Source organism: Pleurodeles waltl, chromosome 1_1 (assembly GCF_031143425.1).
Source record: "Pleurodeles waltl isolate 20211129_DDA chromosome 1_1, aPleWal1.hap1.20221129, whole genome shotgun sequence".
Classification (NCBI taxonomy): Eukaryota; Metazoa; Chordata; class Amphibia; order Caudata; family Salamandridae; genus Pleurodeles; species Pleurodeles waltl.
In genome coordinates, this window is record NC_090436.1 from 340,650,106 (window position 1) to 340,938,463 (window position 288,358).

Genomic DNA, 288,358 nt, shown 5'->3' on the forward strand with positions numbered 1-288,358 from the left:
ATGAGGGTCGCCCCCTTTAACACTTTAGCTAATTTGGAACGGCCACCTGCAAAGCCACAGCTTTAAGCTCAATTGCCTTCTTATGATTAATAAATCTGCCCCTCGAATCAAAATGTACTGCTAAATATTTGTAAGACTGATTGGAAACAAGCTTGCGGTTCTTATAGTACCAGCTAAAGCCCAAATTTTTTTTCCTCCCAAAGGGAACCACTTTTGTTTTACACAAGTTAACTTCTAATTGATTAGCGGAAGTGTACGTTGCAAGTTGGGTAAGCAACCGTTGAAGGCCGATCTTAGTACAACTGAACAAAGCAAGATCGTCGGCATAAAGCAGGTGACTGAGCCTAAGGCCACCGATCTTAAGGGGGATGAGAATTGACGGCGTCAAGAGATGTTGACATACCAGCAATAAACAAATTGAAAAAAAGAGGAGCAAGTACACAACCCTGTTTCACACCACGAGTGGTCGAACTTTTCCTAGAAACGGAGCACCCATCGCCAAGCTTAATACGGACCCAGGTGTTAGTGTGGAGTTCTATAATAGCACCCAAAAGTACTGGAGGGATGCCCCAGCTTTGTAATTTGGCCCATAGAGCACTCTGGGGGATCCGATCGATCGATCGATCTTGAAGTCCACAAAACAGCAATTCAGCATCAAGCCTGACGAAACCGCCCTATCAATCAAAATAGAAAGGGCTAATAAATTGGTTGAGGTACCTGAGCCAGCTGAGAACCCCGTTTGGACTATGGGGATTAAAGCCTTCGATTCAGCCCAAGCTTGGAGATCCTGCAACAAAAGGCTGGAATAAAACTTAGCCTCATTGTCCAGCAGGGCTATCATCCTAAAATTGGCAGGATCTGACCTTTAACCGTTTTGATATAAAGGGTGGAGGATGGCACCGCGCCAGGACTCAGGTACTGTTGAGGTTAGGAAACAGTGTTTGAACAAATGTGCGAAACGATTAGCCCAAAAGAGAGGATCCTGTTTAAATAATGCCTGTGGAAGACCACTGGGACTGGGGGCTCCAAATTGCTTAGCCCTCGAGATGTTGTGGGGAAGGCGTGATTGGAAGGACTTCCTTACTCCCTTCGTGGAGGTTAGAGACCCTATAGATGAAGAACATGTTTTAAACAAAGCAAGAGTAGATCTGTGGGCCCTCTCATCCAATGGTTCCCCATCCTGCTCACTATCAAAAAAATGGTTGGTCAAATAAGACGCCCATGCTCCTTCTGAAATGTCAACAACGCCCTTGCCCCTTTGATTACTAGTTAGGTTATTAATAAGGGACCAAAATTTCGTGGCGTTTGGATCTTTACTTGCGCTTAGAAGTTTAACCCAAAACTGACGGAGATAGGTCTGATGGTCGTCATAAACAGCCTTCCTATTTTCTTTCCTTAATTGTTTATGTTCAATGAATAAACGCTCAGAATCTGGACTTTTCCTGATTACCCTTGCTAGCCTATTCTGGGCTTTCTTTAAATTCTTAGTTTCCCTGGAGACAGCAAAAGACCGGGGTGGAGCACAATTGCGCAAAGGTTGGTGAAACTTTAACAATAGGAGTCAAGAAAGTTTAACCGATGACTCAATAGGGAACACACAACCCAAACTCTCAGAGTTAAAAAAAAATATGCATTCAATCAATATTGTGCCACCAATAGAAGCATTCCATTTTATGCGCTTCAGTGATTCGAAACAAACGCCACCACCCACAGCCAGCATGACATCATGACCAGGGAATCTTGATTTAATAAATACAATTTGTGGACAATGGTCGCTCTCACTCCGGGAGGAAATCTCAAACCTTTCAATGAGAGGAAGCAGTTCAATATTACATATGGTATAATCTAAATAGGAGCGAGTTCGGCCATCGGACCTTGTCCACCATGGGGGGGCATCATCACATAAGCGACCATTCAAAACTTTAAAGCCCATACTATTAAGATGCATGACTAAGTACTTTCCCAAAGGGCAGTGCAGACAACCTTGGGGCCTTAATTGTTCAGGAATTAACTGGCGGTTAACACAGTCTGGACCCTCAAGAGCCTCCATTGTATCCTGCAACAGGTTTGTGTTAAAATCACCAGTTATAAGATAACTAGCACATGGGTAAACCCCAACTAGATTGGCTACAATCTGCATCAATCGCAACAATCTACCCCTTTTTTCCTTGGTTCCAGGGGCAATGTAAACATTAATTATTATAAGGGACTGCTGCGCAATCCCATTCCTTATGACAATCCCCTGGATCCAATTATCCTCCCAAGCCAGAGGTAGTATACTCCCATCTAATTTAACGGTCACATAAATGGCCAGTCCACCCTTGGCACGGTCATTCTTGCTCGTTCTGTGAGCAGATTTCCATATTTCTAAGTACCCTGGCAGAGGACAGCTATGCTAAGCCCAGGTTTCCTGAAGGGCAATTACATCATGATTGTTAAAAAATGTTAAAAGGTCGGCCGAGGCAAACTTATGCGCAACCCCATTAATATTCCATGAACATAGGGACAGATGTCCAGAAGTTGGAACAGAGCCGCCCATCTGTAGGGGTCCATGGGGGTGACCATGCAAAAGAGTGGATAGCAGCCAATCCCAGTTAGAAGACCCCTTAAAACCAGAGTCAGTAGGGAGAATGCCATCAAAAGGAGGCACCTAGGGCACTTTTCAAGATTGAACATGGTTTCAAAACTGTAGGAGCCGTCAAACATTGAGATTCTGATAATAACGCCGGGTATCCAGGCTCCTTGAAGGGAGTTATTATAATACCCCATGAGCAAAATAAATCTCTCCTAAGGAGAATAGACTGGGCCATTGTAGCAGAAATTAGTGTAACCAGAGTAGAGTCACTTGGGTAAGGCCCCCTAGAGTTCAAGAATTCAATGGACACAATGTCCTTAGAACCAATGTAGTTAAGGTCCAAAATGGCATTAAGAAGTCTTAAAATATTACCCCTATTCAACATATCATGGGGACGCCTGGAGCAATATTCTGGAGTAAATACAAGTTTTAGAGTTAAGCGATCCACTGTGGTCATGGAGGGGTACATGGAAACTGGAGGCTGTGGCTGTTCATCTGCATTCAGTAAACCTGCAGGGACCCCCGGGACCTGATTTTCAGCGGAAGCGGTCCGAGGGCTTGATGGCAGGATTGCAGAAGAACTGCTTCTATTAACAGGAGTCAATTTGAAAGGGTAGAAGAACCAGAGTCCAGAGCATCGCCGTTCATATTCCCATGGTGTGATGCTATTAATTGTGTTTGACCAATGACTTTGTGTTTCACCACTGCACATATTAGTTGCTCAATGTTCACCAGTAGCACATTATGGGGGTTATTACAACTTTGGAGGAGGTGTTAATCCGTCCCAAATGTGACGGATATACCACCAGTCGTATTACGAGTTCCATAGGATATAATGGACTCGTAATACAGCTGGTGGTATATTCGTCACTTTACCGTCACTTTTGGGATGGATTAACACCTCCTCCAAAGTTGTAATAACCCCCTATATGTTTTGTTCAGTTTAGCTGGCTATTGGCTTTAACATGGAGTTAGCCATTACATTCTGTATTCAGTTTAGCCGCCTATTGGCTTTGACATGGCATTAGCCATTACATTTTGTATTCAGTTCAGCTGCCTATTAGCTTTGACATGGCATTAGCCATTACATTCTGTATTCAGTTTAGCTGCCTATTGGCTTTGACATGATATTAGACATTACATTTGATATTTAGGTCAGCTGCCTATTAGCTTTGACATGGCATTAGCCATTACATTTTGTATACAGTTCAGCTGCCTATTGGCTTTGACATGATACATTCTGTATTCAGTTTAGCTGCCTATTGTCTTTGACATGATATTAGACATTACATTTGATATTTAGGTTAGCCGCTTATTGGTTTTGACATGATATTAGACATTACATTTTGTATTCAGCTCAGCTGCCTATTGGCTTTGACATGACATTATAAGTTTAGCTGCCTATTGGCTTTGACATGACATTAGACATTATATTTGATATTTAGATTAGCTGCCTATTGGCTTTAACGTGGAGTTAGACATTGCAGTTGAAACATTGCAGATGTCTGTATTCTTCCAAGCTGTGTTTTTCCACAAGATGAACCAAGCTGTTTTCTTCACACCAGACCTTAGCTGATAAGAGCACGTAGATTTTGTGTTTACCTCGCAATCCAGTCTGAGAGCGGAATGGCTCAGAGAACTGGCCCCTCTCCATGGTCGTTCAAGTCTCACACTGAGTTTGCTTTTAAGGATGACTCTGGGCTACAGTGAGTTGGATTAGAATCTGCTTGACTTCAGGCTGGAGCTAGACGTCAGTTGCCAGTCTCCCGTTTGGGTAGATAATCTCTTTCTCGCAGTTGACCGGAGTCATCAACTTGCAGACCCCAGAAAGATGAAGCTTTAGGCCCTACTTGCCCATACGGTGATGAATTTTGACTTTTATGTTTTGCTTTGATACTATAATCATATATATTTGCTGTGTACATTGCAACTGAGAAGTACTGTGATATATTTTGCTTTCATTGCTGCGACTACGTGTGCTTGAAATCTACTAATTTTGTCTCTCAAGAACTTGTGGGTGGGGGAGAATTAACAACAATAAAGGTCTTCTTTGAACTCAGAAGTGCATTCCAGAGAGGTTCTGTATGCTCTGATAGGAGATATGTAGGAAAGCAGAACACATGGGCGATTTTGGATACAGACTTTGTGGTAGCAGGGAAAGCAGAATCTCCGCTACACTAATATGGGGCTGCCGAAACCAACACACTGCCAGGATTGCCTTTCTCACGCAAAATCAAGTAATCCTTAAGGGGAGAGTCAGTCTTCTGTACAGTTGTTCCCACCAGGGGGGCATTAATAGGCACAGGCTGGAGGGAATTAGGGGGTAAAGCCTCCCTAGGTGTACCTTGAAACTGCAAAGGCAGCTGCACCTCAGGATGTGCCGACAATCGAACGTCAATCGAAGGTCTTTGAGATAGTTGGCTCTGCTTGCTGTTCCGTTGTTTGCAGAGTCTTTTTTTTTTTCCTCTTGCTCAACGGAGGACATTGGTTGAACTAAGGCAGGTTGTACAAAGGTGCAAGATGGATGAGAAGAGGCAGACACCGCAAGCTCAGGTGCGGAGGATGGAGGAGACGTAGAGGTGCCCTTGGCCTCGGTGACCAGCTCCAGAGCTCCGGTGACAGGTGACCGGGGAGAGTTGATCGAAGTTACACTCTTGACTGGACAAAATTTGTCTAATGTTTTCGGTTCGGTGGACACCCGAACCAAATCAATAGGATTCAACAGGAGTGCTGAGGGCACAGACAGTGAAGATAGTCTTTTAATTTCACATACAACTGAACTTAAAAAGGTAGGGAGAGATGACAAACTTTCGATGATTGGGGAACAGCAACATGTCGGTTGAACATAATTGATGCTTGTCTGTTCTCTGGAAATAAGGTGATTGAGGTTCTCAATTTTTTGATCAATGCCAACTACATAAGAAGCCAATGTGTTCAGCAGATCAACTTGGCCTCCCAGTTTATTAGAATGGTAATTCAAAGCCAGCACAGTCGATTGAAGGGTTTGCAGAAGCTGGGGCCAGGCAGAGCTGGTTTCCGTGAGCGTAGGTGGGGGCACATGATTAGACTCCTTAACAACACCGCTCAAGGAATCAAATAAAAGACAAGAGAGGTTGAGGAGAGATTGATCGTTGAGTTCGCCTTTGATGAACTTGGTTTGGGAACTGTGAGCGGCCCCACTTGAGGAACTTAATGGTAATATTGGATGGATACTGCCTGTTGAATTCTGGATCCATTGGGCTGCCGGGGGGCTGGATAGCAGGAAGATGTCCAGGTCCTTCAGGGAATCGTGGCAGTCTGCAGTCGGCCAATCCGGCCCAGCCAGCTGATGAAAAGCTGCTGGAGATGCCACTAAGAAAGATGCCCCCTCCCCTGGATTTAAGGAATGATCGCTGGAGATAATAGTTGGAAAGGGTTTGTGTTTTAGCGAAGGTGCAGCCTGCTGGTCCACAGGGGGTGGTGGATGACTTCACTCTGAGGTGCTAACTGAGTGAAGAGAGGTGAAGCGGGCAAAGCAGGACAGTAAACTTGTGTCACAGTTGTAGAATATCCGTGAGCAGTAGGTAAAGGATCGATGACTGCAAGCTCCGTAAAAGTGCTCTGGCCTAGCTCCGACTTGATCTCCCCTCCATTGACCAAGAATTCCAATTTAGTTTTTTTCTTAAAATACGACAGTAGAGAGGATTTGCGAAGATCCAGGGAGGGGGCTTTTGAGGGGTTAGGTACTCCTTCCTTATTTTGCCAGACCTCATAGTAGAGCAAGATCCTAGCCCCTACCTTGAAGCAAGGTAAACTCCATGGAAGGGAAATGATGCTCTGCGTAAGTGGACAAGTCTTCATAAGGCGCTTGAGCAGCGTTTGTTTATGATGGCAATACGCCACTCAAGATTAACAGACTGGACCCACCAACTCTTGCGATGTTCTTGAATTGCTCCTATAATGCTCCTGTAATGTACTAAGTGCACCAATGACGCTCCTGTGTAACTCCTACGCGACTCCATCTGGCAAACCAGGCAATCCTGAAAGTTCCAGGGAGGTCGGTATTGGCCCGGAGATCACTCAACAGCCACAAAATGAAGAACAGTGGCTAACCCTGCAGAGCCCTGGCAACCCCCCCTCCACCACTGCCCGAGACTCCCTGCGCAGGTGGGCCCAGGTAGGAGAGCCAGAGGAGAACCAGAGGCTGGAACAACAGCCCCAGAACAGCCCAAGAAGTCAAAAGCAGTGAAAAGCAACCAAGTGGTAAAGGGGTAAAGGGGGGAAACAGCCATCCGAAACCAGAAAGAAGCCGCTGAACAGCACTACCCACTACCCAGATGCAGTGATAGAGATAAAATCTTATGCGGGTGTAAACTCATTATTGCCACTTGGTCAATTAGTCCTCGCTGTTGACCCCCCCCGGTTAAGCTCCGACTCCAGTCCAATTCCAGCTACAGCACCTGGAGCGCGGCAGCTCAGCAGCGAGGTCGTGGGTGCGAGCTTCTTACCACCTCACAGTCCCTCCGTCCCGTGGTCTCGTCTCACATAAACACATACATCGGCTCCAGCCGCGGCAGCCTCGGCAGCAGCAGCGTCCGGCATCCTGCGTCTCCAACAACCGCACGGTAACCCAGGCACCTCCTCCTGTGTGACGATCTTCTCTCTCTGCAGGCAGACTTGAGCGGAGTCAATGTAAACTTTGGCCCAAAAAATGGCGGCCGCGGCCAGGAACAGGAGTGCGTCCTCCGGGTTGCGGGCGTCCGGCGGGTCAGGCTCCGCAAGTGCCAGCGGTGCCGAACCATGAGGTCACGCCGGCCTTCGGGATCCCAGTGGCGGTTGCAGGGAGCCGCCCAGAGCCAGCAAACAGCTGCCTAAAAATGCAAAATGCGGAGCGCGGACCTGGATAAGCCCGAGGGCGCCCCAGGGCTGGACCCCACAGATGCCCCACTGCTCTTCCTGTCCGGCGGAGGCGGGTTCCAGCCCGTGCTCCAGCAGTGCGGATGTGGAGGTCAGGACCTCGACCCCGAGGACTGCGCCGGGGGCCCGGCTCCGGCTAGAAGGTAAGCCGGGGCTGCCTGTGCCCGGGGAGCGGGCGGTGTGAAGTGCTAAAAGATCCGCGGTCTGGGGTCCTGGTGTGGCGTCGGACAGCTTGAGGTGTGCTCCTGATAGTTTCACAGCCACCAGTTGTAAGAAACACGTAGATTCACCCTTTCACTGCCATTTACACTGCACCGGGTCACTTAAAAGTCACTCCTATTGCAGGCTTTCCAGCCCTGAAAGCAGGGTGCAATGTACCTGTGTGTGAGGGCACCCCTGCACTAGCAGAGGTGCCCCCACAACCTCCATGACCATTTTTTGGACTTTATGAGTGCGGGGACGCCATTTTACATGTGCACTGAACAGAGGTCACCAACTATGTCCACCTTCACAATGGTAACTCCGAATATGGCCATGTTTGGTATCAAACATGTTGAAATCATACCCCAAGGCCTTTGCAAGCATTGGTTGTATGATTCCATGCAGTCTGGGGGCTCCCCAGTCTTGCCATTACAGCCTTCTGAAGTTTTCCAGGCAGCCCCAACTGCTGCCACCTCACAGACAGGTTTCTGCCCTCCTGTTGCGTGAGAAGCTCAAGCCCAGGAAGGCAGAACAAAAGATTTCCTGTGGGAGAGGGGTGTTACACCCTCTCCCCTTGGAAATAGGTGTTACAGGCTTGGGAGGAGTAGCCTCCCCAAGCCACTGGAAACACTCTGAAGGGCACATTTGGTGCCCTCCTTGCATTATCCAGTCTACATCTGTTGAGGGACTCCCAGTTCCTGTTTTGGCACAAATCTGGACAAAGGAAAGGGGCGTGACCACTCCCCTGTCCATCCCCACCCCAGGGGTGGTGCTCAGAGCTATCGAAATAGCAGCTTTGTAAAAGATTTGGCTATCAGAATTATAAGCTTTCCTCCTGATATACTTGAGGACGGTACGGTGACATTTGTCCTCCCGAAGTTCCTCCTTGAACTGATGTAGTAGTTGCAGCAAGGTCAGGTGAAATAAAAACTTAGCTCTGCAGAGAGAAAGAATTAAGGACAAATTCTATCTTTGACTTTGAGAGCACGAAGAGCTGTAGCAGAACTGGTAATGCGGAGGGTATTTTTTTATGTTAAATGATGCACGGTTTATGTTGCTGCGGGCAGACTGGACATGGACAACTACAGACAGGATTCCTTTTTTGCTCCTTTGGCACACTGTTTACATGCCCTCTATGGATGCACAGCATTATTTTAAAAAAAGAGCATGAGTGTGATGGGTGTGGCCTAATAAAACAACAAGCATGCTGCCTGAGCTGCAACAAGAAGTGGACATAATAAAAGATCAACTGGAGTTCCAGCTACTCTTGGTCCAGCATGGGAACTCCTTGCCCAGTAGAGGCTAGTAAGAAAAGAAATGATAGCTAAAATAAAAGTGAGAGCGAGTAAATCATAAAACCAATAAAATAAGATATCTGCTGCTCATCACCAGGAAGCATGGGAGCGGATAGTGGAGCCAGCGTCTCCAAGTTAAGCAAAAAGTAGAAACCCATAGTGCCTTGACAGTAAGCCTGGGAAGAGAAAAGACTAAACTGCTGTAGTGGGCTTTCTATATTTGCATCTATATAGGATACGAAGAAGTGTCTTAAAAATTTGCCAGCATCATGGGGAGTGTGTCTATTAAAATCACGAGAATGCTGCTTGATCTGAGAGCTTTCATCTAACAGGTTTCAGTACTAGCAGAATAGAACATCAAATAAGTAAAAGGTGTCATTGGTAAGTGTTGTATTCCTGTTACTTTTTTAAAACAAATAGTCCAGAGATCAAATTGTCAAGCACAGTCATGGTTTGTACAGTTGTTGGATTTAAAATTGAGTTTCTGGTTCCCAGGGCTATGTACTGTGTCCAAGCAGGAACGACAATCCTAGTCAGGGCAAGTCACAACACTCTAAAGTACCCTGTGCTCACCCCCTGTTAGCTTGGCTCAGAGCAGTCAGGCTTAACTTAAGGTGCAATGTGTAAAGTATTTGTGCAACACTTCAAAGAATAAAACTGTGGAAACACCATGGAAAAAGATACTACACTGGCTTAGAAAAAATTAGCTTAGCTTAATGAACAACTTAACACTAAAATGTTGAACATCCAATAAGTAGAACTTGAGATATGATTTCTTAAAGAATAAACTGAAATGTAGTGCTTAAAAGCATAAAGTGCCAACTGGGGCTATCCGGTCACGCTGGACCGGGGCAAACCTGAAAGTTCAGGTCAACCACGATGGAGTGTGGGTCGGACACAGGGAACAGCCTTGGGCCACTGCAATAGTACCATGTTTGCGTCAACATTGAGGGAGATGCGAGGAGCAGGAGAGGTGATGCATTGTTGTCAATCCTTAGGATGTAGACGACGCATTGGATCTGAGTTGCTCAAACTAAGAGATGCATTGGAAATGGATGTGATGCACCATGGTATCGGCGATGTGGTGTCCTCAGTACGCACAGCAGCAGTGATGCTTCGATGGAGATGTGCCGGTTCCAAGTGGCCCAACAGCCTGTCTGGAACAACACTACACACTCACTTCCAAGTCCCCGGACTGGATTTGCTTCTCTTGTCAGGGCAAGACTCACATCTAGTTAGAGTCCAGGTGCTGCAGCAGGGCTGAAAGTCTTTTAAGTCCCTGAGACAAACTGAATGACTTTGATGAGCAAAAAACAATGTATTTAGGCCCAGATCTGTGATGGGGGTGAATGTTTGACAGCATTCAATCCATCATCTGTTCTTTTTGCATTTGTCTCTTAAGTGGGAAGGATATACCCTGACTTGGGTTCAGTGCTCGCTATGCCACCAGATTCAAGCTAGCCTAGCTGGTATATGGTGACACCCCGAAACCTGTCCCAAGTTGCTTGTTTCAAGTCAAAGGAGGACCTAGCCTGAAATTGGATGAGATGGAAAATAGATCTCGGCGTTTGAACCTTAGATTTGTATGTAGGGGTCCCTAAAGAGATCGAAGCAGCCTCAACCTTGACCCAAGTAGTGTCGGAACTGATCTGCAAATCCATCCTTCCGGATGGGGCAAAAACTGGAGACGATCTCTCAATTATGAGGGCTCATAGGGTACCTTTCACTCATTCTGCTAACTCTAAGTTTCCTCATATTATATTGGTTAATTTTGGTGATTACAGAATTAAGGAACAAATTCTCTCTAAAGCTATAAAACTAAGGAACTTTAAGTCTGGCGACAGCTTCAGCTTCCGCATGTTTTCGGATATGTCAATTGCAGCGGCTCACCGGTGTCGCAAGTTTGTTGGAATAATTGACGATTTCATGAGACGGGGGTTCGGCTGGTATCGTACAACTCACCAAACTCAAAGTAGTCCATAAAGGTCAAGCTCAAGTTCTCCAGAATGTGCAGGATGCAAGGAACTTTCTGGAGCTTCTATAAAAACAATGATGGTACTCTTGACGAGGGTGGGGGGAGGGAACGGGGGGAGACGAAGAGGGAAGAAGGTATATACATTTTTTTTTTTAAAGAGTGAGAAGAAAAAGTATATTGTGCAGTTTGGCATCCCTCTTCCTGGGAGTGTTTTCGAATACTATATATTGGTGTACTGGCACTGTATGTTTGCCTATTGTTTTTTGCTGCTTCTCTATCGTACTTCCGTTTTCTCTGAGATCAGGCCTTTAAACAAGGATAGATCTTGGCGGCGGACCGGGGGGGGAGTGAGAGGGGGAGAGAAAGCGAAGGTAAAAGTAAAAAGATTGGTTGCGTTTGATATTTTTCGTTAACAGGGTTTGTTTGTTTGTTCTATAGAAGCGCGCATCTATCTAACCGCTTTGCTGCTCTTTCTTGAGATCAAGTCTCTTGGAGTGCCATGGCAGCGCACTCTTGTTTGGGAATTTGGGGCAGGGTGGGGGGGGTGGCTCACAGCAGGGAGGGGTCATGACGGGTTGGACCTACCGGGCGAGAGGGAGGAGAGATTCAGTTGCAGGCTGGTGGGGATGGCATATGGGTGGGGCAGAAGAGCAGATGACAAAGCAGATGACAAAGTAGATGAAAAAGCAAACTTCAATTCAAAAAGATTATTCGCACAGGGAGCTTTTTTGGGAGTCACCTATGAGTTTGGTATAGGATGATCGCATTTAGTAAAGAGGGGGCAGGGGGTGAGCTAAGAGTTATTTCTTGTAATACTAATGGCGATAATAACCAAGTTAAGTTTGCTGCTTTACTCAATTAGCGCAGGACTTCACAATCACAGATTTTTCTCTTGCAGGAAATGCATTTAAAGTGCCAGAATAAGCTCCCAAAGCTCCCTAATTTTATTGCTCAGGCCTACTATGCTTCAGCTAACGCCGCTGTTCAATGGGTTGCTATTCTAGTGTCTAAAGAATTCCCGGGGAAGGTATATCAAGTTTATCGTGACCCACAGGCACATTGGATTTTAATTAGTACTCTCATTTCAAATAATCACATTCATTTTGCAAGCCTTTATTGACTATTAGAGGACGATCCTACCGCCCTCCAGAGTCTTTACAAGGTGTTAAGTTTACTCCCTGGCTTTTTAATCATTTGAGGAGATTTTAATGTTATTCCAGATGTACAGATGGATTCCTCTCGTAAAAATAAGAAGCAGAATAAACCTAAAGTCTTTCAGTGGTAGGCTAAAATCATCACAGACCTGACATTAGTTAATGCCTGGAGGACTGACCATCCACAGGACTACGACTGTACATATATTTAAACAAAATATATTATACGGCTTCTAGAATAGACTTAATTCTAACTTTGTTCCTTCTTCCTCAACACAATTCTTATATAAATGCCATTCCTTTTTCGGACCATTCTGCACTTCAGATTAATCCTAATGTTTCTGGTGAGCTGGGAGTTCATCCACGCTGGAGCTTTGATGAATCATTGTTGGTAGACAAAGGATGGGTTCAGATTCTTAAAACTTCTATTGCTAGCTTCTTTGAAGTTAACAAAGACTCAGCATCTCCATTCTTTATCTGGGAAGCACTTAACGCACATGTAAGAGGAGAAACTATATCTTACAAGGCTTCCATGGTAAAATCTAACAAGCAAAAGGTCTATGAGCTCCAACTAGAGCTTAATCAAGCACAAAGGTCCCTTCTGACTTCCGAAAACACAGAGGTGCTCCTAAGATTAAGAAGGGCACAGGCTAAGCTAAGCAACTACTTTTTTATCTTGTGAGATAGTCAATCAACATACAAGTTTGCAGAGTTGGTACGAAGAAAGTGAACACATAGGTAACTTTCTGGCCAGGTCAGTAAATAAAATAAAAGACCAAAAAGACACCATTAAATCTATTTTTGATGAGGGGTCGGATACGCTGGTAAGCCATTCAGAAGATATTGAAAGGGTTTTTTTTTCTCATTATTAAAAAATATACTCATATTCCATTCCAACTAACGTCCAGCAGGTTAAGCAGCATTTGGAATCAATAATTTTGCCCAGTTTAGATACATCTTCAAGGGCAAACCTTATAGCTCCCATCTCACTCATTGAAGAAAAGTAGGCAATAACGGCTGAAGTCCATAAAAGAAGTCTATAAAACCATTGTAGAGCAGATTGCCGGGTGTCTTGTTGTTCTGTTTAATAGTATTCTCCAGGGGGCAGACAAACCTGCATCCTTTACAAGAGCCACAGTGAACAGTTTAAAAAAAAAAGATAAACCATCTCAGAAATCGGACTCATGTCGTCAGATCAGCTTATTAAATTTTGATTATAAGCTTTTAGCTAAGATATTGGCACGAGGATTGACTTCAGTAGCACAGGATCTTATTCATGAAGACCAGTGTTGATTTCTCCCGGGTAGACTGCTAGCGACAAATAACAACTTTTAATTCAGGCGTAAGACTACTGTTCCAATAATGATAGACTGGCAGCTATTATAATGTTGGATGCTGAGAAAGCCTCTGATCTAGTCCAATGGGAGGTGCTTTTCCAGATCTTAGCAAAGTTTAAGTTTCCTAGCCAATTTATTCAGACCTTGCGTAATCTGTATGCTAAAGCTCAAATACAAATTCTTATCAATTCACGTATAGCAGGAACTCTTCAAGTCCAGCGGAGCACACGTCAAAGATGCCCCCTTTCCCCTGTGCTCTTCGCGCTGTTCATTGAACTCATAGCGGCAGCACTGCATCAAGACCCTTCTATTCTTCGTCCTATGATCCAGGCCTCGTAACTGAAACTGTTTGCTGACAATATGATTCTCTATCTGGCAGCAGAATCTTCGAATATTGCTAGGGCTTTTGCCAAAATAATGGCCTTTACCGAGTTGGGCGGTATAGGATCAATCACTCTAAATCAGAAGCCCTATTGTTTAATACCACAAAAATGTTCTTACATTGGAGAAGCGCGTTCAGTATCCTCTTCGTTGCCCCATAAGATATCTGGGTATCTATGTCTCCCACAATTTTTCGGAGCTTTTTGGCCTAAATTATGTCCCTATGTTCAAGAAAGTGCAACACCTACTACATAAATGGCAAGCCTGCCCGCAATCAATTATTGGATGTGTAGCTCTGGTAAAAATTATGATCCTTCCTCTTCTTTTGTTCATGTTTTCTAGCATAATTTATCATTTTATTTTTTAAAGAACTTGATGTGCTATTGTGACAGTTTGTATGGGCCAATACAAAACCAAGGGCTCAGTTGGAGACTCTATCCCTTGCAGTTGAAGATGGAGGACTGGCCCTTCCAAACTTTAGGAAATATTATGATTCTGCATTTATGGATTGGGTCTCTAAAACAACCACATCCCCTAACTCTAGCTTCTATTTCAATATTATGCTAGTTGAAAATGGTTGCCAGTTAGTTTCTTTTCTCAAGTTTCTGTGGCAACCCAAACGCACTAGATACAAAGTCCCTACCATAATTTATGCTAGGCTTTTTCAATTTGAGAAAAATATCTAATTCTTGGGTTTTATCCCAAAATGTCTTTGACCCATTCAGGGATAATGGGCTTAAATCTGATTCCTGTACATTTGAATCAATGGTTAAATTAGGGGTTTACCAGCTTTTCCAACTTTTTAGTAGGCAACCAAGTCAAGACCTGAGATCATTGTCAGGCCGGAGCACCTATCCCTGACTTTTTAAAAAATTCTTATCTTCAGATTCAGAGCAGTTTTTGCTTCCCTATACTTCCTTAGTAGATCAACCCTCCTCTCTGATCTTTCAGGCATTCTATGGGAACCAGAAGGGGGTAGGCAATTGGTATCGGATCCTAAACCCCTAGAGAGCAACGCAAGTACTTTCCTGTTTTTTAACAAAGATTGAAAAGTCCACTGGGTGTAAAATCGAGTTGAAAATGTGGAGGTATCTCAATAGCACATCTCATGAGGCGATTGGGGGGATAATTTTAAAAGAATGGCTTTTTTCACAAAATGGATGCTATATCTCACTCCAGCTCAAATTAAAAAAGCATTTCCGACTGTTTCAGGCTCATGTCCACGATGTAATGACAATCCAGGGGACTAGCTGCATTTGTGTTTTACCTGTCCCAAGCTTATGGATTTTTGGGTTAAAGTCTTTCAATGGATTAGCAGGAAGCTATGTTGTGTACTTAGTCCAGATACCTTGGGGGCTCTGTTTGTAATTTAGGATCAGCCAGACTTAAGGTTGCGGGCAAAGCAGTTGTTTTTTTATAGCCTCATTGACAGTGAAATCACTGATTTTATAAGCTTTGAGAAAAAAAAATAGGATAGCAATATTTTTAAAAAATACCTGAAATTACGAAATTCCAGAGACATTGATGACACTTTACATTGTGTGGCAAGCCTTACCCTTTTTTATGAGACGGTTATTTTGTGTTCATCAAAAATCTAATTATACTATATCTAAGGGCAAACATGGAATCTGACATTTATTATTGAAGTTAATTTATTTATAGCTAATATCAAAGTCATCACAGTACTTACATTAAGAAATATTTAGAATATAATAAGTTAGTTTAATACTGTACATATGCAAAAGTCTATTCTTAATTTCTTAAAATTCATAACCTTTCAAATCTAATCAAACATCTTTCATTTCCATAGGTTTCCAACATTGTGAGTATTGTAAAACATGCCTCAAGAATTCAATGAAGACTGTCTAAGCTATAGATTTCCTTCAGTACTCCTCCTGCATGATGTTTATTTCTTATAATGTCTGCAGACTTTCTGCAGTATTCCATATGTTTAGTTGAATGTGTTGTAGCTCATTTTCTTTCTTTACAAGAACAAATGACCTAATGCATTTGACCTAATGTATGAAGTATAACAGGTGCTAACCAGGAGGTCCAAAATGCATTGCAATCTTTTACAATGAGGTGGATGCAGATTCTTGAAGCTGGGCAGAAGAGGAGGATGAGAAGGAGGGAAAAATGTTCAGTCCAAGGGTGACTCTATTTGAAGAACCAGATAAGGAGGTTTATTCTAGGTACAGAGTTAAGCAAATAGGTCATTCTTACTTTAAAGAATAATTTAGATACTGTACTAAGTAAGCCTACACAACGCATTGGTGCTCTTCCTACACATATTCAGGTGTTGTGTAATGTACAACTTTTAGCTCCCGGTAACTACCATCACACTATTGCAGGAGCAATATCCAAGAGTGCCTTGTGCAGGGATTTTTAAAATTTCCTAGAGAAATGTTGTATTGAATAATTCACACATTGACTTTGCAAATTGGCAAGGACCTCTGCTAGGTTGGAATCTTCATAAATCAATTTCTATGCAATAACACATTTCCCCCAAGTAACTGGATATGTAGGTGGCACACATGTTCTAACCGGTCCACCCTGCAAAACAGTATGTGTCTCAGAATAGAAAGAATCAACATTCATTAAATAAACAAGTAGATTGCAATGCCATGTGTCTGATCACAGACCTAGTCGCTCAATACCCTGGGAACACTCCTAACCTCAATATCTTTAGAAACCGTGGACTATATGAGTGACTAGCAAGACGAAAGCTTGTTAGGTAAATGTTATTTTAATTAACCTAAGTGGCCACATTTGAGTATTTCATAAATTCTAAATTTCAGGTGGCAGTGGATGTGCAATGAGACCATGGATCATGACTCCAAACTTTCATCCTCATACTCCTAGATATAGGAGGTGCAATGTTGCGCATACTTAAACAAGAAGTATTATTTAGCACACATTTCTTATACTTGGTGAGAAAGTCATCCTTTTACCCTGTTCACCCCTATTATTTGTGAATGATACTTGTGGTAACTGACTCTGATGGTGCCCTGGGATCTGCTAACCAGGCCCACGGACAGTGCTCTGATTAAAAGCTATATGGTAATTAGGTATAATTACAATTGGCATTGGCATTGACAGTCCCCAGTAAGTCTCTAGTATATAATAAGGCAAGGGGGATTCAATCTACCTGTATGTCCATAGTATATAATAGGGCAGAGAGGTTTAGAGGCCCAGTAGATTTCCTGCACTGGAATGTGCACTGCAGTGTTTCCTGTTGCCACATTTAAAGGCACCCGGGTTTTGCAGACTGTCTTTAAAAGTAAAATTATATGCAAATTAGACTTTAGAATTAAAGGTAATTCCAAAGTGGTAATCTACCTTATTTTTAAATATGTCACCTCTAATGTCTCACCTAGGAGCCCCAGAGTTGGGGTGCCATGTAACTATGAGGAGGGACATTATAAAGGATGCTTATATGCCCTGGTGAGGGAAAAACTGCCCATATTGTTTACCCCATAGTAGATACTTAGCTACATAGGCTAACATTGGAATATTATTTAAGTATAAATAGTGTTCAGAAGGAGCTAGAAATGTCATTCAAGGACTCAAAAGATTGGTACTGATAAATCCAACAACTTGCCACTAAATGTATGATAACTAATACAGAAGAGAAGTTATAGGACTTTCATTTCTGTGAGCTAAGATTCAGCCTTTTAGCAGATTCTCCAGATTTGTCAGCCTCAACAGGCTTAGTCAGGCTGCTTTGATTAGGTGATAAGTGGCCTGCATAGAGCAGAGGTTATCTGGTGGGGGAGCTCTGTAGCTTCAGAGCACAGGCCAGAAACAGGACTGGGCAAAACAAACTGGGATTCAAAGAGAACAGGAGAGAAAGTAATGCATGCCAGGCCTTCCCCCTCTCCCTACAGCCCCCAGCCAGATGACAGGCAGAGGAATGGAATTTACAGGTGGTCTGGAAGGGGAGCTTTAATGGAAATGAGCCTCACCAGTATGTTGGTTTAGTCAGGTCTTGCTCACCTGGAGAGGAATCCTGCACCTGCGATTTTTAAAGTGCAGTGCTTTTTGGGACAAGAATTTGCTACACTTTGGAGGAAACTGTCATGCTTTTAGGTGGCACCCTGTACCACATTGGACATTGATGCCCCCTGCTTGTCCCCGCAGACCATTGAATAAATATGTGAAAGCTGCATAGCAACTCCGATATGCTGCCTGAAACTATCAGGAGAAAAAAGACCGCCCTGCTGGAACCCTGGTCTGCACTACAAAGGGCTGCTTTCTGTAGGGCTGCTCTTTCTACACACTGAGGTCAACAGCCCTGAGGACTTTGCCTTGCTTCTAAATGGATTAAGGAGTGGAGTTCCTGAAAGCAACAGGTTAACAGAGCTTCCTTGTACCACCTCCTCTAAATATCCCCAACCTGGAGTGCATTCAGCAGTCTTTTAAGGATTTGGCCTGGTACAATGTAAAATTGCAGCTCCAGAATTCCAAGGACCATCTCAGAGCCCGTAGATCCTTGGATGTGTGCTTTTGACAATTTGAACCCTCAAATGGAACTTCAGAAGATATTCCAGATGTTTGGGAAAGTTTGGAGCAACTTTTGGAAAAGATTCTATAAGTGGACCAACCCAATGTCAAGAGTCAAGCCAACTACCTTCTACTGCAACCAGGCCTGAATTTGGGGTTTGTCCTTGTGAAAGCCCTGGAACTCCAGACTTCCAGGATTTGACTGGGGCCTCCTGGATAAGCAATCCAATGATGTTGCATCAAAATCAGCCTGCTGGAGGGGACTGCACGATGTTGAGAGAAAATCCTCCAGAAAAGTTTCTAAGTCAGAATGTAAAACTTTTACCACGACCTCTCACTCGGTTGGCCTCAAACTGGACTTGGTCCCATTCAAGTGTGACCAGATCGCCATGGTTGGTTCTATTGGTTTTGAGGTACTAGAAAGCAATTTGTTTTAATTTAATGTTTATACATTAATATTTCTGGTTCCCTATGTTAGATTCTTGGCATTTTGGTGTCATTTCAAAGCCACAAATATTTCCTATTTTTATACATTGGTGTGGGATTTTTATTGTGTGTTATGCTTTACATACCTGTCTCCGGAGTTAAGCCTGCCTGCTGGCAGCCAGCTACCAAGGGTTAAGCCAGGGGCTAATGTATTGAGAACTTGACTAGATGTTATATTGTGTTGGTGGCCTTATTGCTGGTGGTAGGTGCATACTTATCCCTACCAATAATCCACCCTCCACCATATGTAAAGGCAGTTTTTAATATCCAATGTACAAAAATGGGTGTACCCTAGCGTATGTACCAGAAATGTGCTGCAAAATTATAGCCAGTTATGCAATGCTGCATAGTCTAGCAATACACAACAAACTCCCAATAGACTCTGCAACTGAAGATTCTGAGGGTGATGATGCGGGGAATGCCCCTCATTTGATATTTCCTTGACCTGATGCTAAACAGCTGCAGAGGGGCATGCACGCAGAGATTATCGCACAAACATCTTTTTTAAGTGATATATCTCATGTATATTTCTAAATAAATACCAAACAAAGTGCATTGAGTGCTAAACAAAAGTTTACTGTCAGTTTACAGATCAATTTAAAGATAACGAACATGTGTGGAGCATGTGATCAGCTGCAATGCTATGAAGACGTGTGGCTTCAAATTTTAACTTGAGTGCCCAACATTCTACCAGAAATCTATCCCAAAATGTCACGTCTGTCCTTTAAACTTTAACAGATGCATGAAGATTAATCAGCAATATAAGAAAGCCACCTCTCTTGCACCCTGGAGCACTGCTTTCATCATTTACAAACCCTGCAGCCATACCACAATAGTAATAGACAAGATGGTGCATAAGCTAGCCTGAGGACTGGGCTGATGGCAGTGTGTAACGGATGAAGACTGAGCCCTGCCAGAGACAAGGAGTGGAGTGGAGAGGTACAGGGGCTGGTGATGCTGAGGGGGGCCTCCCTGCTGCTGCTGAGTTTTGTGCCTGACCCAGCAGCGAAAAGGTGAAAGAGGGGAGAGTCTTGGCTGTTGCAGAGGTGCAGTGGCTCCAGTAGTAGTCCCTGCTGATGAGCTGTGATATACCATGCTGTGCTAGAGATCTAAAGAAGTCCTACTCTCCAGGGATGAGCAGTGTGTGTACTCTTCTCTTGCCCCCTGTGTTGCTTTGTGGCAACATGAGGGAGCCAACGGGGCTGGCTGGCACCCAGAAGGGAACAAGAGGGAGATGTGTATGACTAAATAAATCCAGAGGTACCAAGTACCTTCGTGGACTTGTGAGTTATACTCCAATACCCACATGCCTGGAACAGACGATGGAGAGCTGCGCCTTTCGCTGCTCCACAATAGTAAAGAAAAAAAAAAACCAGGTCAACCTCCATGCAGATCAGTCTGGCGCCCCCTAGGACGGAAGATCAAAATGCCAGGAATGTGATCTAGGACACCCAATCCTTGCTGGAATCCAAGGTGGATGGTGTGGCACAGGGCCTGAGTCTGGAGGAAGTGGACCTGCAAAAGATCACAGACAGGGTCATGCAAGTAGAGAAACTAGTGGAAGAGGTGAGTCAAAGGCAACCGTTCTGTGCAAGAACATGGAACAGCTACTCCACCAGAAGACGGTGCAGGAGTTCTGAGCAAAGGATGCTGAGGGATGCTCCTGCAGGGACATCGTGCTCTTAGTGGGCCTGCCTGAAAAAGGAAAAAGGAGAATGCTTAGAGCTGTATCTGGAGAAATGGATAATGACAAAATGTAATCCACAAGGGCATCTGTTTTTTTGCCATTGAATGAACACTCAGTATGCCGACAGTCTGCCCCCTGTGGGAGCACCCCCTAGGATTGTCATATGTTACCTGCTCAATTACAGGGACCAGGGTGCCATCCTACAGGAACTCTGGGTTTGCAAAGACACACACATAGGAGACAATTCAGTGATAGTGTCCCCAATTACACAACACAGGTGCAAAAGCAATGCTGATCTTTTAAATGTGTAAAAGAAGATGCAGAGACGTGAACATGATGTTTTTCCCAGTGAGACTAAAGATATTGCAGAGCAATAAGTCACACTTTTTCACAGATCCCCAATAAGCAATGGTACTGGCTACAGACTCTGGAGAAGCACAGACCTACATGGTGAAATTGCATCATTGGCCAGGAGTGCAGAGAGAGGAGAATGATGTGGACACAAACAGCAAATGATCCAGCTTTGAAGAGATGATGTGTAATGGTACTGAGCCAGGGTCAGAGCAGGACTGGATTGAATATAATGCATGGAACTAATTCCATGCACCCGAATGGCAGAATGAGTGGGACCTGCAGTCCAGGGTCCCTCAACTTGGGGAGATCTGAGTATGACAGGAAGAACAAAAGCAGGAGTTGAAACTTCCTTACATGGTTCAATAGACTTGAGCATCAAAACGTTGTGCAGTATTGATCAGACATGGGAGCATATTTATGAGCCCCTAGAGCCACTGGAGCGTCACTTTATGTGACACTCCAGTGGTACTAACCTTTGCTCCATATTTACACTTTTTGTGGCGTTACACCTCCTTGTAAATATGGGCCCCTTTGTCGCAGTTATCTGCGTCAGAGGGGCATGCAATGGGTGTTGCTGTGGGCGTGCCACAGCAACACCCATTGCATTTTGACGCTACCTCAGATTTACAATATTTCATAAACCTGAGGCAGTGCCAAAATCTAACGCCACCCAAAGGGGTGGCGTTAGCAAGGCACAATGAGGAGGAATACTTTTATTCCTCCTCGCTTTTTGCTTTTTCTATGCATTCTGCAATCTGCATGTCCTCAACACTGATTGTCAGACATACTTTGGAACGGTGGCACAACTGTCCCAGCAGTACTTAAATGCTGCAATGCTCTGGATGGGAGAGTTCAATTGTGTGCTGAAAAGCATGCTGGATAGGCTACAAGGCAATCTGGCCTATAATAGGGGTATGAGAAAGTCATTAAAGAAATCCATGGGAGACCTAGACATGATCCATGCATGGTGGGAGCAACACCTGCACTCTCAAAAATTCTCGCATTTTACACAAGTGTCCTGCACATACACCAGAAGAATATGGTCCTACTAGATCAGTCAAGTATCCAACACATGAGGGATATTCAATATAAAAGTAAAATACTTTACGACCATTCCTCACTCAAATTCAAATATCACTGCTCTATATTCAGGGGGGCAATACCCATCTGATGACTACTGAATCAGGTCCCGCAGGGCATGGAGTTCCATCAAGAATCGCAGGAAATGATCACATCCTACTTTACACAAAATGAAAATTCTGGAGGTACAGGTGGGATTGAATGGGGGTGCAATAAAAGTGGTAGTCCTATCCCTGGCTATGGCAGGGGTATACTCAAAGAAGGAGGACCTGAATGACCGAATTGTAGTGGCCAAAAAGTAGCTTGAGCAGCAACGGATACAACCACATAGAGCAGCAGTGTCCTTGCAGTTGACCCTTGATCTTAGGAGACTAATATTGGAAAAAACACTGGAACTAGAACAGTTAAAGCACACAGACTTTCTACAATTACTACATAGAGAAGGGGAGAAAGCAGGTAGATTAGTAGCTTTGCTGCTGAAGGGATATAAAGGGCTGGCTGCCATAACGACAGTCAGAGATGGAGAGAAACCATGATACACACACAAGACATAATTATTGACACATTTCTGGCCTATTACAAACATCCCTACATGCCCCCGCCTGAGGTTGCAGGCAGATCCTATTATCCAGTCCTGAGTGTGGCTCAGCTGCTTGTTCTTATGCAGGAATAGGGACTTCTCTTGGAGGAGCCCATAACAAATACAAAAAAATAAAAGGAACAATTGAGGAATTGAACAGAGCAAAGATCACTGGCCCAAACAGGCTACCGGTGGAGGGATACCAGGTGTTTGTCGACCCACTGGCAGATGAGTTACTCAGAGTGTGCCAAGAGGTGCTGGAGGTCGGGGAGCTACCAAAATATATGAGATGCCACCATTATCCTTCTTCCCAAACTGGGGAAAGGTCCACATGGCTGTAAATCATATTGCCTGCTGTCTATGCTCAACACCGACAACAAAATACTAGGCAAGGTTTTCTACTCCTGTTTAAATGAGAAAATGAGTACATTGATCCACCTAGATCAAAACAGTTTTATATCAAATAGGTGAACTGCTTTGAATATCTAGCACCTGGCTACCATGCTCGGAGCAGTGACAGCCATGACTCAGGAACTGGCAGTGATGTCACTTGACACCGAAAGAACATTTGATACAGTCAAATGGTGCTATCTGTTTGAAACACTCAAAACAATGAACTTTGGACTGAAGTTAATAAACATGCTCTTCCTGTTGTATACCAGGCTGCTAGTCAGGAACCGCACGATCTTGGAGGTGTGAGAGCTGGGCAAGGGAATTCAACAGGGCTTTTCTCTGTCGCCTCTGATCTTCGCTCTTGCTATAGATATTTTTGCATGTAGATTGCTTGACATCCTCAATGACTGGGCTATCTGCACATGGGACAACTGACATGTGGTTACCTTAAACGCAGATGTGTTATTAGTGTATCTATCCAACCCTAGGCAATACATACAAATACTCCTTGGGGGACTTGATGAAGATAGGAGGTATCAGGTCTCAGGTCTCAGAATCAACAACCAAAAATCTGTACTATACCCCCTAGGGGCATTGAGTGGCACAGCAGGAGAGAAACTCCCTGAATTGGGCATACCATGTGATCTCACAACTTTTAGATATATAGGAATACAAGAAAGAGTGACAAAGACAGGTGGAGGACGTTAAAACTAGTCAAACTTTTAGCGGACATTCAGAATAAGCTAGATTTCTGGATATCCCTCCCCATAAATCAGCACTGACTGTTGACAAAAGGATCCTGACACTTTCATTGCATGCTTAGGACATGTTTGCAGCACAGTGGGGGAGTGCTATACCCTATTCCTGACCAACACCACTGTGGTATCTTTCCAGGTTGCAACATCTAAGTAGAGACCTGAGCATGAGAAGTTGTAAGCAGGGGGGCTGCAGCACCGCTGGCAAGTTTTCGGATGAGGGTCACATTCTCATTCTGGATACTTTTAAGCCTGTGTTGCATGCCAAACTCAAATGGGAAACACAGTGCAATACACAATTCTAGGGCAAGCAGTGACAGGAAACACACTTATTACAACGGCAACCAATAATAGTAGATTCAGCATCATACATTTCAACTTTGTTCACCATACATGTAAAACACCAGCCATGTTGCATAAATTAGATAATATAAAACTTCTCCTCTGTCCCAAATGTGGTTAGAATGTGGCGATGTACCACCACTTAACTTGGACTTGCAGTAAAATCCTGGATTACTGGGAATATGTGGCAGTCAAGTATCAACACAAATAAAACTTTGACCTGCAAGGAACATCCAGCAGCAAAGGCAGCCTCATGGGACAATACTGAAGGAGGGTCCTCCACAATTTCACATGCAGGTTAATGTCCACTAATGGAACCAATTGCATATGCAGACACAAGTTCAGTGGACCCTCAAACGGGCAGAGGAGACAGCAGAATATATGCTGTACATGTTATAGCCACACCGGTCAAAACAAAAGAGACCAATTCAGTTTCAGTTCCTGGAACAACAAGACAGTCCGAAATACTGTATCATGCATTCACGAAGCAGCAGGATGTGTGGCAGATTCATCACTATTTGGCCTCATGATGGTAGAACATCCATTGTGAAGCAGAAAAAGCAAAACCAAGACAGCAATGACTAGAAAAAGGAACACTGATATCTCTCCAAAAGCACTGGAACCCAAAGAGTTATATTACAGTCTAGAATATGCTCACCAACCCAGACCCAATTGGTTTAAAAAAGTGTACTACACCAGCAGTATTTGAGGCATTAAATATCCAGTGAATAAGTTCCACGAAGTACTAAGGCAAGTTGGTATGTAATATCAATCGGACCTCAGAGGAAGACCTTGCAACTTGGAGATCAAAGGCCTCTCTAGCAAATGTTAAAACAATGTCCTTCTGAAACAATAAGGCTTTCATTCAGCTCAGCTTATGAACATGAATGCTATAATTAGGGATGAAAGGCCAATTGTACTTTCCCTTACTACATGCATGGGCAGGAAAAATACATTTCGAAGGCAGGTTACAGCCCTGAAGAAAGTCACCACATATGGGGCACCTGCTTTCATCCCACAACAACCTTGATCATTCAGAACCAAATGACTCTCATTCAAGAGCAATCAGAACACTGGGTGAATCAAGAAGACTGATAACATTAGATAACATGCTAAATTTGCCATAGATGCATTGCAAGGGCCATGCAGCATGACCTCCTTACAAAGTAATGAGTGGCCAAACTAGGTTTCACATTAATTTCCACTAAGGAAGACCTCGGTTTCTTCAGAGACACATTTGTAATAGAAAGGCAGCACCCAGGGCTTGTGTACAAAACTATCCCCAATAGCTTCATATCTACCTACTTTACAGAGTTTCAAACAGGATGTGAACTGAAATGTAGAGGTTGGTAATAATATAAAACCATGGATTAGTCACATATCTGATGGCTCTTTGACTACTGAAAAGGGTAATTTCTCTAAAAGTGCAATATTCACCACTGGGTAAATTGCATCTTGTTAGAAATGGGGTCTCTGGTTGTCAGTTAGTTTGCACACTGTCCAAGCAGGGACCCTCACTCTAGTCAGGGCAATGGAGATACACACTCAAGATAAACCCTGCTCACCCTTTTGGTAGCTTGGCATAAGCAGTCATGCATATCTCAAGGGCAATGTGTGAAGTATTTGTACCAACACACACTGTAACACAGTGAAAATACTACAAAATGGACACCACACCAGTTTATAGGCAATAGGTATCTAAATCAAACAAGACCAAAACAACAAAAATTCAACATACACAAGTCAAGATATGAATTTTCAAAAGAATAAGAGTCTTACTCCATTAAAAACAATAGAAAAATTGATTTTACACAAAGTACCTGGTTTGTGTCAAAAATAAAGCCACACGGGCGAGAGTGCATCGGAAAAGTCAGCCAGGCGTCAATTCCTTACTCACAATTAAGGGCGTTCATCGTTTCTTCTGCGGTTGGGGCAGTGATTCGTTGTTTTCTCTTCCACAAGAGAGCGATGCATCTATTTCCAGACGAGGCACCTCGGATCCGCACAGGTTCATCATGACTTTGATGCCCATCATGGTGCATGGGAAATCCAGTCACATGTTAGAAAACCATGCTACGTGGGGTTTGCATCATTATCAGTAGCTGCAAGTGGGTGGTGCCTCATTTCTCCAGCCGATTTTCAGGTGGTACTTCAAAAAGTTCCCCGCACGGCGTTCTGTGCATGGATTTCAGTCCTTGTTCTGTCAACTTCTACTTTCAAGGACCCAGGGACTGGATGGGGCACCACTTGGCAGGGCAGGAGTCTCAGCAGAGTCCAGGTGCTGGCAGAGGAAGTCTTTGATGGCCATGAGACTTCAAATCAGGAGGTAAGGTCCAAGCCCTTGGAGATTCTTCTCAAACAGGAATGCACAACAAAGTCCAGTCTTTGTCCTCTCTCAGACAGAAGCAGCTACTGCAGGCTAACCCAGCAAAGGACAGGCACAGGGGCAGTACTCCTCCTCCAGCTCTTCAACTCTTCTCCTTGGTAGAGGTTCCTCTTGATTCCAGAAGTAATCTGAAAATCCAAGGTTTTGGGCCCAAAAACCCCTTTCTGCTTTTGAAGTAGGCAAACTTCAATGGAAAGTCTCTGTTGTTTACAGGATCCTGCCTTGCCCAGGCCTGGCCCCAGACACACACCAGGAGGTTGGGGACTACATTGTGTGAGAGCAGGCACAGCCTATTCAGGTGTAAGTGACGACTCCTCCCTCCACTCTAGCTCTGATGGCCCATCCGGATATGCAAGCTACACCCCAGCTTCCTTTGTCTCACTGTCTAGAGGGGATTAACAAACTGCCCAACTTTCAGCCTGACCCAGGCAGGGAATCCATAAACAGGCAGAGTCACAAAATGGTTTAAGCTAGGAAATGGCTACTTTCTAAAAGTTCAGAGACCCCAAACTCCATATTTCTATCTAACAGGGTCCAGCACACATGGGAAGCAGAGGCAGAAAAGACAGGGGAGACCATGCCAAGGATGCTAGGTCTAACGCATCTTTTTTGCCATAACCCTCTATATATGTGTTAAATTGAAAGGCAAAAAGAACCCTGTTGCATTCAGGTGTTTCCATGGTACACAATTTGATTGTAAAACCTGTAAAGTTCAACCTAACTGCAACCCGATCCAGATGGTTCTGTCCGTGCTGCAAATCATTTTGTATAATAGTGAATGCAGATCACAAAATATTATGCGAAGAATGGGTTTGAGTTGACTGAGTAGTCATGCCATTGTTGACAACAGCTAAAGCTTTTTCTAAATTTTATCTATCAATCTCTCTCAAACATTCAGCAGGGTCTTGCTAGGACATTTCCCAGATCCCATTATATATGGAATATGAGAGGCATTTGTGATGGGGAAACACCCGGAACAACGAGTCGTGAACCACAAAGTCGTGGAAAAGAAAAGCGAAACAACGCTTTCGTTTTCCACGACTTCCTTGTTTTAGGGCCCTAACCATGCATGTGTGAACCACGTACATGCGTGGTTAAGACACAGAAGAAGAGTCGATGCGATCAAAGAGGAGGTAAGTTGGGTTGGGACTGGGGCAGTTTTTTTGGGGGTGGGGTTGGGGGATCAGGGTGATTAGGGTTTAGGGGTGGGGAGGGGGAGGGGGGGTCAGGGTTTAGGTTTTAGGGGTAGGTTGGGGGTTTTGGGTGCTTTAGGTGTTAGGGGCGGGTGGGGACTCAGGGTATTTTAATTTTTTGGGGGTGGGGTGGGGGGCTCGGGGTGATTAGGGTTTAGGGGAGGGGAGGTGGGTCAGGGTTTAGGTTTTAGGGGTGGGTTGGGGTTTGGGGTGCTTTAGGTTTTAGGGTAGGGGGTGGGGACTTGGGATATTTTCCGATTTTGTGGGTGGTGTGGGGGGCTCGGGGTGATTAGGGTTTAGGGGCGGGGAGGGGGGGTCAGGATTTAGGTTTTAGGGGTGGGCTGGGGGTTGGGGTGCTTTAGGTTTTAGGGGAGGGGGTTGGGATTGTGGTAATTTTGGGGGTGGGGGTTGGGGAAGTTGTGGGGGTGCGGGGGTCGCGGTAATTTTCAAGGGTGGGGGGTCAGGGGGAACGCATGCTGGAACCATGCATGTTGATCACTAATGCCTTTACCAGGAATGCCTTTTCAACGAAAAATCATTGTTAAGGCATTCGTGGTAAAGGCATTAGTGATAACAACGAGGTCGTTGTTCCGACCTCGTTGTTCAGGCATGGGTGGTTGAAGCACTCGTTGTTTCAACATATAGCCTTTGTGATATGGCGTTCTAGGACCTCTCAAGAAATCTTGTAGATCCATATCATCATACAGGAGAACTTTAACTGCAGCTAATGTGGAAGGCTGCGATTATTGTTGGCACAATTTCCCCACACAGTAAGCGCTCACTACCCTGGAATGTTGTGACTGCAAGTATCTGGGGTCTGGTCTTCTTGCTTTGAAACCCAAAGTGGAGTTTAAAAAACATGCATGACAACCATTAGTGTCTTTTGGGCACAATAACCACCAGTCTGGACCTGTAAATAAAGATTTATCTGTAACATTCTGTATAATGTGTTCAATTGGTCTTGAGAATTGTTTGCAAGATGTTGATAATTTTCAAAACATGCAAGAGAGAGAATGCTAGTCTTAGCCATGTCCTTAAGCTTAGCTAGACCCATGCATGCTGTTTGTTACACTGTTTTATGCAGGAAAGTCATTTTCTGTGGTACTAGGCATGCATTAAAAAAGTACCTGTGCCCTGTACTTGTCAATTACCTGTTCCCCAAATCAACTTCAGGTCGATATTACCTTTCGATTGTTCATAGCCCTATAGAGTTAATTTAGTTATACATTGATCGGAATAAGTCAATATAGTTTGTGTCAGCATGTTTTTATTTGAGGGTAGAGAGGTTAGTTTACAATAAGAGTAGGAAGTTGGGTCTAATCTACTGTGTCTTGAAAAATAAGCAAACAGTTTCATGTATGTTTTGGAAATGTCTACTTGGCAATGTTCCAACTGTGTGCATTTAAAAACTGCAATGGGAGAAGTAGCCCTGGGTAAATAATGTTAGGCAAAAAGATAACAAAACAATTCACCACAATTAGCAGAATTCAAATACAAGTCTTCAGTTTCAAATACAGAATAGCTTTCCAATTCAGACAGCATACTTCTCACTGTTGTCACATCCCACCCATCAGAGGTAGCACCAGGGACAATAACCTAGTCCGGTGATATTTTGAAAATGTATGGTATTTCAGTAGGCCCAAAAATATCAAAGGGGAACTTATCCTACAGAATTTCATCAGAAACAGGAAAAGCAGAAATGCTCATAAGTGACAAGTCTCTTTGCACCCAATGCAAGGAACAATGAGGCTTCAACACCTCTGCTACCAGTTCAAGAGCAGTGTGTTCTGGAAGGTAATGTCCATATAAAACCAACAGGAATACTGTGGCAGACCCAATCCAAATAAGGAGGAAAATCAGTGCAATAACAATCCAAATAAGCGACCAAGGAGGAGTCAGGTAAGTCTTTTAAGTCAAGCAAAGAAGGCTCGTACTCCGTGTAGAGAAATGTGTGAAGAATTTGAAGAAAAATAATCAATATCCATAAAGTAACCAGAGGCAGTAACCAGAGGCTGTAGTAGCAGTAGTGGTAGTAACAGGCACCAATGGAAGATCAGCATCTATATTCCTCTGCAAGGGGGAAGCATTACTTACGTTGTATAATTTTTGTACAGGAATCTCATACAGAGTAGTGAAAGAAAGCAGGTTACTACTCAGGAGCCCATGTGACCTACTGTGTAGAACTGACCACATGGTGTAACTTTATCTGGTCTATTGATACAAAGGGATTACTTTTACAACCAGCAAGCGGTGGCAACATCACAGTTCTTGTGCCTAGAATGCCTAGAACTGGTACCAGTGCTTGGTATATAGGTCTGAATTATATTTTATTGGCAATCTTCTCTCAGACTAGATCCCCAACCTCTGGATTCCAGCTGGGAGGTTCTGGTTGCTCCTTCATCCCATCAATGACAGAACATCTGATTTGAGCGCTCACCACAGTAGTTCTGTATTTCCTGTAAGACAGCTCAAAGTGCATTTATCTCAAAAGACGTGTTCACCCCCACTATGCCAGGGTAGTCAAGATCTGGAATGTACATGTGGATGCCAAAAATGAACTTGTAGTTTGTCCGGCCTCCCAAAAATCTTCTGGGCAAATTATTTAAAGCTCTCTGGTCTTAATACAATTGATGGATCCAACTACTACCTCAACCTAATGGTTCTTCGTCTCCACTATCCAGTTTCTCTTAGTATGACAGGGAAAGAAGTAATGCACAGATTCTCACAATGTCCACTGGAACAGGTTTGGTACGACATCTGAATCTGCTGGTGAACAGTAGAATTTCATGGCCAGCTTAGAATGCAGAACTGGTGTTTTGGACTTCCTCCACACAGCTCCAGTTTCAGACATAGTGGAAGACTCACCTCTTTAAAGAACACTGCATCACAGTGCATTTATCCCCCATGAACCAGCTAGCTCTCCTATCTTGTGCTGATTTTATGTTTGTCTTTTGTCCTGTACTGCTCTCTGTTGCCCTTTTGCTATGTTCAAGCTGCAGAAATACCACACATACCTAAATACTGAGGGCCAGATGTAGGAGGCTGGCCTGGTGTGTGGTGGGTAAAAATGCTATGTACACCTTATTCCAGGTCCAGGTCTCCCTTATTAGTGAAATGCAGGCAGTCTCTAGAAGCCAGGCTCTCTAGAGGTAGCTGTGGATGAGCACCCAAGGCTTATCTAGGAGACATGCAAAGCTCATGCAATATCTTTGTAGTCACACTTAGTACTTACACACATATATGAAAACACTCAGTGCTACAAAAATAAATGTACTTTATTTGGTGACACAAATACCAAAAATACCATAGAGACTATACTCCCTGAGGAGGTAAGTAATGCACAAATTATATACACTACTATTCAGAAATAGGCATAAAAACAGTTAGAACACAGTGCAATTAGTGAAAATCACAATAGTTAGAAATGGGCCTGGGGGAGCACACACCATATACTAAGAAAGTGGAAGGTGAAAGTAGATCCCCCACCTAGGCAAGAGTAGTGTATAGAGGGGAGCTGTGAGCACTAGGAAAGCCAAAAGGTAAATACCACAACCCACCCTAGCAACCAGGAAAACAGGAGTAAATCACAGTAAGTTTCCCAGAGCACACACAGAGAAGTAAAGAAGAATAATGCAAAACCTATAAGAGACTGCAAGACACCAACAGTGGATTCCTGGACATCAAGATCTGTGGAAGAAGGGGACCAAGTCGAAGAAGCACAGAAGAGTTCAGGAAGGGCAGGAGCCCCTACCATCCCTGATGAAGGTGTTAAAGGTGAACCACCGGTGAAGAAGAAAAGTCAGCACTAGACCCAAGAAGATGAAATCCGGTTCCTGGAGGGTGCAGGTAATGTCCCATGCCGGATGGAGGATTGCAGACAGGTTTGCATCGTTGGAGTCCGCCAAAAGCCTTGGGACACGCAAATCTTGTGGTTTAGTGGAAAAAGGTGCTTCCGGGCACCAGGAAGGACCAGGTGGACTCTACCCAGGTGGGGGAGTCAAAAGAGGCCCTCAGCAACACAGAGACTCCACAGAAGACCAAGCAGCACCCACAGGAGTCCTTCAGGACGGGAACAGGAATGTCACAGAAAAGGCCCACACAGTACTACAATAAAGGTTCCCACGCTGCCGGAGAACCACTCAGGGAGCTGTTCATCACAGGAAGGAGTGCTGGGGCCTGGAGATTCAGGATGCATGAATATCTTGGAGGATGAATGCTAACAAGCCTTGGCAACTGCAAATTAAGTGGTGAACAGGGGTACTGTCCTGCGTGGACAGAGAAGGGCTTACCTTCACCCAAGTTGGACAGATGGAAGAGAGGATCTTTGAGACCACTTCAGTCTACACCCGTGATACAGAATCCACTCAGCTTAGCAGGAGAGGGGATCCATGCAGCCGGTCGTAGTCGCAGTTGGTGCCTGCAGAAGCAGGCGAGTGACTTTGTCACTCCAAGGGAGATTCCTTCTTTCTTCTGATGCAGGCTAAGGACGGACTGTTCTCAGAGGATGTACAACCTGGGAAATGTTGCAGTTGCTGAAAGGAACCGGAGATACGATGTTGCATAAGCCATCTTGCTTCCTTGTTGCAGCTTGTAGGGTCCTGAAGAGTCAAGATGCAGTTTCTTCGGTCAGAAGTTGAAGTAGAGTGTGCTCATGACACATCCCATGGGAAGGCGTACCTTTTTGACACATTCCCAGGGTGACTACTGGTATTAAATCTGGGAGTGCGCTAAAATCCATGCTTGGATGTATGGGAACACCCACGCTCCACCTATGGACGCCTTCCTAGGGCAGATTAATGCAAGTCAGCTACTTGTGCTGCATTATGTTACTCCAGATATGCTATGCCAAGCAGAGCCACTCTATCTGACATAGTAAATCTCACTCAAGGCATGAGCTGCCCTTGTGTCAGCTTGAACTCTGCAAGGGCAACCCAGTCTTTTCATGAATCTGGCGCTGAGTTTATGGCCTTCTGTATAAACACTTGGTGAAGTGAGCCATTGAGCTTTTGTTTTTATGATCCAAAGTATAATGCCTTGGAGACTGCTGTTTGAAAATTTCGCAATGATTTATTACTCTTCCTCACCTATCTAATTGTAGGATAAGATATATCTGTATCTGAAACAAATCCCAGGGGTGCAGCCAAATGTCCAGAAAAGGTGATACATAAAATTCCTGTAATTTATTACCATGGAATAATGTCAGACCACATCCTAGATACCTATGCCAGTATAGTCTAAAAAGGTTGTAGCCTTGTGATAATAAAGCCACTAACAGCCCTTGATCACTTTGAAGAAATCCGTAGTATAATATATATAAAATCGATTGCAGTTTGTGAAATAAAGGCTATCAACCACAACCCATGGTCCTTTTTAATACTTGTTTAAAAGTGACCGAGTTTTCACTATAGTCCACAAGGTTCTTGAATTTATCTGTGAAGAAAATTGTTGAGCAGTTGTTTTTTTGTCGACACAGGGCATTTCTCGAGAAATAGTTTATGAGAAACACTGTTCCGTGAACACTTTCGAAAACATATTTCATTTTTGTATGACTTTTTTGTTGAATCTATTGCAGCAGAAATACCCCATCTTTAAAACGCCTTGAAAATAAAAGACGAGCTAGTTAAACGGAAACAATATGGGACATATTTAGAGCCCCTAGTGCCATTCCAATGCCATATTAGTTTCATTTTTTTACGCTAATGTGGCATTAGAAGCCCAAAAACGCTGCACCATTTTTACAAAGTGGCGCATTGCATGCATGGACTCGAGCATGTTTAACAAATATTTGCAAGCAAAAGTACAATGATGTGCAATGCATATGTGTGTAATTTTGTACTTAGAAAAGTCTTTAAAAACATGCCTTACAATATTAGTGACACCCTCCAATCTGGTACTAACTATCTGAAGGTGTCCCCAAGAACTCCAGGCCCATTTTCCCTGACTTATTAAGTGCAATGGACACCTACACAAAAAGTCACAGCAATTCCAAACTGAAATGTGCCCATTCAGGAGTGTGCAACAATTTATGACAAACATTAGATGTCATTTAACTGTCAAGTGTCAGGTTCCCCATGTAATGTATAAGTGTATACTATTAACATACCATGTTAAAAAAAAAATACGTGTGCATTCTTAAGTCACAATAACAGAAACACATCAAATCTTGGTTTAAGTTTCCAGTAACATGATGAATGCTTGCACCAAAATGTCCATCATAAATGTAAAACACTAATGTATGCATTATCAAAATAGCTAAAAAACAAAAGCCTGTGCTTGTCACTGTCAAAAATAAGAGCAAGTGAATGGCACACACATTAGCAGAAGTAACATTATTAACAAACAATCAGTAACAATCCAAAAATAAGGCCAGGACAAAGGTATCCTCAAAGTAAAAGTTTTTGATATGTATATGTGAGATAACTCTTATAAATCATATGGAGGGAAGCAAAAAACAACAAAGGCTCAATGCTGCAAAGTCCCAAGTCTGGATTGCATGCCCATAACTTGCTTCCTATTTGCACTGCCAAAACCTCATCTGGAAGGGACACCTGTGGAGCAGAGAGCAGGCACCTCAATGATGTTACTTGGGGCGCAGGGGGTTCTTGGTTTGGGATTGGTGGATTTGGCTTTGGGAGGGGTTTGTTTGGCTTTGAGAAGTTTGGGCTTTAATTTGGAAGGGGTGGGTTGGGATGTGGAAGGTGTAGGTTGGGGTGTTGAAGGGATGCCAAGACGATTGGGTAGGGTGGTCTTATGTTTGGGAGGGGTGGTCAGAGATGAGTAAGGGATCGGGGCCAACGCAAAAATCAGGTCCTCCTTTAGAAAAAAGGTAGGTTGTCCAGGAGGGAGTTTAGGTTGGGAGTTAGAGGGCGTGGCAGTGTCTGATTTGCAAGTGTCTGTTGATCAGGTGCCTGTGGGTCTGTGTATGTGGTGTATGTTTTGGTTCATGTTTTTTACTGAGCGACTGTTTGGGTGAGTGTGAGTGTTTGTGTACAGTATGTGCATGTGGATGGGTTTTCTGTGGAGGTGCTGTGGAGGTGCTTTGTGTGGTTGTGGTACCCGTGGATGTGCTGGTGCATGTGTGTGTCATGGTAGTTGTGGTGTCTGTGGGTGTAAAGGTGTTGGGTGTGGATGTTTGTGTTCTGGTGGGTGTGGTGTCTGCAGGTGTGCTGGTGGTGAGTGTGGATGTTTGTGTCATGGTGGTGTGGTGTCTGTGGGTATGCTTATGGTTGTGGTGGTGGTGGGGTGAGTGGTGTCTGCATGTGTGCATGTGTGTCTGCGTTTCTTGCTGTATTTGAGTTTAAGTGAAGATGTGCTGCTTGTGTGTCTTTGAGTGGGTGTGTGTAAAGGAGCGTGTGTGCTTTGGATAGGGCTGGGAGGAGGAACTTTGATTGGAGGAGGGGTGGGTGTTGGGGAATGAGGTTGGGATGAGTGGGAGGTTGCAGCCACTGAGGAGACCAGCCACTGGAATGACCGATGGTGGCCAGACATGCCATTGTGAATGCCATCCAGGTAAGCTAGCATCTGTGTCATCTGATAACTAAGCCCCTGAATGGCATTCAGCCCTGCAATCTGACCTACAGTAATAGTAGGTAACAGATCAATATCCTGCCTATTCAGCACAGCCAGGGAGACAGGGGCAGTGGGGGTGGTGCCAGAAGCATAGGTGAGATCACCCCATCTAGGGGAACAGCTACTGTCAATTGGGGGGAGCAAGTGTAGGAAAGTACCATCTTCCTTGGCATGTTACCCCCCATTTTTACCTGTATGTCAGTATGTTTTTGCCTGTCTCACTGGGATCCTGCTGGTCAGGACTCCAGTGCTCATAGTTTATGACCTAATGTGTGTGTGTGTATAGTGCTTGACTGTGTCACTGAGGCTATGCTAACCAGAACGTCAGTGTTTATGCTCTCTCTGTTTTTAAATTTGTCGCTGTAGGCTAGTTACTTCATTTACAAATTTCAATTGGCACACTGGACCCCCCTCATAAGTCCCTAGTATATGGTACTTTGGTACCCAGGGCTTTGGGGTTCCAGGAGATCCATATAGGCTTCAGCATTTCTTTTGCCACCCATAGGGAGCTCAGACAAACCCTTTAAACCGGCTTGTCATTGCAGCCTGCATATAATAACGCACAAGTTATTTCACAGCCATTTTTACTGCACTTACGTAATTTATAAGTCACCTATATATCTAAACTTCACTTGCTGAAGGTTAGGTGCAAAGTTACTAAGTGTGACAGCACCCTTGCACTAGCAAAGGTGCCCCCACATAGCTCAGGGCCATTTCCCAGGACTTTGTGAGTGTGGGACGCCATATGCAGCTTCACCATGGTAACTCCGAATATGGCCATGTAACATGTCTAAGATCATGGAATTGTCCCCCCATTCAAAATCTGGTATTGGGGAGCCAATTCCATGCATTCTGGGGGTTCCACTATGGACCCCCAGTACTGCAAAACCAGTTCTCTGAGGCTTGCACTGCAGCTACATCTGCTGCCACCTCACAGACAGGGTTCTGTCCTCCTGAGGTCTGAACAGCTCAGTCCCAGGAAGGCAGAACAAAGCATTTCCTCTGAGAGCAGGGTGTTACGCCATCTCCCTTTGGAAATAGGTGTTACAGGCTGGGAGGGGTAGCCTCCCCCAGCCTCTGGAAATGATTTGAAGGCACAGATGATGCCCTCCTTGCATAAGCCAGTCTACACCGGTTCAGAGACTCCTTGTCCCCTGCTCTGGCATGAACCTGGACAAAGGAAAAGGGGGTGACCACCCTAAGAGTGGTGCCCAGAGCTCCTCCAGTGCGTCCCAGACTTCAGCCACCTTGCTTTGCAAGGTGTGGGGGCACTCTGGAGGTCTCTGAGTGGCCAGTGCCAGCATATTTGTCAGGGACCCCTCCTGATAGTTCCTTACCTGATAAGGTAGCCAATCCCCCTCTCAGGGCTATTTAGGGTCTCTCCTGTGGGTTCTCTTCAGATTCTGCTTGCAAGTTTCCTTCAGGAATCCTCTGCAACTACTACTTCATCCTCTGACCTCGGATCAACCGCAGCCTGCTCCATGAAACGCTGTAACTGCAACAAAGTATCCACAAGAGATACTTTTTTTCTGCAACCTCAGCTCCAAGTCAGCAACTGCAACAGTTTCGATGGTGTGCACGCTCTGAAGACACCCTGGGGCATATTTATACTCTGTTTGCGCCGGAATTGTGTTGTTTTTTTTTTACGCAATTCCGACGCAAAACTAACTCCATATTTATACTTTGGCGTTAGACGCGTCTAGCGCCAAAGTCCATGGAGTTTGCGTAATTTTTTAGCGTGGACACCTACTTTGCGTTAATGATATGCAAGGTAGGCGTTCCCGTCTATAAAATTGACTCCGAGGCATGTGCACCGTATTTACACACCCGGGCAAAATTCACGCCCGGGAGTGGGCGGGTCAAAAAAAATGACGTCCGGCCGCTTTTGCGCCGTTTTTTAGCGCCTGGTCAGGGCAGGCGTTAAGGGACCTGTGGGCTCGGAAGGAGCCCAGAGGTGCCCTCCCAAGCCCCCAGGGACACCCCCTGCCACCTTTGCCCACCCCAGGAGGACACCCAAGGCTGGAGGGACCCATCCCAGGGACATTAAGGTAAGTTCAGGTAAGTTTTTTTTATTTATTTTTTTGTGGCATAGGGGGGCCTGATTTGTGCCCCCCTACATGCCACTATGCCCAATGACCATGCCCAGGGGACAGAAGTCCCCTGGGCATGGCCATTGGGCAAGGGGGCATGACTCCTGTCTTTGCTAAGACAGGAGTCATTTCAATGGGGGTTGGGAGTCGAAAAAAATGGCGCAAATCGGGTTGAGGCGAAAAATTTGCCTCAGCCTGACTTGCCCCATTTTTTGGCGCCCAAGCTCCATATCCCCCTACGCCGGCGCTGCCTGGTGTACGTCGTTTTTTTTCACGCACACCAGGCAGCGCCGGCGGCTAACGCCGGCTAACGTCATTGAATAAATACGGCGCCCGCATGGCGCTTCAGAATGGCGTTAGCCGGCGCTAATGTTTTTGACGCAAATCTGCGTTAGCGCAGTTTTGCGTCAAAAAGTATAAATATGGCCCCCTGTCTTCATCCTGCACCAGAAAGGCCGAATAAATCTTCCGTGGAGTAATGGAGTCTCTACTCTGCTCCAAGCAGGCACTTTCCAAGACGATGATGGTACCCTTGGACTCCTCTCACAGTGAAGAGCGTGCACCTAAGGACACAGAGGGTGGACATCATCGACAGAGACTGTCCTGCGCCCTGCTGATGCAATTTGGAAGAGGTAAGACTTGACCTTTCCTGAGAACGACAGTACCCTTGTGTACTGCATCTTCTTCACCTCCTGACTTCAGCAGGCCACCATCCCTGTGAGTGCAGGGACTCGATATGGGGTCGCAAAATGCGACCCACCTCATTAATATTTATGAGGTGGGTCTTTGCGACCCCATAGCGAGTCGCAGACGGTGTCTGAGACACCGTTCTGCATCAGGATTTGCGATTCTGAAATTGCGAGTCGCACTGACTCGCAATTTCAGAATCGCAAATTCTGACCTTGCTACATCTGGCCCATATTCTTCAAAAAAGACATGCTTTTCGGCAGTAGAAGTCGAATTCTGGCTTCATTTTTTGGGCTTCTTTGTTTGCTCAATGGAGATGTAATTCTTCCTATGATATTGCCCTCTACTCCTGAATCGTTTGGTTTTATTGACCCCCACTTCAGATAATTTACCCCAAAAATATGTTCTATGAGTAGTCCCTTTTCATCCCTCAGTCTCCCTATGATTTCTCTATGATGCAAGTGGAACATGGTATCTATTACCTTTGCACTTGTAGCTGGAGGATTAAAACATAGGCAAACTTTTAATTTTGAGTGTCTCTTCTCGCCCACCAAATAAGATTTAAGGACCAGACAATTACAAGATAGTGGATGTACATCCAGGTCTGAAATACCCTTTGTCAAATCCAGCAAACACTTATTTATGGTTTGAATTGCTGATTATCTGATAAAAAATGTCTTTATTTCCTCTTTTAAAAAAAGCTGAATTATAAAGTGTTAGACCTGGCAGCCTTAGGGTGGTCATCCCCCAACTTTTTTGCCTGTTTCCCTCCACTTTTCTGACACTGTTTTTGATGGTTTTAGGATTCTGCACACTTTGCCACTGCTACCCAGTGCTAAAGTGCATATGCTCTCTCCCTCGACCTTGGTAACATTGTTTTATTCCCAACTGGCATATTTGATTTGCTAGTAAAGTACACTGCATGTGCCCAGGGCCTGTAAATTGATGGCTACTAGTGGGCCTGTGGCACTGATTGTGCCACCATATAAGTAGCCCCTTAACCATTTCTCAAGCCTGCCATTGCAAGGCCTGTGTGTGCATTTTCACTGCCACTTTGACGTGGCATTTAAAAGTACTTGTCAAGCCTTAAACTCCTGTTTTTCTATATAAACGTTACCCCTAAGGCAGGCCCTAGGTAACCCATAGGGCAGGGTGCTGTGTAGGTAAAAGGCAGGACATGTACATGCGTGTTTTATATTTCCTAGTAGTGGAAAACTCCTAACTTTGCTTTCCACTACTGTGAGGCCTGTTCCTTTCATGGGATATCATTAGTACTACCCTCATATACTGTTTGAGTGGTAGATTCTGATCAGAAAGGGGTAACCCGGTCATATTTAGTATGGCCAGAATGGTGATAGAAAATCCTGCTTTTTGGTGAGGTTGGATTTTATATTACTATTTTAGAAATGCCACTTTTAGAAAGTGAGCATTTCTCTGCACTTAATATCCGTCTGTGTCTTACAGCCTGTCTCCAATCAACATCAGGGCTGAGCTGATTGACAGCTTCCTTGTGCATTTCACCCAGACAACCACAAACACAGGACTTTCAGTCACACCTGCACTCATCTGCATCCTGAATGCATCTTCCTGGGCTGGAAGGGTGGAAGGCCTGCCACTTACATTTCAAAGGCTAGTGGCCTGCCCTCACACAATGGACTGCCAGAGCCCCTACTGGGACCCTGGCAGACAGACCTGTACTGAAAGGGGAACTTGTGCTCTTCAAAACCACTCTTTGAAGTCTCCCCTACTCCAAAGGCATTTTTGGATATATATGAACTGGGTCCCTGGCCCTACCAAATCAGGCACTTCTGGACCTGAACCTGCAACCTCTCAAAAGGAACTGCCTGGCTGCCAAAAGTACTCATCTAGACTACTTTGCTAAGGAGGACTGCTGCCCTGCTGTTGCCCTACTGCCCTCTGATGTTGCTGAGAAGTGCTCTCTAAGGGCTTGGATTGAGCTTTCCTCCTGTTTTCTGAAGTCTCAGGGACAAAAAGACTTCATCCCTTAATATGACCCTGGCAGTCGGTGGTAATATGGTGGAAAGTACTGCCAACAGGCTGGTAGTACTTTCCACCATATTATGACATTGGCGGTCTGGCTGAAGCCAGACCGCCAATGTACCACACCATCAGCCACGGTGGTAACAGCCGCCAGGCTGGAGATATCAATCTCCATCCCGGCATCCGTTGCTGTACCGCCTGCAGGATTATGACCCCATCTACCGCCATGGTTTTCATCGCTTCTTTACCGCCACGAAAACCATGGCGGTAGGCACTATCAGTGACAGGGAATCCTTTCCCAGTCACTGATAGAGGTCTCCCCCTCCCTCAACCCCCTCCCCAGATACCCCACAGCCCCCTTCCTCTCCAAACCCTCTCCTACATTCATGCCCCCTTCACACACACACGCATACACACACCCATTCCCACATGCATCCATGCATGCATACATCCATTCACACACACTTTCATACATACACGCAGATATTTTGGTCTGCACTCGTTACACTAATCCCTGTAAGCTTTTCCTGTTTCTTGTCTCTGAACTGCCAAATTTAAACAGCATTACTTAGCACTATTGTTCTTACAACTATAAGCAGCTCCTGAAATATGTTCTGCTGTTTTATAATTTCTCAGAGTTGCTTTGGGTATTAGAAAACTGTACGGTTCTTCTGTCACTTTGTAAATTTATTTTTATCTCTTTTTTAACTATGTAAAGTTGCTGTATTTCCAATGTGTGTTCCTGGAAATTCTGCAGAACAAAGATATGATTTAGGAGATATTCTTAAAAAAATACATACTTTTCGGCAGTAGAAGTCGAATTCTAGCTTCTTCATTGTTTGGTCTTCTTTGTTTGCTCAATGGAGATGTAATTCTTCTTCATTCATGCCCCCTTCACACACACACGCATACACACACCCATTCCCACATGCATCCACACATGCATACATCTATTCACACACACATCTGCACACACTTTCATACATACACGCAGGTATTCGGTTCTGCACTCGTTAGACTAATCCCTGTAAGCTTTTCCTGTTTCTTGTCTCCGAACTGCCAAATTCAAACAGCATTACTTCACACACATGTATACACACACCCATTCCCACATGCATCCATACATCCATTCACACACACATCTGCACACACTTTCATACATACATGCAAACACGCATTCACAGAACACAACCTACATGCACTCACACCTCCATACATGCACACACATTCAACATGTAACACTCGCCCGCATACAAGCACGCATAAACATTCACACACCCCTCCCACACATACACAATTCCCCCCTCCCCTGTCGGAGCACCCACTTTCCTGTGTTCAGGGGGTCCTCTGGCAGGAGACAGGATGGGGCGCTGCTGCCAACTGCAGCATCCACCAGCAGAACACTGCCAGGCCGTATTATGGGTCATAATACGTCCGGCAGCGGTCTACTGGTGTGGCGCTGCTGCCAGCAGCAGCGCCACCTTACCGCCATCCGCCGGAATGGCCACAGCCAGAATTCCACCATCCTTCTGGCGGAAATCCGGCTGTGGTCATAATACGGCACACGGCTGGTAGTCACGGCAACGGTCTTTTGGCGGCCGTCTTCACGACGGTAGGTTGTTTTTACCGCCAACATCATAATGAGGGCCTTCATCTCTTTAGGAAACTTCTTGTGCATGAAAATCGAAGCACAGCCTGCCGGAAACAATGCTCAGCCGTTTTGCAATGGAGAAATCACAGTCGAATCGGAACGGCGTAGCCTAACTTCCCGAGTGAAGATTTAATGCAGGGCCTGCCTTATGACAGAAAATTCGATGTACAGCCCTACCGGATCGATGCACAGTTGAACCGAAACGATGCAGCCAATTCCCTGAGTGGATAATCAACACAGCGCCTGCTGTGCAACAAAAAATTAAACGTCTCTGGGCGTCAAAAAGATCCCCACATTGCAGTGAGGAACCAAGACTGCGCACCAAAAAACTACGCAAAGCTTCTTGCACCGTGGAAAGAAATTACGCATTGTTTGTGCCGCGTTGGAAAATCCAACGCACACCATATTTTTCACGCATCTCCTCTTCTGTGGTCTCTGCGCATGCTACTTTTTATGCAAACCAGGTACTTTGTGTAACAAAGAGACAACTGTTGATTTCTAAGATTTAAGACTCTTTTTAATCTTGCAAAAGTGACATCTCAACTTGTGCTTATTGAATCTTTATTGTTTTGACCTTATTTTGACCAGATAAATTTAATATCTTTTTCTAACCTGTGTGGTGTATTGTTGTGGTGTTTTCACTGTGTTAATGTATAATTTATTGCACACATACTTTACACATCGCCTTCTAAGATGAGCCTGACTGCTCAGTGCCAAGCTACCAGAGGGTGGGCACAGGTTAATTTGGATTGTGTGTGACTTACCTTGACTAGTACTGTGGTCCCTACTTGGACAAGGGTGTATACCTCTGCCAACTAGAGACCCCATTTCTAACATTGGTGATCAGCAGTGAGGATAGGACTTGTGTTTGTGCAGTGACATACAATAGCTATGTGTACACTACCTACCCACAGTTAAAGGTCAATTTGATTTGTTCTCTTTTTGCTGAACTTTTTCCCTGCTTGACATTTTAATCTAATCCTAAACAACATAACAACATGTCTCTGGGTGGGTCTCGAGTAGGAGCAGGAAAGTTTGATCCAGCTAAGATGGAGGCATATACTATTAGCCAGCTGAAAGGGTTCTGCAAGGGGATGGGAGTACCTACCTGGGGAGCCTCTAAGAAGGAGGAGTACCAAAAGGTGCTGAGGGCCTGGGCAGAAGCCCTTTCACAAGAGAATGTTGAGGTGGAAGAGCCAGAGGATGGCTCTCCAGAGGATTTTCCAACAGCAGTGGGGTGACACCCCTGGGTCTGTGCCCCTGCTAAACCAGGGAGCAGTGTCTCAAGTCACGGCCTGACTGCAGAGTAAAGGAGAGAGGAGAGAGGAGAGAGGAGAGAGAGTTTCAACTGCAGTTGGCCAGATTTAACATGGAGGCAGAGGAGAGGAGAACAAAGAGACAAGCTGAGAGAGAAACCAAACAAGCTGCAGCTGCAGCTGAGAGGGCCTTGGCTGAAAAGAAACTACTTCTGGCTTATGAACAGAGTCTGAAAGAGCTAGAGCTCAAGTCTAGACAGTATGAGTCCAGCAGTGATGGTGGCAGCATACATACAGCACCTGCTGGAGACAAAAAGGATTGTATACCCAATGATGTGGTGCCAAGTTATGTGGTGGTAGATGACATTGACAAATGGGATGCTGCCTATGAAACTGCACTAAGGGCTCATGGGGTTCCTGAAGTGCAATGGAGGGGGGGCTTGTGGAAACATGTACCAATAATTGGGAGGGACACACTCCTCATATTAGGAAAGAAGTACCAGAACACATACCCGCCCATAAAAGCCATTTTAAGTTTGGATTGACCACTGAAAAGTATCACCAGAAATTCAGGGACAGTATCAAACTCTACAACCAAACTTGGGTAGACTTTTATGATTAATCTAGCAAGGCAGTGAATGGATGGGTGTTGGGCAGTAAAGTAAATGATTATATGGGTTTATATAATTTGATCCTGAGAGAGCATATGCTGAGTATTTGCTTTTCAGAGTTGTGCAGGCACCTGATTGATAGTACGCTGACTGATCCCATGAAGCTTGTTGAGGAGGCGGACCTCTGGGCCAGCAACGGAATGTTCAAAGGGGTATCTGGGGGGGGGCACCAACAATGGCGCTCAGGATTCCTACCAGAAGAAAGAGGGGGGGAGAAAAGCATAAAAATAAGGAGTTCTCAAAAGGCCCCCAAAATAATTCCCAAGGGAATAGTGGTAAACAGTACCAGTCTGATTCGAAGAGGAAAGGGTTCCTTGACCATAAGACAGGGAGGTTTGTACACCAATGTGCAGAGTGCTTCAAGTATGGTCACACTAAGGGTGACTCCAAGTGTCCCATAGGTGCACAGCCCCCCACTGGAGAGCAGACACCTTGGTTGGCTAGTGTAGCGCTCAGGGTGGAGGTAGTCCCAGTTAGTTTTGGGGAAAAGATAGAGGTAAACTTAGTGCCCCTGGGGAATGCAGAGGTGGTGCCAAAATCCCACATGCCTGCAAATACTTCCAAGTATAGGCAGTGGGTCACCAGCAATGGGCAACGGGTAGAGGCTCTGCATGACACAGAAGCCAGCATGACTACTGTCATGGGTCAGCTGGTGTCAGCAGAGCAGGTCCTCCCAAACACATTCCACCAATTCATAGTTGCTGACAATCACAAGAGCCACCTATCAGTAGCTCTGGTTCCCTTTGAGTGAAGGGGCAGTCTCTGGTACTCTAAAGGTAGATGTGAGACCAGCCATGCCTGTAGATTGTCTGTTAGGCAATGACCTTGAGCACATTGCCTGGAAGTAGGTAGAGCTAAGGTCTTACTTGGAAATGGTGGGATTGCCTGAGGGGGTCTGTATGACCACAAGGTCTATGGCTTCCCAGGAGTGGAGTCCAGGGTGTCTGGCCTAGAAGAATGGCCCAGACAGCTGCCAAGGAGAGGGGTAAGGGGCATGGGAAACTGGTCCCAGGCGTTCCCACAGTGGTTGATGTGGTTCCTGAAGAGGAGGCCCCTGAGCCAACAGGGGAGGACATTGTTGCCTCAGGTGACCTTCTTGAGCTTGCTGGCTGGCAAGTTGAGGGGGTACCCACCAGGGAGGAATTCTGCAAGGTGCAGAAAGAGTGCTCCACTCTTGAGGGTTTACGGCAACAGGCCTCAGCTCAAGCAGCAGGTGAGGCCTCTGGTGATGACCTTATGTGTTGGGAGAATGAGCTCCTTTACAGTGAGCCTAAGGTACCGGAGGCTGGGGCAGCACGTGTGCTGGTAGTCCCCCAGTGTTACCGGGCCTTCCTACTGGGTCTGGCTCACGACATTCCCCTGGCAGGACATTTAGGAGCATACAAGACCTTTGCCAGGCTTGTTACCCACTGTTATTGGCCCTGAATCCTGACGGCCTCGGATCCATTCTGTAGGTCCTGTCCCACCTGCCAGGCCAGTGGGAAAACTGGGAAAAGGCTCAAGGCTTCCCTGATCCAACTCCCCGTCGTTGGCACCCCATTCGAAAAGGTGGGCATCAATGTGATTTCTCCATTGGACGCCAAAACTGCCCTATGCAACAGGTTTATCCTGGTTTTGGTGGACCATGCCACCCGCTACCCAGAGGCAATCCCTCTGAGGATGGTGACTGCACCGGTGGTGACCAGAACTCTAGTGGGGATATATACCCATATGGGATTCCCAAAGGAGATTGTGTCCAACAGAGGCACAAACTTCATGTCTGCACACATGAAGTCCATGTGGAATGCATGTTGGGTGACCTACAAGTTCACCACACCATCTCATCCTCAATCAAACGGTCTTGTGGAGAGATTCAACAAGACCTTGAAAGGCATGATCACAGGCCTCCCTGAGGCCATGAGGCATAAGTGGGACGTCCTCTTGCCATGCCTTCTCTTTGCTTACAGAGAGGTACCCCTGAAGGGGGTGGGGTTCAGTCCCTTTGAGCTTTTCTATGAGTACCCTGTCAGGGGACCCTTAAGCATTGTGAAAGAGGGCTGGGAGAAAACTCCCAAGGCACCCCCTCAGGATGTGGTCAACTACATGCTAGCCCTCCACAACCTGAAGCAACACTTCTGGAAGACGGCCATGAGCAACCTCGAGACCAGTCAAGAGGTGATGAAATGCTTGCACAATCTGAAGGCCACCATGGTGGAGTTTCAGCCTGGAGACAAGGTTTGGGTGATGGAGCCAGCGGAGCCTAGAGCTCTCCGGGACTGCTGGACTGGCCCATTTTAGATCAAGGAGTGTAAAGGGGAGGCCACTTACTTAGTGGATCTCCAAACCCAAGGAACCCCCTAAGGGTGCTCTATGTAAACTGACTGAAGCCTCATTTTGAGAGGACTGAGGCCAACATGTTTCTGGTGACAGGTGATGGTGTGGAGGAGGTGAGTGAACCTCTCCCCAACCTTCTCTCTGCCAAGGAAGGTGATGGGTCCGTGGAGGGTGTCAATCTCTCTGACTCCCTGACTCTGGACCAGCGAGGGGACTGCTACCAGTTACTGGAGCAGGACTCCTCCCCATTTTCCCTCACCCCTGGACTCACACATGCGTATGTCCATGACAATGACATGGGAGACAGTCCCCCTCTAAAGAACAAAATTTACAGGTTGTCAGATAGGGTGAAGGCCACTATCAAGGAGGAAGTTGCTAAGATGCTGGCTCTTGGGGTGATTGAGAAGTCCAGCACTCCCTGGTCCAGCCCTGCAGTGCTGGTGTCCAAGGCTGCCACACCTGGTGCCAAGCCAGAACTTAGATTCTGCGTGGACTACCGGGGTTCCAATTCTATCACAAAGACAGACACTCACCCCATCCCCGAGCTGATGAGCTCGTAGTCAAGCTAGGTGCTGCCAAATTCCTCAGTACTTTTGATCTCACATCAGGGTACTGGCAGATCACCTTGTCTGAGGGGGACAAGGAGACATCCTCTTTTTCCACTCCTGAAGGACATTACCAATTCAGAGTAATGCCCTTTGGGTTGTAAAATGCCCCTGCTACCTTCCAACAGTTGGTTATGGGGTCCTAGCTGGTAAGGATGTGTTCTGCACTGCCTACGTAGACAACATTGTCATCTACAGTTCCAGTTGGGAGGAACACCTGCTCCACCTCCAAGAGGGGCTCCAGGCCCTGCAACAGGCACCCCTGACAATCAAGGCAAGTAGGTGCCAGATTGGGCAGGGTTTGCGGTGTAACTGCGACACTTATTAGGTGGTGGCAAGGTGCAGCCACTATAGGCCAAGATTGAGACAACCACCGCCTGGCAACCACCTAGAACCCAAACAGAAGTGAGAGCCTTTTTAGGTCTCACTGAATACTACTGTAGGTTTGTTAGGGGCTATGGCACCACAATGGCCCCCTTAACAGAACACACATCCAAAAAGCAACCTAGCTTGGTGAATTGGACAGAGGTTTGTCAGAAAACATTTGACTCTCTAAATGAAGCCATGTGCTCTCCACCCGTGCTCAGGACCCCTGACTACTCCAAGAAGTTCATCGTGCAGACAGATGCTTCAGAGCATTGCATGGGGGCGGTTCTAGCACAGCTGCATGAGGAGGGCCTAGGCCAACCAGTAGCATTTATTAGTAGAAGGCTATTACCACGGGAACAGGGGTAATTGGTGAACTTTCATATCTCCCACGGAGAGGGGGCTAATTAACTCACTACAAGGCATTTCCTAAACAGAGCCTTTCCTGTCACTGCTCCCCTGTCTGCAGTTCCTTCTAGAATGGTATGTATTGGCCACTGGTTATATGTGATAACATCACTTTCTTTCCAAAGGAAAGGTCATAGTAATAATAGAGGAACCTCTAAAAACATAGGGTTAATCCAGATGTGCATAACAGCAGTAAGATTTATTTTGATCCTGTGGTGTTTGAACTACACTTGCTTTGACAGTCAGAGAGAGGAAAAGAATTAGCAAGAGTTAGTTTTCCCATTGTGGAAAATGGGAGTGCAAGGCATTTCAGGGTTCTTTTTCAGTAAACCAGTTTTGGTGGACAGAACATAGGTCACAGATCTTTTCCCTGAAATTCTGGAGCTTGGTATTACTCAGAATGCTAGGGAAGCTAACCTCTTGCTGGCTCCATGAGTCAATGTAATGACAAGACTGTGGGAAAACAGGGCTGATTGCAGAGGCCCCCTAACTTTTTGCCCCCATTTTCCACTTTATGCTGGTGTTTTCCTGACTCTGATGGTGCCCTGGGTACTGCTAACCAGTCCCAGGGCCTGTGCTCTGTGTAAAATGGATATGCAAATTAGGCTAATTATAATTGGCTAAGTCAACCTACCTATAGGTCCCTAGTATATGGTAGGGCATGTAGGTTTAGGGACCACAGCATAGGTGGTGCACACCTAGGTGCACTGCTGAGGTGCCCAGTGTCATTTTAAAAGCAAGCCTGCCTTGCTGGCTGCTTTTAAATTAAAGTTATATGCAAATTCGACTTTGGAATTAATGGTACTTCCAAAGTCTTAAACTACCTTATTTTTACATATAAGTCACCCCTAAGGTGTGCCCTATGTGCCCCTAGGGCTGGGTGCCATGTAACTATAAGCAGGGACTTTATAAAAATAGATTTATAATCCCTGGTGAGGTAAAAACAGCCAAATTTGTTTTTCCCTCATTGAAGTAAATGGCCTTCATAGGCTAGAATGGGCAGACTTTATTTTAAATTTTAAAGTCTCCTTAAATGTTACATACCAAGAATTTGGTATCAAATTAATTGTTGTAATAAATCCCACAACTTCCAGTTGTTGGATTTAATATAACTTGTTCAGATAAAAAGTTTAGACTTTACCTAAAAAGTTGCCAATTTCAGCTCTGCATTGTTTTTGCTGCTGTGCTCTGATTGGCCAGCCTGCAGCAGCTTCTGCCAGGCTGCCTTGATAAGGTGTGAAGTGGCCTGGCTTCACACAAAGGAATGTGCTTGGGGGAGAGAATCTCCCCTCAGCAGATGGTGAGGCAGGAAGGGGGAGGGCTGCCAAACTGGTGATCAAAGGCAGAGAAGGACATTTGGAGCACCCAGCAACACCCCCACATCCTGCAACCCCAGACAATTAGGTGCCCCCTTGATTAGATTAGGAGAGGGCAGGAGAGGGGTGTGTTTATGATTTTTAGCCACACCAGTGGGTGGGCTCAGCCAGATGTAACCTCCAAAAATCAGATTCATCCATGTTGGATTTTTAGAGACTGTTGCCTTCTGGGATGGATTTTTGCCACACTTCCCAGGAAGTGGTCATCACAGGGGGACGACCCTGTCCCTGATTGGAGAACCAGAGCCCCCCTGCTTTTCACCCAGGAGCAAGGATAAAACTGGCAGACCTGCACCCACGCCTCAGATCCCCTCCAGAATTCAACCAGAAAGGAACTAAAGAAGAAGAAGGACTGCCCTGCTGGACCCCTGGCCTGCACCTGGACCCTGCACTCAGAAGGACTGCACCAGCTGCACACTTGGGCTTCACCACAAGAAGGACTTTGCCTGGCTTCAACTGGTTCAAGGAGGGACTCCCTGTTTGCTACAGGTGAAAAATTGCTAAACCAGAGTCCCCTGCACCAACTCCTGAAGAAAGCGACCAGCTGACCACTGTCCAGTGGCCAAAAAGGAGTTTGCGCCAGGTGCATTCTGGGAGTTGAAGTCCGCACCCCCCAAGGACCATCACAGAACTTCTGGACCCTTGGGTGAGCTGTGGACCTCAAAAGAACCTTAAAAGAACATCTGGGTGAAGCCCCAGAAGTTTGGAAAAGATTTGAGAATTTTTGGAAAAAAAGCTCCAGAGAGGGACCGACCCGCCGCGGAAATTCTAGCCGGCTTGCCTCAACCGCGACCCGGCCTGACTTCGTGGTTCGTCCCGGTAAAGAAAAACATCCAAAAAAAGAGACTAAGTCCGAACGTAAAAAGTTGACCGGGACCTCCCAGCCATCGTATCCGAGAAGGGCTCCATGGACGTCGGATCAAGATCCAGGTTTACCCCGGTCGAAGGATTTTCATCTCGAAAAAACGACTAAGTCCGAAGGTAAAAGTCTCCACCGAGGAAACCCACATCGCGTATCCGGACAAGGGCTCCAGGAGGTCGGATTCAACTGGCAGGTTCGTCCCGGTGAAGAAAAACTTCAAAATAAAGACTAAGTCAGAAGGTAACTTTTTAACCGAGGCCTCCCGCGACCTGTAGCCGAGCAGGGCTCCATCGCGGTCGGCCTGAAAGTTTGACTTTGCCCCGGTCGAGGTGCAACCAGATGACCCGATTGGCGCTTTTTGTTTCTAAGCGCTAGAAAAGTAATAATTCTTTAAAAATTCATATCTCCGGTTCCCCTGAACCGATTTTAATCGTTTTTGTGTCATTTTAAAGATAAAAATATAAACTATTTTTATAAATTGGTTTTGGATTTTTAAACTGTTTCCTGTGTTTTATTTAATTACTGTTTTGTGATATTTGAATGCTTTACACTTTGTCTCCTAAGTTAAGCCTTGACGCTCGTTGCCAAGCTACCAAGGGTTGAGCTGGGATTAATTTACTGAGACCTAACTGTACCTATGTGGAGGTTAGTGGCTTGTTGCTAGGTGTAGGTACCTACCTGCCCTACCAATAACCCATTTTCCAACAAAGACAAATCGTGCTATTGTGAATATTGTGTGAGCAGCTGGCTGGAAAGCAGTGGAAAATCCCAAGAACAGAGTCAGCTGCATAAAACTGTAGGAGAATAAACAAGAGCAGTTGTGCATAGTACTTTGGCTCTCACCCCCAACTGGGAATGTGTAAAGCCTATATTCTTCCCGCACAAATGGGGTGGTGTCCAAAAAGCATTCACTATCTGAGGACTATTGTAGCACCAGGAAAGAAGTATCATGGCTTTGTCTAAATAAATGTCCTCATCTAGAGAATCAAAACAAGGTGTAAAACATATCTAATTAAGATGCAACCTTAACACCTACAGCTTTGTAGTTTGTCTTGCTTGGATTTTTTTCTACTATTTTCAAGACTTCAGTGTGACTTCCAAAAAAGGTATCCAACACATGAAGCCCTGACTGGCTGCAGATTTCATCTTTCCTTGTTGAATTTTAAATATAAATTGAGAAAGCAGAAAAACTAACAAAGCATGGCCAGTGAAGACACAACCTTGTCGGTTACAACTTCCTGGTATTGCCCACTCAAAGATTAAATACTTATTAATTGGTACTTTTAATAGATTTGGAGGGCACAAATTCATTGTATGCAAACATTGATCCTACTTCCAATACATTTAGTTTTCATAGACAACAGTAAAGCAATAGTAAAACAATGATGCTGTGAGAACTGCATGCTTTAATCTCACAGTTTTTTTCTGTCATTTAAGTATAAAGTACAGTTCTAGCACCAAAGTGCTATGGTTGTGTTCCACCAACAACTAGCCCTATTTGTATAATAGAATTTGTGTGCCAATGGGTATAGAGTAGAAGTATTGGATATTGTTCCTCATAGGGATTATGAGAGGAAATAACAGAACAAGGTATTCTAATTGGGACTTGATTTCACCTTCAATAGTAATGAGAATAGTTAATAAATCAATACGTCTGAAGTCACTTTAGCATTGACCAGTCTCTTCTTTGAAAATGTGTAGTCACTCATTGTGAGGACGTGGTAGGTAGGATGTACTACATGTTAAGGTTGAGGGGTGATTGGATTGTTGTTATCTGAAGTGAGTCGTTATCCTGTAAATTTGCTATAGGGGTTTCTGTTGCTATCTGCCTCGTCTTTTCTTGCTTAATCTGTTGGGGCTACATGTTGAGTCATAAGAAATACAGGGGCTGATTTAGAGTTTGGTAGAGAGGGTACTCAGTCACAACGGTGCAGAGTACTCTCTTTGCCAAATTCACAATCTGCCTGCCCAGTTTAGAGGTGGGTGGATCAACCATAGAACCTAGTCTGACTGTCACCCACATATTCATCAGAGAGCCTGATAGAATAGAAGTTGCTGGAGATAACCAAACAGACCATCCACCCAATTTAGAGTGGGTGGTAGGATGTGTTTTTTGGCTGCCTGCCAACTGCAACACTGTTAGAAATGGAGTTTCTAGTTGGCAGAGGAATACACCCTTGTCCAAGTAGAGACCACAGTCTTAGTCAGGGTAAGTCACAACACAACACAAATTATCTTGTGTTCACCCTCTGGTAGCTTGGCACAGATCAGGCAGGCTTAAGTTAGAAGGCAATGTGTAAAGTATTTGTGCAATAACTCATACAGTAACACAGTGAAAACCCCACAAAAATACACCACGCAGGTTTGGAAAAATAGATAATATTTATCTGAATAAAGTAAGGTAAAAATGAAATGTATTCCAATTTACACAGGCAAAGTTGTGAATTTTTAAAGATTAAATGCCACTAAAGCACTTGAAAACACAGTACCTCAAACTGGGGCTATCATGGCATCGCTGAAGGAGTCGTTTCTAATAGTCGGACGCCACAGGCGCCGGTCACTGAATTGCATGGACCCCCTGGCACAGTACCTTTGAAAACAAAGACATTGCACAGAGTTGTAGAGGTGATGCGTCGCTGGTGCCGGTGCGGCGTCAGTCCCTTAAGGCATCCGGGGAGGTGAGGCATCAGTTCCGCACTGTGAGGCAGGGGAGGCAATTAGTCTGTTCTATCTGGTTGCAGGGGAAGCTAGTGTGGTGTCGGAAGCAAGCCATCAATTCCTTGCGACATGGGAGAGGGTCGATGGATCCAGACGGTCAACATGTGATGTATTGACTTCACAGTGTCGCAATCATACTGCGGGACATCAGCGGTGTTGTGACGACATCAGACTTGTGTTACAGACTGCAGTTGTTGCGTGCAATGAGGACCACAGAGCCGGAGCAGGCAGCAGTGTGGCGTCAAGCAGCGACATCGGTGCTGGAGTCGCTGAAGTCTGCACTGAAGTTGCTGAAGTCAGTGAACTAGCTAGAAGCTCGTAGGTGAAGTTGTTGGCCTTGAGACTTCAGAACAGGAGGCAAGCTCAATCCAAGCCCTTAGAGAGCACTAAGAAGAGAGAAACTGCTCAAAGTGTTTGTGGGGTGTGGTGCACATTAAGCAACAGCAAAGGACTTGTAGCAGTGATGCAGGGCCCCAGTACAAGAAATTTAAAACATAATCAAAAAATGGAAAAAGTCAAATGTATCAAATGAAAAATACATATTGGGCCAGAAGTCCTGACGCACAAGAGGACTGCCTGGTCTATGGATTGGCTCATTGTGCGTGAGCAGAGTGCTGTCACTCACACTGAGCTCAGCCAAGGGCTGAAGTGGGATGACCACGTGCCCCATGCTAAGTGGTGTGGTGCAGAGAAGCAAAGGGTGAATGACACCACACACACCAATGGATGGAGGGGTCTAACAAAAAAAACCTGCATCTAACTATCTATAGTCATTCAATTGTTTAGTAAAAGCAGAACCCGAGACCTAAAAACAACAATTTGCAAAGATGGAAAGATGATATAAACTAACACAGAAATATTGTATTTGAAGTCGACCTCACTTATTATTATTACTATTACGTTTACATCACACGCTGGTAACCATTTCCCACCAAAGAAGGCTCTTCCTTCTCGTAACTACTGTATACTGCGGGTGAAATGTTCATTATGTTTTTGCAACTACTAAGGTTCTGCCCCAGTGGATCGTGAAATACAGTGCTCTGAAATCCGCTTATCGCGTGTAAGGACAGCATGTGGCTTATCAAACGAGTAGTTCAATTTAAACCGCCCTGCTGTCAGCAAAAGGTCCAACATCCAAAAAGCGTTCACATCCTCTTCGTTGGGAATTTCTGAAAGGAGCACGGCCTCAACTATAGATTATGACCTTTTGGGCTTGAATGAAGGCGTTAAAGCCACCGCTGCCCACTATGATTTCTCGGTCAGAACATACGCTTGAACCGCACTAGCAAGATCGCTGCCTCCCATTCTTAGCAAGCAGCAGCATACATCATTCTACAGATGAAGGGTTTCCTTGTATTAACCTTCCCTCCTATTGTAATCCAGTTGTAAATCAGTAGCAATAACAGTGAAATCCTGACGTACACAGCTTCATAAAACGTCTTCACTGTGAAAATCCACATTACACACCATCCTTAGCTCGCTCATTACCAATAAAGAGGCTATTACGAGCCCTGTTGCCTTTGGTGTAGTATTACCGCACCTGGCAAGTACTGATGCTGCAGGGTGTCGTATCTACGAAGTGTCGTTTGCTTTCTTCCATGTTCTGTACCACAACTTGGAGATTATGTGGTAATACGGTATGTTTTTTTTTCAAATTTTAAGAAGCAAAAATTCAGAATGTGTTTTTCAGCACAAATTCCGACAGGTTTGTTGTACCTCATCAAAATCCCGTAGGTAAAAACTCATGGGCTCTACCATATTTCACAGTTTGGAATCCTGTCCTGGAATTCTGATTCAGGTGCAGCTCCCATTTGCACCGAATCACGATTCTCTTGAGACTCGAAATTAATTCCTAAATGTTTTCAAACATTTACCGAACATGGACAAGGAGTCAGCACATAAATGATCGCAGGCAAACACCCACTTTAGGCTTAGAGTGCCTCAACATTAGTACATCTATACATTGGAGACTCAATTCTACAATTTGCATACGCATGTGAATTTTCAGGGCCTTTTATAAGTATTAAGGGCCATATTTATACTTTTTGACGCAAAACTGCGCTAACGCAGTTTTGCGCCAAAAAAATTAGCGCTGGCTAACACCATTCTGAAGCGCCATGCGTGCGCCGTATTTATTCAATGACGTTAGCCGGCGTTAGCCGGCGTTAGCCGCCGGCGCTGTCTGGTGTGCGTTAAAAAAAACGACGTACACCAGGCAGCGCCGGCGTAGGGGGAAAATGGCGTATGGGCGTCCACAAATGGTGCAAGTCAGGCTGAGGCAAAAAAATCGCCTCAACCCGATTTGCGCCATTTTTTTACGACGCCCAACCCCCATTGAAATGACTCCTGTCTTAGCAAAGACAGGAGTCATGCCCCCTTGCCCAATGGCCTTCTGTCCCCTGGGCATGGTCATTGGGCATAGTGGCATGTAGGGGGGCACAAATCAGGCCCCCCTATGCCACAAAAAAAAAAAAAAAATACTTACCTGAACTTACCTTAATGTCCCTGGGGTGGGTCCCTCCATCCTTGGGTGTCCTCCTGGGGTGGGCAACGGCGGCATGGGGTGTCCCTGGGGGCAGGGGAGGGCACCTCTGGGCTCATTCTGAGCCCACAGGTCCCTTAACACCTGCCCTGACCCAGGCGCTAAAATCCGGCGCTAATGCAGGTTTTTTTGACCCGTCCACTCCCGGGCGTCATTTTTGCCCGGGAGTATAAATACGACGCATATACATCGGAGTCATTTTTTAAGACGGGAACGCCTACCTTGCATATCATTAACGCAAGGAAGGTGTTCACGCAAAAAAATGACGCTAACTCCATGAACTTTGGCGCTAGACGCGTCTAACGGCAAAGTATAAATATGGAGTTAGTTTTGCGTCGAATTTGCGTCGAAAAAAACAATGCAAATTCGGCGCAAACAGAGTATAAATATGCCCCTAAGTATGCATGTCATTTATTTCCAGGTATACTTATTCATAGTCCACTATTGTACTCCCTACTAGGTCGACAATTTACACATGGAAAAATGTTTAAAAGCACATTATTTGGCTGTTTTTATCTCCACTGGTAAACCTATTGCCCTACATTTCCTAAAATATATGAGCATACATATTTGTTTCCCCATTAAGGAAAGAGAGCCCCACGCAGTTGTAAAAAAGAAAACGGAAAACGAACGGCAAGATATGTTTTGATAGCCATTGACTAATTAGTTATGTGGTTGTTAGACCTGGCATCCTTGGCATGGCTTCCCCTAACCTTTTTTTTTGCCTTCATAACTCCTCATTTTGCTGACCTTGTTTTATATGGCTTTAGGTCTCTGAGCACTTTACCACTGCTAACCAGTGCTACAGTGCATGTACTCGCTGTTTATAACATGGTAACACTGGCTTATCTACAAATGACATATTTAATTTACTCATAAGGCTCCAGTAAGGTGCTCTAGCTGTGCCCAGGACCTGTAAATTAATTGCTACTATTGTGTGGGAAAGTACCATCTTGCCTGGCATGTTACCCCCATTTTTACTTGTGTGTCAGTTTGTTTTTGCCTGCGTCACTGGGATCCTGCTAGCCAGGACCCCAGTGCTCATAGTTTGTGGCCTATATGTGTTCCCTGTGTGGTGCCTAACTGTATCACTGAGGCTCTGCTAACCAGAACTTCAGTGTTTATGCTCTCTCTGCTTTTAAAATTGTCACTGCAGGCTAGTGACCATTTTCACCAACTATGATTGGCACACTGGAACACCCTTATAATTCCCTAGTATATGGTACCTAGGTACTCAGGTTATTGGGGTTCCAGGAGATCCCTATGGGCTGCAGCACTTCTTTTGCCACCCATTGGGAGCTCAGGCAATTCTTACACAGGACTGCCACTGCAGCCTGAGTGAAATAAAGTCCACGTTATTTCACAGCCATTTTACACTGCACTTAAGTAACTTATAAGTCACCTATATGTCTAACCCTCACTTAGTGAAGGTTGGGTGCAAAGTTACTAAGTGTGAATGCACCCTGTCACTAGCCAAGGTGCGCCCACATTGTTCAGGGCAATTTCCCTGGACTTTGTGAGTGCGGGGACACCATTACACGCGTGCACTACATATAGGTCAATACCTATATGTAGCTTAACAATGGTAACTCCGAATATGGCCATGTAACATGTCTAAAATCATGGAATTGCCCCCCCATGCCAAATCTGGTACTGGGGTGCCAATCCCATGCATCCCCGGGGCTCCAGCATGGACCCCGGGTACTGCCAAACTAGCTCTCTGGGGTTTTCTCTGCAGCTACCGCTGCTGCCAACCCTCAGACAGGTTTCTGCCCTCCTGGGGCCTGGGCAGCCTGGTCCCAGGAAGGCAGAAGAAAGGATTTCCCCTGAGAGAGGGCCTCCCCCAGCCTCTGGAAATGCTTTGAAGGGCACAGATGGTGCCCTCCTTGCATAAGCCAGTCTACACCGGTTCAGGGATCCCCCAGCCCCTGCTCTGACGTGAAACTGGACAAAGGAAAGGGGAGTGACCACTCCCCTGTCCACCACCACCCCAGGGGTGGTGCCCAGAGCTCCTCCAGTGTGTCCCAGACCTCTGCCGACTTGAATGCAGAGGTGTGAGGGCACAGTGGAGGCTTCTGTGTGGCCAGTGCCAGCAGTTGACGTCAGAGACCCCTCCTGATAGGTGCTTACCTGGTTAGGTGGCCAATCCTCCTCTGAAGGCTATTTAAGGTCTCTCGTGTGGGTTTCTCTTCAGATAATGAATGCAAGAGCTCACCAGAGTTCCTCTGCATCTCCCTCTACGACTTCTGCCAAGGATTGACCGCTGACTGCTCCAGGACGCCTGCAAAACCACAACAAAGTAGCAAGATGACTACCAGCAACATTGTAGTGCCTAATCCTGCTGGCTTCTCGACTGTTTCCTGGTGGTGCATGCTCTGAGGGCTGTCTGCCTTCACCCTGCACTGGAAGCCAAGAAGAAATCTCAGGTGGGTCGATGGAATCTTCCCCCTGCTAACGCAGGCACCAAACTTCTGCATCACCGGTCCTCACGGTCCCCTCTCATCTTGACGAGCGTGGTCCCTGGAACACAGGAGCTTGATCCAAGTGACCCCGACAGTCCAGTGGTCCTTCTGTCTAAATTTGGTAGAGGTAAGTCCTTGCCTCCCACGCCAGACAGTAATCCTGTGTACTGCGTGATCTGCAGCTGCTAGGGCTTCTGTGCACTTTTGCAAGGATTCCTTCGTGCACAGCACAGCCCAGGTCCCCAGCACTCCGTCCTGCATTGCTCAACTCGCTGAGTTGACCACCAGCTTTGTGGGACCCTCTTTTGTTGTGTTGAGACGACCGCCGTGCTCAGATTTCTTGAACGCCTGTTCAAGTGCTTCTGTCGGTGCTGCTTGCTTCTGCGTGGGCTCTCTGTGTTGCTGTGCACGCCCCCTGTCTCCTCTTCCAAGGGGCGAGCTCCTGGTCCTTCCTGGGCCCGGGCAGCACCCATTATCTTCCACCGCGACTCTTGCAGCTAGCAAGGCTTGTTTGTGGTCTTTCTGCGAGGAAGCAACTCCACATCCTCCTGCATGCTGTGGGACAACGTCTGACCAAAGTAGAAGTTCCTGGCACCTTCCGTTGTTGCAGAATCTTTGGCTTCTTCCACCCAGAGGCATCCCTTTTGCACCTTCATCCGCGGTTTAGTGGGCTCCTGCCCCCCCCGGATTCTTGTGTGACTCTTGGACTTGGTCCCCTTCCTTTGCATGTCCTGGAATCCATCTTCAGTGCTTTGCAGTCAGTTGTTGTCTTTGCAGAATCTCAACTTTACTGTCTTCCTGGGTTAGTGGGGTAACTTTACTCCTACTTTTCAGGGTCTTGGGGTGGGGTATTTTGGACACCCTTAGTGTTTTCTTACACTCCCAGTGTCCCTCTACACACTACACTAGGCCTGGGGTCCATTCATGCTTCGCATTCCACTTTTGGAGTATATGTTTTGTGTTGCCTCTAGGTCTATTGTGTCCTATTGCATCCTATTGTATTCTACAGTGTTTGCACTACTTTTCTAACTGTTTACTTATCTGATTTTGGTTTGTGTGTATATTTTGTGTAATTTACTTACCTCCTAAGGGAGTATATCCTCTGAGATATTTTTGGCATATTGTCACTAAAATAAAGTACCGTTATTTTTAGTAACTCTGAGTATTGTGTTTCTTATAATATCGTGCTATATGATATAAGTGGTATGTAAGGAGCTTTTCATGTCTCCTAGTTCAGCCTAAGCTGCTCTGCTATAGCTACCTCTACCAACTTAAGCTGCTAGAACACTACTGATCTACTAATAAGGGATAACTGGACCTGGCATAAGGTGTAAGTACCATCAGGCTAGCCTCCTACATAGTGGGCCTACAGCACTGATTGTGCTACCCATTTAGGTAGCCCTTCAACATGTCTCACACCTGCCATTGCAGAGCCAGTTTTGAAATGTCATGTCGATCTGACAAGTTAACCCTCTTGCCAAGCCCAAACCTTCCTTTTTAATGCATGTAAGTCACCCTTAAGGTAGACCCTAGGCAGCCCAAAGGTGGGGTGCAGTGTATTTAAAATGTAGAACATGTACTTTTAACTTGTACATGTCCTAGTAGTGTAAAAACTTTAAATTTATTTATCACTACTGCAAGGCCTATCTCTCCCACAACATAACATTGGGATTATCTTATTATATTTTAGAAGTGTAATTTCCAAATGGGAAGAGATGAGGCCCCCTTGAATCACAATTAAAAATCACAACTTATGGCGAATTCAGATTTTAAATCGTAATTCTGAAGATGTCACTTTTAGAAAGTTGGCACTTTCTTACTTTAACCGCTTGAAAACTTCTGCTTGTCTCTGAATAAATGTCGGAGGTGGGTGACAGCTAGACTTGTGCATTCCCTCTAGACAGCCACACAGAAAGGGAGCTTAGTTGTGACTGATGGGCCATCACAGCCTGATGGCCATCTGGGGCAGGATGGGAGGGAAAAGCTGACATTTACACCTAGGCTGTGTCCTGTCCAACACAAAGGGCTGCATATCCCCCTGTAGAGAGTCTGGAGCCAGGGCAGGAAGGACTGGGACTGTGTGTACCTTCAAAGGCATCTATTTATAGTCTCCCCCACTTCAAAGGCAGAACTAGGTATAAGTACTGGATCTCAGACACAATCAACTCAATCCATTTCTGAACGTGTGGATACTCTAATTGGAAGGAGGACTGTTGTGCTGAGAGGACTGTCACTCTGTTGGGCTCTGCTGGACTTCTGCTCTGCTCTGCTGATCTGCTGCCTTCCTTGAGTGGCAGTGAGAAGGACTGGACCTGCATCTCTCCAACCCAGAACCAAAGTGACTCCAAGGGCTTGCTGGCTTTCTTCTGTTTTCTGAAGTCTCAGCGTCACAAAAGACTTCCAACTCACCTGCTGCAGCACCTGGACTCTGCCAACTGTGTGTCCTGTCCTACCAAGTGGGGTCAATCAAATCCTGGGTGCAAGGAAGTGGGCATAAAGTGCTGTTCCAGTAGAAATCCATGCGTCAATGCCATTGTGGCAGTCAGAACCAGCACATTGACTCCGTTGCGGGAATCTGAACCAGCACATCAAATCCATTGCATTGGGTTGAGCTGCACATTGCGCTCAGAACCAGCCCATCTCACTTGGAATCCCACCACACAGCAATCTTCTCCCTGGTGTTTGGCTCTCCCTGGAGACTCTTTACTTGTCAAGAGATGAATGCTTTTGCTGTCCCAATTGGACTTGGTACCAAATAGGAAGCACACTTTTTGTCTTGGTTTATCAGGACTTTGGGTGAGGGAGAGCTTGTTTTGCTCCTGGTTCTCAGTCTCCTTACCCATAAAATGTTACATTCCTTTCAGAACTTGTTTTTTCAGCACTTTAGCTCTATTCTCACTTCTTGTTCTCTGCCCAGTGCTTGGTGTTGATCCCCTGCCTGGGGTCACTTCCAGTTGCACGCTGCAGCCTTGAAGGCACAAATATCATCCATGCTTTCATTCTTTTGGTCTCACAGTATCCTAATCTACTTTTGAGGCATCAGTGGGATGTCAGAAGTCATGGCTTGGCTCTCGTTCACTGTTTGCTACTGGTGAAGTCTTCAAGTCAGGAGATGAGTAGCAGGCACTAACCTTGATTTTCTTGCCCCGCAAATATGAATGAACCTGCCATCAACTGGCCTTGTCATATGTTTGCCTTTTCTTGCTCCATTGTCTGTGTGCTGTTGTCTGTTGATGCAGATATCACAATGGTGCTGCAAATACTTAGAGACTAAAGTGCCTGGGTTGGTTCACAACAACATTTTTAGGGTTTGAGACGATTTTTTTTCCACCTGAAAAATTCTTCTTCTTTGTACAGGTTTTGCCTGATGAGGAGACTGGCAGATCCCAACTCAAAAAAGCCCCATCCTGCAACAGTGTGAGAAAGTAAGGGGAAAGCGTGGGAACTAGATATGAATTGGATTTAGGAATTGTAAAAAATTGGTTTAGTAGTTTTGGGGTGCAAGCCCCACTCACATAATAAACACCATCCTTGTCAGGGTGATGCCGAATAAATCTCTGCTTCACACTTAGGTAGTGTGGCAGAAAATATGTCAGGCTTAACTTAGAGGCATTGTGTAAAGTATTTATGCAGCACTCTAACAGTAATTAATGAAAAACACATCAGAGGAAAAATGCCAAACTAATGTAGAAAAATAGAGTTCATCTTTGTCAGAACACAGTTCAGATTCAGAGGGCCAGCGACCAAGCAGGAGCTACTGAGCCCAACCATAGGTGTTGGGGCCTTTTACTCCTGATGTTCTGTGGCCTGACCTACTATGGATTCTCAGCAACTAGGCCAAGTAACTCTTCTCGGGGTGTTCGACACAGGGTAGAGAAAACAGGCTCACAACTCAAAATACATTCAATAGCAGCCATAAATGATTGTCCAGTCAAATACTTTATTTTATGACCAAAGGAGTATATATACACAAACGCAAAGTAACATACGGCATAGACAAAAAACGCACACAGACCCCTGAGGTCAAGGCTCTAGCATGCAATAATCAGCCCAACTTTCCTCTCATTAGTGGTAATTCCCCGTTCACTATAGGAACATTCAAGTTAAGCCCACTGGCAGTCTGAATCTCAGTAGTCCCACTCTGTCTCTGCAAGAAAAGTAAAAAGTTTTCCAGCGCCAAAGCACTAGCTGGCAGGCGAGTTTCCCTGGGTCCATCTATTTCTTCACCCAGTCTCACCAGCAGTGACTGTCTAACTAGAGCCTCCAAGAGTGTCTCACTCACAGACACAGCAGCTGGATTGGGTGAGTATCACACTCGCAGCTTTGCAGGGGCTGTAGCTAGATGTCCTCAGTACTTCTCTGAAACAGCAGTAAGTTTCCGTTTGACTTCTTCAAAGGTGGATGGACTTTTATGGCTTCTGGTTCTGATCCTTAGTCATGGCATGGGCCTGCATTGGTCACCACATTGGCCTTGCCTCTCAATGACAGCATCAACCAGGCTATGATCCTTGTTTTGATCTGGCAGCCCTCTCTGGTGTTAGACCTGTCACCATAAGGGTGGTCTTCCACCAATCATTTTCCCTACTCCGTTCCTGTTTTATGAATTTCATCATTTTTTGGCTTTAGGACTCTGTGGACTTTGTCAATGCTCATCAGTACTAAAGTGCTTTGCTCCCTCCTTAAACATGCTAAAATTGGCTTTCGCCCGATTGGCACATTTAAATTACTTCTAAGTTCCCAGTAAAATGGTATGATATGTAAATGCTACTAGTGGCGCTGAGCACATATTGGGTCCACAAACGTATGCAGCCTTTTAATACATGTCTCGGGCCTGCCAATGAAGCCTGTTGGCAGTTTTAAACTGCAAATGCAACATGACAAAATAACCATTTTTCTAGGCCTAAAAATCCCTTTTTTAAACAAATACATAAGCACTACAATCCCATTGGACAGTTTGCATTGTATTTAAAAAGGTGGACATTTACTTTTAAGTTTTACATGTCCTGGTAGTGAAAAAATCACACATATATTTTTCAGTACTGTGAGGCCTGCCTCTCCAAAAGAACAATTTTGTATCACATATAATACGTGTTAACTTTTGTTTGGGGGCAGGTAGAAATCTCATGTTTAATGTCTAAAGAATTGTAATTTAAAATCCTCTTTATGGATAAAGTCAGATTTTTAAATCACAGTTGTGAAGATGCTACTTTTAGAAAGTGGGCATTTCCATGCCCTAACAATTAGGTGCCTGCAACCTGTACCCTGGGTTACATGACTGTGACTAGCATAGTTGTTGGCCTTTGTGTATTCCTCCCACACAAAGGGGGACTAGATGTTGGCAGGATGGATCATCCTGCCAGGATGGAAGAGGCTGAGCAGTGCACAGCCCCACTTACATTTCAAAGAAGCTGTGTCAGCACAATAACAGAGGACTTCACACTAATCTTTTCTGACCTCAGACATCCTGGGACCAGGGTTAGGAGGAAAGACATTCCAGAACCATCTGGGGGTGTGTGAGAAAGTAGCCTCTTCCTAGCATGGTTACCCCAACTTTTGGCCAGCTTGTGAGTGTGTGTCAGTGTGTTTTTCCTGTCTCACTGGGATCCTGCTAGCCAGGACCCCGGTGCTCTTAGTTAAAACCCTATTTGTCAGTGTGATTTGCCTGTCGCACTGGGATCCTGCTAGCCAGGACCCCAGTGGTCATAGTTTGTGGCCTAATGTGTGTGTTGTCAGTAGTGCCTAACTGTGTCACTAAAGTTCTGCTAACCAAAACTTCAGTGCTTATGCTCTCTCTGCTTCCAAATTAGTCACTTTAGTTTAGTGACCTCATATTCCAATTCCAATTGCCACACTGGACCCCTCTTATATGTCTCTAGTATATGGTACCTAGGTACCCAGGGCATTGGGATTGCAGGAGATCCTTATGGACTTCAGCATTTCTTTTGCCAGCCATAAGGAGCTCAGACGAACCCTCCTTCAGGACTGCCACTGCAGCCTGCGTGAAATAGTGCACACACTATTTCACAGCCATTTTCACTGCACTTAAGTAACTTAGAAGTCACCTATATGTCTAACCTGCAATAGTCAAGGTGCCCCCACATTCTTCAGGGCAATTTCCCTGGACTTTGGGAGTGCAGGGACACCATAACACGTGTGCACTACATATAGGTCAATACCTATATGTAGCTTCACAATGGTAACCCCGAATATTGCCATGTTAGGTGCCTAAGATCATGGAATTTGCCCCTCATTCCAAATATGTTATTGGGGAGCCAATTCCATGCATCCTGGGTGCTCCACCATGGACCCCCAGTACTGCCAAACCAGCTCCAGAAGGAGTATTACCTCTAGGATATTTTTGGCCTGTGTCACTAAAATAAACTACCTTTATTTTTGGTAACACTGAGTATTGTCGTTACTTGTGTATAAGTACTGGGTAACTATATAGTGGAATTGCAGGAGCTTTGCATGTCTCCTAGTTCAACCTAAGTTGCTCTGCTACAGCTACCTCTATCAGCCTAAGCTGCTAAAACACTACTACATTTCACTAATAAGGCACAACTGGACCTGGTATAAGCTGTAAGTACCCAAGGTACCCACGACAAACCAGGCCAGTCTCCTACACATGTGTACCTATCTATCTCAGTGTCCCAGATCTCCTGACGTGGGGTATCTATGCTGTTGTTCACCCTCCCCTACGAGACCCATTTCCCTTTATATCATCACTAAATCTCCATGTCTGGGTTCCACTTGTTGTTAATGAAGATGGCCCCAGACATGCTAAGGGACACCCTGGGACCACAGATGGAAGCGGGAGCTACCGCCAAGGTTCTCTTCTCTCGAAAATCTTGGGGCCAAACAGTGTCCTCCCCTCTAGCTCCCTTTCCACACATCCATGCTGTAGGATTGGTTTTATAGTGCGTCACATTTAGTACTACCCTATGGGGGCTCTACTTTATTAGGTTGTAATTTGGCCCTAATTCCACATAGGTTCAGATGCAGAAGGCATTTAGCTTTTTCAGGGGCTACCACTTTGGATATGTAAAGCCTATCTGCACCTAAGCAAACAGACGTAACATGACCCGCCTGATGTCTGGGAGCATACGGCTATCATGTGCTGATACCTTGTGTTGTATAAAAGAGCACTGTGCAGTGCATGTGGAATATAGGTGCTGTGTAATTATAGGTGCCAATGGAGAGGTCCTAATACAAGTGCAGTGGTACTTTCTGAATAGACTCCATTAGCCTAGACTGCTCGCTGGAATTAACTGGATGCTCTAGTACCCATAACAAACAGAGAATGTACACTTTCAACAATACATAACTTTTGAACATCTTGGGATGCATTAAGGGGGATGTCTGTAGCCCTCTGGTGGTTGAAGTTTAACAGTTTGAACAGTTCAAAAAAGTTAATGGTGCAGTTCATGGGGAGTTTGAGAGGCAAGGTTCCAGCCATCGGAATGGTGGACCCATGCATCTCTCCACTCCACCTTCAGGGCGGTAGGTGTAGTGAAGATTACTCGGTAGGGTACTTCAAATTGGGCTTGCTTCCATTTTCTCACAAAGTTTCAAATGCAAACTTCTTGTCCAGGCTGAGGTGTTTGATATGGTAGCTTGGCGGTTGTGCATTTGGAGCTCCAATGGGTGACCTGTTTGGATAGGAACTTGGCAGCTCTGAGAGATACACATGTAATTGATCCGTTATCAATTGAGAGTTAGTCTCAGCACTTAATTTAGTCTGTGTTTTTATGATGGGTGTCCTCATCAACCTACCTGTTACGATCTGGTGTGGGGTGAGATGGTGATTGCTTCTGGGCGTATTCCTCAGTGCAAAGAAGACAAGGGGTAGACAATGTAGCCACTTCTGGTTAAGGCTGGCACAAATTGTACTTATTTTATTTTCAACTAGCATTGGGGGTGGTACACTGAGGCCAGTTTATGTGTAATTCCTAGGAGGGTGCAGATGTGATTGAACATGAAGTTGATGAAGTGCTTTCAGTTGTCCGACCGGATGACGTCTGGTACCCCCCACTTAGTTATTACGTCTCTGACAACGAACATTGCTGCTGCCTTGGTAGCGCAGTGTAAGCAAGCACTGACTTTGACTCGCCTAGAGTATGGGCAGACCACTGCAATCAAGTACCGTTAGCACACCGTTCGATCGATCACATCAATGAAGTCGATTTGTAACTCGCTGAAATGCCCCATTCGTCTGGGGATAGCTGACATCATGACCTTGAGGGTTTGTATGGGGAATATAATTTGCAGACAGAGTATTTGTTCAAGTACATTGTAACGGTCTCAGTGCGGCTGGAATTAAACCAGTCACTCTGATGTTCTGCTATCATGTTGTCTTTGGTGGTGTACATTGGGAAGTGTAATTGGGGCAAAGCTATGTTGAGTAAGCTCTGTGGCACAATGGGATTCCCTGTGGGTGTGTGTCTGTATTTGAGGTCGTGTGCTGTCTTTAGGCAGCCCTGGCTACCCATCGCTCCTTTTCTTCAGGGAATTCAGTTTCCTGCATCTCCTTCAAGTAAAATCCTTTGGTTTCTAAGTCAGGCTTTTCCTGAGGGGGTCCGCCTATGATGCCTGTTGTAAGGGGAGTATACAGGCCTCCTCAACCGTACCATATGCTGCCCTTTTCACAATTTGGTCAGCTAGTGCATTCCCCCAGAATACAAAATCCTGCCCCCAGTATGAGCAGCACATTGTACCACAGCCAAGTGTTTAGACAGGGCCAGTGCATTGCTGAGTAACTCTAGTAGGTCCAGGTGTGTGACAGGGGTACTGTTGTTCTTCAGAAACCCACTCCTTTTCTACCTCTCTATGTATGCATGTACTGTGGTGGTGACATAGGCTGAGTCTGAATAAATTGTTACTGTCTTACCCGAGCTTTGGTTGAGGACTTCAATTAATGCTGTCACTTCTGTCACCTGTGCTAAGAGAAGGGGAAGAAGAGCTAGCTGCACAATGACTTGTAGCTTTTCTGAGGGCATGTGGCTATGAGCCATGACTACTGCTGCCCCTGTGTGTCTTCCCCCATCTCGTTCATGGAGGAATCATCAATAAACAGAGCTCCACTAACTAGGATCAGTTCTTCCATTCTCTGGCTGATACCCTTGAGGGTGTATGTCACACAGTCAAGGGTCTCCTCCCACTCCTGAACCTCGAGGGCTAGGAAGGTGGCTGGGTTCACTACCTTTGGTGATGGCCTGGAGAGAATCAGCTTGTAACCCGAAACCCGTTGCTTAGTCAGCGTGCTCTTGCTCTTTTGGATAACTGCAAACACTGAATGTTCTGCAGACAGTGTGTGTGGTGCCCCCTTCATGATGGAGGTGCTTTTGTCAACAGCAAAGACTGCTGCTTCTAGCACCTGCTCACATCGGAAATGACCCTGCATGACTGGGACTAAGAGCCCACTGTATTATGCAAGAGGCTTGTGCCCCAGGGGATATTTCTATGTCAGAAATGCTGACATGACTCACCCGTCACTGTGGCTGAATAAGAAGATTTTTTTTCCTATAATATGGCGCCCCTAACAATGGGGAATGTATAATCTCCGTCTTGAGTTTGCAGAAGGAGCTGTGCATCTCAGGGGTCCAGGCTAATTCCTTGTGATCAGTTTTCACCTTTTTCTTGGCCTCGAGTGGGGAGCAACAAGCGAGCTGTAGTCAAAACCACACTGCAGGACATATTTGAATAACCCCAAAAACGTTTGCATGCCCTTTTTTGTTCTTGGTAGTGACATAGCCCTGATAGAGTCGGCGTGATCCGGTATGATCCTCCGACCAGCCACTGACACCAATTGACCCAGATAACTGACCTCCTGTTGCACGTACTGAATCTTCCCATTTTCTACTTTGAACCTTCTCTCAGCAGGGGCAGTCAGGAGGGCTCTCATGTCCTGACGACATAGTGACTGCATATCAAGATGCCGTCAGCATATTGTATCAGGGTGCTATCTGAATGGATGTTGGCAAGGTCCTTTCTCAGTATTCTACTGAAGATACCGGGGGACTCAGTACGATAGTCTCTGGTATAACAGCTGAACCCCTCAGAAAGTGAATTCGATCAGGGACTTACTTTTGGGGTACAGAAGAATGCTAAAGAATGCATTCTTGATGTCTATCACAGAAAAATAGTGGGTTTATGTGGGTATGCTGGTTAGTATGATGGAGGGGTCTGGCACCACAGGGAAATTCCTGGGCCACAATCTCATTGAGGGGGCATAGATCCTGCACCACGCACTAGGTCCCTCCCTTACTCTTTTTTATCAGGGAGATCAGTGTATTGTAGGGGGAGAGTCCCACCTGAAGGCCCCCCTGATCAATTAGTGCTTGTATTGTGGGTGTTATATCCTTATCAGTTTCCATGGGTACTGATACACCTGTGGTACGATGGCCCCTTCTCACAAGGTTATCTTTACCGGCTCACTGTACTGGTGAGCCCCACGTCATAAAGACCACTTGCCCATACCTCTGTTGGTACTGCTGACAAGACTTGTCCCTGCCCTGTTGTCAATACTACCATGATGGGCTATGGCGCCCCATTTCAAAGTTCTACCCAAACCTTAACAAATCAGCAAAGATGATCTCTGAGGATCCTGGACACATGCTGAAGAGCTGTTCATTAGTTGCCCCCCATGCAGTGAAACCAGATGTATCAAAGAAGATGCATGCCCACATGGCACCTGCTTGGTCAGTGGCCAGCAGGACCCCGTACCCTGAATGCACCTCAATGGCCTCCAAGCAAAGCAGCACCTCCTCTGAGGGTTTTACATCAAGGTGACCCTGCGGCAGAACATTAATTTGTGGGGTAGCTTTAGCCTACACCCCAGCAGTCCCGGTGCTTTAGCAATGATTGTGAGGACTGCGTTAGTGAAGGCAATCAAGTTGACAGGCACCGCTCTTATTGGTCGGCTGTGCAGCGCGGGGGGTCAAAGACATAAGTCTTGATGGGGTAACCCCAGGGGTTGAACCGGTTATTGTCACATCGTCAGAGAAATGAATGGTCACTTTCATTTTGGCAAGTAAGGGTCTCATTATGACTTTGGTGGTCGCCATGGGAAGGACATCACAGACATGGTGGAGATGTCCCCCCACCCCCGAGTGTATTACAATGTTTTTGCCGGGGTGACCAGCAGAAACATTGTAATAAGCGTTCCCGCCGGGCTGACCGGCGGGAACCGTGCTAGGATATTGGCCTTGGATCCTTTAAAGGAGCTGAGGCCAATATCCTAGTTCTCCAGCACCCTCGGAAAGTGCACTGTCTGCAAAGCAGACAGGGCGCATTCCCAGGGTGCTGGGCAGGGAGGCCCCTGCACTTCCCATGCCATGGGCAGTACAGGGGCCCCCGTTCCCCCAACACTAGCTTTCTGTCAGCCTTTTCATGGTGGGGTCCCTGCCATGAAAAGGTTGGCGGAAAGTGGGGTTGTAATCGCCAGGTGGTGCTGAGTTCAGCACTGCCCTGGCTGAGTAAAACTCAGGCCACTGTCACCACATCAGGAACCATGTTCTTAGTAGGTATGGCGGTCCCCTGGTGGGTCCGCACGCCAGGCTCTTAATATGGTGGTCAGACCGCCACAATTGCAACGGTATGACTGTCACCATAAGTCTGGCGGTCCTCAGGCCCTAAGTCTCTTTTTAGGAGATTAGTTGGGGATGAAGGGTGATGCAGCAGCTGTCGCTTCACGCAGCTGCCTCCTACGTCTAGCTCCAGTGGCTTTGTGAAGGGCACCCTCATGACCGTGCCTGAAAATCCCTGCATATTCATGGAGTCTTTGAATAAGAGCATAATCCCTTCTTTCAAACATAATGTTGTTGCTCCTGTATCAATTAGGAAGCAATAGAGTATATTATTTAACAGCACTGTCACTGTATGTTCCTCCTCAGACCGTCGAGTCACTGACAGTACAGAACACACGAGAGTGGGCCTTGCAGGTGATCTGGTTCTGGGAAGCGGAAGGGGGATTTCGACCTGGTCCTTGCTTTGGGAGTCCCCTGTATGACTTCCCTCAAATTCTGTTACTGTGTGCTTTGTTCTCTCTGAACCTCTGTGGTGGTACTGTCATTGGTGCTGCAGCCTTCTACCCCGTTGTGGCCACACCTGCTCTGACCAGGACCATCAGCTTCCAGCTAAGGGATTTTGAAGTAACGCCCTGGTTCCATCCTGATCAGTTCATGCTCTCTCTCTCTTTCCTTCTTGCATTAACTTGTCTTCTTTCCCACCTTACGCGGCAATGTTGCATGTAGGGGAAATTCAAGTTGGGATCCCCCTTCCTGTATCTGATACAATCCTCTGCCATAGCTATTTCCTCTGGCTCAAAGGATGCTTCTCTAAGCAAGGACCCATCAAATTGGTTCCCCTTCCTAGTCCGATCTGCCAGCAAGTCGCTGTAGGAGTCTGGTTCTCTATATAGAATATGAAAATGACATGCACTGTGCAGAGAGTCCAAGCACCCCCAAAGAGATAAAAAGCAGACCAACTAATGCTCTGTTTTTATGGTAGTGGAGGTGAGCAGTCAGGCTAATCCAGGAGAGGTGCTAAGCATCGGTTGTACTCACAGTATCAATAAATATGGACACACGCTCTGAAGAATAACTCAAGACTGATTTACAAAATATTTCAGATTTTTCTAACATTTTTAAGACCACGATCATCAATATACAGTACTTCTGGGAATGATTTTTCAAAGTTTAGAAAAAGTTCTGTTTTTGTGCATAATTACGCCATAGGAATCAATTCGTAAAAAACTTAAAAATACATATAAAATCAGGCAATGCTCTCACAAATGTCAACTTCTATTTTTAGGTCACGGTCCTCGAAGTGTCCAATGAGCCAGCCGGAGAACTTCAGGTAGTTCTCGGTTCAAGGGGGAGCAGCGGCTGAAGGTCTTGGAGCTTGTGTCCAAAGGAGAACGGGACAACTTAGAAACACACTGCAAAGTTGGACTCAGAGGTAGGTTCGGTGGGTCAACTTGGAGAGTGAAGGCAACAAGGGGTTAGGGACCCTAAAACAGAGCTGGTTTGTTGATGCAGTGGTCAGGGAGGCTGGGTGCAGTGCAAATAGGTCAGCCAGAAGTTGTGCATCTTAGGGTTCTTGGAGTCAGGAGCTGGTGACTTTGAGGGTAGATTGCATGTTAGCAGGGACACTCTGTGGGGTGGTACTTGGGTGTCCTGAAGTTCATCGACTAGTGCTTTCTTGGTTTTTGGATGCCCTGAGTGGAATTTACTTCTGGGTGTCCAACATTAGGGGTTCAGAACTCTGGGTAGTAGTATGTCACAGCCCTGGAGAGTCACAGTGCCACCAAACCTGGCATGGTGGCAGGCCTTGTCCTTAAATGCTGTTGTACGGAATTTGCCTGGGCTGCTGCACGTGTGTCGTTGTTCAGCAGCAGGGAGTGATGCCTTAACTTAAAGGGAGATTCTTAGAAATTGTTAGAAGGCTGGAGGTGCTCTACTATTTTGTAGAGTCCTCCAAGTTTCCAGGCAACACCTCAGCTGCTACTGTCGAGTCCTTGAAGCAGCAAGTAGGGTTTTTCACCTTTTCCTTGTGCAGCAGAACTTCAATTCTCATTCCTTGCATCTTGTCTTCTTTGTTCGTGGTCTTCTTGTGTACTTTGAATATGATCTCTTGGTCTAGGGATGTCCTCTAAATACTGCATTGAGGTGGGGTTAGGGGAAGTACCGGGTAGTGGTCAATGGACCACCTACCCTACGGTGGATACACCTACTTCCTGTGTGAAGGGGTCACATCCGTAACCCTGATATTGGCTATTTTCCTACCATCCAAGATGGAGGAAAATGAAATGGAGTGATCAGCTCACCTTCCACCCTTCGGGGGGATGCAGGCATAGGATGGCCACTCCTCCTATCCTTGCCAGTTTTCCTGCTGGTTTTCCCTCCTAAAGTGGGGGTAAAACTTGGGTGGCCATCTGCTGCTAGCAGCAGAGGCAGAAGTTGGATTTCAAAGGCAATAAAACCTGTGAAGCTGACCTCTGGTGCTAAGTGTCTGCCTGGGATAGGGGGTGTAACACCTCCACCCAGAAAGCTTTGTTTTCTGGTTCCTGACAGCAAAAGGCTCTCACCTCGGGAGTCCAGAATTGTGTCTGGAGGTGGCAGGATAGTTAGGACCAATCAGCAACCACGCCAGGGCTTAGTTTTTGCAGGGGTGACCTTTAAGGTGCCCTTTGGGTGCACTTTATAATAAATTCAACACTGGCATCAGTATGGGTTTATTGTTCTGAGTTGTTTGATGCCAAATAGCACAGGGCTCAGAGAGGCCATCATGTAGCTGGGGAACTCATAAAACACCAGTGTCCAGCACATGCATTTGTTATGACTTCCCTGCACACTGATATGTGTTCGAATTATCAAACGCACAATAGGGGCATATTTGCTCATGCACACATATGCCCGCACATGCATTTTTGTGCACCCTGCCTTAGGGCTGTAAGGCCTTCCAGAGGGGTAACATACATTATTGCATGCAGTGTTGGTGGGCATGGCACTCTTGGTGGGCGCCATGTCGAGTTTGCACCTTTGGATTCACCTTGTCATGCACTTGCAATCGCAGCCTGCATGAGGGTTGTGTGGGGCCTCTCAGAGTGGCACAATTGGTGCTGTAGCTCAAAGGGGCCATCTTCAGTACCTATGCCCTAGGTACCAGGAGTACCATTTACTAGGGATGTACAAAGGTGGCTGAAGTGCCAAACATAGTACAGATTTGGAGAAAGAGATCTGGCCCTGGGAACCTGTTTAGCAGGGGACCAGGGCACGTACAGTTTGAAATCACATCATTTTTCAGGCAAAAAGTGGGGGCTCCCATGTCAAAAGAGGCCCTTTCTCACAGCTGCAAAACAGGCATGCAAAGAATTCCCCATTGTTTCCTGCTACTATCTCCTGAGGGGTCAGCCTGTGATTATTGTGCACCCAGGCCTGGCAGCTCCTACTCACGTTGTCGGATCCCGGACAACCAGAATCCCTTTCCTCACCATCACTCTTTGAAATTCCCAAGAAGCTCCCTGGTATTCGAGTGTGCTCCTTGGAACCAGTGGAAGTGTGTGCTCTTCATGTTGCCGAGGTTCGGTGGCCAGAACGTGATGGACTGGGGGGTCGAACTTCGGGGACCTCTAGGGCTGGACTGGGGTAGTGCAGGGAGTGTCTGAGCGTGTTGACCTATTGATCTGCCATGCCTAGACCTAGCAGCCGGTTGTTCGGTATTGGCCCCTTGGGCTTCCTTGACTGGTGGATTGATGTATACTAATGTGGGGATAGCAGGCATCGGGGAGAGCACCTCTATTCTTGGATATGGCGGGGGAAGTGAGAGAGCCTTACTTGCTGATGGTGGGTTGATGTTATCGGCCTGGGCCTCCACAAAGAGAGCCCATAATTTTAGTAATAATTCCCTTTGTCCTTCTTTTGCCCTCTGCATTTGTATATATGTGTGCTTGTGTGTGTTCAATTATGTTGGGGTCAAAGGTCCCTCTTTTGGCCAGGGGAATGTGTGTGCCTTGGTTAGTGCATGCCGTTCACAGCAGAACTTGTCAAGCTTTTGAGCCTGTTTGGGGAATTTATTGTGCATATACTTTAGCAGCATATCTATGATAAATGTGGGTAGCTTTTTAGGGGATGGTTACTTCTAGCTTTTATGTGTTTAGGGGATTTTAGGTTATATCTGTCTAGTTTTTCTTTTTTTTTTTAGAGAAGTTTAAGTCTTTTACTCTGGTGGTGGGGAAATATGTACATGGGGATTGCAAGGTCTAATCTGCTAGTGGGAAATATATACACAGGGACTACTAGATCTAATCACCTCAATGTTATTCACAGATACATCAAAATGAACATTTAACAAACACAAACATCAGTGTATATGCAGAACCACAGTCTAGTAAAAAAAAGTGCAAGTGTTAAGCCAAAACAAATTGAAATTTGGCATTAAAATAGCGAGCCTTACTTAGCATCAAATAACAACTTGCTGATGTAAGAATCAGCAAAATCTTCATAGCATATTAAGGCATCAACCAAACACAAAACCTAAGGTGTAACACAATTGCATAAATTTGCTGATATAGCACATTGGGTCACCAACAGACACAACACTCAAGGCAAGACACAGTCATATTAATTCACCAGCGTCACAATATCAAAATGACACCTTTTCAACTGGCATGAAGAAAAGCTGAGACAGTACAAAAAAAAAAAAAGGATTGGCCTGTAAGAAATACCTTAGCCCGCTACTAGTGCATGTTATCCTGTGACCAAGGAAAGCTCTGCGTAGTGCTGAGGAGTAAGTGAGCCTGATAATCTTGTTGATATCAGCTCTGGGTTCAGGATAACAATGATTTATGCAGAACAATTAAGGAATAACTTCAACAACCATAGGCCCTTCTTGGCCAGACACAATCTATGTCTAATCCCCTTGATCCCAATTGTTCTAGTACCCCAACCTCCAAATTACACCCTGTAACACCAAGGGGTCCTGCGTACCATCTGTGTCACACCCAGAGGTCAAAGCGAACATACGTCTCACAACTTTCAGATGCTAGGAGTGTTAAGAAACTGTTAGCACTGTGGAAACCTCTTTAGCCCAGTAGGATCAAAGTGTGGGCCCTATATTACACCCAGAGGCTATGGGTACCATCTGTGTCACGCCCAATGGTCCAAGCTAAAGACCTCACTTACAACAGAGGTGTTGACCCTATGCAATGCAAAGTCTTGAATCAGGGGTGTGGTGTGCAGCAGCAGTTCTGAAGCGCTTTGATGTGAGGTCCTGCATGGGTGATGCATTGTGCAGTGGCAGTTCCAATTTGGAGCCTTGAGGAGATGTGTAGGACTGTGTTGGTTGAGCTGGGAGAGCACCTCAGGCTCACTTGCCTTTTCTGTCCCTGAGGTTGTGATGAGGATACCAGCCAACCAGGTATTTGAGCCACTGTGGTGGCCCTGGGCTCAAGATGCAGGTCCTGTCCTTCTTACACATGAAGCAGGAGAGCAGGGAAGCAGATTATCATCCTTCTTGCAGCAGGGTAGCACAGCAGTCCTTCCGAGTCATCCACATATCCAAAGGTGTACTGAAGACTTGGGTCTGAAAGATAACTATTTATCGTTGGTGCTAGCTTTGAAGGAGGAGAAATTTTCAAACGTTTGCACCCCCAGAGGTGTTTGGAATCTTCTCCCTCTCTGCCTTGGCCCCACTTGTCTGGGGGCACAAACAACTATTGTTAAACCTTTTATGAGTGTGCTTAGGCAGAGTCCTTGTGAACTACCCTCCCAATCAAGTCAGAGATGGCCCATCCGCCAACACCTATTCCCCCTTTGTCTTATTATCTGGGGGTAATACACAAAGACCAACTAGTCATGTGACCCAGGACACTGTTTGCAAGCACCAAATCATTAAGACAAGAACATGCCAAATTTTCAGAACTGTGATTTAAAATCCAACTTTTCCATTAAAGAGGGTTTGTACCACAATTCTTCAAAACCCAAACTCAACTTTCCTACTTGCCCCCAATTGAAAGTTATCACTTCTTAAATGTAATAAGGTAACCCAATGTTATCCTATAGGAGAGGCAGGCCTTGCACTAGTGAACACCAAATTTAAGTGTTTTCACTACTAAAACAAGTGTGTCCAGCTTTTTAAATATGCTGCCCCCTGCCCTATGGGCTGTTTAGAGCCAACCATACGGGTGACTTATCTTTGTTAAAAAGGAAGGTTTAGGCCTGGCAAAAGGTATATTTTGCCAGTTTGAAATATCAGTTTAGAATTGCACACACAGGCTGCAACGTCAGGACTCTGACATGTTTAATAGGCTAAGTAAGTGGGTGTCACAATCGGTGCTGCAGATTAACCAGTGCCATTTAATTTATAGGCCCTGGGTACATGCAGTACAGCTTTTCTAGGGACTTTCATGTAAATTAAATGTGCCAATTGGGTGTAAACCCTTTTTACCATGTTTAAAGGAGGGAGACAGCACGCACAAGCACTTTAACAGTGGTTAGCAGTGGTAAAGGGCACAGAGTCCTAAAACCCAACAGAAGTGGGTTTACAAAACAGGAGGGTGAAGGCAGAAAGTGTGTGGGATGACTCTGCAGAGTGGACCAAGTCCAACAGAGTCTTTAAAGTTTGCGCTGAGTGTCTACTTCCTTTTAAAGTTCCCTCTCCTCTGCCCTACCCTTCCCCCAGAAAGCAGTGTATCTCCAAATCTGATAGACCCACAACACAGGGAATGGGAGTGACAACACATTCTCACATGGATGTCCGTCACAGTGATGTGTGTATCAAAGGTTTTCCCCAGGTCTCCAACCCTACTCTTTATGACTTTCTCATAAACTCCATCTCCTTCCTGAGATGTACACAGGCCCCTTTCCAGTGACTTCTCTCTGAATCAAAGAAAACTTTATAAAGTGTGCTTGAGAGTCTTTCCCTCCTTTCTTTAGTATGTGTCCAACCCAACTTACACACATGCAGCAATCCATCAATCTGTCTGGAGGGATTCATCTGCCTCCAGTAATCCCATGGTCTCCCAAGATGGAAACCAGAATCGTTCATGTACTGTACCATCCACAGGCACACATGCTTGAAGCACGAGCATAAAACACACCGACACTATACAGCACTACGTACTTACCTGATGTAGACCAAGGAGTGCTCCTGTAGGCCTCACTCCAGTGACATAGGTGAAAAGGCCTGTTCACTTCTACTAGTCACTACACTTGATGCGGTCATCACCACATTAGTGCTGTTTAAATCCTGGCAATGGCAATAGCCATTCATCAATATAAGGCTAGAGCTTGGGTACCCTTCCTGGTCTAACAAGACTGCAATCCATTGGACAGGCTTATTTCATGGCACATATGCATAATCTGTGTTTGCCATGGCAAAACAAATCATGACCAGTGATCCAAACATGAGTGCAGTTGGTGTACTCATGGAAAGAAAACAAGCCCATCACCATATAAGGACTTTTCTGTACCAACAATTTCAATAAATAAAATGACATCAAAATGTAAAAAATCCAGTCATTACTATCTCAGTGAAAATAATGCCAAAAAGCACAAATCCTGGCCCAAGCTTAACTGATCGTGCTGGCCCTGGGCAAAATCACTAATTCAGGTTGACCCCGATGGAGTTTGGGTCTGATACAGGTACCAGGTTTATCATGCTAAGGAATTTACTTTCGCAAGTCGAAATCCATGCGAGGAGCTGCAGGTGTAGTTTCATATTGACATAGGCCGTGAGCAGCTCATTGTCAGCGTGAGGAGCAGGTCAGATGTGACGGATGGTCACTGTTGTGCTGCTAAGAGCCCTTTGGCACTGGTGCTTTACATTGCGGGTCGAAAAGGACCATCACTGCTGACATAGGCTGTCATGGCAGAAGCGAAGCATAGTCATTGCTAGAGACAGGAGTTGTTCACTGAGAGGAGTTCGCTCGTGGTCGCAGAGAACCCAAAACGTCTGGATTGTCACCTGACATTCAGGACAAGTACTCTATGATGCCAGTCAAGGGTCCAGGACTTCGCAGGACCTCTGGGGGATCAAGACTCACTCCACCATAGGCCAGCAGCATGGCTCAGGCAGGTCCAACAAGTCCAGTTGGTGATGGTCAGCTGGGCAGTTGCATGACGGCCTCTGGGAGCTTTTTGTGTCCCTACAGCTCAACCAGGAGGTCAGCAAATTGAATATATGTCACTACAGGGGAGACTGGGTTAAAGGCAAGCAGGCTCAATCTTCCTTCTTCAGACAACAAACAGGACAGCCCTTCTGAATATTCCACAGGTCCAGAAGTGTTCTGATGAGAGTTTTGGAAGCTGCTATTCTTATACCCACAGCTAGCCTGTGAGTGGGGGGTACTCCCTTTGTTTAAAAGTCCACTCTTTTTGGCTCCACACTGTCTAGGGCAGGTAGCGCTATCTGTAACTTGCATTTGTCAGTGGCAGGGAAGACAGCCTTTAGTGTTAAGGAAGAACATTGACATAGTGCTGGAGCTATTCTTTGAAGCTGATAAACACTGATTTGAATCCCCCAGGTCATCCTACTCAGGAAATGAACACCCTCACCTACTCCCAAGGCCCTTTTGTCCCCATATCAGGAAGGAATACATATCACACTAGAGTAGGACTGTTCATAGTTATGTGCCAATGGATCCTGCAAGAAAGGCATATTTGGTTATGAGGAAAATTGAAACCTTTCTAAAAGTCAACTGCAACAACAAGAAGGTGATGGATGGAATGGCTGAATTAATCTCAGCCACAGGCAAACCACCCAGGCCCCATTCCAATCTATTTTCTTCACCTTCCATACCATCTCAGTATGGACACAGCCATATGCAAATCAATCTTCACCCTGCTCCAATGGGAACAGACCAGCCTGAACTACAAGGTCAGGTCCTCCCTGAAACAAAACACAAGCAACCCAGGACTGGTTTCTTCCTGCTTGGGGCTTATCAGCAAGGTGTGGGACCAATGTCTGGGCATACGTGTCACACTTAGGATTTCAACTGCAACAACAAGCTTATGGACAGAAGGGTTGAATTAATCTCATCATGCCCATCACTGAACCCAGACATGGATCCCCTTCTCTCACTGAAACCAAGATATACCTGGAATATGCACCCCAACTAGGATGAAAACTGTTTCTTCATGCAAATCTACCAAAAAGAATGTAGACAAACCTGGGCTCAGATTCACTGACACAACACAATGCAGCAAGGGAAGTTGGTGTCCTGCATTGCGTCAAAGGGAAAGAGAAAAAAATTGAAATATCTGCTAAATGATGGCACAGTTCTGCTCATTCGTAGAGCTGGTGGACTTCTGTCTGCCTGCTGCCAATGCAAGCAGCCCTGCGGCACAACACGAGGATGCCTCAGTTGAAGTCAGAATAGTTTTTGCACAAAAACTATTCTTAGAGATGTATTTCTCTTTGTATGGTTGGTGCAGAATGCAGCACACATGCAAAGTGGAAGTGACAAGGAGAAATAAATATATTTTACCTTGTTACTCCAGTCTTGGGTAGGCGTACCATTTTGGTGCAAATCCATGTTTACTGAGTTTAGTGCGTATGGGTTTGCATCAAAATACATCGGTGGATGCAAAGAAAAGCACATATATAATGCCTCCCCGATACAAAGTGAAGCAAGTCAGCGCTATGCGCTGTGTTACTTTTTTTTTTAACAAAGCCACATGAAGCCATGCAAATCAGGCTTTGAATGGCTTTGCAGATCCCTTATAGATTTTGCGTAGGGGCTGCGTTAAAAAGGTGATGCAAGCTTAACGCAAAATCTCATTAAACCAGGGCCCCTCTTTGGATATCCTACTGTAAGGCAGTGTGGGAGCTCAGTCATAGTACACAGCGAGAGTGTGTTTTTTTCTGCCATATACAACTAAACAGATTTTCTTCAGGGCCAAATGTTTTCAAGTGGAATGTTCAAGCATAACAACTGCTTTCACAAGAGTTAGTGGAGAACCTTTGTGTCCCCTCATTTCTTGAAAGGCTCAGTTATTACCATCGGAAAAATACAAGCAGGTCAGTAAATTGTTTTGCATCATTTATGGAAACAGCAGCTGAACTCTAGACCCTGAAAGCGTTCCACTTGCTAATGGCCTGCTACTTGAATTGATTTAATTGGAACAGTCCACTCCTTTGAAAGCTGTTCCAAGTTTATTGATTAAAGGTAAGCACACCATTCGGTCCTGTTGGAGCACGTATGGATTCCGACTCTTTGAAAGGCTAACTTTTTCCACTGACTAAATATGTTTGACTTTACGTACACAAAAGTTATAATATCCACATTTACAAAATGGTTATTTATTTTCGCAGAGAAGATGAAAGCATGCAATCTATTTCACAGAATGTTATGTTATAAGCTCTCTTCTGATGATCGGCCTAACAAGCACCACAGACCACAAGATATGTGGAAACGAATGTAGAAATATTGCCTGTCCTCCTTTTTTATAAATGCCACACGATCATCAGTAAAAAATGTAAGCAATTCAGTAGATCTGATAAGAGCATGTCTCAAATTTTAACTCCAATTTCAAAGCAATTATTTGTAAAGTACTATTATTGCATCAGTATCTTCAGTGGAGGCATATGCAGAAATGTGACCAGTGCAAACTTAATGAAAGCATGATTTTATCGTATGAAAATCCATTCCTGTTGCAGAGATTTGTAACTGTTATTTTTTGCAGAATGTTTCCCCAGATTTTTGCTCTATCTGCTTTCCTGGCTTTAGAAGACGGTGCACTTTATCCCTGCTAACTAGGAGTAGAGTGACTGTGCTCCCTCCCCTTTAAACATGGTTGTATTACTCGGTCCCTAGTATATGGTATAGAAAGTGCATCCAGGGCCTGAAAGCAAAATGCCATAAGTGGACTGCAGCACCTGTTGTGCCATTCACCACAGTAAAAGGGCAAGCATGAAATCAAGTCTACCCTGAGTAGCCTGACTGTTGCAGCGTAAAACCTGCAATGTGACCTATTAAACTAACTCCTTTTGACAAGTGGAAACCTCCCACTTAAATATTAGCAAGTCTCCACAGTTAAGGCTTGTAGCTCTCAAGGTCGGTTTCATAGTATTTAAAAGTGGGACATGTAGAAAATTAGTTTCACCATGTCCGAGATTGGCAAGCCCCTAAAAGATATTTTCATAAGGAGTCTTTAGCTGGCCCATAGAGAAAACACTGGGACGTGAGATTAAATATCAATTCTGTTATCTCTGGGTTGGTACGAGCTAGAACTGGGAGTGGGAGGAATTCGCATAGTTTTACTCTGTGGAATTCTGCAGCATTCCATAAAAACTCAGCAGTAATCCATAGAGTTCTGCGAGAGGGAGGATATCAGCACGACACGCTGGCCTTGTTGATTTTTTGTGCCGGAAGCTTGTTCCATACTGAGAAATCAGTGCGAATTACCAAAGGGCACTGCTGTTTGAGTTGCTTTTGCCACCACACGAGCGGAAGCTTTCCCAATGAAAATAGTTGCGATCCCCCATGACTGACCACATTGAAACAGTCTCGCCAGGTGCTCTCCAAGCACCCAAAAATTGACTGGAACTCCCTGTTTCGTGTGGCCAAAACTCTGTAAACTCTGCCAGCAGAGCGGAATTTATCACCCACCCCTACTAGAAACACGATTAATCTACTCTTTTCAATATTCAGTAAAAGACTAACTCAATGGCAAAGCCAGATTTTTGATACATTTTAAGAAAAAGTAACTTTTAGAAAATGTCCTTTTCCCTTCCTGAAGCTCCTGAAGGTTAATTTACATTAGCTCTCCAGCAATAGTCTAGTCTGGAGCAGCCCTGATAAGGTGTGAAATATGATCCCAGAGCAGAGACAATGGCTTGGGTGTGAGGAAGTGTTTGTTCCCCTGTCAGGATGACCAGTTAGGGTGGGCCCTGGAACTAATCTTCCTTCTAATAGGCCTCCCCTGTCACAAGCAATGATTAAGTGAGACCTGGAAAGGCTACAGCTTTTGTCTTGCTAGACAGGGCAGGCACCAAACCCAGTAAGGCGAAGCTGTCCCCAGTACTGCTTTGAAGTGACCATAGAAAGGGGACTGCTCATTACCTTAGCCACAGCTCTTGGTTGGTAGACAGGCTCTGCACAAGAGGAGAAAAGTGTAACCATTTTAGACTTTGAAAGTGAGGGGCACGGAGGGATTGTTTGCACTAGGACAAGCAGGAACTGCTGCAAAAGTGGATAGGGTTACCTCTGGGAACTTTTATCGCATTAGTTAGGGAGGAGCCAGGAGTCACTTCCAACTACAAGCTGGTGCAAGGTATAAGTGTGGAACACCCAGGCACTTCCATTCTACCCATTTACAGCCTTACATATTGTAGTCGAATTCCATGATAGTTCGTAGAATATAACTGATAAAACATAGAAACAAACAAGAGTCTTGAACCTCACATTAAATGTAAATTCAAAGTTACATGGTCCTGATTGTGAACCATCCACAAAAGTGATGGGGGTCGGTGGGGTGGAGGCACTTCAGGAGCAGGGGAAGTGCCATTGTAGGGGAACATATAGCAGTACGGTTCATGGCACAAGAAATTAGTCAGATCCCTAATCACCATGAGAGTCCCAAAGGGTGGTAAGCAATGTGTCCCAATCCACCGCTATTGGGCGCCTATGAAGCCCTGTATTTCTTTATGGTGAAACGCAGCCGCCTCTGCCATGCTCCACTGGGTGCTCATGCTGCAACAAGGGCATTTTAGGGACACAGTAGGGTATATCCCATGTATCTTAGCCAGCATCAAGTAAGCTCTGTGTAACACATTAAATTGTATAGGTTGAATGCAGGAATTGCACAAGATCTTCCTTGGGTACATCAAAGCTCTTTCTCATTCCTTTTAGGGTCAATGCACATCTAACATCCCTCTCCCAGGTTTGCAGAAGGCTACCCATTGGATCTTCAGTGGTATAAAAGAAGGCTCTAGTTAACCATGTAATTAATCTCCACCTGCTACCCCTGGTGTAAAGGACGGTGCGTCTCAGGTTCCAAATCAGTAGAGGACCAAATGCATTTCAGTGCCCTCGTGAGATGCCTGTGTGCTAAAAATGGACCTGCTGGAAGACCAGACTGCTCAGCCAGGTCTAAGAGCATCAGGGCTATGTAATGGAACAAACTCCCCAGTGAACACAACCCCACGCTGATTCCCAAAGTGCCAGCCCCTCCCCACCCAGGCTTGCTCAAAATGAACAGATGGAGCCCAGTGGGATCTCTAGTGCATACAATGGCAATCCAGGCGCAACTTCAGTGTTCTACTGTGGCACTGATGTCTCACTCAAATGAGGACATTCAAAGACACAGGTAGCACTGAGCCCAACAGAAACCGTTACTGCATAAGACTCAAATCTCTCCTCCACCAGCTAGCAACTAGCCAGCCAACTGGCTGGCCACTGGAGCTGTACCAACAGGTAGTAGTGCTCAAACACAGCAGCACCCAATCCTCCACGCTTTGTTGGCAGTTCTAGTTTGGCCAGCACTTCTCTACATCTCCCCTTATTTCACAAGAGTCCTCCAAACATTGAATTTAGTGTCCTCAATTTACTGCAAGGGGCAAGGATTGGAAAATTGGTGAATTAACTCAAAACAGCGGTAGCATGACCATTTTCATGAGAGCAATCCGGCCTTGAATTGTTAAGGGGAGAGAGCATCAGAAAACTATTTGGAGTTGTGAGGAGGAAATTGTCCTCTCAAGATTACCATGTAGGGTATCCTAAGTTGTAAGATACATATTTATACCTAAGCATCGAATGGTGCGCGGCTCCCACCAACCAATTTGCTCACCAATCGTTATGGGATGTGGAGGGCAGTCTGAGTGGAGTGGAAAAAGACAGATCTTCTGCCAGTTCACTCCAAGGCCAGAGGTGGCCGTAAAAGTCATCCAGTATATGTTTGAAATCACATCATCTATGCCGCTACTGATATTCCTATTGTAGACAAGGACATCATCTGCATACAGTGAGATGATGTGCATGAAGCTGCCAATCGGTATGCCCTAGTCTTGTCCAGGCTGCCAAAGTCACAGCAAAGAGGCTCCACCACCAGGCAAAAAGAAGTGGGAAGAGAGGACAACCCTGGTGAATGCCACTGTCCACTCGCAGAAGGGTAGAAACACAATGACCAATCTAGACCCTCTGCCAATCTGCAGCATCCTGTCCCTATCACCCATTTTATTGTCAGGCTGCAAACATATAGCCCCAATCCAAAGTATTGAATGCCTTCTCCAGGTCTAAAATAAGGCACACTACGTGGGGCCAATTTTGCGGGCCTCTACTAGTAACCTGTGCCACCCATGGATATTTTAAGTTGTGGATCTGCCCAGAATGAATCCATTTTGGTTAAGTTGGACTAGTACTGGCATACGCCCTATCAACCGTGTTGCAAAAAGCTTACTAAGATTTTATAATCACTGCCCATCAGAGATAGCTGGCTGTAAAAGCAAACCTCAAATGAATCCCTTCTCAGCTTCAGGAGTGAAATTAGCAGCGCTTCACACATGGGTGGGCTTAAACACCCAGTATCCAGAGTCACTATACAAACTTCAAGGAGTTTGGGGGGAAACAGGGCTTCAGGGGGAGAGTCTTGAATTGCACAGCGGATCTCTTGCTCCATGATTGTCCTTTCCAGCCCCTATTTCTCCTCTGAAGGGATGGTTGGCAATGTGATGACAGCTAAAAAACCATGACTACTATAGCGTCTCTGCCCTGGCACTGGATTGTACAGGGCTCGAAGATGTGCACAAAAAGCATCATGTAGTGCCCTTTAAGTGGTGGCAACCAGTGTCAGGGAGAGAAGAATGGTGGTCATTGGCTCCATGTCCATTGTGCACTGAGAAGCCATGCCAAAAGATGGCCCAGTTAATCCCTCTCCTAGTGTCTCTTTGCTTGATATGCCCTGTAGTCTATACAACTTAACAATTCTAGGAGGCAGGCATGATGGTCTCTTGCATCAAGCAGCTGTTCCCAACCAAATCCCAACTCCAGTGCAGCCCTCTCAAGCCCTCCTAAGGAAGATTTTACCTGTTGAGTGTCTGATGGATCTCCTCCCGTTCCCTGGTGATCGCATGTATGCAGTGCTCTCGATCCACAGTCTTGAGGGCCTCCCACACTATGGCCCTCCTTACAACCCTGGCGGACGGTGATAAAGTGGCAGTAATACCGCCAACAGGCTGGTGGTAACTACCGTCAATTTTTTACCATGGCGGAAAGAGCTCAGATAGACAGACACTTTACCACACCGATCGCCAGGGCGGAAACAACAGCCACCACCGCGGTAGCCGCCTACAGCCAGGTGGAAAACAATTTTCCGCCCACCCTATGGTGACAATCCCATCCGCTACCTTTTCCCGGGCGGTACCAATGACATCAAAAGCCTGGCGGAAACACTGCACAGAAGGGAAACGACTCACATTTGGAGACACAGGGAAGAACCACGCCACCATAGAGCCCGAGCTGCAAATCTTCCCAATGATATTTTATGTCCTGTTCCACCACAAACACCAATGACGACGAAGATGACCACAGTGAGTACAGCCACCTAGCACATGGGGGGCAAAAGAGAGTGACACACACATGCAACACCCCACCCCCAACACCATACACACAATCAGATGCAGTAAGAAAACATATTTACCCTGTACCCCTCAAGAATAATGCAAGGACAACACAAATAGATAAAAGTGAGTGCAATAAGTTAAATAAAGTAGAAATACGTGCATCCAATCTAAAAGTATATACATATGTAGAAATTAAGGGACACTGCCCAGTCCTCAATGTGCATGGGCCACAGGGCCACATGACAAAGTCCAAGGCCCCACTTGTCTCCTGCAACAACACAGAGAGAACACTGCAGGGGCATCATTTTGAAAATAGACAGGCACCTCAAAGGGAAGGGGAATGGGGGGCACCTCAGCTAGCACATGGAGCAACACCACTGGACCCAGAGGGGACAACATGCCCTGTTCTTAGTCCTGGGAGTGCAAGGCCACAGACTCTTAATGGGTGACTTGCCCACTGGCTCTGGAGGGGGCAACATGCCCACTGCTTGGTCCTGGGGAGTGCAAGGCCAAAGTCTCTCAAGTGGGTGATTTGCCCACTGCTTGGTCCTGGGGAGTGCAAGGCCACAGTCTCTCAAGTGGGTGACTTGTCCACTGGTCTTGGAGGGGGGCACTGTGCCCTGTGATCTTCATCCTGCAGAGGTTGGGGTGAATGAATGCCATACCCACTGGATCTGGAGGGGGTATCCTGCCCTGTGCTTCTGATCCTGCTGTGGATGGGGTGAGTGCGTGCCACACCCACTGGTTCTGGAGGGGGCATTGTGCCCTGTGTGTCTGATGCTGCTGAGGATGAGGTGAGTGAGTGCCATACCCACTGGTTCTGGAAGGGGCATCGTGCCCTGTGCTTCTGATCCTGCTGAGGATGGGGTGAGTAAGTGCCATACCCACTGGTTCTGGAGGGGGCATTGCGCCCTGTGCTTCAGATCCTGCTGAGGATGGGGTGAGTGAGTGCCATACTGAGGCACAGGGTGTGGCTAATAGGTGAGCCCCGGTTCCCACCCAGTGGATGTTGATGTATGGGTAGGGTGTGGGCCATATGGGATAGAGTGTGGCTAAATGTTGTCCCTTGATATTTGTAGGTGACTCTGGTTACCCCAACCTATCATGGCTACTGACCCCTGTGAGTAATCCCAGGACAAGGGCAGAGGAACCTGGGCGAACAAAAAGGATAATTGAATGTACAGGTGGCCTCATGAAGGCCAGGTTTCAGTGCCTCCATCTAACAGGTGAATCCCTGTGCTACTCACCCAAGAAGGTCTGCCAGATAATCGTGGCATGCTGCATGTTGCATAACCTTGCCTTGAGACGCCATGTGCCTTTTCAGCAGGAGGAGGAGACTGGAGATGGCCTTGTGGCAGCAGTGGACTCTGTGGACAGTGAAGATGAGGAGGCAGAGGATGAGGATGAGGTCAACAGAACTGCAGTGATTCGACAATGTTTCCAATGACACACAGGTAAGACAGTGGTAATGCACATTTTATTGTCATTTTTTTATTTAATATTGTCACTGGCAGGCTGTTATTTCCCACTTCTATGTCCACTCATTGTACTGTTTGGCAACTCTTTTTGCAGATGCTGGTGCCCCACTATCGCTCCTGGTGTGTTCACTGCAGCCAACTACAGGTCTATCCTATGTGCACATTACTGTACAATTGATTTGCAATGTTTGAACCTTGTTAGACGAATACATACTCAAATCATTTGCCATACTCCATACTTGTATTTTTTCAAATTGTGCTTATTGCAGTGCTAAGAATAAAAGAGGGAAGTGCAATGGGCTAGGGTGATGATGGAGGAACGTCCAGGGTATTGTTCCAGTCTATTTGTAGCACAGGTGCATTGTCCAAGGGGGCATAGAAAGGGGAGCAATGGCAGTTCAAGGTGGACAGGGTGACAGAGTGGGACACAAGGGTGACAATCAGAAGAGTCTCATTTCCTAGCGGGGGTCTTGGCAATGGTCTCTCGCTTCTTCCTGGATTGCAGGGAATGTTTGTGGGGTGGTTCTCCTTCTGCAGGGGGAGGGGTGCTGGTGACCTGTTGTTCCTGTGGTTGGGCCTCCTGTCCACTAGTGGCAGCAGAGGTGGAAGGTTGTTCAGATGTCTGGCTAGTGGCAGGGGCCTGCTGTTGTGAGGCTGCCTCTCTCATAATGTTGGCCATGTCTGCCAGCACCCCTGCAATGGAGACCAGGGGGGTGTTAATGGCCTTCAAGTCATCTCTGATCCCCTCGTACTGTCCCTCCTGCAGCCGCCTGTTCTCCTGCACGTTGTCCAGGATCAGGCCCAGCGTATTCTGGAAATGTTGGTGTGCTCCCAGGATCTCGGTGAGTGCCTCCTGGAGAGTCGGTTCCCTGGGCCTGTCCTCCCCCTGGTGCACAGCAGTCCTCCATGTCGTCTTGTGCCTCTGTCCCCTGAACCGTGTGCCCACTGCCACTGACCCCAGGTCTCTGATTGTCTTGGTATGAGGTGTGCCCTGGGGTCATGTAGTGGTGGACACACTGCTGATTGACGTGTCCTGGGGACAGAGGTATGGGTACACTGCGTGGGGGCTGTGGTGGTGTTTCCTGATGGGGGAGGCTCTGTGGTGGTGTGTGACTGTGGCTTAGTAACCGACTGTCTGGAGGTTCCTGATGGGCCCGGTTGGTTCTCCAGATCCAGGTGAGTAGGGTCACCATCATCACTGTGGGCCTCTTCTGTGGGGGGACTGGATAGTGCTGGCACCTTTCTCCGGTGACACAGCTGGGATACCTGAAGGGATGTAAATGCAGTGTTATTGTTTCTGTGTGACATATTGTGCATGGGTGGGTTGTCCTCTTTGGTTGTATTTGCCCTGGCAGCTTTAACTTGTATGAGTTGGTATTTGGTGGGCTAGCTGATTCTCTCCAGTGTGCATGCATTAGTTATAGGTGTCCATGCAGGGCTGTGAGTGGTGTCCATACATTGGTATAGCATACAGGGCTTGGCATTGGGATGAGTGAGATGTGATGGCGGGGTGTGTGGGAAGTGGTGGAGTGATGGGAGTGAGGGTGGGGGTATGTGATAGCATGAAAGTTAGAGGGATGATAATAGTATAGAGTTGACTTACCAGGGTCCAGTCCTCCTGCTCCTCCTGCCAGGCCCTCAGGATGCATGATTGCCAAGACTTGCTCCTCCCATGTTGTTAGTTGTAGGGGAGGAGGTGGGGGTCCACCGCCAGTCCTCTGTACAGCTTGTTGGTGTCTTGCTGCATTGGAACATACCTTCTTCCTGATGTCATCCCTGGTTCTTGCGTGCTGTTCCACGGTGTTGACCCTGTCCACGATCCTCCCCAAAGCCCCATCTTCCTAGCACTGGATATCTGCTGCACCTGTGCTCCAAATAGCTGTGGCTCTACCCAGATGATTTCCTCCACCATGACCCTTAGCTCCTCCTCAGAGAATCTGGGCTGTCGTTGTGGTGCCATGGGTGTTGTGTGAGTAGTGTGGGTGAGGGTGTGTAGGGTGATGTGTTGTAAGCTGAGTGGGTGGTGTGTAGGTGATGGTGGTGTGTGGCTCTGGTCTTGTCTGTGGTCGTGGTGTCTATCTCGATGCAATTTTTTGTAATGGTAAAGGGTTGTGGGTAATGTAGGTGAGTGTTTTATAGTGCTGTGGGTGTGTGGTGTGTGTATGGGTGTCAGGTGTGTGTAGTTTGAATTGTCCAATGTGGTATTGTTTTCTTTGTGGGTGTGTATTTTGAGCACAGTGGTATGTACCGCCAATAGTTTACCTCCATTGAATGTCCTCCATGGTGATTCGTGGGTCATAATGTGGTAGGCTTTGTTCTTTTGGCATAACAGTGTGGGTTTTGATACTGCCACTTTATCACTGACCTTTGGTGTGGCGGAGATGTGTCAGTGGCTGCATAGTGACGGATTGGTGTGTGTGTGTCATAATATGGTGAACGGATATCCGCCACGGCAGCGGTATATTGGCGGTAAGCAGCATGGCGGTAAGTGGCATTTACCACCAATGTCATAATGAAGGCCAAAGTGTCTTTAGTTTTAAAAAAAAAGCAACAAGTGTCTCTTGCAAGCACAAAGTACCTGGTTTGCGTTCAAAATCTCAGCAAGGGACTGCAGAGGAGGAGATGCGTAGAAAACAGGGAGGTTTGAGTCAATTTCTCCAGGCACACACAGACGATGTGTCGTTATTTTTCACACAGGGAAGGCTTTGCGTCGATTTCCGGTCCATAGACTTGGATCCTCTTCGGGTTGTGGGGTTTTCGGACGCTCAGGGGACGATGCGTTGAAATCCTGGGTGTGCAATACGATGTCACAGGAGCTGCGTCGATCCGGTGGGCGATGCATGGAAGTTTCTGCTGCACTGCTGGCGCTTGCGTTGGTTCCTCTCAGGAAGTTGGGCTGCGTCATTTCGGCTCAGCTTTGCATCGATTATGTGGGTAGTTCGTTGAAGTTCCGGCCGCAACGTTGGCGCTGCGTCGATCTCCACTTCGGGGAGCCGGGCTGTGTTGTTCCGGTTCAGCCTGTGGTAATTTTCTTACTGCGATGCAGGCTGTGTGTCGTTTCTTGCAGGCGGTGTGTCAAATTTTCACCACACACGGAGTTCTTTTGCAGGATGAAGTCTTTTTGGTCCTGAGACTTCAAGGAACAGGAGGCAAGCTCTATCCAAGCCCTTGGAGAGCACTTCTCAGCAGAGCCAGAGGGCAGCAAGGCAGCAGGGCAACAGCAGGGCTACATTTGCAGGAAAGTAGTCAGGTGAGTCCTTTGGGCAGCCAGGCAGTTCCTCTTGGCAGGTTGCAGGTTCTGGTTCAGGGATTCTTCTTCAGTGGTATCTTGTCCAGAAGTGTCTGAGTTGGTGGGGTCAGAGACCCTGCTTAAAAACCCAAATGTGCTTTTGAAGTGGGGTTGACTTCAAAGAGTGGCTTAGAATTACACAAGATCCCCTTTCAGTTCCATCCTGTCTGCCAGGGTCCCAATGGGGGGTGTGGCAGTCATTTGTTTGAGAGCAGGCTACTGTCCTTTGACATGTATGTGTCAGGCCCTCTACCCTCCCAGCCCAGGAAGACCCATTCAACATGCTGATATGTAAAAGTGTGACTGAGCATCCTGTGTTGGGGGGTTGTCTGAGTGGAATGCACAAGGGAGCTGTCAACTAACCCAGCCAGGCGTGGATTGTAAGGCATAGAAGGATTTAAGTGCAGAGAAATGCTCACTTTCTAAAAGTGGTATTTCTAGAATAGCAATATTAAATCCAACTTCACTAGTAAGCAGGATTTTCTATTACCATTCTGGCCATACTAAATATGACCTGGTCACTCCTTTCAGATCCAAATCTACCACTCAAACAGTATATGAGGGTAGCCCTAATGCTATCCTATGAAAGGAGCAAGCCTCACAGCAGTGTAAAACTAATTTAGGAGCTTTACACTACTAGTACATATAGAACACACATGTTCATGTCCTGCCTTTTACCTACATAGCACTCTGCCATTTGGGCTACCTAGGGCTTACATTAGGGGTGACTTATATGTTGAAAAAGGGGAGTTTGAGGCTTGGCAATTACTTTAAAATGCCAAGTCGAATTGGCAGTGAAACTGCACACCCAGGCCCGCAGTGGCAGGCCTGAGATATGGTTAGGGAGCTACTTATGTGGGTGGCACAACCAGTGCTGCAGCCCACAAGTAGCATTTAATTTACAGGCCCTGGGCACATGTAGTGCACTTGACTAGGGATTTACAAGTAAAATAATAAGCCAATGTCACCATGTTCTAAGGAGACAGCACATGCACTTTAGCACTAGCAGTGGTAAAGTGTGCAGAGTCTGAAAGCTGGCAAAAATGAGGTCAGAAAAGGAGAAGGAGTTTAGGGGTGACCCTGCAGAAAGGCAATTTCCAACATGTACCCAGAGGGAGGTTGGGATGTTTCTTGGAATTGTTGACTGTTTGTGCTGCCATTGAACAAAGTGAAGGAATAATAATGAGTCATACTTTTATTACATATGTCTGACACTCAGTAGAGATTCTGTTGACTGGAATGAGAACTCAGCACATGACATACAGAAGAATGACTCATTATGAGTAAGTCATTCCTGCAGCATTGAATATTTCAATTAAAAGATAAAATTATTTGAACCCAGTAACATTTCTTCCTTTTTCCAACAGGAACTGTGAGGATGGGGGGTTAATGAATCTCACCCACATGATGATACTGAGGACGAACCTGAGCCCAACTGCATTTAAGTTACCAAGTTATTTACTAAACTATGGCCAGATTTCAAACAAACACCTTTGGCAATGGCTGATACGGTCTTATTGATCGGTTGATTGGTTGATAGTTCCTGCTTCAGGGACCAATATGAAGCACTGAGAGCGGCGTATGCAGTGTGTTCCAGTTCAGAGATCTTGGAAGCATCTTTTCTCCTAAATGTAACTTCAGCATATGTGGCTGAATTAGTTTAATTAACAAGAGATTCCTGCTTGTCAGAGAATTTGAATTTGACAATTCATACAGACAGTCACTATGGTTTTGTAGCGGTTCATGACTTTGGTCAACTTTGGTCACTGAGGGGCTTTATGACATCTTCTGGAGCTCCTACAAAGAATAGTGCTTACATATTGGATTTATTGATTGATTTATTGAAAGCAATTTAGCATTCAAAACAAATTGCAGTGGTCAAGTATGATGCCCATAGATTTGGAATATATTTAGGACCTCATTTGGATTTCTGCGGACAGGTTAGTCACAATGATAATGGATAGCCTGTCTGCAAAAATATAAGTCAGATGGGAAATAATGGGATTTATTTAAAGCAATTCAGCAGTCAAAACAAATTGCAGTGGTCAAGTGTGATGCCCAGAGGTCTGGAAGATATTTAGGGCCTGATATGGATTTCTGCGGGCAGGTTACTCAGTCACAATGGTGACAGATAGCCTGTCCGCCAAAATATAAATCCTATAGGAAATAATGGGATTTATATAGTAGCCAAATGGATGTCCGTCACCATTGTAACTGAGTAACCTGTCCACCAAAATCTAAATAAAGCCCTAAGTCACTCTTAAAAATAAATACATGGACCAAATGGGGATACATTGTGCACTTCTGGAAGAGACAGTTTTGCAAGGAAATGGGGATGATGATTCAAGAATAAGCACTGTACACAATGCAGAAAATGTGAACTGTTTCTTTAAGAGTTCAGTACAAACTTCTTTCAGTGAGATGAGAGAGAAGGAAGCTTCAGATGATGAGAAAAGAAAATTAGAGAAACTGAATTACATTAAAGTACCAGAATTTGTATGTTCATTCTAAAATTAGATATATCCTTCGTGATGCAAAGTGGTAGACAGTGGGTAACTACCTTCATAATGAAATGAGTGCAGGAAGAGAGCTGATATACATATTTAGAATATATTGGGAAAATACAGGATTTAGAAAAGTTTCTGAGGACATATGCATCAGGTATATGATATGTCAAAGAAACAATCAGTGCCAAAAGAAAGTAACTGATGAACCACATTGGTAAATCAGAAGGCCAATTTAAAAGATTCCAAGCAGACTTTGTGGAGATGTCAGCTTGCAACGGTTTAAAATACATCTTGGTCCTTGTCTGCATTTTTCCGTAAATGGGTTAATCTCTATCTCACCCAGATAGCCTTTGGAATCCCAATTTCGATTGAGGCAGATAATGGTACTAATTTTTAAAAATAGTTTTTACAAATGATCTATATAGCATTCCAAGTTTTCCTTATCTAACGGATTTTAATGATTCTGTAGAGAATTTAGGCATCAAAGAGGACAATAGAATTATTAAATATGGTACGTTTTTTAAAAGTAAATGCCTGAACAAAGCATGACGCAAAAACTACTAAACAGAAGTATGTGTGTGGCTTAAGTAAAGAAAAAAATAATTTATTAGGGAATATAATAAGAGAGCAGTGAACATGGTGAGATATTAGAGAACTAGGAAAGGGAAAGGAAGAGTTTAGATTGTCAAATATTCATCATAGTTTAAAAATGGAGCAGGAACAAAGGGGTGAATTATGTATGGTTTGTCGAAGACCTTTTAAAAATGGTAAGGTTGAATAGGTGGGAGAAAGTATGCTAAAGTAGTTATGAAATGTGTGGGAGTTATTTGTTGGGTGGAGTGTCAATCTTGAGAGACGTTTATTATGTTTGTAGAGAGACTGCTGATTTCAATTTGCTGCATAACTGAGTTGGTTCCTTTTTGGCTTTAGTGTTTCCCAAAGTTTCTCATGTGATGAAATGCATGAAGAAATTGACCTGAAAATAGGGAAACAGAGTTTTAGAAAGGTCATTTGAGATATATTGGGTGCTATGATTTCTTTAATAGGTGTAGCAATGAATGATGTAAAAATTAGATGTCTATCTACTTTAGTTGATAGTCATGCATCAGGTACAGTTGGAGCCTTGAAATAAGTAATGGTGGAAACGGTTGATGTTAGTGCTATGGTTATGCAGAATCGCCTAGCAATAGATGTTCTCCCAGCAAAGGAAGGTGAATTTTGCAAGGTATTAAAAGACAAAAGGTGTTGTACATGTGTCCTTAATAATAGGAGAATTAATAATTCTTACATTACTAACATAACTAATATCTTGCATGTTCTTCAATCTTTTGAAGAGCCTGGCTTATGGAAAGCTGTGGGTTCCTGGTTTAGAGAGTTAGGGAAGCGTTTTAGGAAGGTTGGTGAATGGATGAATAATTTGGGCAGGGTAGTGATTCCAACCTGTAATAATTATAATTGTTTGTGCAAATGTCTTATTTCTTTTGGTAACATGTCTGGGTATATGATCAAGAAAGAACACAAAATCAAAGGTAAAAATGGTTTGATTAAAAAGAGAAGGCTTGAAAAATATGAAATGGAGTATATTAAGGATTGGGACTTGGGATTTGTAAATGGCAGTGGAGAGTTCCAGAAAGAAACGGAAAGTTATGCGGATTGAGTGATTTCCTGTTTATTAATCATTATAGAATAGTCAGAAGTGGGAACAGTGGTAGATTTTTTCTGGGTTTGTATTTTCATGAAAAATATTAATAGCAAATAATGATTTTATGAGGTATCCAATATGCAAAGGATGAGCTAACATGATTACAGTTGAAACAAGTGTAATCTGATAAACAGAAATGTATTTATTAATGTAACTTAATTGTGCCACATTTATATGAAAATACCATGTTGGATAAAATGGATGCAGTTCTGATGCAATCACTCCTGTATTCAATGTCATCCTATCACCCTGCACATCCCCTCAAAAGCTCTGCAGCATGAAGACAACTAGTGTAATGGGTTTTAACACTTCCTCTGTGATTCAGTTGATAAAATGTTTCATATTATTTCTAATATCTGTATATAGAAGTAGCATTGAGGATGCTAGGTGCTTTCTTAAAATGGGATAGTGCTTATGTATTTTAGTTAATGACGTGTCCTAATCTGATTTAGCAAAAGAGTTGTTACTTATGATCATGCCATGATGATTCTGTTGTTGGACTAATTTGTTATACAATAACTGCGCAAGAAATCCTTGATTTTGAGAGTGAGACAGATTTTGGAGGTTTTTCTACTAGGGTTGACGCTCAATTCTTTTTTTATTTTGCTTCTTCAATGATCTCTGGTTTTCACCACTCTGTAGAACTTTGCATTTATGCCTTCATGGCATTTATCCAGTACCGTTTAATTCTGAGGATGGTGCTTTTTTTGCATGATAAACTGAGGGGAGAAAATGCCATTTTATCATGTTGTCATTCAAGTTTGAGAGACAAAAAAGGACAGTGGGCCAAATATTTAGATTTTATGTTGTGGTTGAAAAATATGTCCAACTAAAAAATGAACCACTTATGAAACTTGAATTTGATGAAATTCCAAGATGCTCACTATAGGCTTCATTAAAACAATAGTGCCCTGATTTATACTTTTTCATGCAAAACTGCGCTAGAGCCACCCCAAGACACCGGCCGGGCATCATATTTATGGTATGATGGCAGCTGTGGTAAGGCCTAGGTAGTGTCATGAAAAAGGGCACTAGCCGGGTGGGGGAGGCGTTGGGGGAACAGGAGGTTGTGATTCAAAGGATGACGCTAGTCTGGTAAGAGGCATAAATATGTCCTGTGATGCACAACCCCCATGGACATGACTCCTGCCTTATTAAAGGCAGGAGTTATGCCCAACACCCCAATAGTCATGCCCAGGGGACACGTGTCCCCTGGGCTTGGCCATTGGGCCCAGTGCCATATAGGGGGGCCCAAGTTAGGCCCCCCCATAGCACTTTAAAAATAAAAAAAAATACCCAACTGTATTTACCTAACTTACCTGGGATAGGGTCCCCCCCATCCTCTGGCGTCCCTCTGGTGTGGGTGGGGGTGTCTCAGAGGCTAGGCAAGGGCACCTGTGGTCCCATTCCATGGCCTCTGACCATGGAAATAGGCCCACAGGTCCCCTAACGCCTGCCCTGACCAAAGCGTTAAGTAATGGCGCTAAGCAAGCTTAGCACCATTATTTAAGGTCCCTTTCCCCATGATTGATTTTAGCACAGGGGATAAATATGGCCCTAAGGCCATATCGTCATTTTTTACATGGGAACGCCTACCTTGCATCTTATTGTCGCAAGGTAGTTTTCCGCAAGCAAAAAATAACTTCGACTTCAAAACTTTGGTGCTGAATTTGCCCAAAAAAAAATATGGAAATTCTGTACGAGCAGGGTATAAATCTGGGCTTAGGGGTCTAACTAGTGCAGATGTAAAAAGTTTGGAAGCTGCTATTTACCCGACCACCCTGCTGTTCACTTAGCTGCTGGCTAAATAGTAGAAATGATTCACTATCTGGCAAGCATCCTTAATAATAGCGGGGAAACGTCACTATTTATTGGCCACTGGCTACATAATAGAGACTCTACACTGTTTGGCCAGTGGCCATGCAAATAGCAGAAACACTTCACTATTTAGCTGACCATGGGCTAAATATTAGAGATTTTGCACTGTTTGGCCATTGGCCATGCAAGTATCATAAAAACGTAACTATTTATCCGGCTGCTTACTAAATCATAGAGATCCTGCACTGTCCAGCCAGAGGCTGTGCAAATACATCAGTATTTACCCGGCCACTGGCTAAATATCAGACATTATGCATTGTGTGGCCAGGTGCCTTGCAAATAGCAAAAAAAGTCACTATTTACCCAGCCAATAGTAGAGATGCTACACTGTTTGGGTGGTGGACGTGAAAAGAATAGTCAAGATTCTGCACTTTTTTGCTCGAGAGCGTGTATGTAGCAGAAAAACGTTACTATCTACCCAGTCACTGGCTATATGGTAGAGATGTTTGCCTGGTGTTATTGCAAAAACAAAAAAAACATTACTGTTTACCAGGCTGCTGACTAAATAGCTGAGATTCTGCATTGCTTGGCCAGCAGCCATGCAAATAACAGGAAAACGTCACAATTTACCAGGCTTTTGGCTAAATATCAGTATTTTTCAAATTTGGCTAGCAGTTCAGCAAACAAAAAAACTTCACTCATTACCCATATGCTGGCAAAAGAAACATTTAAAATTTGCCTGGTGGCTGGCTTAATAGTAGACAATGTCCACAACTTGGCCATTAGCCATGCAAATAGCAGAAACGCTTTACTATTTATCCAGATGCTAGCTAAATAGTCGAGATTCTACATGGTTTTGCCAGCGTACATGCAAATCGCAGAAAAAAACGTCACTATTTAGCTAGCTCCTGGCTAAATGGTAGAGATTATACACTGTTTGAGCCAGCAACTGTGCAAATAGCAACAAAACTTCATTAATTAGCCAAATGCTGTTTAGTAGTAGAGATTCGACACTATTTAGCCAACAGCCATGCACATAGCAGAAAAACTATTTAACCCACCCCTGGCTATGTAGTAGAGATTCTGCACTGTTTGACTGGTGGCTCTGCAGATTGCAGAAATACTTCACTATTTACCTGGCCGCTGGCTAAACATTAGAGATTCTTCACTGTTTGGCTAGTGACCTTGCAAATAGTAAAATAGCTTCATTATCTACATGCCCCCTTGCTAAATAGTAGAGATTCTGCACTGTTTAGCTGGATGCCACACAAACAAAAGAGAAACTTCACTATTTACCAGGTCACCTGCTAAATAGCAGAGGTTTTGTACTATTTGTCTACTGCTGCTGGTTAAAAAACTTAACTTTGGATTAATTACCTTCTGCAAATTTTACCAGGTAGATAATCATGGTCCTGATGCATTTTTTAACTCACATGAAGGGGTCGCAAATTCCACAGATATAATTTGCAAATGGAATAGTGTTTTGAAAACTGACATTTAACCTGTTTAGTCGATTCACAAAAAACTGACTCACAGGGGGTAGTTAAATGACCTACCCTATTAATATTCATTAGGTGGGTGCCAATTTGTGACCCTCTATGATTGGCTGTAATCATGGAGACAGTGGCTTGCAAAGGGACAGCTCACAATCATCTCTATGAAACATTTGTTTCATAGCAGCCCATGTGCCTACCAGTGGTGGTAAAACAAAGTTTCAATTTCATAATACTGCTCTCCGTGAGGCTGACAATATGACCCTAAAATGGAAAGGGATCCTAAGGGGATCGCTACCCATTTGTAAATCAGTTACCACACCAAATGGGGAGGTGTGAGGTCATCAATGGTTTGCAACAGTAATTGTAGTCATAAACTATCAATAAATTCCTTTCCAAACTGAAAAGGGGAGGGAGGAAACCCCTTTCATGAATCTTCCTATTTGCGGTTCAAAAGTGATTGCAAAAGTCTTTTCACTCGTTGAAATATTTTTACAACTTACTAATGATAAGCAGTGTTGTTGTCCCAAACCTTGTAATGTTGCTGCATGGGGTCATTAGTGCTAAAACTGGCTTAGATGCAGGCACTAACTTATAGGTCTAAAGATCAGAAATGTTGAAATGTTTCCAAGTTATTTTGACAGATTTGGCACAGGCTGCCACGCCATAACACCGTGAGCCAAGGCATAGTGACTTAGGAGGCCCTTTATGGAGCTGTCATGTGCTCCACAAATGCTCCTACTCCTTCACGTTTTCCTGTAGAGATGATTAATAATAAGGATTATTAGAACCTTTGCCAGACTAGTTAAAGCTGTTTACACTTCTAAAGCTATATACTCACTCTTACTCACAACACCATAAGAATGTACCAGGGCAAGCATCAAAGCTGATGTTATCAGAACATCTCTCATTTTATGCAGCAAATAGGTGCATGCTGGTATTATTAATTATGGTTCAGTTCGTGTGAAGAAATCAGACTAAAACTACTGAAAACAATTTTTTGAAAAGCAAAAAACCGGAGTGGAAATGTTGCATCCCACTGGCATAGAGCCATCTAATATTTAGGGTGCTTTTATCAAAATAGAACCAATTGTATAATGCCCTTTATAATGTGACCACATGAGCACAACTCACAGTCCAATCTCATGACAGAAGGAATAAAAAATGTTGGCCTGATTTAGAGTTTTGAGGATAGAGTATGACTCTGTTGGGATGGTGGAAGACAATACCTCTGTCATCCTGAGGGACCTGCAACTGCCAAACTAAGAGGTGTCAGCTGGATTTGGGGACAACTGTCTACATTGACAGGAACTACTGTTATGGAGGTTCCTGTCAATGCACAAAATGTTAGAAGGGCAGTAAAGTCAGACATGGTGCACAGCCACCAAACTTCCAAAGTGGGAGTTTTTTTGAAAAACAAAAAAAGTAATGGTCCCACACCCTGGGTGCTTTCTCCCCAGATGATGGGGTTACTATTTGTTCTGTTCCTTATAGCCATGTTTTAATCTAAATAGGGTTGGCGGTATATGCAAAAATCTGAGGACCACAAAGAATCCCTTATTGGGCCATGTGAGATGATCTACCAGGAGAATTCATTATCTCCTCTTCTGCTCATCAGAGCCTTCTTAGGATCCTGAGCCCCCCTTTGCTGATTGTCAAAGCTCTTTGACCCCTTTGTTAGCCGTTCAACCATCTCAGTTTCTCAAACGCATTCTGACATCCTTCATTGAACCCACTCATTTTCACCCATCCATCCTTAAACTCCCCAGCTAAACTACAGTCCCTATGCCCTCAGATCCACCCTCAGACTACTGTGCCAGCATCAGAGAGTGTCTTCTATCAGTCAGAAGTCTGAGTGTAACAGTCCCGGCTTTATATTTGCTGTGCTTGCGCTGATTTTTTAGCATATACATACCATTTCTATATTAGGGCTGAAGAGGTGGGTGTTTCTAGGGGTTGGCCTCATAAGGAGCATTAATAAGAACCACTTACAGAATAAGAACAACTTACAAAGGGGTTGGCCTAGGCTCACAAATGTGTCCTCCTGCTCCCAGTCTTCTTTGGTCTCTTCCAGGTCCTTCTGTGCCTTTAGCCATTGGTCCTCCCACTTGTCTTGTTTCAAATTCTCCTTTTCATCACTGTTTTGGTCATCCTGGCTCTACTCTAACTACTTCAGGTGACCTTGTTACTTTTTTACTGATCTGGTGCTCATGGTTGTAGTGCTTCCTGACCTTGGTCTACCTGGCCCTGCTCATGGCTCATCCTTTTATTAACCCTTCCTGGACCTCCTGATCCTGGTACTTCTGATCCATACTCTGATCTTGCTGGTCTGCTGGATTCCTATCCACAAAGCCCTTTTGCCCTGAGTATCCTAGGGCTGGAACTCCTAGTCTTCCTGATTTGAACCATTCTGGTTTCCCTTGTCCTTGTGGACCACATAGCACTGTGTTTGCTGTTGCTGGTCCTCCTCATTAGGTCCCCTAGGCCTGGGCTCGGTAATTTTGGTCCTGATCTAGTCCTGTTGGTCTTCGTAGCTCTGGTTTTCCTGATTCCCCTGATTCTCACCACTCTGTCCTAATACCGCAGTTTCTATTCCTTCTGCTTCACTTGCAACTTCAGGTCCTAGGGCCAGATGTAGCAAATTTTTGCGAGTCGCAAATGGCCCGAATCGCTATTTGCGACCCCGCAAAATTGGGAATGGGATGCAAAAACCCCATTTCCGAATCGCAAATTGCGACGCAAGCCATTACCGACTCGCAAAATTTGAGACCCCATAGTGCGACCCGCAAATAGGAAGTCGCAATTTGCGAGTCGCAAACCATATGAAAAAGCCACTCGCAAATTGCGACTAGTCGCAAAAAGCCCATTTTGCACACCCAATTTACCACTAACTCAGAGCAGGTGGTCACCAGAACCAAAGTATAAAAGGAGACCCAGAAGGCATCTGGGTGACTCAAAATGGCAGAGATATATGTGATAGGAAGGAGGAGGAGAGTCCACGCCGCACAGCAGAGGAGGAGGAGGAGCCAGAGACAGGAGAGGATATACAGAACCAGGCAGACACTTTTCCAACAAAATGAGGAGGAGATTTATGATAAATACAGGCTCAGCAGTGCAGCAATATTAGAATTAATATATCTGCTCAATCTGCAGCTTCAACGCCAGACAATGCGCGGCAGCGCCATCCCCACACATGTGCAAGTGCTATGCTCACTGCACCTCTTGGCCTCGGGTATATATCAGGGGGTCATTGCTGTGGCAGGTGGGGTATCCCAAAGTGCACTCTCACGGTTTTTCAGATGTTTCTTAGATGCCATACTCACACACATGTCCAGATACATATACCTACCCAGGAATGAGGCAGAAATCAACAGCACCAAGTTGGAATTCTACAGGATTGCCAACTTCCCTCATGTAATAGGGTGTGTAGACGGGACACATATACAAATCTGCCCTCCTGCAAATCTGGAATATCTGTTCCGCAACCGTAAGTGTACCCACTCACTGAACATCCAGGTGGTATGTGACGCCCATTAGGTTATCACTGACATGGTAGCCAAATTTCCAGGGAGTACACATGACTCTTACATTTTCAGGCACAGTGTGAAGTGGAACAAACAAGAACTTTTATTAAGTGAACCTAATAACTAAAGAACTAAACTGTTGGTCAGGGGCTGTAAATGTCCACCTGCAATGAGGACACATTCCCCTCATGTGCCTCAATTGTCCACAAGTGCATAGCTCAACTCCTACGCCTAGGACGCCCAGCATGGCTAGTGCCTGGAGTGTCAGCAGATCCCTGACGTGCACTGCCACTCCTCAATACCCTTGTGTCCGTGGCAGATGCACTACTGACGGTGGAGCCCTCCTCACTATCTTGAGGTGTGTCTGCCGTGCCCCTAGCCACCTGTCTTGCCTCCATCATGTCCACAGCGTGGCTTATCCGTCCCAGTCCACGAGCCACATCCCCTGCAATGTGGCCCAAGTCTACTTGCAAACTTACTGTCCGCCGTGACAGCCCTGTTGTATTGACAGCCAGGCAGACGAGTGAGGCAGCCATGTGGTCCAAACGGTGTATGAGTTGGTGCTCACGGCGCCTTGTACTCTCTCTCGCTGAAACAAGTTCAGTTACTAGTTGCCGGATGGAGAGTGCAAGGTCACTGACATGACTGTTCAGGCTTTGGAAGTCTGTGTGCACCTGTGCCAGCCCTGTGGTGAAATTCCTCTCCATACGCTGCATGGCCCCTGATGTGACTTTCATCTGCCTTGTTTGCAGGCGCTGACCTCTGATGAGAGCTGCCTCGGCGGCGGACATGGAAGAGTCCACTACATCTCCCTGGGACACTGCAGGGACATTGACACGTCGTCTGCGACGCGGTGGAGCATCAGGGTCCTGTTGGCTGGCACTGTGGCTGGGACCGGGTGCTGGGTCAATTTCCCCAATGTCCAATGGTGCAGCTGGAGGGGACTGTGGTCGGGTGGTGCTGGGCCCTGTGGTGGCTGCTCCTGAGTCTTGTGCTGCCTGTTGGCTGACCTCTGCACCCTGGACGGACCGGCTGGTGGGGATGTCTTGTGGGAGACCTGTGGGACATAGGGAACACACTGTCAGTATCAAACATCTGTTGTATGCTTCCTAATAAACAGTTGCCTATCAGCTGCCTACTGGACTACATTGCCCATAATGCACCATTCTGGTGGTTTCTAGTCTGAAATGGAGCTAATTTGGTTGTGCATGCTGCTGTGTACTGGGTGGTTGGGGTATGGCAGATATGGGTGTACATGCATGTTTCATGGTACTCACTTGTTGATGTTCCTGGCGCTGACGTGTCCAGTTCTCCAATTCCAGCCACTGCCTCTGGCTCCAGGGTCTGTTCCACACGTTCCTCCATGGGTGTGGGTGGTGGGACGGTGGATGGGCCTACTCCTGTGCCCCTCATCCCCCGGAGGAGCTCTGCCACCCTCTCCTTGGTCCTGGAGCGCAGGTCGTACCATCTCTTTTTGAGCTCTTCAATGCTCCTGTGGCTCACCCCAATTGCATTTACCTTCTCCTGGATGTCAGTCCAAATCCTCCTTTTGTCAGTCTCTGGCACACTGAGGGCAGCCCTTCCAAATAGCTGGTCATGGTGCTGGCAGCATTCATCTGTCAGCACCTCCAGTTCCTTCTCTGAAAACTTAAGTTTCCTCTTTCTGCCAGAGTCCTCCATTCTTGCTGCTGTTCCTCCTGGTGGTTGTTCAGCAGTTGGAAATGGGGGTGTAACTCCCTCCTCCCAGGTGTATTTGTAAACTTCCTGTCTGTGATGTCATCAGCAAGAGCCAGGGAGTGTTTTCCAGACTGTTCTGCTGCACCTGCATGCAATTTGCGGCACAGTCGCAAATTGCGACACCCACTCGCAATTTGCGTGTTCGTTTTTAGCGAGATCGCAAAAAGCCACCTCGCAAACAGTGGACTTGCAATCTGCGGTGCGTCTTCATTTGCGAGTCGCAAAATGAAGTCGCTTTTTCTTGTTGGATACTTGTTTGCGAGTCGGTTGCGACTCGCAATTTCCGACTCGCAAATTTTTTGCTACCTACATCTGGCCCCTAGTCCCCTTGGTTCTGACATCTCTGGTCCTCCTGGGCTTGTTCCTGGTTTTGCCTTTTCTGATCCTTTGAGCCCACCTAATCCTTCCCATCTGGTCCCTGTTCTTAAAGGCCCTCGTTACCTACTCCTGACCTGACTAGCTATCTGGGTCATTCTTAGGTATGTCATGATACTCTTGGCCCTTGTCCTCCGGCTCATTGTCATCTTAGACTTACATGTCCACTTTGTCCTGATCCTCATTGTTCAAATCATCCTGTTCTTAACCACCCAGCCCGATCATCATGTCTTCTATCACCCTGGCCTTCATTCTCCTGGTCCTCCTTTTTCTCCTCTTCCTGCTTGTCCTTATAGGCCAGTTTTTATAATTCTGAGCCTCTGTGACTTGAGCTTACTTTTCCCAATAGACTTGATCCTTTTGTTGCAGGTCCTCCTTGTTTGTGTCTTTGCATGCCTAAGCCTCTTGGTTCCGGTCCTCCTGGCTATCCTGGTCCTTTCAGGCCCCCTTCTAGCTTATTCTTTTAATTCCTGATCCTCCTGACCCTCATCCACTTGACCTGGACCTTCTGATTCTTCTCACCCTGCTCATCTAATTCCTAACAGATCGGTTTCTGGTCCTGCTGGTCCCCTACCTCTACCTGGCTTTGTGTGTCCTGCCCTCTTAGGTCTCCCCCTCTCAAACCTTGCCTTCCTGCTTTGGATAACCCTTGTCCTCCTGGTCCTGTGACTTGTCCTCATGGCCCTTCTGACATTGCACCTAATGATCTGGGCCATCTAGGTCCTGGTTCTCTTTCTCTGAGTCTTTCTGAGCCTCATCATTTCAGTCCTGATCCTTCTGGACACCCAGGTCCAGTTCCCTTAGCCTTCTTGGCTCTCGCTGTTTTGGTCCTCCTGATCTTCCACACCCTCTTCCAGCTACTCCTAGGTCCTGGTTTGTCAGCTCCATGTGATACTTTGGGCCCTGGTCCTATGGTCATTGTCCATCTGGCACTCTGGTTCTAGTCCTCCTGCTCTTTGCCCTCATGCTTTTAAACCAACTGATCATGTTCCTCCTTGCTCTGGTTCTAGTCATCCTGTTTCTCATCTTCCTGGCCATCTTGTTTGTAGTTCTGTGGTGTGGAACTCCAGGGAGGGTCATCCCGATCCTGATCTCACTGGTCATGATTCACATTTTAATCCTCGCCCTCTTGGTCCTGGTCTTTATAGTTTTGTTTCACGTGGGCTTAGTTATCAAGGAACTAACTCACCAACTTTCTAGTCTTGGTCTACTTGGTCCTGGTTGTACTGATCCTTCTTTTCCTATTGTGGTTGATAGTACAAACCTTGCCTTTTGGCCATTCTGGTTCTTTTTGGTTCCCCCATGCTTGGCCTATCTTGCTCTGTTCCTTTCTTTTCATTTTGACCCTACACACTGTGCCTTGGTTCTTCTCACTCTGAACCTCCTATCCCTGGCAAAGCAGTTCCTTGTCCATCTGGCCTCTTGTTTCCTGGCCCTCTTAGTCTTTCTCCTCCTGGTTTGGGTTGTCTTGGTCCTTCCGGATCTTTCCCTTGTCCCTTTGGTCCTATTGGTACTGCAGCAATTGACCTAGGCCCTCTTGATCCAAATTCTCCTTATTCCAGTTCTCATGAACCTGGTCAATTTGATCCTGGTCCTCTCGATGCCACTGTCCAGTCCCCTTGCTCTGCTCCACTTGGCAACCTGAGCCCTGGTCCCTAGGTCCTATTCTTCATGGTCCTCCTAGCCCTGGCATGGCCATGATCCTTTAGTTCATCTATCACATGGCTTTCCATAAGAATCACAAAAAGAGCACAGCCCTCACAAATCATCAAAAGAAGAATCATTAACATTATTAACATGTATTCTTAGGAGTGAATAAAACATTTATGTAATATGCTTTGAAATCATATTCATATTCGTTGCAGGACAGCCAAACAGTCCTAGTCTGCAGCACAAAATATCTGTATGCCATAGAAGTTTTATTCTTGCAGTTCTTATCTAAATATTAAAAGAACAGAAATGTTTGTATTCTAAATTCATTTTAATGTGTTTTCATCTATCAACAGCTTAGCTTAATTAATGCACTTTCTGTTACATAAACAGAGTCTGTGGCTCAGCTCTGCAAGGTTTGTTTTCACACCTATTGGCGACAGGAGTTAACTCAGTCCAATGCACCAGCGCTGAATGTAATAGACAGGTTACTGTAGCCCCTCAGAACCTAAGTCTATATATAAATGTGGTTGTGTCAATTGTTTTGGCTAACAGGAAGCAGTGGTAATCCAAATAACCATTCATTAATGATAAAGTGCATGGAATGCAATGCAGTCACCTTTATTTCTTCTGTTGATGCTGTAGATGTGAGCTCTCCACTGAATTTGAAGGTTGAACATTGTTTCCTCTTTCGTGACAGTTTGTGAAAACACAGTGGAGTAAATAAAAATGCAGCTGCTGGGTGAGATAACACAGACCTCGATTTGAATAGAGCAGGGAAACACAGGAATCCAATGAAGAAGAGGTGTCTTGTGGCCCTACTCTGGCAAGAGTAGGTTTGAGCACTTCTGGTGAATTAGTATGCAGTGATTCTAATGACCCATCCAATCCTGCATGCTTCAGGATGGGCAACTGCAGTGCAGTGCAACAGGTTAGTGCAATCTATTTGCTTGAAACAATTTCTTTGCTTGTGGATTGACAAAAGGTAAGTGGGCACAGAACGTTGCTTCAAAACTAGAATGTCACTTTTATGGCACTGCTTCTGTGTAGATAACATATTAAAAAATAGACACAATTGGGCAACAGGGAACCCAAGTCAGTAGAAATTACAGTCTTTGAAAGTCTTTCACTTTCAGATGAAAAATACCGCTTTTGGAATTTAGGTCGTAACAATCTCTTTTTAATTTGTCAATGCTTATAACATATCAAACCTATTTTTGTGCAAGGAACACTTTCAAACTATATTTTTTAATAAGAAAAATAAAATAATATCACAATGCTTTAATTAGTTTTTGCACAGTTAACATGTAGGCATAATAAGACCTCTATCATTGCCTCGAAACATATGTGTGTGCCTTAAATCCATGGGGTTTACGTTAAAATCACATAGAGTGAAATGAAAAATACCATTCTGAATATTTCGATTGAAAATACTATTCTGAATCATTTCGGTTAAATTACTATCAGTAATGTTTTCTTTCCAATACTCACACCCTTGGAAAGTACGAGTTTCAACAAAATGTGCAGTGTGATTGAGTCTATGAATGGTATGGGCATTTAGTCAGATTTCTCTGAAGTTTCTCTGTTTTGTGTGTGTAGCACAAAGTACATGTGCTTGACACATCAGCAAAAAAACTTTCTTTGAAAGTTGTTTGTTAATTTGTGTGCAAGGCCTTGCAGTGTTTCTATTGTGTATAGTGTGTATACATGTACATGCCTCAAGATTCAATGTGTTTGAAAATTTCATAATTTGTTATAGAGTATCAAAGTCCCATGGACCTGAAAATGAATCAGGAGTAATCATATAATTATTTAAACATTTCAACACATATGCTCATTGGAAGGTCTTAATATGTCCCATTAATTAATAAGGAACCCTTTCCCAACCTATGTCCTTGTGCACAGGATAAGCTGTGATGTTTGCCATGTAGAGATCTTGTTGAGCTGGGTGGGATGAGAAATTAAGTTGAAGTTTTCAAACCATAGTTTATGGTACAGTTCTTTCAGGGAGGAAAATTCCATTCAGTAGCAGTAGAACAAGTCAGCATTTTTAGCCACATGATGAAAAAGAAACAATGTTATATTGATCCAAACAAAGGGCCATTGTGGTATCAGGTACCATGTGCCATCTACCCCGAGAACTGTAATGGGTGGTGTGAAAGATAACTCAAATACTTGTTTATCAGGAATCTTTTCTCAGACGTGGATGAGACACCATCAGTGGCTTTGGAAACCTTAACTTCACAGGTGGCAGAGTTCCAATGCATCACAATGGATAGTTTAGTTCTAACTTCTTGAATTGTATGCAACATTTTTTTTTAGTTTCTGTGTCAGACAACCTTTTCCTCTGCCACCTTCCTAGGGCAATCCAGTACAGGTATATACACAGATAAGCACATAATGTGAAGTGCAACCACCTATTACTCCTCTGGGCAAAATATTTAAAGCTCTTTAGACTTCCTACAAATTATGCAGCCAACTCAGCCCTGAATTGAATACCCCAGCAGTCAAGACTTGTTGAACTTATCAAAGCTTTTGCACCTAACCAATTACTTACTATGCAAAATAGTTTGGTGATTGCAGATAGATTCCAAGAGCAGATGTAACACCCCTGTAAGCCTATGAGGAGAACATAAGACCATTGCCTGAATGAGAAGAATAAAAGCCGCTCCAATGGCTTTAATACTAAAAGTCTTTTTGACCTCCTAAGCTTATCAGCATTTCTTTGATGCCCAAACCCAAAAGATCTGGAGCCTGAATCAACAGAAACCAATATAAAATATTATTAGTTACATCTGTGATTAGCCTTGACATTAGTAGAGAAAACATGACTGCAAAAGGGCAAGTCAAAATAGTGTGGGGAGTCTGTAAAGGTCTTAAAAAAGTAAAATGTGTCATTTGTTGACAATAATAATATTGTATCCACTGACATATTTATTTTTCCTCTAACACATTTAATTGAGGAGGGCTACATTAGAAACCAGTTTTGGTGCGTTTGCGTTGATAAAGGAGATTTTATGTTAGCATATGCAGACGCAATAACCCCCTGAGCTGCTGTGATAAATATAATGTAGCTCACTTTTCTAAGAGCATGTTTCTTTTTCACTCCCAGTTCGAAAACCATTATAGTGTTATCGGAATTGAGAGTGCAGGAGTGATCCGAAGGCTCATCTCCTTTTGAAATTGCCTAAATCACTGTTAAAATATCTATGTTGATCTTGGCTTGGAATTGGGTTATTTGCAGAGTCCTTAGAAAGGATTTGCAACAACGCAACGTTTACCACACAGTTCCTCTAAATATGAACTTCACTTTTTTCCCATGGTGCAAGGCATAGAAGTAGGAGGCTGGCCTGGTTTGTAGTGGGTACCAAATGTACTTACACCTTATACCAGGTCCAGTTATCCCTTATTAGTGAAATGTAGTCAGTGTCTAGAAGCCAGGCTCTCTAGGGGAAGTGTGGATGAGCAGCCAAGGCCTAACTAGGAGACATGCAAAGCTCATGCAATATCACTATAGTCACACAGTACTCACACACATGAAAGAAAATAATCAGTGTTACAAACATTAAAGTACTTTATTTTATTTGTGACACAAATGCCACAAATACCTGAGAGACTTCTTAGGAGTTAAGTAATATACACAGTATATACACTAAAATACAGAAATAGCTGTAAAACCATTTAGAAAACAGTGCAAATAGAGAAAATCACAATAGTTAGAAATGGGCCTATGGGGAACACAAACCATATACTAAAATAGTGGAATGTGAAAGTTGGTTTCCCACCTAAGCAAGTGTAGTGCTTAGAGGGATACTGGGAGTGTTAGAAAACACCAAAGGTAAGTAATAGAACCCACCCCAAAGCCCAGGAAAGCAGGAGTAAATCACAGCAACTTTCCTAGAAGACACAAGAACACGTGATAGAAGATTTTGCAAGAACCAGAAGAGACTAGAAGACACCAACAATGGATTCCTGGACCTGAAGACCTGTGGAAGAAGGGGACCAAGTCCAAGAAGCACTGAAGAGTCCAGGGAGAACAGGAGACCCTGCTAACCCAGATGAAGGTGCTAAAGAACCACCCGTAAAGAACAACAGTCAGTACTGCACCGAAGAAGATGGATGCAGGTTCCTGGTTGGTGCAGATGATGTGCGATGCCGGATGGAAGATTGCTGTCTGGTTTGCATCGCTGGATTCTGGATTCTGCCAACAAGCCTCGGCACACGCAAAGCTTGTGGTTAGTGGAAAATGGTGCTGCCTGGGACCAGGAGGGACCTGCTGGCCTTTACCCGGGAGGGGAAAATAGAGGGGGCTCTCAGCAACTCAGACCCCCCCTCAGACGACCAGGCAGTGCGCACAGGAGTCCCACAGCCTGTGGACAAAGAAAGTGCAAAAAGAGGCCCATGCAGCACTACACAAAAGGATCCCATGCTGCCGGAGAACCATGCAGGAGGCTGTGTGTCACAGGAAGGAGTTATGGGGGCCCGAGATGTATTGTGCATGAAGAATTTCATGGAAGGAGGCCAGCCAACCTTGGCAACTGCAAAACACATGGTGCACAGGTGTACTGTCTTGAGTGGAGAGGCAAGCCCTTACCTCCATCAAAGTTGGACGTCTGGACCGTCAAACCCACTTCAGTCCAACACCCGTGTTGCTGGATCCATGCACTTCTTCAGGAAAGGGAACCCAAGCCACTGGTCGTCGCTGCAGAGGGGTGCCTGCTGAACCAGAGAAGTGACTCCTTCACTTCAAGGGAGATTCCTTAGTTCTTCTTGTGCAGGCTGAATACAGGCAATCCTTGCAAGATGCACGACCTAGAAACAGTTGCAGTTGCTGGCAGGAGCTCAAGATACAATGTTGCAGAAGTCATCTTTGCTTTTTTGTTGCCGTTTGTGGAGTTTCTGGAGGGTCCAGATGCAATTCCGTCTCTAAGAAGGGGAAGTAAAGGATGCAGAGGATTCCTGCTGGAGTCTTGCAATCTGAATCTGAGGAAACACCCAGAGGAGAGACTCTAAATAGCCATGAAAGGGGGGTTGGTCAGCTATACAGGTAAGCACCTATCAGGGGAGGGCTCTGATGTCACCTGCTCGCACTGGCCACTCACATGCTCCCAGAGTGCCCTGCTACCTGGGAATCCAAGATGGCAAAACCCAGGGACACTGTGGAGGAGCTCTGGGCACCACCCCTGGGGTGGTGATGGACTGGGGAGTGGTCACTCCCCTTTCCTTTGTCCAGTTTTGCACCAGAGCAGGGACTGGGGGTCCCTGAACCAGTGTAGACTGGAATATGCAAGGAGGGCACCATCGGTGCCCTTCAAAGCATTTCCAGAGGCTCTGGGAGGCTACCCCTCCCATGCCTGTAACACCTATTTCCAAAGGGAGAGGGTGTAATACCCCACTACCAAAGGAAATCCTTTGTTCTGCCTTCCTGGGCTTCAGCTGCTCAAGCAACAGGAGGGCAGAAACCTGTCTGAGAAGTGGCAGCCTCTGGGGCAGCAGGAAAACCTCAGAAGGCTATGCAGTGCATAGAATCATACAACCAATGCTGGCAAAAGCCCTGGAGTATGATTCCAACATGTTTGATACCAAACATGGCCATATTCGGAGTTACTATCATGAAGCTGCACGTAGGTAGTGACGGATGTAAAGTGCACCCTTAAAATGGCATCCCTGCACTCACGAAGTCCTGAAAAATGGTCCTGGACGACGTGGGGGCACCTCTGCTAGTGCAGGGGTGCCTTCACACACAGGTACTCTGAACCGGCCTTCAGGGCTAGAAGGCCTGACATATAGGTGGCTTATAAGTGACCTGGTGCAGTGTAAATGGCAGTGAAAGGGCCACCATTTCACACAGGCTGCAATGGCAGTCCTGTAGAAGCCTTTTGCATGAGGTCCCTATGGGTGGCAAAAGAAATGCTGCAGCCCATAGGGATCCGCTGGAAACCCAATGCCCTGGGTACCTAGGGACCGTATACTTGGGACTTATGAGGGGGCACCAGTATGCCAGTTGTGGGTGGAATACTGTTCTAGAAGTATCCAACAACCAAATTTAAAGGGAGAGAGCATAAGCACTGGGGTCCTGGTTAGCAGGATCCCAGTGACACAGTCAAACACACTGACAAATAGGACAAAAATGGGAGTAACAATGCTAGAAAGAGGCTACTTTCTCATGCAACACCCCCACCCCCCCAAACAAGGACAAAAAGGCTAACCTTGGCCAGTTAAGACTTTATTGTCTAAGTGGTGATAAGTGGAGAGTAGATCTGCAATAGAGTGGTTACTCCCTTTATCATCCAATGTATAGTCCCTTCCCTGTGGGGAGGTGAACCACCCTGTTTGGAGATTTTTAGCTTGAGAACAGTACAAGTGTCAACTCTGAGATTCCCTATTTTTAAAGTTATCAAAAAGTTTTAAGACAGGGCAGTATGACTGTCACTGAGTCCCTATATGAGGACAGGGTTACTGTCCTAAGGATTGCAATGCTAGACAGGGCAAAACGTTTGCCCTCATGGCTCTAGGAGAGGACAGGGTTGCTGTCCCTCTTGGGTTGGAGCAGGACAGTGTTGCTGTCCTATAGGCTCCACATACAGACAGGGCTGCTGTCCTATGTTTTTAAAGGTAGTGCAGGGGTGCTGCACTAACGTTTCTCAGGGAGGGCTGGGGGGTTGATCCAAATTTACTAAGACAGGGCAGGTATGCTTGTCTGTTTTAGTTTTCCCACAGAGAGGGGTTTTTACATCTGGGAGCTCAGCTGTGGTAGCTGTTGACTCCTTTGGTACAGGTTCCAGCCTAGGAGAGGTATCCCACCACAGGAATTGTATCCTAGGTGTAGGGTGGGTAAGGGCTACTTTGATACCCTTAGAGGAAGCAATTCCTTGGGGACACCCAGCATGGATGCATGGGTCCTAATCTCTACTTCAGCCCAACCTGAGGCCCCTAGGTCATTACCCAAGAGACAGTCTACAGGTTAGCTAGGTGACACATTCACCTGCTTAGGACCAGTAACTACACCCCAACTAAGGTGCACTACAGCTAAGGGGAGAGACTGAGTGGAGACCCTGAAGACCCTGCAGAGATCTGGCTGACCCTGAAGCAGAGATCTGGCTCAAGACCAGGGTTCAAGTCCTGCTTCGGCAGGTCTTGGGCTCAATTCCCCTTGACCAGATAATTCTCGCCTCGGTGCCTAATCTAATTCATGGGTCCCACTCTGCAACTCTGGGCAATAGCTTGCTTAATCTCCACAACGGCCCCAACAGCGCTTGGATGCCTGGCTTCACCCTGGGAGTGCTCAGGAATGGGCGCCTCACAGGGAAAAAGCGAGGAGGGGTTCCATAGCGGTATGAGTACAGCGCCTTGAGACCCTAACGGGTGAGTAGTGCGCTATACAAGTGCTAATTTACATTTACATTTACATTTACATCAGTAACAAGGTACTTCTGTCCAAGTAGGTGTTGTGCAGGTGACACCAAGTTTTCAGCCACTAAAGTGATACTGACACCTGTGTCCCTGTTGGCCTGGGCCTCAACACCATTTATTTCAATTGACTGCTTGCACTTGTCCATGTTAAGGGGACAAGCAGCCAAGGTGGCAAGGCCAAAGCCACCAGGTGAGACAGAAACTGTCTTGGGGGTTTCTACATCTATCCCACTTTCTATGATGGACCCAAAAGTGAACCCAACCACATCTTTACTTTGACTATTGCCAGTAGTCCCACCACTATTACTACTACTACTAGGGGCACTAGAAGTTGAAGTGGGTGTTGTAGTGGTGGTAGGCTCAGGCGCTTTACCTGGACAGGACTTGTCCCCTGGCCTATGGCCTCTACCTCTGCACACGTAGCACCAAGGCCTTTTATTATGTGTAGAAGAGGAAGAAGAAGAAGTTTTATCCCCACCATAGAGGAGTGTTGTGGACCTGAAGAGAAATCTTTATGTTTATGTTTGTCCCCATGCTTGTCCTGATATTTTTCACCATCTTTTTTCTTTTCTTTGTCACCCTCTGTATAAGCTTTTTCTGCTCACCCTTGTTCTGACCCATTTGTCTGTCTTCTTTCCCAATTTTTGGGAGAGGTCAGATCTGAGTCTACCAAGTATTGGTGTAACAAATCAGACACACAGTTATTCCAAATATGTTCTCGCAATAGAAGATTGTACAAGCCCTCAAAGTCAGAGACTTTGTTGCCATGTAACCAGCCTTATAAAGCTTTGATAGAACAGTCCACAAAGTCATCCCAATACTGTGAGGATTCCTTTTTGGTTTCTCTGAAATTAATTCTGTACTGCTCTGTGGTGAGCCCAAAACCATCTATAAGTGCATTCTTAAGGATACTGTAATTATCTGAGTCCTCCTCCCTGACAGTGAGGAGTCTGTCCCTCACCTTATCAGTGAAGGACAACCAAAGAATAGCAGCCCACTGCCTTTGAGGGACCCTCTGAACTTTACAGGCCCTCTCAAGTGCAGTAAACCACTTTAGAATGTCATCCCTCACTTTTAATGGGGAAACATTGTAAGTTTCTAGAGTCAATGGTGTCCTCCCTGATCCCATAACTCCTGAAGCTGCTGCTGCCACCATGGAAACTAACCCCAACCCCTACCTCTCTCTCTCCAAAGCCAAGGCCTCCCTATCCAGGGCTAGCTGTTGCTGCTGCAGCCTCAGCCTGGCCTCCTCCAGTTTCAGTTTCTTGAGCTCTCTATCTATGGAGTCTTCACGTGAAGTTGAACCATGAGTTCGCTCAGCACACAGGTATTCTGCAGCCAGCCTTCAGGGCTAGAAGGCCTGACATATAGGTGACTTATAAGTGACTTGGTGTAGAGTAAATGGCAGTGAAAGGATGCATGCACCATTTCACACAGGCTGCAATTGCAGCCCTGTAGAAGCCTTTGCATGGGCTCCCTATGTTTTCAAAATAAATGCTGCAGCCCCTAGGGATCCCCTGGAACCCCAATGCCTGGGTACCTAGGGGGCACCAGTATGCCAATTAAGAGTGTAATACTGTGTTAGCAGTATCCAATAACCACATTTAAAGGGAGAGAGAATAAGCACTGGGGTCCTGGTTAGCAGGATCCCAGTGAAACAGTCAAACACAGTGACAAACAGGCCAAAAATGGGGGTAACCATGCTAGAAAGAGGCTACTTTCTCACAATGGACTAATAGAAGTGTGTTTCTGAAAGACAGCCACCTTCCTCAGAATGCATGCACTGCGCCACTTTGTAACCCTCTGTGCTACATTATTCCTGTGCCCGGCATAATGTATGCAATGGGGGCATTCCCCGATTGGGGGGGGGGTTGAAAAAATGGCACAAGGAAATCTATGAGATTTCCTTGTGTCGGTTTGTACAGCACTCTTAACGCCCAGAGCAGGCATTAAAAGGGGGCTTCCATTATTTAAAATGGGCCCTTATGTACTCTGCAGGAGTAGCGCTAATATTTTGGCGCTACTCCTGCAGAGTACATCAATAGCATCATAAAAAAATAATGTTATTGCCCCCTACCCTGCACCATGGTGCCCTGTATTTTAAATACAGAGCACACATGCTGGTGGTAGGGGGGTGCTAAAGGTGCTGGAAAGTGGCACTGTACTCGGTGCAGCACCACTTTCCATAAATCTGCCCCCATATATTTCATACTCCTTGTGCCACTTGTTAGTCCCATGATCTATATCTAGCAAAACCATCCACAGCCTTAAGCAGATATCTGTGTATAAAAACATTCATTACTTATTGCAATGCATGTAAGAAACAAAAAAAATAAAAGTAATTAAAAAACAAAACAAAAACTGCACCTGTTATGACTGAGTAAGCTAGTCTAAAAACATCACATATCTGTATATAGTTCATCACATCTGTATACTCTTGGCTCCTTACAATCCCATATCTAAAGATTTTTGGATTCCAATGTGATTTATTGCTTCTCATGATCACCTCTTCTCACATTCTTAGGGACAATATCAATAGTTGAATATTGGAGAGGTTCAAATGCACTATTATTTAACTCATGGAAATGTCTGGAGACCAGTAACCCAAATCTTTATTTTTAATGGCCCTCAGGTGTCAGAGAATTCAGTTGATGACAGGGAGCACTGAACTAACTATATAGATCTTGGGGCAGGACATTTCAGCATATAGACCACAAAATCACTTTTGGAAGTTAGGACTTTTCTGATCCTACACACACGCTTAAAAGGTGTAGCCATTTCCTTCACCATTTGCCCATATTTACATGCCTTGCAACTACTGCTTTTTAAAAACCATGCTTGATTTTTGAGCCAATTGGAATTATTTAGATTTTTTGCTATGTTGCTTTTAATCAACATATCCTCCATGCATTCTATATGTTATTAAGAGCCTCCTTGGAATCATTTTACCTATTACTGGGCCACTCCTTAGTAAGTACCAGTTTTTGTTCAGTGTGGTTCTAACGTGTCCGTGGAATCTGTGATAATCAGTGATAACTCTGAAACTGTTTTAATGTTTTTTCTTTGTTCTGTTACCTCTTTCATTTATTTTGGACACCCTGCTAGATAAAAATGTCTTCTGTTCGCCCCTTCAATTTGAACCTGTCAATCACCCCCAATCACCCCTTCCTCATTGCGTTTATACTCATCTTCTGTGCTGCAAGATCTTTTAACTCTGAGGAGTTCTCCACAGGGGATACTGGCTTTAAGCGGGGCAGAGTGGAGGCATGGTGGACCTCTTATTGGAAGCTCCTAGCATGCAGAACACTGTTCCCATCACTAGGTTTGCCTTACAGGGTAGTTGTTAATTTCCCCTTATCAACTATGAGTTTTAAATCAAAGAACTCAATAGTATCAGTCTTTACATGGCTTGCAAAGTGCATATTGAGTTCAGTGTGGTTGATTTCTTCCACAAACCTAGCAGCTATCTCTCTATTGCCACACCAGCTGATGAAAGTGTCATCAATGTAGAGGACCCATAACGCTAGTTGGTCTGCCTATTGGTTCAACTACCAGCAATGGAGCACCTTCTCCTCCCACCTGCTCATATGCAAATTATCATAGCTAGGGTCGAAGCAGGTGTCTGTCACATTCCTCTGTTGTTGTTCATACAATCCATCAACAAATAGAAAGATGTTCTCTGTAAGACACCATGGCAGTCATTACAACATTGGCGGTAAAAGCCGCTTACCGCCGTGCAGAAGACCGCCAACACACCGCCGCGGCCGCGGAAAACCTCCACAGCTATTATGACCCACAGCACGGAATCCACTAAAATTCAGACACCCACACAAGTCCGCCACACCAAAGGTCAGTGATAAACTGGCGAAAACAAAACCTCCACCGTCACGCCAACAGAAATACTCTCACACTATCACGACACACGAATCCAAATACACACACATTTACAAAACACAGCCACATTGGACAAATCGAAATACACACACCTGATACACATACACACACCACTCCCGCACACCCAATACTATATAAAACACACACCCACATCACCCACAAACCCCTACGACCAGAATCACCGAGAGAAGGCCAGAGAGAGACACCACCATCAACAAACTAGCATCCACAGGCACACAACACCATCACCCACATACCTTCCACGCACCTCAAACTACACACCACTACATATCAGCACACTTATCACCCTACACACACCACCCCACACATCACCTACACCACCCCATGGCACGGCAAAGACACCCCAGGTTCTCAGAGGAGGAGCTCAAGGTCATGGTGGAGAAAATCGTCCGGGTAGAGCCACAGCTATTCGGATCACAGGTGCAGCACACCTCAATTGCAAGGAAGATGGAGCTATGGCGAAGAATAGTGGACAGGGTCAACGCAGTGGGAAAGCACCCAAGAAATCGGGAGGACATCAGGAAGAGGTGGAACGACCTACAGGGGAAGGTGCGTTCCGTGGTCTCAAGACACCACCTGGCGGTTCAGTGGACTGGCGGCGGACCCCCACCTCCTCCCCCACAACTAACAACATGGGAGGAGCAGGTCTTGGCAATTCTGCATCCTGAGGGCCTTGCAGGAGTAGGTGGAGGAATGACTCTGGTAAGTCAAATCTTAACTATTACATCCCCCACCCTACCTGCATGCCAGCACATACCCCACCCTCACCCTCACCCCCATCACTCTAACTCCTCACAAATGTCCCAAACCACACATCCTAACCCCAAGCCCTGCACGCAACAACAAAGCATCGACACCCATCACCAAAGCATGGCCACTACACATACTCATACACCCCCCTAACTAATCAACACACAAGGTCCCACACAGGAATGCAAGCACTGGGGTAAACGGTCACCCACCCATTGCACACCATGGCACACACAGATGTAATAAACATCCTTTTATACGTCTGCAGGACCCCTACCACAACGTCACCAGACAGGAGGGTCCACACATGTCCACACCACCAACAGGAGAGGCCCACAGTGATGACAGCACCTCTGTCCAACTGGATCTAGATGACCAGCCCGGCCTATTGGGGACCTCGGGACAGTCGGTTCTCCTCACACAGTCACAGGCCACCACAGAGCTTCCCCCCTCTGGAAACACCAGAGGGGGGCCCATACCTCGGTCCCCAGGACACGTCAATCAGCTGTGTGTCCACCACTACAGGGAACCCAGGCTAACCCACCACCCCAACAACAACAGGGACCTGGGGGCAGTGGTAGTGGGCACACGGTCCAGGGGACGGAGGCCCAGGAACACAAGGGAACTGGGAGGGCTGCTCTGCGACAGGGGGCGGACAGGCCCAGGGAACCCACTCTCCACGAGGCCCTCTCCAACATAATGGGAGCATACCACCTCTCCCAGGAGACGAGGGCAACTTTACTGGCCAAGTTTCAGGAGAACCAGCGCCTGCAGGAGGAACAGTATTTGGGCTTCAGGGAGGAACTCAGATCCATCAATTCCACCCTGGGCACCATCGTAGGGGTGCTGAAGGAAGTACTCACCACCAGGAGGGACACTGTGGCACTACAAGGGGTCCCTGACACTAGCCTGGACGATGAACTGCCCACCACCTCCGCCGGAGCTAGTGGACAGGAGGCACCGCGACAGGACCACCACACCAGCACCCCACCCCCTGCTGAGGGAGAACCACCAAACAAGCGGTCCCTGAGATCCAGGACAAAGAGAGAGAACGATGCCAAGACCCCTGCCAAGAAATTAGACCACCCTGACTGTCATCCTACTGTCCCACTTTGTCACCCTGTCCATCCTTAAACTGCCCCAGCTCCACTTCCTATGCCCATTTGGGCAATGCACCTGTGAGACTAATAGACTGGACTCTGCCATGGACATTCCTCCGCCATCACCCCTCACCATTTTTCTACCCCCTCTAATTTTGAGCACTAAAATAAACACCCTTAAAGCACAAAACAATCTGGGGTCAGTCTGTGATTTCGAAATAGTGTATTAGCAATTACAGTGTCAAAATGCTCTTTCAAATGTAATGTCAACATACCTATGTAACACAGCTCTAGTCCATGAGGAAACAAAGCAGATGTCACACTGTAGGACCCACATCTGTGAAATCGTAAGGGAAAGTGACAACTCAGTGACCATACACTGGGTGAAAACGACAGACAGTAGAGAGGTAGTAGTGTTAAAGGACATGTAGTAGGCAGGTTTGTATTCTTACCTGTGTTTCACTTGAAATATTACTGAGTGCCTGTTGTCCGTGTCTTCTTCTTCTGCTTCGTCTTCACTGTCCACAGGCTCCACAGCTGCAACAACACCGCCATCTGGACCATCCTCCTGCAGAAAAGGCCCCTGTTGTCGCAAAGCCAAGTTGTTAAGCATACAGCAGGCCACGATGATCTGGCACACCTTCTTTGGTGAGTAGAATAGGGATCCACCTGAAAGGAGGCACCTGAAACTGGCCTTCAGGAGGCCGAAGGTCCGCTCGATCACCCTCCTAGTTCGACCATGGGCCTCATTGTAGCGTTCCTCTGCCCTTGTCCTGGGATTCCTCACTGGGGTCAGTAGCCATGAAAGGTTGGGGTAACCAGAGTCACCTGCAAATGGCGAGGGACAACTGTTAGACACACACTAACCTGGAGGGATAACCCCAGACCCAGACAACCATTCCCACTGTCTTGCTTCCAGGTGCTCACCTAATAGCCACACACAGTGCCTCTGGAGTTGACCCATCACATAAGGGATGCTGCTATTCCGCAGGATGTAGGCGTCATGCACTAAGCCAGGGAACTTGGCATTCACATGGGAGATGTACTGGTAGGCCAAACATACCATCTGTACATTCATCGAATGATAACTCTTCCGGTTTCTGTACACCTGTTCACTCCTGTGGGGGGGGGGGACCAAAGCCACATGTGTCCCATCAATGGCACCTATGATGTTGGGGATATGTCCCAGGGCATAGAAATCATCTTTCACTGTAGGCAAATCCTCCACCTGAGGGAAAACGATGTAGCTCCGCATGTGTTTCAGCAGGGCAGACAACACTCTGGACAACACGTTGGAAAACATAGGCTGGGAAATCCCTGATGCTATGGCCACTGTTGTTTGAAATGACCCACTTGCAAGGAAATGGAGCACTGACAGCACCTGCACTTGAAGGGGGGTTCCTGTGGGATGGCGGATAACTGACATCAGGTCTGGCTCCAACTGGGTACACAGTTCCTGGATTGTAGCACGGTCAAGCCTGTATGTGATGATCACATGTCTTTCCTCCATTGTCGACAGGTCCACCAACTGTCGGTACACTGGAGGATGCCGCCATCTCCTCACATGTCCCAGCGGACGTTGCCTATGAAGGACAACAGCGAGCACAGAGTCAAACAACTCGGCGGTACGTACCCACAACTTACACAGGACACCAATCATAATCTAAAAAGTGGCCTGTATGTGTGTTGAGTCTAGGCCTAGGTATGTGTGACGCAGTTGAAAATGAAGCCATGTGGGCCCCTGAAATAGCGGCTGCCTGACCTGTAAAGTGGGACAATGGGACAATGGGATGTGAGGTAACTGCACTGGCGTTGTACACCATCGGGGTAGGCGGTCGAAGACCACGGCACAATGCTGCATTGGTTAACATTGTACCCTATGGGGAGCCAATGACGATGTATGGCGGCGGTAACGGTACGCACCGCCGCGGACGTGACCGCCATTTTCTATCACTTCAATCACTTGATACCTGATCTTCGACAGGAGAGGACCTACACTGCAAGTGCTACTGTGACCTCAGTCTGGAAGAGACAATGGCTCGAGTGTCCGGGGAAAGAGCCCCTGCCTTCACATCAGAGGAGTTGGAGAAACTCATGGATGGGGTCCTCCCCCAGTACACGCTACTCTACGGCCCTCCAGACAAACAGGTAAGTACACTGGGAGCATGCTGTATGGGCTATGCCTGTGTGGAGTGGGGTGGATGAAAGATGGGGGGAGAGATTGAGGCGTGCATGAAACGACAGTGAGTGCATGTGCCACATGGCAAGGGTAGGGATGGGGGCCAATGACTGTGACGATGCAGTTGCTAATAATTTTCTCTTCCCCCTGTACAAATCATGTAGGTCAGCACCCATCAGCAAAAATATATTTGGCGTGCCATCGCTAAGGACGTCCGGACCATAGGGGTCTACCACAGACGGAACACCCACTGCCGGAAAAGATGGGAGGACATTCGCCGCAGGAGCAAGAAGATCCCCCTCAGCTGGGGATGGCCTCCCAACGTGGGAGATGTGCCCGTCGCACCAAGACCCCCCTGATGTTCAGGATCCTGGCGGTGGCGTACCCAGAGTTGGATGGGCGCTTGAGGGCATCACAGCAGCCACAAGGGGGTGAGTACACTCTCATTCTGCTGATTTTGCGCGCAGTGGAGGCGTCTGGGTGGGGGAGGTGGGCTGTGCGTTTCCCTAGGCCAGAGCGAGTTCCGTAGGCAAGGTCCCTCCGTAAGGCAGGCCATGTGGCACCTCACCCGCACCTCTGTAGAGTGCCAAGTACACCTAGTCATGCCCCTGTGTCATCCATGTGTGCAGATGTCGTCCATAGCCTAGTAGCCCATTTCCCTGGAACTGAACTCTGGAGCCCAAGAGCGCGGCGAAGTGCAGGGGGCTTCTGTGTCTGTCGTGCCCGCCAACGGTAGCTGTTATGCGTGCACTCAACATGTCTTTCTTCTGTCGTCCCCCCCCCCTTTTTGTGGTCTCCCTGTTCTTGTGTGCATTAGCATCATCAGGCGGAGGAGCAGTGGCACCGGAGCACGAGGGGGCTGCATCCCACATGGCCATGGAGGGACACACTACGGACTCGGACTTCACCAGTGGGACGGAGGGTGAGGGGAGATCCACGGCGGGGACAGGAGCTGAGACCAGTGACACGGACTCGTCCTCTGATGGGAGCTCCGTTATGGTGTACAGGTACAGCCGCCACCCCCCCTTCCAGCACCGCCCTCCCAGCAGCCCCTCAGACTTTGCCCTGTGCCCACCCACCCGGGAGGGTGGGCATCACCTTCGCCCCAGGCACCTCAGGCCCTGCCCCAGTCACCCCTGCTGCCCTCAGTGAGGAGGCCATTGACCTCCTCAGGTCCCTCACTGTTGGGCCGTCTACCATTTTGAATGCCATCCAGGGTGTAGAAAGGCAGTTGCAACAAACAAATGCATTCCTGGAGGGCATTCATTCTGGTCAGGCGGCCCTTCAGTGAGCTTTTCAGACTCTGGCCTCAGCACTGATGACAGCTGTTGTCCCTGTGTCTAGCCTCCCCCCTCCAACTTCCTCCACCCAGACCCAATCCACTGTACCCCAGCCTATCCCAAGCACACCTCTAAACCAGCATGCACACACGTCAACACACAAGGGAAGCTCAGTCAAACATAAGCACCACACATCCCACAGGCACTCACGCAAGCATCAGACACATGCAGACACACCAACATCCACTGCCTCCACTGTGTCCCCCTCCTCCTCATCTCCCTGCTCCCTCCCAGTCTTGTCTACACTCACACCTGCATGCACTACCTCTACAACCACTACATCCATCACCAGCACATCCACCACCACACCCCGCTCACGTGCAGTCACCACCCCAACTACCATTCACACGTCCCCTGTGTCCCCTCCCAGTGTGTCTGTGACGCCCCCTCCCAAGATACACAAACGCAGGCACACACCACCCAACAGCCATCCACCTCACGACAGCCTCCAGCGCATTCACCTTCACCCAAAGTCACCAAACGAACACCTCCTACAACCACAACCTCTTCCTCCACTCCCAAACCCCCTCCAGCTGCCCATCCCAGTGTCTCCAAAAAACTTTTCCTGTCCAACCTTGACCTCTTTCCCACACCTCCCCCACCCGTCCGTCTCCTAGATCCCGAACTAGCACCTCAGCCACAACATCTCCGGGACCAGTGGTTCCTGTAGTCACCGGAATATGGAGTGCACCGGCCACCAGGGCAGCCAGTGTGGCACGGAGCCACAGCACAGACAGTCCCCCACCTGTGAAGCATCAGAAGTTGGCCAGTGCCCGGCGGGAGAGGGGGAAGACTCCAGCCACCAAAGCCGCTCCCAGGGGTACAGGTGGGAGTGTGGAGTCAGCTGCGACACCTTCCAAGGTGGGGAAGGGGCACAAGAAACTCAGCAAGTCTGGGAAGAGCAGCACGGCGGAGAAGACCGCCATCATCCCCGCTGCCCAGGAGGCCACCGCCAGCACCAACCCTGCTGCCCAGGAGGCCCCTGCCCCCAGCCCTGCTGTCCAGGAGGCCAGCACCAGCCCTGCTGCCCAGGAGGCCACGGCCACCAGCCCTGCTGCCCAGAAGGCCCCCGCCAGCACCAACCCTGCTGCCCAGGAGGCCCCCGCCACCGGCCCTGCTGTCCAGGAGGCCACCGCCAGCAACAGCCCTGCTGCCCAGGAGGCCACCGCCAGCACCAGCCCTGCTGCCCAGGAGGCCACCGCCAGAACCAGCCCTGCTGCCCAGGAGGCCACCGCCACCCGCCCAGCTGCCCAGGAGGCCACCACCATCATCCCCGCTGGGCCAGAGGGGACCGCCAGCACAAGCCCCGCTGGGCCATGAAGGACCGCCAGCACAAGCCCCACTGGGCTAGAGAGGACCGCCAGCACATGCCCCAATGGGCCAGAGAGGACCGCCAGCACAAGCCCGTTGGGCTAGAGAGGACTGCCAGCACAAGCCCCGCTGGGCCAGAAATGACCGCCAGCACAAGCCCCGCTGGGCCAGAGAGGACCACCAGCACAAGCCCCGCTGGGCCAGAGAGGACCGCCAGCACAAGCCCTGCTGGGCCATGAAGGACCGCTAGCAGCTGAGTCACTGCAAAGGAGCCCGCCGCTCCAAGCACCGCTGAACAGGGCACCGCTGTCTCAAGCAGCTCTGAACAGGGCACCGTCGTCTCAAGCACCGCTGAACAGGGCATCGCCGTCTCAAGCACCACTGAACAGGGCACCGCTGAACAGGGCACCGCCGTCTCAAGCACCGCTGAACTGGGCACCGCCGTCTCAAGCAACGCTGGCCCATGAGCGCCAAGAGCACTGACGCTACTGAGTCCGTCACGGGCAGGATGAAGCACTCTGGGCACCATGCCCACTCCAGAACCAGTGGAGAGATCCATCCACTACCTCTGTGCTTAGCAGCATGAAGCACTCTGGTCACCAGGCCCCCTCCAGAACCAGTGGAGAGATCCATCCACTACCTCTGTCATTAGCAGGATGAAGCACTCTGGGCACCATGCCCCCTCCAGAACCAGTGGCGACTGTTATCCACTTGAGAGACTGTGGCTTTGCACTCCCCAGGATGGAACAGTGGGCAACCCTCCCACTGTAGAGACTTGAGAGACTGTGGCTTTGCACTCCCCAGGATTGAACAGTGGGCAACCCACCCACTGTTATCCACTTGAGAGACTGTGGCTTTGCACTCCCCAGGATGGAACAGTGGGCAACCCACCCACTGTAGAGACTTGAGAGACTGTGGATTTGCACTCCCCAGGATGGAACAGTGGGCAAGCCACCCACTGTAGAGACTTGAGAGACTGTGGCTTTGCACTCCCCACGATGGAACAGTGGGCAACCCATCCACTCTAGAGACTTGAGAGACTGTGGCTTTGCACTCCCCAGGATGGAACAGTGGGCAACCCACCCACTGTAGAGACTTGAGAGACTGTAGGTTTGCACTCCCCAGGATTGAACAGTGGGCATGTGGCCCTCTCGTGGATTTGGCGTCGTGCACTCAACCGGCTGAGGTGCCTGTTTTCTTGCTCTCTGATGCCCCTGCAGTGTTCTCTCCGTCATGGTCGGGGATTTTGTGTGGGCCTCGCCCATACAGTGTGGGCCCAGTGTCCCACGGACTTCATTGGAGCACTACCTGGACTACTAAGATTGGTGTATATTTTGTTTATGGTGTATATATATAATTTTGCGTACTTGATTTTAATATATTACAATGGTTACACTCATTTCCTTTTGTCTTTGCATTCTTCCGGGGGGATTAGGGGGTGTAACTATAATGTATAAATATGTATTTGTGTGTGTGTTGTAGTGGGTGAGGGTGGGGGTGGGGGTGTTGCGTGTGTGTGTCCCTGTTTTTTCCCTCCCCCCTCCCCTGTGTCGTAGGTGCAGTACTCACCTGTGGGCGGTACTTTGTCTTCCGCCTGTCTGTTGGCGGGGACCGCCAAGCTGTTTGTCTGCTGCGCCGTGGCGGTCGGAGTGTTAAAGTGGCTTTCTTTGTTGGCGGTTTTCGCCACGGTCGTAATTCCAATTTTTTTACCGCCGGCCTGTTGGCGGTCTTACCGCCGCTTTAACACCGTCCGCCAGGGTTGTAATGACCACCCATATGTCTTATGAATTCATTATATATTTGGAGGTGTTTTCGATTAAGATTTCTTGAACTACTAGAATATGCCTCTCTGGAGGAATTTTAGTGCCCTTGTGAATTTTTGGAATCAGGTAAGAAATAGGCAAATTAGGATGGTCTACTTTCAGAAAGCTATAGTCATCCATACTAATGAGACGTTTGTCTCTCCGTTCCACTAAATTTTTGTGATAATCAGCTATGGTTTGCTCATGGTATCCCTTTTTTTACTTTTTTGTAACAAATGCTTATGTGCTTCCTGTTTATACATATCTAGGGGCCACAACACAAAGTTCCCACCCTTGCCCTAACTGTGGACTACACATTTCTCATCATTACTATTTTTTTCATAAACTGACACGATTACTTACTGGTACTCTTCATTAAACTAAACCCATCCTGGTGTAGATTAGCGAGTCTTTTTTTCTTTTAAAACAGACCCCAGTGTGCAGACAGCAGCCCATCTGTACTCTTTGGCCCTTGGAGCGTTCTTCACATGCTGGATCCAGGAATAAAATGTACATATAACTCAACCAGAATCTGAATACCAGAAAAGTCTATGTGTATATGAAAAACGTAGTATCATTTTCAGTTACTACAGTTCATTGAGGCAAGTATTCCATAAATGATATGGAGAAATCATCACATATAAAAGTGGAACTACATTAGGATTTATTATATCGTACGCTTTTTATTGATATTCTCATTGTTTCTAACACGAACGCGCAAGTCTATAAAATCAGATCGGAAGTGGGAACCTAACTTCAGTAGATTGTGAATGAAAAGCTGCTCTGCTGAGCATACGATAGATGTGTGAAAATCTGCACAGGAGCAAGAGGAAATTCTACAATACAATGTTCAGTCAGCTTAATGTCTGTCTGAGGAATAACTCCAGGAGACGTTTACTACTGAGATTGCACTTTCATAATATACGAAAGGGTCACAAAAAATAAGTACTGCCGAATTATAATCTTTTCGTTTGTTCAGTGCCAACCTTGTCTATACAAAGTGTGACAAAGGTTTAATTATTCCTTTTTAGGAGTATGATAAAATACTGCCACCGGACCCAGAATTGACTTCAGTCAATTGTCAAGAGTTATTATGGTTTGCATTTTTGAAGCCGAATCCGGTATTAATTCACGTTGTTAATAAGCCCTCGTAACGGGTGTAAACCTAAGGTGTCTTTATAGGACGTGGATACATAAAAATGCGTTACAATGCTCAAGGCAAGTTGTCAAAGGAAAACATATTTTCCCGAATCTAACGATTCATATAAAAATCCACGTACCTTCAGAGCTGCAAGTGGCTGTAAGTAATTTGTGTAACTATAATTAAACAATGGAACAATTACACTAGTTTCTATAGAAATAGGTATCGTTCTCCAACATTTAATTGAATGCTTGTCTGTATACATTTTTACAATGTTTATTGCACTTATAATAGGCATAGGCATTTATTATTATGCACATTTATAACTATGCACTTATAGACATAGGTATTTATAAATGCGCGCATTAGATGTGCTTAGAAATGAGAAAAGCAGTGTAATTTATGCGAAAAATATCTTTGAGGAGAAATGTGGATATCTGTAAGCTATTTGGGGAAAAGGGACATGAGATACACAAATGGCAAGTAATGTATATGAATGTGTGTAAATAACATTTAGAGAATTCATACACATTATAATGCTACCCATGAATAGTATTTATGAAAATTATGCGGGTAAATGTATAGAAATAATGCGCAAGTTGATTTGCGGCTATATTTGATTAATCTTGTCTATCCTACAACTGATTGTTGAAGTCAACTAATAAAAATGAATTCGATCCCATACATTTATCTTTAAAGTATTTTTGTACTTGTAACAGAATTCAGAACACATCTTACAAATATATTTTATTGGTTCATTTTTTGGGGAGATGTTTGCAGAATTTACAACAGGTGCAAGTAGACGTACCTTTACTGGTCAGCGGAGTGTTGCAAGCGCATTTTTAAATCTGTGTGAACATCCTAAAGTAACTACTATGGCAGTGATGATGAACTCTTAGTACACTAGGCGCCAGATGTATGAAATAGTTTTGCACTCGCAAACGGTGCGAATCGGTAAATTCGGCCGTTTGCGAGTGCAAAAATGTGGTCTGCGATGCATGAAAGGCATTGAGGTACTGGGTTTTTCAGAACCGGTACTGATCCGGTAACCCAGTGGTGCCAGGGTACACCCAAAGACCTCGGGTACTTTCCTGATTCAGACAACAGAAACTCAGAGTCTTCTAGGTGAAGTCAAAGATCGAATTTATTGGCTGCAACCAAGTGACAAGCGTCCTAGAAGTACAACAGCACGGTTTGTATGTTCTCAGGAGACTGTGTTTCAATGCAAAGTCAGGTTTCCTTATATACAGTTTTTTAAGCTTCAGGCAAACATTCTTTTTTTGGTTGGTCATTCACATGTTTTCACTACAAAGGAAAAAACAGTGTCATGATGAAACCTCATATTTCATGTCATCCAACCCATAATAAATTACCCGGCAAGGCCTAGTATTTTACATCAGATAAGTGTGGACCCCCAATAAAAACGGGCACCTCCCCCTCGTAAAGTAAGAAGAAGAAAAGAGCAGGTGCAGGTGTGAGCAAGATTAGGCAGGGTGTGTGAGCGATAATAAGGGTTTTACGGCATGGTGTGCCTTGATGCTATCTGATTCGGCTACTGGGAGAGGGACTGACCAAACAGGTTTGGCCTGAGGCAATGGTTCCAGCTTGCCCAGGTCAGAGAAAAGTCAATCAAGGTGTACGTGTCCTTGGAATCAAATCTGACTGTATTATAAGCCTATGTGAGGGCAACTTTTAAAAATGGCTGCCTTGTATAAAATGGGAGCCACGAGTGCAGGACGAAAATGGCGATTTCGAGGTGAAAACGCTGCTGGAATTGAGGGAAAATGCTCATGCTTAGTGTACTAGTCATTATCGGTCTTTTGATACTAAAATCGTACTGCTGTGGCAAAGTAAATTACATGGGTCCAGAATTTTTAGAACCACAGCATTCGCAGACCAAAAATAAGAAATCACAAACTTTGCGAATTTTTGCGGTGCGACCTGGTTTTGCGAGTCGCATTTTGCGATTCGGTATTTCCAGTAGGAAATTGCGAGGTGCAAAATGCGAATCGCAAAATCGAAATCGCAAATAGATGCATCAAAAAATCGCAAATAGCGATTTTTCGCAGAATGGCATTTTGCACATGCAAAATACCACTAAGTGAAACCAGGTGGTAACCAGGTGCAACCTACATAAAGAGGGCCAGAATGCCTCACAATCTGTTCCACAATGGCTGCACTCTACGTCATGGCGAGGAGGATGAGGATCTTGGCAGGTTTGAGGAGAGGGAGGAGGAGACAGGAGCGCATTTTCAGAGTGCGCATTACACTTTTTGACCTGACAGAGGAGGAAATATATGAGAGGTATAGGTTGAACTCAGCCATGATACTTGACCTGATAGCTGAGCTACAACCTCTACTGCAGCGCAGAACACTAAGGACACATAGTATCCCCACCCATGTGCAGGTATTATGCTCCTTACACCTACTCGCCTCAGGGAGCTATCAAGGGGTCATAGCAGCGGCTGCGGGTGTGTCACAGAGCACCCTCTCCAGATTTTTCAATGCATTTATCAACGCCATGTTAAGCAAACTCCAACAGTACATCCGATTCCCCCACACCCCACAGGAAATACAGCAGACAAAATTTGAGTTTTATCAGATAGCACAGTTCCCCCACGTCCTAGGTGCCATAGATGGCACACATGTGGCAATATGTCCACCATCAGTCACAGAGTATGTGTACCGAAACCGTAAGCACCAACATTCCATGAATATACAGGTGATATGCAATGCCTTCTATATCATAACTGATCTCGTGGCCAGGTACCCAGGGAGCACACATGATTCATACATCTTTCGTCACAGCGGCATTCACACAAGACTGCTAGCTGGGGAGTTTGGTGAAGGATATCTATTAGGTAATGTCACTCTGTACACAGGCGCATAGATAACAAACCCATGTCAGATGGCTGAGTTACTCATCACACCTTCTGTCCCTTCCAGGACACAGTGCCTACGCAGTGCGCACCTACATGATGACGCCCTACCTCAATCCCACAACACCAGCAGAACAGAGATACAATGCAGCACACAGGGCAACCCGCAACGTGGTGGAGCGCACATTTGGCCTCCTGAAGAGTCGCTTCCGTTGCCTCCACAAGAGTGGAGGGGCACTACAGTACAGTCCAGAAACCACATGTAGAATAGTGGCTACTTGTGCAATCTTGCACAATATAGCTACAATCAGGGGCATACCTATAGAAATCAGTGACACTGAATCAGATGAGGATGACGATCCCATACCACATCTACAGCCAGCAGACAGGACCAGTGCAGCAGAGGGAAGGCAAAGGCGTACTGACATCTCACACAACCATTTCAGACGTGAGTATGAATGACAAAACTCCACTGACAACTGTACCTGTAGTGATAGAAATTTATTACCTTATGTCAGGTAATGAATGGTGAAAAATGAAGTGAACAGGTGATGGCAAAAACTAAAATAAACAAAAGAACTGAGTCCCGCACTATTACATCATAGTGGGAACACCAGTGTCAATGCGGCAAGAGTCACTTCCTCCTCCCACACACACCACTCGGGTGCCCAGTTAACTCACTGGCACCCTGAATGTCACCCTCAGTGGCAGTGCTGCACCTGGCACTGCGCCGTCTGGTGTCTGATGCAGGTACTGCCACACTACTGAGGCTCGAACTGTCCTCAGTGTCCCCCAAGGCTACCTCACTGGGAGTGGCAGATCTCTGTCCCATGACAAGTTCAATCACATTAGTGCGGCGCACAGTGGAGATGTGGAGGGACCCACTGGTGTTGGTGTCAGAGGGCCGCTGGGTGTCCGTCTCCCCTACACAAGGACTGTGTGTGGCTGCTGGGCCAGGCCCACCTGCAACAACAATATGCAGCATGTCAGTTCTGTATGTTACATTACCTGTCCGAAAATGGCAATAAAGGTACAGGTACTGCTCTACATGGTGTTGTGTGTGTTGTGTTGCCTTGGGTGTCACTATGCTTCCTTACATTGTCATGCTACTGTCTGTACTAGTTTGTGGACTGCAACTCCCATAATGCATTGTTGTGCTGCTTCTCAGATGTGGACTGGACTACTTCACATTACATGCTAATTCCTAAGGGGCTTTTATGCATGCACATATTGGGTTCACACAACAACATTGCACATACCTTGGCTGGTACTCGGTTGAGCGGAGGTGTCGATATCTGTGACCCCTGTCACAGCTTCAGGGAGGAGTGTGGATTCCACCAGGTCCTCCAGTGGTGTGGCAGGTGGTTCGGTTGGTGGTCCGCCACCTGTGCCCCTGGCCTCTGCAAGTCTCCTTGCCACCCTCTCCTTTGCCCGGGACCGTAGATCGTACCACCTTTTCTTAATCTCCTCAATGGAGCGCTGTGCCACTCCAATGGCGCAGATTTTTCCCTGGATGTCAAGCCATAGCCTTCTTTTCACGCTCTCAGGAACCTGGAGTGATGATTTACCAAACAGGCGGTCATGGCTCCTCACAACCTCTTCTGTCAGTACCTCCAGCTCCTGTTCACTGAACTTGAGTTTGCGCTTCCTCTCCTGCTTCTCCTGTGATGTACCTTGGGCTCCATTCTGGCTCAGGTGTTGCTGCTCCTGCTGAGTGCTGCTCTATGTGGCTGGGCTGCTCTCTCTCAGGATGCTGGTTTGGGTGTGGCACCTGAAACTGCCTGGGATGACTCATTTCCTGCTGGTGATGTCATCAGGCTCCTCCAGGTGTGCATTCTGGAACTTTCTCGCATTTTGCGATTGTTTACCGAAATGGGCCTCGCAAACCACAAATAGCGATTTTTAAGAAATCGCTAATTCCGAATCGCAATTTTGTTACATAGCCATTTGTGACTCGGAAATAGCGATTTCTTAATAATCGCATTTTGCGATTCGCAGACCCCAGTTTTCATACATATGGCCCTATGGGGCATATTTACAAGCCCCCTACGCCTCCTTGCGCCGCCCCAGCATAATTTCTTTTTTACACTAAGACGACGTCAAAGAGGATTTGTCCCCATACCAGATTTACAAAGTGGCACATGCAAGCACTTTGCCACTTTGTAACCCCTTGAGCCACATTATGCCTGTGCCAGGCATTTTGTATGCAAGGGGGCGTGCCCCCGTTAGGAGGCCTGGAAAAACAGTGCAGTGAAATTTACGAGATTTCACTGCACCATTTTTCCCATCGTTCTACACCTGCACAAGGCAGGCATTGGAGTGATGCTCCCATTGTTTCAAACGGCCTCCCCAAGCATTGCTGGACTAGCGCCATAATCTTTGGCGCTAGTCGACAAGTGCGCCACAATAGCGTCAAAAATGTTGCCTCTATTGTGCTAACATGTGCCAAGGTGTGCCATATTGTAAATACGGTGCTACCATGGCGACGTTAAAGGGCGCATGGGGAGCAAGAAAAATGCTGCATCCTAGCCGATGCGTTACTTCCTTGTAAATATGCCACTGTGTTGCAGAGGACATGTCTTGCATTTTTGCAATTGTTGTTATTCATATTTCAGCGTATTTTAAAATGCTAGCGAATTTTGGGGGCTAACCACTGGAAACGATGTTTCAATTGGTTATTACAACTTCCCAGAAGCAAAAGGATGTCACAGATACTATAGTTATTTTTATTTATTTTAGAATGTGCATTATTACCAGTACACTTCCAGTTAATTACCAGAAATATTTCTTATGGAACAGAGGGTAGACATTCTCTGGCAGTTTGATGACTAGACGTGTCTTACAAAACACGTAATTGGGGGAGCTAGTATAGAGCGTTCTAAATTTACACAGCATCTCCTTGTCAATTTTCTGACTCTCCCCTGGGTGTATACTGTTACTCACTCCTTCCTGGTCAGAAAGAAAGATGGTTGTTTCCTAGTTTCCTTCTGACTGTAGGAGTGCATAAACGGGCCACCCACATCAAACAGTGGTAGGTGTATATATATATATATATTTATATATATATATAATATTTCAAAAACATAGATATGGAGTTAAGAATAGTTAATCTATACTTCTGTCTGTATGCTTACACTTCAATATTTTATCCCTAAATGTTCGTCCACAATATGAGGGTGCCACAATATTCTTGATCTGAAAATTCGAGATTACAATCAAAAGTGAAAGTTGTGAGCAACCTTAGTTGGATTTGTTAGTTAAAAATTCCCAGAGGTTGGATAAAAACACTCTAAGATTGCAAGTGTAAGAAATTGTGTTATTGGCTGACTAGGGTGTGAGCTTTGGTCAAGCAACAAGCACAATACTTGTCAGGGTGAGGCACAAGCCATCCTCAATCAAACCTGTGCAGAAAACCTCCTGCAGCTTGGCACAGAGCAGTCAGGCTTAACTTATAGGCAATGTGTAAAGTATCTGTGTGACACTTCAAACAGCAATAAGGTGAAAACACCACATATAAAGGACCAACCAAGTTAGAAATACAGAGTTTATATCAACATTTAAAGCAAGACCAAAATGACAAAAATCCAATCAGTCAACCCAGAGCTATGCAACTTTGCATTTAAAATTTGATGAAAATAGCACCAAAAAGCACAAAGCGCCATACGTGGACATCTGGTCATGCAGGACTGGGCCAAAGTCACAAGTTCAGGCCGACCGCAATGGAACACGGAGTGGCTACAGGGACCCAGTTAGGCCAATGGTGAGGCTACTATGCAAGGGTCTGTGTTGCCATTGAGGATTCCATCCACTGCGCTTGAGATGCAAAGTCCGGTGTTGAAGATGTGCATGCAGTTGAGACGAAGCATAGGTTCTGAGGAGCTGTGAGGCCATGATGCAGAGTCCGGCATTGTTGAGGGTGCCGTCGATGATGGTTGTGAGGGCCTGCACTGAGGAAGTGTTGAACAGTGGTGGTTCTGATGGGGCTGCCAACATATGCAATGTGTCAGTTCTGCTTTGGTTTGCTCCGTGCAGCAGTGGAGATGGATCCACAGAGGCAAGCAGAGCACATTAAACCTACTTCTGAGGGCCCAGTGGTGGGGTGGCACCACTTGGCGGGGTAGACTCACAGATGACAGATCCCTGGTGGAAATGCACGAACGTTGGAAGCCTGTTGTGTCCCTAAGGCTTCAGATCAGGAGGCAAGTCAACTAGCCCTTGAAATCACTCTTTGTTAGACCTGTCAGACTTAGGGTGGTCTTCCCCCAAACTCTTTGCCTGCTTGCCTCCATTTTGTCTGGATTTTCTTTCTGTTGGCCTTAGGACTCTGTGCACTTTACCACTGCTAACCAGTGGTAAGGGGCATGTTCTCACTGCCTTAAACATGATTTGATTGGCATATAGCTGATTGGCATATTTAATTTGCATATTAGTCCCTTGTAGAGTTGTATACAATATATCTAGGGCCTGTAAATGAAATGCTACCAGTGGGCCTGCAGCAGGTATTGAGCCACCGACTTAAGTGGCACCTTAAAGCGTGTCCCAGGTTGCCATTACACCCTAAAGGGAGTGTCAAACTGCCTTGCTGACTTGGCATTTAAAACCTCTTACCAAACAGTAAACTCCCCTTTTATTACATATGTCAGCCCTAAGGTAGCCGATAAGTAGCCCATTGGGCAGGGTGCTGTGTAATGAAAAGGTCAGACATGTACTTTTAAATTTTGAATGTTCCAATGGTGAAACACTCCCAAAAGTGCTTTCTCACTACTGAGAGGCCTACCCCTCCCATATGGTAACATTGGAGATTCTTTATTAAAATGGATATGTTGTAATTCCTGAACCATGGGTGGCAGATATGCCATGCTTGGTACCTATGAACTTATAATGATAAACCCTCTCTAATGGTATTGTCAGATTTATCACCACAAGTCTAAAAATGCCACTTTTAAAAAGTTGGCTTTTTCCTGCCCTTAGTACTCCAGTGCCTGTAACATGCCTTGGGTCACATGACTGGGTGTAACTGACAGTTGGGACTTTGTGAATTTACCCCAGACAGGCACACAATAGGGGGATTTGCAGAACCTGAATGACCCATTAACTGAGTTGATGGAGGGCCGGAGCTAAGCACAGCCCTACTTGCAACTAAATAGGCAGGGCTCTGCCACCACACAAAAGGCTTAACAACCCTGTATTGTCAGTGCAGCCAGCTAGGAGCCAGGACAGGGGAAGCAGAAAATTCCTGGAACTTTGCCAGACAGCTGCTGTACCTGGAAGGACTGCTTTGCTGCCTGGAGCCTGCTTGGGACCTTTTGAAACCAGCCCTGCTGCAGAGCCTTGCATCACCACCTACAACCAGGACTGGTCTCCTGTTTTGAGCCACAAGGACATAACAGGCTTTCACCATCTTAAACCTGCACCTGCACCCAGACTGAATGAGTCTTGTACACCCAAGAGGTTTCCCTCCACTCCTGGACCCTTGTTTGTAGTGCTAAAGGTGCGCAGGTGGCCATTTTCTAAAGTGGAGATCTTGCTATTATGAACCTTAATATTAAAAATTCAGAACTCTGGTTCTACTAATTGGATTTTCATGGTTTTGGTGTCAAATGATTTATTAAAATGTTCTGTTTTTTTTCTAAATTGGTTATGGATTTTTATTGTGCTGTGTTGCTGTTTGTGCACTGCATAAGTACTTAACACAATACCTCTAAGGTTAGCCTGACTTTTTTTTGTGCCTAGCTATCACACCTGTTAATTTAGTGACTTTGTGTGGTTCACACTGCAAGAGACTGTGGCTGTTGCTTGACCAGGGTTCACACCCAGTCAACCAACAACTAGATTTCTCACACTCTGGATTCTGGGTTCAAGAGATGCAGACACAGTCTTCTCACCCTGGCAAGAGGGCAGCAGGCACCAGTACACCACAGCAGGGCGACAGTCTTTCAGATCAGCAGTGCAGCGAAGTCACACTCCTATTAGCTGCACAGCAGTGCTTCTTCCTGGCAGAGTATCCACATGTCCCGAAGTGTACTGAGGAGTTGTCATCTGAGATGCAGTATTTATACCCAGTTTTGACTTCAAGTGGAGGGGGACCTTCTAGAGGCATGCCTTTGAAGTGCACAGGAGCCCTGCCTTCCTATCCCTGGCTCCAGATTAACTACAGGTGATAAGCAGCTCTTTGTGTTGAGACAGGACACAGACTAATCAAGTGTAAGTGGGGCTGGGCCCAGCTCCCCCTCTCATCCTGCCAGTGATGGCCCATCTAGTCATACTTGAGCTCCCCATTGTGTGTGGCTACCGAGGAAGACTACACAAAGCCCAACTGCCAGCTACACCCAGGCATGTAACCCAGAGCTAGGCTGCTGGCACCAAATGGTGAAGGCAAGGAAATGGCAACTTTATAAAAGTGGCATTTTCACAATTGTACACTAAAATCTGACTTCATCATAAGTCAGGATTTTTCATTACAATTCTAGAGACACCAAACACAAAATGGCTACCTGTTCCCATTTGAAGATGTAATGTAATAAAGTAACTCCAATATTATCCAATGGGAGAGGTAGGCTTCGCAGTATTGAAAATCAAACTTAAGAGTTTTTTACAACTAGGTCATTTAAAACTTAAAGGTGCATGTTCTACTTTTTAAATACTTTGCACCCTGACCTCTGGGCTGTTCGGAACCTACCCTTTGGGTGCTTCTATGTATTAGAAAGGAAGGTTTGGGCCTGGCAAAAAGTTTATTTTACCAGGTCGACATGGCACTTTAAAATTTGCACACGCAGGCTGCAATGGCAGGCCGGAGCCATGTTTGGAGAACTACGTAAGTGAGTGGCACAATCAGTGCTGAATACCTACTAGTAGCATTTAATTTACAGGACCAGGGCACAGGTCATTACTAGGGACCTAGAGGTAAATCAAATATACTAATCGGGTGTAAGCTAATTCTTCCATGTTTTAAGGAGATAGTGCAAGCACTTTAGCACTGGTTTGCAGTGGTAAAGTGTGAGAGTGTGAAGATCAACAAAAACAACATCAGCCAACAGGAGGCTTAAAGGCAAAATGTTAGAGCAAAAAATAAAAAACACACCAAAGATGCCAGGTCTTACAGCAATGTTTAAAAAAAAATACCATGAACAACGACTTAACTATCCATTCAAACTGGGGGGGTGACTTTTGAGGTGCTCATCACATATTAGTCAGTCAAACGGTGTACCAATTGAAGCCAGGTACAGGGAATGCATTATTACATATGTGAGGAATTGTGTGGCGTTTTGTTATAGATCTTTAACTACTTGCGGCTTCAACCACAAAACTAACTGGACACTGACAGGCCTTGACCTAACAGACCCAGAAAGAACTTCAAAAAGAACGTAGGGCCAGATGTAGGAAAAAAGCAAATTGCGACTTGCAATTTGCGATTCTGTGCGACTCGCAAATTTCAAGTCGCAATTTGCTATGCAGAAAGGTGTCTCAGACACCTTCTGCAACTCGCAATGGGGTCGCAAAGACCCACCTCATAAATATTTATGAGGTGGGTCGCAGTTTGCGACCCCATTGCGAGTATGGGCACTCACGGGGATGGTGGCCTGCTGGAGACAGCAGACCACCATGTCCGTGACTGCTTTTTAATAAAGCAGTTTTTTTTTTTTCTATCTGCAGCCCGTTTTCCTTAAAAGAAAACGAGCTGCACTTAGAAAAAAAACCGAAACCTTTTGTTTCGGTATTTTTCAGAGCAGGCAGTGGTCCATAGGACCACTACCTGCTCTGAAAAATAGTTTTTGTGATCATTCACAAAGGGGAAGGGGTCCCATGGGGACCCCTTCCCGTTTGCGAATGGGTTACCATCCACTTCAAGTGGATGGTAACAGCGATTTCATTTGCGACCGCTTTCGCGGGCGCAAATGAAATTGCATAGCATTGCGAGTCGCAAATAGGAAGGGAACACCCCTTCCTATTTGCGAGTCGGAAATGCATTTTGCGAGTCGGATCCGACTCGCAAAATGCATTTCTGCATAGCAGAGAGGCTTTTGCGCCTCGCAAACGGCGTTTTTCGCCGTTTGCGAGGGGCAAACCCTTTGCTACATCTGGCCCCTGGTTCTTACATTTCTTAGGATTTGAATATCCTCATACTAGCAGTGAAAGGGGGATAAACTCCTAGAGATCATAAGTCTGAGATTGCCTTAAGCATTGAACACAAACCTCAGTCCATGTTCATAAGTTAGCCTTTTGCAAAAAAACAGTTTTTCTCCACCCCAGTGTGGTGTCCCCAAATGTTTCTTATTTGATGTATCATATTTTCTTGAAAAACTATTGTGTTATGTGTAAATACCTTTATTAGTATAGGCGTCTGATGTCAGATCTCACTATGTTGACTGTAATTTCCACTGCCCGAAATCTATATAATGTTCGATTTTGCATTTTGTGCCAGACTTTTCTTGCTTTTTGAACTGTGCAGAACTACGTTGGTCTGTCAGTCTATTTATTCTTAGACTTTTTGTTGACTTTTCAACTAAGCATATTCTTGTTAGTTCTCTTGCTGAACTACACTTTGGTTTTGGCTATTTTGCTGATTCCTCTTTCATTTCAATTAATTGATGCATTATTGATGCTGATTTCAATTTTGACTAACTAACTGTTTTTTGCTTTCTGTAATGTCTCTATCTAGAGAGAGTCACATAACTCCGGTCCCGCGTCTCAATTCTTTTAATTTCTCAGTTAGAGGCATTGACAATGGTTACCCATTGGGCCGTAGAGGAACTGTGCAGAGAATGTAAACAGATTTTCTGAATGCCTGGAGGAAACAAGGAGGTGGATCTGATTGAAGTTGTACAATATAAATTCCACCAAAGCTAAGGTCATGCTGAAGAGAGGCAGGACATCTGATCTTGCCACAGACCCAAGGGAAACACCTACATTGGTTCAGATGTTAGCCAAGGGAACTTTAAATTCAGTCATCAACTCTTTTTAAAACTACAAGCAGAGATACTCACACACTCTCGTTGTAATAAAGGATTTTTTCCTATATCTGAAAACCAAGAGAGTGGCTAACTCCAGTAATGGCAAAGATTGACTCTTTCATACACTTTCATATTCGGCTTTGCCTCATTCATACAATATCCAGTCTGTAGAAATGCGTGTGAGCTTTGGACCACAATGGGTGTTTCTTGTTGTCACACTATAAATGGTAAGAGACAGAGTCACTGAGGTCAGAATTTGTGTTATGTTATTTTTGCTATTAGTGCAACAGTGAACCGTTTAGATTTGCATTTGTGTACTCATTGCTATCAATATATCCTTATAAAAATATCAAATTTCCATAATATTTAGTAATGTGATTCACAGTATGCCATTTTTGAAGTGTGCACCCAAGTGCCCTTCCAACACGTACTTACAAGATGTGACAAAGCAACTGATTATATTGCAAGGCCACACACCTGAGCAAAATAACTAGAGCATCTCCCACAACTCCAGGATTAAGGTTAAAATTTAATTGACATTAATATGTTATAGGAGGTTTTGAGCTACATGTTCTATGTGTCCTAGAGTTGGTTGTGATTCAAAAATGTTTATGCTGTTCAAAGGTACTTTGCTTTTAATCCCCTTATGTACTTGTTCAGAGTATGCAACGTCTTTCATGGGATATAAATATTGCTGCAAGAACTAGATAAATTGGGTTAGGACTTGGCCATCTCTGCAGGGTTACCCCCAAACTTTCTGCCCTCACCATTCCGTTTTTCTGAACCGGTGTTTGTTGGCTTTTATGACTCTCCATTTGACCACTGCTAATCAGTGCTAAAATGCTTGTGCTTGCCCCCTAAAACGTGGTCCATTTTTGGCTTACAAATGATTAGTACATTTAATTTGCTTGTAAACCCATTGTATTTGCTATCATGGATATTGAGGCCCTGTGAATTAAATGCTACTTTTAAAACTCATCTGAGGCCAGCCATTGTAGTCTGTAGTGAAGTTTTAAGCTGCCGATTCAACCTGGAAAAATAAACCTCTTGCCATGCCTCAATCTTCTTTTTTATTTCATATGTCAACCCTATGTTAGGCCCTAGACAGCCCGTAGGGCAGGGTGCATTGTATTAAAATATTATGACATGTGTTTTTAAGTGTTACATGTCCTGGCGGTGAAAATGTGTTTTTCACTAATGTAAGCCCTACCTCTCTCATAGGATAACATTGGATTACCTTATTACATTTAATAAGTGCTCGACTGGGAGCAGGTTCAAATGTCATGTTTGGACTCAAGTGAAATGTAACTTGAAATACTCTTTAATGATAAAGTCAGATTTTATATTACACAATTTTGAAAATGCCACTTTTGTTCCCCTAGACCTCTTGGAGCCTGGACAGGAGAAGGAAGGAACCTTGTAGAACCAGAAGGTGGATTAAAAGCTCCCCCACTTCAAAGTGTGGAACCACATGTAAATATTGGATCTTCTGAACAAATCTTCAGTACACTCTAGAACCTCTAGAAAAATTCAGAAGAACTGACTTGTGCTCTAGAGGACTGCCCAGCTGCTTGAGGCCTGCCTTTTTCCCCAGAGGACTGCCCTGCTGCTTGAGGCCTGCATTGTTTCTCAGAAGACTGTCATGTTGCTACCAAAGGACTGCCCTGCTGCTTGAAATTTGCCGAGAGTTGCAGAATCCTGAATGTTGAACTCTGTATGCCGGACATTAGCCCACACTCCATCTAGGTTGGCCTGAACTTGTGACTTTGTCCCAGTCTAGTATGACCTGACACCCACAGTTAGCTCTTTCTGCGTCTTGGCACTACTTTTAGGTAAACCTTTAAAATTGCATATCTCAGGTACCGCTGATTCAGTTTTTGTAGCTTTGTTCTAATTTCCGTCATTACAATTTACTCTATTTTTCTAAATTGGTTTGAGATATTTCTAGTGTTGTGTTTTTACCTTAGTACTGTTTGAGTCCTGCACAAGTACTTAACCAAGTGCCTCTAAGTTAAGTTTGACCACTATTGTGCAAAGCTATCAGAGGGTTAAGCACAATTTAATATAGTGACTTTTGTTGTTCAAAATGAGAAGGGTTGTGATTGTGGCCTTAGTGGGGCTTCCACCACACTCAACTAATAACTCAATTTACCACAATTAGAATTCAGCAAACCAATGAAAAGAGAGGTTTAAGTAGAGTACTGAAATTTCACACATTTATCATGAGATGGGCCATCAACAGTGATGCCACCAGTAACATAATACAACTGTTTCAATACTATCATAAACCAAAGGAAGATGCCTCTCAGGTTCCTCTGTCAAATACCTATTGCCATTTGAACTGTGCCCCTGAAGCTATCTTCCTGACAAGCTGCATAAACAATTAATGCCAAAATATTGTACCTCGCCGCCAAACACAAGCGTGACATGTCAAGACATGACTTGAGATAACATAAATGAGTAATAATTCGTGCTGAAGGTAATACGCTCCAATCCTAACTTACTGGCATCATATTCACATAATAAATTAAGGGTATTTTAGAATTTTAATTCATCTTCTGAAGTTATAACAATGCTGCCTCAAGATCTCGATTAAATGCACTATTTACTCGAAGAAGCTTCCTAAAGAACATTCCAGAAATACGGCAAATAAATATATATTCCGTTTATTCTTCCTAAATAGTATCCCTTCTTTCAGTTAGCTATATAATGTCCTCGTACAGTTCAATTTCAGTACTGTATTTCCCTGAAGATCAGTTTCATTAAACTAAATGGACCATTTTGTAGGAGGCATGCTAATAGCTCCAGCTGCTAGAAAAATCTGGGCAAGAAGTTCATAATTAGACGATTGCCTAGGTTGGTTGAGCTTATCTTACTGACGAAATAATAGATAATTTCTTATTACTGCCTAGAAAATAAAGATGCTATTTTTAACTTTCCAGTTACTTGGTGATGTGTGAAGAAAACATTAACCCTATCTGACCTTTCTAAAGTCTGGAGTGGTATGGCATTTCCAACTGCACATGCAGTATTACATTTATTTCTACAAAATGTTTCTACAATACTAAACATGCAAATGCAATTCTGGTACATTAGTATAAATCGAAAGGTTTAACAATCTGTGCATTCTGTATTCTAATTGAATAACACTAAATGATTTTGGATAAAAATAAAATAAATTGAGTTGTTCATTGAATTCTCGCGCAACACAGCTAATTGATAAATTTGAAGATCATATTTATAAAACAAATGAAGTTATACTTTTTAGGCCGTATGCACCAAGAATGTGTAGGGTAGCAAACAGTCTAATTCGGAGTTTGCAACATCAAAAATGCTTTTTCAAAGCACAATCCCATTTTAGAAATCCGGTGCTTAAAATGGGACTGCAACTCCATGCTAATTCAATATCTGGAAGCAGCGTGCTATAGGCCTTGCTTCCAAATAATAATTGAGTATGCAATGTAACAATGTTTTGAGACCGAAATCTGACTTCTGCCTTGGAGTGGTAACCCATTCACGAAGGCTGTCAGGATCAGCCAAGAATGTGGAATGGATGCAGCCGTTTTCTGGCAGTCATAGCTAACACAGCAAGTAGAGACACCTGTTTGGCATTTGCTGATCACGTGCTATCTGTTAGTAGTCATTTTGTTGCAACTTGAAGCAAGGTAGAATATTGTTATTATATAGGGCTATGGTCCTCACTCTTATTTTTTTCAGTCCCTGTGCAATGTATCAGCTGGTTTCAGCGTTAAAGTATTATAAACAACTAAGGTCTAATTCAGGGTTTGGTGGAGGGATTTCTCCATCATAATGGTGAAGGATATCTCGTCTGCCAAAATATGAATCCCATAAGATATAATGGGATTTATATTTTGGCACATGGGATATCCCTCACTGTTGTAACGGGGTAACCCCTCTTCCAAACTCTTTGGACAGGCCCTTAGTTATGTGGATGCTCTATGTATCTAGTTGGATGGCTGTTTTGCAGGATCCTGGGGAGTTAAAGCACTTGTAATTTTGATAAGTGCTTTTGCTGTTTGGCCTACAGTTGCTGGGTTGTTTAGTAAAAGAATGTTACATACTGACGGAAGGTATTAGAGTATACCGAGGATGGAAAGGTGAGTTCCACCCTTATGCAATCCTGGAATGTCTTGTGTCCAATCTTATGTTATGGTTCTTCTATGCAGTGTGAACCTTTAGCAATGGTGCCATTGAATATCCTTTTTGTATTATTGGGCATGATGGTGTTTCAATACATTTTTGAGCCTATTTATTTGTTGCTGCATTCCATTGCAATTTTCACTGTGATCAGAGGTCATTGTTCCAGCTTAAACTTCGAAATGTTAGATCATCTACCATTAGACTATCTGTACATTCATCGTCTTTCTATATTCCTCACTTTGGTTTGACATCCTTATTCCATGCTAGTCTTTGTTGGCCATCACAATTGCTGCCCGTGGAATTCTCCCACTGTTTATCCATGCCAAGCTACAAGTACAAGGTCATGCAATGCATCTGTCTTCTAGATGTTTCAACTCTATGAGCTCAGAGTGCAGTGGTCTATATTTCACTTCTGTTGAGTCTCCTTGTGCGCTGTTGTGATCCTGCTACTGTTATCGCTGGTGTGTTCTTTGATTCTGTTTTCCTTTTTCCCGCTACCCATTTTTCAAATTCTGGCTGTTTTGTAGTATCTGTTATTGACCCTCGTTTTCCTGTATCCCTTTTTCTGTGTTAGCCATTAATCACAGTTTCCTGTCTGCACTCTTCTTGATCCCCCTCTCATATGCAGACTACTTGCCTTGCCTATGTTTCTGTTTGCTGAATATTTCTGTCTTGCCTTGTTTGAGTGTACATCTTTCCTAGCCTTGTTTTCAGTATTTCAGCCCTGTGCATTCTAGTGCTGTTCCTGGACCTTATTCCAGTTCTGCTTTTCCATGAGCCCAGTGTCTGTTTTGGTCTTACATTTCTTGTTCCCCATTGTTCTGTCTTGTCGTTATATTGAAATTCTGATTGTCTTTGCTTCCAAGGGTGCCATTTAGACTCTAGGGTAGCAGTAGAGCTCAATTCTTGGAAGAAAATAAGGTGGTCATTATGACCCTGGCGGTCTCCTGACCATCAAGGCAAAGCTGGCGGATTCACCGCCAACAGGCTGGCGGTGAAGACTGCCACATTATGAGTGTGGCGGATTGGTCTCTGCCAACCCTCTACATCTCTACTCATACTGCCATGACTGTTGGACCCGCTGGGCCAGAGATGAGCATCTCTGGCCCAACGGTCCACAGAAGACCGCCGGCAGTATTAGGAGCTGCCTTTTTAACAGGGTTTCCACGGCAGTAGCACCGCCATGAAAACCCTGGCGGAAGGCTACCAGTGACAGGGAATTTCTTCCCTGTCACCAGTAGACGACTCCCCCACCCACACCAGCAAAGCACAAAACCCATCCCCCCAGCGCCCTTGTCCACCGTTCCCCAATCCCCCCTCCAGGTACAGCACCCCTCTCCCCCCACCCCCTCCAGGTAATACATTCACACACACCATGCATACAGTCATTCACCTACATTTACACACATGCATTCACTCACATGCATCCATACTCGCATTCACCTCAGCACTCATACATTCAGTCAACCACTCATGCACACACCCATCCAAACATGCATACACACATCCATCCAAACACGCATACACACACCCATCCAAACACTCATACACACATGCAGACAAACATCCACTCACACACGCACACACAACATCCCCCACCCTACCACCCCCTTTCCCTGTCGGGCGATCAACTTACCTGGTCCGGGGAGGAGGTTGTCTGGCAGGAAATGGGAAGGCGTGCTTCCACCTCCGGCAGCGCCCCGCCATCAGGACATCGCCAAGCCGTATTATTGCACATAATACAGTGGGCGGTGTCCTTCTGGTGGGGCGGGGCTGATAGGGGAACAACCTATGCGCCACCGCCCGCCAGCACAACTACTGCTGGATTCCCACCCAAAGTGTGGCAGACATCTAGCAGTACACGAATTATGGTGGGCGGAAGATTGCCAGCACTGGCAGTCTTCTGGTGCCAGCGGCTTTGGCGGTCTTCTAGGAAGACCGCCAAAGTTATAATGACCACCTATGTCTTGTTACATATTCTTCTTTCTGAAAGCTAAAGCTGGTGGTAAAATTATAGATGCCATGCTGGACTCACAGAGTAACAAGCAAACCACAACAGAAGGTATCAAAGAATGTTCACATAGGGGCTCATTTACAAGCCTCTTGCACTACCGTAGCGTAATTTGTTTAATTCTACGGTGGAGCAAACAGTCCCCCACACAGCACCACATTTACAAACTGGCGCAGTGGGACCATTGTACCAGTTTCGAAGGTCTTGCACCACATTACACCTGCTCCAGGTGTAATGTATGCAAGATAGGTGTTCTCTGTAGGAAGGTAGCCTCTTTCTATCCTCGTTACCCCCATTTTTGGCCTGTTTGTGAGTATAAATCAGGGTATTTTTACTGTCTCACTGGGATCCTGCTAGCCAGGGCCCAGTGCTCATAGTGAAAACCCTTTCTTGTCAGTGTGTTTGATATGTGTCACTGGGATCCTGCTAGCCAGGACCCCAGTGCTCATAGGTTTGTGGCCGATATGTGTTCCCTGTGTGGTGCCTAACTGTATCACTGAGGCTCTGCTAACCAGAACCTCAGTGTTTATGCTCTCTCTGCTTTCTAAGATTGTCACTGCAGGCTAGTGACAAATTTTACAAATTCTCATTGGCACACTGGAACACCCATATAATTCCCTTGTATAGGGTACCTAGGCACCCAGGGTATTGGAGTTCCATGAGATCCCTATGGGCTGCAGCATTTCTTTTGCCACCCATAGGGAGCTCAGACAATTCATACACAGGACTGCCACTGCAGCCTGAGTGAAATAACAACCACGTTATTTCACAGCCATTTTACACTGCTCTTAAGTTACTTATATGTCACCTAAATGTCTACCCCTCACTTAGTGAAGGTTAGGTGCAAAGTTACTAAGTGTGAGGGCACCCTGGCACTAGCCGAGGTGACCCCACATTGTTCAGGGTTATTTCCCTGGACTTTGTGGGTGCGGGGACACCATTACACGTATGCAATACATATACGACAGTACCTATATCTAGCTTCACAATGGTAACTCCGAATATGGCCATGTAACATGTCTAAGATCATGGAATTGTCCCCCCATGCCAAATCTGGTATTGGGGTGTCAAACTCATGCATCCCCGGGGCTCCAGCATGGACACCGGGTACTGCCAAACTAGCTCTCTGGGGTTTTCACTGCAGCTACCGCTGCTGTCAACCCACAGACAGGCTTCTGCCCTCCTGGGGTCTGGGTAGCCCAGTTCCAAGAAGGCAGAACAAAGTATTTCCTCTGAGAGAGGGTCTTACACCCTCTCCCTTTGGACATAAGTGTTAAGGGCCTGAGAGGAGCAGCCTCTCCTAGCCTTTGGGAATGCTTTGAAGGACACAGATGGTGCCCTCCTTGCATAAACCAGTCTACACCAGTTCAGGGATCCCCCAGCCCCTGCTCTGGCACATAACTGGACAAAGGAAAGGGGAGTGACCACTCCCCTGTCCATCACATCCCAGGAGTGGTGCCCAGAGCTCCTCCAGTGTGTCCCAAACCTCTGTCATCTTGAATGCAGAGGTGTGAGGCCACAATGGAGGCCTCTGAGTGGCACAGGACTGCCACTGCAGCCTGAGTGAAATAACGTCCACATTATTTCACAGCCATTTTCCACTGCACATTAGTAACTTATAAGTCACCTATATGTCTAACCCTCACTTGTTGAAGGTTAGGTGCCAAGTTACTTAGTGTGTGGGCACCCTGGCACTAGCCAAGGTGCCTCCACATCGTTCAGGGCAAATTCCCCGAACTTTGTGAGTGCGGGGACACCATTACACGCGTGCACTACACATAGGTCACTACCTATGTGTAGCGTCACAATGGTAACTCCGAACATGGCCATGTAACATGTCTAAGATCATGGAATTGTCACCCCAATACCATTCTGGTATTGGGGGGACAATTCCATGATCCCACGGGTCTCCAGCACAGAACCCGGGTACTGCCAAACTGCCTTTCCGGGGTTTCCACTGCAGCTGCTGCCAACCCCTCAGACAGGATTCTGCTCTCCTGGGGTCTGGTCAGCCAAGTCCCAGGAAGGCAGAACAAAAGATTTCGTCTGAGAGAGGGTGTTACACCCTCTCCCTTTGGAAATAGGTGTGAAGGGCTGGGGAGGAGTAGCCTCCCCCAGCCTCTGGAAATGCTTTGATGGGCAGAGATGGTGCCCATCTCTGCATAAGCCAGTCTACAACGGTTAAGGGATCCCCCAGCCCTGCTATGGCGTGAAACTGGACAAAGGAAAGGGGAGTGGCCACTCCCCTGACCAGTACCTCCCAGGGGAGGTGCCCAGGGCTCCTCCAGTGTGTCCCAGACCTCTGCCATCTTGGATTCAGAGGTGTTGGGGGCACACTGGACTGCTCTGAGTGGCCAGTGCCAGCAGGTGACGTCAGAGACCCCTCCTGATAGGTTCTTACCTCTCTTTGTAGCCAAACCTCCTTTCTTGGTAGCCAAACCTCCTTTTCTGGCTATATAGGGTCTCTCCTCTGGGCTGACAGAGGTAGCTATAGCAGAGCAGCTTAGGCTGAACTAGGAGACATGCAAAGCTCCTACTATACCACTTATATCATATAGCACTATATCATAAGAACCACAATACTCAGATTTACTAAAAACAAAGGTACTTTATTTTAGTGGCAATGTGCCAAAAAATATCTCAGAGGATATACTCTCTTAGGATGTAAGTAAAATAAACAAAATATACACACAAACGAAAATCAGGTAAGTAAACAGTTAGAACAGTAGTACAAACACTGTAGAATACCATAGGATGCAATGGGCCTAGGGGCCACACAAGCCATATACTGAGAAAGTGGAATGCAAACCACTTAGGGACCCCAGCCTATTGTAGTGTGCAGAGGGTCACTGGGAGTGTAAGAAAACACTAAGGGTGTCCAAGATACCCCACCCCAAGACCCTAAAAAGCAGGGGTAAAATTACTCTACTTCCCCAGAAACACACTAAAGTCGTAATAGTAGATTCTGCAAAGACAACAACTGACTGCAAAGCACTGAAGATGGATTCCTGGACCGGGGGACCTGTAAAGGAAGGGGACCAAGTCCAAGAGTCACAAAAGTGTACAGGGGGGGCAGGAGCCCACTAAACCCCGGATGAAGGTGCAAAATGGCTGCCTCTGGATGGAAGAAGCTGAAGATTCTGCAACAACGGAAGGTGCCAGGAACTTCTTCTTTGCACGGAAGATGTCCCACGGCATGCTGGAGGATGCAGAGTTGTTTCCACTCAGAAAGACTGCAAACAAGCCTTGCTAACTGCAAAGGTTGCGGTTGAAGAAACTGGGTGCTGCCCGTGCCCAGGAAAGACCAGGAGGTTGCCCCTTGGAGGAGAAGACAGAGGGGGTACTCAGCAACACAGAGAGCCCATGCAGAAGCAGGCACCACCCGCAGAAGCACTTGAACAGGGGTTCAAGAAATCTGAGCACAGCAGTCATCTCAACACTACAAAGGAGGGTCCCACGAAGCCGGTGGTCAACTCAGTGAGTTGAGCAATGCAGGACAGAGTGCAGGGGACCTGGGCTATGCTCCACAGGAAGGATTCCTTGCAAAAGTGCACAGAAGCCCTAGCAGCTGCACATCATGCAGTACACAGGATTACTGTCTGGCGTGGGGAGGCAAGGACTTACCTCCACCAAATTTGGACAGAAGGACCACTGGACTGTCGGTGTCACTTGGATCCAGCTCCTGTGTTCCAGGGACCAGGCTCGTTAAGATGAGAGGGGACCCAGAGGATCGGTGAAGCACAAGTTTGGTGCCTGCATTAGCAGGAGGAAGATTACGTTGACCCACAGGAGATTTCTTCTTGGCTCCCAGTGCAGGGTGAAGGCAGACAGCCCTCAGAGCATGCACCACCAGGAAACAGTCGAGAAAGCCAGCAGGATTAGGCACTACAATGTTGCTGGTAGTCGTCTTGCTACTTTGTTGCAGTTTTGCAGACGTCCTGGAGCAGTCAGTGGTCAATCCTTGGCAGAAGTCGAAGAGGGAGATGCAGAGGAACTCTGATGAGCTCTTACATTTGTTATCTGAAGAGAATCCCACAGGCGACCCCAAATAGCCCTCAGAGGAGGATTGGCCACCTAACCAAGTAAGCACCTATCAGGAGGGGTCTCTGACATCACCTGCTGCCACTCGCCACTCAGAAGCCTCCATTGTGGCCTCACACCTCTGCATTCAAGATGACAGAGGTTTGGGACACACTGGAGGAGCTCTGGGCACCACCCCTGGGGTGTGATGGACAGGGGAGTGGTCACTCCCCTTTCCTTTGTCCAGTTTCGTGCCAGAGCAGGGGCTGGGGGATCCCTGAACTGGTGTAGACTGGTTTATGCAAGGAGGGCACCATCTGTGTCCTTCAAAGCATTCCCAGAGGCCAGGAGAGGCTACTCCTCTCAGGCCCTTAACACCTATTTCCAAAGAGAGTGGGAGTAAGACCCTCTCTCAGAGGAAATACTTTGTTCTGCCTTCTTGGAACTGCACTACCCAGACCCCAGGAGGGCAGAAGCCTGTCTGTGTGTGGGTTGGCAGCAGCGGTAGCTGCAGTGAAAACCCCAGAGAGCTAGTTTGGCAGTACCCGGGGTCCATGCTGGAGCCCCGGGGATGCATGAGATTGACACCCCAATACCAGATTTGACATGGGGGGACAATTCCATGATCTTAGACATGTTACATGGCCATATTCGGAGTTACCATTGTGAAGCTAGATATAGGTATTGACATATATGTAGTGCACACGTGTAATGGTGTCCCCGCACCCACAAAGTCCAGGGAAATAACCCTGAACAATGTGGGGGCACCTCGGCTAGTGCCAGGGTGCCCTCACACTTAGTAACTTTGCACCTAACCTTCACTAAGTGAGGGGTAGACATTTAGGTGACTTATAAGTAACTTAAGTGCAGTGTAAAATGGCTGTGAAATAACGTGGTCGTTATTTCACTCAGGCTACAGTGGCAGTCCTGTGTATGAATTGTCTGAGCTCCCTATGGGTGGCAAAAGAAATGCTGCAGCCCATAGGGATCTCCTGGAACCCCAATACCCTGGATGCCTAGTTTCCATATACTAGGGAATTATAAGGGTGTTCCAGTGTGCCAATCAAAATTGGTAAAAATGGTCACTAGCCTGCAGTGACAATTTTAAAAGCAGAGCCTCAGTGACACAGTTAGGCACCACACAGGGAACACATTCACGCCACAACCTATGAGCACTGGGGCCCTGGCTAGCAGGATCCCAGTGAGACATATAAAACACACTGATAAATAGGGTTCTTTCTATGAGCACTGGGGTCCTGGCTAGCAGGATCCTAGTGAGGCAGTAAAAACACCCTGACATATACTCACAAACAGGCCAAAAGTGGGGGTGACAAGGCTAGAAAGAGGCTTCCACTCTCCAAGCGCTCTCTACAAATGTACTGATTGATTGATTGATTGATTGATTGATTGTCCAACAGCAGAAGACCCTGTCTCTGGACACTTCGATTAAAGTACACTCTTCCCACCAGAAGGAGCAAATTCTATGTGCCACTCACCAACAAGAACCAAATGTCTTCCATGAGGGAATCTCTTTCTCTGTACCAATACATTTTCTGCTCACACACAGGCTCACTGGAAAGACTTCAAGGATGTTACCCATCATCTGCAGCAAAATAAGATACTGTATATTGGGGCTTACCACTCCACATCCATTTCACACACCAGGACAAGAGGATTGCTGCCCACATGCCCCAGGAGATCTTTGAGGCCCTTCGTCTGCCACCCCTTCTGATGCAGACCTCCCCCATGAGTTGACAGACCTTGCCTTGGTGGACAAGTGGCTGGAATTTTCAACCCTCATGGCAGGCAATGGAGATGAGCACAAACAGTGGAGGCAAGCTGGTAAAGAAATGTGCTCCTCTTCCTCAGATGAGTATACTCCAACTTGACCGCCTTCTTGGAGTCAGTGGACCTATGGCTCTGTTGTTTCTTTCATGCTAAACTGACCTGTTTTTTTTTCTGTCCTGCCTAATATTACTTTCTCGCTCCCAAATGATGAATACATGGGTGGGGGGCCCTCATGGGTTCCAGTGAGGGGAGTTGGTATTGGGTGGTGACTTTAATATCCCACTGGACTCCCAGCTCGACCGTTCTCACCTCAGACAGAATGAACCTTGCACACCCACAGCTCTAGCTCAGGGAATCTTTATTTGGCCCTTTTCGAACCTCAGCAACACCACCATCCCCAGGAGTGAGACAAAACATTTTACTCGAAATTCCAGAAGACATAATCCAGACTTAACTATTTCTTAGTCTCCAAGGCCCTACTTTTCAAACTTCTGGACACTAAAATGGATGTTTGGGCCACTTCTGATCATGCCTCAGTGTGGTTGACATTAAGCCCGGTTATCTCACAGTGACCATTTCCTAGACCCAACAAAGTTGTGCTTCAAGACCCAGTTTTGCGTAACTGCCTCAATGATGTTATCAAATGCTACATGCCTGAAAATAACACCAGCAAAGTGTCAGCGTCGACCTTATGGGAAGCTGCAAAAGCAGTCTTTCAGGAAGTACTTATTTCCCACATCACAACATTTGAACAAGGGTTAGATGTATCAAAGGATTTTGCATTCGCAAATGGTGCGAATCGGTAAAATCCACTGTTTGCAAATGCAAAATCGCCTTTCACAATGTTTGGAAGGCATTCACAGTGCAAATTTAAGGAATTCGTAAAATAGCAATTCTTTAAAAATTGAGAGTAGATAATGCAAATCGCACACTGCAATTCACAGATACCGAATCGCATTTTAATGTTTCAAGCATTTGCAAATTGCGCTTAGTCGCAAAATGGGTTTTTGCATGTGCAATTTACAACAGATTGAAATCAGGTGGTAAACTGGGGCAACCTATATAAAGAGGCCCAGAATGCATTAGCCCTTTTCCACAATGGCTGCACTCTATGTCATGGCGAGGAGGATGAGGATCCTGGCAGGTTTGAGGAGAGGGAGGAGGAGACAGGAGCACATTTTTAGAGTGCGCATTACCCTATTTGAACAGACAGAGGAGGAGATTTTTTATAAGTACAGGTTAAGCTCAGCCATAATACTTGACTTGATAGCTGATTTACAACCCCTACTGCAGCGACACACACACACAACTAATGACATACCCACTCATGTGCAGGTATTATGCTACCTGCACCTCTTAGCCTCAGGAAGCTATCAAGGGGTCATAGCAGCAGCTGAAGGTGTCTCTCAAAGTGTGCTTTCACGCTTCTTTAATGCATTACTAAATGCCATGTTAACCAAAATCCATCTGCACATAAAATTTCCCAACACACCACAGCATTTGCTGAAAACAAAATTTTATTTCTACCAGGAAGCCCCATTTCCACATGTCATTGGCTGCATTGATGGGACACATGTAAGTATCTGTCCACCATCTGCCACTGAGTATGTTTATCGGAACAGAAAGAGTACACACTCCATGAACATACAGGTCATATGCAATGCCTCCAACGTAATAATGGATCTTGTGGCCAGATACCCAGGTAGTACACATGATTCCTACATCTGTAGGCACAGTGGAATATACACAAGACTTCTTGTTGGGGAGTTTGGCGAAGGATATCTACATGGTAATGTAACAGTCGCACAACGTCTATGTGATGTCACAGATAACAATAACTCATTTTACCCTCCTGTCATTCTAGGAGACAGTGCATATGCAGTGCGGTCCTTCATCCTAACACCTTATCTCAATCCTGCCACTCCAAGTGAAAGGAGATACAATGCAGCACACAGCAGGACACGTAGCACGATAGAGAGGACCTTCAGCCTGCTGAAGAGTCGTTTCAGATGCCTGCACAAGAGTGGGGGCGCACTGCAATACAGTCCAGTAAACACCTGCAAAATCGTGGCCACATGTGCTATGTTGCACAACATTGCAACGATGAGAGGCATACCAGTGGAACCAACAGAGACTGACTCCGATGAGGATGATGATCTCTTGCCACCCCTTCTCACCCAGCAGACAGAACCAGTGCAGCAGAGGGCAGACAAAGACTTGCTGAGATCACACGCAACTACTTCTTATGTAAGTAATGACAACACCACGTCTACTTTCATTTATTGCTGTAGGTAGCACATTTATTGCCTTGACTTCAGGTAATATATGTGTGAATAGGACATAGTTGTATAGTATACACAATCAGGTCCCATTTACAGTGTGACACTATTAACGTCATAGTATCAATGCATTGCTACATGATATGCAAGTCCCCTGTACTTCTCCACATTACTTTTTACGTCCATGCACTCCACTTGAACGCTCAGTAGTTTCTTGTTGCGGGTTCAGAGACAGTACTGTGTCTGGAACAGCGATGTCTGGGATCCATCACAGGGGCTGTGACACTGCTGAGGCTAGATAATTCTTCACAATCCCCACCACCCAGTTCGCTGTTTGTAGCACTCTGGGCTGTCTGCATTGTCTCCAATACATTGGTAATTTGCACCAATTCTCGTGCGATGTCCCGACTGCAATGTGCCATCTCCACTTGCATGCCCACAGCACGTCGTGACACCAAAGCAGTTGTGGTAGTGAGCCGATTGACAGATCTGCTGAACCCATCCAACCTGCCTATCAATTGGTGATAGCGCCTATGGTGGGTGACATGCTCCTGCTGCATTACAGTGCAGAGTTCCCTAATGGCATTTGTCATCGCCCTTACGTGTTCTATTGCAGCTTGCTTTCGCTCATGCAGCTTGCACGTTGTTATTGAGTCACTCCAACTGCTTGTGCATTCATCCCATGTTGTGATCGATAGACACCAACTGCCTGTGTATTGATCTCATATGTTTATATTGTAGGCGCTGCACTTTCAGCATGGGTGCCTCAAGGCCACCAAACAGTGATAGGCCCTCACCTTCCTCTGTGCACTGTCTGCCTTCGTCTCCACGCCTCTTGAGGGGAGTGAACTGATGCTAGAACAGGGACTGCTGTCTGTCGGTGCTTCTAACCTCTGAAGGTGGTATGGGTACCTCCTCCGCCAATTCATAAGAGTCCAGGGTAAACTCAGGGAGGGGTAGCACTCTTGCCCAGCGTCTAGTTGGTGCTTGTATGATAGACTCACTGGTGTTTGGATCGGATTGTGGCTGACTTTCGTCATTGTCCTCATTCTCTACTTACTGCTGCGTTACGGCCTGTAACCTCTGCAACAACAATGGCATAGTATCTCTAATTGTCTGTTGTGCTATTTATCTGTTTGGTTTTACACTATTGTGCTATTTATGTAGTAGATGCACTTTAGGGGTATGGACAACCACTCCTATAAGGCGTTATTGCGTTGAATATAATATGTGGCATGGACTACTTTTCACTGTGAATAGTGCCATTGCTATTTTCTAAGGGACATTTGTACATCTACATATGGTAATTCAAATCATTACTGCACTTACCTTTGCTGGTCCCGGTTGTGCCTGAGGTGTCAATGTCATTGACACCACTAACAGCTTCAGGCAGCAGTGTTGACTCCACCATGTCTTCCATGTGGGTGTCTGGTGTCTGGATGGGTGGTCCTCCTCCAGTGCCCCTTGCCTCCTTTAGCCTGCTTACTACCCTCTCTTTGGCATGTGAATGCATGTCGTCCCAGCACGTGCATATCTCCTCGATGGAACACTGCACAACACCGACCGCGCATATTTTGGTCTGGATGTCAGTGCACATTTTTCTTTTCTCACTTTCTGGGACCTGTAGTGAGTGTTTTCCAAATGACTGGTCATGGTTCTTGACCACCTCTTCTGTGAGCACCTCCAATTCCTGTTCACTGAATTTCAGTTTGCGCTTCCTCTCTCCTTTATCCTTCCCATTCCCATCAGTGACCATAGTATTTTCTGGTCCTGGCTGACTCTCCTGAGTGTCTCCCTGGTGCTGTGCTGGGTCTCTCTGTGTGCTCCTGTGGCTGAGGCTTCTGGAAACAGCATGCACTGACTCACTTCTTGTTTGTAATGTCATCAAGCTGCTCCAGAATACAATAATAGCAATTTGAGATTTCCAAATACCGATTTGCTATTTTACTGAATTGCTATTTGGTACTCGCTATTTGTGACTGCAAATTTTAAGAATTTTTTAAGAAATCGCAAAAAAATTTGCAATGGTGTTGTTACATCTCAGTTTGCAAATACCAGTTAGCGATTTGCTAAAAATCTTTATTTGGTATTGGATAATGCGAACCTTGATACATTTAGCCCTAAACTCTGACAACAGGAATTGGAGACAAAGATACAACAGGTGGAGTCAAGACACAGAGGAGAGGGCTCCCAAAAAACTCTGAGAGACTTAAGTCTACTTAGGGGCAAACTTAAACATCTTATGAGCAAAACAGCAGCCAAGAAGCAGCTCTACATCAACAAAACCTGCTATGAGGCTCCTGGCACATAAACTAAGGGGCATATTTATACTCTGTTTTCACCAAATTAGCATGATTTTTTTTTTACTCGAATTCGGTGCAAAACGAACTCCATATTTATACTTTGGCGCTAGACCCGTCTAGCTCCAAATGTATGGAGTTAAATTCATTTGTTGGACGTGGAAACCTACCTTGCCTTAATGAGATGCAAGGTAGGCGTTCCCGTGCAAAAAATGACTCTATGGCCTTAACGCCATATTATACTCCTGTGCACCATTTGTGCAGGAGCAGGGGTCAAAAAAAGGTGCAAAGCTTGCTTTGCCCCATTTTTTAACGCTTGGGACAGGGCAGGCATTAGGGGACCTGTGGGCCTCTTTTCATGGTGGAACACCATGGAATAAGCTCACAGGTGCCATCACCAGGCCCCAGGGACACCCCCACCCACACCAGAGGGACTGCAGAGGATGGGGGATCCCATCCCAGGTAAGTACATGTAAGTACAGGTAGGTATTTAATTTTATTTTTTAAAGTGCCATAGGGGTCCCTGAAATGGGCTCCCATACATGGCACAGGGTGCAATGGCCTTGCCCAGGGGATCCTTGTCCCCTGTGCTGGCCACTGGGGTGGTGGGCATGACTCCTACCTTTTCTAAGGCAGGAGTCATACGGCATGGTAGGTTTAGCAGTATAAAATGACGCTAATCTGGTTCGTCATTTTTCTTGACTCTAACATGCCTATTGGCATTTTTTGGTGGAAAATCCCCTTCTTCCATACCGCCAACTCCCCCCGACATTTTTATTGATGCTAGCCTACCCTTTGCACCGGCTTGCACCATTCCATAAATATGGTGCCCGGCTGGTGCACAGAAATGGTGCAAGCCAGTGCTAAACGTTTTGGTGCAAAACTGCTTTAGTACAGTTTTGCACCAAAAAGTATAAATCACTGCCTAAGTGTCTGCTCCACACGTAATCACATCAGAGAGATAGCAAATCATGAAAGCTGCCTCTAACATCAGACAGTTGAGATACTCAAGTCTTACCAACGCTACTATTTTACCTTCTACCAGGTTGAACAACTTGATGACCAGCATTAGGAAGACTATCTACATACGTACATTCCACCAGGCATGACTGAGAAGTTGCGCCTCCTCAGGGACGATGAGGTCTGGCCAATTAGCAATCTGCCCTCAAGCAAGGTGCCCAACCTTCGTGGATACTCAAACACCTTTTTATAAAGCTGACACCTCTCTTTTGATTGAGGCTTTGGTGAAGGTGTTCAAATCTTTTTTGGTCTCTGGAGTGTTTACTGATATCATGCTGGAATCCCATATTACTCTCCTGCTAAAGCTGGGCAAACCAGCCACACAATGCCCCTCCTATATGCCCATAGCCTTGCTAAATTGGGAAATGAAACAGTTTACTTCTATTCTCATGACCTGCTTACACCAGGTCTGGCTTTCTCTTATCACTCTGACCCAATCTGGCTTCTTCCACAACCGACAGTCTAACAATAATACATGATTGGCTGTGGCTCTTTATGGAGGTTGCTGAATGGTGTAATCAAGCAAAGGCCCAGAAGCCTACTGCCAAACTTAAAATCAATACCTCCTTTTCCTCAACCATTAGGTTTACTTGGGGCCCCCGACAGGGATGCCCCTTGCCCCGCTGATCTTTGCTCTCATAATAGTTTCTGTAGCATCTAAGGTTCACTCCAGTCCTGCAATACATGGCGTGACTGTCAATGCCTGAGGACATAAGTTGGTTCCTTTTGCCGATTGTATCCTATGTTTCATTAGAGATTCCAACACCTCTAGCCTGATGCTGATGAGGGAGTTAGACTCCTTCTCCCAAGCCTTTGGCTTTAAGATCAACTTCTCAAAATCACAGGGAATGGGAGTGGCGGATCCTCGGTACAGCCTCATGGACCCTGTCCAGAGAACTCGTTTGCAGTGGCGAACATCAGCCATTACCTATGTGGGAATTCAGCTCTCACTCCATACAAGAGACATATACATCAGCAATATTCCCCCTCTCCTCACCTCCCTTTTCAAGGACCTTTACTGCTGAGGTAAGCTGGAGATATCCTGGCTAGGCAGGCTTAACAGCCTGAAAATGAACATTATGCTCCAGCTCCTGTATGTCCTACAGACCCTCCCTCTACTTATCCCTCATTTGATTTGCATGCAAATTTCTGCTAAAATGCTTGACTTCATATGGGGAGGTAAGTCCCCTAGAGTGGCAAAATCATCCCTGTGTAGACCTGTATCAGAGGGCAGCCTGGGTTTCCCGGATGTCTCATATACTTTTTATCTTCACAAATCCATCCCTCTCTCGACTGGAACTATGACCTCAGCAGTAAACCCTGGTTCAGGTGGAACAGGCTTTTTCCCCCTCTCCTCTATCAGCGTTTTTATGGCTCCAAATATTGGCCAGTACCAGGTCTCCCTAGCCCCTGCTTTTGATGTCCACACATTTAAATTATTGGAGGGAGGTGCAACAGTGCAGGGCATTCACTACTAAGTGTAGGCGGCTGGCCCTTTATGTAGTGTGTAAAACTAAACACACTGTGCAGGGCGTCAAGGCAACCACACATTTGTTTCCAGAGGTAAAAATGATATCACCTAATGTTCTAATTTTTGAGGTAACCTGGTCGAGCAGTTAGCCCAATCTTGGAGAAGAGCAAAGCATTTGTTGTACTCACAGTATCAATCATGCAGCTCACACATTCGAAGGAATAACTCAAGACCAATTCATAGAGATACTTCAAATTTTTATATAAAGATTATCAAAATTGGTTTAGTACTTTTTAAGATATGGGTTTCCAAACTTTTAATAAATGCAGTCTTTGTGTAATTACGCACCATAGAAATCGATAGGAAGACACCTTTAAAAATGCATATACAATCACACAGTTGCTTTACCAAGCTCCACTTTTGCAGGCTGGTCTTCAGTGGACACGCTGGAGAAGTTCCAGCAGCTCCCGGTTCTAGCGGGAGCAACGGTGGAAAGTCTCTTAGAGCTGGTGCAGGGCCACTGAGGGTGACCACTCAGAAAAGGTCTGCCCTTGCAAGTTTAAAGATGGTTCCTTGGGGTCCCTTTGGAGTGTTGAGGTCGAAAGGGGTGAGGGACCCTTGGGGCACAGCTGGTTCTTCATTGCAGGGCACCGGGCAACTGAGTGCAGAGCGAATCGGTGAGCCAGAGGCTGTGCGTAAAGGAGCCCTTTGAATCTGGAGGTAGGTGTCTTTGAAGGTCACTTACAGGACAACGGGTGCACTCTGGTTGGAGGGCCGGAGTGTTCCTGAAGTCCCTTGATTAGGGCTTCCTCCTGGCCCTTTATCAGCTCTGGGCAAGCTGGTTTTCCTGGTTTCTGATGTCAGCTGACCAGTACTGAGGGTATGGGTACGGTCTGGCCACTGGAGAGTGCAGTGCCACCAAACTTGGTACACTTGCAGGGTTTGTCTGCGTGGTCATCAGTGTAACGTTGAGTTCAGCTGCAACTTCCGGGTCAGGAGATATCAGCCAGTTGGTGAAATTACCCTCACTGGGTTGCTTATTCTTGGGTTGTTGCAGAGTGGTAGCTCCACTCTGGAGAGAGTTCGTGGGTGACTGATAAAGCCGGGAGGTCCTCTGGGTTGCTTGAGGTCAGTCCAGTGTCCAGCTTCCCCGCAGTGGCGATTGTCAGGTCCTGGGTGCAGCAGGCAGGGTTTGGCACCTTTTCTTTCTGCAGCAGGTGCACAGTTCTCATGCATTGGACCTTCTTTGTGCTGGTCTTCTCTTGTGCTCTTTGAATCTATTTTCTTTGTCTAGCGATACACACTAAATACTGAATTTAATGGGCGTTTTAGGTTGAGCCTAGTAGTCCTGAATGGGACACTTAACTGTGCGTGACTACACCTTCTATAGTGACCACTTCCTGTGGGAAATGTCACTTCCCTAAACCTAATTGGCTATTTTCCTTCCATCTAAGATGGAGGAAAACTAAATGGAGGGTCCACCTCCCAGGCAACACCATAGGGGTGGTGCGTGCCAGGTGGGGCAACTCCCCCTACCCTTTGTATGGTTTCCCACCTTTGCTCCCACCAAAACTGGGGGGTTTCAAATGGGGAAACCATCTGCTGCTAGCCGCAGGCCTGGGGGTCAAGCTTCAAGGATGGTAAGCCCTTTGAAGCTCACCACCAGGGCAGAGCACAATTCCGAGGGAGGGGGTGTTAGCTCCTCCACCCAGGAACAGCATTATTTTACAAACCAGAGAGACAGGGCTCTCCCCAAGATTTGTATATTGGCTCTCTGGAGGTGGCAGGCTGGATAGAACCATTCCGCAACCATGCCAGGATAGTTAGATTTTTTAGAGGGCACCTCTAAGGTGACCCCTGGGTACTTTTAGGGATACATTCAGTACTGGATTGATCATTTTGAGTTGTTTTGATTTCAAACAACACAGGGTTCAGAGTGGTCATCATGTAGCTGGGAAACTTGTGTTGACCAGTGCCTAGCACATGTATTAAAATGGCTGTTCTGTTCACTCACTATGTACCAGGTTTGGCAAGGACACAGTGGGGGCATGTTGCTCATGCAGCTATGACCTCACATATAATATGGAGCACCCTGCCTTAGGGCTGTAAGGCCTGCCAGAGGGGTGGCTTACTCATAATAAATGCAGTGTGTGGTGGACAGGGCACAAAGGCAGTGTGCCAAGTCGAGTTAGTGTTTTAGGTTTGCACCAGGGCACTCAGCATACAATGGCAGTGCTGGGTGCATGTGGATGCATAGCCCTAGAGGGTGGCACAATCAATGGTCAGGTAGGTACCCATTTACTGGAGACTTATAGTGGTAGTTAAGGGGGTATCCAATTGTGCCACTACATCACAACAGTTTTAGGGAAAGAGCTCTGGCTCAGGGAACCTGGTTAGCAGGGGCCCTGGGCACTACAACTTCTAGGCTACATCAAACATCAGGCAAAACAATGGGGGCTAATCATGTCAAAAAGAGGCCTTTTCCCACACTAAGGGCCAGATGTAGCAAGTTGGCAATTTGCGACTTGCAAATTGCGAGTCCCTGCGACTCGCAATTTGCAAGTCGCAAATTGCTATGCAGTACGGTGTCTCAGACACCGACAGTGACTCGCAATGGGGTCGCAATGACCCACCTCATGAATATTCATGAGGTGGGTCGCAAATTGCGGCCCCATTGCGAGTATAGGCACTCGCTAACATGGAGGCCTGCTGTCGTCAGCAGACCTCCATGTTCGCGACCTGCTTTTCAATAAAGCAGTTTTTTTTTTTTTGAAGTGTAGCCCGTTTTCCTAACAGGAAAACGAGCTGCACTTCAAAAAAACCGAAACCTTTAGTTTCGTTTTTTTTTCAGGGCAGGGAGTGGTCCCTTGGACCACTCCCTGCCCTGAAAAAATAATTTGGGGTCCAGTCACAAACTGGAAGGGGTCCCATGGGGACCCCTTCCAATTTGCGAGTGGGTTACCCTCCACTTGAAGTGGATGGTAACTGCGACTCCAGCATCCCACTGCGAGTCGCAAATAGGAAGGGAACACCCCTTCCTATTTGCGAGTCGGAAATGCATTTTGCGAGTCGGAGCCGACTCGCAAAATGCATTTCTGAATGGCAAAGTGGCTTTTGCGCCTCGCAAATGGCGATTTTCGCCGTTTGCGAGGCGCAAACACTTTGCTACATCTGGCCCTAAGCCCTTTCAGCTTACCCTCTTGATGCAAAACTTTCACTTTGCCCCAGGCAGGGTCTATATTGGCACCTTTAGCTGGGTACAGGAACACTCTGCTGTTCTGCAAGACATTTGTGACAATGGCAACTTACGATCATGGGGGAACTTAGTCATTCAATTCGCATTGACTAGACAGGACACCTATAGGCAGGCAGGCAGGAACCCAGTGCAATTAGCCCTCCAGTGTGACGATTGTAGGAAAGTACCATCTTGCCTGGCATGTTACCCCCATTTTTACTTGTATGTATGTTTGTTTTTGCCTGTGTCACTGGGATCCTGCTTGCCAGGACCCCAGTGCTCATAAAGTGTGCCCTGTATGTGTTCCTTGTGTGGTGCCTAACTGTATCACTGAGGCTCTGCTAACCAGAACCTCATTGTTTATGCTCTCTCTGCTTTTAAAATTGTGACTGCAGGCTAGTGACTAATTTGACCAATTCCAATTGGCACACTGGAACACCTTATAATTCCCTAGCATATGGTACCTAGGTACCCAGGGTATTGGGGTTCCAGGAGATCCCTATGGGCTGCAGCATTTCTTTTGCCACGCATAGGGAGCTCAGACAATTCTTACACAGGACTGCCACTGCAGCCTGAGTGAAATAACGTCCACGTTATTTCACAGCCATTTTACACTGCACTTAAGTAACTTATAAGTCATCTATATGTCTAACCCTCACTTAGTGAATGTTAGGTGCAAAGTTACTTAGTATGAGTACACCCTGGCACTAGCCAAGGTGCCCCCACATTGTCCAGGGAAATTTCCCCAGACTTTGTGAGTGTGGGGACACCATTACAATTGTGCACTACATATAGGTCAATACCTATGTGTAGCATCACAATGGTAACTCCGAACATGGCCATGTAACATGTCTAGGATCATGGAATTGTCCCTCCAATACCATTCTGGTATTGGGGAAACAATTCCATGCATCCCCGGAGCACCAGCATAGAGCCCAGGTAATGCCAAACTAACTCTCTGGGGTTTTCTCTGCAGCTACCACTGCTGCCAACCAGGTTTCTGCCCCCCTGGGGCCTGGGCAGCCCAGTCACAGGAAGGCAGAACAAAGGATTTCCTCTGAGAGAGGATGTACACCCTCTCCCTTTGGAAATAGGTGTTAAGGGCCTGAGAGGAGTAGCCTCACCTGGCCTCTGGAAATGCACAGATGGTGCCCTCCTTGCATAAGCCAGTTTACACCGGTGCAGGGATCCCCCCAGCCCTGCTCTGGTGCGAAACTGGACAAAGGAAAGGGGAGTGACCACTCCCATGACCCGCACCTCCCAAGAGGAGGTGCCCCGAGCTCCTCCAGTGTGTCCAGACCTCTGCCATCTTGGATGCAGAGGTGTGAGTGCACAATGGACACCTCTGAGTGGCCAGTGCCAGCAGGTGACGTCAGAGACCCCTCCTGATAGGTGCTTACCTCTCTCTGTAGCCAATCCTCCTCTGAGGGCTATTTAGGGTCTCTCCTATGGGTTTCTCTTCAGATAACGAATGCAAGAGCTCACCAGAGTTCCTCTGCACTTCCCTCTTTGACGTCTGCCAAGGATTGACTGCTGACTGCTCCAGGACGCCTGCAAAACCACAACAAAGTAGCAAGAAGACTACCAGAAACTTTGTAGTGCCTCATACTGCCAGCTTTCTTGACTGTTTCCTGGTGGTGCATGCTCTGAGGGCTGTCTGCCTTCACCCTGCACTGGAAGCCAAGAAGAAATCTCCCATGGGTCAACTGAATCTTCCCCCTGCCAGCGCAGGCACCAAACTTCTGCATCACCGGTCCTCTGGGTCCCCTCTCAATTTGACGAGCATGGTCCCTGGAACACAGGAGTTGGATCCAAGTGTCCCCGACAGTCCAGAGGCCCTGCTGTCCAAATTTGGTGAAGTTAAGTCCTTGCCTCCCCACGCCAGACAGTAATCCTGTGTACTGCGTGAACTGCAGCTGCTAGGGCTTCTGTGCACTTTTGCAAGACTTCCTTTGTGCACAGCCTAGCCCAGGTCCCCAGTACTCTGTCCTGCATTGCTCAACTCACTGAGTTGACCACTGGCTTCGTGGGACCCTCCTTTGTAGTGTTGGGATGACTGCTGTGCTCAGATTTCTTGAACCCCTGTTCAAGTGCTTCTGCGGGTGCTGCCTGCTTCTGCGTGGCTCTCTGTGTTGCTGAGCGCCCCCTCTTTCATCTCCTCCAAGGGGCGACCTCCTGGTCCTTCCTGGGCCCGGAGCAGCACTGATTGTCTTCAACCGCGACCTTTCCAGCTAGCAAGGTTTCTGCGTGGAAACAACTCTGCATCCTCCTGCACGCCGTGGGACATCTTCTGTGCAGAGGAGTAGTTCCTGGCATCTTCCGTTGTTGCAGAATCTTCAGCTTCTTTCACCCGGAGGCTGCCATTTTGCACCTTCATCCAGGGTTTAGTGGGCTCCTGCCCCCCCTGGACACTTTTGTGACTCTTGGACTTGGTCCCCTTCCTTTACACGTCCTCAGGTCCAGGAATCTGTCTTCAGTGCTTTGCAGTCAGTTGTTGTCTTTGCAGATCTCCTATCACGACTTTAGTGTGTTTCTGGGGAAGTAGGGTAACTTTACTCCTACTTTTCAGGGTCTTGGGGTGGGGTATCTTGGACACCCTTAGTGCTTTCTTACACTCCAAGCGACCTTCTACACACTACAATAGGCCTGGGGTCCCTAAGTGGTTCGCATTCCACTTTCTTAGTATATGGTTTGTGTTTCCCCTAAGCCTATTCTACAGTGTTTGCACTACTTTTCTAACTGTTTACTTACCTGATTTTGGTTTGTGTGTATATTTTGTGCATTTTACTTACCTCCCAAGGGAGTATAATACCCACTATAAGCCAGGCCAGCTTCCTACATTCAGGTAGGCTGTTCTGATGTTGGGCAGTGTCTTGTAGGTGTGGGTGAGTAGTTTGAAGTTGATTTGCTTCCTTACTGACAGCCAATGGAGGGTCTTCAGGTTGTGGGAGATGTGTTCTTGGCTGGGGAGGTACAGGACAGTCTTGCAGCTGCGTTTTGAATGAGTTGTAGTTCCCTGATGTATTTGTTGTGGTGCCAGTGTAGAGTGGGTTGCTGTAGTCAAGCTTGCTAGTGACTAGCGCTTGGGTGATTATTTTGCGGCAGTCAGCCAGGATCCATTTGAAGATTTTGCAGAGTTGGCAAAGGGTGTGCCAGCAGGAAGAGGTGACTACGTTTTCCTGTCAGGTCCTAGATATGGAGGAGTTGAGGATGATTTCTAGGTTGTGGGAGTGATCAGTCGAGGTAGGTGGTGTGCTGAGCGAGATGGGCCACCAGGAGTCATCCCAGGCTGACATGGAGTTTCCGGAGATGATGAGCTCGATCTTGTCCGAGTTGATCTTGAGGCAGCTCTCCCTCATCCAGGCAGCAACTGCTTTCATCCCGATGTGAAAGTTCCTCTTAGCTTTGTCCGGGTCTTCAGTGAGGGATATGATGAGTTGTGTGTCATCGGCGTATGACAGGATGTTCATTTCGTGGTCTTTGAAGATGGCTGCCAGCGGGGCCACGTATATGTTGAAGAGCGTTGGGCTCAGGGAGGATCCCTGAGGGACTCTGCAGCTGACTTCTGTTATTTTGGATGTGAAGGGTGGGAGCCTGACTTTCTGTGTTCTTCCGGTGAGGAAGGAGTGGATCCATTACAAGGCTTTTCCGTGGATTTCTGCATTGTGGAGTCTGGTGCACAAGGTGTTGTGGGAGACTGTGTCAAAGGCTGCTGAGAGGTTGAGGAGTATGAGTGCTGTGGTTTGCCTGCGGTCGAGGAGTGAGCAGCTGTCATTGGTGGCTGCATAAAGAGCTGTTTCCGTGCTGTGGTTGCTGCGGAATACAGACTAAAAGATATCCAGAGAGGAGTTGTCCACGAGGGATTGTTGCAGCTGCGAGTGTATGGCTTTTTTCCAGGACTTTGGCTGTGTAGGATAGCAGCAAGATGGGTTCGAGGTTCTAGAGCTCTGATGGGTCAGCTGTGGGTTTCTTCAGGAGGGGGCGGACTTCGGCGTGTGTCCAATCTTCGGGGAAGGTGGCTGTTGTGATGGAGCAGTTGTAGATGTTGTGAGGACAGGCGTCTATTGGAGCTTCAGATTGAATGCTGTTCATGATGATTTCAGTTTCTTCTGTGGTGAGCGTGGACCAGCTGTGGATGGTCTGAGTGGGTTCTGGGGGGCTGGGTCGATCGTAGGTTCTGACCCTGGGTGGGTTCTGTGGGAGGAAGCTGTCATAGATGTTCTTAATCTTGCGGCGGAAGAAAGTGCCCAGTTTGTCCCACAGGTCTTGCGATGGGGGGATGTTGGTGGCTTCAGTGGGAGGATTGGTGAATTTGTAGATTACCGAGAAGAGTTCTCTCGTGGTGTGCGGGCAGGTGTTAATGCGTTCACGGAGTGCAGCTTTTTTTGCATTCTTGATTCGTTGGTGATGGGTGGCAATGGAGGCTCTGAAAGAGGTGAGGTCTTCGCTAGCTTTGCTGATTCTCCATTTCTTCTCTAGGTGCCTACAGGTGCCTTTGGGTTCTTGTAGTTAGGCGTTGAACCAGTTGGCTTCTTTTGGGATGCGCTTGACCGAAGTTGAATGAAGTGGGGGTAATGAGTTGGTGCATTCAGTGATCCAGGAGTTGAGGTTGCGTGCTGTGGCATTGGTGTCATTGGTGTCATTGGTGGGAAGCAGGGGTGATTTGGCAAGGGTCGTGGTGAGTTGCTCGTCTGTGATTCCATTCCATTTCCTGTGGGGGGGGGCAGGGGATGCGGAGGCAGCTGTTGCGGCGATGACAAAGTGTATGCAGTGATGGTCGGTCCAGTCCAGAGTGGAGCTATTCTTGAAGGTCCGGTTGCTTTTGGGCAAAATGGTGTCTAGTGTGTGGCGTGGGAGGGCGTGGTGATCAGTTGCTGGAGGCTGAGGGTGGTGAGATTGTCGAGTAGGGAAGTGGTGTTTCGGTCATTGCAGTCCTCGAGGTGGAAATTCAAGTCGCCCAGGAGGAGGTATTCAGTGGACGCCAAGGCGTGGGGCTGGCAATGTCTACAATGGCATCGAAGAAGGCTGGGAGGGGCAGGCAGTCTGTAGGCCAGGGTGCCGTGGAGGGAGGAGTTGTGAGTGACGTGGATCAGGAAGTGTAGGTTTTCTAGCGTGGTGCAGTGTTCCTCCGTGTTGATCATGATGCGGAGTGAGGAATTGTGTACGATGGCCAGTCCTCTGCCCGGACGGGAGGGTCAATGCTTCCTTAGGAAGTTGTAGCCAGCCGGGATTGCGATGGCAATGTCCCGTCGGAGGTAGGGTTGGTCCAGGTTGATCAGGTCCCAGAGTTCGGTGGTATGCTTGTGGAGGGAGTGTGTATTCAGAAGGAGACAGTTGATAAGGGTGTGGTGGGCGTCAGTGGTTTCAGGTTTGGGGTGTTCCGGTTGTCTGTTGTGGCTTAAACTGAGGTTGCAGTTCCTGTAGGAATAAGGTCCGTGGGTTTCCTTAGGAGATGTAGTGCAGCAGGTGCTGAGACGTGTCGTAATGGAGGGTGGCCGGGGAATGGCTCTTCGGAGATCCAGGGTTTCTGGCACTGAGCGCGGTCCAGGCGTGGACAGGCGCAGATGGGCTTGTCTTTGATTTGTCAGCGGCGCGCCAGTGCTGCGGCCACCATTAAGAAGTGGAGGGAGGTGGGGGTCCGGTAAACTGGGAGGCGGAGGGTGGGTAAAATGCTTTGCGGGGTGGGGTCATAGGGGCTGATAGGGCAGCAGTGGCACGGAAGGGAGAGGGGAGCAGAAAGGCAGAAAAATGAGAGAAGAGACAGGAAAAAAGAAAAAGAAAAAACAAAGTAAAACAGAGGTAAAAGGCAGAAGTAAAAAGCAGGAGTAAGGAGAGACAGAGAGAGATGGAAGATACTTACTTATGGATGGCCACTAGGCCACCAGGGATTAGGTGCAGGCAGGAGGCTGCGGGTGGAGGAGGGCCTTGAACTGAGAGTCAGGCAGACTCTCAGTTTGTTCCCTGAGGCAGAGGAAGCAGCAGCAGGATGAGCTGGAGAGGGCAACAGATGCTGGCCAGGAGGTCAGTGGAGTCAGCCTGCTACCCTGCTCCTAGAAGTTAGGAGATGTTTCCAGAAGAGTTCTCTGAAATTCCAGGAATTTCCTGTCTCCCCTGTCCTGGCTCCAAGCTGGCTGCACTGACAATACAAAGTCGTTAAGCCTTTTGAGTGGTGGCAGAGTCCAGCCTATTCAGTTGCAAGTGAGGCTGTGCTTAGCTCTGCCCCCAATCAAGTAAGTTAATGGCCCATTAAGGCTCCACTAATCCCTCTATTGTGTGACTGTGACTGTCTGGGTGAATTCAGAAATGTGACCTAAGGCAGGTTACAGGCACAGAGGGCTAAGGGAAGGACAATGCCAGCTTTTTAAAAGTGGCATTTTTAATCTGTGCCCCCCACCTCTACAGGTACAGCCGCCACCTCCCCTACCAGCACCGCCCTCCCAGCATCCCCTCAGTGTTCGCCCCGTGCCCGCTCACCCAGGAGTGTGGGCATCACCTTCGCCCCAGGCACCTCAGGCCCTGCCCCGGTCACCCCTGCTGCCCTCAGTGAGGAGGCCATTGACCTCCTCAGGTCACTCACTGTTGGGCAGTCTACCATTGTGAATGCCTTCCAGGGTGTAGAACGAGAGTTGCAACACGGTAATGCATTCCTGGAGGGCATTCATTCTGGTCAGGCTGTCCTTCAGCGATCCCTGCAATCTTTGGCCTCAGCACTGATGGCAGCCATTGTCCCTGTGTCTAGCCTCCCCCCACACCCAAGTAGCTCAAGCAAACATAGGCACCACACACACCACAGGCACTCACGCAAGCCTCAGCCACATACAGACACAACAACATCCACTGCCTCCACTGTGTCCCCCTCCTCCTCTTCTCCCTCCTCCCTTCCAGTCTCGTCTACACACACACCTGCATGCACCACATCTACAGGCACCATGAATCACACCAGGACACCCAGCACCACAAGCCGCTCACCTGCACTCACCACCTCCACTTCCATTTACACGTCCCCTGTGTCCTCTCCCAGTGTGTCTGTGACGCCCCCTCCCAAAGTTCCCAAACGCCGGCAATCACTCACCCAACATCCATCCACCTCACGACAGCCTCCAGTACCTGCACCCAAAACAGCTAAAGTGACACCTCCTACAACCACCTCCTCTTCCTCCACTCCCAGACCCCCTCCAGCTACCCATCCCAGTGTTCGTCAGAAACTGTCCCTCTGTAAAGTTGACCTTTTTGCCCCCCCCTCCAATTCATCAGTCCCGTCGTAGCGCCTCAGCCAAAAAGCCTCCAATGCCAGTGGTGCCTGTTCAAGGTTTTTGGAGTGCACCGTCCACCAGGGCAGGCAGTAGGACCCGGAGCCAAGGCACTGGCAGCCCACCTCCTGTAAAGGCTCTAAAATTGGAGAGTGGACGACGGGACCATGTTAAGACTCCTGGTGGGAAAACAACTGACATGGGTTCCAAGGGGATTGGAGAGTCAGCTGTGACTCCACCAAAGGTGGAGAAGGGCCAGAGGAAGTCTCCCCAGCCTGTTGTGAGTGTCACGGCGGGGAAGTGCGCCATCATTTCCGGCGGTCGAGACACAACCGCCAGCACCGTCGTTACTGGTCAGGAGACCACTGCCAGAGTCACAGCCCAGGAGGGCCCAAGTATCGTCACTGGTCAGGAGACCACCGCCGGAGTCAGTGCCCAGGAGGGCCCAAGTATCGTCACTGGTCAGGAGACCACCGCCGGAGTCAATGCCCAGGAGGGCCCAAGTATCGTCACTGGTCAGGAGGCCACCGCCAGAGTCACAGCCCAGGAGGGCCCAAGTATCGTCACTGGTCAGGAGACCACCGCCAGAGTCACAGCCCAGGAGGGCCCAAGTATCGTCACTGGTCAGGAGACCACCGCTGGAGTCAATGCCCAGGAGGGCCCAAGTATCGTCACTGGTCAGGAGACCACCGCCGGAGTCAGTGCCCTGGAGGGCCCCGGCTGCCACAGCCCCGCTGGGCAATGAAGAAACGTCATGCCACACACCAATGTCCAGTGTAGAGAACGTCATGCCACACACCAATGTCCTTATCAGAACCGCCATGTCGAAGCACCGCTGAACAGGGCAAAGACCGCCATGGCAAAACACCGCTGAACAGGGCAGAGACCGCCATGGCAAAGCACAGCTGAACAGGGCAAAGACTGCCATGGCAAAACACCGCTGAACAGGGCAAAGACCACCATGTCAAAGCACCGCTGACAGTCCTGAACCGCCATGGCAAGGCACCGCTGAACAGGGCAAAGACCGCCATGTCAAAGCACCGCTGAACAGGGCAAAGACCGCCATGTCAAAGCACCGCTGAACAGGGCAAAGACCGCCATGGCAAAGCACTGCTGAACAGGGCAAAGACCGCCATGTCAAAGCACCGCTGAACAGGGCAAAGACCGCCATGTCAAAGCACTGCTGAACAGGGCAAAGACCGCCATGTCAAAGCACCGCTGAACAGTCCTGAACCGCCATGGCAAAGCACCGCTGACAAGGGCAATGCACCGGGTAGGAATGAATGGACCACCACATCAGGCATCCTTATCCCATGTGCAGCTGGGACAGTGACAGGACACAACCTTTCACGGGGAGACTCATCCAGTCTGGGCACCAGTCCCCCCCAAGACCAGTAGAGACCTGCATCAACTTGAGAGACTGTGGCTTTGCACTCCCCAGGATGGCACAGTGGGCAAGCCAACCACTGTATAGACTTGAGAGACTGTGGCTTTGCACTCCCCAGGATGGCACAGTGGGCAAACCGACCACTGTAGAGACTTGAGAGACTGTGGCTTTGCACTCCCCAGGATGGCACAGTGGGCAAACCACCCACTGTATAGACTTGAGAGACTGTGGCTTAGCACTCCCCAGGATGGCACAGTGGGCAAACCACCCAATGTATAGACTTGAAAGACTGTGGCTTTGCAGTCCCCAGGATGGCACAGTGGGCAAACCACCCACTGTATAGACTTGAGAGACTGTGGCTTAGCACTCCCCAGGATGACATAAATGGGCATGGAGCCCAGTCGTGGATCTGGCTTTGCAGTCATCCAGCTGAGGTGCCCCCCCTTCCCTTCCCCCTGAGGTGCCTGTAGTATTTCTATCTGATGCCCCGGCAGTGTTCTCTCCGATTGTGGTCAGGTATCGTTTGTGGGCCTCGCCCATGCATTTTTGGACTGTTGGTGCACGGACATTGTTATGTACATATCTGCACTACTTCTCGTCTTGTATATAATTATGACTGATTTTCAAATATATATCTGTATATTTTTGTATGACATGTATATTGGCACATTACATTGTTTGACCGATTTTCGCTTTGTGTATTCTTTCTTCCGGGGGGATTGTGGCTTGTTACTGTGATTTTTTGTGAATGCATTGGTTTGTATGTTGTAATATGCGAGGGTGGGGGTGGGGGTGTTTGTTGTGTATCCCCCTAACTTTTGCCTCCCCCCTCCCCCATGTCGTAGGTGCAGTACTCACCATTGTCTGCGGCGCCTACGTAGCTGTTGGTCGTAGAGGAGCAGAAAGACAAGGGCAGGGAGTATTTGGAGTTCCGGCTCCATGGATTCCTCGTTCCTCGTGGGATATGTTCAGGTGAGCGTTTTCCCATAGCAAAAGCTGTTTCCGCTGTGTTTTTATCCACGGTGAATCCGCCCCGGAAAAGGTGGCGGATTGGTGGGTTGTAATACTGTGGGCGGTACATTGTCTCCCGCCTGTCTGTTGGCGGTGACCGCCGCGCTGCTTGTCTGTACCGCCGTGGCGGGCGAAGTGTTAAAGTGGCTGTCTTTGTTGGCGGTTTCCGCCAGGGTCATAATTCCCTTTTTTGGTCCGCCGGCCTGTTTGCGGTATTTCCGCTGCTTTAACACCATACGCCAGGGTTGTAATGACCCCCATACTATCTTATACTAAACAAATATATATATTTTTTGTATTTTTTTAAATTATATATATATATATATTTTTAAACACCAAAACCCCAACATCATCTACACACACACACCCACACACATAATAAAAAACAGATATTAAAAGTATCATACAACTACTACTAACTAAAGCCCCCTAAACCCACTAATTAAAAGAACCAAGTAAGAGGGGGGAGGGGAGGGAATCATGGCTGAGGGCATATTGTCTACAAGTTTGCCCTCCCAAGGTTCTTTTTATGGCACACACCCTCCGATTTACTTGTGCCACCTCCTGCTGCAGCCTGGTCATTTTCCGCAACATACGGTCCAAGTTCCGTTGCATCTGTTGAAAAGCTGCTGGGTCTATGACTGCAGCAGGGGTGGTCTGGGTGCCAGTTGAGGAAGTATGTGCCCTTGTCGGTGCCATGTCTGTAGGAGGAGTTGCAGGAAGTGCTGTGACAGGTCCTGGAGCAGTGGAGGTTGACGGTCCAGCAAAGGGGTCTGCTAAGGTTGGTGCCACCTGGGTGGAAGTGGTGGTGCTGGTGGCTGTGGTGGACACGGAAGGGCCCACTTGGGCAAATGCCCTCCACACTACGGAGGCTCTTTCATGGTGATAACGCCTTGCCATGTTGCGGAACCCCTACTCCACATCCAGAATGTGGCGGTAACGCACCGCCCTGCGCTGAAACTCCCGAATCTGGATGGGATTCATATTGGCAGCTGTTAAAACAAATAGAAAACCTAACATTAGGTACTTCATTGTGTGATATTGCTCCAGAAGTAAATCAGACAATACATCTAATGTACCAGAAACAGGCCATATCATCATACAGATCACTGATTGTCCCTGAGGTAGTACATGCCAATGCAGCCTACACATGTCCTATCAAACAGCACAGCAATAGTCTAAAAGATGGGTAACAACTTGAATGACTTATGCATCATTGTTCAGCCATTTGTCAGGTAAAAAAAAGAAAAGCTGCAAGTCCTCCACCACCGACAGGCCAACTAATGACTATGTTCTTGATGACAATCAAGGGCCACAAGATCTGCGAGTTGTAAATGGAATTGCCAGGATGGAATACAGTTGCTAATCATGAGTGGGTATCCTAGGTTTGGACAAGTCACTAACAGATTTACATGTCTCTGTACTAAACTTGAATCATCAGTCCTAGGTACACTTTTCACAATCCTATGCTTTTGCCTGAGGAGGGGGGGCAGACAACAAATACTTTCAAACAACAAGGACACACGGGAAGCTTTGGACAGCTGTACATGGGTTTGGGCAGCCTACCACAGGTAAGGAGGAAGTCCAAAGAGGATACAGCCAAACCTTGGACAATCCCATCCACACTTATGTTTGGAAATGCAGACAATTGTCAACATCATTTCCTACCAGTAACACATGACTTACAACAAGCAGATAGATGCAAGCACACATCTGCCCATGAGCAGCATGCATACCTAGGCCATTGCACTTAAGTGCCTCAGACTCGGAGAACAACATGTGGAGCTACATGCTGCTCGGAAGTCAAACATACAGTCAAACATGTTCATTAGTGAATAGGGAAGCTGAAGTCTGTGGGTAAGACTTTGGCATCCCTATTCTGTGAGAATCAGGGTCTGACTTGCTGACTAAATCACAAATATGGTCCTCTGTGACATTTTCAGATTTTAAGTTTTATCCACAAAACTCATCCCTATTCACACGGCCGTGTCTACAGGACTGACCTACAATCCAAAATAATGACAATACGCTAATGATTGGCCAACTCAAAGATGGGGAAAAAATTATACTCCACTCAAGGAACACATCCGATCATTGACCAGCGCATCACACCTTGCTATGTGTCCAAGACACAGGAGTCAATCACGCAACATCAGTAAACACAACACAGAACAGAAATATCAACACTTACTTGAGATGTCTGGGTCCGCAAATCGAGCTACCTCTCCGATAGTGTAGGGGGCTGGTCCACCTGTAAGGCATGGAAGGGAGAAATGTGCTCAATGTCTGTGCACTGTACAACACTTCCAAATACAAATACTATGAGTAATATTAAATCAGAAAGTCAAGCCTCTCAGACATGATGATACTGCATCCGACATAGCACTGCAAACTTGTACAGACCCGGGCACTCCATACACACATATCTGCACATTTGCAGTGGCCCTAACTATCATGTGGTGGCAAACATGCTCCATCATTAGTTAGCAGACTAATTAATGGAGTGTATTCCTCTCATGTGTATCCATGAGAGACATGCAAAGCCACTTTCCTGGAGGATTGCAATACCAGTCACCCAGCTATTGTGACTAAGACCAATTTAAAACACACAGGTACAATGTATAGAGGGCCAGGGACAGTTGTTAGCCCTCAATTTGTATCATTTTCTTCATTTTATGTGCCACAGGTATGGTAAGTTGCTCCAACCATAGAGATATGAACCCATGTGCATAACTTTTGGCATCCATCCCTAATTTAATTGTGGCACTACAAAGTCCAAATATCAGTCTAAGATGTTACCTGAGGTCAGCTATAACTTGTTACGTAAGTGTCAGAATTCAGTTCAGATATGTATCTGAAAAAATTGAGAAACACAATATTTCTTGTAAAAATCTGGATTTAAAACATGTGTTTCCTGGTACACTCACAGACCATGCATGAAACATATGTTAGAGCCACATTTGCATCATCTATTGATGTGAAGGCAGCACTAATTTACAGGCTCCTGTTGTGTTTTGTAAGTTAGTCTAGCTGTTGCGTCAACAAATGACGGTAATGTGTAGGAATTATTGTATATATCACAGGCAACTGTGGCCCATATTTATACTTTTTTAGTGCCGCATTTGCACCGCTTCTTGACACAAAAGCAGCGCTAACTTACAAAATACAATTGTATTTTGTAAGTTTGCGCCGCCTTTGCTTCAAAAAATGATGCAAATGCGGTGCTAATAAAGTATAAATATGGGCCTGTATGTTTAACTTGCATTCCACATGTTCAAAAACATTGCCTACAGATTATGAACAAAGCAGCTACTGTCACTACAGAGCATTTAATTGTGCACATTACTCTGATTTGTACTCACCAACAGGATCACCAATCACAATCCCCAGATGGTCCAGCAGGTCTTTCTCCCGGGCAACCAGGTCAGCCCAACGGTGTTTCATCTGGTGGTCGTTGCGCGTTGTGTTGTAGATTCGCTGTAGATGGTACAGGACCTTTGCCCACCGGAGCCTCCTTGCCTCTGTGTGATACCCCTGTATCACACACCCACCTGCCTTGATCATTAAGGGTAGGAAGTGGCACACCAGCCAAATAAAGCCACAAAGCTCCTCCTCTCCCATCCTGCCAAGCTGAGGCCTACCCAACATGCTTGCACCAAAAAAGGGAATAAAGGGGTACAGAGGAGATTGGAGGGAAAGCAGGAGAGGGAAATAGAAAAAAATTAACAGAACACAGCCCAACTATCCCCAAACTAACACTACCCACAACAGACTCCCAACAGTACAAAGACAAATTTAGACACCAGAAATGACCAAAAAAACACTAACACAGGATACCACAGACACTTAGGAAACACAAAAAGACAATTTAAAGAGCACACTGGAGACAAATTCACAAAATGCACAGAGAGAAAAGTCAAAACATAGCCACACAGTCAGGAAATATCACAGACTGCAAAGTGAAAGTGAAAGTACACCTACTGTACCAATTCAGTAAACAGGATATCCTATTACATCACTTCCTGCCTCAAATGCGGTGCGTTTGAAATTTTATGCGTCAAAATATTATAACGCTTACAGTCTGTGCGTCATTTTATTTTTACGCACATGTTTAGAAATAACCCAGCATCCATATTTTGAAATATGTGTCATACTTAACCAATTTCAGGGGGTACAGTGTGGGGTTTACCGCTCAGGGCCAATGGATGTTTCATGATAATGAGCGTCATATTTCAACACATATGCGTCTTTTTTTTACGCATTTGTGTGAACATTTCTGTCTTTGACTGGGTTTGGGTCATTTCTCATTTGTAATAGTACATGACAGGTGTGACAATACAGAGATAGACTGATTGCACCAACATTGTGCATTACGGTGTATGGGCACATGTGACAGATCATACTACTGCGGACCATGATCCTCTACTTGTTGTACTGGATTTGCACTCTTCACTGACGCAATAGATGGCCAAACGTGTGGAATACAATTAGGTATTACCCAGTTAGGGCATGTTTTGCATCAAGAGAGGATAGCAAGGCGACGCAACTCAATACAGTAACTCAATGCCTATGTGTCAATGTGTGTGATTTGGCTCTTACTATTGTAGTTGTCCCACTGTGTGAACATCACAAGACACATTTTTGCAAATCTGCTTGTATGCATGTGGAGTCAATGTGTCCACCATCAGATGCTATTCAGTGTGGAAATGAGAGAGGAAATGTGTTTGTCATAAACGTAGCAACAAATGCTGTGTGCACTTCCTAGGTTATTTGGAACATAAGCACCACCAATGACAAAGCATGCACAGGATAGATAGCAGACAGTTGATCATGGCAATGTTCCAAAACTGAGCCATCACATGTCCTGGAATGTTGGATACTACTTCCTTGGCATTTGTTTGTTTACTCCCCATGAGTCAGGCATGGGATAATGCTATGTGGGTACGGTGTTTGTGACACCGAGTCCCAAATACAATCCACAAATGTCATGTCACGCCACAGATGGAGTCATATAAATGAGCCATGTTTCTCTGTGGCAGTGGAGGACCAGCAGACCAAGCAGCACGTGTTCACATATTTCAAGTGGTAAAATGCACAAAGGTGTCCGGTTCAAGTCTGTGGGCCAATGTTTAGCCTGTCTCATTATTGGGGTCCATGTTGTCACAGTTACGTGCAGGTATAATCATGAGTCTGTGGAGCCATTTCCTGCATCTACAAAGCATCCTTCACAGCTGAACTGAAGGAAAGCCAATGAGGAATTGAGAACGCACAAAGTCAATGAGGAATTGAGAACACACATGGGGATAGTCCAGCTATGAGACTGCAGATGTGTTATGGGACTGACAACAAGGCAACCTTGGTGTGCTGACAAAGTTAATGGATCAGGAATTTTAAACAATCAGGTTTCCTCGCAACATTTGTACACAGGTTGGCCTCTAAAATTCCCACTGTATCCGGGAACATCAGAGCCTCTATGCTGATTAATCTCACACCTATTCACCACACAAGCCCCATCAATACGTGGGGGGCAATGTGAATCAGCGTGTGGACTGTCAGGGTCCTAACATGTGTTGACATTTCATGCACATTATCTGACGTTGTTTGTTGTGCTGGAGGCACCATACCCAATCCATGCATACAGCCATGGTACACTGTCACTACTTGTCACTCATGCATACATGAAACCCAGACAAGGAATGGCCATGATTAGGCTATTTGAAGACAAGTTCCACCCCATGGTACGATAAGTAAACTGATTACGCTATACAATGTATTTGAGTATTCATTGTAGACCTACATGACACAATACCCCAGGAGGAGAGTGAGGTCATGGAAAGCAACTATGAGACAAATGTAGCCATTTATGGTGATGCAAAGACAGGAACCAGTCAGGCTAACAGGATGCAGGATCAATCAGGAACAAAAATGAACAAGGCAAATACACAGTGAGCAGACTGAGACTGGTCAAAGGTGGAACAACACTGTGGAAAATGAAAACTGTGTTTGTCCTGTGTGTTGGAACGTAACACAATAACTCAAGGGCTGTGTTACACAAGTGATTTATACGGCAATGCATAACAGTGTTATAAATAAAATGGCAGCTTCTATGCTGTTCCAGGCAGCTGCAAGGGCAGTGCATGTTCAAATGGCTGGTCTGCATGGCGGTGCTAATAGGTATGTGCAGCTTCAGTCTCTCACAAGTCCTGCAGGTGAGAATCAAGTTCAAAAGGCCAACAGTATCTTTCAAATGGGAAGCAATGTACAGGTGAATACAGGTCCTACAGACTACAAGGCAGTGCATTATTTAACCAGAAGTCCATGCAGTCAGAGTACAATGACTATGGCATACAGAAGCACACTGGATTCACAATGTGAGTCTGGGTATGTGTAGAGGAGGGATTATCTGGGTACACATATTCCCTTTCCAGGGACCTCTGAAGCAGGGTGGGGTGAGACAGGAAACATGGGTGTGGCAGGACTTAAGACCTGGGCTGCCATGTGCAGGGGATGTCTTGTGAGCAATGCTAGTCATATCTGGGGCACTTGTGCTATCCATTTGCTTCTTATATGGAATTCTTGTCACACATAGTCCTTGCAAAGATAGCTAGTGTAACACTTACTGCTGTCAAGGGTCTGGTCATACCTTCTTGTCACCAATGCAATAGCACATCCACTGCCTCATGTGTGAGGCATTTTTTTCAGTTATTGACTGATGGTGTCGTAGTTGTGTGCCATATGCTGCGATGTGCCATGTTGCCAACATGTTTGTGTGAAATAGCTGTGGTCCTCTGCTATTGCCCTTCAAATGTGAAATGTACAGGATATATGTCATTTATAGAGTGTGAATTTGGCTGTACATTCATACGCATCAAATTGGATGTGGATTTTTCTGTATCTTAATCTGTATTTCTGCAATGCTCCATGAGGCTACACTCTGATTCTGATAGTTAGGAATAATGTTATGCAAAAATTATTATGCAGACCATGATATAGTGATTAGAATAGGTATTTATTGACGTATGGTAAGACATTGGTAATGGATGAGTAGAGTTAAAAGAAATTTTGGACAATATGTTGTCTCCGATGCAATCCTGCAGCTGTGTTTGGATGGTCCCCCTCATGTTGATGGACAGAATCCTCCTCTTCCTCCTCTTCAGGCATTTGTGGGTTGGGTTCATAGAGGGGAATGGTTCTTCTTACCCATATGTTGTGCAGGATGGCACAGGTCAAAATGATTTTGCACACCATTTCAGGTGAGTATAGGAGGCTGCCTCCGATGATGTTGATGCGCCTGAATCTTGACTTCAGGATGCCAAAGGTCCTCTCGACTATGGTGCGTGTCCTCCGATGTGCCTCATTATAGGCACGCTCTGTTGCAGTGCTTGGGTTTGCAAATGGGGTCATGATCCATGGCTGGATCCCATACCCCTGATCAGCTGAAAGAGAAAATGAGTGAGAACATGTTGATGTAGCTTGAACCATGATTATCACTTTGCATGGCAGTTGCTCTCTTGTGTTGTCTGTGACTTATCTGTGTTTGTGTTATTGTGTTGAATCCTAGGCTTCTAGGATGTACCATCAGCATTGGGTTGTTTCCTTATCTGAACGGGTGTTTGGTTGATTGAATGGATGTCAGCAGTTTTTTTGTAGAGTTGTAGTACATTGTGTATTCCCTTGCATTATGTCATGTGAAAGAGGTGTCCATGTGTCTTAACTGGGGGTGACATGATACTTCCATACACAGAATCAATTCCACAGTGGTGATAACACGGTTGCATCTATATACCCTGGACATCCCATCCAATTTCACATATGCAATAGAATTATTTAAACATCAGTGAGACCCTTAGATTTGGCAAGGTGACAATGTACAACACATCTCCGTACGTTGTCAGCACTGACGTGATGACATTTGACTATGCACAAATATACCATTTGTGCCAAGTTCTCTGCAGACCTATTTCTCTGCCCTTGCCAAGTCGGCTCAGGTTGTAACGTGTACCTGTACACCTGAACATGTTCTAGTTCAGCTGGCTAACTTGGTTGTGAGGTTGTCATTTTGAGTGTCAGAAGGTCCGTATGCTTCTGTGGTGTGTGTATGAAATTGTCTCAATCCGTATGTGTAGGAATGTGCACTTTCAATATTGTCACATCAATATGTGTCCTTCGCACAGTCCACTTGCTTATTGGTAGTGGGCAATGTGAGAGCAGGAGTGATGTGAGATATTGGTACAGCCTCAATGATTCCATGTCACCTTCATTGTAGCCATCATCATGCAATGTATGTCATGGTGTTTGACCTGCAGCATAACACATTACACACCCCTTACACTTCCAAATACAAATACTATGAGTAATATTAAATCAGAAAGTCAAGCCTCTCAGACATGATGATACTGCATCCGACATAGCACTGCAAACTTGTACAGACCCGGGCACTCCATACACACATATCTGCACATTTGCAGTGGCCCTAACTATCATGTGGTGGCAAACATGCTCCATCATTAGTTAGCAGACTAATTAATGGAGTGTATTCCTCTCATGTGTATCCATGAGAGACATGCAAAGCCACTTTCCTGGAGGATTGCAATACCAGTCACCCAGCTATTGTGACTAAGACCAATTTAAAACACACAGGTACAATGTATAGAGGGCCAGGGACAGTTGTTAGCCCTCAATTTGTATCATTTTCTTCATTTTATGTGCCACAGGTATGGTAAGTTGCTCCAACCATAGAGATATGAACCCATGTGCATAACTTTTGGCATCCATCCCTAATTTAATTGTGGCACTACAAAGTCCAAATATCAGTCTAAGATGTTACCTGAGGTCAGCTATAACTTGTTACGTAAGTGTCAGAATTCAGTTCAGATATGTATCTGAAAAAATTGAGAAACACAATATTTCTTGTAAAAATCTGGATTTAAAACATGTGTTTCCTGGTACACTCACAGACCATGCATGAAACATATGTTAGAGCCACATTTGCATCATCTATTGATGTGAAGGCAGCACTAATTTACAGGCTCCTGTTGTGTTTTGTAAGTTAGTCTAGCTGTTGCGTCAACAAATGACGGTAATGTGTAGGAATTATTGTATATATCACAGGCAACTGTGGCCCATATTTATACTTTTTTAGTGCCGCATTTGCACCGCTTCTTGACACAAAAGCAGCGCTAACTTACAAAATACAATTGTATTTTGTAAGTTTGCGCCGCCTTTGCTTCAAAAAATGATGCAAATGCGGTGCTAATAAAGTATAAATATGGGCCTGTATGTTTAACTTGCATTCCACATGTTCAAAAACATTGCCTACAGATTATGAACAAAGCAGCTACTGTCACTACAGAGCATTTAATTGTGCACATTACTCTGATTTGTACTCACCAACAGGATCACCAATCACAATCCCCAGATGGTCCAGCAGGTCTTTCTCCCGGGCAACCAGGTCAGCCCAACGGTGTTTCATCTGGTGGTCGTTGCGCGTTGTGTTGTAGATTCGCTGTAGATGGTACAGGACCTTTGCCCACCGGAGCCTCCTTGCCTCTGTGTGATACCCCTGTATCACACACCCACCTGCCTTGATCATTAAGGGTAGGAAGTGGCTCACCAGCCAAATAAAGCCACAAAGCTCCTCCTCTCCCATCCTGCCAATCTGAGGCCTACCCAACATGCTTGCACCAAAAAAGGGAATAAAGGGGTACAGAGGAGATTGGAGGGAAAGCAGGAGAGGGAAATAGAAAAAAATTAACAGAACACAGCCCAACTATCCCCAAACTAACACTACCCACAACAGACTCCCAACAGTACAAAGACAAATTTAGACACCAGAAATGACCAAAAAAACACTAACACAGGATACCACAGACACTTAGGAAACACAAAAAGACAATTTAAAGAGCACACTGGAGACAAATTCACAAAATGCACAGAGAGAAAAGTCAAAACATAGCCACACAGTCAGGAAATATCACAGACTGCAAAGTGAAAGTGAAAGTACACCTACTGTACCAATTCAGTAAACAGGATATCCTATTACATCACTTCCTGCCTCAAATGCGGTGCGTTTGAAATTTTATGCGTCAAAATATTATAACGCTTACAGTCTGTGCGTCATTTTATTTTTACGCACATGTTTAGAAATAACCCAGCATCCATATTTTGAAATATGTGTCATACTTAACCAATTTCAGGGGGTACAGTGTGGGGTTTACCGCTCAGGGCCAATGGATGTTTCATGATAATGAGCGTCATATTTCAACACATATGCGTCTTTTTTTACGCATTTGCGTGAACATTTCTGTCTTTGACTGGGTTTGGGTCATTTCTCATTTGTAATAGTACATGACAGGTGTGACAATACAGAGATAGACTGATTGCACCAACATTGTGCATTACGGTGTATGGGCACATGTGACAGATCATACTACTGCGGACCATGATCCTCTACTTGTTGTACTGGATTTGCACTCTTTACTGACGCAATAGATGGCCAAACGTGTGGAATACAATTAGGTATTACCCAGTTAGGGCATGTTTTGCATCAAGAGAGGATAGCAAGGCGACGCAACTCAATACAGTAACTCAATGCCTATGTGTCAATGTGTGTGATTTGGCTCTTACTATTGTAGTTGTCCCACTGTGTGAACATCACAAGACACATTTTTGCAAATCTGCTTGTATGCATGTGGAGTCAATGTGTCCACCATCAGATGCTATTCAGTGTGGAAATGAGAGAGGAAATGTGTTTGTCATAAACGTAGCAACAAATGCTGTGTGCACTTCCTAGGTTATTTGGAACATAAGCACCACCAATGACAAAGCATGCACAGGATAGATAGCAGACAGTTGATCATGGCAATGTTCCAAAACTGAGCCATCACATGTCCTGGAATGTTGGATACTACTTCCTTGGCATTTGTTTGTTTACTCCCCATGAGTCAGGCATGGGATAATGCTATGTGGGTACGGTGTTTGTGACACTGAGTCCCAAATACAATCCACAAATGTCATGTCACGCCACAGATGGAGTCATATAAATGAGCCATGTTTCTCCTGTGGCAGTGGAGGACCAGCAGACCAAGCAGCACGTGTTCACATATTTCAAGTGGTAAAATGCACAAAGGTGTCCGGTTCAAGTCTGTGGGCCAATGTTTAGCCTGTCTCATTATTGGGGTCCATGTTGTCACAGTTACGTGCAGGTATAATCATGAGTCTGTGGAGCCATTTCCTGCATCTACAAAGCATCCTTCACAGCTGAACTGAAGGAAAGCCAATGAGGAATTGAGAACGCACAAAGTCAATGAGGAATTGAGAACACACATGGGGATAGTCCAGCTATGAGACTGCAGATGTGTTATGGGACTGACAACAAGGCAACCTTGGTGTGCTGACAAAGTTAATGGATCAGGAATTTTAAACAATCAGGTTTCCTCGCAACATTTGTACACAGGTTGGCCTCTAAAATTCCCACTGTATCCGGGAACATCAGTGCCTCTATGCTGATTAATCTCACACCTATTCACCACACAAGCCCCATCAATACGTGGGGGGCAATGTGAATCAGCGTGTGGACTGTCAGGGTCCTAACATGTGTTGACATTTCATGCACATTATCTGACGTTGTTTGTTGTGCTGGAGGCACCATACTCAATCCATGCATACAGCCATGGTACACTGTCACTACTTGTCACTCATGCATACATGAAACCCAGACAAGGAATGGCCATGATTAGGCTATTTGAAGACAAGTTCCACCCCATGGTACGATAAGTAAACTGATTATGCTATACAATGTATTTGAGTATTCATTGTAGACCTACATGACACAATACCCCAGGAGGAGAGTGAGGTCATGGAAAGCAACTATGAGACAAATGTAGCCATTTATTGTGATGCAAAGACAGGAACCAGTCAGGCTAACAGGATGCAGGATCAATCAGGAACAAAAATGAACAAGGCAAATACACAGTGAGCAGACTGAGACTGGTCAAAGGTGGAACAACACTGTGGAAAATGAAAACTGTGTTTGTCCTGTGTGTTGGAACGTAACACAATAACTCAAGGGCTGTGTTACACAAGTGATTTATACGGCAATGCATAACAGTGTTATAAATAAAATGGCAGCTTCTATGCTGTTCCAGGCAGCTGCAAGGGCAGTGCATGTTCAAATGGCTGGTCTGCATGGCGGTGCTAATAGGTATGTGCAGCTTCAGTCTCTCACAAGTCCTGCAGGTGAGAATCAAGTTCAAAAGGCCAACAGTATCTTTCAAATGGGAAGCAATGTACAGGTGAATACAGGTCCTACAGACTACAAGGCAGTGCATTATTTAACCAGAAGTCCATGCAGACAGAAGTACAATGACTATGGCATACAGAAGCACACTGGATTCACAATGTGAGTCTGGGTATGTGTAGAGGAGGGATTATCTGGGTACACATATTCCCTTTCCAGGGACCTCTGAAGCAGGGTGGGGTGAGACAGGAAACATGGGTGTGGCAGGACTTAAGACCTGGGCTGCCATGTGCAGGGGATGTCTTGTGAGCAATGCTAGTCATATCTGGGGCACTTGTGCTATCCATTTGCTTCTTATATGGAATTCTTGTCACACATAGTCCTTGCAAAGATAGCTAGTGTAACACTTACTGCTGTCAAGGGTCTGGTCATACCTTCTTGTCACCAATGCAATAGCACATCCACTGCCTCATGTGTGAGGCATTTTTTTCAGTTATTGACTGATGGTGTCGTAGTTGTGTGCCATATGCTGCGATGTACCATGTTGCCAACATGTTTGTGTGAAATAGCTGTGGTCCTCTGCTATTGCCCTTCAAATGTGAAATGTACAAGATATATGTCATTTATAGAGTGTGAATTTGGCTGTACATTCATACGCATCAAATTTGATGTGGATTTTTCTGTATCTTAATCTGTATTTCTGCAATGCTCCATGAGGCTACACTCTGATTCTGATAGTTAGGAATAATGTTATGCAAAAATTATTATGCAGACCATGATATAGTGATTAGAATAGGTATTTATTGACGTATGGTAAGACATTGGTGATGGATGAGTAGAGTTAAAAGAAATTTTGGACAATATGTTGTCTCCGATGCAATCCTGCAGCTGTGTTTGGATGGTCCCCCTCATGTTGATGGACAGAATCCTCCTCTTCCTCCTCTTCAGGCATTTGTGGGTTGGGTTCATAGAGGGGAATGGTTCTTCTTACCCATATGTTGTGCAGGATGGCACAGGTCAAAATGATTTTGCACACCATTTCAGGTGAGTATAGGAGGCTGCCTCCGATGATGTTGATGCGCCTGAATCTTGACTTCAGGATGCCAAAGGTCCTCTCGACTATGGTGCGTGTCCTCCGATGTGCCTCATTATAGGCACGCTCTGTTGCAGTGCTTGGGTTTGCAAATGGGGTCATGATCCATGGCTGGATCCCATACCCCTGATCAGCTGAAAGAGAAAATGAGTGAGAACATGTTGATGTAGCTTGAACCATGATTATCACTTTGCATGGCAGTTGCTCTCTTGTGTTGTCTGTGACTTATCTGTGTTTGTGTTATTGTGTTGAATCCTAGGCTTCTAGGATGTACCATCAGCATTGGGTTGTTTCCTTATCTGAACGGGTGTTTGGTTGATTGAATGGATGTCAGCAGTTTTTTTGTAGAGTTGTAGTACATTGTGTATTCCCTTGCATTATGTCATGTGAAAGAGGTGTCCATGTGTCTTAACTGGGGGTGACATGATACTTCCATACACAGAATCAATTCCACAGTGGTGATAACACGGTTGCATCTATATACCCTGGACATCCCATCCAATTTCACATATGCAATAGAATTATTTAAACATCAGTGAGACCCTTAGATTTGGCAAGGTGACAATGTACAACACATCTCCGTACGTTGTCAGCACTGACGTGATGACATTTGACTATGCACAAATATACCATTTGTGCCAAGTTCTCTGCAGACCTATTTCTCTGCCCTTGCCAAGTCGGCTCAGGTTGTAACGTGTACCTGTACACCTGAACATATTCTAGTTCAGCTGGCTAACTTGGTTGTGAGGTTGTCATTTTGAGTGTCAGAAGGTCCGTATGCTTCTGTGGTGTGTGCATGAAATTGTCTCAATCCGTATGTGTAGGAATGTGCACTTTCAATATTGTCACATCAATATGTGTCCTTCGCACAGTCCACTTGCTTATTGGTAGTGGGCAATGTGAGAGCAGGAGTGATGTGAGATATTGGTACAGCCTCAATGATTCCATGTCACCTTCATTGTAGCCATCATCATGCAATGTATGTCATGGTGTTTGACCTGCAGCATAACACATTACACACCCCTTACACTTCCAAATACAAATACTATGAGTAATATTAAATCAGAAAGTCAAGCCTCTCAGACATGATGATACTGCATCCGACATAGCACTGCAAACTTGTACAGACCCGGGCACTCCATACACACATATCTGCACATTTGCAGTGGCCCTAACTATCATGTGGTGGCAAACATGCTCCATCATTAGTTAGCAGACTAATTAATGGAGTGTATTCCTCTCATGTGTATCCATGAGAGACATGCAAAGCCACTTTCCTGGAGGATTGCAATACCAGTCACCCAGCTATTGTGACTAAGACCAATTTAAAACACACAGGTACAATGTATAGAGGGCCAGGGACAGTTGTTAGCCCTCAATTTGTATCATTTTCTTCATTTTATGTGCCACAGGTATGGTAAGTTGCTCCAACCATAGAGATATGAACCCATGTGCATAACTTTTGGCATCCATCCCTAATTTAATTGTGGCACTACAAAGTCCAAATATCAGTCTAAGATGTTACCTGAGGTCAGCTATAACTTGTTACGTAAGTGTCAGAATTCAGTTCAGATATGTATCTGAAAAAATTGAGAAACACAATATTTCTTGTAAAAATCTGGATTTAAAACATGTGTTTCCTGGTACACTCACAGACCATGCATGAAACATATGTTAGAGCCACATTTGCATCATCTATTGATGTGAAGGCAGCACTAATTTACAGGCTCCTGTTGTGTTTTGTAAGTTAGTCTAGCTGTTGCGTCAACAAATGACGGTAATGTGTAGGAATTATTGTATATATCACAGGCAACTGTGGCCCATATTTATACTTTTTTAGTGCCGCATTTGCACCGCTTCTTGACACAAAAGCAGCGCTAACTTACAAAATACAATTGTATTTTGTAAGTTTGCGCCGCCTTTGCTTCAAAAAATGATGCAAATGCGGTGCTAATAAAGTATAAATATGGGCCTGTATGTTTAACTTGCATTCCACATGTTCAAAAACATTGCCTACAGATTATGAACAAAGCAGCTACTGTCACTACAGAGCATTTAATTGTGCACATTACTCTGATTTGTACTCACCAACAGGATCACCAATCACAATCCCCAGATGGTCCAGCAGGTCTTTCTCCCGGGCAACCAGGTCAGCCCAACGGTGTTTCATCTGGTGGTCGTTGCGCGTTGTGTTGTAGATTCGCTGTAGATGGTACAGGACCTTTGCCCACCGGAGCCTCCTTGCCTCTGTGTGATACCCCTGTATCACACACCCACCTGCCTTGATCATTAAGGGTAGGAAGTGGCACACCAGCCAAATAAAGCCACAAAGCTCCTCCTCTCCCATCCTGCCAAGCTGAGGCCTACCCAACATGCTTGCACCAAAAAAGGGAATAAAGGGGTACAGAGGAGATTGGAGGGAAAGCAGGAGAGGGAAATAGAAAAAAATTAACAGAACACAGCCCAACTATCCCCAAACTAACACTACCCACAACAGACTCCCAACAGTACAAAGACAAATTTAGACACCAGAAATGACCAAAAAAACACTAACACAGGATACCACAGACACTTAGGAAACACAAAAAGACAATTTAAAGAGCACACTGGAGACAAATTCACAAAATGCACAGAGAGAAAAGTCAAAACATAGCCACACAGTCAGGAAATATCACAGACTGCAAAGTGAAAGTGAAAGTACACCTACTGTACCAATTCAGTAAACAGGATATCCTATTACATCACTTCCTGCCTCAAATGCGGTGCGTTTGAAATTTTATGCGTCAAAATATTATAACGCTTACAGTCTGTGCGTCATTTTATTTTTACGCACATGTTTAGAAATAACCCAGCATCCATATTTTGAAATATGTGTCATACTTAACCAATTTCAGGGGGTACAGTGTGGGGTTTACCGCTCAGGGCCAATGGATGTTTCATGATAATGAGCGTCATATTTCAACACATATGCGTCTTTTTTTTACGCATTTGTGTGAACATTTCTGTCTTTGACTGGGTTTGGGTCATTTCTCATTTGTAATAGTACATGACAGGTGTGACAATACAGAGATAGACTGATTGCACCAACATTGTGCATTACGGTGTATGGGCACATGTGACAGATCATACTACTGCGGACCATGATCCTCTACTTGTTGTACTGGATTTGCACTCTTCACTGACGCAATAGATGGCCAAACGTGTGGAATACAATTAGGTATTACCCAGTTAGGGCATGTTTTGCATCAAGAGAGGATAGCAAGGCGACGCAACTCAATACAGTAACTCAATGCCTATGTGTCAATGTGTGTGATTTGGCTCTTACTATTGTAGTTGTCCCACTGTGTGAACATCACAAGACACATTTTTGCAAATCTGCTTGTATGCATGTGGAGTCAATGTGTCCACCATCAGATGCTATTCAGTGTGGAAATGAGAGAGGAAATGTGTTTGTCATAAACGTAGCAACAAATGCTGTGTGCACTTCCTAGGTTATTTGGAACATAAGCACCACCAATGACAAAGCATGCACAGGATAGATAGCAGACAGTTGATCATGGCAATGTTCCAAAACTGAGCCATCACATGTCCTGGAATGTTGGATACTACTTCCTTGGCATTTGTTTGTTTACTCCCCATGAGTCAGGCATGGGATAATGCTATGTGGGTACGGTGTTTGTGACACCGAGTCCCAAATACAATCCACAAATGTCATGTCACGCCACAGATGGAGTCATATAAATGAGCCATGTTTCTCCTGTGGCAGTGGAGGACCAGCAGACCAAGCAGCACGTGTTCACATATTTCAAGTGGTAAAATGCACAAAGGTGTCCGGTTCAAGTCTGTGGGCCAATGTTTAGCCTGTCTCATTATTGGGGTCCATGTTGTCACAGTTACGTGCAGGTATAATCATGAGTCTGTGGAGCCATTTCCTGCATCTACAAAGCATCCTTCACAGCTGAACTGAAGGAAAGCCAATGAGGAATTGAGAACGCACAAAGTCAATGAGGAATTGAGAACACACATGGGGATAGTCCAGCTATGAGACTGCAGATGTGTTATGGGACTGACAACAGGGCAACCTTGGTGTGCTGACAAAGTTAATGGATCAGGAATTTTAAACAATCAGGTTTCCTCGCAACATTTGTACACAGGTTGGCCTCTAAAATTCCCACTGTATCCGGGAACATCAGTGCCTCTATGCTGATTAATCTCACACCTATTCACCACACAAGCCCCATCAATACGTGGGGGGCAATGTGAATCAGCGTGTGGACTGTCAGGGTCCTAACATGTGTTGACATTTCATGCACATTATCTGACGTTGTTTGTTGTGCTGGAGGCACCATACCCAATCCATGCATACAGCCATGGTACACTGTCACTACTTGTCACTCATGCATACATGAAACCCAGACAAGGAATGGCCATGATTAGGCTATTTGAAGACAAGTTCCACCCCATGGTACGATAAGTAAACTGATTACGCTATACAATGTATTTGAGTATTCATTGTAGACCTACATGACACAATACCCCAGGAGGAGAGTGAGGTCATGGAAAGCAACTATGAGACAAATGTAGCCATTTATGGTGATGCAAAGACAGGAACCAGTCAGGCTAACAGGATGCAGGATCAATCAGGAACAAAAATGAACAAGGCAAATACACAGTGAGCAGACTGAGACTGGTCAAAGGTGGAACAACACTGTGGAAAATGAAAACTGTGTTTGTCCTGTGTGTTGGAACGTAACACAATAACTCAAGGGCTGTGTTACACAAGTGATTTATACGGCAATGCATAACAGTGTTATAAATAAAATGGCAGCTTCTATGCTGTTCCAGGCAGCTGCAAGGGCAGTGCATGTTCAAATGGCTGGTCTGCATGGCGGTGCTAATAGGTATGTGCAGCTTCAGTCTCTCACAAGTCCTGCAGGTGAGAATCAAGTTCAAAAGGCCAACAGTATCTTTCAAATGGGAAGCAATGTACAGGTGAATACAGGTCCTACAGACTACAAGGCAGTGCATTATTTAGCCAGAAGTCCATGCAGACAGAAGTACAATGACTATGGAATACAGAAGCACACTGGATTCACAATGTGAGTCTGGGTATGTGTAGAGGAGGGATTATCTGGTACACATATTCCCTTTCCAGGGACCTCTGAAGCAGGGTGGGGTGAGACAGGAAACATGGGTGTGGCAGGACTTAAGACCTGGGCTGCCATGTGCAGGGGATGTCTTGTGAGCAATGCTAGTCATATCTGGGGCACTTGTGCTATCCATTTGCTTCTTATATGGAATTCTTGTCACACATAGTCCTTGCAAAGATAGCTAGTGTAACACTTACTGCTGTCAAGGGTCTGGTCATACCTTCTTGTCACCAATGCAATAGCACATCCACTGCCTCATGTGTGAGGCATTTTTTTCAGTTATTGACTGATGGTGTCGTAGTTGTGTGCCATATGCTGCGATGTACCATGTTGCCAACATGTTTGTGTGAAATAGCTGTGGTCCTCTGCTATTGCCCTTCAAATGTGAAATGTACAGGATATATGTCATTTATAGAGTGTGAATTTGGCTGTACATTCATACGCATCAAATTTGATGTGGATTTTTCTGTATCTTAATCTGTATTTCTGCAATGCTCCATGAGGCTACACTCTGATTCTGATAGTTAGGAATAATGTTATGCAAAAATTATTATGCAGACCATGATATAGTGATTAGAATAGGTATTTATTGACGTATGGTAAGACATTGGTGATGGATGAGTAGAGTTAAAAGAAATTTTGGACAATATGTTGTCTCCGATGCAATCCTGCAGCTGTGTTTGGATGGTCCCCCTCATGTTAATGGACAGAATCCTCCTCTTCCTCCTCTTCAGGCATTTGTGGGTCGGGTTCATAGAGGGGAATGGTTCTTCTTACCCATATGTTGTGCAGGATGGCACAGGTCAAAATGATTTTGCACACCATTTCAGGTGAGTATAGGAGGCTGCCTCCGATGATGTTGATGCGCCTGAATCTTGACTTCAGGATGCCAAAGGTCCTCTCGACTATGGTGCGTGTCCTCCGATGTGCCTCATTATAGGCACGCTCTGTTGCAGTGCTTGGGTTTGCAAATGGGGTCATGATCCATGGCTGGATCCCATACCCCTGATCAGCTGAAAGAGAAAATGAGTGAGAACATGTTGATGTAGCTTGAACCATGATTATCACTTTGCATGGCAGTTGCTCTCTTGTGTTGTCTGTGACTTATCTGTGTTTGAGTTACTGTGTTGAATCCTAGGCTTCTAGGATGTACCATCAGCATTGGGTTGTTTCCTTATCTGAACGGGTGTTTGGTTGATTGAATGGATGTCAGCAGTTTTTTTGTAGAGTTGTAGTACATCACAATGTACATACACCTCTTTCACATGACATAATTGCATTATGTCATGTGAAAGAGGTGTCCATGTGTCTTAACTGGGGGTGACATGATACTTCCATACACAGAATCAATTCCACAGTGGTGATAACACGGTTGCATCTATATACCCTGGACATCCCATCCAATTTCACATATGCAATACAATTATTTAAACATCAGTGAGACCCTTAGATTTGGCAAGGTGACAATGTACAACACATCTCCGTACGTTGTCAGCACTGACGTGATGACATTTGACTATGCACAAATATACCATTTGTGCCAAGTTCTCTGCAGACCTACTTCTCTGCCCTTGCCAAGTCGGCTCAGGTTGTAACGTGTACCTGTACACCTGAACATGTTCTAGTTCAGCTGGCTAACTTGGTTGTGAGGTTGTCATTTTGAGTGTCAGAAGGTCCGTATGCTTCTGTGGTGTGTGTATGAAATTGTCTCAATCCGTATGTGTAGGAATGTGCACTTTCAATATTGTCACATCAATATGTGTCCTTCGCACAGTCCACTTGCTTATTGGTAGTGGGCAATGTGAGAGCAGGAGTGATGTGAGATATTGGTACAGCCTCAATGATTCCATGTCACCTTCATTGTAGCCATCATCATGCAATGTATGTCATGGTGTTTGACCTGCAGCATAACACATTACACACCCCTTACACAGTACGTATTGGTTGGAAGGGTGTTCGATTGAGTGTTATTGATGTGATATGGAAAGATTAATCTTCCAAGTTGTACTGCCGGTTAAGGCCATGTCATTGTCATTGTGTTGTTTTAAATTGTTCCCTTGTGTCTGTGGAGTGGCATCTGTTGTTATTTGGTACTGTCATTTGTCCATAGGTGTATATCCAAATAAGTCAGGATATCACACATGCCTAGCAGTGTCACAACCTCATTCTCTTCCTGGCCAAGTGTCGATGTCGTGGTGTATGTGTTGTGTGTCCTTCAGGGTTGCTGTGTAGTGTGTTTATAAGCAGGTTTCTGTACTTACCAACCTGTAGTCCATTTCCATATCGTCAATCCTGGGAGTGTTGATTGATGGTGCAGTGACGGAAGATGAATGAATCATGTAAACTCCCAGGATACTTTGCCACGATGTTGGTGATCAAACCCCTGTGATCGACAATGGCCTGCACATTGATGGAGTGTGTGTGCTTCCTGTTGCGGTATAGATGCTGGGTTGCAGCAGGTGGCACAAGGCGTACATGTGTGCAGTCAATGGCACCAAGGACGAGTGGGAAGCCGTTGATTTGGTAGAAGCGCTGTTTGGTCTCCTGCTGCTTCTGCTGTGTGTTGGGGAAGCTGATGTGGCGGGTGTGAGGGAGATGATGGCATCCCATACATTGGGTAGGAAGGATGAGAATGAGGGCTGTGAGATCCCAGCAACCAGGGCACCAGTGGTTTGGAGGAAGCCACTTCTCAACTTGTGGAGTACAGCTAGCAGCTTGGTTTCTGGTGGAATGGTGCGGGGTGTCTGCAAGCTGGGTGCCAACTGTAGCTTAATGTTGCGCAGCAGCTGCTGAATGGCTTGCCAGTTGAAGCCTGTACCTCTGGATGATGTCTTGTTGGCGGAGTCCCAGAAGGGTTGTCCTGGTGCGGAATATCCTCTTCTGCCTTCTGCGTTGCATTTGGGGTCCCTGCTGGTGTTGTAGAAGCTGCTGTTGTTGGTCCTGTGCTCTCCGTCTGCATGCATGCTGGATGAAAAGCACCTCCAAGTCTTCCTTTTGGAGCTCTACTGTTGCTTCTGTGTGTTTTCATTAAGCACTGGTGTGTTTGCCCCATTTTAACGCCTGCCCTGACCCAGGCATAATTTTTTGATGCAAATCGGGCTGTGCGTAATTTTCCGACTCGGCCTCCAGGCCGTGCGGGATTTTGGCGCGATTGGATAAATAAGGCGCACTGGTGTTTAAGTCATTTTTTGGATGGGAATGCCTACCTTGCATGTCATTAATGCAAGACGGTTTCCCGCATCCAGAAAATGATGCACACGGCGGAATTTTGGCGTTAGCGGGCTCGGATGTCAAAGTTTAAATATGGTGCACGGTTTGCGCCGAATATGCATCAAATGTTTTGACGCACATTCGGGGCAAACAGAGTATAAATATGCCCCTTGGTATTCAGCAGCACTATCTGTAGGACAAAATGGCCCTCATTTTAACATTGGCAGTAAATGGCACCTACCGTTGCAGCGACGGCCGCCAAAAGACCGTCGCCGCTGCTACCACCCATTCGCCCAATTATGACCACAGCTGGATTTCCACCACAAGAATGGCAGAAATCCGGCTGTGGCTATATAGGGGGATGGTGGTAAGGTGGCTCTGCTACCACCAGCAGCGCTACGCCAGTAGTCTGCCACCAGTCGTATTATGAAAAATAATACAGCTTGGCGGTGCTCTGCTAGCGGGCGCTGCTGGCAGTAGCAGCGCCTCGTCCCGTCCCCTGCCGGAAGACCCCCTGGATACAGGTAGTTGTGTGTGTGTGGGTGTGTGTGCATGTATGTGTGAGTGTGTTTATCTAGCAAATGTTTTAAGCATAGCATCAGCACAGTGCTATCCATGCCGAGCTAGACAGGGACAAAGTCTTTTGGCCTTTGTACAGCAAAAAACTTAAAAACTTAAAAACTTTGCCAGATAAACAGGCATTAGAGGTGAGCAAATCTAGAGTGTTGCTGGTGTTGCAGGGTGTTCCTTACTGGAGCTGCTCTCCACCTAAACTTAGGAAATACCCAGAGTTCTCTATTCTTTTTTGCATGATTTATGCGTCATTCTAACCCTGAAAGGTATTTGTTTTGAGATATATATATATATATATAAATAAATATATAAATCTGCTGGCATTCGCCAGGTAGATAGTTATAGTTAGGGCATAGTTTCTATATAAAAAGCTGTTTTTTGCTTGCCCATATGTTTGGCGCCGCTTGACGAATCTTCACAAAATTTTCCAAATTAATTCAACAGTCACATGAGCTGCTGTCTGGAAAATTTCAGGGTGATCCAAAGGGTCGAGGTGAAGGGGTTGTGAAATATACAACATTTCCAATGTTAATTCCCATTGGAAAATTTGAACAGCTATAGCGCAAAAACTATTGGATGGAATTACACCAAATTTGGCAGAAAGGTAGCTCTTGGTCCAGAAAGAGCCATCTTTGTTTATGGTGTAAATCAATTCTGTTGTTTTTTAGAAATTTTAGGAAATCCAAATTTGTACATATAGAATTGCAAAGGATTTGTGGCCCCTCCCGTGCAGAGATTTGATTGGCTGACAACACTTCAAACAAGGAAGTGTTGTCAGCCATCTTGGGACTCAGCTTCAACCGAGTCCCAGAAAAAAATATGAAATAAATAAAAAGGAGCCAAGGTAGGGACACCCTGACCCTTTAGCTCTGGTGCTGGGTTCCCAAAGGGCATGAGTTAAAGTTACCTTAGGGCATAGTTATAGTTACTTGTGGTAACTCTAATTATAGCTGGTGAATTTCTGTGGTTTTGTATGCTTAGAATGTGAGCCTAACTATAATCTCCCTGTAACCTTTGTTTTTTTCAGTGACTAGATAGATAGATAGATAGATAGATAGATAGATAGATAGATAGATAGATAGATAGATAGATAGATAGATAGATACTCTTGCAGGATTAGAGTGCTGCATAAAATATGCATAAAAAGAAGAAAGGAACTCTGAGTAATTCCCAGTTTTAGGTGGAGAGCATATCTCTTCTATGGAGCACCCAAGAACACTACCAACACCCTGAAAATTCTCACTTCATGCAATTTTCTAGCAGAGTTTTTAAGCATAGGATTGCCACAGTGTCCTCCATGCTGAGCTAAAAGTTACAAATCATTTTGCCATTCATACAGCACACTCTTTAGCCTAGGGTTAGTGAGTTCTGTCCAAGTCAAACTGAAAATTGCCAAAAGCTTTTTAACTCCTCAGGTCCCGTGGACATAACGGTTACTTCCTGGGCACCAGACAGGGGCCCATGCGGGAAGCGCTAGTGCTCCCCCCGGGGGCCTGGCACCCCCCTCCCCTGGGCAGGGGTGGAAGGGGAATCGCTTCCTTTTTCCCCCGACCTCTGCCTCGTGGCGTCTGATGACGTCAGCGTACGATTGCGCGCTGACTTCATTAGATGCTGCCCCCACCGTGGTGGAAGCATTTCTCCTCTGATCACGTGGATGGGGGTGAGAGAGGCATGAAAGGAGAGGAAAGGCCTTTCCTCTCCTTTCATGTCTCTCTCAGCATTTCTGCTACTCGAATGCGATGCGATCAGGCAGCAGAAATGCCACTAGACACCAGGGATGTTTATTTTTGTTTGTTTATAGCATAAGAGGAGCGGCACATTGGGCAAGGGCCGCTCCCCAGGGAGGCAAAATATTTTTAGGCCTTTTCTGCCTCTCCCTCAGAATCCTTTGCAAACCTCAAAAGTTTGCTAAAAAAAACACTTTTTTCTCACATTTCGGTGACACAAAGTTCCGGAATCTGAGAGGAGCCACAAAAAATGTTCTACCCAGAGTTACCCCCATGTCTCCTGATAAAAATTGTAAAAATGTGAGGAAACAGTGTTTTTTTTTGCCAAATTTTGAGGTTTGCAAAGGATTCTGGGTAACAGTACCTGGCGAGAGACCCACAAGTCACCCCATCTTGGATTCCCCTAGGTGTCTAGTTTTAAAAAATGCACAGGTTTGGTAGGTTTCCCTAGGTGCCGGCTGAGTTAGAGGCCAAAATCCACAGCTAAGCACTTTGCAAAAAACATGTCAGATTTCAATGTAAAAATGTGATGTGTCCATGTTGTGTTTCCTGTCACGAGCATTAGACCTACCCACGGAAGTGAGGTACTATTCTCATTGGGAGACTTAGGGGAACACAGAATAGCAAAACAAGTGTTATTGCCCCTTGTCTTTCTCTACATTTTTTCTTTCCAAATGTAAGACATTGTGTAAAAAAGAACTCTATTTGAGAAATCCCCTGTAATTCATATGCTAGTATGGGCACCCCGGAATTCAGAGATGTGCAAATAACCACTGCTTCTCAACACCTTATCTTGTGCCCATTTTGGAAATACAAAGGTTTTCTTTATACCTATTTTTCACTGTTTATATTTCAGCAAAAGAATTGCTGTATACCCCGCACAGAATGAAAACCCATTGCAAGGTGCAGCTCATTTATTGGCACTGGGTACCTAGGGTTTTTGATGAAACTGCATCTGGATATATCCCCGCAACCAGAAGAGTGCAGCAGACGTAACGGTATATTGCTTTAAAAAATCTGACCGTGCAGGAAAATGTTACAGAGTTAAACATTGAGAAAAATGGCTGTTTTTTTAACCTCAATTTCAATATTTGTTGATTTCAGATGTTATTTTCTGTAGGAAAACCTTGTAGGATCTACACAAGTTACCCCTTTCTGACTACAGAATTGTATCTACTTTTCAAAAATGTTTAGCATTCTGGGATCCAGCATTGGTTTCACACCCATTTCTGTCACTAACTGGAAGGAGGCTGACAGCAGAAAAAAATAGTAAAAATGGGGTATGTTCCAGTAAAATGCTGAAATTGTGTTGAAAAATTGGGTTTTCCGATTCAGGTCTGCCTGTTCCTGAAAGCTGGGAAGCTGGGGATTTTAGCACCGCAAACACTTTGTTGTTGCCATTTTCAGGGAAAAAAACACAAGCCTTCTTCTGCAACCCTTTTTTCCTGTTTTGTGGAAAAAGAATCGAAATTTTCACTGTATTTTGGCTAATTTCTTAATCTCCTTCAGGGGAACCCACAAAGTCTGGGTACCTCTAGAATCCCTATGACATTGGGAAAAAAGGATGCAAAATTGGCTCGGGTAGCTTATGTGGACAAAAAGTTATGAGGGCCTAAGCACGAACTGCCCCAAATAGCCAAAAAAGGCCTGGCACTTGAGGGGAAAAGGCCTGGAAGCGAAGGGTTTAACACTCCAGGCACGGTATTGTAGCCTTGGATGAATAAATGCCATCCAAGCCAACCTGGATTAAGTAAAAGAAACCCCTGAAACATGTTTTGCTTTTATATGAGCGTGTATTGCATGGTAAAGACATGCATGGTAGAGTCCTGTGTGGTGTTAAAATGCGTTGTAAAAGTCAACTTGTTGTAAAGCCTGTTGGATGAAGGTATGCGTGGAAAAGCCATCCGTGTAAATGTCTCATATTCTTTTTTTAACTTGTTGGTCTTTTCTTCTTGATAACGAAAGATGAAAAACTACTTGTAGCTCTATCTCTGTTGCTTCCTAATCGTATTACTGTGTGGATTATGCTTGATTTATGCTCATTAGACCCTGTCAGCAGCTTCTAACAGAACAATCACTTACATTTACAGAAATGTAATGGTGTCCTCTGTAATTAGCTTTCATCTTCCGTAAATGTTATTATTATGAAGCAAGCAAATGTGCCATTTAAGTTCATTATTGCGAGTATTTCATGCACAGAGGAACATTAGCTCTTTGCAACAATTATGTAGTGTGGTTCATTAGTCATACTTTACCATGCACTTAATTTAAATACAGATTATTATCAGTCTTTATTATCTATCACTGGTGATGAAACTTCTCTTTTAAAATGTACCTGTAAAATATGGATGAGATCACTGTCCAAACTACATAACACCTTAACAATGACGTTATCTATTACATCAATTTGGTTTCAGTATCATTTCTTTGCTTGTTTGAGTGTTGGTATTTAACGTTGTTGTGTTAAGTTCTATTATTTATTGGTATAAGTATTATGATGTCATGGGCATTATATCTGAGCTGTGAGGTATGTTTGCATGACGAGGGCCCAGCGAACCATCAATTGCAGGAGCCTTTGGGTTGCACTCAGTCCAAGCCCCATCTATTAGGAATATTATGAATGGCCGAATGCATGTACATCCATGAGACAGTTCAGAAGAAGACCGTTGCCTAATAACCCTCGACAACCCTCTCTCACAGTAATACAATGGCTAACAGTATCTTTTAATCTATACCATGTCTTAATATATTCAACTCAGGTTTCTTCCCCTATGGGACTATCTATAATCTTATTCATTGTACCCAAAGTGAAGTCTTCTGATAAACAATGCATCCATCATCTGTTTCAGCATCTTGAAACATTTGACTTGTGAACTCTCATGCACCATTGACACTGGTTGCTGCATGCAGCCTTTCACAAGGAATTTAAGTACAAGCTTGATTTCAGGAATTATGTATAGTAGTAGGTGTACCAATTTTCAGCTCCAGCCCATGTACTAGCAAGACAAGCAAATGTTAGATAGTGGCCATATCAATCCTGTAGGTAATAAATACCGCTCGTGTGGCCAGGTTAAGTATCCACTGTATCCTTGGTTCCCACCTGCATCTTTGAACCCTTGGATGTTCCAACTGCATGGGTGTGTGTGTGTGTGCTGCTGCATGATGTACTGCTACAGTATTGCTATTTGGGGAGCAGCATGAAATGTGCCAATTCTGCTGTATCCATGGTGGTATTCGGCGAAATGCTGCTTTGCCTGGAGCATTTCGTAGGGATCCGTTTTGTCTCACCTATGTTGTTTCTAATGGATTTGTGTAAAGGTGCTATGATTGGTATGTAGTGCTTGTTCACCCATGTTGTTTCTAAAGGTTGTGTGTAAAACTGTGTTTGATTGGTATGTGGTACATGTTGGAGGATGTTATTTTTCACATTTGTATATGGCATTTGTATATGGCCATATTTCTCTTTTTATGTCTATTTGTATTAGTTAATAAAGAGATCTTTCATTTTTCAAATCTTTAACTTTGGAGTAATGTATTAACTTCTATGTGGTGGCGATAAAAAGCATTATTATCTTCTGCTACAGCAGTTATGATTGCTCTATAATTTTCAGATGCAATAAAAAGTGAATGCTGTAAATATTGCTGTTGGTATTTGTCAGAGAGTTTACAGTTTGCATATGGTAAGTATTGATAATGATGTTTAAAATTGCTGTAGAGCTCTTTGTGAGAGCTTGGGGAGGTGCCGCTCTTCTGAAATTAAATGTAGATTTATATAGTGCTTCTTATCACCCGTGAGAGTCTCAAGGTGCTGTCCGTGGGCACGAGGAGATTATGGGGGTCATTACAACATTGGCGGTAAAAGGCGCTTACCGCCGTACAGAAGACCGCCAATACACCGCCGCGGCCGCGGTAGACTGCCACAGCTATTATGACACACATCTCGAAATCCACCGAAATTCTGACACCCACATAACACCGCCACACCAAAGGTCAGTGATAAAGTGGCGGAAACAAATCCTCCACCTCCACGCCAACAGAAACATGCCCATGCTATTTCGACACACGAATCCACGCGGCGGTCTTTCAACCACGGTATTCCATTGGTGGTGGAAGAGGTGGAACGACCTACGGGGGAAGGTGCGTTCCACGGTCTCCAGGCACAACATTGCGGTGCAGCGGACTGGCGGTGGAACCCCACCTCCTCCCCCACAACTAACAACATGGGAGGAGCAAGTCTTGACCATCTTGCATCCTGAGGTCCTCAGAGGAGTCAGTGGAGGATGGGACACTGGTAAGTCAAATCTCAACTATCATATCCCCCACCCTACCTGCATGCTATCACACACCCCCACCCTCACACCCTCCCCTATCACTGAAAATCCTCACTAATCTACCCATAACACTAACCACCCATCTCAACACCAAGCCCTGCATGACACAACTAAGCATGGACACCCCTCACTAAAGCATGCTCACTGCACATACCCATAACAACCCCCCAACCATCATCACACAAGCCCCCACACAGGAATGCTTGCACTGGGGTAAACGCACACCCACCCATTGCACACCATTACACACACACATGCAATAATCATGCTCTTATACCCCTGCAGGAACCCGAAGGACAGTTACCACACCAGAGGGTCCAGACAACACCACTCCCCCCACAGAAGAGGCCCACAGTGACAAGAGCAGCTCTGCCCTACTGGATCTTGATGACCAGCCCTGACCATCGTGGACCTCAGGACAGTCAGTTCCCCTTGCACAGGCACAGCCCAACACCGACCTTCCACCCTCTGGTAACACCAGCACAGCACCCACCCAGCCGGCCCAAACCTCCCTACCTAGGACAGGTCAATCAGCGGTGTGTCTACCACTACAGGGCACCCAGGGTAACCCACCACTCCAACAACAACAGGGACCTGGGGGCAGTGGTAGTGGGCACACGGTCCAGGGGACGGAGGCACAGGAACATAGGGGAACTGGGAGGGCTGCTGTGCGACAGGGGGCGGACAGGCCAAGGGAACCCACTCTCCACGAGACCCTATCCTCCATCATGGGAGCATACCACCACTCCCAGGAGACGATGGCCACGGTCCTGGACAAGTTGCAGGAGACCCTGTGCCTGCAGGAGGAGCTGTATATGGGGTTCAGGGAGGAGCTCAGGACCATCGGCTCCGCCCTGGGCACCATCGTAGGGGTGCTGAAGGACATACAGCAGACCTTGAGGGACACCGTGGCACTCCAAGGGGCCCCTGACACTAGCCAGGACGATGAACTGCCCACCACCTCCGCAGGTGCTAGTGGACAGGACGCCCCGCCACAGGACCGCCACACCAGCACCCCATCCCCTGCAGACGGACAACCACCACGCAAGCGGTCCCTGAGATCCAGGAACAGGACAGAGCAAGATGGCAAGACCCCCGCCAGGAAATAATACCACCATGATTGTCCTCCCACTGTCCCTGTTTGTTACCCTGTCCATAGTCGAACTGCCCCAGCTCCACTCCCTATGCCCAGATGGCCAGTGTACCTGTGAGACTAATAGACTGGACTCTGCCTTGGACATTCCTCCACCATCCCCCATCACCATTTTACAATCCCCATTCATTGTTTTGAGCACTTAAATAAACACCCTTGAAACACAAAACAATCTGGAGTCAGTCTATGATTTGGTACTTTGTATTATCAATGACAGTGTCATAATGGCTGTACCATTGTAAGGCATACCTATGTCACACATCACAAGCCCATGAAGGATGCAAACAGTTGACACGTAGGTTACCACACCTGTGAAACTGAAATTGAAGGGTACAACTCAGTTAACAAATAGTGATTGAAATGGAGGAACAGGATAGAGGTAGACGTGTGAAAGTTAATGTAATGTTAAACCTGAAAATGTTCTCACCTATGTGTCACTGGAAATATTGCTGTATGACTGACTCCCTGTTGTCGTTTTCTTCTTCCTCAGCTTCATCCTCGTCACTATCCACAGGCTCCACAGGCTCCACAGCTGCCACAACACCGTCATCTGGATCATCCTCCTGCAGAAAAGGCACCTGGCGTCGCAAAGCCAAATTATGGAGCATGGAGCAGGCGATGATGATGTCGCACACCTTCTTCGGTGAGTAGAATAGGGATCCACCTGTCATATGGAGGCACCTGAACCTGGCCTTCAGGAGGCCGAAGGTGCGTTCGATCACCCTCCTAGTCCGACCATGGGCCTCATTGTACCGTTCCTCTGCCCTGGTCCTGGGATTCCTCACTGGGGTCAATAGCCAGGAAAGGTTGGGGTAACTAGAGTCCCCCAATAGCCATACACGGTGCCACTGGAGTTGACCCATCATATCAGGGATTCTGCTATTGTGCAGGATGTAGGCGTTATGCACAGAGCCAGGGAACATAGCATTTACTTGGGAGATGTACTGGTCTGCCAAACAGCCCATCTGGACATTCATCGAATGATAATTCTTCCTGTTCCTGTACACCTGTTCACTCCTGTGGGGGGGGACCAGAGCTACTTGGGTACCATCAATAGCACCTATGACGTTGGGGATATGTCCAAGGGCATAGAAGTCAGCTTTCACTGTAGCCAAATCCTCCACCTGAGGGAAAATGATGTATCTCCTTACGTGTTTCAGCAGGGCAGACAACACTCTGGACAACGCGTTGGAAAACATAGGCTGGGACATCCCTGATGCCATGGCCACAGTAGTCTGAAATGACCCACTTGCAAGGAAATGGAGCACTGACAGTACCTGCACATCAGGGGGGATTCCAGTCGGATGGCGGATTGGTGACATCAGGTCTGGCTCCAACTGGGTACACAGTTCCTGGATAGTGGCACGGTCAAACCGGTAGGTGACGATGACATGTCTTTCTTCCATTAAAAACATGTCCACCAGTGGTCGGTACACCGGAGGATTCCGCCATTTTCTTATATGTCCCAGCTGACGGTGCCTACGAAGGACAACAGCGAAGAACCAGTCACTATTTCTCCAGGTATGAACCCACAGTTACACACAAGACTACACCAGACACAAAACCCTTCCTGTATGTGTGTTGAGTGTAGGCCTAGCTATGTGTGACGCAGAAGTTAATGAAGCCATGTGGGCCCCTGAAATGGCGGCTGCCTGACCTCTAAAGTGGGACAATGGGATTGTGGGGTAACTGCGCTGGCATTGCACACCATCTCGGTAGGCGGTCTTCGACCGCGGCGCAATGCTGCATTGGTTAACATTGGACCCTATGGGTCCCAAGAGCCAATGAACATGTTCGCTGGCGGTGATGATGCGCACCGCCACGGACGTCACCGCCGTGGACGTCACCGCCATTTTCTATCTGTTCAATCACTAGATACCTGACCTTCGACAGGAGAGGACCTACACTGCTAGTGCTGCTGTGACCTCGGTCTGGAAGCGACGATGGCTGCTGCGTCTGGGGAAAGGGCCCCTGCCTTCACTGCACAGGAGTTGGAGAAACTTGTGGATGGGGTCCTCCCCCAGTACACGCTACTCTACGGTCCTCCAGATCAACGGGTCAGTACACAGCGAGCACGTTGTATGGGCTAGGCCTGGGTGGAGAGGGCTGGGTGGAAGAGGGAAGGGGGCAGAGTTCATAGAACATTAGTGCATGGGAATGAATGGGCCACATGGCCAGAGTAGGGAGGGGGCCACTCACAACGACGGTGCAGTTGGTAATGACTGCTCCTCTTCCCTTGTGCATGTCATGTAGGTCAGCGCCCACCAGAAGAGGGACATTTGGCGTGCCATTGCCAAGGAGGTCCGGATCCTGGGGGCCCACCAGAGATGGGGCACCCACTGCCAGAAGAGATGAGAGGACATTCGCCGCTGCAGCAAGAAGACGGCAGAGGCTCAGCTGGGGATGGCCTCCCAACTTGGGAGGGGTGCCCGTCGCACCATGACCCCCCTGATGTTCCGGATCCTGGCGGTGGCCTACCCGGAGTTGGATGGGCGCTTGAGGACATCACAGCAGACACAAGGGGGTGAGTACAACCTCATTCTGCTGACTTTGCATGCAGTGAAGGTGTCTGGGTGGGGGAGGTGGGCTGTGGGTGTCCCTAGGCCAGGGCGAGTTAGGTAGTCAAGGCCCCTCCGTAATGTAGGCCATGTGGCACTCAACCCCACCTCAGCAGAGTTCCAAGTTGAGGTATAGTTGCCCCTGTGGCATCCATGTGCGCAGATGTCCACCATTGCCATGTAGGCCATAACCCAGAAATTGCATGTGCAGAGTGCAGACGCACGGCGTTATGCAGGGGGCTGCTGCGTCTGTCTTGTCCACCAACGGTAGCGGAATGCCATGCACTAAAACTCTCTTTCTTCTGTCTCCCCCCCTTTTCCTGCTCTCCCTGTCCTTTTGTACATCAGCATCAACAGGCGGAGGTACAGTGGCACCGGAGCACAAGGGAGCTGCATCCCACATGGTCATGGAGGGCCACACCATGGACTCAGAATGCACCAGTGGGACGGAGGGCGAGGGGAGCTTCACGTCGGCCACCGGATCACCAACCAGCGACACGGACTCGTCCGCCGATGGGAGCTCCCCTGTGGTGGCGGCACCATCTGTGCCCCCCACTTCAACAGGTACAGCCGCCACCTCCCCTACCAGCACCGCCCTCCCAGCAGCCCCTCAGCGTTCGCCCCGTGCCTGCTCACCCAGGAGGGTGGGCATCACCTTCGCCCCAGGCACCTCAGGCCCTGCCCCAGTCACCCCAGCTGCCCTCAGTGAGGAGGCCATTGACCTCCTCAGGTCACTCACTGTTGGGCAGTCTACCATTGTGAATGCCATCCATGGTGTAGAACGAGAGTTGCAACACGGTAATGCATTCCTGGAGGGCATTCAATCTGGTCAGGCTGTCCTTCAGCGAACCCTGCAATCTCTGGCCTCAGCACTGATGGCAGCCATTGTGCCTGTGTCTAGCCTCCCACCTCCAACTTCCTCCACCCAGACCCAATCCCCTGTACCCCAGCCCATCCCAAGCACACCTACAGACCAGCATGCACACAAGTCAACACACAAAAGTAGCTCAAGCAAACATAGGCACCACACATCCCACAGGCACTCACACAAGCATCACACCCATACAGACACAGCAACATCCACTGTCTCCACTGTGTCCTCCTCCTCCTCTTCTCCCTCCTCCCTCCCAGTCTCGTTTACACACACACCTGCATGCACCACATCTACAGGCACCATGAGTCGCACAAGGAGACCCAGCACCCCATGCCGCTCACCTGCACTCACCACCCCCACTGCCATTTACATGTTCCCTGTCTCCTCTCCCAGTGTGTCTGTGACACCCACTCCCAAAGCACACAAACGCCGGCAATCACTCACTCAACATCCATCTACCTCACGACAGCCTCCAGTACCCGCACCTGCACCCAAAACAGCTAAAGTGACACCTCCGACAACCACCTCCTCTTCCTCCACTCCCAGACCCCCTCCAGCTACCCATCCCAGTGTTCGTCAGAAACTGTCCCTCTGTAAAACTGACCTTTTTGCCCCCACCCCCCCTCCAATTCATCAGTCCTGTCGTTGCGCCTCAGTCAAAAAGCCTCCAATACCAGTGGTGCGTGTCCAAGGCTTGTGGAGTGCACCGGCCACTAGGGCAGGCAGCAGGACCCAGAGCCAAGGATCTGGCGGCCCACCCCCTGTAAAGGCTCTCAAATTGGAGAGTGGACGACGGGACCGTGTTAAGACTCCTGGTGGGACAACAACTGACATGGGTTCGAAGGGGATTCGTGAGTCAGCTGTGACTCCACCAAAGGTGGGGAAGGTCCAGAGGAAGTCTGCCCAGCCTCTTGTGAGTGTAACGGCGGAGAAGTGCGCCATCATTTCCGGCGGACCAGACACAACCGCCAGCACCGTCGTCACTGGTCCAGAGACCACCGCCAGAGTCACAGCCCAGGAGGGCCCAAGTATCACAGCCCAGGAGGGCCCAAGTATCGTCACTGGTCCAGAGACCACCGCCAGAGTCACAGCCCAGGAGGGCCCAAGTATCGTCACTGGTCCAGAGACCACCGCCGGAGTCACAGCCCAGGAGGGCCCAAGTCTCGTCACTGGTCCAGAGACCACCGCCGGAGTCACAGCCCAGGAGGGCCCAAGTCTCGTCACTGGTCCAGAGACCACCGCCGGAGTCACAGCCCAGGAGGGCCCAAGTATCGTCACTGGTCCAGAGGCCACCGCCGGAGTCACAGCCCATGAGGGCCCGCCTGCCACAGCCCCGCTGGGCAATGAAGGAACATCATACCACACACCAATGCCCAGTGTAGAGAACGTCATGCCACACACCAATGCCCAGTGTAGAGAACGTCATGCCACACACCAATGTCCGTATCAGAACCGCCATGGCAAAGCACCGCTGAACAGGGCAAAGACCGCCATGGCAAAGCACCGCTGAACAGTCCTGAACCGCCATGGCAAAGCACCGCTGAACAGGGCAAAGACCGCCATGGTGAAGACCGCTGAACAGGGCAAGCCCCGTATAGGAATGAAAAGGCCGCCACATCAGGAATCCTTATCCCATGTGCAGCTGGGACAGTGACATGACATGAACTTTCACGGGGAGACTCATCCAGTCTGGGCACCAGTCCCACACAGTACCAGTAGAGAACTGCATCTACTTGAGAGACTGTGGCTTTGCACTCCCCAGGATAGAACAGTGGGCAACCCACCCACTGTAGAGACTTGTGAGACTGTGGCTTTGCACTCCCCAGGATGGCACAGTGGGCAAGCCACCCACTGTAGAGACTTGTGAGACTGTGGCTTTGCACTCCCCAGGATGGCACAGTGGGCAAGCCATCCACTGTAGAGACTTGTGAGACTGTGGCTGCAACCCACCCACTGTAGAGACTTGTGAGACTGTGGCTTTGCACTCCCCAGGATGGCACAGTGGGCAAGCCACCCACTGTAGAGACTTGTGAGACTGTGGCTTTGCACTCCCCAGGATGGCACAGTGGGCAACCCACCCACTGTAGAGACTTGTGAGACTGTGGCTTTGCACTCCCCAGGATACATCAATGGGCATGGAGCCCCATCGTGGATCTGGCTTCGCATTCATCTGGTTGAGGTGCCCCCCCTTCCCTTCCCCCTGAGGTGCCTGTAGTATTTCGATCTGATGCCCCGGCAGTGTTCTCTCCGATAGTGGTCAGGTATCGTTTGTGGGCCTCGCCCATGCATTTCTGGGACCGAAATTCGCATTGTCTATTCATTCTTCCGGGGGGATTGTGGGTTATTACTGTGATTAATTGTGAATGCATTGGTGTGTATGTTGTAATATGCGAGGGTGGGGGTGGGGGTGTTTGGTGGGTGTCCCCCTAACTTTTGCCTCCCCCCTCCCCCGTGTCGTAGGTGCAGTACTCACCGGTGTCTTCGGTGCCTACGTAGCTGTTGGTCGTAGAGGAGCACAAAGACAAGGGCAGGGAGTATTTGTAATTCCAGCTCCATGGTGGCCTCCTTCCTCGTGGGATGTATTCAGGTGAGCGTTTTCCCATAGCAAAAGCTGTTTCCGCCATGTTTTTATCCACAGTGAATCCGCCCCGGAAAAGGTGGCGGATTGGTAGGTTGTAATACTGTGGGCGGTACATTGTCTCCCGCATGTCTGTTGGCGGTGACCGCCGCGCTGCTTATCTGTACCGCTGTGGCGGGCAGTGTGTTAAAGTGGCTGTCTTTGCTGGCGGTTTCCGCCAGGGTCATAATTCCCTTTTTTTGTCCGCCGGCCTGTTTGCGGTATTACCGCAGCTTTAACGCCGTCCGCCAGGGTTGTAATGACCCCCTATGTGATTTGCCCAGAAACAGAGGAAGCTGCACCAACACCGAGGCTCGAAACCGGATCACCAGCTCCTGAGGTGGTCCTCTGACTGCTGCACTACATCCATCTCCAGATGGCCCAAGGGAATATCTAAAAAAATTTCGAATGATATCATTGCTTGATATACCAAGCATGATTTATGCAAAAGTACTGTTGAAACCTCTGAAAGAGTGGGTTGAAGAGGAAAAGATTTTACCTTTCATGCAGATTGGCTTCAAGAAAGGCCGTGCTACAACCAACAGAAACACCGCATTAAAGCTGCTGGTAAAAAATATGTTTTGATGAAGTATCAGGCCCTCTACGTCACCTATTGATTTGTCATCTCCTTTTGATACCATCAAAGAGTTAGGACTGTTTAATGAATTGAAAACTTGGTGAATTCCAGAGGGATTAACACTGATAATCGAATCACACGAAAGATCGTGGACACAGATCGAGTTGGGGAGCAATGGAGCTCTTTCAAGGAAGATCGAAACTCCTAATGCTTTGAAGCAAGCCTTGCTCCCTTTTTGTTCTATAAACATAGCAGATATCCTGTGTAATTTAGGGGAAGTGGGGCCTTTTCCACCTAGATTGGGCCAAATAGAAGTACCTCGCCTATTTTATTAAGACAATACTATCATTCTGGATCTCACCTTAGTGGGTGTGCAGAGAACATTGAAGGCCTTTGCTGGATACTGTACAGAGGACGATTTAGTTATTAATGTGGGAAAAAGACTGTCTTTTACTTTAAAAAAAAAGTGTAAATCATGTAAATCAAATAGGCATAGTTTATGGTTAAATGGCCAATCAGTAGAGTTTGCCTGACAGTATAAATACTTAGGCATGACTTTTAGTTGGAACCTCAAGGTCAACTAGCAGTTTAGAGCACAAGAGTTTAAGAGTAAACAGGTGGATGAAGAACTGGTGAGATTTGAGACAAAGCTGGGTAATAATTGTGCTAAAATGTTAAGAGAGGCATATAACTTTAAAATTATAATTGTGCCTCTCTATGGCTCTGAAATCGTGATAGAGAATGAGATAAAATGGCTTGACGTAATCAAAGGTACTATTTGAATGTTGTGGTTAATTCTCCCTAGAGTGTCAGTCAATGCAGCGATTCAGCATGCGTTGGGACCTATAACTATTAAGTATCAATACTTTCAAAGATTTTTAAACTATTGGGGAATAATAGTATTGCTGCTGAGGGCATGGTTAGGTACATATTGAAATACTACCTTCAAGCTGAGAATTAATTGTGATGGATGCTGAACATGAGGAGATATTTAAACAATTTGGGTCTACAGGGGATGTCATGAAGTTAGTTGTTAGGCACATACACTAATTTGTTCTTGTTTTAGCTTAGGTCTCAGGCCTGTGGCCCTTCACCAAGTCACTTGGCATTTTTTTCCTTTTATTATTTTAGCGAGGCATCATTTTTGTGGTGATGTTTTATTATTCTTATCTAATGTCCTTCCCTGCAGAATTGTGTTATTCATTGCTTTGCCAGATATTTAATTTGGTGCTCACATCAAGGCTACATATGATAGTTTCATTGGTGTTGCCTGCCCAGAAAGTACAGTATCTTCCTTACACAGAAAGGGACATGTTGTCACATCAGGGCAGTTCCTAGAATAACACAACGTTTATTATAAAACATCAGGCTGCCTTAGTACCCTTAGAGAGGACATTTCAGTTAGATCGCCATCTTATGCTGCCTGGAGCCTTTGCAGTTTCAGCAGAAACTTGGGGCCGTATTTATACTTTTTGGTGCACAACTGCGCCAAAGCAGTTGTGCGTCAAAAAATTTAACGCCGGCTAACGCCATTCCAAAGCACCATGCGGGCGCCTTATTCATGGAATGACGTTAGCCGGCGGAGCTGCCTGATGTGCGTAAAAAAAAATGACTTACACCAGGCAGCGCCGGCGTAGGGGAAAATGGAGCTTGGGTGCCAAAAAATGGGGCAAGTCAGGCTGAGTCAAAATTTTCGCCTCAACCCGATTAGCGCCATTTTTTTTAAATCCCAACCCCCATTGAAATGACTCCTGTCTTAGCAAAGACAGGAGTCATGCCCCCTTGCCCAATGGCCATGCCCAGGGGACTTATGTCCCCTGGGCATGGTCATTGGGCATAGTGGCATGTAGGGGGGCACAAATCAGGCCCCCCTATGCCACAAAAAAAAAAAAAAAATACTTACCTGAACTTACCTTAAGTTCCCCGGGATGGGTCCCTCCATCCTTGGGTGTCCTCCTGGGGTGGGCAAGGGTGGCAGGGGGTGTCCCTGGGGGCATGGGAGGGCACCTCTGGGCTCCTTCCGAGCCCACTGGTCCCTTAACGCCTGCCCTGACCAGGCGTTAAAAAATGACACTAAAACGGCTGGACGTCATTTTTTTTGACCCGCCCTCTCCCAGGCGTCATTTTTGCCCGGGAGTGTAAATACGCCGCACATGCCTCGGAGTCATTTTTTAGACGGGAACGCCTACCTTGCATATCATTAATGCAAGGTAGGTGTCCACACTAAAAAATGATGCAAACTCCAAGATCTTTGGCGCTAGACGGGTCTAACGCCAAAGTATAAATATGGAGTTAGTTTTGCGTCGGAATTGCGTCAAAAAAAACGACGCAATTCCGGCCCAAACAGAGTATAAATATGCCCCTTGGTGTTTCTTCTTCTATCATGGAGGAGGATTTCCAGCAGACAAACAGACTTCTCCTTTACCTTCAGCGCAGGGATAGGGCTCATGCTACACTCCTGAGACTAGGTGAGTTGATTAGTTAAATCACTGCTACTTTTTCTCATGTAGGAATATTAGTAGTGTGTGTAGGAAAATTGGTAATTCTATTGTAACAAATATGGTGGGATTGTTTCTATGTTTCAATTTGTTGGTCATCATTGTAATAGTATCTGGTTTCATCATCCTTATAATCACACGTCATGCTGTTTTATGTAGAATGCATTTACTTCAATAAATTCTGTTGAACCAAGGTATGCTTCTGCTTGTCATTACATGTATGAGACTTATGTAACTGAGAGAATGGGGCATGATCTATTCCACCACAACTTCCCTGGGGAGTCTAAGAGTGTCATGCAATGGGTTGCCGCCACTCATTTTTACCCACTGTATCTGTGAAGTGCTGCTTGCTAGCTGAAAAGGTTAGGTCAACAGCTGCCGCACAGTTTGGGATCAGGCTCAGTGCCCCATACTCAGTGGTGCTGCCGCCCAAAACTCAGCAGTCTTGTTATTTTGGCGATAGTCTCACAACAGGGACCTTGGATACTCTTATATGGCAAAATGCTTTTAGTAAGGAAACAATCAAATGCCTTATCAAGGTGATGCCTTCTCTACATGGCTACAGGAATTGTGGGCAACGCCCCCCAATTAAACATTTGTCTATGCTGTGCGGGAATGGGGAAAAATGCAGAAATATTTGAAAAATATAAAAGCAAGGAGGACTAGACGGATGATGAAGTTGATTTTGGGTCAGATGCAACAGCTGATAGACTGACAGTCTCCAAAATGTACCTTTCCCTGATCCGTACAGAATTCTAGGAATTGCCCTTTTTGTAAAACTGGCCTATGGACATTGAATCATCTGTTAGTTGTCTGTCCAGCATTTGCAGAAGAAAGACGGAGGTGTCTTCTTCCTACTTTTAGTGACACGAGTATTAGGTATTTTGGAGCATTGTTTAGCACAATTTTGAAATGGTAAATTTTATGCTATAAGCTAGGCAAATACATTGATAAAATTTGTTTGAGATTTAAGGATCCTATGTTAGCAAGATAAGTATGAATTGATGTTAGAACATACACAACAATTTTTTATTGTAGGTGGCTAATTGATACACTTTAGAATTGTGTGATACTATTTTAGACTATAGATCATGTTTTAACTTTATCTTTGTAGATTAAATTGTGGTTTGCTTGCCTTGAGGATGATAAAATAACTTTGCACCTGGCACTTTAAATTGATTATTTTTAAAAACAAGAAGGCACAGTGTTGGAAAGTGGATTATTGGCAGGGGCAGATAAGTACCTACACCTAGCAATAGGCCACTGACCCCCACTTAGATCCAGTTAGATCGCAATAAATTAAACTCAGCTTGGTAGCTGGAAAACAAGTGACCAGGCTTAACTAAGGAGACATGTGTGTAAAGCATTTAAAAATCTCAAAACAGTAAATAAGTAAAACATGAAACACAATAAAAATCATAAACTAATTTATTTAAAAAGATTTTATTTTTAACTTTAAAATGACACAAAAATGCTTAAAATCAGATAAGGGGAACTGTAGATATGAATTTTTAAAGAATTTATGTTTTCTAACGCGTAGAAGTAACTAGCGCTCAAAGGCTTAAAAAGGTCACACTGGATGGGGACAAAGTCCAGAGTTCAGGCCACCCAAGGTAACACTGCTACACTTGCTTTCAGAAGTGGTTCTTGATTGAGGAAAGTGGTCCACATCACCAGCCAAGTGTTCAGAGGCTCTTGCTTGCCTCTTGGGGTCTAGGACTACACCTCCCTCAATGCACCTATTCAATTTACGGAGTTGCTCCAAACATCTCCAAACATCTGGATCCAGAGGTCCTTTTTTGTTCCTTGAAGTGTCCACAACTTGATCCAAGGTTCCAGAAGCTCCGAGTTGTTCCTTAGAGTTGGGACTACAATTCCCAGAATGCACCTGGTCAGAATCCTCAAATGACCACTGGACACTGTTCAGTTGGGCTCTGCTTGCAGGACTTGATGCAGGGGACTCTGGGCAGCTCCGTTGTATATGAAGCAAACAGTGAGTCCCTTCTTGAAGCAGTATAAGACAGGCAAAGTCCTTTTAGTGGTAAAGCCCAAGTGTGCTGCTTGTGCAGTCCTTCAGAGTGCAGTGTCTAGGTGCAGGGCAGGGGTCCAGCAGGGCAGTCCTTCTTCTTATTTGTCTTGTTCCTTGAAGGGATCTGAGGTGTGGGTGCAGCTCTGCCTTATTTATCCTTGCTCCTGGGTGGAAAGCAGGGGGGGTCCTGGTTGTCCAATCACAGGCTGGCTCCTTTCCCTTCTGAGGACCACTTCTTGGGAAGTGTGGCAAAAATCAATCCGAGGGAGCAACATTCTTTAAAAACCTAACATGGCTGAAAGTGATTTTTAGAGGTTAGGGGGGTTATTCTAACTTTGGAGGAGGTGTTAATCCGTCCCAAAAGTGACGGAAAAGTGACGGATTTACCACCAGCCGTATTACGAGTCCATTATATCCTATGGTACTCGTAATACGGCTGGTGGTATATCCGTCACTTTACCGTCACTTTTGGGACGGATTAACACTCCTCCAAAGTTAGAATAACCCCCTAGATGTGGCTGAGCCCATCCACTGGTGTGGCTAAAAATCCTAAACACACCCCTTGCCTGCCCTCTCCTAATCTAATCAAGAGGGCACCTAATTGTCTGGAGTTGCACGAAGCGGGGGGAGGTCATGAACTGCTCCAAATGTCCTTCCCTGCCTTTGAATACCAGTTTGGCTGCACTCCCCCAATCTTGTTTCACCATCTGCTGAGGCAGATCTCCTCCCCCAGGCACATCCTTTGTGTTCAGCCCAGGCCACTTCACACCTGATCAAGACAGCCTGGCCATGCTGCCAGAGGCTGACCAATCAGAGAGGGCACTACAGAGCTGAAGTTGGCAACTTTCAGGTAGAGTTTTAAAATTCTTTACCTGAACTAGTTATATTGAATCCAACAATTGTAAGTTGTGGGATTTATTATAACAATGAAATGGATACCAAACTTAAAGTATCTGACACGTTAATTATAGTAAAGTCTCCCCATTTTAGCCTATGGTGGCCATTCAATACAGTGAGGGAAAAACAAATTTGGCTAATTTACCTCACCAGGACTTATAAAGCAATTTGTATAAGGTCCCTGATTATAGTTACATGGCACACAACCCTAGGGGTACATAGGGCACACCATAGGGTTGACTTATATGTAAAAATAAGGTAGTTTAAGACTGTGGAGGTACTTTTAATTCCAAAGTAGAATTTGTATATACCTTTCGTCTAGAAGCAGCAAGCAAGTCAGGCTTGTCTTTAAAATGACACTGGGCACCTCAGCTCAGCACTGCACCTATGGGTGCACTCCCTAAGCTGAAATCTCTAAACCTACACGCCCCACCATATACTAGGGACTTATAGGTAGGTTGAGATAGCCAATTATAATTAACCTAATTTGCATACTCATTTGACACAAAGCACAAGCCCTGGGACTAGCTAGCAGTACCCAGGGCACCCTCAGAGTCAGGAAGACACCAGCAAAAAGTGGAAAATAGGGCCAAAATGTTAGGGGTCCTCTGCAATCAGCCCTGTTTTCTCACACACAGGAATGAATGCATGGATACATAATATGAATTTAAGGAATAGTAGGGATAATAATGAATTTTAGAATTGGTAGCATTGTGTTAGGCAGATGGACTATTTTTGTGCTTTATTCTCCTGCTTTTCACTTTTAGCTAGAATGGACTGATACATTAGGTGACTGTTTATGACACTTACATTTGTAGTTTAATTAAAGATGTTTTAGTGTTGAAATAATGTATGGCTGTGTGACTGCTAATAATGTATGATTTTATTGAATAATGTCTTTAGGGAGCTAAATGAAGTGATTCAATATGATATGTGTTTTTTCTTTTTAGTTTATTTTGCAGTACGATGGACAACTGCAATTAGCTCTTAATGGATGGTAAATAATCTTTCGATTTTATATTTGTCTTTGTTGGTTATCGTCTGATTTTTAAAATATGTATTTATGGTTGGAAAAACATACTTAAAATTATGTGTATATTTTAATAGGTTTGTTTTTTTTGCCAAATCAGCAAACGTATAACTAATGCTGCATGCAGAAAAAAACAAATCTTCCATACAGCATGCTTTTTAGGATGAAAGACATAGTCAATCATCAGTCCTCACCGCTACTTCTTATCCATATTCTTTATCCATGATCCTTCATAACTGCTTTTGATCCCTATTTCTCATACTTCATCCCTACGGTACAGCCATCGTCCTCACTTCTCAACCATCATCCCTGCTTCTCATCTCCATTTCCCATCCATCATCCCTAGTTCTCAGTCATCATCCCTACTTCTCATCCCTACTTCTTATCATCATCCCTACTTCTTATCCCTCATCCTTTCTGCTCATTCCTAGTTCTCATTCATCCTCTCTACTTCTCATCCCTTCTTTTTATCCATCATCCCTACTTCTCATCCATCATCCTTACCTCTCATTGATCATCCTCACTTCTCTTCCATCCTCCCTAAATCCCATCCCTGTTTCTCATTCCTACCTCACATCCATCACCCCTACTTCTCATCCATCATCCCTGTTTCTCATTCCTCATCCCTGCTTCTCATCTACCATCGCTACTTCTTATCCATCGTCCCTACTTCTCCGTCATTATTCCAACTTCTCATCTATCTTCCCTTCTTTAATTCCTTCATCCCTGCTTCTCATCCCTCATCCCTGATTTTCATCTCTACTTCTCATCCATCATCCTTATTTCTCACCCATCACATTTACTCATCATCCATTACTCCTACTCTCATCCTACCTTCTCTTCCATAATCTCTACTTCTCATTCCTTCTCCTCATCCATCATTCCTAATTTCTGCTCCTAGTTTCTCATTCCTCAGTCATCTCAACACACATTAACTGTTGTGAAACACCCCTTCACGCTGATTGTTTGGCCACAGCTAATCAGGGTTAAGCGAGAGGGCTGCATTTGATTGATCTAGCCACAAAAAAACAGACCTGATTGCACATGCTGGTTGAGGACAGAGGAGAGGAAATACAACTAGTGTTTGCTTCCAGTAAATCCACTGCTGTGCAGCCCTTTCATTTTAGTTAAGTGAGAGATTATCTGTTTACACAGTCCTCTGTGGAAAGCTCTAATGGTTTGGGGAAAATAAGGGGCCTCCTACCTGAACTGCAAATCAACATGTAAAGAGAGGGCTATACAGCTCATCAAAACATTTCTGGATTCAGTTTCATATGTAACAACACTATTAGGCTTTGCTCTTTCTCCTCCTGAAATATGAAACTGCAAAGGATGAAAAAACAAACCTCAGACTAAAACACTTTCGTTGTTACACCTAACACTAAAACCAGAAAAGGCTTCTGATGAACTGTACCACCCTGTTGCCAATCTATCAGTGTGAAGGTATGTTTCACATCATTGAAATTGTGTGACTGTGGAATGAGAAATGAGAAATAGGGATGAGATATGAGAAATGAGGTATGAGAAGTAGGAATGATGGATGATTTATGAGATGTAGGGTTAGAAATAAGGATGATGAATGATGGATGAGAAGTATGAATGAGAAGTATGAAGGATGGAAAAGAAGTAAGGATGATGGATGAGAAGTAGGAATTATGGATGAGAAATAGCGATGATGAATGATGGATGAGAATTAGGGATAACAGATGATGCATGAGAAGTAAGGAAGATGGAGGAGAACTAGGAATGAAAAATAGGGATGATGGGTGACATGTAGGGATGATATATGACAGTAGAGAAGTAGGAATGATGGATGAGAAGTGTGGATTATGGATCAGAAGTAAGGATGATGGGTGAGAAGTGAGGTTGATAAGAAGGGGTGATGGATGAGAAGTATGGGTGAGAAGTAAAGATAATGGGTGAGAAGTAGGGATTATGGGAGAGAAGTAGGGATGAGAAGCAAGAATGATGGATGAGAATTAGGGATGAGGAGTAGGGATCATGCATGAGGCTATGGATGAGAGTAGGGATAAGAAGCATTGATGAATTATGAGAAGTAGGGATGATGGAAGAGAAGTAGGGAGGAGAAGATGGGATGATGAATGAGGAGAAGCGGTGATGGATGAGAAGTAGGAATGATAGATGAAAATGAGGTTTGATGGATAAGAAGCAGGGATGAAAGGTAAGTATATGGATGAGAAATACGGGTGAGGAATGAGGATGTCCAAAAGTGGATGCTGTATTCTTGTTTTTAGTGGAAGTAAAGGTAATTGACGTAATCAATGATGCCAGAGACATTTGGCTACATGTTTCAACTAACAAATGTGGAAATGCATAGAACAGATTTTGTTCAAAAACTTAAACTGAGGCAATTTTTAAAAAGGAGAAATTTGCAAAGGTGCCCATAAAGACTTACTAATATGGTGATTTGTGCACAAATTTGCACCATTCCGTGTGACAGAAAGGCAGGAAAAGCCTACAAAGTATAAGGATCAGCTCCTTTTAAAGGTATGAGAGACGTATATACCTTTATAATTAAGTTATGGCTTGGATCTCAGTTATTCAGAAGCACTAAAGAAACAGTGCCATAATCTTCAATGAAACCTATGCCTATGTGTATATTAGGACTAAACGAAATTTGAATTAGCCTGGCACAATTTGTGTAATTGTAGGATCCCGGCAATAAAGGTACACATGAGAGTTGTGAGAATGTGTGGAAATTAAGCATTTTGTTTATGGCCCATATTTATGGTCATGGCATCAGAAGCACTGACTGCCACACTAAGACTCTGGCAGTTAGACCACCAGGGTACCAACAGCACCGCTGGGATCCATGATCCTTATAGGCTGGGTGTGGCTGGGATCGCAATCAATCAGTCATGCAGCGCTGCCCTGCTTATTACCACCTCATTTTCTGCCAGACTTTTCATGGTGGTTTTACCGCCATGAAAATGGTGGCGGAGAACAAGTACAGGGGGCCACAGGGGGTCCTCCACTGCCCATGCACTTGCTGTGCAGTCAGTGAACATTGCAAGGGTGCTGGTGCAGCCTGCAGGTGACAGCATTGCTGCCAGCTCCATTACGAGCTGGAGACAATGCTGCTGCCTATTTTCCGCTAGGCTGATCGGCTGTTGAGAGTTTAGCCCGTCCGCCATACTCAAAAGGAGGCCCTGAATCTTCTCCTTGCCTACATGTATATCCGGACTAAGCAAAACTTTACTTACCTCGGCGTAATTTGTGTTACATGGAGTAGTTTAATACTGGTTTATCAAGGCACACCACATTATTCCATAAAGTCCATTTCTTAGTAAAATGTATCAATCAAAGTTCCAAATACGCATCTGTGTGTAGTTGACATTTTATATATCCAAGGCACCATGAATCCAGTGAACATCACACCAACATCACACCAACACGTGTTTCATCATCAAGACTTTCTCAAGGTTGCAAGATGGACTTGCAAGAGGAATGCAGTCAGATAAATTGATGATAACAGGGAATCTGATTGTTGTTCTGAAACACACACAAAAGCCTGTGCAGATTTTCCAATCATGTGAGCAGAAATCATGTGGAACAGAGGAAGAGGAGGGGCAAAAGAGTATATGCGTTCCTCCAAGACATAAAGGTCATAATACCATGAATAGGAGGGAATATCTTTATTGCGTCATACATATGTTGTGCCGCTGCGCGCTGCACGAGCCAAACATTCGACTCGGGCGCGGCACGCGGTCTGAAGACGCGCCGCGTCCTCAGCCTGCTGCGCACATTTTGAGGCCCCAAATTGGGCATGGGGCCTCGTTCTTTTTTAGCGCGACGCGCTTCCAGGCAGGTCTGACCTCCCCCACTCACCTGCTCTTCTTTTCTTCTTCCTTTCCTGTTGTTTTGTTGTGCCTTCCTTTATGTTTTTTCCTTTTCCCATATTACCCCTCTCTTCCCAGCATTCCTTGTTCCCTACTCTCTATGGCTCCTAGTCCATTATGTTCTATGTGTTTTTCCCTATCTAAGATGGTGTCCTTGTACTTCCTGTTGGTCGCTTCCTGTTTGTTGGTATTTAAGGCCTGTGATTCTTTCTCTCCTTGCGCTGCAACACTTTCTGTTTGGATGGTGTCTTCGCTCCTGCTTCCTCGTATTCTATACTGGCTCTCATCTGTTCCAGTGTTTTTTCCTGTACTTTTGCTCCTGTATTTACCGATTCATTTTGTTCCTGTTTTAGGAACCTTTCCTTTTTGGAGGTTTTTTCCCCTTTCAGTTTTTTTTTTCCTCTGGCACTACTTCTGAAGGACACGGCCTGCTCTTGGCGTTTCCATTGCCTGCGGCACCGTGGCTGCCAGAAAGAGTCGCCCCTACCTGGGCCAAGGCCGAACATTCAGGAACAAGATCCTCGCCACTCGTTCTGCGGACTCCAGGTCAAAGCAGCACGTAAGTCGTGACAGCATATGCATAGTGCTGTGTCATTCATGTGCTGGAAACCTCTGGCCAGTAAATTCTATGGAAGTCATGTGCAAGAAAAAAAGAAGTGTCCCGAATAGGTGGGCCCGTATATCCCACATGTCACAAGACAGCAAACAAAAATTATGTCAAACATTTGTTAGAGCATGCAGCCTATATATACTGTCAGTGTGTGGTCCTCTTAGAAACCGATGAGATTAAGTAAGGAGAAGTGATGTATTTGAAACTAAGGACATGTTCGCAAAGAATATAATATCCCAGAAATGATGCAAGATTCCCGACAGTGAGAAAATGCAAATTCTTAGGTTGTTTTGCCAAATGCTGAAGGGTTAATAAGTATTCCCAGTAGACACGGCCATAATAAGTGTCGGAGGCTGGCCTGGTTTGTGGTGGGTACCTAAGGTACTTTCACCTTATACCAGGTCCAGTTATCCTTTATTAGTGAAATGTAGTAAGGGTCTAGAAGCCAGTGTGTCTAGAGGTAGCTGTAGGCAGAGCAGCCAAGGTTGATCTAGGGGACATGCAAAGCTCTTGCAATACCACTGTAGTCACACAGTACTCACACACATAAAAGACAATACTCAGTGTTACCAAAAATAAAGATACTTTATTTTAGTGACACAAGGCCAAAAATCCTTTGGAGACTATACTCCCTTAGGAGGTAAGTGAATTACACAATATATACACGAGTAACCAAAAACAGGTAAGTAAACAGTCAGAAAATAGGGCAAATAGTTAAAATCACCATAGGTTGCAATGGGCCTAGGGGGAACACAAACCATATACTAAAATAGTGGATTGCGAAACTCAGTTTCCCACCTTGGCAAGTGTAGTGTGTAGAGGGTCGCTGGGAGTGTAAGAAAACACCAAAGATAAGTAAAATACCTGCTAGAAATGGGGTCTTTAGTTGGCAGTCAGGTTACCCCTGTCCAAGCAAGGACCCTCACTCTAGTCAGGGTAAAGGAGAATCACTCTCAGCTAACTCCCGCTCACCCCCTTGGTAGCTTGGCACGAGCAGGTAGGCTTAACAGAGTGCTTGGTGTTAAGTATTTATACCAACACACACAGTAACTTAATGAAAACACTACAAAATGACACCACACAGGTTTAGAAAAATAGAAAATATTTATCTAAACAAAACAAGACCAAAATGACAAAAATCCAACATACACCAGTCACGTTCTTGATTAAAAAGCAAAGAGATTCTCAAATCCATGAGAAAACAGGTAAAACACTGTTAGCATTGAAAAGTACTTGGGTAGCGTCAAAATAACATGCATGGATGAGTGTGCGTTGTCAGAGTCACCAGATCCTCGGGGTCTGCGCACGTTCCCAACACGTCCACCACAAGACAGCTCCAATACTCTGATTAGAATGTCACAGAGTCTAAGAGAGTCCAAGTGGGGAAAAGCGGATTAGGTAGGGAACAGCTGGGAAGGAGACCCGTAGGAAGCAAAAAGTTTAAAACACACAATATCAGGACTATATCATATTAATCATTACTAGACTATGATTCTAAGCATTGTCATACTGGAAATATGGATAACTTAAGCATGGACTAAATAGCTGGGCCTCAAGATGTCTGGTTACCTGTTAAGGAATCAAGAATGGATTAATACAACTGTTCAATGAACCTCTCAATGAAATGTTACACATGGATTAGAAACATCAGAACCTTCTAGAATTAAGTTTTCAAATTCAAGCATAGTCTTTTGCATGAGGACAAGAAAATAATCTGAATGAATTCTATAACACCATAGGAATTGTACTTAAGGGACTTATAATGCACACACAATATAACATCTAGAATTCTAGCACTTTAGTTTCTTAGAAAACAGGAACATGAAGTGCGCACACTGCAGATTTCCACAAGAGTTTGTAAATGCCATGAAATGGTTGCGCACATTGAATAACATGAATTAAGCACAAGAAATGAATTGCGCGTCTTGCCGATTCGAATGCCACCATGTGAATGCCGTGAAATGGTAGCGCACAATGAATAACATGAATAAAGCACAAGAAATTAATTGCGCGTCTTGCCGATTCGAATACCACCATGTGAATGCCATAATATTGTAGCGCACTATGAGTAACATGAATTACGCACAAGAAATGAATCGCGCGTCTTGCTGAATTGAATGTCACCATGTGAATGCCATGAAATGGTAGCGCACAATGAATAACATGAATTAAGCACAAGAAATGAATTGCGCATCTTGCCGATTCAAATGCTACCCTGTAAATGCCATAAAATGGTAGCGTACAATGAATATCAAGAGTTGTACACGAGCAATGAATCGCGCGTCTTGCCGATTCGAATGCCACCATGTGAATGCCATGAAATGGTACCACACTATGAGTAACATGAGTTCTGCATAAGAAATGAATCGCGCGTCTTGCCAATTTGAATGTCACCAAGTAAATGCCAGGAAATGGTAACACACAATTAATATCATGAATTAAGCACAAGAAATGAATCGCGCATTTTGCCGATTCGAATGCTACCTTGCGAATGCCATGAAGTGGTAGCGCACACTGAATATTCATGAATTAAGCACAAGGAATGAATCGCGCGTCTTGCCGATTCGAATGCCACCATGTGAATGCCATTAAATGGTAGCGCACTATGAGTAACATGACTTCAGCATAAGAAATGAATTGCGCGTCTTGCCGATTTGAATGTCACCATGTGAATGCCATGAAATGGTAGCGCACAATGAATAACATGAATTCAGCACAAGAAATTAATCAAGCGTCTTGCCGATTCGAATGCCACCATGTGAATGCCATGAAATGGTAGCGCACAATGAATAACATGAATTACGCACAAGAAATGAATTGCGCGTCTTGCTGATTCGAATGCCACCAGGTGAATGCCATGAAATGGTAGCGTACAGTGAATAACATGAATTAAGCACAATAACTGAATCGCGCGTCTTGCCGATTCAAATGCTTCCCTGTAAATGCCATAAAATGGTAGCGCACAATGAATATCAAGAGTTGTACATGAGCAAAGAATCGCACGTCTTGCCGATTCAAGTGTCATCATGTAAATGCCATGAAACATCAAGCGCATATTCACACGCACAAGAGCCAACATGTTTTATCATGCAAATTAGGCCCAAGAACTCGAAATCCTTCAAGAACGGGATCGGGGGCCCAGCCCGACCTCCGTCTTTCTGCCCTGATCAAGAATCACCAACAACGTGAAAGGGCAAGGCCTGGAGGATCAAAGTAGGCCTCCGGAGCAGGAGCTCAGGAAGTTGCTGCTGCTCTGCACAGAGACCTCTGAATAGTGAGCACGTGGAGTTGGGCTGGCTCCCTTATATAGAGTCTTGGCCCAGCCCACAAACCACACCCAGGCATGCTGCAGGGAAAGCTTCTAGAAGGCCCTGGAAAGGGACCACACCCTGACACACTCTGAAAGCCTGCAGCAATACATTGCAAATGAACAGTATTTATAAGCACCTTGAACATAAGTTTTCAGGATTAAACTCTGCAATGCAAAAGGTTAAACAACAGCATATCAGCACAATGCATTAATTACGTTATCTTGAAAGTGCTGAGTTTTTGCATTCTAGTCGCCCGTATAGCGCGCACTGCCCTGATGTTGACATGCGTCAAAAAAGATGAGTGGTGCGTCGATTTCTCACCCGCAAGCAAGTTCATGCTTTGTTTCTCCTTCTGCGGTCGGGTCGGCATGCGTTGTTTGTTCTCCAACCCGGGGAGCGATGCATCGCTCTGGGCAGCACTCTGGTCTGGGCAGGCGCTGCGTCATTTTTCGGCGCCCAGCAAGGTTTGCGTTGAAAATCCTGCTGCACGGTCTCAGCGAAACTGTGCAATGTGAGTTGAAATTTTAACAGTCTCCGTTTGTGGGTGTGAGCGTAGTTCTTCCAGCTCCGTGCATCGATTTTCCAGCCGCGCTTCAGGCGAGCATCGATTTCTGCCGCGAAGCCGGCGGTGTGTCGTTTTTTAGCCATGTCTCGGAAGGTGCATTGAATTTTTCCCTGCACGGTGGTCTGTGTGTGGATTTTCTGTCTTGGTCTGCCAGCTTCATCTTCCAAGGCCCCAGGAACTGGATAGGACACCACTTGGCAGGGCAGGAGTCTCAGCAGAGAGTCCAGGTGCTGGCAGGAGACGTCTTTGATGGCCCTGTGACTTCAACAATAGGAGGCAAGCTCAGGAGAAGCCCTTGGAGATTTCTTCACAAGCAGGAAGGCACACGAAGTCCAGTCTTTGTCCTCTTGCACAGGCAGAAGCAGCAACTGCAGGATAGCTCCACAATGCACAGTCTCAGGCAGGGCAGCACCCTTCCTCAGCTCTTTAGCTCTTCTCCAGGCAGAGGTTCCTCTTGATATCCAGAGGTGATCTGAAGCCTGTGGTTTTGGGTGCCCTTCTTATATCCCCTTTTCCCCCTTTGAAGTAGGCTTACTTCAAAGGAAAATCTCTCTTGTTTGTGAAATCCTGCCTTGCCCAGGCCAGGCCCCAGACACACACCAGGGGGGTTGGAGACTGCATTGTGTTAGGGCAGGCACAGCTCTTTCAGGTGTAAGTGGCCACTTCTCTCCTCCCGCCTCGCACAGATGGCTCATCAGGAAATGTAGGAAACACCCCAGCTCCCTTTGTGTCACTGTCTAGAGAGAGGTGCAAACAACCCAACTGTAAAACTGACCCAGACAGGGAACCCACAAACAGGCAGAGTCACAGAAATAGTTTTAAGCAAGCAAATGGCCACTTTCTAAAAGTGGCATTTTCAAACACACAATCTCAAAAACAACTTTACTAAAATATGTATTTTTAAATTGTGAGCTCAGAGACCCCAAACTCCACATGTCTATCTGCTCCCAAAGGGAATCTAGGCTTTAATAATTTTTAAAGGTAGTCCCCATGTTAACCTATGAGAGATAGGCCTTGCAATAGTGAAAACTGAATTTGGCAATATTTCACTGTTGGGCACATAAAACACATTAGTATATGTCCTACCTTAAACATACACTGCACCCTGCCCCTGGGGCTATCTGGGGCCTACCTTAGGGGTGTCTTACATGTAAGAAAAGGGAAGGTTTAGGCCTGACAAGTGGGTACACTTGCCAAGTCGACTTGGCAGTTGAAAACTGCACACACAGACACTGCAGTGGCAGGTCTGAGCCATGTTTACAGAGCCACTATTGTGGGTGGCACAACCAGTGCTGCAGGTACACTAGTAGCATTTGATTTACAGGCCCTGGGCACCTCCAGTGCACTGTACTAGAGACTTACCAGTAAATCAAATATGCCAAACATGGAAAGCCAATTACATACACATTTAGCTGCGAGAGAGGAAGCGTCTCTCCAAGCTCCTGACGGACGGAATCACTATCTGGGTTTCCCTTAGGCATCCTCTCCCTCATACAATCTTCAGGAGAATCTACAATCAAGATACCTAACTACAAAAGAAACAGAAAGCGTAACTAAAAACGAGGAACTGAAAACAAACTTACAAATGGAAACCAACCATACTCACCTGAGTCCTCCATCCGCTATCGGCTGCCTGCTTGCTGCCCAGTTGATTGAAGCCCCAAATCCGGACACCCGTTCACGAAGGTCAGAGCTTCCCCACCTTCAGTGCTGTGCTGATAGGCAGCCGATCTCGCCCTGGGTGCTCCATTGGCTGAACGTCATCCACTATCTGCCGCAGGCTGCCCAGCCACCCTAGGAGCCCACTCTCATCCACGCTCCTTCGTTGGCTGGTGCTCTCCCGCAGGGGACACACCGGATCGCTTCCTTTCGCCCTCAGTGCTTGGAAGTCTGGTCGAAGCGGGGCAATTGCTCCAGCTGGACGGATCCGAGCCCCCTGAGCCGTTGCTCGGAAAAGACAGGGTGACGCTGCCATTAACTGCAGCTGGGGACGCTGACATGGCTCTTACGAGCGATTTGACCCCTAACCTGCCCCCAAGGCTCCCCAGTATTCCCCAGGGCTGCTGGGGCTCAGTACGGGCCCTCCGGAGCTACAAAGGCTTGCCCCACCCAACCCCCCCGAATGAAACGGAGCATCTTTGGCCACAGTCCTGGACCAAATATCCCTTTTGGGAATAATCCTTTCACGGGCACAATAAGCCCTGGAACAAGTATCCCTTTCGGGAAGAACCCTCTCACAGACACATTAAGCTCCCCCACCGTAGGGGGTTGCAGACCCACCATTTTGCATTCTCTAAGACCTTAATCGGTCCCAATCGAACCAGAGCTGGCATTAACACAAAAGTAGGACCAACAATAACCTCAGCCAGCAACAACACAAAAGTAGGACCAACAATAACCTCAGCCAGTAACAACTCCAAAGTAGGAACAATAAAGGCCGAGCATCCCAACCCCCACTCCACCCCCACCAGCACTAGAAACTAAAGGAGGACTCTCTGACCCCATCCTTAGATTAAAAAAAATCCTGAATCCTTAGAAGCCTATCAAATATCATTAAGCACCTCTAAATTTCACCATCACCAGAATCAAAAAGAGGACTCCCTTACCCCACCAAAAATCAAGACGCACTTCTGAACTCAACTCCGAGAAGGACTATCTCAACCAGTTTTTCTCCCCACCATTAGAAATAAAGAAAGACTCCACAACTCCCCCCGAAGCGCACCCAAACACCTAACTTTCCTTCACCCCATTGGGTGACCACCTCCAAATAGAGAGTCTCTGGACCACCCACCTCTTAACTCCCCACCCCCAGCAGATCCCCCTACCTCCCAATACTCATTCTAGCGCTCTAATAGTGAGTGATAATCCCACCACCATAAATGAGCAGAGCATACCTCACAGATGCCCAATCATACAGTCCACACCTGAAGACACAGAAAACTCATCCATCCTGCACACAACTTATAATTTCTACTCCCAATTACAGGACCGAGGATGATGACCCCCACAGAACCCCCTAACCCTACTATATCCCCCCTCCTGACAACCTGCGGTCCTAACTCCTTCTCTATATCCCTCCTCACTAACCTCTCCCTCACAGCATCTAAAAACCTCAAACACAAACTGATCAGGCAACACCCTGAGCTGCTAATTGCTGACACCTACTTCTACGCCTCTAAAGGCCTAGAAAGAACAGACCTAATTTTCTTCACCAAACGCCCAGTTAAGTGGAACACATTCTTAACCAACTACCTCCACACCTCCAAATCCACCAACATCCTGTATGGCTGAAAACTCATGATCTCCAGCTCGCCCTCATTCCACGGCAATGCCAACATTTCCATCTCCAGAAATGGAACCATCATGATACAAGCTAATGATGCTAAACTACGCTCCTTCTAATTCATATTCCCTACGCTAAAAACAGCCATATCACAACCTCAACCCCCCCCACAAGCCCTCCTCTCAGATCCTCAACTATAAGGAAATAGCCTTGAGTCCCACCACAAACCCCTCCCCCCGAAACAACTCTCAGTACCCTAAACCCTGCAAACAACAAACCCAGCAACCCAGGATGCATGCACACCTCCACAAACCCCCTGATACAACTCTCAGCACCCTAAACCCTGCAAACAGCAATCGGGGTGCACTCAAACCTACATCACTACAACTTTCTTGCACAATACCACCCCTCTCCCAAAAACAAACCAGGAGACCCTCAGAGTGGCCCACACTCTCAACCCCCCTCCCACTTCCTACAAATACACTAAGGTCCACAAACCGAAGAGACCCCCACGATCCCCCCACATGTTGTGTGGTTAATCACGAAGACCCCAATAACAAATCAAACCACTCTACTGCTGTCTCCACCAATTTACCTCTCACTTCTATTGAAAATCATCCGAACCAAGCTCATCAGACTCTGCACATTATGAAGCACAACACCCACACCCCCCCAATCACACACCCACATTAAAAATAAATGAACGACTCACCAATCTAAAATCCTAACTAGAAACAATAATACAGGGCATCAACATGATAGCGAGAAGCCTCAATCCACTTCTGATCCCCTCACTGAATCACTCCCACACACCATGCCTTGACAGAACCAATCCCAACTATTTAGCTGGCCCTCCATGCCCCGCAACCTCAATGCCCAAAGACCGAAAAGAACGAGTGCTCCATTGTCGCATAGTGAACCAGTGGAACTCGCCCAATCGTACTACCGGATCCCGTCCATACCTAACCCCCAATCCAAAATCCAGGTCATCGCGGGTCTAGGTCGAAACCAAGCACCTCTGACCACAACCAGGCCTCCAGCTCATCTCATCAATATCCCCCTGCCCCCAATCACTCAAGACCCCAAGAATAAATGTAAAACCAACTGCATGCTCATTAACTGAAGATCCGCAGTCAAACATGCTATGGAACTAGCAGATGCAATCCTAAACCACAACATTGACATTGCCTTCATCACAGAAATTTGGCTGAATGAATACTCACAGCGGATCATAGATACCCTAGTACCGCCGGGGTTCTCAATTGCCAACAAAGATAGGAAAGACCGCCACGGTGGAGGCATTGCCATCATTTACAAGAACAACATCAACTTAGAGATAAAAAACACTTTCAACTCCAACTCATTTGAACATCTCAACGCTTCCATAAGAATGAATGACAACACCAATGTAACTTGCCACCTACTCTACCACCCTCCTGGCAACACCCTCCCTTTTGGGGAACACCTTGCTGATCTAATACCACACTGCTCACTATCATGCACCAATTTCATCATCCTATGAGACCTCAGCCTCCAATGGAATGATGAAAGCAATACTCTAATCCAATCCTTAAATGACCTCCTACATAACAAAGACCTCGCCCAGCTCTGCAAGGATCAGTAAAGGTGCTACACTTGATGCCATAATAGCTCAGAAAGAATCACTCATGATTGCTGACATCCACCCTGTCGACTGGTCAGATCATCACATTATTAAACTATTATATTTCTTAAGAAAACACCCCAATGCCCAAACCATACGCAAAAGTCTGTCCAATGGAAAAGAAACATCAATCAAATTCCAGCGCAACCCTAAAAGAAAGAATCAGCTCACTTCTACCACCCCCATCTGACAACCTCTCAACAACCGAGCTCACCACCCAGTACAACACAGCAGTTTCCTCCATACAAGACCAATTAGCCCCTATGAAACTGAAAAGAGTGAGAAACACACCCTCAAGAGCCTGGTTTAATGAAAATCCTAACACGGAAAGAAGACAACTGAGAGCAGCTGAAAGACTTTGGAGATCTGACCCATCCACAGCGCACCTCGAACAACTCAGAAGAGAACGCAGAAACTACAAAAAACACATAACGAATGAAAAAAATATGTTCTTCTGCAATGCACTAGATAGAGCCAAAATCCACCCAAATGAGCTTTTCAACATCTTCAAGCAACAAACTACCAAAACACCCCAAAACCTCCCGCTAACAACTTTGCTAACTTCTTCAACGACAAAATCACCAAGATTGAGATCTCCCTAGAAACGAATACTCTGCCAGCTACTGAGATTATATCTCCCAGTAACTACAACAATAACCACCGCCCACTCTCCTCGAACTCCCCAGCTCCTATCCCTCCAATAATAATTGATGGGTATCATCCCACCCATAAACATACGACAACTCCCTGAAGCTGGGAGACCTTCAACTCACTCCTGGAGACAGATATTTCCAAACTACTGGCCACTTCCAAAACTTCCTCTCACCTGGCAGACCCTCTCCCAGCCTTGCTAGCAAAAAAACTCAACCAGACTCTCACCCCCCTCTGGACCAAGATCATCAACAGCTCCCTACAAACCGGCATGATACCTGACTGCCTCAAGCTGGGTCAAGTCACACCAATGCTAAAGAAACTAGGAGTAGACCCGAACAACCTTAACAACTACAGACCGGTCTTCAATCTACCCTTCCTTGCCAAAACTCTAGAGAGATGTGTTCTCTCTCAGCTAATCCAACACATAGAAAACAACAACCTTCTTAACCCTCTCCAATCCTGGTTCAGAAAAGGATGTAGCACAGAAACAGCTATTCTAAACACAGTAGACGACCTTTGCAACTCCCTTGACTCTGACCGATGCTGCCTGCTGATTCTCCTGGACCTATCAGTGGCCTTCGACACGGTTGACCACAAGCTGCTACTGGACTTCCTCCAAAAAAGAATTGACATGAAAGGAGCAGTCCTACGCTGTTTCTCTTCCATTCTACAGAAAACCACGCAACAAGTAAAAATGAATAACAGGACCTCTCCCACATCTACCGTCACCAGAGGGGTTCCCCAAGGATCTGTCTGTCACCCACACTCTTTAACATCTACATGGACCCCCTCACCACCATTCTCAACCGAGCTAACATCCCCTTCCACCTATATGCTGACGACACCCAACTTTACTTGGAAATATCCTCTATAGAGGACAGAAACGGACTGAATGCCACCCTTAAAGAAGCTCAACTTTGGGCTATCGTAGAACCACCTGAAACTCAACCAGGATATGACTGAATTACTTCTCATATCAAAAATGAATCAGCTCCCCCAGATGCAAGAATGTCTAAAATCCATAGATGCTCTCAAATGCAACCTTACCCCAACAAACTCGGTCAAGTCGCTAGGAATCACTCTGGACACCAACTTGACTATGCAGGACCACATAAAGAGTAATGCAAAAAATGCTTTCCACAGCCTGAAACTACTGAACAAAATAAAACCATTCATACCCCCAGATGACCTAAAACATGCCACACAAGCACTGGATCTCTTCAGACTAGACTACGGGATCTCCAACCTCGCCGGCATCGCTAAATTCCAGTTTGCTCCCATGAGATCGACTCTGCATGCAGTGGCCAGAATGGTGACAGGAATTAAAAAATATGACCACATCTCCCCTACCCTGAAAAGACTAAAATGGCTCCCAATTGAAGCCAGCTGCAACTTCAGAACTGCCTGTCTAACTCACAAAGCCCTACACACTGGGAAAACAGAATACCTCACCACTAAACTCATGAAAGCAGGACAGACAAGAACACTAAGGAGCTCAAACACCTTTCTCCTCATGCCACCCAAAACTCAGGAAGAAAAAACCCAGGCATGCTCCTTTACAAGCAACGCCCCCAAAATCTGGAACTCCATACCAGTTCACATAAGATCAATCCCCTCCCTCCAGATCTTCAAGAAGCAACTAAAAGAATTCCTCCTCAACCAACCAACATCTCAGAAAAGAGTCACCGTTGACTCTGATTCCCACCCCCAACCACTGCCTACACTTCATCTTCTATACCCTTGTGAAACCTTCCTGTATAATTATGAATATGTTCCTTTGATTGCCTGTAGTTTTGTAAAGCGCTCTGATACCCTCGGGTCTTGCCAGCGCTATAGAAAACTGTCTAAATAAAATAAAAATAAATACATTTTATACAGGAGCACTTGCACTTTAGCACTGGATAGCAGTGTTAAAGTGCCCAGGGTAACAAAAACAGCAAAAAAAGAGTCCAGCACACATCAACAACCTGGGAAACAGAGGCAAAAGGTTAGAGGAAACCACACCAAGGATGAAAAGGCTAGCAATACCCCATCACAGAGCCCAGGAAAGGAGCAGTAAAACACAGCAAGTTTCTTAAAATAAACTAGAAGTCTTGGTAGAAGACAGTGCAAGAACCAGAAGAGACTGCAAGACACCAATGATGGATTCCTGAACCAGAAGACATGTGAAAGAAGAATAGCAAGTCCAAGAAGCACTGAAGAGTCCAGAGAGAACAGGAGCCCCCTGCTAACCTGGATGAAGGTGCAAAAGGAGAGCCACTGGTGTGAAGACAAAGTCAGTATTGCACAAAGAAGATAGATGTGGGTTCCTGGTATTGCAGAAGATGTCCCACACCAGATGGATTTATGCAGTCTGGTTTGCGTTGCTGGATTCTGCCAACAAGCCTTGGTAAATGCAAAAGTTGCATTTCGCAACAAATGGCACTGCTTGGGCCCAGGAAGGACCAGGTCGACTCTACCCAGGAAGGGAAGACAGAGGGGGCTCTCAGCAACTCAGCGAGCCCTCAGAAGACCAGGCAGCATGCACAGGAGTCCCACAGCATGGGGACAAGTGAGTTGCAAATTACAGTTATTGCAGCACTACACAAAGGGATTGCCACTGGAGAACAACTCAGGGAGTTGAGTGTCACAGGACAGAGTGCTGGGGACCTGGGTTAGGCTGTGCACAGAGGAGTTCTTGGAAAAGTGCACAGAAGCCCTAGGAGCTGCAAAAAACGTGGTGCACAGGGGTATTGTCTGACACGGGGAGGCAAGCTCTTACCACCACCAAATTTAGACAGCTGGACCTTTGGACAGTCAGGGTCACTTTACCCCACCACCTGTGTTTCAGGATCCATGCTCGTCATCAGGAGAAGGGACCCAGAGTACCAATCGTCGCTGCAGAGAGGTGCCTGCTGAAGCAGGGAAGTGACTCCGTCACTCCATGGGAAATTCCTTTGGTTCTTCTGGTGCGGGATGAAGACAGGCAGTCCTCGGAGCGTGCACAGCCTGGAAACTGTTGCAGTTGCTGGCAGGAGATAAAGTTACAAGGTCGCAGAAGTCATCTTTGCTTCTTTGTTGTAGTTTTGTAGAGTTCCTGGAGCAGTCAGCGGTTGATCTATCGGTAGAAGATGAAGTAAAGGATGCAGAGGATCCCTGCTGGAGTCTTGCATTCCGAATTTGAGGAAACATCCACAGGAGAGACCCTAAATAGCCCTCAGAGGGGGATTGGTCATGTAACCAGGTATGGACCTATCAGGAGTGTTCTAAGACGTCACCTGCTGGCACTGGCTACTCAGATGCTCCCAGAGTTCCCTGACCATCCTGAAAACAAGATGACAAAAACCAGGGACACTCTGGAGGAGCTCTGGGAACCACCCCTGGGGTGGTGATGGACAGGGAAGTGGTCACTCCCCTTTCCTTTGTCCAGTTTCGTGCTAGAGCAAGGACTGGGGGTCCCTGAACTGGTGTAGACTGGATTATGCAAGGAGGGCACCATCTGTGCCCTTCAAAGCATTCCCAGAGACTCTGGAAGGATACCCCTCCCATGCCAAGAACACCTATTTCTAAAGGGAGAGGGTGTAACACCCCTCTCCTCAAGTAAATGCATTGTTCTGCCTTCCCGGGATTGAGATGCTCAAGCCCCAGGAGGGCAGAAGCCTGTCTGTGAGGTAGCAACAGCTGGGGCTGCAGTGAAAACCACAGAAGGCTGGTATGGCTGTACTGAGACCATGGTGGAGCCCCCAGAGTGCATGGGATTGTGCAACAAATACTGGAATCAGTATTGGGGTACAATTCCCAGTTGTAAGACACCTCATATGGCCATATTCACAGTTACCATTCTGAAGCTGCATATATGTATTGACCTATATGTAGTGCACACTTATAATGGCATCCCTGCACTCACGAAGTCCAGGAAAATGGGCCTGGACAACGTGGGGGCACCTCTTCTAGTGCAGGGGTGCCCTCACACAGAGGTACTATGCACCTAACCTTCAGGGTCTGAAGTTTAGACACATAGGTGACTTATAAGTGACCTGGTGCATTGAAAATGGCTGTGAAATAGTGATTACACTATTTCACTCCTGCTGCAATGGCAGTCCTGAAGAAGGGTTTGTATGAGCTCCTTATGATTAGCAAAAGAAATGCTGCAGCCCATAAGGATCTCCTGGAACCCCAATGCCCTTGGTACCTAGGTACCACATTCTAGGGACTTGTAAGGGGGGTCCAGTATGCCAATTTGGAGTGGAATAATGGGTTACCAGTATGTAAGTACACATTTGGAACCAGAAAAAGCATAAGCACTGGAGTTCTGATTAGCAGGACTCCAGTGTCACTGTCAAGCATACTGACAAACAGGCCAAAAATGGGGGTAACCATGCTAGAAAGAGAATACTTTCTCACAATATCTCTAAGTAAAACAAAGTAAATCGCAATCAAAAATGGTGAATATAATTGTAGGGATGTAATAAATCCCTTAGTCTTGGGGATAAGTAGGAGAAAATATTATCCAATATGTTACCTGGGAATAGACATAAATATCGGGTGTCCAGAATCAAAGGTATATGTAAAAAAGGCGAAATCACCTACTAAGGAGTGGTCCTGTACATAAATTACCAGTGCATCTACAATTACCGGTACGTAAATACGTCCTAACACTACAGATGTATCGAAACACATGCATCACAAAAAGACGTCTCGTATGAGCCCAAACTATGAGAATATGAAAAAAGTAGAGACCCAATAGAATATAAGGACAGTGTCCCATGATCCTCTCACACCTCCAATGTGCAAAATTGTATAATAAAATGACTCGCAAATGACAAAGCGTCAAGAAAACAAAGGCCCATGATGAGGCATCATGGAAAAAACTCTAAACCAGAGTTGTCTGTAAACGTAGGGCGGAATTTTAAAGCAACTGTAATTCAGACCCCAGGAAGGTATCTTCACGGTCAATACTTAACTAATATACGTGCCGAGTTCCGCTATACAGGAGAAACCGGCATAAGCATAGAATCCTTATGGTAACAGGTTGGTGCTGCTTAGTAAAAGGAAGTGTGTGTGCAGGCCGTGCAAACGATGCCATTCCGTTCTATATAAATACAAGTGTCATGGTGTTAGAAAGAGGACTTCGGAAAGGCACCATATTTAAACGTGTGTGAAAGCATACAGGACTGTAAAAGGGCATCTTGAAAGATTGAAATTGGCAAATGTACAAGAAGTAAAGCATGTTTATCTGAAAGATTCAACAAGCAGGTTCCCACGTCACAGCAGAATGTTATACACAAAAAATATAAATATTAACATGAAGATACCCAGAACAGAAAGCATAGTACAGACATATGTTAAGGCATATATTAATAGGAAATATTCCAAATCTTGCAAACAATTATAGTTTACCTTACAAGTAGAGTAAAACATCCTGGTTAATAAATTATGCTAGAGGCGCTATGTAGGTAGTGAAACAGAGAAAGGGAATAGAAGCAGTAAGAGATGAGCATGGACATGCATGCTTACAGAAAAGATTTAATGGCAAAAAACAGAATATGAGGGTAACGAGACCACAAGCATGAAAAAATTGCGTAATGTGACGTAAAAAAAAATGTAAGAAAGCTAAGAGAATCATTGCTGAGGTAATATTGCTATGTAAAATAATACAAAGTCCTTATATGACGGGTCATCTCTAAGTACTCACACCACATTGGCATAGAAAAGTTAGGAAAAGAGGCTTTTATGCTGACACATTATATCACTTGTTCTGTACAGTACAATACAAAAATATGCAGAACTGAAAAGGAGAAGATATGTAATAAACACATATACAGGGAGTGCAGAATTATTAGGCAAGTTGTATTTTTGAGGATTAATTTTATTATTGAACAACAACCATGTTCTCAATGAACCCAAAAAACTCATTAATATCAAAGCTGAATATTTTTGGAAGTAGTTTTTAGTTTGTTTTTAGTTTTAGCTATGTTGGGGGATATCTGTGTGTGCAGGTGACTATTACTGTGCATAATTATTAGGCAACTTAACAAAAAAAAAATATATACCCATTTCAATTATTTATTATTACCAGTGAAACCAATATAACATCTCAACATTCACAAATATACATTTCTGACATTCAAAAACAAAACAAAAACAAATCAGTGACCAATATAGCCACCTTTCTTTGCAAGGACACTCAAAAGCCTGCCATCCATGGATGCTGTCAGTGTTTTGATCTGTTCACCATCAACATTGCGTGCAGCAGCAACCACAGCCTCCCAGACACTGTTCAGAGAGGTGTACTGTTTTCCCTCCTTGTAAATCTCACATTTGATGATGGACCACAGGTTCTCAATGGGGTTCAGATCAGGTGAACAAGGAGGCCATGTCATTAGATTATCTTCTTTTATACCCTTTCTTGCCAGCCACGCTGTGGAGTACTTGGACGCGTGTGATGGAGCATTGTCCTGCATGAAAATCATGTTTTTCTTGAAGGATGCAGACTTCTTCCTGTACCACTGCTTGAAGAAGGTGTCTTCCAGGAACTAGCAGTAGGACTGGGAGTTGAGCTTGACTCCATCCTCAACCCGAAAAGGCCCCACAAGCTCATCTTTGATGATACCAGCCCAAACCAGTACTCCACCTCCACCTTGCTGGCGTCTGAGTCGGACTGGAGCTCTCTGCCCTTTACCAATCCAGCCACGGGCCCATCCATCTGGCCCATCAAGACTCACTCTCATTTCATCAGTCCATAAAACCTTAGAAAAATCAGTCTTGAGATATTTCTTGGCCCAGTCTTGACGTTTCAGCTTGTGTGTCTTGTTCAGTGGTGGTCGTCTTTCAGCCTTTCTTACCTTGGCCATGTCTCTGAGTATTGCACACCTTGTGCTTTTGGGCACTCCAGTGATGTTGCAGCTCTGAAATATGGCCAAACTGGTGGCAAGTGGCATCGTGGCAGCTGCACGCTTGACTTTTCTCAGTTCATGGGCAGTTATTTTGCGCCTTGGTTTTTCCACACGCTTGTTGCGACCCTGTTGACTATTTTGAATGAAACGCTTGATTGTTCGATGATCACGCTTCAGAAGCTTTGCAATTTTAAGAGTGCTGCATCCCTCTGCAAGATATCTCACTATTTTTGACTTTTCTGAGCCTGTCAAGTCCTTCTTTTGACCCATTTTGCCAAAGGAAAGGAAGTTGCCTAATAATTATGCACACCTGATATAGGGTGTTGATGTCATTAGACCACACCCCTTCTCATTACAGAGATGCACATCACCTAATATGCTTAATTGGTAGTAGGCTTTCGAGCCTATACAGCTTGGAGTAAGACAACATGCATAAAGAGGATGATGTAGTCAAAATACTAATTTGCCTAATAATTCTGCACTCCCTGTATTACTACAGTGTACAGTATATACACTTCATCGGAAGACATATGTCTTTCTCAATGTGGAGCCCCTCTTCAACCGCTCTGAGTTTAATAATCCATTTACTCTCCATATGCCTTAACATTAAGGTCCTGTCTCCACCTCGTGGACAAGCACCTGTTGTGTCAATGCCATGAACAGTAATCCCTAGAACTTCTCTTTGTCCATGTACGAAATTGTAATGTGTTGCAAATGGATAATCTGTATTATTATGTCTGATAGCCCTAATATGCTCTTGAATTATTTCTTTGAAAGGCCTGATGGTGCTACCCACATAGCTACGTTCCCAAACACATATTAGACAATACACCACATATCTAGTATTACAATTCATAAGGTTAGATATCCTGTAAGATACCTTAGTGTTGTATTGAAAGGTAACAATTTTATCCTTAGCCTAACAACACATATTGCAGTGCCCGCATTTGTAAAAAACACAGGGTGGTTTGGGTAACCTCATTTTGTTGATTACAGATGGTAAGAAACTGCAGCATAAAAGGTTTCATAATGTACAACGCCCAATGTGTGTAATACTTGGTCTAGCTGGAATCCCATTTTTTAGGGTATTATCGGCTAATAAAAAGGACCAATGCTTGAGAAGAATCTTATAAATCTGAGGAGTGAGGGCACTGTAGGGAGTAATAACAGACAAATTATTGTGTTCCTTGGATTTACCTTTAATGGGGGCAGTGAGAAGAGCCTACCGTTTTGTTATTCTGATTCTGTTGCTAGTGTCCCTTAAGAGGCCCTTGGGATAGCCACGTGTTAGGAAGCGCTGTTCCATCCATTGCAATTCTCAAGAATTCATCATCATGGCTGCAATTGCATTTAATTCTGGGACTTCCCCATAGGGGATAGCCTTAATTTGAAATTGAGGATGAAAACTCTTTGCATGTAATACCGAACTGCAGGCTGTTGGTTTTCTGTACATCTTGGAACATATTCTATTGTCATCAATGTACAGGATAATATCAAGGAAATCAACTTAAGTATCGCTATATTGATGGGAAAATGTGATATTAAAGACATTATTGTTCAGCTGTTGAATAAAAAGACATGAAGAATTGGAATCACCTGACCAAAACAAAAGTACATGTCTATATACCTGCCCCAATATATAACATGTTGAAATAATTCTGGGGGACAGTTCTGACATAGATGCTCTTTCTCAGAAGAACTCATGTACAGATTCGCAAAAGATGGAGAGAATTTAGCCACCATGGCAACTCCTCGTTTTTGACTGCACCATTATGAGCCATTATGCATACATTATTGTCTAGAACAGTTTCAATGAGATCAATCAACATGCAAGAATGTTCTAGTAAGGTAGAGTCCCGTTTGTCAAGGAAATGTTGTATCGCGACCATGCCCTCCGCTCTGGGGATACTAGTATATAGAGAGACAACATCGAGGGTAACCAAAAATGGCCTTTTGTCCATTTAAAATCACTGAATTTACATAGTAGAGCCTTTGTACCTCTCATGTACGAAGGTATATTACATACAAAAAGTTGTGGAAATATATCAATAAATTCTGATAGTTTCTCCGTAGGGCATCCTATCCCTGAAACGATAGGCCTGCCTAGTGGAAACGAGTCTGTAATATGTATTTTGGGAAGGGTATAGATACAGGGTGATCTAGGTGTAGGATTGTAAATGTACCGATATTCCATGTCTGTCAAAAGACAAATGGCCCTCCATTGACAAAGTTTTTCTTGTTTAGTACTGATAACCACTTTCAGTGGATTGTAGGTAAGTCTACAATAAGATGAAGTATAGGAAAGTTGTTGATCAATCTCTTTAATATAGTCCTCTTTATTCATCAAGACGATGTTGCCCCCCTTTTCTGCCTCCTTAATGATATTATCTTGTGCCTCAGAGAGCAAACGTAATGCTTCGTGTTCTTCTCTCCCAATATTATGTACAATGGTCTTACGTTTTTTTACATACAAATCCTCCAATTTATAGAGGTCCATGGTTGCATGTTTGTAAAAAATGTCAATTACATTATCGGATGGTAAAGTTGGAGTGAATTTGGAAGTAGGTTTAAGCCCACTTTCTACTCCACAATTTGGATCAATGTCCAACTCATCTAGAATATTCAAAAGGCAAGGAGAAGAGATCAGGTTTGAGGTGTGCTCTAAGGATAGTAATGTTTGTATATCCTTTATGCCTTTGATGGTCAGATCACTAGGTACAATGTCAGTAGAATTAGGCAAAGCTGTTATGTTTTTTCTCTTGGAAAAATGTATACAATTTACATTTACAAATGAATTTGTATAAGTTCACATGCAATTCAGAAAAATCTGGCAATGAAGTAGGAACAAAACTCAAACATTTACTCAAAACCTTTGGTTGTTGTGCATCAAGTTTTTTCATATTGGATAGATTCACAATGGAGATCTCATTCTGGGGAGAAACAGAGTCTTGTGAGTTGTGGTCTAGTTCTTTTGATTGTGTGAAATTGATTTTGTAGTTACACCCTCCCTTCCTTTCTCTGCTCCTTTTGTTCTTCCTTTTCCCTCTTCTGACTCTCTTATGTACGCTTACTGTCCTACGCATGGCTGTTTCTGACCCTTGCGATATCTCTCTAGTTCCAGTAAAAAAGGAGATTTATTGGAAACAGCAATCGACTGTTGCCTAGCTGAGCCACTTGCATCATTGCTTGTTAGGCTCGAAGTACTGCATAACTCGGTATCACTAGTGGATGCAACTGATGACAGATCAGTATTCTGTCTCTGATGGGTATCTACAAGTTTGGCAATTTTTATATTTTCAAATTTACGTGCATAAGTGAACATCCTACCACTTTTGTAATCATTTGCATCCCCTGTCAGTTTTCGTAATTACTTTTCTTTGATATACTGTTGGTGTTTCTGAAGAACACCCTTGAGTATTGTATAATTTTGCTCTATTGCCTCTGGAAGGTTAGTGTCCCTGGTCTCCTTTTCCAATGTATATCCTGTAATAAATAATTTGTCTCTCTTATTTATGGCATCCCTGGCAAGGATATTCATCATCCCAAAGGAAGATGTGATTAGAAGTTGATCCCATTCTTTGAGGAGTTCGGGACTGAGATCCTCAAAGGAGGGAAAGAGGACCACCTATCTCTCTAGTAATTTGTTTATTCTGTATATTACTGTAGGATAGTGTAGTCCCACCATCTGAAAAAGTCCTGTTTTTTTAGATATTTTCACCTTACAAATTTCATTTTTAAGCCTTCTTTGTTAAGACTGTTTGTACCTTTTGAAGCTACCTGTATATTGGTGTTAAAGAGTTCTTCCAAACGAGCATCCCTGTTGTTATCAAAAGTAGCCATTTCTAAATCCTGAATTCTTAGATATAGATACAATATGTATATGTTCATAGAATATCTCCAATCAGAATGAGAGGAGTGCAGAACGACACAACATACATGAACTACAGAGAAAGGTGGCTATGCTTACAGGTTTGCACTTTCTATATAAGTTTATAATATAATTGGGAAATAGTGTCAAGAGATTACAGATAGTGCTCCGAGGCTGCCAAACTGGTACAACACCCAACCACCTCAGGTGCAGTTGTGTCGATTAAGGGATCAATCAACATGGAGAAGTTTAATACTGGTTTACCAAGGCACACCACATTAGTCCATAAAGTTCATTTCTTAGTAAAATGCATCAATCAAAGTTCCAAATAAGAGTCTGTGGGTAGTTGAAATTTTATTCATCCAAGGCACCATGAATCCAGTGAACATCAGCTGACACGTGTTTCGTCATCAAAACTTTCTCAAGGCTGCAAGATGGACATGCAAAAGGAATGCAGTCAGATAAATTGACGGTAACAGGGAATCTGATTGTTGTTCTGACGCACACCAAAGCCTGTGCACATTTTTCGATCATGTGATAAAAAATCATTTAGAACAGAGGAAGAGGATGGGGGAAGATTACATGTGTCCCTTGAAGACATGAAGGTCATAATCCCATGAATAGGACGGCATATCTTTATTGCGTCATGCATACGCATAGTGATGTGTCATTCAGGTGGTGGAAATTGCTGTTGGCAGCAATTGTGTTTTTCAGGCTATATCTTTAGCGCAAAAAGCATCCCTGCGTCAAAAAGTGACCCAAACGTGCATTTTATGCTAAAATATGGAGCTACAAGATTTGCATTTTGTGTAATTTTGTATCATTTAAAATACTTTTCCTAATATTTGTATAAAGTAAAAACAAATTAAGGGAATTTCACACAGCTCTAATATAAATATATCCCGCTCAATCCCCTTCCTGTCTCAGCTGTCTCTCTACATCATCCCTCTCACTGTACATTACTTCTTTCAATACTTTCTACACCTAAATACTCCCCTGACATCTTTAGCTCATTTCTCTCTCTCCCATATTCCCCTTGCTACCTCAGCCCTCCTTACTCCACCACTCTATCTCTCTCATGCCCTAACCCCTCAACGTACCCTTCCCGCTAATTAATGTCCTCATCTCTCCTACTCTTATTTTTCTTGTTCTGCCACTGCTCCCTTTTCTTCACCTTTCTAAATATCTTCTGCTTTCTAACTACCTCTATTTTGCTACCTCTTTTTTCTCTATCAACTCCTCTTTCTCTCACTCTCTACCTTTCATTTTTTTCTCTCTCTCTCTTTCTCTCTCCCTCTATGTCTCCCTATTCCTATCTCTCTTGCTCACATACATAAAAACATATTTCTCTGGAACGCCTTCTTGAAACTCCCCCTTCCAAATCAACTACCTTTTTAAACTCTTTGTTAATAGATCTTTTTACCTCAACATATGTTTTTTTGCTATATATCTATCAAAGCTCTCTATCTCTGTATAAACCTCAAACCTTCTTTTTCAATGTCACTTATGGCTTTTAGCTTCTTTTTTTCTCTAAACTACATTTTTCTTTCTACCTTTCATCGCTGTCTTTTGCTGACCTGTTTTCTATACCTCTACGCCTTTGCTCATTTTGCTGTCTCTTCCTTGCATTGCCTCGTTTCTCAAGAAGTCTCTCTGTATACCTCCTTCTTTTACAGTTCTTTTCATATATTACCTCCCTCTCTACCTTGCCCCTTGGAGTAACCTGTCTGCCTTTCTGAATTGCCCTCTTCCTATCTATCTCTCTCCACCAACCTCCAGATCCTTACCTATTTGTATGCCTCTCTTTATCTATCTACATCTTCCCCTCCTTAACTTTTCTTCTGGCTACCTCACCTTTCTCCATTTACTTTGCTTCACCCTCTAACTCCCATATCTTTCTACATCATCTCTGTCTCTACTTCCTTTTTCCTCTACTTCAGGTGTTGTGCTATACTGTTCTCTTTATGTCTCTATCCATCATGTCATCCATCTCCTGCATCCTGTTCCATCCCCTTTTTCTTAATCAGCAGGGACATAGGTAGCAGTCTAGACTGAGAAGTGCATACATAGAAAAGACAAAGAGGGACAAGGAAGGGAATGAGAAATTAGGAGAATATTACTAAGGTTTATCCAAAGAAATGTTGAAACTCCACAGAACATCACTATGATTTTCACTGTTGCAGCAAGAACACCAGTAGTGAAGTGGGATATAGCTCTGATTACAAATATTTGTCATCTCATGCTACTATTTCAAGTGATCTGAGTGTATGTCTTAATTTAATATTACACATGTTTTTCCTCTAATAGCAGTAATGAGCTGGTTAGATACTGAATTCCACATAAAATATTGTTGCAAGTAAAAAATTGTAGATGCAAACCGAAAAAGAAATGGGTTTATCAATGTTTGTTCAAGCTGTCTCTGGTCCTATTTGGCGGGCAGATACCTATCAACTGGAGCTGTATTTGCATGCCCCCATATCCGAAGGTTTAACATATAATTCCATATTGCTTGTCATCACAAGGACTTGAATGAGCTGAAAAGGGTAATAAATTCAAAGTTTCTCCAAACAGGGGTATCTAAAATATATCTTGTCCTTTGACCACAAATCTTTAAGATGTCACTGCTATACCATGATAATTACACCACAACCCCAAGTACCAAACTTATCAAACTTTACAGTCGAGTATTTCAACCATATTAAGCCAAGGTCTCCTGTGAACAGTCCCATCTGACATGATCCACGTGTAATTTTCCCCTTGAATTGCATATCAAACAGAAGCAGTGAGCAAGCATGTAGAGTTTGATTACCTCGTTTGACTTTTTAGCAGCAATGATCTCATGGATGGGTATAAAATAGCTCAGAATGATGCAGTATTCTAGGCAAAGTAACTTTAAAATGTATATTAATATCTCAAACAAATCAAGAGATACCTTAAAGATGTTCAGCAATCATACATGTATTGTCTTCTATTTGTGAGTGATAAATATGATAGAATTAAGCTCTTGTGAGATTAATGAAGCTAAAGATAGTGAGCCCAGAAATAGCATTTTCATTACACCTGATCACACTTTATCATTTTTGATTAATATTGTGATTGATATATATGGGATAATGTACACTGCCATATATTATGAGGATGTTAGAGGTCACCGATGAGTTCTATGACCATATAGAGGAACAGGGCCCGAGGCCAAGGTCCTTTTTAGAATCATGTAACTCCAAGTTAACTTGCAATTAGGGATGTGGAAAATGTGTGTAACTTTCTTCATTATAATTCTGTGAAACGTTGGCAAAATTAAGCACAATTATGCATAATTACACAAAATGGAAATCCGTCAAAGCTCTATACTTTAGCCTGAATTGCAGCCTCATGTCGAATTTTTGCACAAAAATGCATTTTGTGCTTAAACAAGATAATAAAACACAAAAGCACCAATAAAAACAGCCAGTACCTGTACCTGTTCATTCAATGGAAATTGTATATGCAAATGGCATGTAAATATTAGGGGTGTTCGAAATATTCCATTATACTGGTTGAATTGGTGGAATTTCAAGAGTATCATGTAATTCTGGCCTCATTCTGCCAAACGTTGCATTGCCAAATCTTTTCTTATGCCCGGCCCCAGAATACAGAATCTCGTAGAGTTTTTATGTAACTCTGCGGAATTCTGCTGAGCTGAATTTCAATAGTTTTGTACACCCCAAATAAGAGGTGTAAAAACATAATTTCAGGAAACTGACGTGTAAAATTAATCACCAAAATTATGCAAAGTACACAGCCATAATTTAAATATCACACAGGGCTACTTGCAATAACCTTTAATGCACAAAATAAATATTTTATTTCTTAGTATGTAGTCATACCATTATCATTCAGATAAAAGCTGAAATTCTTGTGCTCTTGCTCTTTTATATAAACAATTACGGTTGCAAATATGCATAATAAATAATATATCTGTGGCTCAAAATTAAACACAAAATGCAGTGAATATTTTTTTGTGATTTAGTGTAACTCACAAAATAATACTGTAGAATGTACTTGTAAGTAACACACACAGATTACTGATTCATTGTAATCATCTATGGTTGTGCAAAATATAAACATGCTGAACGGTTTTTGCTACCTATTAAAGACTGTTTTTAATTTTCAATATACCATCAGTTGTAGTTCTGGTCTGTGATCTGCCTTACACATTGTCTGCTGACTCTTGCAGCAGACGTTTGTGATATCACAATTTATTACAGTTGATCACCTACTGCATGTTCTCATTGCAGGTAACTAGAGCGACGTTTTGATATATGGATTTCAGGCTCTCATATACTATATACAAGATAAAGTACACCCTGCCACACATTATTAGGATATTGCATGGCACCAAGGTGTTCTGTGATCATACAGAGAAGTTCCTTTATAAGACGATAGAACTCCGAGGTGACTTGCAATATTGGTATAATGTACAATATAGGGTACTTTATTTCTTATAACACATGGTCTTGTTGGGTCTTCCCACAAACCATTTAAATCCTTGGTGCCTTACATGTTCATATAACATAGATAATATGGTTGCAGACATGAGTCTGTAGTGTAAAAATATACACACAAAACCTGTTAGTATTTTACTAAAAACAGAAATTGGAATAATTTTAATGCAATTATTCAAAGTGGTGAGTCTGCACACTGAGTGGCACGTCTGTCTCAGTTGATCCCAAATGCATGCTGTCACAAAAAGGGGTGGGGAACACGGAGGGACCGAAAAACTCCACAAGATTCCACAGAATTCCACGGAGTTACCTAAAAACTCTGCAAGATTCCATGGAGTTCGGCAACTGGTGGAATTCCAGTTTGTCACACTGCTCTAGCTGATTTTTAGCAGCGGGACCTTGTCCTTTCCTGCAAAATCAGCGTGATTGGCATCATGCAGCGTGCCAGAGGGCGCTGCTTTTTTCTGCCACTTGAGTAGATTTTCTGCTTGAGCTTCAGCTTTCACAATGTAAGATGTAACTTGCCCAAAGTGAGTGGTAGTGACCTGCCATGACTGCCTGCATTGATCTCAGTGGAAAGTGGCCTAGTTTTTTCTCAGTCACACTCGCCAACTCCACTTCGGTGAGCCGCGTGCAAGAAAAACTCTGCCATGCAGCAGTTGCACAGTTTTTGCGGAACTCTCCGCTCCAAGCAGATTGGGCAAAACTCAGCGATCTCCGCTGGCAGAGCTGAGTTTACTGCCCACCCCTTGTCACAAACAGTCTTTATTTATAGTAGATAATTTGCTGCTTGCATGTTAAAGCACAGCTAAATGCTTACTAACACTTCACACAAGATTCATATTTCTATGTTCATTAGAAGGGTAAATAGAGGTGTGTTGTATGTCTTGCTGCTGTATTATTCAGGGATAAGTGCCAGCACAGCTCCAGGGTGCTAACTCTGGGCTCTGGAAACCATATTGGTTGGCAAGTCTGCTCACGTTATCAACAAATGCACGAAACAGTAGATAAATGGTCATTTGCTTGTTCAAGTGAAGCCCTGTGAGCCCTGTGCTTTGTAAAATTAGACACCTTTCATTTTTCTTTATTCATCAAAAGTGTAAGTGTTGTTAGGTGGTGGGGGCATGTATTGCTGCTGTATTACTCATGACTGAGCTCCAGCACAGCTTCGGGGTGCGAATTTCAAGTTCCAGAAACTTGGGGCCAGATGTATCAAAAAAGCCTTTTGCGATTCGGTAATAGCGATTTTTTAAGAAATCGCTATTTCTGATTCACAAAATGCTATGTATCATATTTGCGATTCGGTAATAACAATTTCTTAAAAATCGCAAATGCTATTTTCGAATCGCAAATTGCGATACTGGCCCCATTCGCACCTATGCGCCTGTAGGCCCATATTTGCGATTTTTTTGCCTTTCCCAATTTGCAAATTCCTAACTGAAATTCGCAAATTTGGGAAATGCAAATCCCAGGGTGCTGGGAGCCTAAGGCTACCTATGCTGCACCCCCCAAAAAACAATTAAGGACATGTAAGGCGCACACATGCCAAAGGGGCATGTGTGCGTTACATGTTAATTTAAAAAATGCATTTTTAATGCATTTTTAAAATTTGCACATGGTTACCACCAAGTTCAACTTGGTGGTAATAGCGATTCATTAATGCCAAATTCGCATTAAGGAATTGCTTGTTACATGTGGTTTAGAAATCGCAAATAAGGATTCCCCTTTTGCGATTTCATATTTAGAGAATCGCAATTTGCGATTCTCTAAACGGGATTGCAAATTTAAGGAATCGCTATTTTAGCAATTCCTTAAATTTGCGTTGCAAATGCCTTTCATAAATTCTGAAAGCCATTTTTGCATTCGCAAACGGCCATTCGCACCGTTTGCGAATGCAAAAATGGATGATACATCTGGCCTTAAATTACAAGCCTCCCTAAGGGGCAGGAGCATGCTCCAATCGATCAAACCGAAAGGGATGGGCGGACAAGACTGTCCCAGATGCATCTGAGGCAGGTTAAACATGTTATCGACTGTAACTAAAAATATAAAGAAACATACAGAGAAAATCTGACTTTCATATAATGAGCCATATTATACAAATTAATATTTTGCCACATAGACTTTCTGCTGATAAGAAGAAAATAATTTCTATTTTTCATAGTTTTAACTGCAGCTGTAAATAGCAGACGTTCAGCTTGGCTACTGGCTCTGGCAGAAGCCACTTTGGCATCAGACCTCAGTTGTACCCTATTAAAGTTGGGCAGTGACTACTCACAAGGACAAAAGTTCTAAAACTATGCGGCATAGATTATACCTCCATACACAACATAGAGGTGGACAGATGCAACCCAGTTCAAAGCCATAAAAACTGTAATAAGGAAATTAAATATGGCCTTTTAATGCACGACTGCTGGTGCCAATGTAATATATACAAGTATTATAAACTGAAGCTTCCTACGGTGTCCGTGTTTAATTTTTCATTAGATAGTATGCTTCTATTTGTATTAACCATGAAATACATTTTACCATACTTTGGTATTTTAAAAGTAGCTGTTTCAAACTTAACTAATCATACAACATTTTGTAATCACAATTTTGGGCGATTATGTTAGATTGCTTTCATATAAATAGATATTACTTTCAAACAGAATTTGCCATATTTCAGTCAGATGACGATCCACATGGGATCGTTGTAAACCACACCACAGGCTTTGCCTCTGAATTGAATTTTAATACTTTACTGAACACCTTATAATACCGTTTATCACCCACGTGTAAGGTGAATTGTAACATTGCAACGATAATGTCAAAATATGTTCACAGGATAAAACCCAGTTGATTCAACAATGCATAATTTCTATAATAAATTTCAAGCCTCTCGGGAACATTTGGAAAGGAACATAAAAAAGCTCGATTACTTTCTCAAGGACATGCGCACACAGGGACAATACAATTATTTTGGAAAGCAAATCTGAAGCGTATTTTTATGTAGAAACAGTAATCATAAACACGCGCAATTGCCGCACTATGAAATACAATACACATTTATAACAATAGAAAAAGTATTCGAGCTCATAATAAAATACTGAAGGCCTGATTTTGAGTTGTCGGACAGGTTACTTTGTCACAAATGTGAGGGATATCCCGTCCAGGGACAGCCTTAGCGCTGGTGTCACTGGTGCGACAGCCCTCACCCCCAAGAACTCTTCCTCCTATTCCCTCACTAGTAATTAGCAAAAGAGCCCCTTATCATTCCATAGCCTCTCTCTCAACTGCATTTAATTTGTTTTAAAGAACTGCTAAAGGGTGGCTTTACTAATCCACTCAGCTATCCACATAAAATGCGGATCTGTCCTTTGCAGCAGGCATATTAACCCTCTACACTACTTTATGTGAATTAGATCTGCCAGTAGACAAAACTCAATCTCTCTCTCTCTAGCAGGAACATTAATCACACAAGTTATCTTGACAGTTTTATTGCTGCCTGAAAGCCACAGGCACAAGATACTCAGCAGCAGGTGCTTTTAAATTGTAAGTCAGTGGTTCCCAACCAGAGGTCTGGGGACCCCATGGGGCAGCGAAGCCTCCTCAGGGTGTCTGTGACTGCTTAGCAAATTAACTGATATTAACAGATTAATAAAGTGTGTGTCAATAAAATGGGTAAATATACAACTGATAAGAACGTACTGTAAGTGTTAAGGAATTTGATATTGGGGCTAAAAATTAAAGTTGTAGCCTCAGGTTGATTTGCTGGATCATTGCAGGTGCATCAAACAGAATATAGTATGAACGATTTGTGGCTTCGATTGAATTAAAAAATACTCCAACCTTCCTGTTATTTTTTTTTATTTTGTTTGCAAATTAAATAAAATGTGTTATCAGTTGTGTGTGTGCCTGATGGAATGCTTGTTTCTGTATTTTTTGTGTAATGTTTTGCGATTTAAAAATCATCAACAAGGTTTAGGCTGGGGTCCCCTGCTTCCACCAATGACTCAGTGAGGGGTCCCTGGATTCTAATAATGATTCAGTGGGGATCCCTGGGTTCCACTGATAAAGTGGGGGTCCACAGAAGTCACAAAGGTTGGGAACCACTGTTGGAAATTATTGCTGAACACACCACCCCCCTTGAAGTCAGCCTCCCCCTTCCAGGTCAGCACCCAGTGCGGCCGCACCGGTCGCACTGCCCTACAGTAGGCCCTGATTCCGTCTGCTGTATTACAAGTGCATTATGTCTAATGGAACTTGTAACATTGGCAGAGGGGTTATCCATCACTTTTGTGACAGGGTAACCTGTCCGCCGATTTCTAAATCCGCCCCTTACTCCCTGATTACGACCTGGGGCCGCATGGTAATGAACTTCCCTGTTGCAGTATACAGCTGAGCGCCTGTTTTATGCGTCTGCACGGCATCGGGTGAATTTATTCAACACCATATTTTTCGGAGATAGTGCTCTATTCACAGTTAGTACAGGTGGTGAATTAAATGTGATTTTGCATAATATGCCTCAGTTCCAAAGGAAAAAAAAACAGAATAGGACCTATAGATTGCATACAGTAACTATTTCATCTGGGGGTAAAGTTAAAAAACACCCTACCCTATACCCCCTCCCTCGATCAGGGCCTCAGAAACATTGTAGACTAATTGCATGATGTTATATGACCTATAAGAAAAACACATTAATCTGAGAATTAAATGCACATACAAAAAAAATCCTTACTTTCCATATGAATGATATGGTAAAGAGACTATGTAGTTACCACTATCAAAGATTTGCATTAAGCTTGAATTACAGACATGATCAGAGCTGAGATTGTGAATGAATCTCAGGTGAACAAGCATTGACTAAGCAAAGAAGTCGGGTTTCAAACTGATATGGTTTTCATTCTTCCATTTATTTATTTATTCATGCATCTGTTCTAGAACTCAATCACCCATCTTTCACATACGTAGTCCTTTAGACATGCACTCAAACATGTATTCATTTCTTGATTTAGTCATGCTTTGTTAGACCTGTCTGCCTTAGAGTGGTTTTCTCCCCAAATTTTTGTCTTCCTTTTCCACTTTTTCGTTTTTTATAAGCATTAGGACTCTGAGCACTTAAAGTGTTGGTGCTATGGTTTGTAAACATGGTAATTTTGGCTTATTATCAATTGGCATATTTAATTTAAATAAGTCCCCAGTAAAGTGGCACTACCTATGCCCAGGACTTGTAAATTAAATGCTACTAGTGGGTCTGCAGCACTGATTATGCACCACACAAAAAGCCTAACAACCCTGCATTGTCAGTTCAGCCAGCTTAGAGCCAGGGCAGGGGAAGCAGATAATTTCTTCGCTTCGAAGGCACTGTGAAGACGTTTTTCACACCTTTGAGAAACAGGGCCCCAGGATATAAAAGGGGACCTCAACACCAACTTTTCAGTGCACTTCTGATCCTGTGGATAATCTGCCAGGAAGAAGGACTGCTTCGCTGCCGAAGTACGGACACTCTGCTGGGCTGCCCTTTGTTGGACTCCTGCTTTGCTGTGCTGATCTGCCGCATGCATCTCTTAAACCCAAAGTGACTCCAAGGGCTAGTTGGCTGGCCTCCTGATCTAAAGCCTCAGAGACATAACAGGGTTCCAACAACCTTCATTCTGCACCTTGACTCTGCTGTCTGTGAGAATAGCATGCCAAGTGATGCCACACCAGTACAAGATCCTGGAAATTGGGTTTAAGGTGCTTTGACAGCCTCCGTGGGCCCAGCAGAACCAATGCTTCACCTTTGCTGAGCAGATATATCCTGAGCAGAACAGACACATCTCTACTGCTGCATGGATTAGACCCATCACTAAGACTTGCATCACTGCCGCAGCCCGCATCAACTTTGGAACTGCCTCTGCATGACACATTGGCTCTCTCATCGACTGCAGCCTTGACGACAATGTTAGATTACACATCGCAACCTTGCAGTTCAACAATGTATTGCCCTGATTGCACGCCCATCTTTGCTGCCAGATTTCACATCACAAGCCCCATTGACAGAACACTTGATGTAAGTGCAAAAGGACATTGCACTGCAGCCTCGCCACATCTCGGACCTGATACATGGCTTCAGCTGCGTGATGCTTCTTCAACATGGACCCATGCAATACGTAAAAAATCCAGGGCTTAGAGTACCCTTTTTAGCAAGCCTCACTGGGTCCTTGTAGCTGGCCCTCTCTCCACCACAGCCAGCCTGAACTTGTGACTTTGGCCCTGCTGGGCACAACCAGATATCTACAGATATCTACAGTTGGCGCTTTATGCCTTTTGACACTATTTTCTCTAAAAACTTCATAGCTCAATAATTCCAGTTCTACAATTGTTTTGGGTCATTTTACTCTTGTTTTCTTTGTTAAAAACTGTTCGATCTTTCCCACTCTGTTGTGGGCTCCTTTTGTGGTGAGTTTTTACTGTGCTACTGTTTGAAGTGTAGCACAAATAGTATATACATTGCCTCCAAGCTAAGCCTGATTGCTCAGTGTCAAACTACTAGGGTGTTGCCCACAGGTTAATTTGGGGTTTGCTTGTGCCTTACACTGTCAAGGATTATGGTTGCTGTTTGACTAAGACTCATACCCAGTCACCTAACAAACCAAATTTGTACGCCCATCCTCAAAATAAAAAAATAAACTCCATAATCATTGATAGCTTGTGTGAGAGTGCTGTCATTAGTGTTTGAATAGTAGTCTGAGAGGGGTGTGATAGTCAGCCCGGTGGAAAATGACTGCTAGTCTGTGAGGGGTGAGAGGATGCTGTCACTGTTTTGACCCACCATGTCTATTTGCTTGTGACCACTGGCAGTTTGCTCTGACCCACCACATGCCGCATACAGGTCACTGATCTCCATATCATGCACCCGACTCATTGTGTTTAGAGTCACTTTGAAAAAACAGCTATTGTCCTAGCCCCCAAAAATTCTTAGTGCTTGATGATCGTCACCATCTGCTCTTGGACTCTTTTGCAGGCTTCACATGATCAGTTATGAAGCAGTTTCTGGTTGATCCCAACACTAATTCACTAATGCTAATGCTGCTAAAGTTCCTCTTTATGTGTGCACACATAGCACGCTTGTTCATTAAGGTGATCTTAATGCATGAAGTGTGTGCGTGGTAAATAGAGCATGATGAGATTAGCTGTTTTGCCACAATCTCTTTACTGCACGTAAGGAATGTTTTATTCGGCATGTTCATCTCTTTAATTTTTAGACTGATGCTGATGATGTATAGATATTTGAAGACTGGGGTACTGCCTTTGAGGACCCAGTGCATTCTCTCCAGCCCCCTAAAGCATGTAAAATTGGGTAATCTCTGATTGACGTATTTTGGTAAAGGCCTCAAATGTAGGATACTCTGTGTACCGAGGGTCTGTTAGTTAAATGTTACTACTAGACTGCAGCACCTATTGGCCACTACTAAAGTGACAATACAAGCATGTCTTTGGGGATGCCCCTGCAGCCTGAGTATGTAACTTTGAACCTGCAAATTTAATTTGGCAACATAAATCCGGTGCCAGTGCTAAACCATCCTTTTTAAGTCATTGCTAAGATAGGTCCCACGGGTGAGGGTGTATGGTATTTAAAAGTAGGGCATGTGTAATTTATTTGTATAAGTCCTGGCAGTGAAACTGGCTCTTATTCATTGTGGCAAGGCTTGCTCTCCCCTGGAAAAGCACTGACTTACATCTTAACCTTAAAATTTATAATTTCAGTTTGGCCATAGCTGGAACCATGATTCAAGGGCTCAAGTTAAAAAGGAATTTAAAATTCAATCTGATGTTAAAGTCAAATTTTAAATTATTATATTTAAAATGCCACTTGTGAAAGGTTGGCATTTTCCTACCTAAAGCCTCTAGTAGCCAGCCATTTCAGAGGCAATCCATGGCTGTCATCTCGCAACCTGCTGGCAGGTTTGAGTTGCTCTCAGGAAAGGGAGAAGAGATGTGACTTCCTCCTGACAGGATAGTCTGGAGGATGTACCTACCAGCTGTAGAAGCTTCAAAGGGACTCACCCTCTAACAAGCAGATGTAACCCACACTAGACCTGCACCTGCAATTGCCCTGGTAGCCAGAGTGGCACCAGGTCCAGTGAGGGGGAGGTAGTGTCCTGGATCTGATTTTGCAGAGGGAGTTTTCTATTTCCCTGGACATACCTCAGGGGTGTACCCAGAGTGCTGACCAAGGGAAGAAAGATTCAGTGATAATGGAATTTGGCAGATCAGGGCACTGAGGTATTTTTTCGGGGCCACCCCCTACAAAATGATGTCAAAGTGGGTTGGGTTCCCCTGGGAACTTGTCCCCTATTGGTTAGGGAGTCCCCATACCCACAAGCCAGTGCCAGGCATAAGAGATGCAACCCTGGGATACTTCCTTCAAAACTCCTATGGACCTGCAGAACCCTATGCTTTAGAAAGAGGACTGCACCTACTGCTGTACCCTATGGAGAGAAACCTAAAAAACTAGACCTCCTCACTTCTGTTCCTAGGACTGAAGAGTGGTCTCCAAGGACAAGTTGGCTAAACACTTGTTAAACTCCAGGAACACAAAGGCTGCAAGAACCCCAACATTATGCTGAGCCCAGATGACCAGTTCCAACTGTATTTGTTCTAGACCCTGCTGGTGGCTTCTGGTGTCATAGTTGGACTCTTGCTGTAGGCAAGACTGCTGGTTTAAGGATGACAGCACTTTTGTTTGTAGGCGACTAGACCAATCCTACAATGAGTCGCAACTGTTGACCCAATCCTCCAGGTTGACAAGCAGAACCTCATAAAAAAAAACAATAGTAAAAGGTGATTTGTGGCAGCCTTTACACATGGACTCAAGAATGCAACCTCTCAGGGGAGTCGGGGTTAAACAGAGATTACCCTTTTCTCACATGAGTAATAAGTCTCATTCACACACAGGCAATGAAAGAGATGCAGTAAAGTTTTCAATAGGTTTCATTAAAAAGACTACAATCTACTGTAAAATGCATGGGCTGCAATGATTAGGATAATGAGGAGTGAAAAAAACAGAATTGTAAAAGCTAGAGTTGTGAATATAAAGACCCGACCATCTTGCAACAACATGAGATATAAAAGATCCCTAATACCCTAGCATGGAGAACCTAATCTAGTACATAAAAAGAGCTAGGTGTGTGAAATCTAATCTGCCAGTACTATGTCCATGACAAGAGGCCCCCAACCCTCACTACCTTGGAATGAGGACTCTAGATTAGATTCCATGGGGGCATGAATGCTGGGTATGCATCAAGGCGACGTGTAGCATAGATAGCGCTGATGGCATCTGGTAAGAATCCCTCTGATAACCTTTTTCTGCGCAAGATGTATTTATACAGATCTCGTAGGCCTCCTGACGTAGGTATGTTCCCAAACTATAGATATGAAGGGATGCTTGGGGTGGCAATTACATAAACAGTTCCCTCCAAAGGTACATTATGTTCCTGTCACACGTAAGTGGGAAAGGGACATGATTTGAATACCCATGTCTATCACTTGTCTTTCATGCAGATAGTGACGCCTTCTCAGAGTGGCACAGATAACGTGAAATCAAAACATCTTCCTAACTATAAACATAGCAGCCATCTTGGAAAAAATTATTAAATTAATGCACTAAAACAGAGCACGCTAAGTAGGTTAAAAGTCACGAGGTGACGGGGCACAGGCCTGAAAGCCAGAAGGCTAAGCTAACTCCTGGTTCCCAATAAATCTAAACAGGATCCACTACACTGGGAGTTTGAGTTGTAACCCCCAAGTGGTGATCAAAAGGCCCTAAACTCTTGGCTGGTGAAATATGTAGTCTCTCCATATCAGGAACTGCAAAATTTAACACTTAGAAAGTTTTGACAAACGTTTTCCAAAAAGAACCATGGGCTACTACGGGACCACCAAGTCAGTTACCAAGGCTCCATCAGTAGTCAGATTCAAGTTGTTGGTTTGCCCCACTGAATGAAGCTTGACTATTAGGAAAGTTTCTAACTCTGTAGAAGGGTTCCACTGAGGTCAACATCAAGAAGTAATCCAGGCATAGACCTTGGACTGCAATCAATCTAAAATTTCCTGCTCTCATTCTTGTAATCCTAGAACATTCTGCCAGAGCTGAGGCTCCCACCAGGGCCCTGCACTCCAGGAAGTTGACAATGACAAGCCCTCCTTTAGATCCAACTGGCACCATGATCTGCAAGGGTGTTTTCCAAGAAAAAGGCCAAGGGCCTAATTACGACATTGGCGGTCCGAGGACTGACAACGCTGCATTGGTGGTTGGACCACCGCACTCCAGGCAGTCTGACTGCCACATTATGACCCCGGCAACCAGATCACTGTCCCCGCCAGGAACATGGTTTGCAATGGGCTGACGGCAGTCGAGGTCATGGTTAGCCACAGCATCGCTGAGTTCAGTAATGCAGCACTAATCACGATTCCAGTTTATGTCAGCTGTTTCATGGCAGGGACCCTGCCATGACAAAACTGGTAGAAACCCAGTGTTAGGAGCCACCAAGTCAGTTACCAAGGCTTAATAACTAGTCAGATTTAAGTTGTTGGTTTGCCCCACTGAAGGAAGCTTGACTATTAGAAAAGTTTCTAACTCTGTAGAAGGGTTCTACTGAGGCCAACATCAAGGAGTAATCCAGGCACAGACCTTGGACTGCAATCACTCTAAATTTTCCTGCTCTCATTTTTGTAAGCCTAGAACATCCCACCAGAGCTGAGGCTCCCACCAGTGCCCTTCACTCCAGGCAGCTGACAATGATGAGGCCTCCTTTAGATCCAACTGGCACCATAATCTACAAGCATGTTTTCCAAGAAAAAGACTAAGGGCCTAATTGTGACATTGGCGGTCTGAGGCTTGCCAATGCTGCATTGGAGGTTTTACCACCGCATTTCAGTCAGTCTGACCGCCACATTATGACCCCGGCAATCAGACCACTGTCCCCGCCAGGAACATGGTTTGAATGGGCTGACGGTGGTTGAAGTCATGGTCAGCCACAGCGGCACTGAGTTCAGCGCTGCAGCACTAATCACTCCAGTTTCTGTCAGCCTTTTCATGGCAGACACCCTACCATTAAAAAACTGGTGGAAACCCAGTGCTGGGGGCCACAGGGGGGCCCCTGCACTGTCTATGACCATGTCATGGGCAGTACAGGGGTCCCCCCACCAGTGTCCTCAGTATGCACACTGTCTGCTTTGTAGACAGTGCGCATTTTGAGGGTGCTGTTGTGCTACAGTTTAGGCCTCAGCTCCCCTAAGGGAGCCTAGATCAATATTGTAGCACTGTTCCCATCAGTCTGAGTGATGGGAACATTGTAATATGATGTTCCTGCCGGTCAGCCCGATGAGAATATCATAATAAGACAGGGGTGAAACAGGTGGGTTGAGAATGGTCTCATCACTGCGAGTTTGGTGGCCGGCTCATCTGACCACCAAACTCATAATGAGCCCCTAAGGGCCTGATTTCCATTTTGAGGGTATGTAAACTACATTGTAACTGACACAGAGTATCAATACCACTAAGACTATGGTCTGCTTGCCCATTTTAAATGCAGCCGAAGGTCAGGTTTAATCATGGCAGAGGCTCTTCCTGCTGTGATTAGATGGCCCATCAGAGCAAGGGCTGTCAATATTGACCTCTAATTCCACCCCCTTATTTTAGATGGGTGGAATTTGTCAACACCAGAGCAGTACGAGTACCAGCACTCTCAAAACAACGTAATTTATGCATTGTGCTGATATGTTGTGGTTTAACCTTTTGCATTGCAGAGTTCAATCCTGAAAACTTATTTTTAATATGCTTACAAATACTGTTCCTTTGCAATGTATTGCTGCAGGTTTTCAGAGTGTGTTAGGGTGTGGCCCCTTTCCAGGGCCTTCCAGAGACTTTCCCTGCAACATGCCTGGGCGTGGTTTTGGGCTGGGCCAAGACTCTATAAAAGAGAGCCATCCCAACTCCCAGTGCTCACTATTCAGAGGTCCCGGTGCAGAGCAGCAGCTTCTTCCTGAGCTCCTGTCCCGGCGGCCTATTTGGATCTTCCAGTCTACTGCCCTTCATCCTTCATTGGTGATCATTGTTCCAGGCGGTAAGACAGTGGTTGGACTGTTCCGACACCGTTATTGAGACTTTTCATATTCTTGGTTTAATTCTTAAATGAGTAACAGATTACTTGCGCGCTACCATTTCTTGACATTTATATGGTAGTTTACCAATAGGCAAGACGCGCGATTTGTTTCATAAAGGTTTTATGGTGTTTAAACATTGTTGTCCATTGTGCGCTACTATTTCTTGACATATACATGATGTTTTACGAATTGGCAAGACGCGCAACTCGTTTCATGAGGATTTAACTTTGTTGTTCATTGCGCGTTACCATTTCTTCACACATACATAGTGGCTTAAGAATCGGCAAAAGAAGCGCAATTCGTTTCATTGTACTTTGATCTTGTTAATTATTGTGAGCTGTTATTTCTTGACATTTACATCGTGTTTTACGAATTGGCAAGACGTGCGATTCGATTAATGATGATTTGACTTTGATATTCATTGCGTGCTACCATTTCTTGGTATTTTACATGGTGACACTCGAATCGGCAAGACGCACAATTCTCTCCTCGAGTTTATTTCATGTTGTTTATTGTATGCCACGATTCTAAGATATTTATTATGTAATATTCGAGTTGACAAGTTATGTGATTTGTTTCCTGAATCCATGTTGTATTATTCATGGTGCACAATCCTTTTATGGTGTTTACTATATATATATATATCTCTGCAATATGCGCAATTTGTGTTGAAACATTTTAAGAGTACACAGAAGGCTAGAGTTTCTAGATGCAATATTGTATGGTCCTAGTATACATTAAAATTTAGTCAGAATGTTTTTTCTGATTCTCATGTAAAGGAAAGTACTTGAATAAGAAAGTTTTCATTATATTCATCTTGATTCCCTTACAGGTATCCGGCTATCTTGAAACTTAGTCATTTTAAACTTAACTCTTAGATTGTTCATGTTTTCAGAGTGACTAGGCTAAGAATGTGCATGAAGGAATTTTACAAAGGGTGCACAAAGGCCTCAGGAGGCGAAGAAGACACAGTACACAGGGATGCCATCGTTCTCAGGGAAGGCAAGGTCTTACCTCCTCCAAATTACATCAGCAGGACCTCAGGATAGTCTATGTCAATGATGTCCACCCTCTGTGTCCTTAGGAGCACGCTTGTTGCCGTGAGAGGAGTCCCAGGGTACCGGTCGTCACCTTGGAAGGTGCCTGCTTGGAGCAGGAGAGTGACTCCATCACTCCACAGGAGATTTCTTCAGTCCTTCTGGTGCAGGATGAAGACAGGGCATCCCCAAAGCATGTACATCATGGAAACTGTTGCAGCTGCTGACTTGGAGCTGAGGTTGCTGAAGAAAAGTGACTCTTGAAGACACTTTGTTGCAGTTACAGCGTTTCTTGGAGCAGGCTGCGGTTGATCTGAGGTCAGAAGAGTCTGAAGTTGTTGCAGAGGATTCATGAAGGAAACTTGCAGGCAAAATCTGAAGAGAAACCACATTAGAGACCATAAATAGCCATGAGAGGGGGGATTGGCTACCTTATCAGGTATGGACCTATCAGGAGGGGTCTCTAACGTCACCTGCTGGCACTGGCCACTCAGAGCCCTCCAGAGTGCCCCCACACCTTGCAAACCAAGATGGCCGGAGTCTGGGACACACTGGAGGAGCTCTGGGCTCCACCCCTGGGGTGGTGATGGACAGGGGAGTGGTCACTCCCCTTTCCTTTGTCCAGTTTCCCACCACAGCAGGGGAGAAGGGGTCCCTGAACCAGTGTAGACTGGTTTATGCAAGGATGGCACCATCTCTGCCCTTCAAGCATTTCCAAAGGCTGGGGGAGGATACCCCTCCCCAGCCTGCAACACCTATTTCCAAAGGGAGAGGGTGTAACACCCTGCTCTCAAAGGAAATGCTTTGTTCTTCCTTCCTGAGACTGGGTTGCCCAGACCCCAGGAGGGCATTACCCTGTCTGTGAGTTTTCAGCAGCTGTAGCTGCAATGCAAGCCTCAGAGAGCTGGATTGGCAGTACTGGGGGTCCATGGTGGAGCCCCCAGGATGCATGAAATTGGCTCCCCAATACCAGATTTGGACTGGGGTGACAATTCCATGATCTTAGACATGTTACATGGCCATATTCGGAGTTACCATTGTGAAGTTACATATAGGTATTGACCTATATGTAGTGCACGCATGTAATGGCATCTCCACACTCATAAAGTCTGGGGAAATGACCCTGAACTATGTGGGGGCACCTTTGCTAGTGGTAGGGTGCCCTCACACTTAGTAACTTTGCACCTAACCTTCAGCAAGTGAAGGTTAGACATATAAGTGACTTATAAGTTACTTAAGTGCAGTGAAAATGGCTGTGAAATAGCCTGTGCTTTATTTCACGCAGGCTGCAATGGCAGGCCTGTGCAAGGGTTTGTCCGAGCTCCCTATGGGTGGCAAAAGAACTGCTGCAGCCCATAGGGATCTCCTGGAACCGCAATGCCCTGGGTACCTAGGTAGCATATACTAGGGACTTATAATAGGGGTCCAGTATGCCAATTGTAATTGTAACTGGCCTACAGTGACACATTTAAAAGCAGAGAGAACATAAGCACTGAGGTTCTGGTTAGCAGAGCCTCAGTGACACAGTCAGGCATGCATATTAGGCCTCAAACTATGAGCACTGGGGTCCTGGCTAGCAGGATCCCAGTGAGACAAGCAAAACACACTGACATATAGGTTTTTAACTATGAGCACTGGGGTCCTTGCTAGCAGGATCCCAGTGACACAGTAAAAATACACTGACACACACTCACAAATAGGCCAAAAGTGTTGCTAACCATGCTAGAAAGAGGCTACTTTCCTACAGTGTTGTTATTATAGTTGTAAAACATAGTAATTAGAAAAAAATGCTCTATATAATATAATTTGTAGGTTTTATTTTGTATGTATTTCATTGTAGTGTTTTGATTTTATATGTTAAATGTTTTTTATTTTTGTGTTTAGTAAGATAAATAGTTATGACATTTTTTTAAATTAGTACTTTTAGTTGTAGATGTGCAAAAATAATGTATGTAGCAGGATACTGGGTTTTAAGGGTGGGGAGATCTTTATAAAGTGGACATTTTAGTTTAAATAAATGTAATGATCATTATTTCAATGCAATGCAAATTAAAATGTAAAATTTAAATAATTTTGTTACATGAATATTTTTTCTAAATAATAGTTTATGGTTATTGGTAATGTATGTGTGTATTATATTATATATTATATATACAATTTGTTGAAATGTACAATATATCAAAATACTTATTTTTTACATATTTTATAAACTATTTTAAGCTATTGCCTTTTTTGTAAGTGGTACAACATTTCTAAGGATTTTTCTGTTGAAAATTATGTAATTGTAAACAAATTGTTGGGGTGATTTTCATTTTCATATTTACATTTATTTTCAAAGTTTTCGAACTGTTAAATTAAATGATGAAGATAGAATACATATGCATTTTGTAATATAATTATTTATATTTTCTTATATATTAAAACATTAATTATGACATTTTTATTATGTTTATTGTTCGAATAAGTTCTGTTGTTGAAAATATATTTTCCTAAATGTATTAATTATAATGCAAACTATTTTTCATATTTTAAATGAAAATTAGGTTCATTTTTTAAAAATGTAATCATTTCCATTTTTAGAGAATTATTTTTTTATATATTGTTTCAAAGTTACTAAGGGCCTGATTACGAGTCTGGTGGTCACTAGACCGCCAGACTCACGGAGCCGGTCAGGACCGCTACTGCTGTGCGGGTGTCAGACTGCTGTCTCTGTCTAGATCGGTGATTGAGATTGTTTGATGGTGGGTGCTGGTTGCAATCAGCCAGGGCGCCGCTGCATGCAGCACCACCCTGCTAATTATGAGCTGGCTCTCTGCCAACCTTTTTGTGATGGTTTCACTGCCATGAAAAGGCTGGCGAAGAACAGGTGAAAGGGCCTCAGGGGGGCTCCTGCACTGCCTATGCACTTGGAATGGGCAGTACAGGGTTGCCCCTGCCCAGCACCCTCTCAATGCTCACTGTCTGCTGTGATTGGAGATTTATTTATTGTTCTGACTAATGTGATAAAATATTAGGTTTATTATTTATCGAAGCAGTAATTTTTATGTTGGGTAAGATTATGTAATTGTTTTAGGAGTTTTGTAGGTTAATCGTTTTATATATTATGCTTTTGGCTATTATTGCTAAGTAATAAACGCCTTTGTTATTAATGTCTAGGTTGGCTTCAATTTGTAATTGTAGCACTTTGTACATTCTTTTGGTTTGTTTGCCAGGTTTAGGTGTAATTTGCATTACAGATTGCTCCACTCATAGATATCTGTAGCTGCTTCTCCAAATATAAAGTGGGCAGGAAGGTTTCTGGATAGTGTGGATTGGAAGACAGTATGCTGGCCGTCTACTGTACTCTTTGTTTTAGCTTCCTGTGCCACAGTGATGTCATAGATATTCTACCATATTACTTAGAATTTAGGTTAACATCTGTGACCGGAGCGATGTAGTCTGACAGTCCATTAGGGAGTTTAGTTTGTATGCATTTTCATGCACAAAGGGCTTTCTCCTAATGACCCGTAGTTGTTAGCTACGTTTGTGACAGGGACATAGGCTAGTGCTATCATTTTTTATTTCAAAGGCAAATTGACTGTAGAATATTCTATACTTAGGGAAGATTGTTATAGTTGGCTCCACATGCTTTGATTGAAATGGTAGTAACAACCTTGTATGGCTGTTTGGGGGGAATTTTTTTTAATGGTTTGAATCATGGCTTGATGTATGATTATTTTTTGTGGGTGGTGGTTATTTGTTGTATGTTGAAAGTGGTTTAAGATTTTGCTACTTTTTTGGTAGTAAGGCATATATAAAAGGGATATTTGTGTTTTGATATTTACCATGTATGGTGTATACCTGAGTGAATGGATTGGGACGCATTAAAAGGTCCCATTCTTTATCCAGGTTTGACACTGTCTAATTGAAGTCATTTATCTGCTGTGGAAAATGTTAAGATTTGTCTAACATTGTTTAGGTTGTCCTATACAAGGAAGGGCTCCTCATTATGTGTACTCTTCAAGTGTTCAGTTATTTTTTTATTGGTATCTTCTAGGAGCAGGAGGAGTATTGCTGGTGGATTTTTAGTACATGCAATTAATCATTTTAAAGTGGGTATAGGTGGTAGCTGGTTTGTGATGTGGTTGGAGGCCTTAGGAAGTATGAAGAGGGGTTGAGAGTGTAGAAGCAGAATCTTACATACCCATCCCAGGATACAAACAACCGTTAGCCAGCTCTTCCTGGTAGACAAAAAGGTTTATTTAGAAACAACAGATACATGTACATGGAGACTGAGCAGCATAAGTCAAGCCCGAACAGTCTAAATAAGGAAGTAATGCGTGATCTTTTATAATATCAAACCACAAACAGAATCAAGCATTTCTTTGGTCCTTGACATTGACGTATGATCATCCCTTCACCATTGCCAAAGGTCCTACAGTCAATTCTTCATAACGCACCATATATAGTAAATTGAAGCACAGACAAGGACGTTACCTAATATGTCCTACCTGTCTAATATCGCCTGATACATCTTATGACAGAACTGAGAACAGCACGTACACAAATGGTATCTTCAAGAAGGAATACTGCTTCAGCTAGCATGCAATGACAATGATATTTCATGGTGGCTGTTCTAATGGCAAGCCTTGCAATATAGTATGTTTCAGGCAATATCAGAAACATATCAGTAAGCATAGTTTGTGTTAGTTGTACATTGTCCCACAGAGATAGGCCCAATTATCATTGTGTATCACAGGGCCCATTAGGCCCAAGTTGGTGAAGAACCAAATGAGATTCCACATTCCGCCCTCTGATACTCAATGACAACCTCAAAGGTCCTGATGTATTGGCGTCATTTCAACCCAGTTATTTTCTCTTTGTATTTCCTCGTACCCTTGCTTAGGGTAATCTTCGTGGCTCCTACGACAGTTTGTTTTCAACAGTAGAGCTATGAAGGACGGACAAACCCGTATCAGCACAAACAATGTGATCAATGCCACTATCCCTATCACCAGAACTTCTATCAACCAGGTACCCCAACCCCTGAACCATGCTGCTGTGCCATCCAGCATTCCTCCTACCTCTGTCCCATCTTCCACTTTCTTCGCTCCTTCTTCTACCTTCCTTATTTCCCCTGAATTTGATATTGTGAATGTGCTATTCCTAATGGCATCACAATGACATCCTGCACTGCCATGAACTTATCCAACCATGTGGGCCTTCTCTCTCTGCGTACCCTCCCAGGTGTTCTCTTTTTATCTTGTGGCAACTCTGTTACATGCACTATTCGAGGTAACACGAATGCTAGGTAGCAGGTGCCTTGCCAACCCGCTGGTAGCCTAAAAAATATGCGGACGACCCACTTATTATAAATATTCCTTTTGGGACAGTAAGACCTATGGACAAACCTGTCGAGCCATTCCGTATATTGTCCAAGCCTGAGGTTTTATTGCAGCTACTACTTCCTACCGTTATGCTGCTATTGTCGGTAGTAGTAGTGCTGCCTTTATGGTATGAGAAACACCACGGTGCTTCCTTCTTCTTGTGTATCGCAAGGGATGCTGACAACATTTCAATGCTAGTCCCACCCTGGGTGTGACCCTTATCCATTCCTGTGTTGAAGGCATCCAACAATTCCTTTTCCCCTGCCTTTGGTGTTAATTCCCGACACGTATTCATCCCTTTGCCTTCTGTCCCTTCTTCTACATTTGTCTTAGTTGGTCGAATGCTATCTGCCTGGAGCACAGATATCAGATATGCAATTCCACTCTTTTCTTCTATACTTGGCATTTTTCCCGCTGCTAGTGTAGATACCCAATTTGCAAGTATGCTATCCCTTTTTCCTCTGTTTTTCCCCTTCTTCACCCTCCTCTTTATCATCCCTTTCACTTCCCTCCCGAACATGTTGTTCAGTATATTACATGCAATATATTCTGTGAGGGGTATCTGAGTATAGTTACTCTTCTCCTCGGTGGTGGTCGGTAGGTGAGTGCAAATATAACAGTCGGACACATTCACTAATTCTTTATACATAGCTGCCATCTGTACAAATGTATTTTCCTTGTAATTCTCCACATCTTCATCCCATTTTGTGTATTTCACCCACTGTGACTTGTTCCCCACGCTTGCATTCTTCACAAGTTCGTTCTCATAATGTTCTTGGTATAGAAATGGTATCTGTATGTCTCCTATATATATTATCAACATTGCTGTGATAACTATAGCTGGTATCGGGGTACAAATTGCTATAATTACCATAGTCCACTTCTTCTCCTCTTTTCTTCTTCTTGGCATCATGGAATCTGTGTCATAACAATTTCCTCAATGTCCGATTTCTGAAATTTCAATCTTGTAGCCTTTATATGCTCCACTGGTATATTTTACAGGGTGGTGTCAGAGGTTACTAGCACTTGAAACCACTCCTGCAGGTATTTTATGTCATTATGCTTCTTCTGAGGCATGCTGCACGAGTAGACTATGAAGAGATCCTGCAGAACCAGCTTGCACCTCCTGACTCCTGTAGGAGTGTAGCACGAGAAGTTCTGAAACAATGTACTTGTTCACTGGAAGACCCGCTTACAACCTCTAACTGCTGTAGAAGTGTAGCACAAGCTGTCCTGTCAGTGTTGCCTGGTGGTACTTGTTGATCGAAGGTTGTATCCCTGCTGTGAGGGTGAAATTTCATGGGCACTGTAGGTGGCGGCTGGGCATCCTTTGGTCCGACAGCTTTCTTGGTGTGTGAGCTATGAATCCAGGATGTGAGACCCTCACACTTAACTGCTGTAGCTGTTGTCAGTCTTAACCTAACAACAACCCATTCCTCCTATTATGATCACTACACCTGTACTTGATATTTTGCATTATTATCAATGACAACTCTTATTTGACAGGAAATGGAATGTTGATGCTGTTCTATGTCTTTCACAGCTATAGTTGGTAAAGTTGATGTACGGTACTACTCTGTATTATTATTATTATTTTTTTTTTTTACTAAGCACTGTTGGAGCAGGTGTGCGCAAACATCAAATGACATAATATATTTAGCTTTGCATCATACTCCACTTTCAATTTAACATTCTTCTAACATTCTTCTCTGTCCCTCAAAGCATCTTTGCTCATCTCTGTGACGCTTACTTCTACTGATAATTTGGGAAAGAAGTTCAAAGTTTTAATGTTCAAAGTCTCATTGTGATTTAATGCTCCTTTTTGAAGTAAGGGTGATACGTTGGAAATCAGCAGACATCATGAGAAGTAGCACAACAAACAAAATAAAATCTAGTGCCCATGGCTATTTCTTGGTGGGCCTTGAAGGGGTGTCGGACATTGTTGCCTTATTGAATTTTCAAAAGAGAATTTCAAAATGATCAATTTCCTATACCTTATATTTTTCCCCATAGGTCACCAGTACTTGAGGCAAAAGGTATTGTAGAATGAAGGCCAGGTACTCTAGAATTGAATGTTTACTGCGGTCTTTCAGCTAGAACTACAGGAGATGAAGGTTGCGAAGTTGAAGTTGACAGTTGATGAGGTTGATGGTGCCCATTGTCCTTGCATTTATACTCTTTAGAGGAGGCGAAGAGATCCTTAAATGTTGCAGTTGTAGACGGCCCCTATTCCCGGAGCCAACAGCCTGCAGTTACAGTACCATGGAATGGCAATCAGCTGTGCCACAGTCGGTGGTACCCCTTCAGTGTGGCATCAAAGGATAACTTGATTGCTTTGTATTAGAACCAAACAGGGCCCGCTTACACCCTCAGTCTCTTGGAGGCGTGCAGCACGAGCAGCCTTGTTGAACGGAGGCTCTACTGTGATGGTGGGTCCAACAGTTGTTCCACTCGTTTCTGCTGCTGCGGATGTCCATGTTCCGCTACCTTCTTGGTGTAAGAGTTGTAGATCCAGGAGGTCAGTCCCTCCTACTTTACAGTTGACCCAAGCCCAATCTCCCTGTTGTAGATCATGTCCAGGTAGTGTTGTCTAGCCAGGAAGGGCCTGTAGCACCTAATGCTGAAGGCAATGCAAACTGCTGTCAAAATGTCTGATCAGATAATAACTTCTCAGCACCAGACATGTTCATAGGCCAGTCAAACAGTATTTCAGTCGGTGCTCAGTTTGACAACTTTGTCAAGGGTGTCTCTCTTGACCAATGAAGCAAGTGGTAGTGCATCAATCCAGAACCGCTCAGCAGATGCACACAATCTTATAAAGGGACATATCTGACTGATTTATGGGGTAACTAAATTAAATAAATTATTTCACCCCCTCCTCTTTGCGCACACCTAATCCCACAATCTATTGTACACCTGTCAGCTGTTACTCATATCCTAACTATCGTAACATAGCTATAACTCCCTAGTGGAGCTAGGAGTAATATGCATCTAAAAATGTGTTTGTTTCCTTATTATCTTTTTTTAAAATTTTTTTTTTTTTATCTTGTTTTTATTTTTTTAATTAGGAAATGAAAACCCAATCGAGGTAAGTGGGGGGAAAGGCTATCTACTCTGTGTGTAACCACATGCTTCTGAAAGAAGAAAGGTATATCGAAACATGACATAAACCTGTACACAGAAATGACATTTCTCTCCCTCTCATCACTGCCACACACTCGCAACATAAGCTTCTCTAATTATACTTTCAAAAAATAATATGCAGTAATAAATTTGGAAAACACATGTTAATAGTAATAGCCAACCATCATTGTATAGTCAAGAGTATAATCAATTCATCAAGTCCTTCTCTTATAGTGTAAGTTTAACACAGGACATACATTCGGAAGTGACATTGTAGATCTACTGATAACATTATATTCATATTTTGATACTGTCCCTGTATCTAAAGTTCCATCACTGAGGCATTTAACAAGTATGAACAAATAGATGCTATTGGATAGCCCTTCTAATCACATATACTAGTACACTCTTAAACGGAAATCAGCACTCAAAAAATAAATAACAATGATACTCAGTAACAATGGATTATTCACACAAGCTATTTCACCAAACAAATGGTAATCCAAAGGTCAGGAGAAAACACATGTTACACCTGTATACAGCCAGTATTTTTTGGAACACAGCATTGTATCCTATTATTCTCCTTCAACACACAGAATATCTGCATCAATGCTGGAGGGGTTGGGACCTTGCAGGCATCACCGCCATCAGAAGTCACTTCCCCTTTCTCGTACAAGTGTGATGTTGTGAAATGTAGATGTACCTTTGGGCATTTGGGTTACTTTTTCTGTTCCTTTCTCTAAGTCCTTTAGCACCTGCGCTGTCTGTAACCCTTCTATCAATTTCTTTCAATTTTGTAATTTTAGTATAGCATATTCCAATCTTTCATACATTTTGTCATCACTCCAGCATTTCAATTCCTCCCCTGTAAAACTCATCTGGGAGGTGTCCCACCTGTATTCTATGGGCAGGGGGTCCGTATTGTTTGTATGTTGTGTATATTTGTTATGCACTCCTGGTCCCTGGGCCATTAGTTCTGCACGTGCTAAGGCCAATAATTCTTCCCCATATGCCCTCGTAGTGTCCCTTTTTAAATCTGCCACCTTTTTCCTACCATCAATGAGGTCTGTGAATAAGGCGTGACACTTTGTGCTATCAGATTTTAGAAACGTATTCTTTCTTTGTGTGCTGGGGGAGTTATTCAGTGTGATATACGGTGACTCTCCCTGTGACTGGCCTCCGGATATGCTGCCCCTTCTATTTCCTAGTAAACTTTCCTCATGAGGCGAGTTCATAAGATCAATGTTGTACTTCGTATTGTGAGTGAAAACATAAATCTCCCATATGATTTTATGTAGCTCTGGTATCCCTCTGAAACTGTCTCCTGAGGTATCCCCAAATTGCTGCTTCCAATGTGTTTTCAATAAATTCGTCTTTTTCTTTTTCATTTCTAATTCTACGAGTAATTTTTCACTCTCTGTATCTAATTTTAGTGCAATATGTGCCACTTCCTCTTTCACCTCCAGCAGCATCTGCTGGTCGGTTAACTCTTCCAGATCCACTTTTTTAAGTTCCTCTTTTACTAAGCCCTGCGCCAGTCCATGAACTGCAGCCTTCTGAGCTGAGGATAGCTCCAGAGGCTGTGACCCTGCTGCTGATTTCGCACTTTGCACCATCCCCTCGGACCTTGTCTTATTTCCCCCTAGTCTTCCCATTATGAGGTCCTCTATGAGTGGATCCTCTTCTTCCTCCTACAGCATTCCCTGCACCTTGTCTTCCTGTGGTGGTGCACCTACCACAGTAACACATGGGAATGTCCCCACCACCCCAAGCGTTTTATCTCTTCACTCCTCTCGCTTGTCACTCCTCTTTCTCGCATTATAACATCCATCCTTCAATTTTAATAATTCCTTGTGTACTTTATCCTTTACGTAATCTGTCATTCTGAGTTCCCGTAAACAACAATTCCAGGAATAGAAAGTGTCCCATTCTAATCCCCTTATCTTGCCTCCTTTCAGGGTCAGCATCTGTCTTAATTATGACATTTTATTCATGTCATAGGTGCCATTTTTTTGGAAACTGTAAATCAGGTCTTTTGGCTGTCAGTCTATACCATTTGTCTCGGAACAGTAATGCGTGTAGGCCTTGTTTAATAGCTACTTGGTATGCAGGACTGTCTTTTGGAGGAGTGGGTTGATGTGCGTCTAAATCGTTTTTACTAAGAGGGTTCCCCATGACTAACTGTCCCTTAACTGGCTCAATACAAGACAATTACTATCACATCAGGGAACACAGGGGTGTTGGCAGGTTGTACCCACTGCTCATACCCAATGACACGTCAGGGGATAAGCAGGGGACTCTTCATCCACTCAGATAATCACTGCCAACCCATTTTAGTATTAGTGAAGCCGAAAACCTTCTTCCATTTATGCCACGATGCACACAATCGTGTTCACCTAAAGCGTGCACAAGTTGGAAAGGGTAAAGTGCCAAAGGTGCTAGTGACGGCGACCGCCGGCATCCTTACGGCTTAGAAAAGTTGACAGCAAGTCAGGAGAGAAATGTAAGAATACCACACCCTTGCTATCCTGCCCTAAGGCAGGGGGCGGCTGTATGGTATTGGAACCCAGACCAGATCCGTGGCCAGTGACACACAGGTAAAGCAATAGACGTGAACAACCCATGCACTCACATATAACAAGAAAACAAAAGACACAGGGACACAACAATACCTTCCCCTGTAGTGGGGTAGTCACTTAGTTCTCCTGCGTCCTGGTATCCTAGCTGCTTAAATCAGACAGGTTTCATAAATGTCAATATACCCCTTTTAATTTATGTCAACCAGGAAACCACCCTCCGAATGCCTCCTACTGTCACAGTCCTCTCTCCTGTCTTTTAAAGTCCAAATGCATGCGTTCAAATAAATCATACAGCACACCACTCATTTCTACCCATGCATTCATAAATCAAAGTCACTTTCATCCATACACACCGCAATTATATCACCACATTTTTCTTCGTTTTTGTGCATCACACCCAAACATTTTGACTCCAACATCTAATAAAGATTGAACACAGACTGCAATATGGTAGGGAACTGAATAGAAAACATGAAAGAGCCCTGCACCTCCTGTCTGCTCCACTGGAATGGAAAACTACCATTCCACAACACCTGGGCACCTCCTGCCCCTTAGCAAAAAGGTGGACAACTACCACCCCCCTCTGGCCAGAGTATCCTGGGCACCCCCTGCCCCTTAGCACTGGGGCAGACACCTACCACCCCCCCTCTGACCAGAGTATCCTGGGCACCATCTGCCCCTCAGCACTGGGGTGGACACCTACCATCCCCCCTCCGGCCAGAGTATCCTTCTCCAGCCCCGCCGGCTAGAGATGTAACTGCTTCGCAAAGCAGTGACCACACAGCGCCTCCCGCTGTGTCCTAAGACAACACCACTAGCTGCCTCACTTACGTAACCTCCTCTTGAAGTTTAACAATCTACAATAAACACGGGAAACCTAATTTATTTATGCAGTCACAACGAAGGAAGGAAGTAAATGGTACAGCAAGACAGAAACGGTGATATGAATACAAAATGCCAGCAGGCGGAAAGAGCTATAGGCCACCATCTGAAAATCTGCACGAGTAGAGGTGCCCATAATGTGGGGAGAAGTAACATCAGCATGCCAGCGCAGACAAATAAAAAACATTACCATGAAGAAGAGCAGGCTAAGGGGAGTGTTATATATAAAAATTATCCAAAAGTCCATTACTAAACCTATGAAGCAAAAATATTAACGAAACACTCCACACACCCCCGTTTCGTAAAAATCAACAGAAATCACTAGAGAGAGAATATTCGGAGAAGGATTACGGAAGCAACAGATACTCACTACAGCTCCAGTGTCCCATGCAGGAGCTTGTCTGAAGAGACCATCCTGAAGGATGAGCGGTGCACTCTCCACCAAATGTAGAAGCAGAATCTTAGATACCCATCTCAGGATACAAACAACCGTTAGCCAGCTCTTCCTGGTAGACAAATTGGTTTATTTAGAAACAACAGATACTTGTACATGGAGACTGAGCAGCATAAGTCAAGCTCGAACAGTCTGAATAAGGAAGTAATGCATGATCTTTTATAATATCAAACCACAAACGGAATCGAGCATTTCATTGGTCCTTGACATTGACGTATGATAATTTCTTCACTATTGCCAAAGGTGCTACAGTCAATTCTTCATAACGCACCATATATTGTAAATTGAAGCACAGACAAGGAAGTTACCTAATATGTCCTACCTGTCTAATATCGCGTGATACATCTTATGACAGAACTGAGAACAGCATGCACACAAATGGTATCTTCAAGAAGGAAGACTGCTTCAGCTAGCATGCAATGACAATGATATTTCATGGTGGCTGTTCTAATGGCAAGCCTTGCAATATAGTGTGTTTCAGGCAATATCAGAAACATATCAGTAAGCATAGTTTGTGTTAGTTGTACATTGTCCCACAGAGATAGGCCCAATTTTCATTGTGCATCACAGGGCCCATTAGGCCCAAGTTGGTGAAGAACCAAATGTGATTCCACAAGAGCACACTGCCTCTCATCCCAGCATAGTTCACCCCTTTGCATCCTGGTAAATGCACGCAGTCAGCAATTACTTCAAAATTAGCTGTAGTGTTTCACCAAAGTTGGTGAAGACACTGCTGTATATCTCTAGACATGTGTTTCTGGATTTAGCCCTTCATCAGTAGAGAGCAGAACCAGTAGAGACCAAAGAAAAATAACCCGAGATTGCTGAAAATGCTGCCAGATTCCTCTCAAGTCACAGTACACCTAACAGACACACAGGTCCATCTCAAATCTCATCAGCTTGCTGGCTCAAGGGAGCCTTTTAAACAGAAGTGGGGTTGTGTTGGACTTTTTTGCTTATGCAGGGTCATCCCCAATCTTTTTTCATCCTGCCTCCTATTTTTTTCTGACCTGTTGCTATTGGTTTTTTAACTCTGAGCACCTTAAGACTGCTATCCAGTGCTAAAGTGCATATGCTCTCTGTGTAAATTGTATTGTTGATTGGTTTATCCATGATTGGCATATTTGATTTACTAGTAAGTCCCTAGTAAAGTGCACTCGAGGTGCCAGGGCCTGTAAATCAAATGCTACTAGTGGGCCTGCAGCACTGGTTGTGCCACCCACATAAGTAGCTCTGTAATCATGTCTCAGACCTGCCATTGCAGTGTCTGTGTGTGCAGTTGTTATTGTAAATTCGACTTGGCAAGTGTACCCACTTGCCAGGCCTAAACCTTCCCTTTTCTTACATGCAAGGCACCCCTAAGGTAGGCCCTAGGTAGCCCCAAGGGCAGGGTGCAGTGTATGGTTAAGGTAGGACATATAGTAAAGTATTTTATATGTCCTGACAGTGAAATATTGCTAAATTCGTTTTTCACTGTTGCAAGGCCTGTCCCTCTCATAGGTTAACATGGGGCTACCTTTAAATCTGATTAAAGTGTAGATTCCCTGTGGGAGTGGATGGTCATGTGGAGTTTGGGGTCTCTGAGCTCAAAATTTAAAAATACATCTTTTAGTAAAGTTGATTTTAAGAATGTGTGTTTGAAAATGCCACTTTTAGAAAGTGAGCATTTTCTTGCTTATACCATTTCTGTGACTCTGCCTGTTTGTGTATTCCCTGTCTGGGTCGGTTTGACAGTTGGGCTGGTTGCACCTCACACTAGACAGTGACACAAAGGGAGCTGAGGTGTAGCCTGCATATCCTGATGAGCCATCTGTGCTAGGAGGGAGGGGAGGAGTGGTCACTCACACCTGAAAGGGCTGTGCCTGCCCTCACACAATGCAGTCTCCAACCCCCTGGTGTGTGTCTGTGGCCTGGCCTGGGCAAGGCAGGATTTCACATTCAAAAGAGACTTTACTTTGAAGTAGGCCTACTTCAAAGGAGAAATTGGGTATAAGAAGGGCACCCAAAACCACAGACTTTAGAAACACTTCTGGAACCAAGAGGAACCTCTGCCTGGAGAAGAACTGAATAGCTAAGGAAGAAGAGCTGCCCTGCCTGTGACTGTGCTTTGTGGAGCTATCCTGCAGTTGCTGCTTCTGCCAGAGTTAGAGGGCAAAGACTGGACTTTGTGTGCCTTCCATCTTGAGAAGAAATCTCGAAGGGCTTGATCTAGAGCTTGCCTCCTGTTGTTTTAAGTCTCAGGGACAGCAAAGACTTCTCTCTGCGAGCACCTGGAGTCTCTGGAGAGACTCCTACTCTGCCCTGTGGTACCCATCCAGTTCTTGGGACCCTGAAAGGAGAAGCTGGCAGCCTAAAGACAAGAAAATCCAGGCACAGAGCGCCGGGCGGGGAAAAGATTGACGCAAATCTGATCTGCGGCTGAAAAAACGACGCACGCCAGCTCCGGAGCTGAGAAACGATGCTCGCAGGAAATGCGACCGAAGAATCGACGCACAGAGCAGGAGAAATGACGCGCAGCATCGCTGACAGAGGCTGGGAGATCACAACCTGCGCTGCGGGATTTTGGGATCATCGTGCGGCTGTATTTTTGACTCAAGTACCGCCGTGCTGAGTTATTTTTCCGCACACCCGCCCGTGCGGGGTTATTTTTGACTCACACAGGTACATTTTCACTCTAGCAGCGCTAGTGTGTTTTTAAAACTACTTAAAGACTCTTTTTGATTTGTAATTGATAACTTTACTTGAGTATGGTGAATTTTTGTCGTATTGGTCTTGTTTTGTTTAGATAAATATTTCCTATTTTTCTAAACTGGTGTTGTGTCATTTTGTAGTGTTTTCATTAAGTTACTGTGTGTGTTGGTACACATACTTTACACCTAGCACTCTGAAGTTAAGCCTACTGCTCTACCAAGCTACCAAGGGGGTAAGCAGGGGTTAGCTGAGGGTGATTCTCTTTTACCCTGACTAGAGTGAGGGTCCTTGCTTGAACAGGGGGTAACCTGACTGTCAACCAAAGACCCCATTTCTAACAGGTTGGGAGCACACTGCTTCACATCTCAGAACAGTTCAGCCCTTTGCATCCTGGTAAATGTAGTACACAAATAGGGAAGACATCAAAATTATCTGTAGTTTTTCACCAAAGTTGGTGGCTGCAGACATTGCTGTGTACCTCTACACATGTGTTTCTGCCTTGGAAAGCATATTGGCAACCCCAGATGAGTTTTCTCTGTTCTCTAATACTTCTGCTCTCTACTGATGAAGGGCTAAACCCAGAAACACGTGTCAAGACATTAAAGCACTACCTGTACCAGCTTTGGTGAAAAACTACAGCAACTTTGAAGTAAGCTTACTGCATTTACCAGGATGCAATTGGGTGAACTTTGCTGGGATGAGAGGCAGTGTGCTCCCAAGCACCCTTGTGCTTTAGGAAGTATGGGCTTGTAATGAGGTTGGTGGGCCGACCGCTGGCTTCCAGCCCTATTATGATGTTTCTAATGGAATGACTGGTGAAAACCTCCTTTATAGGAGGTTTCTGCTGGTCAGCCCAGCGGAAACAGTGCAACAGCATTGGCCTCGGCTCCTCATGGTTGTGGGCAGTGCAGGGGCCTCATGTGGTCTCCAGCACTGCCTTTCCACTAGCCTTTTCATGGTGGGGGGACCTTGAAAAGGCTGGCAGAAAGGGCACTCATGATCAGCACGGCGGCACTGAACTCTGCATCCGTGGCTGACCACGACACCGACTCCGACTCCCGCCACCTTTTCTGGAGCCATATTCCTGGTGGTGGTGGCGGTGCCCTGGAAGTCCGACCACCAGGGTCGTACTATTGTAGCCGGACCACCAGGAGTCCAGCGGTTCAACTGCAATCACGAGTCTGTTGGTCTTTAGACCGCCAGGCTCATAATGAGGCCCTCAACCTTTTAGGATTTTGGTTGTGGGCGCCTGTGAGCCAGTGATTGCCTTTCTTATATCATGCTATACCTTCCTCACTTCTACGTCTTTCACATTTGGGGTGGTTTTGTTCTCTCACATTAGTTACTACATCATCTTTTCTAGTGGTGCCCTCATAGCATGTATTAAAATATTATTTGGTTCATTTCCAAGTCACATTTTCCATCTATGTACTTTCTTGGTTGTAGGTGTACTTGAGATGACTCAGGGGCCGGCTATGAGTGGTGGTCAGATCGCCAGTCCACCACAATGGTGGACCCAAGAAGACCGCTACACCAGTGGTCTCCCACCCACCATATTACGATGTATGGAAACTGGACCACAGTGACAAATTGCTGCCCAACAGGGGCACTGCACAGCGGGCTGCAATATTGGTGATGTATCAGTTGCCAACATGGCCACAGCCGACTGACAAACCTATAACAAAAACACAGTTGTCATGGCGACCCCCTTGCAGCGGTTATCCGATGGCGATCGGCTGCTGTGGTATGCTTTCAGCAAAGCACCAGAACAGTGTTCATTGGATGGATTTAAAAACCGCATGCTAACATCCATTGACAAAGTGAACCTACCTGCAAATCACACTGTAAAACAGACCCCATCCCAGGTCATAATCCTTTGCCTCTCCACTGCAGCACAGCAAGACAGAGACCACACATAGGGGGTGATTCTAACCCTGGCGGGTGGCGGAGGCCGCCCGCCAGAGTTCCCCCCTCCAGAATACCGCACCGCGGTCAGAAGACCGCTGCGGTTATTCTGGCTTTCCCACTGGGCTGGCGGGCGACCGCCAAAAGGCCGCCCGCCAGCCCAGTGGGAAACACCCTTCCCACGAGGATGCCGGCTCCGAATGGAGCCGGCGGAGTGGGAAGGTGCGACGGGTGCAGTTGCACCCGTCGCGAATTTCAGTGTCTGCAAAGCAGACACTGAAATTCTTTGTGGGGCCCTCTTACGGGGGCCCCACGACACCCCATACCGCCATCCTGTTCCTGGCGGGCGAACCGCCAGGAACAGGATGGAGGTATGGGGTGTCTGAATCCCCATGGCGGCGCAGCAAGCTGCGCCGCCATGGAGGATTCATCTGGGCAGCGGAAAACCGGCGGGAGACCGCCGGTTTTCCTCTTCTGACCGCGGACAAACCGCCGCGGTCAGAATGCCCTGCGGGGCACCGCCAGCCTGTTGGCGGTGCTCCCGCCGACCCTGGCCCCGGCGGTCAGAATCACCCCCATAATTTTTTACATTTTTGTGAGATAAGGCAGCTCTTTTTTCCCTTCCCATTTATCACTTGTCTTGTTTTGTTAGTCCGTGCCGCCCACTTCGATTTACAGTCATGTCACATTCTAAAAATCCATGTTTTTCTGAGGATGAATTGAGAGTCATGGTGGATGAAATCATAAGAGTAGAGCCACAAATGTTTGAAGCCCAATTCCAACATACCTCTCACAGTAGAAAAATGGAAATGTGACAAAGGATAGTTGACGGAATGAATGCTATAGGCACCACCTTGCTGATAAAGGAGGATATTAGGAAGAATCCAAATGACCTAAGAGGGAAGGTGTGGTCCTTTGCCTCCAGGCAACACATGGGGACGGATTCACAAAGGTAAACTAAGACTTTTGGTCTACGTTTTCACCAAAAGTCTAAGTTTACGACTTTTGGGTATTCACTATGGTAAGTTACTTGTACTAACTTTATATCAGCAATTGGGGAGGACTCTTTGCACTCAGGTTGGAGATTCACCCCGACTGCAGATATTCCACCAGGTATGGAGAGTACATTCCAGGTGTGGAGATTACACTCTGCGTACGAAGTGGATTACTACTCATAACTTACGAGTTAAAATTACAATTGTCTACTACCCAAGGTCCAGCTATAATCCCTACATGTGTCTGTAACATATATGTGCACATTATGGTGGTCATTACAACCCTGGCGGACGGTGTTAAAGCGACGGTAAGACCGGAAACAGGCCGGCGGTAAAAAAATTGGAATTACGACCGTGCAACAAAGACAGCCACTTTAACACTCCGACAACCACAGCGGTACAGACAAACAGCTTGGCGGTCACTGCCAACAGACAGGCGGAAGTCAATGTACCGCCCACAGTATCACAACCTACCAATCCGCCACCTTTTCCGGGGCGGATTCACCGTGGACAAAAACATGGCGGAAACAGGACTTCGAAGGGAAAACACTCACCTCTACACACTCCACGAGGAATCCGGACGCCATGGAACGAGAGCTGCACATTTTTCCAGCCCTCATCTTCTTGCTCCTCTACCAGGAGCACAAACACCGGCGGCGAAGACAACGGTGAGTACTGCACCTACGACACAGGGGAGGGGGAGGGAAAAAACAGGGACACACACACGCAACACCCCCACCCGCACCCTCACCCACTACAACACACACACAAATACATATTTATACATTATAGTTACAACCCCCAACCCCCCGGAAGAATGCAAAGACAAAAGGAAATGAGTGTAACCATTGTAATCTGTTAAAATCAAGTACGCAAAAATATATATATACACCATAAACAAAATATACACCAATCTTAGTAGTCCAGGTAATGCTCCAATGAAGTCCGTGGAACACTGGGCCCACACGGTATGGGCGAGGCCCACACAAGATCCCTGACCATGACGGAGAGAACACTGCAGGGGCATCAGAGAACAAGAAAACAGGCACCTCAGGGGGAGGGAAAGGGGGGGCACCTCAGCCGGTTGAGTGCACAACGCCAAATCCACGAGGGGGCTACATGCCCACTGTTCAATCCTGAGGAGTGCAAAGCCACAGTCTCTCAAGTCTCTACAGTGGGTGGGTTGCCCACTGTTCCATCCTGGGGAGTGCAAAGTCACAGTCTCTCAAGTCACTACAGTGGGTGGGTTGCCCACCGTTCCATCCTGGGGAGTGCAAAGCCAGAGTCTCTCAAGTCACCACAGTGGGTGGGTTGCCCACTGCTGCATCCTGGGGAGTGCAAAGCCACAGTCTCTCAAGTGGATAACAGTCTCCACTGGTTCTGGAGGGGGCCTGGTGCCCAGAGTGCTTCATCCTGCTAAGGACAGAGGTAGTGGATGTGATACTCCACTGGTTCTGGAGGGGGCTTTGTGCCCAGAGTGCTTCATCCCGCCAAGGACAGAGGTAGTGGATGTGAATCTCCACTGGTTCTGGAGGGGACTTGGTGCCCAGAATGCTTCATCCCGCTAAGGACAGAGGTGGTGGATGTGAATCTCCACTGGTTCTGGAGGGGGCTTGGTGCCCAGAGTGCTTCATCCTGCTAAGGACAGAGGTAGTGGATGTGATACTCCACTGGTTATGGAGGGGGCCTGGTGTCCAGAGTGCTTCACCCTGCTCGTGACTGACTCAGTAGTGTCAGTGCCCTTGGCGCTCATGGGCCAGAGGTGCTTGCGGCGGCGGTGCCCTGTTCAGTGGTGCTTGGATCGGCGGTGCCCGGATCGGCGGTGCCCTGTTCAGCGGTGCTTGAGGTGGAGGTGCCCTGTTCAGCGGTGCTTGGAGCGGCAGTGCCCTGTTCAGCAGTGCTTGAGGCGGTGGTGCCCTGTTCAGCGGTGCTTGAGGCGGCGGTGCCCTGTTCAGTGGTGCTTGAGGCGGCGGTGCCCTGTTCAGGGGTGCTTGAGGTGGCGGGCTCCTTTGCAGTGACTCAGCTGCTGGCGGTCCTCTCTGTCCCAGCGGAGCTTGTGCTGGCGGTCTTCTCTAGCTCAGCAGGGCTTGTGCTGGCGGTCCTCTCTAGGCCAGTGAGGCTTGTGCTGGCGGTCCTCTCTGGGCCAGCGGGGCTTGTGCTGGTGGTCCTCTCGGTCCCAGCGCGGCTTGTGCTGGCGATCCTCTCTGTCCCAGCGGGGCTTGTGCTGGCGGTCCTCTCTAGCCCAGCGGGGCTTGTGCTGGCGGTCCTCTCTAGGCCAGCGGGGCTTGTGCTGGCGGTCCTCTCTGTCCCAGCGTGGCTTGTGCTGGCGGTCCTCTCTGTCCCAGTGGGGCTTCTGCTGGTGGTCCTCTCTAGCCCAGCGGGGCTTGTGCTGGCAGTCCTCTCTGTCCCAGCGGGGCTTGTGCTGGCGGTCCTCTCTGTCCCAGTGGGGCTTGTGCTGGCGGTCCTTTCTAGCCCAGCGGGGCTTGTGCTGGCGGTCCTCTCTAGCCCAGTGGGGCTTGTGCTGGCAGTCCTCTCTAGGCCAGCGGGGCTTGTGCTGGCAGTCCTCTCTAGCCCAGCGGGGCTTGTGCTGGCAGTCCTCTCTGGCCCAGTGGGGCTTGTGCTGGCGGTCCTCTCTGGCCCAGCGGGGATGATGGCTGTGGCCTCCTGGGCAGCGGGGATGATGGCGGTGGCCTACTGGGCAGCGGGGATGATGGTGGTCTCCTGCGCCGTGCTGCTCTTCTCAGACTTGCTGGGTTTCTTGTGGCCCTTCCCCACCTTTGAAGGTGTCGCAGCTGACTCCACACTCCCACTGGGACCCCTGGGAGCGGATTTGGTGGCTGGAGTCTTCCCCCTCTCCCGCCAGGCACTGGCCATCTTCTGATGCTTGACAGGTGGGGGACTTTCCGTGCTGTGGCTCCGTGCCACACTGGCTGCCCTGGTGGCCGGTGCACTCCAGATTCTGGTGACTACAGGCACCACTGGTCCCTGAGATGTTGTGACTGAGGTGCTAGGTTGGGACCTGGAGAGTCGGGACCTAGGAGACGGACGGGGTGGGGGAGGTGTGGGAAAGAGGTCAAGGTTGGACAGGAAAAGTTTTTGGGAAACACTGGGACGGATAGCTGGAGGGGGTTTGGGAGTGGAGGAAAAGGTTGTGGTTTTAGGAGGTGTTCGTTTGGTGACTTTGGGTGAGGTGCATGCGCTGGAGCCTTTCGTGAGGTGGATGGCTGGTAGGTGGGTGTGTGCCTGCGTTTGTGTATCTTGGGAGGTGGCAGCACAGACACACTGGGAGAGGACACAGGGGACGTGTGGATGGTAGTGGGGTGGTGAGTGCACGTGAGCGGGGTGTGGTGGTGTGTGTGCTGGTGATGGCAGTAGTGGCTGTAGATGTAGTGCATGCTGGTGTGAGTGTAGACGAGACTGGGAGGGAAGAGGGAGACGAGGAGGAGGGGGACACAGTGGAGGCAGTGGATGTTGGTGTGTCTGCATGTGTGTGATGCTTGCCTGAGTGCCTGTGGGATGTGTGGTGCTTATGTCTGCCTGAGCTTCTCTTGTGTGTTGAGGTATGTGCATGCTGGTCTGAAGGGGTGCTTGGGATAGGCTGGGGTACAGGGGATTGGGTCTGGGTGGAGGAAGTTGGAGGGGGGAGGCTAGAGACGGGGACAATGGCTGCCATCAGTGCTGAGGCCAGAGTCTGAAAAGCTCGCTGAAGGGCCGCCTGACCAGAATGAATGCCCTCCAGGAAAGCATTTGTTTGTTGCAACTGCCTTTCTACACCCTGGATGGCATTCAAAATGGTAGACTGCCCAACAGTGAGGGACCTGAGGAGGTCAATGGCCTCCTCACTGAGGGCAGCAGGGGTGACTGGGGCAGGGCCTGAGGTGCCTGGGGCAAAGGTGATGCCCACCCTCCTGGGTGAGCGGGCATGAGGCAAAGGCTGAGGGGCTGCTAGGAGGGCGGTGCTGGTGGGGGGGGTGGCGGCTGTACCTGTAGATGCTGGGGGCACAGATGTTGCTGCCACCACAAGGGAGCTCCCATCAGAGGACGAGTCCGTGTCTCTGGTGGCAGCTCCTGACCCCGCTGTGGAGCTCCCCTCGCCCTCCGTCCCACTGGTGAAATCAGACTCCGTAGTCTCGCCTTCCATTGACATATGGGATGCAGCTCCCTCGTGCTCCGGTGCCACTGCTCCTCCGCCTGATGATGCTAATGCACACAAGAACAGGGAGACCACAAAAAGGGGGGGTGGACGACAGAAGAAAGACATGTTGAGTGCATACTTTACTGCTACGTTGGCGGACATGACAGACACAGAAGCCCCCTGCACTACGCTGCGCTCTTGGGCTCCACTGTGCAATCCCTGGGACATGGCCTACTAGGCTATGGATGACATCTGCACACATGGATGACACAGGGGCATGACTAGGTGTACTTGCCACTCTACAGAGGTAGGGTGGGGTGCCACATGGCCTGCCTTACGGAGGGACCTTGCCTACTAAACTCGTCCTGGCCTAGGGAAACCCACAGCCCACCTCCCCCACCCAGACACCTCCACTGCGCGCTAAATCAGCAGGATGAGAGTGTACTCACCCCCTTGTGGCTGCTGTGATGCCCTCAAGCGCCCATCCAACTCTGGGTACGCCACCGCCAGGATTCTGAACATCAGGGGGGTCATGGTGCGACGGTCACCCCTCCCATGTTGGGAGGCCATCCCCAGCTGAGCCTCTGCCGTCTTCTTGCTCCAGCGGCGAATATCCTCCCATCTTTTCCGACAGTGGGTGCTCCGTCTGTGGTAGACCCCCAGAGTCCGGACGTCCTTGGCGATGGCACGCCAAATATCTTTCTTCTGGTGGGTGCTGACCTACATGATTTGTTCAGGGGGAAGAGAAACTTATTACCAACTGCACCGTCACAGTCATAGGCCCCCATGCCTACCCTTGGCATGTGGCACATGCATTCACCATCGTTTCATGCATGCCGCACTCTCCCCCCTTCCTTCTTACATCCACCCCTCTCCACACAGGCATAGCCCACACAGCATGCTCCCAGTGTACTTACTTGTTTGTCTGGAGGACCGTAGAGTAGCGAGTACTGGGGGAGGACCCCATCCACGAGTTTCTCCATCTCCTCCGATGTGAAGGCAGGGGCCCTTTCCCCAGACACTCAAGCCATTGTCTCTTCCAGACCGAGGTCACAGCAGCACTTGCAGTGTAGGTCCTCTCCTGTCGAAGATCAGGTATTGAGTGATTGAACAGATAGAAAATGGCGGTCACGTCCGCGGCGGTGCGTACCGTCACCGCCGGCATACATCGTCATTGGCTCCTGGGACCCATAGGGTCCAATGTTAACCAATGCAGCACTGCGCCGCGGTCTTCGATTGCCTACCGCAACGGTGTACAACGCCAGCGCAGTTACCTCACATCCCATTGTCCCACTTTAGAGGTCAGGCAGCCGCCATTTCAAGGCCCACATGGCTTTATTTGTAACTGTGTCACACATACCTAGGCCTAGACTCTACACACATACAGCCCACTTTTCGGATTATGATTCGTGTTCTGTGTAAGCTGTGGGTACGTACCTCTGTGTTGGTTGACTCTGTGCTCGCTGTTGTCCTTCATAGGCACCGTCCACTGGGACATGTGAGGAGATGGCGGCATCCTCCGGCGTACAGATCGCTGGTGGACCTATCGACAATGGAGGAAAGGCATGTGATCATCACATACAGGCTTGACAATCCATGAACTGTGTACCCAGCTGGAGCCAGGCCTGATGTCAGCTATCCGCCATCCCACAGGAATCCCCCCTTCAATTGCAGGTGGTGTCAGTGCTCCATTTTCTTGCAAGTGGGTCATTTCAAACAACAGCGGCCATAGCATCAGGGATGTCCCAGCCTATGTTTTCCAACGTGTTGTCCAGAGTGTTGTCTGCCCTGCTGAAACACATGCGGAGCTACATCGTTTTCCCTCAGGTGGAAGATTTGCCTACAGTGAAAGGTGACTTCTATGCCCTGGGACATATCCCCAACATCATAGGTGCCATTGACGGGACACATGTGGCTTTGCCCCCCCCCCCGCAGGAGTGAACAGGTGTACAGAAATCGGAAGAGTTATCATTCCATGAATGTGCAGATGGTATGTTTGGCCGACCAGTACATCTCCCATGTGAATGCCAAGTTCCCTGGCTCAGTGCATGACGCCTACATCCTGCGGAATAGCAGCATCCCTTATGTGATGGGTCAACTCCAGAGGCACCGTGTGTGATTATTAGGTGAGCACCTGGAAGCAAGTCATTGGGAATGGTTGTCTGGGTCTGGGGATATCCCTACAGGTTAGTGTGTGTCTAACAGTTGTCCCTCGCCATTTGCAGTTGACTCTGGTTACCCCAACCTGTCATGGCTACTGACCCCAGTGAGGAATCCCAGGACAAGGGCAGAGGAACGCTACAATGAGGCCCATGGGCGAACACGGCGGATAATCGAGCGGACCTTCGGCCTCCTGAAAGACAGATTCCGGTGCCTTCATATGACAGGTGGATCCCTCTTCTACTCACCAAAGAAGGTGTGCCAGATCATCGTGGCCTGCTGTATGCTGCACAACTTGGCTTTGCGACGACAGGTGCCTTTTCTGCAGGAGGCTTGTCCAGATGGTGGTGTTGTTGCAGCTGTGGAGCCTGTGGACAGCGAAGACGAGGAAGCAGAAGAAGAGGACATCGACAACAGGGAGTCGGTGATCCTGCAATATTTCCAGTGAGACACAGGTAAGAATACAAACCTGCCTACTACATGTACTTTAACATTACTAACTCTCTACTGTCTGTCGTTTTCACCCAGTGTATGGTCACTGAGTTGTCACTTTCCCTCATGATTTCACAGATGTGGGTCCCACTGTGTGACATCTGCTTTGATTCCTCATGGACTAGAGCTGTGTGACATAGGTATGTTGACATTACAATTGTAAGAGCTTTTTGCCACAGTAATTGATAATACACTAATTCGAAATCACAGACTGACTTCAGATTGTTTTGTGCTTCAAGGGTGTTTATTTAAGTGCTCAATATTGGAGGGGGTTTCAAAATGGGGAGGGGTGATGGTGGAGGTATGTCCATGGCAGGGTCCAGTCTATTGGTCTCACAGGTGCATTGCCCAAATGGGCATAGGAAGTGGAGCTGGGGCTGTTTGCGGATGGACAGGGTGACAAAGTGTTACAAAAAGAAGACATTCAGGGTGGTCTTAATTATTGGCAGCTGTCTTGGCATCGTTCTCTGTCTTTGTCCTGGATCTCAGGGACCGTTTGCGGGGTGGTTCTCTGCAGGGGGTGGGGTGCTGGTGTGGTGGTCCTGTGGCAGGGCCTCCTGTCCACTAGCGCCAGCGGAGGTGGTGGGCAGTTCATCGTCCAGGCTATTGTCAGGGGCCCCTTGTTGTTCCACAGTGTCCCTCCTGGTGTTGAGTACTTCCTTCAGCACCCCTACGATGGTGCCCAGGGTGGAATTGATGGCTCTGAGTTTCTCCCTGAAGCCCAGATACTGTTCCTCCTGCAGCCGCTGGGTCTCTTGAAACTTGGTCAGTACTGTTGCCATCATCTCCTGGGAGTGGTGGTAGGCTCCTATGATGTTGGAGAGGGCCTCGTGGAGAGTGGGTTTCCCTTGGCCTGCCCTCCCCCTGTCGTACAACAGCACTCCCACTTCCCCTGTGTTCCTGGGCCTCTGTCCCTTGAACGGTGTGCCCACTGCCACCACCCCCAGGTCCCTGTTGTTGTTGGGGTGGTGGGTTAGCCTGGGTTCCCTGTAGTGGTGGACACACTGCTGCTTGACATGTCCTGGGGACAGAGGTATGGGCCCGCTGGGTGGGTGCTGTGCTGGTGTTTCCAGAGGGGGGAAGCTCTGTAGTGCCCTGTGACTGTGTCAGGGGAACCGACTGTCCCGAGGTCCCCGATGGGCCGGGCTGGTCATCTAGATCCAGTTGGACAGAGCTGCTGTCATCACTGTGGGCCTCTTCTGTTGGTGGTGTGGACATGTCTGGACCCTCCTGTGCGGTGACGTTGGGTAGGGGTCCTGCAGGGGGATAAAAGCATGATTATTGCATTTGTGTGTGCCATGGTGTGCAATGGGTGGTTGACCGTGTACCCCAGTGCTTGCATTCCTGTGTGGGACCTTGTGTGAGGATGGTTTAGGGGGTGTATGGGTTTGTGCAGTGGGCATGCTTTGGTGTTGGTTGTCCTTGCTTTGTTGTTGCATGCAGGGCTTGGTGTTGGGATGTGTGGTTTGTGATGTTGGGACATTTGTGAGGAGTTGGAGTGATGGGGGTGAGGGTGAGGGTGGAGGTATGTGATGGCATGCAGGTTGGGTGGGGGATGAAATAGTGAGAGATTTAACTTACCAGAGTCCATTCCTCCTGCTACTCCTGCGAGACCCTCAGGATGCAGAATCGCCACGACCGCCAGTCCACTGAACCGCAAGGTGGTGTCTTGAGACCACGGAACGCACCTCCCCCCGTAGGTCGTTCCACCTCTTCCTGATGTCATCCCTATTTCTTGGGTGCTGTCCCACTGCGTTCACCCTGTCCACTATTCTTCGCCATAGCTCCATCTTCCTAGGAATGGAGGTGTGCTGCACCTGTGATCCGAATAGCTGTGGCTCTACCTGGACGATTTCCTCCACCATGACCCTGAGCTCGTCCTCCGAGAACCTGGGGTGTCTTTGCCGTGCCATGGGGTGGTGTGTGTGATGTGTGGGGTGGTGTGTTTGGTGATAAGTGTGCTGATATGTAGTGGTGTGTAGTGTGAGGTGCATGGAAGTTATGTGGGTGATGGTGATGGTGTTGTGTGCCTGTGGATGCTAGTTTGTTGATGGTGGTGTCTCTCTCTGGCCTTCTCTCCGTGATTCTGGTCATAGGGGTTTGTGGGTGATGCGGGTGTGTGTTTTATATAGTATTAGGTGTGTGGGAGTGGTGTGTGTATGTGTATCAGGTGTGTATTTCGATTTGTCCAATGTGGTAGCGTTTTGTAAATGTGTGTGTATTTTGAGTGCGGTGGTGTGTACCGCCAATGGAATACTGTGGTTTTGTCGTGATAGTGTGGGCGTATTTCTGTTGGCGTGACAGTGGAGGTTTTGTTTTCGCCAGTTTATCACTGACCTTTGGTGTGGCGGACTTGTGTGGGTGTCTGAATTTTGGCGGGTTCCGTGCTGTGGGTCATAATAGCTGTGGCGGATATCCGCAGGCACGGCGGTGTGTTGGCGGTCTTCTGCACGGCGGTAAGCGTCTTTTACCGCCAATGTTGTAATGACTGCCTATATACCTAAATAGTCATCATGTGCACCTTGAGAGTGACAAGTAAATTTTGTCCTCCCAAAATACCATCACCGGCGGTGTAGTGATGCTAATAATTGTGTTTGACCAATGACTTTGTGTTTCTCCACTGCGCATATTAGTTGCTCAATGTTCACCAGTAGCACATTACATGTTGTATTCAGTTTAGCTGCCTATTGGCTTTAACATGGCATTAGAAATTACATTTGGCATGTAGGTCAGCTGCCTATTGGCTTTAACATGCTTAACGTGCTTACAGGGTTGACGCATCGCTCTCCTATGGAGAGAAGAAACGACGCATGCTGACCCGACGAAAGGAGAAACAACGCAAGGTCTCGCTTGTGAGTGAAATCGACACATCGCAAGCCCTTTTTGACGCACCCCCAGAGCGGGGTTATTTTTGACACGCCCAATGTACATTTTCATGCTAACAGCATTAGTGTGTGTTTAAAATTACATTTTTCTAGACCTGTTTTGTGTCATTTTGTAGTGTTTTCATTAAGTTACTGTGTGTGTTTGTACAAATATTTTACACCTAGCACTCTGAATTTAAGCCTACTGCTCGTGTCAAGCTACCAAGGGGGTAAGCAGAGGTTAGCTCTGGGTGATTGTCTTTTACCCTGACTAGAGTGAGGGCCCTTGTTTGGACAGGGGGTAACCTGACTGCCAACCAAAGACCCCATTTCTAACAGTTTTACAGCCAGTAATGTTTTGTCATGACTTTTGCATTACTCATCATGTACATTGCTCTGGACACAGTGACTAATTCTCCAATTTATTTGATCCCACACATAGGTACCCTGGGAGAGGGAAGTGATGACAACCTCCAGAATACCGTCCATTTCCAGACCTGCAGACCATGGAACAAAGGGATGTTATTAAGAATTTTTGTCTGAAGAGACATGTTTACCACCATTGTGTGACTCATGGCAGTATTACACTTTCTGGCCACAGGGTCCTTTGAATATAAGTGGCTTTAACTGGTGGTATGTCACAACGTATGTTCAGTGGTGTTTTAAAACTCATGCTTTCAGCACTGATGAAGCACATTGACAGCTATGTCAGGTTCCCCAGATGTGAGGATATAGCCAATATGAAAGTTGACTTCTATGGATTTGGTCACCTCCCACATGTGATGGAAGCCATTGATGGCACCCATATTGCATTAGTACTAAGGCATGCCAGTGAACAAATCTATCAAAACAGGAAGTACACCATTCTATCAACGTGCAAGTTGTCTGCATGCCAGATTTGTATATTTCAAATGTCTGTGCCTGGTTCTCAGGTTCAGTCCATGATTCCTTTGTAATGTGGAACAGAACAATACCCAGCTGATGTCACAACTGCTACTGGAAAGGGTGCAGCTTGTTGGTTAGTAACATCTGTTCTTACGTTGTGCGTGCAATGCCAGGTGCTGGTGCAAGTGAGTGACTCATTGTAGCACTTATGTCTCATTACTAAACAGGAGACTCAGCATATCCCAACCGTCCTTGATTGTAAACGCCACTGAAGAATCCAACTAGGCTTGGGGACCTTCAATGAGGCCCATGGAAGAACACAGCAGCAAGGAGTGTGGGCTCTTGGGCTGCTAATGGCCAGATTTTACTGTCTGGACAAGACTGGGGGTGCCCTCCTCCACTCACCCGGGAAGGTGTGTCAAAACACTGTGACCTGCTGCCTGCTCCAGAACATCACCGTGCAAAGTAACATCCCTGCCATCGCAAAGGAGGAAAATCCTGAGTTGCCACTGGGTGAGAATCCTGAAATGCCAAATGATGATGATAGTGGTGAAGAGGAATGAGCTGACTTGTGAGAAGATCTCATCGACACCTTCTTCTCATGACTGTAAGTATGTCTTGAGATGTAATGACCTTCACTGTACAATGAACTCTTGTTGTGATGATGTGGAGTATATTTGTTGAAAATGTTAGGAAGCTGAAGCTCTGGCAAAACCTGGAAAAAGGTGTTTGGTGAACAAGGTTTTGACACATTTACATTTTGTTAATATTACGTTGTTTATGTCAGATTTTTTACTGTGTTCTCCAGACGTTTGCTATGTGATTTATGTCATATGTATGGTTCATCTTTATGCTCTTTATTTTTGTGTTTGTTTAGGTACCTTCACCATGGCATCTACATGTGGACATTTCAGAGTTGTGACATTGGCAGATATATTGTGTTGTTGGGAGTTATGAAATTGACATGGATTGTTCCTGGGAATATATGTCACAGACTTTGGGTGTATTAGACCTGTGCCAAGAAACCTTGAACAGTGGCAAGGATGGAAGTTAAGGAGACTCCTTTGGACTTGTTCCTTGTCGTGTGATGGCCATGATGCATTGTGTGTGTCATCATGTTGTCAGAAAATATGTAGTAGTAGGCCAAATTCATGTGAGTTTCCATTCACATTGGCTAAACACAGTTTTTTTATGAACTGTATGTATCTGTTGATGTATTTCATCGTTAAAGGTCAAAGTGCCTGTGGCACATCAATGACATTTGTTTTTGTCATACAACCAAATACAGAAGCACTGGATTGCAATGACCCTGTGATCAGGAACTGTTGTACTGCCGTCTGTCTGAATTTTGCATTATATGATATTGGATTCCTTTTGTGAGGTAGACAATATGGCTCCAGCTGATGACATCAACCAATGTCATTGTTGCCTATTCTACAGGACAATGTCTGATATATCCCTTCCTCCCATGTTCTGGAGGTCTGTGCCTGTAAATTTGATCACTTACATAGTATAATTCAATCATGTATTATTTTCTCTGTTTCTTACATCTTGACAGCCTATGATTTGAACAATATAATAAAAATGTTCTTCGATGAGACACTTGTATGTATGTGTTCGTACGGCATGGTTGTGATCCTGAGCTAAACATATCCATGCTTACACAAGTAGCTTCTTTTGTCATTGTTTAGCTCATATGGTATTACATATCTACATTGGTGAATGTGAAATTTAATACAGAAGACAATTAATTTGTGACTTGTGAATTTATTACAGTGGTAAAGGTACAAAAACAAACATAAATGAAAAGTGAAATAGCTAGTCATGGTGAATGAAACCATAGATGTAGATGCCAACTCATCTGAAAACCAAAGTCCAGATCACTCCTCCTATCAGAAATGGAATAGTGTCCACAATTAGTCTGGAGAGTGAATGTGTGACACACAAAGGAGGCCATTAAGGTTGAGGTTTCTTGCTGACAGTGGTAGGTGTCTTGCCTTCTGCACCTCCTGGATATTTGCATAAACGTCCCCACTTGCGAGGTCAAGGTGGTTCAGCTGCTGCAGAGGCAGGGGAGCCTGATGGCGTTTCTTCCTCTGGCCGGACCTTCCTTCCTGTGACTACCGCAGATGTAGATGGGCTTAATTAGATGCAACACAGGAAGAGATGGATGGTGGTGGGAAAGCCCTGCACAGGGTTGTATGGATGTTCATCAGCACCTCTGTTAGGGTACCCATGTTGGAGTTATGGGTCTCCATCTGTTGGTACATGTCCTCCTGTAGCTGCTTAATTTCCCGGATTTCTGTAACTACCTGGCCCATTATGCCTTGGGGCTCCTGATAGACCCCCAAGACTTGGCTTATGGTGTCCATGTCATGAGCGCACCCAGTGATCTCACTCTGTGGCCCACAGCATCCCTCCCACAGACCATACCCCCACGAGCATGTGCCCTTGGCCCATGGTGCCCTATCCAACTGGGTCCTGGTCCCTCTGTGACAGGGCTGGTGATTTGTACTTCAGGATTCAGGACTATACTAGGAACACTAGGACACACAAGATTATACTTACTGAGCTAGGTACACTGGTTGGGGGAATGAATGTTTCACTGAGATGTTGTAGTAGATAGGGAGGGAGGTGTTGGTGTGGAAACAGTGAGACTTAGGCCCTCATTATGACATTGGTGGTAAACCCCACTTACTGCCATGCTGACTGCCGCCAACATACCGCCACAGTGGCGGATATCCGCTACCCATATTATGACACACACACACCAATCCATCAATATGAAGCCATACACAAAAGTCCGCTACCAAAGGTCAGTGATAAAGTGGCGCTATCAAAACCCACACCGTTATGCCAACAGAACTACACCCACAACATTATGACCCACGAATCACCATGGCAGACATTCAAACGCGGTAAAACATTGACATTACATACCGCTGCGCTCAAAATACACAAACTCAAACAAAACAACACCACATTGGACAATTCAAACTCCACACATCTGACACACATACACACACCACACCCACACACCACTATAAAACACACACCCACATTACCCACAACCCTTTATGAATGCAAACAATTGCCACAAGAGAGTTAGCAAGACCACAGACAAGACCAGAGCCACACACCACCATCACCTATACACCACCCATGCATCCCACATCACACACCCCAACACATCACCCTACACACCCTCCCCCACACCACTCACACTACACCCATGGCACCACAACGACACCCAAGGTTCTCTGAGGAGGAGCTAATGGTCATGGTGGAGGAAATCATCTGGGTAGAGCCACAGCTATTTGGATCACAGGGGCAGCAGATATCTATTGCTAGGAAGATGGAGCTATGGTGGAGGATCGTAGACAGGGTCAACGCCGTGGGATAGCACCCCAGAACAAGGGAGGACATCAAGAAGAGGTGGAACGACCTACGGGGGAAGGTACGTTCCATTGCAGCAAGACACCAACTGGCTGTACAGAGGACTGGCGTTGGACCCCCACCTCCTCCCCAACAAATAACAACATAGGAGGAGCAAGTCTTAGCAATCATGCATCCTGAGGGCCTGGCAGGAGTAGGAGGAGGACTGGACTCTGGTAAGTCAACTCTCTATTACTATCACCCCCCCCTAACTGCATGCCATCACATACCCCCACCCTTACCCTCACTCCCATCACCCCACCACCACCCACACACCCCACCATCACAGCCCACTCATCCCAATGCCAAGCCCTGCATGCACCACCAATGCATGGACACAACTCACAGACCTGCATGGGCACCTATCACCACAGCATGCACAATAGAGAGAGTCACCTAGCCCACCAAATAACAACTCACACAAGGCAAAGCTGCCAGGGCAATAACAACCATAGAGGGCAACCCACCCATTCACAAGGTGTCACACACAGAAACAATAACACTGCATTTACATCCCCACATGTACCCCAGCCAATGTCACAGTAGAAGAGGTGCCAGCAACATCCAGCCCCCCCAGAAGAGCCCACAGTGATGACAGCAGCTCTGGTCGCCTGGATCTGGATGAGCAACCTGGCCCATCAGGGACCTCCGGACAGTCAGTTACCCAGGCATACCCCCACACCACCACAGAGCCTCCCCCTCAGGAAACACCACCACAGCACCCACCGAGCGGGCCTATACCTCTGTTCATAGGACACGTCAATCAACAGTGTGTCCACCACTACAGGGACCCTAGGTCACCCCACAAACCCAAGACAATCAGGGACCTGGGGTCAGTGGCAGTGGGCACACGGTTCATGGGACAGAGGCACAGGACAACAGGGAAGCTGAGTGGAGTGCTGTGCAACAGGGGGAGGACAGGCCCAGGGAACTGACCCTTCAGGAGGCACTCACCATGATCCTGGGAGCATACCAACATTCCCAGGATACACTGGCCCAGATCCTAGACAAGTTGCAGGAGAACAAGCGGCTGCAGGAGGGACAGTACCTGGGGATCAGGGAGGACTTGAAGTCCATTATCACCACCCTGGTCTCCATTGCAGGGGTGCTGGCTGACATGGCAAACACTATGAGGGAGGAGGGGCACAACAGCGGGCGTGACACTAGCCACACTACTGAATACTCCTCCACTACTGCTAGTGGACAGGAGGCCCCGCCACAGGACCAACAGGCCACCAGCACCCCTCCTACTGCACAAGGAAAACCACCCTGCAAATGTTCCCTGTGATCCAGGCAGAAGCCAGAGGCTATTGTCAAGACCCCCGCCAGGAAATAAGACTCTCCGGATTGTCACCCTTGTGTCCCACTCTGTCAACTTGTCCACCTTGAACTGCCATTGCTCCCCTTCCTATGCCCCCTTGGACACTGCACCTGTGTTTCAAATAGACTGGACTCTAACTTGGACTTTCCTCCATCATCACCCCAGCCCAATGCACTTGCCCCCTCCCCACACCTTAGCACCCTTTGAAAAAATACTAGTATGGTGTATGTCAAATCTTTTCAAAATGTATTCGATTAACAAGGTTGAAACTTTGCAATTCAACTGTCCAGTAATGTTTACATAGCAATGACCTGTAGTTGGCTGCACTGAACACACCAGGAGCTATAGTGGGGCACCAACATCTGCAAAAAGAGATGCCAAAGGTACAGTGAGTGGGCATAGGAGTGGGATATCACAGCCTGCCAGTGACAATGTGAAACCAAAAACTGTTAAGTCGAAAATGAAGTTAGACTGTCTTACCTGTGTCTCATTCGAAGTATTGATGAATGACTGCACTTCTGTTGTCCTCATCCTCATCCTCTGCCTCCTCATCTTCACTGTCCACAGGGTCCACTGCTGCCACACGGCCATCTCCAGCCTCCTCCTCCTGCACAAAAGGCACATGTCGGCGCAAGGCAAGGTTGTTCAACATACAATATACGATCTGGCAGACCTTCTTGGGGGAGTAGCACAAGGATCCACCTGTTAGATGGAGGCAATGAAATCTGGCCATCAGGTGGCCAAACGTCCTTTCTATAATCCATCTTGTTCACCCATGTGCCTCATTGTAACGTCCTTCTTTCCTCGTCCTGGGATTCCTCACAGGGCTCAGTAGTCATGGGAGGTTGGGGTAACCAGAGTCACCTGCAAATATCGAGGGATAACTGTTAGCCACACAGTCACACTTAGGGCCCACACCATACCCATACACCAACATCAACTGGGTGGGAACCAGGGCTCATGTATTAGTCACACCTGGTGTCTCTAGAGTTGGGCCATCACATTTGGGATGATGCTATTCCACAGGATAAAAGCATCATGCACTGATCCAGGATATCTATCATTGACATGGGAGATGTACTGGTCCCCCAGGCACACCATCTGGACATTCATGGAGTGAAAACTCTTTCAATTTCTGAACACCTGTTCATTTTGCCGGGGGGTGACAAATGCAATATGTGTCCCAACTATTGTCCCAATGATGTTGGGAATATGTCCCATTGCATAGAAGTCAGCTTTCACTGTGGCCAAATCCTCCACCTTGGGGAAAACGATGTAGCTGCACATGTGTTTAATCAGGGCAGACAACACTCTTGTCAGCACTATTGAGAAAATTGGCTGTGACATTCCTGCTGCCAAGCCCACTGTCACTTGGAAAGAATCAGTTGCCAGGAAATGGAGAACTGATAGCACTTGCATAAGAGGGCGGATCCCAGTGGGGTGATAGATAGCAGATATCAGGTCAGGCTCCAGTTGGGCACACAGCACTGTGATAGTGGCCCTGTCAAGTCTATAGGTGAGGATAATGTGCCTGTCCTCCACTGTTGCCAAGTCCACCAGGGATCTGTACACGAGGGGATGTCTCCATCTCCTATTCATCCACAGCGGTTGCAATGTATGGGGCAAAAGAGTGAGTAGTTGGTTATTATCTGTACATTCTAACCACTACAGTGCAAT